The 278411-nt window shown below is 49.8% G+C and overlaps 5 protein-coding genes and 2 pseudogenes across 8 annotated transcripts; 4 read left to right on the forward strand and 3 right to left on the reverse strand.

Annotated features, from left to right (window-relative positions):
* Window positions 1-44675: 44675 nt before the first annotated feature.
* On the reverse strand, window positions 44676-133000 carry CNGB1 (cyclic nucleotide gated channel subunit beta 1). Of its 2 annotated transcripts, XM_073015419.1 has the most exons (32): window positions 129005-129163; window positions 126368-126425; window positions 125995-126067; window positions 124869-124959; window positions 124738-124768; window positions 124463-124508; window positions 122772-122847; window positions 122422-122470; window positions 121827-122004; window positions 120339-120414; window positions 119225-119261; window positions 112202-112361; window positions 111179-111265; window positions 102029-102116; window positions 101235-101385; window positions 93378-93540; window positions 85616-85723; window positions 82649-82806; window positions 81364-81519; window positions 79507-79715; window positions 78365-78415; window positions 77511-77597; window positions 75189-75253; window positions 74006-74128; window positions 66898-67039; window positions 65988-66147; window positions 63446-63543; window positions 63269-63352; window positions 59187-59305; window positions 58788-58934; window positions 49288-49507; window positions 44676-45575 (listed from the first exon to the last, which is right to left on the reverse strand). In XM_073015419.1, exons 1-32 carry the CDS (start codon window positions 129161-129163, stop codon window positions 45285-45287), a joined length of 3741 nt encoding a protein of 1246 aa, XP_072871520.1. In that variant the 3' UTR covers window positions 44676-45284. The 2 variants fall into 2 exon arrangements, with proteins under 2 accessions (XP_072871520.1, XP_007991680.1); XM_007993489.3 differs by lacking the exons at window positions 44676-45575; window positions 49288-49507; window positions 58788-58934; ... (16 more) ...; window positions 111179-111265; window positions 112202-112361 and adding exons at window positions 116447-117196; window positions 132932-133000 and having other exon boundaries at window positions 129005-129171.
* LOC103233076 (large ribosomal subunit protein uL24-like) lies at window positions 60591-61095 on the forward strand (annotated as a pseudogene).
* Window positions 133001-138510: 5510 nt separating the features above from the next.
* On the forward strand, window positions 138511-152850 carry SPMIP8 (sperm microtubule inner protein 8). 2 transcript variants are annotated; one of them, XM_038008409.2, is made up of 8 exons: window positions 138511-138601; window positions 139766-139990; window positions 146136-146197; window positions 146462-146636; window positions 147015-147076; window positions 147212-147357; window positions 147720-147752; window positions 149161-152850. In XM_038008409.2, the coding sequence occupies exons 2-8, from the start codon at window positions 139768-139770 to the stop codon at window positions 149189-149191; spliced, it is 732 nt and encodes a 243-aa protein (XP_037864337.1). In that variant the 5' UTR covers window positions 138511-138601; window positions 139766-139767; the 3' UTR covers window positions 149192-152850. The 2 variants fall into 2 exon arrangements, with proteins under 2 accessions (XP_037864337.1, XP_007991679.2); XM_007993488.3 differs by having other exon boundaries at window positions 147293-147357.
* A 3678-nt stretch (window positions 152851-156528) lies between these two features.
* On the reverse strand, window positions 156529-162646 carry ZNF319 (zinc finger protein 319). Of its 2 annotated transcripts, none has more exons than XM_007993493.3 (2): window positions 162277-162646; window positions 156529-160369 (listed from the first exon to the last, which is right to left on the reverse strand). In XM_007993493.3, exon 2 carries the CDS (start codon window positions 160109-160111, stop codon window positions 158363-158365), a length of 1749 nt encoding a protein of 582 aa, XP_007991684.1. In that variant the 5' UTR covers window positions 160112-160369; window positions 162277-162646; the 3' UTR covers window positions 156529-158362. The 2 variants fall into 2 exon arrangements, with proteins under 2 accessions (XP_007991684.1, XP_072871521.1); XM_073015420.1 differs by having other exon boundaries at window positions 161363-162646.
* Window positions 162647-163192: 546 nt separating this feature from the next.
* On the forward strand, window positions 163193-187130 carry USB1 (U6 snRNA biogenesis phosphodiesterase 1). Its single transcript, XM_007993494.3, has 7 exons — window positions 163193-163447; window positions 164331-164497; window positions 175904-176087; window positions 180086-180139; window positions 183139-183244; window positions 184770-184853; window positions 185941-187130. Exons 1-7 carry the CDS (start codon window positions 163350-163352, stop codon window positions 186043-186045), a joined length of 798 nt encoding a protein of 265 aa, XP_007991685.1. The 5' UTR covers window positions 163193-163349; the 3' UTR covers window positions 186046-187130.
* A 3868-nt stretch (window positions 187131-190998) lies between these two features.
* Window positions 190999-212574, forward strand: MMP15 (matrix metallopeptidase 15). The gene is made up of 10 exons (XM_007993495.3): window positions 190999-191993; window positions 202920-203068; window positions 203701-203829; window positions 205532-205839; window positions 206193-206354; window positions 207281-207534; window positions 207891-208029; window positions 208896-209046; window positions 209198-209313; window positions 210687-212574. The coding sequence occupies exons 1-10, from the start codon at window positions 191832-191834 to the stop codon at window positions 211124-211126; spliced, it is 2010 nt and encodes a 669-aa protein (XP_007991686.3). The 5' UTR covers window positions 190999-191831; the 3' UTR covers window positions 211127-212574.
* Window positions 212575-249297: 36723 nt separating this feature from the next.
* Window positions 249298-258748, reverse strand: LOC103233080 (TIMELESS-interacting protein pseudogene; annotated as a pseudogene).
* Window positions 258749-278411: the final 19663 nt, after the last annotated feature.

The raw sequence follows: 278411 nt of genomic DNA on the forward strand, positions 1-278411 counted from the left end.
GCTGGGGTGAGGGGAAAAAATATAAGATGAGGAGGAAGCATAGCACAGCTTAAATTCATCAAGAGTGCAGAATCACCTTTCATCTTCTGAAGGAGCAACTGTTTTCTGCACCAAACCACACAATGCAAGCAAATCTGCTGCCAAAGAACAAAGAGAAAAATGCAGAGAACAAGCAGCCTCCCAAGTCTCGCAGTCGGGGATGGAATGAAACTCGAATTCACCTGCAAGAGCAGCTGATGGTTCAGCTACAAACCGCCTCCAAGCAGCCTCTGAGATTCAGAATTCATGCACCCTGCGAACTGCACAGCATATACTAGTGGCAGCCCTGGCTGGGTCCTCGCAGCCACGCAATTTTTGAGGATGACACACATGGAATACTAAACACATCCCGGGAGTTCCAGATACAGCCACCTGGTTACAGCCCGGCCAGCTCTTGTCTGCAGCAATTTTTCTCAAAGGCGCGGCTTCATGCATATCTATTACCAAGCACATGTAGACAAGACGGTGTTCAGAAAGCACAGCCCCGAGTGGGAAACAGGAGCCGTCAGCAAATCATTTTCACAGGGAAAGGAAAATCTTTAGGTGGAAAATATTGCTTTGGGACTTCCCCGGGAGGAAAAAACGAGCTGAAATTGCTGTGGTGTTGCAGCTTCCATTTTCCAAAAAGCAAAATGCTTTTAAGAAGACCATCAGGGTTATGCTTGATCATACCTTTGCTTAATCCATTTCTTCACAGGTTTTGCCCTTGTCATCTTTGCTTCCTGAACCACTCCTGCACCTTAGAGTCACCACAAATCCTATCCCATAAAAATCTGTAGCGTCTCTGTGTGTGGAAATCAAACAACAAAAAGGCACCACCGTGTGTAGCTGCGTTATGCTTTTGGTGGAAACATGACGTGGATGAAATGACCCCTGGGAAACGTTGGGAAGGCCTGACTAGCAAGGTGCAGAGTGGGGGATTAGTGGGGAGATACACAGGGCCTCTTACTAAAACTGAGAATAGCATTCTGTTAAAGAACCCTTATTGTGAGGCTGGGCACAGTGGCTCATGCCAGTAACACTGTAACATCAGCACTTGGGGAGGCCGAGGTGGGAGGATTACTTGAGGCCAGGAGGTCAAGGCTGCAGTGAGTTATGATCAAGCCACTGCACTTCAGCCTGGGTGACAGAGGGAGACCCTGTCTCTAAAAAAATTAAAAATAAACCATATTTGGGGTGATGATATCCCTCCCCTAAAATAATAAAGATTAGCTGGGCACAGTGGCTCAAGCCTGTAATCCCAGTACTTTGGGGAGGCCAAGGCAGGAGGATCCCTTGAGCTCAGGAGTTCAAGACTAGCCTGGGCAACATGGGGAGACCCCATCTCTACAAAATGGAGAAAAAAAATTCCAGGCATGGTGATGCACACCTGTGGTCCCAGATACTTGGGAGGCTAAAGTGGGAAGATCACTTGGGATTGGGAGGTGGAGGCTACAGTGAGCCATGATCATGCCACCGCACTCCAGCCTGGGTGACAGAGCAAGACCATGTCTCAATAATAATAATAATAAAGATTACTTATAAATGTCTCTGTAACTCAAACACCCCCTCAAAAAATTTCTATAAATTGGAGACCTCACCCATCATCGTTCCCTTCATTTTATTCTAAATTTCATTGAAATTTATCCTAAAGCACTTCCTATGACTTGAAAATACAGGCATTTTGGCTAACATTATTATTCATTGCTTTACATTTGAATGTAATAAACGTATCAGGTTTATTTATCTGAACTTAAATCTAAGTTTTAGTGTACTTTTTCCCCCTGGATCTAAAATTCCATCATCCTTGAGCAACTCATATTTGTCAATTTGACAGCTTCTCCACTATTTTAAGCACTTTCCTTTTCATCACCATCCACTTCCATTGACAGCTCCACTCTCCGCTGCCTAATAGACTCCTGGAACTGACTCCTCAAATTGGATTGTCCCCTCACTGGCCCATTCCTCCTCAGCCTTCCCAGTCTCAGTAAATGGCCGCAGTTGCTCTAGTCAAAACACCTAGCTAAACCAGCCGAGGTGGCTCACACCTGTAAATCCCAGCACTTTGGGAGGCCAAGGCAGGTGGATCACCTGAGGTTAGTTCAAGACCAGCCTGGCCAACATAGCAAAACCTCATTTCTACTAACAATACAAAAATTAACCAGGTGTGGTGGCACGCACCTGTAATTCCAGCTACTCAGGAGGCTGAGGCAGGAATATCACTTGAACCCGGGAGGTGTAGGTTGCAATGAGCTGAGATCGAGCCACTGCACTCCAGCCTAAGTGACAGAGAGAGACTCTGTCTCAAAAACAAACAAAAACCTAGCTTGCCAGACATAGTGGCTCATCCTATAATTCCAGCTACTAGGAAGGATCCTTGAGCCCAGGAGTCAAGACCAGCTAGGGCAACATAGCAAGACCCTGTCTCTAAAAAATAAAAGTTAAAGCCTGGGCGCGGTGGCTCATGCCTGTAATCCCAGCACTTTGGGAGGCTGAGGCGGGTGAATCACCTGAGGCCGGGGATTTGAGACCAGCCTGACCAACATGGGGAAACTCCATCTCTACTAAAAATACAAAATTAGCCGCGCATGGTGGTGCATGCCTGTAATCCCAGCTACTCGGGAGGCTGAGGCAGGAGAATCGCTTGAACTCAGGAGGCAGAGGTAGTGGCGAGCCAAGATCTCACCACTGCACTCCAGCCTGGGCAACAAGAGCGAAACTCTGTCTCAAAAACAAAAGTTAAAATAAACCTAGCACAGGTTCTCTCCCTCCTCACCCCAGCTGTCACCAAGTCAAGTGGGTCCTACATGCAAGACAATGTCAAACCTGACCACCTCCCACATTTGTCCCAGATGTCTTTGGAAGCCTCCTCACTAGCGGATACTAGGCTTCCTGTGTCCACACTCTGGCCTTCTGGCAATCCTCCTCCACCAGGCAACCAGAGGGACCTTGTGAAGGCACAACTTCAACCCTGTTATGTTCTCCAGTCTCTCCTTCTGCAAATATTTGCACACCTACTCTGGGCAGCGCTGTTCTAGCCCTTGCTGGACCTTGCATTATCGGCAAAGAGAAAACAATATACAAAAATCAAAGAGTGAAACTTAGAGTGTGGTAGAGGACCATAAAAGTGGTGGAGAAAAATAATTCAAAGGAGGACATGAAGGGATGGGTGGCTGAATTTTTTCCAACTCTTTAAGTAGGGAGTTGTAATTTCTAGTAGGGTGGTCGAGGAAGGCCCTGCTGAAAGGGGTATCTGAGACCTGAAGGAGGTAGAGAAGTGATCCATAAAACACCCAGAAGAGCTGCCACCCTCCTAAAGTTCCCTGTTACATTAAAATGAAACACAGGCCAGGAGCAGTGGCTCACGCCTGTAATCCCAGCACTTTGGGAGGTTGAGGTGGGTGGATCGCTTGAGGCCAGGAGTTCAAGACCAGCCTGGGCAACATGGTGAAACTCCATCTCCGCTAAAAATACAAAAAGTTAGCCGGGCGTGGTGGCACGTGCCTGTAAACCCAGCTGCTTGGGAGACTGAGGCAGGAGAATTGTTTGAAGCCAGGAGGTGGAGGTTGCAGTGAGCTGAGATCGTACCACTGCACTCCAGCCTGGGCAACAGAGCAAGACTTTGTCTCAAAAACAAAAACAACGACAACAACAAAACCCAGAATGAAACCCAAACTCTTTCCCATCACCCACGAGACCCTATAGTATTTGCCATCGGCCTCTCAAATGCGCGTTGCCCTCAGTTCCAGCTCTCAAGCTGCCCAAGTCTCTTGCATCTGTCGCCATGCCAGGCTCTCCCCATTTCAAGGTCTTGGCTCTGGCTGTACCCCTGTCGAGGACACCCCATCCACCCCACTACACAGCCCCCATCCCCACCTCCTCCCCTCTTCTCAAGGGTGGCTCCTGTCTTTCTACCCTTAGGCCTTAAAAATGTCACTTCCTCAGAGAGGCCTTCCCTGACCACCCCCACAGGCCATCTCCTGACTTCTTCCTGAGTTTGAATCTCCTCATGCTTCCTTAGCCAGGCATGGTGGCGCGCACCTGTAATAGGTCCCAGCTACTCGAGAGGCTGAGGCAGGAGAATTGCTTGAACCTGGGAGGTGGAGGTTGCAGTGAGCTGAGATCGTGCCACTGCAGTCCAGCCTGGGCAACAGAGCAAGACTCCGTCTCAAAAAAAAAAAAAAAAAAAAAAATCTCCTCATGCTTCTTAGCGCGTCTGAAATGATCTTGTTCACAAACTGCCTCCCCCACCTGGATTGCAAGCTGCAGGGGGTCAGAAATGTGCTGGCTGGGCCAGGGTCAGAGCTCCCTGTGTCTGGAACGGTATGGAGTGGACATTCACTGCATATTTATGGAGTGAAGAAATCAATCCATGAAGTAGAACTAGATAACAAACTTGTAAATAATTCATGCATTCCAGTGCAGCAGAGCGGGAAACACTCGAAAACTCACATCCAAGGCCAGCCTCGGGCTCCGACAATTTTATCAACAATGAGAACAACCATAGCAGCAAACATAATTCAATAATAATTCAATAATTCAATTTCGTGACTCAGTAACACTGTTCAGTCAGACTAACAACCTGGGCATTGACTCAAAGCCCCTGTCGTTTGCTTTCTCTTTTCATCCTGTAACAACTCATTATTATATTATCTTATTATAACATCCTAATAATAGTCCATTATTCTCATTTTCATAGGTCCAAAAACTGAGGTTTAGGAGATGTTTTGTGACTGAGAGAGTTCAGATCCCAACCCTAGGCCACACAATTGTGTTCAACTTCCTCTAAATAAATATCATTGAGCAGCCGGGCACAGTGACTCATGCCTGTAATCCCAGCACTTCGGGAGGCCGAGGCAGGCGATTAACCTGAGGGACAGGAGTTCAAGACCAGCTTGGCCAACAAGATGAAACCCCATCTCTACTAAAAATATAAAAATTAGCCAGGCGTGGTGGTGCAAGCCTGTAATCCCAGCTACTCGGGAGGCTGAGGCATGAGAATCGCTTGAACCCAGGAGGCAGAGGTTGCAGTGAGCCGAGATCACACCATTGTACTCTAACCTAGGCAACAAGAGTGAAATTCTCTCTCAAAATAATAATAATAATAAATATAAATGTAAATAAATAAATATCATATAGCACCTACTCTGTGCCAGGAACTGTGTATAAAAGAAACTCACAGGCAAATCAGGGCAAAATATTTCAGATAAAAGGATTTTCAATTAATTCTGAACCACTTGACGGAGATTCAACTACGAGACAATCAGAATGTGAACACTGACCACCCTTTATTGGGCACTTCCTGCCAAGAAGGCCTTGGGCCGTGCACCTCACCTGCTTCGCCTCATCACTACTTACTGTTGGCCCATTTCACAGAGGAGGAAACTGAGATACAGGCTGGTCCAGTGATTTGCTCAAGGCCCTTGCCAGGAACTGATAGTGCTGTGTTCTGATGCCCTGGTGCCCTGGCTGCATAGACACTCATTGTTAGAAAAATGGGGTGCTCAGCCTGTAATCCCAGAACCTTAGGAGGCTGAGACAGGAGGATCACTTGAGCCCAGGAGTTCAAGACTAGCCTGGGCAACACGGTAAGATCCCACCTCTACCAAAAATAAAACACAAACAAACAAAATCCCTGGTGCTCAGTGAGTCAGATCTGGGCAGTTGGCAGGAGTTTCTGAGAGTATAGAAAATACTGGAAATACCTAAATTGAATAATCTTCAGACGTGTTTGCAAGGCTTAAAGGAAAACGTCTATACTCTACCCTGGAGATATTTCTTTTCTTGACCGGCCATGGTGACTCACGCCCATAATCCCAGCACTTTGGGAGGCCAAGGTGGGCAGATCACTTGAGGTCAGGAGTTCCAGACCAGCATGGCCATGGTAAAACCCCATCTCTACTAAAAATACAATAATTAGCTGGGCATGGTGGTGCACGCCTGTAATCCCAGCTACTTGGGAGGCTGAGGCAGGAGAATCGCTTGAACTTGAGAGATGAAGGTTGCAGTGAGCAAAGATTGCACCACTGCACTCCCACCTGGGTGACAGAGTGAGAATCCATCTCAAAAAAAAAAGAAGTTTCTTTCCTTGATCTAAAGGCAACGTAGGCTGGGCGCGGTGGCTCACGCCTGTAATCCCAGCACTTTGGGAGGCTGAGACGGGTGGATCATGAGGTCAGGAGTTCAAGACCAGCCTGGCCAGCATGGTGAAGCCCCATCTCTACTAAAAATACAAAAATTAGCTGGGCATGGTGGTGTGTACCTGTAATCCCAGCTACTTGGGAGGCTGAGGCAGGAATATCGCTTGAACCCAGGAGGCGGAGATTGGAGTGAGCCAAGATCTCGCCATTGCACTCCAGCTTTGGGTGACAGAGCAAGACTCAGTCTCAGGGAAAAAAAAAAAAAAAAAGGCAGCGTAAACCTATCAGGAAGGTCTGGTGCAGGTCCCTTACCTGAAAGCCATAGCCTCGTGTCTCTGAGATCAGGATGCTCCCTGGGGAGGGGGATTGGAGTTCAGCAAGAATATCTTCATTGGAGGTGCTGGGGCTGCGCCAGTGCCAGCTGGGGGCCTCCTCCTGGCCTGTGCTAGGGTCTCTGTCCCACTCTCTCCACCGCCCCCTCCGCAGGCCCCAGGTGTTTGAACAGAGCCACACCAGGGCTGGAACTACAAACATGGCAGCCCGCAGCCCATCCCGCTCTGACAGTCTACAGGAGCACAGTCTTCTACACTGGAGCCCACAGGAGCCTGTGCCCTGGAATTTTCTGCTTGGTTCACCAATTCCTAGCTGAAACCTGCAGCGGCTGTGGTGTCGAACAAGGCAGGCGTTCAGTCATTAGTTCAGCAATTAAAAGGCTTAGAGGACAGGATCTTCAGCTTCCAGGGACTGACCCAGGTTACCAGCAAGGTTCTTGAAATGATACCCTTTGGGTTCTTTAGCCAGTGCGTCTCCTCTACAGCCCATAAGGTCTCGAGAAGAATTAGAATTTTTATAGCAGGGAGACAAAAATTAACTGAACTAGACTTCTGACATCCAAGTGGGCATTCAAGATGTCCACGCTGGAACTTTGATTTTCATTCCCCACAAATCTGGTTTCTCCTTCAGCCTTCTCATCCCAGCTAATAGCAACTGCACCCTTTCAGTGACTCCGTGCAAACTCTGCAGGTATCTTGTTATGACTTCTGCCAGCACTACCTTCAAATATTATCCAGAATCTGCCCACTTCTCACCATCGCCAGTGTCCTCACCATCACCAGTGTCCCCACCATCCCTCCCTGGACTCTTGCGATAGTCCTTGACCCACTGCAATCATCTCACCTCGGCAGCCTGAGTGACCCTGTTAAAACCAAAGCCAATCACGTCGTTCATCTGCTCAAAGCCATCTGTGGCCCCCATATCGCTTCAAGTAAAAACCAAGGTTTTGCAGTGGCCCTCAAGCCCTCTCTGCTCCAAACCTCCTATCCCTCCCGACACCTTTGCTCTGCTCCTAAAATCTGCCAGACACCCTTAGGGCCTTTGCATGGGTTCTTCCACCTTGGACACTCTTTCCCCAGATATCCACAGGGCTCCCTCTCTCCCTCCACACCTGCTCAGGCACCTGTTCCTCAAGGAGACTCTCCCTGATCTCCTTAGTTAAAAATCACAGCCCACTCCTCATCTTCCACCTCTGCCCCAAACTCTTCGCACCCCTTACTCTGCTGTTTGATTGGTTGGTTGCTTTTTGTTTTATAGTCTTCGCTCTTAACACCTTCCAACAGACAAAATGTCGACGTATTTTGGTGCCTATTATTTATTCCCTGTTTTCCTCTGTGAGGGAGAGTCACCTCTGAAAGCTGGAGATCCTTTTCTACATTGTGTGCCAGCATCTCCCGGGCACTGGTAGAGTCTGACACTTACAGGGGGTTCTGTAAAGTTTTGTGAAAGGAAGGGGCTGCCCCAGAGCTGTGGGGTTTTTGTCAAAACAAAGATGAGAAAGAGAACAGAACAGAGGAAATGCGTTTGACTTCCCCGCCCCTCGGGAGATGAGATGAGGGAAGAGTAGACAGGGCAAGGAGCCTGGAGACCCACCCCTGTCAGACACTTACAAACCTGTGCCCACTCCCTCCCCACCAGAGCAGGAAGGGGCTGGACCTCCAGGGGCTGGTGGTAGCCAGGTAGAGGGAGAATTCCACCCTGTCCCTGGGTTGGGTTGGGCAGTAGAGGACCACACCCCTGGGTCCTCTCCTGCTAAGAGAGCACTGTGGGGCTCCTGGTTCCAGATCTGAAGCCAGGCGGGGAGAAGCAGACAAAGCCACGAGATACACATCCTTTCCCTACCTGTGGCCTCCCGGCTGCCTCCAACCTGGACACAGGGCTTTGCAGGCTTTCTAAATGAGAATCCTGATTGCTGAAGAAGGCGGATGGTGGAGGGTGACCCTAACAGAAGTGAGCTCTCTGCAGACACTGGAATGCAATGTTCTGCTGGCAAACCCAGCCACCTGGGCGGAGATGCCTGGACGGCGCTGTTCAACCCAACAGGTGCAAATTCTCATGTCAAACCCTTTAAGGAAGCTGGTCACAGATAGCCCATCCTCCCTCTTTTCTCCCCCACTCCATCTGGTTGTTAACAAGAATGAGAAAAGCAGATTAGAAGTGCTTTTCAAGCACTTGAACCTGCAGCTGGTTCAAGGCTGTACAACCAATCCACTTTCATTTCATTCTGACAGGTACAATTTCTTTCCCAAACACTCAGGTATTGAATTTTGAGAAACCTACTTATATTAATTTCATGAGCTTGACTGTGACCTGGGATAACTCTTTTATGAGCAAAACAAATAAATGACCTATAAAAAGAAGTTTGTTTTCCTTTGTGATTCTGTGATATAAGAAATATATTTAGGCCCGGTGCAGTGGCTCACGCCTGTAATCCCAGCACTTCGGGAGGCCAAGCCAGGCAGATCATTTGAGGCCAGGATTTCGAGACCAGCCTGGCCAACAAGGTGAAACCCCATCTCTACTAAAAATGCAAAAATTAGCCAGGTGTGGTGGTGAACACCTGTAATCCCAGCTACTCCGGGGGCTGAGGCATGAGAAGCTCTTGAACCCGGGAGGCAGAGGTTACAGTGAGCCAGATGGTACCACTGCATTCCAGCCTGAGGCGACAGAGCAATGATTCTGTCAAGGAAGAGAGGAAGGGAGGGAAGGAGGGAGGGAGGGAGGGAGGGAGGAAGGAAGGAAGGAAGGAAGGAAGGAAGGAAGGAAGGAAGGAAGGAAGGAAGGAAGGAAGGAAGGAAGGAATTTAGGCTGGATGAGGTGGCTCGCACCTGTAATCCCAGCACTTTGGGAGGCCGAGGTGGAAGGCTTGCTTGAGCCCAGGAGTTTAAGATCAGCCTGGGCAACACAGTAAAAATCCTGTGTCTATAAAAAATAAAAATTAATTTTAAAAAACTGTAGGACATGCAGCTGGTGTCACAGAGAATTGATTGGTGTGGGGAGGAAACCACACACATTTGGTGTTAGGAGTGTTCTACGGATAGAAAAAGATTAGAGATTCCACAAATTGATTCTGTCAGTTTGTGAAATTACACACACACACACACACACACACACACAGAGCCCAATTTTCTGTTATAAGCAGGGGAGGTGAGTCCTGAAAGAGATTTGCAGATAATATAAATGCATAAGAGAACATTGAGACTTTTCTTTCCCTTTGGCCTTATTGTTCAAGAATATATTTTTAGATTAAGTCCAGATGCCAGATGATTTTTTTTTTTTTTTTTTTTTTTTTGAGACCGAGTCTCACTCTGCCGCCCAGGCTGGAATGCAGTGGCACAATCTCAGCTCGCTGCAACCCCTGCCTCCCAGAATCAAGCAATTCTTGTGCCTCAGCCTCTCAAGTAGCTGGGGTCACAGGCACACACCACCACATCTGGCTAATTTTTGTATTTTTGTAGAGATGGGATTTCAGCACGTTGACCAGGTAGGTCTTGAAATCCTGACCTCAAGTGATCCACCTGCCTCGGCCTTCTAAAGTACTGGGATTACAGGCGTGAACCACCACGCTCAGCCTGGATGCCAGAAGAATTATTTGCAAAACAATCTTTAAATACTCTGAGAAATTATTGTTGTAGCATCTTTGTAAAGAAGTCAAAGTTTTATTATTGTTATTTTCCGTCTAGTGCCTTGAAGTTGCCATACATTTTGGAGATTCTATTAAAGCTATAAGCTCATTTTGTTCAGATGAACATTCATTTGTTTTTATGATCAAGCAAACAGAGAGTGGTTTAACTGACTTAAGAAGGACCACACGGAAAGCCGAAATCCAGGACCAGCATCAAGATGCCAGCATGGAGGCCCTGTGTGGTGGCTCATCCCAGAACTCTGGGAGGCCGAGGATTGCTTGAGGCCAGGAGTTCCAGACCAGCCTGCACAGTGTAGCGAGATCCCATCTCTACGAAAACTTCTAAACATTAGCTGGGCGTTGTGGTGCATACCTGTAGTCCTAGCTATTGGGCAGGCTAAGTCCAGAGGATCCCCTGAGCCCATGAGTTTGAGGCTGCAGTGAGGTGTGACTGAGCCACTGCCACTCCAGCCGGATGGACAGGATGAGATCTGTCTCAAAAAATTAAAATTAAAAGATGCCCATAGGAATCTGATCTCCAATTCTGTGTGCAGACTACTACAATGCCTCTCTTGCTAAAAGGAAGCCCTAAGAATGGCTACACAGGGCTTTTAAAGATTTAGCATGTCTTAGGACTCAATGTGTGTGACACTTTCAGGCAGCCATAACAAAAAACTAGAGGTTTTCTGTAAATAAATGAATAAAAATAAGGAATTTAGATTCCCTGGCAACTACGACCTTAAACTTTGTTTTCAAGGTGAAAAATATTCACATAAAATTAAGCTTTATGAGAACATTTCTATGATGATTTAATTTCTTCTCTCTTCCCCAGTTCCACTTAAACACTAATCCTAGAATCCTAAAACTGTTCTTCCCGTAGGTGTCATGGTAAGTACCACACTTTTTATGTGCTTTTCCATGAGCAGAGAACAATAGTAGTTGAGTGATCAGACAGTACAGAGATTAGCAGAGGAGTTAGTAAGAAGCTTTAGAGGTTTATATCTGTGGCTCTACTTGTCTAAATTTAAGCCTTTTTGGAGACAGAAACCCAGTTAACCAATTTAAGGCAACGACCATAACAGTTTCTTGATAATTGGTGATCTCAGTAGAAAGGGTACGTTGTAAATAAACAAAGCAGTGAAACCCAGATTTCATTCATCCATGTATCCCCTACAGACTGGTTTAATGGAGATAAATTACCTTGTAGATAATGACAATGCAAACTTAACACACATCAGATCGATTGAGACAAACTGCTGTGTGTGTGTATCTGTGGCGGCCTTTACTTTGTTATTACTGATTTAGTTATTCTAAAACCCTTATTAAGTGCTCTGTGGGTTCATGGTGGCACTTCTCTAAAAATCTAAACGTCAATATAGTCTTTTAAATTACAGAGTTGGTGCCCTTTGTCTTATGAAGGGAAGGAGAACATAAACTCACTGCCTCTAGAAGATATGGGTAGAGGTGTTTAGTAAATAGTTAATGGGGCCAGGTGGCTCATGCCTGTAATTCCAGCACTTTGGGAGTCCGAGGCGGGCAGATCACCTGAGGTCAGGAGTTCAAGACCAACCTGGTCTTGAACCACCACGCCTGGCTAATTTTTGTATTTTTAGTAGAGATGGGGAGGCAGAGGTTGCAGTGAGCCAAGATTGTACCACTGAACTCCAGTCTGGGCAACAAGAATGAAATTCCATCTCAAAAAAAAAAAAAAAAAAAAAAGGATCTTTTTTTCTTTTTGACATGGAGTCTCACTCTTTCGCCCAGGCTGGAGTGAAGTGGCCCTATCTCGGCTCACTAAAACCTCCACCCACCAGATTCAAGCTATTCTCCTGCCTCAGCGTCCCGAATAGCTGGGATTACAGCCGCCTGCCATCATGCCCGGCTAATTTTTGTATTTTTAGTAGAGATGGGGTCTTGCCATGTTGGCCAGGCTGGTCTCAAACTCCTGACCTCATGTGACCCACCCGCCTCAGCCTCCCAAAGTGGTAATACTACAGGAGGGAGCCACCGCGCCCGACCACAAGAATGGGTCTTTTTCATACATTGTACTGAGTTATCTGCAGGCCCTTCCAGTGCTTCAGCTGTGGGAAGTTTTCCTGTGTTGTTTCATTGCTATTCTCTGCCCTTTCTTTGTTCTCTCTGGAATTCCTTGAAATTGCTGATTTGATTTTAACTCCCTTCCCTCCCTCCCTTCCTTCCTTCCCCCCCTTTTTTTTTTTTTTTTTGACAAGGTCTTGCTTTGTTGCCCAGACTGGAGTACAGTTGTGCAGTCATATCTCACTGCAGCCTCAAGCTCCTGGGCTCAAGCCATCCTCTCACCTCAGCCTCCTGAGCAGCCAGGATTACAGGAGTGTGCCACCACACCCGGCTAATATTTTTTTAATGTTTTGTAGAGACAGGGTCTCATTATGTTACCCAGGCTGGTCTCAAACTCCTGGGCTCCAGTGATCCTCCTGCCTTGGCCTTCCAAAGTGTTAGGATGACCAGTGTGAGCCACCATGCGTGGCCTATTATTTTTCATCTCTCTCTGTTTGTTCTAGTTCCTGGGAAATTTCCTCAACTTCATCTTCCAATCCACTTACTGATTTTTCCCCTCACATTAAAAACAGAGATTTTTCTTGTGTTTATTTTATTTTTCCTTATCGCTGGGAATATCTGGAGACTTTTTTGGGTTTGAATATTCATTTATCCAATAGCATTTCAAGAGTGTAATTGCCTCTTGTCTCTGAAACTATTACAATATTCGTTTGTTCTTTCTTTTTTTTTTTTTTGAGACAGAGTCTTGCCCTGTTGCCAAGGCTGGAGTGCAGTGGAGAAATCTTGGCTCACTGCAACCTCTGCCTTCCAAGTTCAAGTGATTATCCTGCCTCAGTCTCCTGAGTATCTGGGATTACAGGCATGTACCACCACACCCGGCTAATTTTTGTTGTGTGTGTGTGTGTGTGTTTTTTTTTTTTTTTTCCGAGACGTAGTCTTGCACTGTCACCTGGGCTGGAGTGCAATGGTGCAATCTTGGCTCACTGCAACCTCTGCCTCCCAGGTTCATGCAATTCTCCTGCCTCAGCCTCCCAAGTAGCTGGAATTACAGGCACACACCACCAGCCCAGCTAACTTTTTGTATTTTTAGTAGAGACGGGTTTTCTCCACGTCGGCCAGGCTGGTCTCAAACCCCTGACCTCAGGTGATCCTCTCGCCTCAGCCTCCCAAAATGCTAGGATTACAGGTGTGAGCCACACACCCAGCTCGTTCTTTCCTTTTTTTATTTCTTCCTTTCTTTCTTTCCCTAGATGTCTATTTTGTCTCTTTTTTCCTGCTTATTTTATTTTGGTCTCACTTTTACGTTAGAGACAAACTGTGGGATTGTCCTTGGCTTTCTGTTCATATTTAAGATGAGACACTAACAGTCAGTCGGACCTGTATGTGGGGGTGGCGCTTGTGACTGGAGGACTTTGCTGTAGGGTGATGGACTGGGGCCTTGGAGCACTCATTGGAGGATCCTCATTGTCAGTTTTATTAGTTCCTTTCTCCAGAGCTGATCTGTTTCCCCAGAAGTGAGTCACCCCATCTCCTGCCGCATCATCAGCTGTAACCCTGGCTGCCAATGTTCGGAGACCTCAGAGAGGGCAGAAGGCCAGAGGTCTCAGTGTTCTGAGTGAGTTTCGCGTCATCCCTGCGTTTCGGGTGTGGTGCTTCCTCAGCTCCCACCTCTGGGCCAGGTGTTCTGAAATCCAGATTCCTTAACACCTTTTGTCTACTGTTCTGTTCCTTTTCTATTCTCTTTACCCTTGTGGATTTTTACTTTTTAAATCCTTTACAATCATTTCATTTGGGTTCAGGAAGGGATGGAAATGGATGCAAATATTCCGTCTTCAACTAGAAGTCCTATACATTAATATTTTACTTCAAGAGGTTTAGTTCAAAGCACATTTAGATTAGGAGTAAAAATTGTTCTGTAAGCCCCAGTGAGCCAAACTAGGGGAGACTAAAGGAACCTATTTAGCGAAAAGATTCTATATTCCATTTAAAGGGATCAAATAGCAATTCTAAGTAGACTGTCAAAAGCTAAATATGTATATTGTAATTCCTACAGCAATTTTAAAACTTTCTTTGTGGAATTTCTTTTTTGTATAGGAGAGATAGAAATTTTTTGTAAAGAACTAAAATTAGTATGCTATAGTATATTTCTTTGTATAGAATCACTATATAAAGAAATATATACCTAGAAAATCCTGAAGACAAGGAAAAAAGTTAAAACAATTTTAAAATAAGAAATATAATCAAAACCCAATAGATAAATTAAAATGGTATACTAAAAGTATTCAAATAATCTGCCTGGGCACGGTGGCTCACTCCTGTAATCCCAGCACTTTGAGATGAGGTGGGTGGATCACCTGAGGTCAGGAGTTCGAGACCAGCCTGGCCAACTTGGTGAAACGCTGTCACTACTAAAAATACAAAAATTAGCTGGGCACAGTGGTGCATGCATAGTCCCAGCTACCTGGAAGGCCAGGGCAGGAGAATCACTTGAACCCAAGAGGCAGAGGTTGCAGTGAGCTGACACCATGGCACTGCACTCCAGCCTGGGTGACAGAACGAGAATCCATCTCAAAATAAAATCAAATAGTATTCAAATTATCTAAGAGAGGATAAGAAAGGGCAAACAGAAACAACAAATAGAGGGAACAAACAGAAAACAATTCAATGGTGAACCCAAATTCAAGCATATTAATAATCACGTTAAGTGTAAATAGTCTAAATACACCAATTAAAAGACAGAATGTTTAATTTTAATTTTTAATTTTGTTTATTTATTTATTTTTGAGACAAAGTCTCGCTCTGTCACCCAGGTTGGAGTGCAATGGCAGGATCTTGGCTCACTACAACCTCCACCTCCCAGGTTCAAGCGATTCTCCTGTCTCAGCCTCCTGAGTAGCCAGGATTACAGGCACACGCCACCATACCCAGCTAATTTTTTGTATTTTTAGTAGAGATGGGGTTTCACCATGTTGGCCAGGCTGGTCTCGAACTCCTAGCCTGAAGTGATCTGCCCGCCTTGGCCTCCGAAAGTGTTGGGATTACAGGTGTGAGCCATCGCACGTGGCCTTAATTTTTATTTGATTATTATTTTTTGAGACTGGGTCTCATTCTGTCACCCAGGCTGGAGTGCAGTGGTGTGATCATGGCTCAATGTAGCCTCGACTTCCCAGGCTCCAGCAATCCTCCCATCTCAGCCTCCTGAGGAGCTGGGACCACAGGTGCACACCATCATGCCCAGCTAATTTTTGTATTTTTGGTAGAGATGGGGTTTCACCATGTTGCTCAGGCTGGTCTTAAACTCTTGAGTTCAAGTGATTCACCTGCGTCACTTTCCCAAAGTGCTGGGATTGCAGGCATGAGTCACCATGCCCAGCCAGAAATGGTTAAATGGAATTTTTTTAAAAACTCAACTCTGTGATGTCTATAAGAAAATCCACTTTATATATAATGATATAGGTATGTTAAAAGTATAAAGATGGGGCCAGGTGCAGTGGCTCATGCCCATAATCTCAGCACTTTGGGAGGCCGAGGCAGGCAGATCACTTCAGGTCAGGAGTTCAAGACCAGCCTGGCCAACATGGCAAAACCCCATCTCTACTAAAAGTACAAAAATTAGCCAGGCATGGTGGCACGCACCTGTAGTCCTAGCTACTGAGGCAGGAGAATCACTTGAACTTGGGAGGTGGAGGTTGCAGTAAGCTGAGATCATGCCACTGCACTCCAGCCTGGGTGACAGAGCAAGACTCCGTCTCAAAAAAAAAGAAAATTACCTCAGATATAAACGTGAGCAACACCATCAACCAACTGGATCTAGTTGACATTCCTGGAATATTCTACCTGAGAACAACAGAATATACATTCTTTTCAAGTGTCCTGGGTCATAAACCAAACCTCAACAAATTTAAAAGAAATTAAATCATATAAAGTTATTCCCTGACCACAAAGGAATTAAACTAGAAATCAACAGAAAAGTATCTGGAAAATCTCCAAGTGCTTGAAAGTTACACAACACACTTCTAAATAATCCGTGAATCAAAGTGGAAGTTTTGGCCAGGCACAGTGGCTCACACCTGTGATCCCAGCACTTCAGGAGGTCAAGGTAGGAGAATCATTTGAGGCTTGGAGTTTGAGATGAGCCTGGGCAACACAGCAAGATGCCATCTCTACAAAGAATAAAAATTAAAAATAAAATTTAAAAGGTGAAAGGGGTTCCCCGCCCCCTTCTATTTTTCTTTTCTCTCTTTTTTTTTTTTTTTTTTTTTTTTTTTTAAAGACATAGATCTTGCTCTGTCGCCCAGGCTGGAGTGCAATGGTGTGATCTTAACTCACTGCAACCTCTGCCTCCCAGGTTCAAGTGATTCTCATGCCTCAGCCTCCCAAGTGGCTGGGATTACAGGCATGCTCCACCACACCCGGCTAATTTTTGTATTTTTAGTGGAAATGGGATTTCACCACATTGGCCAGGCTGGTCTCAAACTCTGGGCCTCATGTGATCTGCCTGCCTCGGCCTCTCAAAGTGTTGGAATTACAGGCATGAGCCACCACACCCAGCCAAAAAGTGAAAGTTTGGATGGAAATAGGAAAATATTTAAACTGCATGAAAACAAAAGTACAACATATAAAAATTTGTGAGATGCAGGTAAAAAGTACTTATCAAATGCTTATCTTAGCAGAGAAAAAAAGCTAAATTTCCACCCTAAGAAACGATCATAAGAACAAAATAAATTCAAAGCAAGCAGAAGCAAAGAAATTATAACTTTAAGAGCAGAACTTGGCCAGGTGTGGTGACTCAGGCCTGTAATCCTAGCACTGTGGGAGGCCAAGGCGGGTGGATCACTTGAGGTCAGGAGTTCAAGACCAGCCTGGCCAACATAGTGAAACCATGTCTCTACTAAAAATACAAAAATTAGCTCAACGTGGCGGCACACACCTATAGTCCCAGCTACCAGGGAGGCTGAGGCAGGAGAATCACTTGAACCCGGGAGGCAGAGGTTGCAGTGAGCTGAGATCATGCCACTGCACTCCAGCCTGGGTGACAGAGTGAGACTCCATCTCAAAAAAAACAAAACAAAACTAACAACAACAAAAAAAACCAAAAACATTAAGAGCAGAAATTAATAAATGGAAGTGGAAGTACGGCTGGGCGCAGGGGCTCATGCCTGTAATCCCAGCATTTTGGGAGGTTGAGGTGGGAGAATCACTTGAGCCCAGGCATTTGAGACCAGCCTGGGCAATACAGCAAGACCCTGTCTCTACATAATTAAAATTTAAACTAAAAAAAAAAAAAGTCTGGGCACAGTGGCTTATGCTTGTAATCCCAGCACTTTGGGAAGCCAAAGTGGATGAATTGCTTGAGCTCAGGAGTTTGGGACCACCCTAGGCAACATGGTGAAACCCTGGCTCTACAAAAAAATACAAAAATTAGCTGGCATGGTGGCACACCCCTGTGGTCCCAGCTATTCAGGAGGCTGAGGTGTGATGATCGCTTGAGCTGGGAGGTGGAAGTTGCAGTGCATTCCAGACTGGGTGACAGAGACCCTATTTTAAAAAAGAAGGAAGGAAAGAAAGAAAAAGAAAGAAAGAAAGAAAAAAGAAAGAAAGAAGGAAAGAAAGAAAGAGAGAGAAAGGAGGGAGGGAGGGAGGGAGGGAGGAAGGAAGGAGTAAAAAGAATAGAGAAAAACCAATAAACCCAAAAGCTGGTTCTTTGAAACAATCAATTAAAACTGCTAGCTAGACTGACAAAAAGAGGGAAGACAGAAATTACCAATATCAGAAGGGAAGAGTGTATACAATAAAGACCTCACAGATGTTAAAAGGATAATAATGAAATATTACAAATAACTCTGTGCACGTTAGTTTGACAATTTAGATGAAATGGACCAATTCCTTAAAGCCACAAACTACCAAAACCCACCCAAGAAGAAATAGACAGACTAAATAGTCCCGTTATCTGTTGAAGAAATTGAATTCATAGCTAAAATCCTTCCAAAAAACAAAACTTAGGTCCAGATGGTTTTCCTGGTGAATTCTACCAAACATTTCAAGAAAATATAACACCAGTTGTTCACAATCTCTTTCAGAAAACAGATCAGGGAACACTTCCTAACTAATTTTGTGAGCCCAGCATTACCCCAATACCAATGAATCTGACGGATTGCTGTTTATTAGTAATGCCTACAACTGACCACATATCACAAAATCCACCCGCAAAAGATACAGCAGTGCTTTAATTCCAAGGCAGAGCAGCACAGGCCCACTCTCCCTGTGTGTTGTGTGTCTTCCAAGGATCTTCAGAAAAGGATATATTCTTCTGGTTTCTGCCAACATCCTCAGGAAAGAGTAAACGTGAAGGTCAGGAATCGCCATATGTAAGATACTGGCTGCTGCTTCTTTAGCACAGCCTGTTTCCAAACCTTGTTCCGGGTCCCCTGACTTCAGCTTGGCCTTCTGAGACTCTTAGCCCATTTCTGACTTTCGTAAGTCTCCCAGAACCCCCTAAAACTTTTCTTTCTTTTTTTAAATCATACTTCAAGTTCTGGGATACATGTGCAGAACGTGCAGGTTTGTTACATAGGTATACACGTGTCATGGTGGTTTGCTGCACCCATCACCCCGGCATCTACATTAGGTATTTCTCCTAATGCTATCCCTCCCCTAGCCTCCCACCCACTAATAGGCCCCAGTGTGTGACGTTCCCCTCCCTGTGTCTGTGTGTTCTCATTGTTCAACTGCCACTTATAAGTAAGTACGTTCAGTGTTTAGTTTTCTGTTCCTGTGTTAGTTCACTGAGAATGATGGTTTCCAGCTTCATCCATGTCCCTGCAAAGGACATGAATTCATCCTTTTTTATGGCTACATAGTATTCCATGCTGTATATGTGCCACATTTTCTTTTTCTTTCTTTCTTTCTTTTTTTTTTTTTTTTTGAGACAGAGTCTCTCTCTGTCGCCCAGACTGGAGTGCAGTGGCACAATCTCGGCTCACTGCAACTTCCACCTCCCTGGTTCAAGCAATTCTTCTGCCTTAGCCTCCTGAGTAGCTGGTGCACGCCACCATGCCCGACTAATTTTTGTATTTTTGGTAGAGATGGAGTTTCACCATGTTGGCCAGGCTGATCTCGATCTTCTGACCTGTGATCCACCTGCCTCGGCCTCCAAAAGTGCTGGGATTACAGGCATGAGCCACCGCGCCTGGTCCCACATTTTCTTTATCCAGTCTATCATTGATAGGCATTTGGGTCGGTTCCAAGTCTTTGCTACTATGAATAGTGCTGCAATAACTTTCTTTTTTTAACTTTCCTGATACTGAATGAGCAAAGAAATTTAGCTTCTTTTAGTCTCAGAGCCTCATTGCAACCCAAATGTCCATTATATGTCTTCCCGGGCGCAGAGCACTTTGCCCCTAGGAGAAGCAGCCTTCCATTCCCCGGAACACAGAAATAGCTGAAGCCAACTTTAGTTTTTTGTTCTATTTTTGCTTTTTGTTTTGTTTTGATTTTTTCTTCCTGTCTAATTTCAGTAATAGCAGAAAGACATCCAATATAAAGTCCATGAACCATTTATAGAAAATTAAAGTGCACATCATGACAGCCAGCGTTGTCTTTCTCTGGAGTTCTGCTCCAGGTGTGTAATTGCATGTCATTAACTTTCTATAGCTCACTAATTCACAAACATACCTTTTTTTAACCATCCCCTCCCTTAACAAATTTAAATTTACATAATTGAGGCTGGGTGCAGTGGCTCACACCTGTCATCCCAAAACTTTGGGAGACTGAGGTGAACGGATCACTTGAGGTCAGGAGTTCAAGACCAGCCTAGCCAACACAGTGAAACCCTGTTTCTACTAAAAATACAAAAAAAAATTAGCTGGGCATGGTGGCACATGCCTGTAATCTCAGCTACTCAGGAGGCTGAAGCACGAGAATAGCTTGAACCTGGGAAGTCAAGGCTGCAGTGAGCTGAGATCACACCACTGTACTCCAGCCTGGGCAACAGAGTGAGACTGTCTCAAAAAATAAAAAAAGAAAATACATAATTGAATTCACAAAACAAATTTAATTTCTATGTATGTGAAGACAGACAAATGCAAAGAAAAATATTCTATGAAGTATTCTTTGGTTTTATAACAAAAAAGGCAAACAGATACTTTTTACATTCTTCTTGTCTTAATGTAATACATGGGACCATATCCACCTCTTTATTTGAGAAAGTATTTGAACAGTTTCTATTCTGGAGGATTAGAGATTTCCTTGAAGCCATGACTACCCTACAACTTTACACTGTGGTGGGCAGCAAAAATAATATTGTGCCTGATCCCAAAGAGGAGACACAAGCCTTTCCAGAAATGTCTACACCAAAGACACACACCAAAAATAGTTTACTAATGTATATTCTCAGCTTGAGTATTTTGTCTGCTTCCACTTCTAGACTTAAGAAAAGGCCATGTTCCTCACCCTCCTTCCTCCAGCATTTGCTTCATGCAGTTAAAATGGAATGAATGACTTTAGTTAAAGCATAAAAAGAGTCTCACTAAGGAGATACTAATTATAGCTGTTTTCACGAAGCTCTCAGAAACTCCAGCAGGGGGCTCATTCATTCCTGCTGAGCTGCTACAGACCCTGAGATTATGTTGTCTACATCAGCCTTAGAAATTTCCCACCGGCAACACTTCTCCCACACCAGCGGGAGTCATACACCAGTTACAGTAGGAGGGCAACTGTGTAGGTCACTACAAACGGAACCATTAGTTTCATCTCCATGTTCCCCACAAACATTTAAAATAAAATCAAGGCCAAGTGCAGTGACTCACACTTGTAATCCCATCACTTTGGGAGGCTGAGGCAGGCAGACCACTTGAGGTCAGGAGTTCGAGACCAGCCTGGCCAACATGGTAAAACCTTGTCTCTACTAAAAATACAAAAATTAGCCAGGTGTGGTGGTGCATGCCTGTAGTACCAGCTACTCAGGAGGCTGAGGAGGAGGGATGGCTTGAACCCAGGAGGCAGAGGTTGCAGAGAGCTGAGATTATGCCACTGCACTCCAGCCTGGGCAACAGAGTGAGACTCTGTCTCAAAAATGAAATAAAATAAAAACACGTGGGGCAGGTGGAGCTCCCTTAATTCCTCCCTAGGAAATTCTATAAAGGCAGAGTAAAATTTAGAAAATCAAACTGGGGCAGTGGCTCACACCTGTAATTCCAGCACTTTGGGAAGCTGAGGCAGGTGGATAACCTGAAGTCAGGAGTTCAAGACCAGCCTGACCAACATGGTGAAACCCCATCTCTACTGAAAATACAAAATTAGCTGGGCATGGTGGCACATGCCTGTAATCCCAGCTATTCAGGAGGCTGAGGCAGGAGAATTGCTTGAACCCGGGAGGAGGAGGTTGCAGTGAGCCAAAGATCATGCATTGCACTCCAACCTGGGCAACAAGAGTGAAACTCTGTCTCAAAAATTTTTAAAAATTTAAAAAAAGAAAATCAAACTGGACATCCAAATGATAATTAACTTACATATGTTCATTCATTACCATTGCTGTTACCAGAAAATGGGTCTTGTCCCAGACTCCAAGAGTGGGCTCTTAGATCTCACTTTCTTGGGAAAGAATTCAGGGCAAGTTGCAGAGTACAGTGAAGTTAAGATAGTTTGTTAGAGACTATTATGGAGTAGGGCTTCCTCAGAAAGCAAAAGGAGGAATGCCCCTACTTTAAAAATTTTATTTATTTATTTATTTAGATACAAGATCTCACTCTGTCACCGAGGCTGGAGTACAGTGGCACTATCATGGCTTACTATAGCCTCAACTTCCTAGGCTCAATCAATCCTTCCACCTCTGCCTCCCAAGTAGCTGAGCTACAGGTACATACCACCATGTCTGGCTAATTTTTGTATCTTTTGTAAAGACAAGGTTTTTTCATGTTGGCCCGTCTGGTCTTCAACTCCTGAGCTGAAGAGATCCATCCATCTCAGCCTCCCAAAGTGCTGGGATTACAGGCTTGAGCCACCATGCCTGGCCAAGAATGCCTCACCTTAAACATAGTGCTTGCTTATATAGGTTGTTAAGAATAGCATACTTCATTACAAAGACTTTTGATCAGCTTGTGACGGGCTATTAGTATTGTTATTTTCCTATGTTACTACTGATTTCCACAAGAATTTATATGTGTACTATTATCTTTAAAGTAAAATCTATTCTTAAACTAAGAATGCTTTTTGTTCTTGAAATATTGGGATGTTTCCGTAAGTTCTGGGTCTTTATTTGGTAAGTTAGCATCATTAACTCATCCCCTCAACCATAAATATCTTGTGACCAACAGTGCCAACCCCCTGGGAATGCTGCCCAGCAGGATTGGCTTTACTTAGCCTTTATTCAAGATGGAGTCTCTCTGGTCAGGACATCTCTGACACTATTAACCTTCTATCTCAATGTCTTTCCCCCTCTCACCACGCAACCTTAGATAATTAATTTGTTAATTACCAATCTCATAAATGAAACAATGCTGACCAGGGCAAATGGCTGGTCTGGATGTTCCCAAGGATGTATTGCAGGCGGCAGGAAGGACCATGGACCCAGCATCCACTTTACCCAGGAATGATCATAAAACAATTTGCACCATGGTACTGGGGGCCAGAAGGCCAGAAGAGCAGAAGAGAGCCATGTGATCAAAATAATCTTTCCTAGGCCGGGCGCGGTAGCTCACACCTGTAATCCCAGCACTTTGGGAGGCCGAGGCAGGTGGATCACTTGTGGCCAGGAGTTCAAGACTGGCCTAACCAACACGGCAAAACCCTGTCTCTACTAAAAATACAAAAATCAGCTGGGCGTGATGGTGCGCACCTGTAATCCCAGCTACTTGGGAGGCTGTGGCACGAGAATCACTTGAACCTGGGAGGTGGAGGTTGCAGTGAGGCAAGATTGTGCCACTGCACTCCAGCCTGGGCAACAGAGTGAAACTCTGCCTCAAAATAATAAAAATAATAACAATAATGTTTCCCACAGGTAAAATATTTTCAAGCTGAAGGAGTGGAAGTACTAGCTAGTCATATATATAGATCATCAAGGAATAAGGATGAGCTTCCGGAAGCAAATTCTGGCAGCTGGGCTTATCTGCTACTCCCTGGGAGCTTTTTGGCGTCATTATTATTATTATTGTTCTTTAATTTTCTGTCCTGAATAGCTGGGACTACAGGTGCACACCACCACATATGGCTAATTTTTTTTTTTTTTTTTTTTTTTTTTTTTTTTTTTTTTAGTACAGACAGGGTCTTGCCCAGGCTGTCTCAAACTCCTGAGCTCAAATGATCCTCCCGTCTCAGTCTCTCAAAGTGCTGAGATTACAGGTGTGAGCCACCGTGCCTGGCTGAGATTTCATCAAGCTACTTAGAACATCATGCAACTTAGAATTTATGAATTGTTTATTTCTGGAATTTTCCATTTAATATTTTTGGACCTTGGGGCCTAACCAACACAGCAAACCCTGTCTCTACTAAAAGTACAAAAATCAGCCGGGCGTGATGGTGCACACCTGTAATCCCAGCTACTTGGGAGGCTGAGGCACGAGAATCACTTGACCCTGGGAGATAGAGGTTGCAGTGAGGCAAGAGGGTTACTGAAACCTCAGAAAGCAAAACTGGATAAGGGAGGATTACTATACTGCCATAAAGTTGCGTTTTTAAAATAATTTCAAACATTGTATCCAAGTAATATGTGTATTCAATTAAAATTTCATCCCTTCAATGTTTTATAAGTAATTCAAATACCAGAGTGGTAACCATCTTCTAAGAATATTAGCTACAATCCCAATCACTGTTTTTCAAAAAGATGTTGTCAGTCCTGCTCCTGAAATTTCTCTCCAACAGGTCTCCTCCTCCCATTCCCACTGCCCCAACCCAGCCAGGCCCTTACCTCGCACTGCTCCGGGACGCCAGCTTCTAATCTGAGGCTTTCCTGGTGTCTGGGCTTCCATGCAGCTGTCAGAGTGTTCTTCCTGAAAAGAAACTCCATCCATGCCATTTTCCGAGCAATACGCTTTACTGGGTTGTCCTGTAGCCTTCAGGATAAAGTACAAATTCCTAAGCATGACACCTCGGATGAAGTATTTTCCAGTCTGTCCCCTCCTTCCCAGATTACCACCTGCCCCTTTGACCCTGCCCTTTGGTCATTAGCTACAATCAGCTGCTCTCTCCAGCAAGCCTCACTAGCTCTCCAAGCCTTCCCCCATGATGCTCTCTGCCCGGACTGCCCTTCCTCCTGTTCCTCTGCCTACAAGATCCGATGTGCCCTTCAGCCTCCAATGTTAGTTCACCAAAATCTTCCCTTTGAATTACAAATGCAGCTGGCTGCAAACTCCTCCAAGTGACCAGAGTGTCCTATAATCACCTCTATTATAGCATCTTTGATTTAGGGGGTGATTTTTCTTTTTTTCTTTTTTTTTTCTTTTTTTTTTTTTGCATTTCTGAATTTCCTAAAAGAATGTGAATTCCTAGAATCCTAGGAATTCTCATCTGATTTTTATTCCCAACATCTAGCACCATGCAAAGCAAAAAGTAGGTACCCAATAACTGCTTTTGGAATGAATCAATCAATCAATGAATGGTACCATGTAACTGCCAAAATGCTTTCTGCAAAGCAACTCTGACCTTGTTGCTCTCTGAGCTGTGCTCCTTCCTGGGTGAGGAGGTAACACTGGAAGCTATTAACAGATAAGAAAGAGAGAAAAAAAAAAGGAGGGGAGAGATCTCTGGGGCTCTGACAAATTACTCATTTTCACTGAGTTTCTGTTTCCTCATTTGTAAAACAAAAGTGCTCCCCGGATGAGCTCTGAAGGCATCTTCCAGTTCTCAAATTCCAGCCTGCTTGGCTCCCGAACAACTTTCCTGGAGTCTCTGGCAGCTATAACCCAAGTCTTAGCACCATCTAGTGATAAACAGGCACACAGCTGGGAGGGAAGGCCGGGGAGTGGGGAGGGCGGATAAGAGAAGGAATGCCAACCTTAATTATATTATGAGCTGGCAAGGAATTAGGTCAAACCTGCAAATACGAAGTTAAACTAAGAGGCCTAACTTTATCCTGGGGATGGAATAACTAATTAGCTTCAGAACATGGATGAAGTAGACAATTATAGAATGCCTGAGACATGGAAAAAGCAATAAAACAATTCCTGTGTACCCTGGCCCTCTGGTTCTTTTATCAATTTACTGCTTGTTATTGTAATTAAATATTTTTCTTGGGAGGACATGTGCTTTTGAAGGGCCTCTGGCATGGGACTCTAATAACTCAATAAAACCACAAATTTATTAAGAATATATATGTATTTTTCAAATTTCTTCTTATTTATTTATTTGAGACAGGGTCTTGCTCTGTTGTCCTGGCTGGAGTGCAGTACCATGATCATGGCTCACTGCAACCTCGAACCCCTGGGTTCAAGCGATTCTCCCACCTCAGCCTCCTGAGTAGCGAGGACTACAGGGATGTGCCACCATGCCCAGCTAATTTTAAAATTTTCAGCCAGGCACGGTGGCTCACGCCTGTAAATCTCAGCATTTTTGGAGGCTGAGGCAGGTGGATCATGAGGTCAGGAGTTTGAGACCAGCCTGGCCAGCATGGTGAAACCCCATCTCTACTAAAAATACAAAAATTAGCTGGACATGGTGGTGTGTGCCTATAATCCCAGCTACTCAGGAGGCTGAGGTAGGAGACTCTTACCCCGGGAAATGGAGGTTGCAGTGAGCCGAGATCCCGCCACTGCACTCCAGCCTGGGTGACACAGCGAGACTGTCTCAAAAAAAAAAAAAAAAAAAAAAATTATTTTTTTCAATAGAGATTGGGGTGGGGGAGGTCTCACTATGTTTTGCCCAGGCTGGTCTTGAACCCATGGCCTCAAGCGATTCTCCCACCTTGGCCTCCCAAAATGCTGGAATTACAGGTGTGAGCCCCGAGTTCAACCTCTTTACCTTTATTGGAGTATAATAAGACCAAAATATGACTAATTAACACTATAGGAAATAAGGATAATTCTGAGAGAAGCAGCAAAACAGTAATAAAATACTAGTGTCCACATTCTTTTCTTTAAAACCTACAGACCTACACATTTTTATTCACCTAATATTTTTGCTAAATGACTTTCTAGTTGCCAAAAAACAAGAATCAACAAATCAACTGAACAAATGACAAAAGGTAAAGAAACAATTGAGCATTGAGTAACGGAAACTATGTTGAGATTTTGCTATAATCTGTCCCCAGGGCTGTCCTGAGACCATTTTCTGGACAAAGCACACATGTAAAGGGGTAGGTACTTTCTAGATACTTGGAGCAATAAGGGTCCTTAGGCCAGCTATGGTGGCTCACGCCTGTAGTCCCAGAACTTTGAGAGGCTCAGGTGGGAGGATCGCTTGAAGCCAGGAATTTGAGACCAGCCTGGACAACAAAGCAAGACCACATTTCCATATTATTATTATTATTTTAAATTAGCCAGGCATGGTGGTGTGCACCTGTAGTTCCAGCTACTCAGAAGGCTGAGGTGGGAAGATCGTTTCAGCGCAGGAGGGTGAGGCTATAGTGAGCTATGATTGCACCATTGCACTCCAGGCTTGGTGACAGAATAAGACACTATCTCAAAATAATAATAAAAAAATAGGCTGGGCGCGGTGGCTCACGCCTGTAATCCCAGCACTTTGGGAGGCCAAGGTGGGTGGGTCACCTGAGGTCAGGAGTTCGAGACCAGACTGACCAATATGATGAAACCCCGTCTCTACTAAAAATACAAAAATTAGCTGGGCAGTGGCACATGCCTGTTGTCCCAGCTACTAGGGAGGCTGAGACAGGAGAATTGCTTGAACCCGGGAGGCAGAGGTTGCAGTGAGCCGAGATTATGCCACTGCACTCCAGCCTGAGCGACAGAGCGAGACTCCGTCTCAAATAATAATAACAATAATAATAATAATAATAATAATAAAATAAGGGCCTGTGAGTGGGGGGCAAGTGAAATCAGTCCTACATTTAGGCCATTTCTAAAGTGAGATTCCATTGTAATGCATAATTACATTTGCAAGTCGTAATAACCTATGTCTGCATGTACATTACCTTATAAACCTGTTCTTACTCATCACACCTCTTTGGAGTCTAATGGAATCTGTGTAACCATTTATTGACTGATACGTTATATATGCAGTAATGATTATTGCATAACCCCAAGAACACAGAGAGTATAAACCTGAAACTGGACCATTTCACTGCAGTGCCATATTTTCCAAACCCAAAATAAGGCCACTTGTACTGACAAGAATGTGCATACAACAAAAGGAAAACGAGGTCTGATAACACACAGCGCCTCCAGGTGATTTCTCTCTTGGCACATTTATAACCTAGAAGTGTTTGAAAGAGGAAGAAACTGCAGAGGGAAAAAGCAAGTCAGCAATTTTTTTTTTTTTTTTTTTTGCCTGGAGTCAGAATCCAACGGTTGGGTTTTGGAGACTTTGAAGGAAAGTCTCCAAAGCTTTGAAGGAAAACGATGACTTGCTGGGCAGGTGCATTTCAGACACTAACAAACATGAAAGAATGTAGGGAGTTATGGGTGATAGACTCATGAGACAGGCCTGTGCCTGATTTTTCTATTTTACCTGCTATTAACTATATGCCTCAACCTGTAAGCTTACAGATGCATCTCTTTTACGGCTGATACAGTTACATAAAGAATGATACGTTTCATTTGGATAAACTCAATTTTATCTGAAAAATTCAAAAGCATTTCAAACATACAGAGCTGAAAAACAAACTTTTTTTTTTTTTTTTTTTTTTTTTTTGAGACAGGGTTTTACTCTGTTACCCAGGCTGGAGTGTAGTGTCGTGATCGCAGCTCACTACAGCCTCTACCTCCCAGGCTCAAGGGCTCAAGATATCCTCTTAGCTCAGCCTTCTGAGTAGCTGGGACTGCAGGTGTGTGCCAACAAGCCTGGCTAATTTTTGTATGTTTTGTAGAGATGGAGCCTTAGTACATGTTGCCCAGGCTGGTCTCAAACTTGTGGGCTCAAGCAATCCTGCCCTCCCAAAGTGTTGGGATTACAGGCATGAGCCATCGCACCTGGCCAAAAAACAAATTTTAAACAAATAATAATTTTTAATTAGAATAATGCTTAAATAGGTAACCAAAGTACTTCAGGAGGTGATCCATTAGCCCAACGCAAAGCCATCAGCTTCATCATAAAACCTTGGCAAAGAAAACACCTGCAATTCATTTCATGCCTCGTGATTTAAAGTATATTACATTAACGTGAAAAATTATCTTCTGAACTCGCACTCATTGAAATGTAAATGTGCCCTCCTTTCCCCACGCCCCCGCCACTTCCCCATTTCATCCTGAAATTCCATTTGTAAATTCTGTACATCCACAGATGCTGTAGTCATTACCTCGTTTTTTGTTGATAAGTCTTCTCTGCCTACAGGTTTTTATAAGAGTTATTTTTCCTGTAATGAATACTCAGCAATTCAGGCCCGTCTTTTCAGCTGGTTGGATGCTAGTGTCGCTTGATTAATGGACCTGCCAACTCGATGAGGTGATACCACACCAACAAAAGCTCATCCTAGAAAATGTCACCTCTTATCCTGGTTGCCCAAGCACTTCTGTTTTATGAGCTTTGTGTGCCTCCCAGATGTGCCTAGTATTTCATTTTTGCCTTTGTTAATAAGAAGACAAGTTAGATGGAAGCAGGTAATTGGTTATTTAATACAATAGAAAGAATTTCTTTTGTTCAAATAATGTGCTTCATATGATAGACTTTTTTTTTTTTCTATTTTTCATTCCTGTCAGCTAAACTGCTAGTTAACCATTTAAATCAATGTATAGGTCAATACAAACAACATTCTTTTTTCTGCCTGGAGATAAGGATTGTTTGGGAAGAAAAAAAAAAGTCCTTAAATAAAAACATTTTGCTTTTTAAAAAATTTGCTTTAATAAGACAAAGACATGGAAACCCTAGTTAAAAGTTAAAGTTGTATACTTTGGTAGCAAATTTGGCTTCTACATTTTTTTATAGAGACAGGGTCTTACTATGTCGCCCAGGCTAGAGTGCAGTGGCGTGATCTCGGCTCACTGCAACCTCCACCTCCTGGGTTCAATCGATTCTCCTGCCTCAGCTTCCCGAGTAACTGGGATTACAGGTGCCTGCCACCATGCCTGGCTCAAATTTTTGTATTTTTAGTAGAGATGGGAGGGTCTCAGTATGTTGCCAAGGCTGGTCTTGAACTTGTGGGCTCAAGCAATTCACCCATCTTGGCCTGGCAAAGTGCTGGGATTACAGGCATGAGCCACTGCACCCGGCCTAAAAAATATATATTTTGCTTTAATAAGACAAAGACATAGAATCCTTAGTTAAAAGTTAAAGTTATGGCTGGGCATGGTGGCTCACCCCTGTAATCCCAGAACTTTGGGAGACCGAGGCAGGCGGATCACCTGAGGTCGGGAGTTTGAGACCAGCCTGACCAACATGGAGATACCCTGTTTCTACTAAAAACACAAAAATTAGCCGGGCATAGTGGCAGGTGCCCATAATCCCAGCTACTCCGGAGGCTGAGGCAGGAGAATCCCTTGAACCTGGGAGGTGGAGGTTGCAGTGAGCCGAGATCGTGCCATTGCACTCCAGCCTGGGCAACAAGAGTGAAACTCCATCTTAAAAAAAAAAAAAAAAAAAAAAAAAAGTTGTGTACTTCGGTTTTGTTTGTTTTGTTTGTTTGTTTATTTGGAGACAGGGTCTCACTATGTTGCCCACGCTGGAGCACAGTGGCTATTGATGGGCATGCTCAGGACACACTGTACCCTTGAACTCCTGGGCTCAAGTGATCCTCCCACCTCAGCCTCCCAAGTAACTGGGGCTACAAGTACAGGCTCCAGGTCCAGGTGCATGCACTTTTTATTTATCATTATTATGGCCTAAGATGGTCACTGAATGTACTTTTTATGTTGTTGATAAGATTCCATTTCTTTTTTTTTTTTTTTCTTTTGAGACAGAGTTTCACTCTGTTGCCCAGGCTGGAGTGCAATGGTACGATCTCCACTCACTGTAACCTCCGCCTCCCAGGTCCAAGCAATTCTCCTGCCTCAGCCTCCAGAGTAGCTGGGATTATGGGCACCTGCCACCACACCTGGCTAATTTTTGTGTTCTTAGTAGAAACGGGGTTTCCCCATGTTGGTCAGGCTGGTCTCAAACTCCTGACCTCAGGTGATCCACCCACCTTGGCCTCCTAAAGTGCTGGGATTACAGGCATGAGCCACCGTGCCCGGCCAGATTCCATTTCAGTAGAAGAAACCTAACTCTCAGATTGTAAATAGGCAAAATTATGTGCTACTCCAAGCTTCTGAATAAAACATTCTTAAGAAATTACTCAGGGTCAGGCGCAGTGGTTCACACCTGCAATCCCAGCACCTTGGGAGGCCGAGGCCAGAGGATTGCTTGAGTCCAGAAGTTCGAACCCAGCCTGGACAACATAAGGAGACCCCTGTCTCTACCAAAATTTTAAATATTAGCCAGGCATGGTGAAACGCGTGTCTATAGTCCTAGCCAATTGGAAGACCGAAGTGATTGTTTGAGCCTGGGAGGTCAAGGTTGCAGTGAGCCATGATTGTGCCACTGCGCTCCAGCCTGGGTGACAGAGCGAGACCCTGTCTCTAAAATAAATAAATACATAAATAAAGTAACCATGGAGCAGAATAAATTTCAAGGGGATTATGAAGACTAATGATCCCAAAGTTATAAAACAATGGACTGCTCCCAAAAAGGTATTCCACAATTTGAATAAAGGAAAGTACTTATGTAAGCACAAAATACCATGCTGGGGCCCTAATAAAAGAAGGAAACTTTAAAAAAACAAAACAAAACAAAACAAAACAAAAACACTTATTTCCATGCCTGGGGGGATATATGCAAAATATAGGCCTCAAAAGAAACAGAGTAGAGCATAAGTACATAATTTCCACAACCATACAAATCTAAAATGTAATAAAATTTTAAGAAAGGGTGGGCCAGGCGAGGTGGCTCACACCAGTAATCCCAGCACTTTGGGAGGCAGAGGCAGATGGATCACTTGAGGGCAGGAGTTCGAGACCAGCCTGGTCACCATGGTGGAACCCCGTGTCTACTAAAAATATAGGAAGTAGCTGGGTGTGGTAGTGCACGCTTGTAATGCCAGCTATTCGAGAGGCTGAGACAGGATAATCGCTTGAACCTGGAAGGCAGAGGTTGCAGTGAGCTGAGATTGTGCCACTGCACTCCAGCCTAGGCGACCAAGTGAGAGCTTGTCTCAAAAAAAAAAAAAAAAAAAAAAAAAAAAAGGAAAGAAAGAAAGAAATAAAAGAAAGAGAACATAAGCCCAGAGCCAAGACAGCTAGACACAGCATCCAATGGAGAGGAGGCTCTGAGCTCTTCCAGGGCTGGCAGAGGTGCATCAGCGTGGCCAAACACAAGGACCAGAAGGCTAAGAGAGAAGCAAGGACATCCAGGTCCCATACATACCAAACTTGACCAACATCAAGACTAAATGTCCAAAACCCAATTTAAAAAACCAGTGGGCCGGGTGTGGTGGCTCACGTCTGTAATCCCAGCATTCAGCAGTTTGGAAGGCTGAGTTTGGTGGATCACCCAAGGTCAGGAGTTTGAGACCAGCCTGGCCAACATGGTGAAACCCCATCTCTACTAAACATACAAAAAATTAGCTAGCTGAGTATGGTGGCAGGCACCTGTAATCCCATCTACTCGGGAGGCTGAAGTAGAAGAATCACTTGAATCCAGGAGGCAGAAGTTGCAGTGAGCCAAGATCACGCCACTGCACTCCAGCCTGGGCAACAAGAGTGAAACTCCACCTCCAAACAAAACAAAACAATGACTAACATAAATTACTAGAGGGAGTTATAAAAAAAAAAAAAAAAAAAAAAAAAGACGACATATGAGGTGTTGACAATATCATTCACAAACATTCCAATGGTAATGAGAACAACAGTATGCGGAAAGCTAAGTAATAAGACACTCAATTGAATGTAGTATGAGAAAACCAGTTGAAGACATCACAGAATGCAGCTTCCTAATGCATGGAATATAGGATTTAAGCCAGCCGGGCTTGTTGGCTCATGCCTGTAATCCCAGCACTTTGGGAGGCAGAGATAGGCAGATCACTTGAGCCTAGGAGTTTGAGACACAGTGAGACCCCATCACTACAAAAAAATACAAAAATTAGCCAGGCGTTAATTAGGTGGCACGCGCTTATAGTTCCAGCTATTTGGGAGGTGGGTGGTGGAGGGATCACTTGAGCTCGGGAGTCAGAAGTTGTAGTGAGCTGAGATCACCCCACTGCACTCCAGCTTGGACAACAGAGTGAGACTCTATCCCAAAAAAAGAAAAAAGAGAAAGAAAAAAAGATTTAGGCAAGCTGTCAGAAGAAACCAAAGTTTATAATACAACAAAACATTGAAGAAATGCAGTCTCTATAGCTGACCACTGCCTCGTTTTGTTATATTGTCCTAAAAGAGTAATTGTCTCTAATTGTTCTACAGTGAATCTTCTGCTAGGTATTATACAAACATTATAAAGAAATTGCTAATGAAATCTGTCAATAGAATTAAGGAAAAAAAGAAAGACATTGCTAAGTAGAACAATTCTAAATCCTCAAGCATGCATAACTCTGAGTGCTGTTAGTTGTCTTCCTCAATGTCATATCAATTTGCTGACAAATTAATAAGATAGCCTCATTTTTTTCATATTAACAATCTCATGCAGATATTTTTAGGGTCCTGCTCATTAGAACCGGGTAGATGCCCTCTGACTTCCTTCTAAGCAAATCTGAGAAATTCTGTGATTCAACAAGCATTGTTCTTTGTTTCAGTTTATTGTGTTTAGAGGCGTTACTCATATCTGGAGGAATTATCCCAGATTGCAATGGATAATTCAAATCTGAATCATACCAAGGTTCTAATCCCCTTTTCTAGTCTTCAAATAGTGCTTTTCTTTTTTCTTTTTCTTTTCTTTCTTTTCTTTTTTTCTTTTTTTTTTTTTTTGAGACAGAGTCTTACTCTGTCTCTCAGGCTGGAGTGCAGTGAAGTAATCTCGGCTCACTGCAACCTCCGTCTCCCGGGTTCAAGTGATTTTGCTACCACAACTTCCGGAGTAGCTGGGACTATAGGTGCGTGCCACCATGCCCGGCTAAAAGTAGAGACAGGGTTTCACCATGTTGGCCAGGCTGGTCTCGAACTCCTGACCTCATGTGATCCACCCGCCTCAGCCTCCCAAAGTGCTGGGATTACAGGTGTGAGCTACCATGCCCAGCCCAAAAAGTGCTTTTCCATGGTCATCATGCAATGCTCCTGTGGAGTAATTAGAAATAAAAGACTTACAAACACACTCAGTTGTATCCTTTCAAGTAAATTTAGATTCAGATGGAATGCAAAGTATTATCTCTGGTGCAAACTTTTGTGGCTCATACTTCCTCCTGGCAGCTTTGTTTGTTTGTTTGTTTGTCTTTTGTGGGTGCTGTTCATGACTAATTTGCCAAAAGTCATCCAATATATTATCATATTATCCTTCATTGAATTGAGGCCAATCTAAATTTTTTTTTTTTTTTTTGAGACAGGGTCTCTTTCTGTCCCCCAAACTGGAATGCAGTGGTGCCATCACAGCTCACTGCAGCCTCGACTTCCTGGGCTCAAGCAATCCTCCCACCTCAGCCTCCTGACTAGCTGGGACTATAAGCATGTGCCACCACCCCTGGCTAATTTTTGTTGTGTATATATTTGGTGGAGATGGGTTTTCGCCATGTTACCTATACTGGCATCGAACTCCTGGGCTCAAGTGATTCTGCCACCTTGGCCTCCCCAAAGTGCTGTGGTTACAGGCGTAAGCCAGCGCACCTGGCCCTGATTTTAAAACTTATTACTTATATTTGACTTATACTTGGAAGTTTTCCATGGTATCTGAATTATTCTTTTGAACCTGTCTGGAAACACTTCATGTCACCCCCTCCTCTACCCACTTTTCATTAAGGAACAACACACTTGATTTCAGAAATTTGGAAATGTGGCCAAGCACGGTGGTTCATGCCTATAACACCAGCACTTTGGGAGGCTGAGGCGGGTGGATCATTTGAGGTAAGGAGTTCAAGACCAGCCTGGCCAACATGGTGAAACCCCATCTCCACTAAAAATACAGAAATTAGCCTGGCGGTAGTGGCGCGCGCCTGTATTCCTAGGTACTCTGGAGGCTGAGGCAGGACAATTGCTTTAGTCTGGGAGGTGGAAGTTGTGGTGAGCTAAGATCACGCCACTACACTCCAGCCTGGCGACAGAATGAGACTGTCAAAAAAAGAAAGGAAGGGAGGGAAGAAGGGAGGGAGGGAAGGAGGGAAGAAGGGAAGAAGGGAGGAAGGGAGGGAGGGAGGGAGGAAGGAAGGAAGGAAGGAAGGAAGGAAGGAAGGAAGGAAGGAAGGAAGGAAGGAAGGAAAAAAAAAATTGGAAATGTGAAAGGTGGGGGCCAAGGAAGGCAGGAAGGGAGGGAAATAAATTTGGAAATGTGAAAGGTGGAGGCCCAGTCTCCCGAGACTCTTGATAACGCCTTCTGGAGTCATTTGTCTAGTTAACTGCCTTCATCAGAAAGGATCCTAAAGCTTCTCTCGCCTCCCTCCGGGAGAGGGCCAAATGGCCACAGCCGGGCCTAGGTCTCTAGGCTAGCTCCAAAGTTCGGGGAAGACTCCGGCGCTATCTCCCTAGGTATTTACATGTCAAAGTGAGGAAATCCCAGAACTTGAAGACCCCTCCAGGTGGTTAAAGCTGAGACACCCGGGGCTATCTAGTTCTGGGTGAGGCTTTATTTACATATCAAAGAGCTGGGGTTAGGTTTCGGGCCCATTAAGTTTCCAAGGAGACCCTTTCAAAAAGGGAGGGGAATAGCTACCTCCTTCGCCTTTATAAGCAGGGAAACCTTGTCCTTCATCTATGGAGTGTCCGGCTACTTGCATGGGACATTTCCTGGCCAGGAGTAAGGCTTAAGGGGAGGCTGGGAGTGGGGGCTATGTACTTATTATTTGCTAAAAGGTAATTAATATGAAATCTGTCTCTGATCCCAAACACCTGTGTGTGTGCATGCAGGATAGAATTAATAAAGATAAATATTTAAAAACCATTGGCAGGCCAGACGTAGTGGCTCACATCTGTAATCTCAACACTTTGGGAGGTCAAGATGAAAGGATTGTTTGAGTCACGGAGTTCGAGACCAGTCTGGGAAACATAGGGAGACCCCCCCCGACTTGTCCCCACCACCCCCCATCACCTGTCTCTACAAATAATTAAAAAAAAAAAAAAATCAGCCAGGTGTGGTAGTGCGTGCCTGTGGCAGGAGGATCACCTGAGCTCTGGAGGTCGAGGCTACAATGGGCTGTGATTGAACTACTGTACTCCAGCATGGGTGACAGAGCAAGACCCTGTCTCAAAAACAAAAATAATGAAACACTGACGGGCTGGACGTGGTGGTACATGCCTGTAATCCCAGCAAGGAGGCAGAAGGATTGCTTGAGGCATGGAGTTTTAGACCAGTCTGGGCAACATAATGATATCCCATCTCTATAAAAAACAGAAACCACTAACAGCAGCCTGGGGTGGGTGCATTCCCTCTTCCTCCACCAATCATGATTGACTCTGGAGAAGAGGGGTGCCAGGATAGCTCTGGCCCAAGGTTGGGCCTAGAGGCTGTAGCTCTAATTGCTCTGGGCATGAGACATTCATCCTCACCTTGCAGAATTGCCAGATAAAATACCAGGCACAAGTTGAATTTGAATTTTGGATAAATAACATTTTTTTTAGCCTAAGTATATCCCAAGTATTGCATGAGACATACTTAGGCTTAAAAAAAAAAAAAAAAACTTAATTGTTTATCTGAAATTCAAATTTACGTGGGCTTTCTGTGTTTTTACTTGCTAAATCTGGCACTCAACCATGGTGACCGGGGAAGAGGACCCCCTGGAGATGCCAACACCTTATGCCAATTGAAAGAATAATATAAGGGCTGGGAGCAGTGGCTCACGCCTGTAATCCCAGTACTCTGGGAGCTCAAGGTGGCTGGATCACTTGAGGTCAGGAGTTCGAGACCAGCCTGGCCATCATGGTGAAACCGCATTTCTCCTAAAAATACAAAAATTAGCTGGAAATCGCTTGAACTCGGGAGGCGGAGGTTGTAGTGAGCTGAGATCACGCCACTGCACTCCAGCATGGACAATAGAGCAAGACTCCCTCTCAAAAAATAAATAAATAAAATAAGGGCACTCAGGCCTTCTTTCTCTTCATTTCGGAAGAAATATTGAAGGAGATAGTGCTCAGGATATTGAATCTAGGAAATGTTACTCTACAATTTTTTGGTTACAGTGAGTTTATTAAACATCCTTTGAATCTTCTTCTTTTTTTTTTTTTTTCTTTTTTTTTTTTTGACGGAGTCTTGCTCTGTCGCCCAGGCTGGAGTGCAGTGGCATGATCTCAGCTCACCACAGCCTCCACCTCCTGAGTTCAAGCAATTCTCCTACCTCAGCCTCCCAAGTAGCTGGGACCACACACGCGTGCCACCATGCCCAGCTACTTTTTGTATTTTTAGTAGAGGTGGGGTTTCAGCATCTTGGCCAGGCTGGTCTTGAACTCCTGACCTCATGATCCACCCATCTCAGCCTCCCAAAGTGCTGGGATTACAGGCATGAGCCACTGCACCCGGCCCTGAATCTTCTCATAACAACCTGGAAAGATTATTTTTTTCCTCCCAACTTAGAGATGAAACACCTGAGGCCAGAAAGCAACTAGAACAGTGTTTGGCACAAAGAAAGAATTTTTTAAAAAAATATTTATTCAATGAATGAAAGTTACCCAGGTACAATTGCACTGCAGGTTGGTGGCAGAAGCAGAACAGTGGCCTTCGGGGTCTTTTCTCATGGCTGTTTCTGTCTCTAGCCAAGGTGCTGATTCCCTGAGAATAAATCCCTTTGCCTGTCTTAAGTATGAATTTCCTCATCTATTATTTGGGTCTGATCATTTGCTTCATGATCACGCAGCAGCGTGGACAAGACTAACCGAATGGGAAAAAGGTTTCCAAAGCCCTAAAGCACCGTCACCTTTGTTCTCGGTCCAGTAGTAAAAGGCAGCAGTGAGGCAGGGTGTCCAAAGGGTTGTTGATGAGGAGGGTTCTGTCCCAGGGTGCTTTGCTGTGGTGTCAGGACAGGGAGGGAACCGGGGGAGTACCTAGGGGGCATGAGGCTGGATGCTCCAGTTCTCCTTGCTGGTGAATCACTCTCTCACATTGGGCTGGCCATCCACAGACAGGTGTTTGAATTTCATCGTGGTCAAAACAGCCCCCTCAGCCGGGCATGGGGGCCCATGCCTATGATCCCAGCACTTTAGGAGGCCAAAGTGGGTGCATCACCTGAGGTCAGGAGTTCGAGACTAGCTGGCCAACATGGTGAACCTCTACTACAAATACAAAAATTAGATGGGAGTGGTGGCAGATGCCTGTAATCCCAGTTACTCAGGTGACTGAGGCAGAAGAATCGCTTGAACCTGGGAGGCGGAGGTTTCAGTGAGCTGAGACCGCGTCACTGCACTCCAGCCTGGGTGACAAAGCGAGACTCTGTCTCACAAAACAAAACAAACAAAACAAAACAAAAAACCAAACAAACAAACAAAAAACAGCCCCCTCTCCTCTAATCCCTTTTCTGAGGCGATCTTCCTGAGGTCGGGATTTAGAAACCACAAGTACCTATGCTAGAGCAAAAGTCACACCCAGAATGGGTGGCCTAGATCTTGAGTTTTAAATAATCAGGAAATTCCCAGAAGTACTTTTGTCTGCATCGGTTAGGTTTCTTTCATTGTGAACAACAGAAACCAACTCTGACCAACTTAAGCAGAAGGAAGATATACAGGGTAGCTTGTGTCATTGAAGGAAAGTCGACTAGGCCAGGAAGGGCAAGAACATAGGAGTAACAAGAACCTGAGCAGCAGGAACTCACGTCCAGTGTGATCAGGGGGCTGAAGTTTTGAAGTTGTGATGCATCTGCTCCCATTTTCTTTTCTTTTCTTTTCATTTTATTTTATTTTATTTTATTTTATTTTATTTTATTTTATTTTATTTTTTGAGACAGGGTCTCATTCTGTCACCCAGACTAGAGTGCAGTGGCACAATCTTAGCTCCCTGCAACCTCTGCCTCCTGGGTTCTACCAATTCTCATGCCTCAGCCTCCCGAGTAGATGGGATTACAAGTGTGAGATACCACATCTGGCTAATTTTTGTATTTTAAGTAGAGACGAGCTGGGCGTGGTGGCTCATGCCTGTAATCCCAGCACTTTGGGAGGCCGAGGCGGGCAGATCATCTGAGGTCGAGAGTTCGAGACCAGCCTGACCAACATGGAGAAAACCTGTCTCTATTAAAATACAAAATATTAGCCAGGCATGGTGGCGCATGCCTGTAATCCCAGCTACTCGGGAGGCTGAGGCAGGAGAATCGCTTGAACCCAAGAAGTGGAGGTTTCGGTGAGCTGAGATCACGCCACTGTACTCCAGCCTGGGCAATAGGAGCAAAACTCTGTCTAAAAAAAAAAAACTAACTAACTAAAAACAAAGTAGAGACGAGTTTTCACCACATTAGCCAGGCTGATCTCAAACTCCTGACCTCAATTAATTAGGAGTTCAAAACCAACCCCAGCCTCCCAAAGCGCTAGAATTATAGGCACGAGCCACTGCATCCGGCCTCATTTTCTTCCTTTCCTTCTCCATTTCATTTCTGCTTTTACATTTTTAAAAATAATTATTTTTAAAATTGTTTTTAATGTATTTATGTTTGAGACAGGGTCTTACTCTGTCACCCAAGCTGGAGTGCAATGACACACTTATGGCTCATGGCTCACTGCAGCTGTATCTCTTTGGGTCAAGCAATCCTCTCAACTCAGCCTCCCTAGTAACTGGGAGCACCACAAAGTCTGGCTAATTTTTGTATTTTTTGTAGAGACGGGGTTTCCCCTTGTTGCCTAGGCTGGTGTTGAACTGCTGGGCTCAAGTAATCTGTCCACCTTGGCCTCCCAAAGTGTCAGAATTACAGGTGTGAGCCACCACACTTGGTCTCTTTTTTTTTTTTTGGACAGAGTCTTGCTCTGTCGCCAGGCTGGAGTGCAGTGCTACCATCTCTGCTCACTGCAACCTCTGCCTCCCAGGTTCAGGTGATTCCCCTGCCTCAGCCTCTTGAGTAGCTGGGACTACAGACACGCACCACCATGCCCGGCTAATTTTTTTTTTGTATTTTAGTAGAGATGGGGTTTCACCATGTTGGTCAGGATGGTCTCAATGTCCTGACCTTGTGATCCGCCTGTCTTAGCCTCCCAAAGTGCTGGGATTATAGGCGTAAGCTACTATGCCCAGCCACACCTGGCCTTTTTTTAGAGACAGGGTCTGACTCTGTCACCTAGGCTGGAGTACAGTGGTACAATCATAGTTCACTACAGCCTCAAACTCCTGAGCTGGAGTGGTTCTCCTGCCTCAGCCTCCCAAGTAACGGGGACTAGAAGAGTGCACTACCATGCCCAGCTATTTTTTTATTTTTTATTTTTTTGTAGAGATGGGGTCTTGGTATGTTACCCAGGCTGGCCTCAAACTCCTGGGCTCAAGTGATCCTTTTGCCTCAGCCTCCCAAAGTGCTGAAATGATAGGCGTGAGCCACCATGCCTAGCCCATTTCACTGCTCCTACATCAGGATGTTTTCAGCTGCAGGTAACAGAGACAATATGAATGGCTTTAAATAATAAAGATATTTCATTCTCTCATATAATGAGTAGTCTGAACACGCGTGGTTTCAAGGTTGATTTGGCAGCTCAAACATGTCACAGGCTGCATCTCTCTAATTTTTGGCTGTTCAGTCATGAGATGGCTGCTGCAGCTCCAAATACATTCTTACTTCAGTATCCCAGGCAGGAGAAGGACAACAGCAACAGAGTGCTTTCCATACTTGATTAATTCACGGATTGGAACTGGGTCACACCTAGCTACAAAAAAGTCTGGAAAGGCAAGAATTAGGCAAAAAAGAACAGAGAGCAGTGATTGGCTTATACCAGGGGCTTCATCTTCTGGGGATGGGCATGCTGCTGTCCAAAGCTAAATCAGGGCTCTGTCAGCAAGGAAGAAGTGGGCCATCATTCTTAAGATTCACCTTCCCAGCAAAGAGAGCCAACGGGCCTGGCTTAGGTCATTGTGTTGGAGTCACCACACATAACTGAAAGGTAATCTTCCAAAAGGGGAAGCAGAATTCTGGGGCTAGAAGAAGAGAGTTGGAAGCTGAGTGCAGAAAAGACATCTTTACCTCCTTCAACCACTGATCATTTCAGATACTTCGTAGTATCACGACCTAGCCGGGACAGGCTATATCACCTGTGGGAACCAGTGCAAATAAAATGCAGGACCCATGGTTCAAAACTTATTAAGAATTTCAAGCACAGAGCGCTTCTGGACACAGAGTCCTGTGTGACTGCACGGGTCACAAGCCCACGAAGCCAGCCCTGGGCCTAGCCCACAATTGGAGTGATTGCCCCAAGGGGAGTAAGCCTTGCTGGGGTGTTTTAGAGTCTGTTTTGTTATAAAATTGGGTTAAATCATGAATTGATGGTAGGGAAATCTGGAATTTATATTGTTATAATTAACATGTGTCCAGCCCTTTGTACAAACACTGTTAAAGAGTCAAGAAAAGAGGTGATCAAAGCCCTCTGTGTGTATAACCCTAGGCAGAGTCAGAGTTCCGAGAAGACAGAGCTATCCAGAGGCTTCCAGTCTACACCAGCTATCAGAGTGAGAGGGATGGTGAGTTGCTTTTATTCCTCATGCCCACTCAAACTTGGCAATTTCAGTCTATTACTTAATCATCACGGTGGCCCTGTGTGACTCAAAGTATTATATCCATCTTATAGATGAGGTCATTGGGGCTCAGAGAGGTCCATGGTGTATGATCAAACTGGCATTGGAAGCCAGGCAGTCTGAATCTTTGTGTCCATGTTTATCAGCACTGTGCGTCATTGAACAAATCTAATGGGCTGGGGAAACTGTAAGTTGTCTTATAATAGATGAGATGGCACAGACATAAAGGGGCTTTTAACTTGAAGGGCTTAGAGTCCTAGAGGCCATGAAGTCTTCTGGGTTTTTTGTTGGTGGTGGTGGTTTTTTTTGAGACTGAGTCTCACTCTGTTGCCCAGGCTGGAGTGCAATGGCACGATCTCAGCTCACTACAACCTCTGCCTCCTGGGTTCAAGTAATTCTCATGCCTCAGTCTCCAGAGTAGCTGGGACTACAGGCATGAGCCATCATACCTGGCTAATTTTTGTATTTTTAGTAGTGATGGGGTTTCATCATGTTGACCAGGCTGGTCTCAAATTCCTCACCTCAGGTGATCCACCCACCTCAGCTTCCCAAAGTGCTGGGATTACAGGTGTGAGTCACCACACCTGGCCCTATTTTTTCTTTTCTTTTTTTTGAAACGGAGTCTTGCTCTGTCACCCAGGTTGGAGTGCAATGACATGATCTCGGCTCACTGCAGCCTCCGCCTCCCGGTTTCCAGTGATTTTCCTGCCTCAGCCTCACAAGTAGCTGGGATTACAGACACCCGCCACCACACCTGGCTAATTTTTTTGTATTTTTTTAGTAGAGACGGGGTTTCACCATGTTGGCCAGGCTGGTCTCGAACTCCTGACCTCAGGTGATCCGCCTGCCTCAGCCTCCCAAAATGCTGGGATTACAGGCGTGAGCCACCACACCTAGCCTGTTTTTTCTTTTAATAGAGATGGAGTCTTACTATGTTGCCCAGGCTGGTCTTGAACTCCTGGGCTCAAGCAATCCTCCCACCTCAGCTTCTCAAAGTGGCCATAGAGGTTTGGTAAGAATATCATTCCAGCAATAGGAATGCAGGATGGATTAGAACCAGAAGGATGTCCATAGGACATTTGCTGGAGTGCCTGGGCCAGGAAATTTACATAGTTTTTCTCACAAAGGTGTCTGTCATCCATGGCTGACTTCTGAAATGAATCCACAAGCCAGGAACATTTGTCTAAATACTTTAATTAAATGCATTGTAATATGAAAAGCAGAGTGTAAATAAAGTGTTCATGTTTACTAAGAAAACAGACTAAAATATTCCAGGTAGCTGAACACACTTTGATAATAAAATTTGAAACAGCTTCTTGGTTTTCATTCTATTTAAAATATTTATGTAGTTAAAAAAATATTGGCTATTTGTTTTCCATCTAAATGCAGGAACTGCTGAGACATTTTAAATGAGTAGAGATTGAACATACATAAATAAGGGTCCTGTTTCAGCTACAGAATTATAATGCTTCTGAGCTGTTCCATTCATACCTCAGCAAACAACCAGTCCAATTCAATTTGGGGAAGAATGCCAGCCTCAAATTCAATTTATGTAATAACTAAGTTTTGTGAAAGTACTGCGTTAAAGGAGTTATCTCAGCGAAATTAAAACACTGCGAATCTCATTTCAAAATCAATTTTCTTTCCAGGACAATTCCTGGGAACCTCAAGAATCTCTTGCTTTATATCATAAGGAGTACACATTCAAGAACTGATATCTAAAAGAATAAGTATATTCGTATAAAAAAGATTCCTTATAAAATAGGATCTCACAGGGAAGGTGCTGTTGAAGCATTTTGCCATTTACTGAAAAGCAAAGTGTTTGTTAGCACATCTGAAACACTTGCTAATGGTGGAAGCATTCTCTGTGCTTCGATCTTAGACTATGTGGTACAAATATACAAATAGTAAATGGAGACGAAGGAAAAATAACTGCCTAAACTCGCAGAGTTCCCCCATTTAAAAGATATTTACCAGTGAAATTATGTCTGCACAAGATTGTTTTATTGCAGCATTATTTTTAACAGTGTAAGATTGGAAACAACGCAAATGCCCATCAATGGGGGAGTGGTTTAAATGTTATCATACATCCATACAACAAACTAGATTGCTGTCACCAAAAAAACAAGCATGCTCTTTAAGGATAGGGAACCATCTCCAAAGTAAATTAAGTGAAAAATAACAGTGGCTCTAATATGTGTTACCACTTGTGTTAAAATTAAAAAGGAAGGGAAGAAGCAGTTACATATTTCCTTGTATAAGCATAAAATAACTCTGAAATGATACAGGAGAAACTGTTAACAGTGGTTGCTTCCAGAGAGGGAACCAAGGAAGCTGGGTACCAGGGCAGGATGAAGAATTTTTATTGGATATCCTTTTGTACCAGTGTAAATATGTTATTGTTTATTAAAATACATTTTAAAAGCTTTTTTTTAAAAAAAAAAAAAAAGTAAAATAATAAGGTCAATCACTATATTCAATGTGATGATTACCCGGATCATGTGACAAGCCATCAACTAGACAAATCTGTTTGTGACTCTGGGATTTGGAAATGCTTAGACCAGCCTGGGGACTCCCACATTCTTTCAATTTTCTGCAATGGAAATGAATGTTGTTTTTAGTGGATGGACAAATACATATAGACATTTGCAAACCTTAAAGGCCTTAAGCAGCTCACGTTTTCCTATAATTTTATATAAAATGGGCAGGACCTATTGGAATTCCAGGTCCTTTATGTTCACTGTTGCAGGTGGAAACAAATGGCCTAATACTAGAATGCTAGATGTTGTTTTTAATCACTCACTCCCCCAAGAGCCATTCAGTATGCAAATAAAATCCTCTCGATAAATATTCATTCCCTGAATGATCCTTTTTTCTTTTTTCTTTCTTTTTTTTTTTTTTTTTGTCTGAATCATAAAAGCAACATGACATGATCTGGAAAGCTTTAGGGAATGTAAGTGCTGTCATCAGCTGGGAGATTTCATTTTCTAGGATTAATTGAAGTTGCTGCCACCATCTCTACAGCGAGAGTGTCAAAAGTGAGTAACGGACTGATCCCTGCTGGCGAATGGGGTTTCTCAGGATGATAGGCAGAGGATGCTCCTACCGGGCTGTCCCTCCTGGCAGAGGCAGAAACGCTAGCAGTCCCTGGCCAGTAAGTCCATTTCCCTTCTATCTGTTCTGAGATAATGGCATTGCACTGGAATTGAATAGAGTCTGAGGAAGATAAGCACTAACTACCCTAATGGGCATCCAGCCCCCTAGTGTGATTGCCCGCAAAGGAAAACAGTGTCCCAAGCTCAGCTCAGAACCAGGTAATTCTCAGCTGAACAGCTTGGCTGCCCTCCTTTCTTTGTTTCTTTATTTGTGTACGTTGTTGTTTGCTTTTGTTTCTGCTGCTGTTTTGTAGAGATGGGGTCTCAACATGTTGCCCAGGCTGATCTTGAACTCCTGGTCTCAAACAATCCTCCCATCTCAGCTTCCCAAAGTGCTGGGATTGCAGATGTGAACCACTGTGCCTGGCTATCTTTTAGTTCTTTGAGACAGGGCCTCACTGTGTCCAGCTCACCGCAGTCAGAAACTCCTGGGCTCAAGCCATCCTCCTGCCTCAACCTCTCCAGTAGATGGGACTACAGGTGCACACCACCACACCTGGCTATTGTTTTTTTTTTGTTTCGTTTTTGTTTGAGATGGGGTCTCGCTATGTTGCCCAGTCTGCTCTCCAACTCTTGGCCTCCAGTGATCCTCCTCCTTCGACTTCCCAAAGCACTGGGATTATAGGCATGAGCCACCATGCCCGGCCGTGAAGTATTTTCTATCCTTGAAATGTGTTAGACAAATTCCTGAGGGGAAACCCCACACATTCAATAACCCTTTACTTTTTCAACAAAGCTTCCCATATATTGGAGCCTCATTTTATCCCCCACCCATGAACTTTAAAAGTGGAACATCATTTTGTTCTTAAAAAACGGAACAGTCAGGAAAAGGCAGGGCTCTCAACTGATACTGAGAGCTCAGGGACTGGAACACTTGATGAAATGTGGCGCGCTCAGGCCCAGCCCGCGAGGAGCTGAGTCGGGGCTGGCGTGCTGGCAGGGCGGTCAGAGCTGCAGCCACTGAGGCCACGACTGCGGAAAAGCATCTCCTCTTGGGCCATGGGGGAAGCTGGGGCGCAGGGGCGCAGCGGGCACTGGGGGCACACCTGCCGGAACTGCGCGTGGGAGCTGCCTCACCACACCTTACTCCACCTTCTCCTCCTTTTCCTCCGGTATCTCCACCGACAGGATCTGCTCGCCGGGCTCCGGGCCTGGGCTCATGCGGATCCTCACCGAGTGCTCCTCAGGCTGGGCCGCCCCCTCCTCTTCTCCCTCGGGCCTCCCAAGGGAGGCAGGCGGTGGAGAGCGCGGTGGAGAGCGCGGTTCGGGGGGCGTCTGGGGCGCGGGTGGGTCGGGGGTGGCCTCCTTTGGGGGCGTGGGCTGGTCTGGGGCGGCCGAGCCTTCCTCTCCCTTGGCATCTTGCGAGCTCTTGGCCTGGAATCCAGAAAGGGTGGCTCGTGAGGCACAGACTCTGGGAGGGGTCTTGGAAGGGTCTTGGACACCTCCCTGTTCCAGCCTTTTTGGGCCCCCAAAGAGGACAGCGGAACACATAGCGGGTGAAATCTAGTGGGTGGGGTGGAGCTGCATGGGCGTTATTTAGGAGAAACAAACTACATTATGGGGAAGTGTACAGATTAAAAGTCCCGGTTGGATTTTTTTTTTTTTTTTTTTTTTTTTGAGACGGAGTCTTGCTCTGTAGCCCGGGCTGGACTGCAGTGGCCGGATCTCAGCTCACTGCAAGCTCCGCCTCCCGGGTTTACGCCATTCTCCTGCCTCAGCCTCCGGAGTAGCTGGGACTACAGGCGCCCGCCACCTCGCCCGGCTAGTTTTTTGTATTTTTAGTAGAGACGGGGTTTCACCGTGTTAGCCAGGATGGTCTCGATCTCCTGACCTCGTGATCCGCCGTTCTCGGCCTCCCAAAGTGCTGGGATTACAGGCTTGAGCCACCGCGCCCGGCCGTCCCGGTTGGATTTCATGGAAAGTCTTGGCATGTTTTAGATCTAGGCTGTGGGGCTGGAAGCTGGGATGAGGCTGTTGTTTCAAGCTCAGGGCCCCTCCCCCGAGCTGCTGAAGCAAGCCAGGCAGTGACTCTGAGGGAGTACCCACAAGGCCTCTGCAAAGGCTGAGCCATCTGTTATCAGGGATGGGCACTCCTGGAGTGGATGAAAAAAACTCCAAGCAAACAGGGTAAAAAGTGATGAGGGGAGAGGCTGCTGGGACTGGGCCCCCTTTCTGGAAGGTCTCAAAGGTTGAGATCTTCAGGGATAGCCTAGGACTGGGTACCCCTGGTATTGGGCTGCTCTGACCCTGTATGTGGAGACTTGATGGATACCTCCAGCCTCCAGCCTGTGCTGCCTCCCACAAGCGATGGCCATGGGCTTCGCATCAGTAGGGGACTGGGTAATTAAACCAAGCCTTTGTGGATACCTGTGGCCCCTCCCACTCTGCCTGATCCCATCTCTGCAAGGAAGGAAACTGGAGAGGGAGCAGCCCCCAGAGGAGGCCGGAATGATCCTCAGCTGCCCAAGACCCGTGTGAAGTGGTGCTTGTGAGTTTCAAGTGAGAGCAGTCAACGTGCTTGTGTGGAGAGACCTGCACCATTTGCTCAAGTCGTAGGATATTGAAAGAAAAAAATGGAGAGAGTGCAGCCAAAATGCTCCGAGAACCCAAGGCCTCTCTTGGGATATGCTTCCCCTTCTGTCTCAGTATTTCTGTATGTTTTGGTGCCCCTGTCCCACCCTTGCCTGTTACCCTAAACTCTATTCCTTTCCTTTCCTTTCCTTTCCTTTCCTTTCCTTTCCTTTCCTTTCCTTTCCTTTCCTTTCCTCCTTCCTTCCTTCCTCTCTCCCTCCCTCCCCCTCTCTCTTTTTTCCTTCCTTCCTTCTTTCTTTTCTTTTCTTTCTTTTTTTCTTTCTTCTAAGACCGAGTCTTGCTCTGCCACCCAGGATGGAGCGCAGTGGTGTGATCTCAGTTCAGTGCAACTTCTGCCTTTGATCAAGCAATTCTCCTGCCTCAGCCTCCCGAGTAGCTGGGATTACAGGTGCATGACACCATGCCTGGCTAAGTTTTTGTATCTTTAGTACAGACCGGATTTTACCATGTTGGCCAGGCTGGTCTTGAACTCCTGACCTCAAGTGATCTGCCCGCCTCGGCCTCCCAAAGTGCTAGGATTACAGGGGTGAGCCACCTGCGCCCAGCCCACCCTAAACTCTTGACAACGCATTTCCAGGGCAGGATGCTCAGATGGTGAGCACTGTGGGACTTCCTGAAGCATGGCGCTCTGGCTGGAACCAGCAGCATCATGGGAAGTCAGAAAAGTGCTTTGCTGTGTTCAACATGCTTTTCTAAAAGGCCTCCAAGGTATCCTGCTTGATCTTTACGACCTCCTGAGGCAACCCTCAGTAATTCAAGTCTCAAAAAGCTTGAGGGGCTTCCTGGGTCATGGAGCTAGTGGTGACAGAGCTTGGATTTGGACTTGTGTCTCTGGATGTCTAGTTAAGAGCTCCCTGCACTCTGCCATTCTGCCCTGGTTGTTCTGATTTGGAAAGGAAGTGCCTTTTAATGGAACACTCATGCAAGTTTAATTCCCATCTTAAAGCTGCCTTGTTGAAGAGCTACCACTTAGGAGCCACAAGCCCGCCCCAGCTGAAGCTCTCAGTGTGCTGAGGGCACCCTTGGAGTTCCTGTCTAGTCAGCCCTCACAGCAGCCAGCGCTGAAGACCCCCATTTGCCAGCTCCACCTTGACCTTGACAGTTTGTGAGCCAGGCGATCACATCTTTCCTCAGTCTGGAGCCATTGGTGGCTATATCTGGAGAATGTCTTGGTACCCCAGATGGCTTTGATGTCACTCACCAGACTTCTACTGTCCAACAACCTCTGGATGGGTCTCCTGGACTTTGACACCGGGCTGGATTGAGACTGAGTTCACTGGGCTCCTTTGAACTCTGCTGTGTAGACTGTTAACCCCAGTCTGCCTAACCCCAGTCCCTCTCCAGTTCCCCAGCAGCCTTCCTAAGGGACAGCCATGAACGAACATAATTAGTGTAATTGTTCTACTTGGTATTCTTGGCTTTGGTCACAGAAAAAAGTCCCAGAACTAATTTTAATGTCCCCCATAGATTTATGGGGGTATAGGCACTGTGCCTGTGTGAGAGGATTTTACTTTCAAAGTTTTATTTTTCATTTTTTGAGACAGGGTCTCACTCTGTCACCCAGGCTGGAGTGCAATAGTGCAATCATAGCTCACTGCAGTCTTGACTTCCTGGGCTCAAGTGATGCTCCCAACTCAGCCTCCCAAGTAGCTAGGACCACAGGTATGTGCCACTAGGCCTGGCTAATTAAAAACAAAAAAGAAAAAATTTGTAGAGACAAGTTCTCGCTATGTTGTTCAGGCTGGTCTTGAACTCCAGGCCTAAAGAGATCCTCTGCCTTGGCCTCTCAAAGTTCTGAGATTACAAGTGTGAGCTACCATGCCTGACCCAAATATCTTAAATTGCCACAGATACAGTATTAAATATGAGAACACACTGTCTTCTGGGGAGGGACATTTGCTTCTCACACCTTCTCCTCTAACCTCTGCAACAGTATCAAGACTGTCTTTTAGAGATCCTGCTCCCAGCCTACTCTCAGTCCAGGGGTGGGTATGTGACCTAGGCCTCTTTAGAACACCACAGTGCCCTGGTCACACCGAATGGCCCAAGAATTGGTATGTGACCCAATTCTGTCCAATGACAGTGAGTCCCGGAACTTTTGCTAGAATCCCTGGGAAAGAGGTGCTTTCTTTCTGTTGGAGTTGCTATGCCAGGAGGATGTCATCCTAGAACTCTTGAGAACCTGCCTGGAGATAAAACCATTGCTGAATAAAGCAGAGATGATACAGTGGGAAAACTCGTCCTGTTGGCATCATTCAGGCTTTTGGATCCAGGCTTTCCTGAACTTTTCGATTACTTGACCCCTGATTCCCCTTTTTCTCAAGCTGATTTGAGCTTGCACTCTGTCACTGGTAACCAAATGAGTCCTGACTGATAGAAAAAGGACGGGGAAGACCCTAAAACTAAACGTGTGGCCCACTCTTGGAGACCCCTCGGCCTTTTCCCTGGCACATATCCAAAATGGGTGTGGTGGCTGGGTCCCCAACCACATTACCTGTTCCAGCAACTCTTGCTGCTTTGCAGCCGCCTCCAGCGCAGCCAGTTCTTTGAGCCGGGCCCGGAGGTGAGCAAGTTTGCCGCCTTTTGCCCCCTTGTCACCCATCTTTCCTGTCACAGCGAGGGCAGCGCTGAAGAGCTTCGGGGTGCCCGCCCGGGGCGGAAGGATCAGCACGCTCTTCTCCTCCTTGGGCTTGTTGTTGTTTCTCAGCATACGCCTGGAAGAAAGCAGCATCCACTTACATCACAGACGCACGCTGGGGGAAAAGAAAGGCTCGCTTGTGTAGCCTCCTTTAAGCTGGAGCGGTGTGGTGGTGGTGATTTTGGCTGGTGATTGTAGAGAGCCAAGTGTCGTGTTTAGTACTTTATGCACTGCATCTCATTGAAGAATCAGAACCACTGTAATGAGGTGGGTCTTACTGTCTGTTGTACCTTAGAGATGAGGAAAGTGATGCTCAGAGAGGTCAAGAATAACTTGTCTGAGGTCACACAGCTAGGAAATTCTCTCTCTTTCCTTTCTGTCTCTCTCTCTCTCGCCTCTCTCCTCTCTCTTCTGAATCCTCTCCTCTCCTCTCCTCTTCCTCTCTCTCTCTCTCTCTCTCTCTCTCTCTCTCTCAGGGTCTGGCTCTGTCACCCAGGCAGGAGTGCAGTGGCGTGATCATGGCTTACTGCAGCCTTGACCTCCATGGCTCAAGCAATCCTCCCACCCGAGCAGCTGGAACTACAGATATGCACCACCACAACCACAATTTTTTATTTTTTTTGTAGAGACAGGGTTTTGCCATGTTGCTCAGGCTGGTCTCAAACTCCTGGGCTCAAGCGATCCGCCTGCCTTGGCCTCCCAAAGTGTTGCAATTACAGGTGTGAGCCGCCATGCCTGGCCTCTTTCTTTTTTTTAACCAGTAGAAGAGTTAGGAAATCCTGAAGGACACTTTCACATAGGGAATTGGGAATAAGATGCCCAGGTGGAAAAGGAACCAAAGCTCTTTCCTTCTCCTTCTGCTTCACTGTCACCTCCCCATCATTACCATCACAATTATCAGCATGTATTGAGTGTCTATATGTGCCAGGCCCTCTGCTCCATCCTTTACAGGCACCCTTCAATGGCCCCTATTACCCCCTTCCTGGTGTTCACGCCTCTGTGTGGTCCCCTTCCCTTGAGGATGAGTGGGGTATGTGTCTTGCTTTTAACCAATAGAATACAACAAGGGCTATCACTGGTGGAATATATCACACAGGATTGTGATAGAGCTCTGTCTTGCAAGGGGACTCTCCCTTGCTGACTTTATTTATTTTTTATTTGATTTTTATTTTAAGTAATAGAGACGGGGTCTCCCTGTGTTGCTCACGCTGGTCTTGAACTCCTGGGCTCAAGCGATCCTCCTGCCATGGCCTCGCAAAGTGTTGGGATTACAGACATGAGCCACAGTGCCTGGCCTCCCTTGATGACTTTGATGTAGGGAGCAGCCGGCTGTGTTAGAGAAGGTCCACATGGCAAGCACCTGAGGCCAGCCACTGGCCAATTGCTAGTGGGAACTGGAGCCCCAGTCCTACAACCCCAAGGAACTGAATTACACCAACAGCCCTGTGATCCTGGAAGTGGGTCCTTCCCCTATCCAGACTTGAGATGAGAGCCTGCTTGGAAAACACCTTGATGACAATCTTGCAGAGGACCTAGCTAAGCCATGTCCAGACTTCTGACCCACAGAAACTGAGATCGCGAATGTGTGTGATTTTAAATGGTTAAATTTGTGGTAATACTGTTATGCTAATACATACTCTCTCATTTAAGTCTCACAACAATCCCCATAAGTAGGTCTTATTATTCATCCTCATTTCCAAATGAGGGTATAGAAGTTCAGAGGGGGTGAGTAACTTTCCCAAGGCCACACAGCTAAGAAGCAGCAAAGCTAGAATTCAAACCCACACTTCTGACCCCGGTGCCCCAGATATTAATGATTACAAAGCGACATTACATCATTATCTTCCTGGACACTGACATATCACTCCTGTGATATGGGAAGGGCTGAGATTACTGTGCCTCTGACAGTTGGGGAAATTGAGACTCAGAACAGGGGGACTGATGTGCCCAAGGTTACCAGGAAGTGGCAGAAGCAGAATTGCCACCCACATCTAATGGTATGTACCCCCCTGTTTCTCTAGATAAGGGTAGATTTTTCCATCAAAGAGAGCCCTACCTTTTTACCGGGAATTTTTCACACTACAAACGTATGGTAAGCAGTTTGTCTCAAGAACAAATGAATTCTGCCTGCAACCAGCGGGCCTAGACAATGAATTGGCAAATTCATTCATCAGGGCTCCAGCAAAACTTGTTTGTTTAAAAATGAGGCCATTACTGGCTGCTTATCTAATCAGAGGCAATGGGTTTAAATGGTGCATATTGATATTAATTGCCCAAGATTTGCATTTCTAGCTGGAGATCCCCCAGGAGAACACAAACATGATAATTCACCAGACGCCTCTGACACGCGCCAGCTCGGCACCGTCCCCCATGTTATTTGAGTCCATAATTCACGATGTGACAGCCCACAGGAAGGCTGAGGGTGCTGTGAAAATGAACTATCTTTTTCTTTCTAACAAAATAACTATTTATAGGACCTTTGCTGATTGCTAATAGCTGTCTCTGTTTGGAAACATTGAGCTGGCTTCTGGGGCATTTCCAGATGAGGGAAATTTGTCCTCATTTTCTGATAATGTATGCTTCCCTATAACTGAGATTGAGCAATCAGCCTGGAGCAAGTGACCCACATAAGACCTCTTCATTCTCTTTCTTGAAGTGGTCAAGCCAGAGATCTGAGCACTTCACTTCTTTGGGGACTCGGGTCCCCCATCTGCAAAGCAGGGAGCTTGGACAGAATCCCACACGTGGCCCTCACCAACTCAGATGTCCCCAGAACTATGGTTCTCAGAGAGTGTATCTCCCCTGATGAGCAGAGCTCACACACAATCCCCTGCCTCTCTGGTCAAGCTGGCCTGGCCAGCAAACAGCCACTCTGATGACTCATGGCTGGGCCCCCCATCCCACGCCCCACCATGTTGCTGTGAGGCCTGTTAGCTCCACTCCTTCGCCTGGCTGCCTCCCACCCACACCTCAGCCTTCTCAGTATGGACACAGGTGCACAGGCACTGTCAGGAATGGGGGCCTCTGCACGGCTCTTGGGAGGGCCTTTGGGGTCCCATCTGATTTGCCAAACTCTTGCCTAACCCACCCAGGAGGATGGGATAACAGCTAAAAGCATGACTTTCCTGAGCTTTGTTCCTCCTCGTGGGGGCGGGGGCAAGAAGAGAGGGTGGGGAGACCTGGCACTAGTTTTCAGCCACAAGCAGAGTTGAATCTCATGATTTGTAGTAATTATATCCTATGAGATCTCTGTGAACACCGAATTAGCAAGTACGGAAACATTGTTGCTAGGGGAAATACAAGGCTAGATTCCTACAAATCTCTCATCACAACATTCGTGAACCATAATACATAAACGGCCAGGCGTGGTGGCTCGCACACAGTCCCAGAACACTGGGAGGCCAAGGCGGGAGAGCTCTTGAGCCCAGGAGTTCGAGGCTGCAGTGAGCTATGATCATGTCACTGTACTCCAGCCTGGGTGAAAGAGTGTAACCCTGTCTCTAAAATTAATAATAATAAACTTGTCTTATGTGTGTTTCTTTTTAAAGACATTATTATATTATTATTACTATTATTATTATTATTTTGAGACAGAGTCTCACTCTGTCACCCAGGCTGCAGTACAGTGGCATGATCTCAGCTCACTGCAAACTCTGCCTCCCAGGTTCAAGCCATTCTCCTGCCTCAGCCTCCCGGGTAGCTGGGATTATAGGTGCCCACCACCATGCCTTGCCAATTTTTGTAGTTTTAGTAGAGATGGGGTTTCACCATGTTGGCCAGGCTGGTCTCGAACTCCTGACCTCAGGTGATCCGCCTGCCTCAGCCTCCCAAAGTTCTGGGATTACAGGCATGAGCCACTGTGCCGGCTAAAGACATCTTATTAAATATAGATTGTTGTTTTATTAACATTGAACACACAGCCAACAGCACTGTAATTCATGCCTGAATGAAACTTATCTAACACACATATTTACTGCGTAAGGGACATTGCAGACTTCTTGTGCTTAGGAACACAAGACGGCACTTCAACGCTATGCTTGGGGGCCATTTTAAACAGTGCAATCGCCAACAAAAAGCACAAAAATGAAAAAAAAAAAAAGTGGCATTAAATGGACCATAAAAATATACCTGTTTGCAGTACAAGAGCTGAAACCAGAAGGCAGAACTGGGACTTCAGCGGGGAACGTGCACTTGGGGTGACTCAAGTATTTTACTGCTCTGGGCATGTCCTTGAATTACCACAAAAGTCTGTTAGTGTTGATCTTGGCGTTACGAGTCCATTTCAGTGAGGAGGCGAATTTGCAAATATGGAGTCCATGAATCACAAGGGTCCACTCTACCTCCCTGTCCCTCAGGAGAGGAAGCGCTGGCACACACCACTGATGTGGTGGGGAACGTGGGGAGATTTGGTGGGAGAAATTCAGATAGACCTGGGTTTTGGAAGGGCCCAGTGGGTTCCTTGAGAGCAACCAGGTGAGTTTTGGGGCAGCTTCCTTCCCCAGGGGACCTCAGTGTCTTGTGTGTATGATGCTTGGACATCAAAACTACCTCCTTTTACCTTGAAGCTGCTAAAGGGCTCCTGTGAAAACCTAAGGAACTTCAAGTCACTCCTCTGTGTAAAACTCGCCGTAGCTCCCATCTCTCTCTGAGGTCCGACCCAATCTCTTCCCCTACACTCCCCTGATCCCACACCAAGCTATGCTAATTTTCTCGGTGTTGTGCCACCCACACACTAAGCCTGCTCCTCCTCAGAGCCTCTGCACATGCTGTTCCCTCTGCCCAGAATGCTGTTCCCAGCCATCAGTCCGCCAGCTCACTCCTTTGCTTTGTACAGGTCTTGTTGAAATGCCACCTGCTCAGAGCAGCTTCCCCAACCAGCTTATCTCAGGCAACACTCCGTCACTTCCGCTCCTCCTGTGGCTTTGTTTCCTCATAGCCAGACACATCACATCATCACTCATCTTTCCATTGTTGGTTCCCTGACTAGAATGTGAGTTTTGTTTGGTCCTTGCTGTGTTCCCAGAACTCAGCACTGTGTACTCGATACATCACTGTGCTGTAGGAATGGATGCTGGTGAGTTTCTTCCCTTTATTATGGCAACTCTCTGTGCAGTTTATTTCTGGTGTCATTGTATAGAATGAAGGGGAAGATAAGAATATGTGATACAAGACAAGGAGGAAAACCCAGATATGTGGATTAAAAAGGTTTTAGCCAATTGAAAAATTATAAGGTGAATTTGATGGCTACAGAGGAACAATTGCTTATTTATTTTAGAGACAAGGTCTTGCTCTGTCACCCAGGCTGGAGTGCAGTGGCACGATCATAATTCACTTTAACCTTAAATTTCTGGGCTGAAGTGATCCTCCCGCCTCAGCCTCCTAAAGTGCTGCGATTACAATCATGCGCCACTGCACCTGGCCTGAAGGGATCGTTATTAACATGCACTGAGCTCTCTGACATGACAGGCACCCCACCGGAGACATTCCCGCACACTATTTGATTTTCACAGCAGCAGGCCAAGCACAGTGGCTCACACCTGTAATCTCAGCACTTTGGGAGGCCGAGGCAGGCGGATCACCTGAGGTCAGGAGTCCCAGACCAGCCTGGTCAACATGGTGAAACCTCGTTTCTACTTAAAATACAAAAATTAGCCGGGTGTGGTGGCACATGCCTGTAGTCCCAGCTACTGGGGAGGCTGAGGCAGGAGAATCGAATCGCTTAAACCCAGAAGGCGGAGGTTACAGTGAGCCAGGATTGTGCCACTGCACTCCAGCCTGGGCAACAGAGCAAGACTCCATCTCAAAAAAAAAAAATTACAGCAGCAAAGTAGGGGTTATGACCTTTATTTTACATAGGAGACAACTGAGACCAGAAAAGTTAAACAACTTCCTCAAAGTCACACAGCCAGCACCTCACATGGAAGGGACCTGAGCCCCGCCAGCATCCCAGACCTATTGTGGGGTTCCTGCCATCCCACGATGCCTGTCGCTCAATTTGAAACCTGATCTTAAGGGTTTGAAAACAAAAACTGGCTTTTCTAAAAAGAATGACGTGTTCCCCAACAATGCAAAATACAGATGCACACAGTTATTCATTGCACCACTGTCTGTAATTGCAAAATTTTGGAAATACCCTAAATGCCCATTTACAGGAATGTTCTGCCACTGTGGAAAGGAATGAGGAAACTGACTCTGCACTGATAGACGATGATTTCCGGGTTTTGTCGTCATGTGGAAACAAAGTAAAGTACAACAAGAATCTACAGCATGCCACATTTTGTGCAAGAAAGAAGAAATAAGAAAATGTTTGGGCTGGGCGTGATGGCTCACACTTGTAATGCCAGAATTTTGGGAGGCAGAGGCAGGCAGATCACCTGAGGTCAGGAGTTCGAGACAAGCCTGGACAACATGGCAAAACTCCATCTCTACTAAAAATACAAAAATTAGCCAGGCATGGTGGTGGATGCCTGTAATCCCAGCTACTGAGGAGGCTGAGGCAGGAGAATCACTTGAATCTGGGAGGTGGAGGTTGCAGTGAGCCAAGATCAAACCACTGCACTCCAGCCTGGGCTACAGAACGAGACTTGATCTCAAAAAAGAAAAAAGAAAATGTTTGTGGATCTGTCTATTTTTGCAAAAGTAAGCAGAGGAAAGAAAAGGCAGAAATTGATGCAACGAATCACGTAATAATGGGGGTTGCAGTCAGGGGGCAATGGGGACAGGGAGAGTTGGGACGCTTTTCTGAGTGCCCCATTTTGCAGAGTGCTGACCTTCAGGAACATGTTAATGTTCTACATACATAAAACAAGAAAAAGTCAACAAAGATCAGGGTGGCAGGAGCCCTAAATGGAATGTAAACTGAAATAAGTGAACTTACCTGTATTTCAGATGAATAAAGTAACCACATTAAAGGGTGGGGGAGGAAGAGAAGGACTCCAGATAACTTTGAACATAACACTTACATCATATATACTCGGGCTAAAGACAGAAGAGCTGCATCCAGTACTGAACTCTACCTAGAAGCCTTACTCTTTGTTTTTACAGTGACATGGGCTAGAAATTCTGAAATGAACTTCTCTGTACTGCTCAGTGTTGGAGAAGAGATTTACAAGTATGAAAAGGGAGAATATTAGAATGAATTCTAATATGTGGTAGCAGGGCACAGTGGCTCACACCTATAATCCCAGCAACTTTGGGAGGCCGAGGCAGGCAGATCACCTGAGGTCAGGAATTCGAGACCAGTCTAGCCAACATGGTGAAACCCCATCTCTGCTGAAAATACAAAAATTAGGCAGGTGTGGTGGCACATGCCTTTAATCCCAGCAGAGGTTGCAATGAGCTGAGATGGCGCCACTGCCACTGCACTCCAGCCTGGGTGACAAGAGTGAAACTCTGTCTCAAAAAATAAAATTAAATTAAAATTAAAAAATAATTAATTCTGTGGTGCTGGATTGAAATTGTTTTATAGATAGATCAATCAGTAGAAAAACAGAAAAATTGATGTTGGCATATATATGTATATGTGTGTGTATATTTTATATATATTATATATGTATTTTATATAAATATATTTGTATTTACACATCCTGGTGTGTATGTGGGTGTGTTTCTTGGTTCCGTCTGCTGCAGAGGCCTGTAGCACTCCAGTAGCAATGAGTGCTCCTACGACTCAGATCTTGGTTTCTAAAAACCATCCCGCAGTAAAAGGAATCAAGCCTCCTTGGAGAAAACTGCCATTTCCAGGATACCGCAAGGGATGTACAAGATGAACCAGGGCATCTGGTTGTGGCTTACTGTTACTTGAGTAAGCAAGGAAGTGCTCAAATATGACAGGGATATCACAAAGGTCACAAATGAGCCACCTTGAAAAAGTGCCCAGGGCCAAATTGGACCAATTTGAGCATCAAAATAATAATTGTTAACAGAGTGTTCATGGAATCAAGTAAATCCATGCCGATATACGTTGAGAAATGAATAAACAAGTGGGAGAGAAGAAAAAGCTCTTCCATACAGCTGACCACGAGTTAATAATCAAGGAAGGAGTGGAGTTACAAAATTACCATTTTACAACTATCATAGCAATCTCTTTGTAACTATCATAGAGAGGAACCATCAAAGGATGCTAAAAGTGGTGGGTAAAAGTTTGATGGGGAACAGGATATCCTCATAGTCTGAAGGTGACTCCCCACTAATTACTTAGGAATTAGGTTTAAGGGAAAATAGGTTCATAGTACAGAAACCTTAACCAAGTAATCAAAGTGAAAATAATCAATATTGGGAGTAATCGGCATCATGTGCCTCTCAATACATTTGCTGCAGAAGCAACATCACTTCTGAGTTCTTCCTGCCAAAAATGCAGACTCGAATGGTAATCACGAGAAAACCATCAGACAAACCCCAACTGAGGGGCATTCTATAAAATAACTGGCCTGTATGGGCCAGGTGTGGTGGCTCATGCCTGTAATCACAGCACTTTGGGAGGCTGAGGTGGGTGGATCACGAGGTCAGGAGTTTGAGACCAACCTGACCAACATGGTGAAACCCTGTCTCTACTAAAAATACAAAAATCAGCCAGGCGTGGTGGCATGTGCCTGTAATCCCAGCTACTCAGGAGGCTGAGGCAGGAGAATTCCTTGAATCCAGGAGGCAGAGGTTACACTGAGCTGAGATTGTGCCACGGCACTCCAGCCTGGGCAACAGAGCAAGACTCTGTCTCAAAAAAAATAAATACACAAATAAAAAATAACTGGCCTGTATGCTCAAAAGACATCCAAGTCACTAAAGGTTGGAAAAGCCTGAAGAACTATCCCAGATCAAGGAAGACTAAGAATACTCTGCACCTTAATTACAATATGTGATCCTAGACTTGATTCAGGAATGGAAAAGAAGAAAAGGTACAAAGGATATTCTTGAAGAATTAGCAAAATCTGAAGATGGATTATGAATGAGATAATAGTGTTGTTTCAATACGAAATTTCCTTATTTTAAAGGTGCAGTGGCTCACACCTGTAATCCCAGCACTTTGGGAGGTCAGAGCAGATCATGTGAGCCCAGGAGTTTGATACCAGCCTGGGCAATATAGTGAGACCCCAGCTCTAGAAAAAATTTTAAAAATTAGCTGAGCATGGTGGTATGTGCCTATAGTCCCAGCTACATGGGAGGCTGAGGCAGGAGAATCATCTGAACCTAGGAGGTTGAGGCTGTAGTGAGTCATCATCACTCCAATGCACTCCAGCCTGGGTGACAGAGCAAGATGTCATCTCAAAAAACAAATAAAAAATAAAGGTACTGTGGTTATGTAAGAGAAATTCATTGTCCTTAGCAATTTTCTATTAAATGAAAGAAAAGTTACATACCTGGCTTTCTTCTGGAGTAACTTCTGAGACTCAGGATAATGCACCAAAATCTCATTCAGGTCCTTCTTATCCAGGATGAAGAGGTTGGTAAACCCGTGGGCCACCACGTTGGCCGTGCGCCGGTTCCCGCCCCCAACAGCCAGCAAGCTGGGGCAGAGAAGGGAGGAAGGAGACCCTTCAGAGACTGTGGTTTTGGTCACATTCAGATCTTTCTTTCCCATGTGTGGAGCACAGTGGTGGCCCCACACAGATGAGAGCCTTCCCCCACCCCCCTCCCCGCATACATCAGCAGGTGCCAGTGCTGCATCTGCCAAGCCATAGACAGTCTCACTGCCCGCTGGCCGCCTTCTTTCCCAGCGCTTGCCACAGGCCCCTCACTTTACCCCAGCTGCCTCTGACCTTATTTCTCCAAACACAGATCCAGCTTTCAGCGTCACCAGCACAGATTTCCCATCAGGGCCGCCCAAGACCTGCACTTGCCCTGCCTGGATGATGTACATCTCACGGCCGATCTCCCCCTGAAACAGAGAAGGGACAAGTCCCTCTGTTCATCCCCCAACGTCACCAGAGAAACAGCCAGGGTTGGATCCAGAGGCTGGAGGTCCCGCAAGGAGGAACCTAGGCACTGGGGGTCCAGCCCTGCCACCACAACTTGGGGTGTTGTATGGGGGCAGTCACTTCCCTCTCGGGCCTCAGTCTCCCCATCTGTAGACTTGAAGGAGTGACTACCCCATGTCCTGCGTAACTGATAGGGTTGCAGTGGGGGAGTTAGTGATGTCCTGGAATGGGAAGTGCCAGCTAACCTGGGAGGTGCAGGTATAATGGAATTCTGCAAATTTCCAGTTAGACTCACTGATGGAGGCAGGGCAAATCAGATAGCAGTTCCCACCATCAAATGATATCTACACCTGGCATATTTCAGGGGCTCAGGAAGCATTTGCTAACTGCAACAGGAATGGGAATAACAATAACGATAGTATTCAAATTGCCTTTTTTTTTTTTTTTTTCTAGATGGAATCACTCTGTCGCCCAGGTTGGAGCGCAGTGGCGTGATCTCAGCTCACTGTAACCTCCGCCTCCTGGGTTCAAGCAATTCTCGTGCTTCTGCCTCCCAAGTAGCTGTGATTACAGGCATCATACTTGAGCCTCCCAAGTAGCTGAGATTACAGGCATGGGCCACTGCTCCCGGCTAAGTTTTGTATTTTTAGTAGAGACAGGGTTTCGCCACGGTGGCCAGGCTGGTCTCGAACTCCTGGCCTCAAGTGATCTGCCTGCCTTAGCCTCCCAAAGTGCTGGGATTACAGGCGTGAGCCACCATGGCCAGCCCCAGATTGCTTTATGCAGTGTACTACTTATCCTCAACAACCCTCGGAGGTGAGATCGCTCTTTGCCCAAGAGCTGGGATCTGCACCCAGACAATCTGGTTCCAGAGTTCATGGCTGTTGTGGGTTGAATTCTGTACCCCTCCCAGATTCTATGTTGAAATCCTCATCCCCAGCGTCTCAGCATGTGACCTTATTTGGGAATAGGGTCATTGCAGATGTAATTCCTAAAGATGAGGTCCTTCTAGACCTAATCCAAAAGGACTGGTGTCCTAATGGAAATGTGGACACAAAGACAGGCATAGAGACAAGAGGATGTGAGGAGACACACACACAAAAAAACCGAGATGACCACCTACAAGCCGAGGAGAGAGGCCACCCAGCTTGTGGTGTTGTGCAGTGTCTCGTGGCAGCCTGGCAAATGCATACAATGGCCTTAATCCCAAGTCAAACCAAAGGCATGCATGAATGAATAGCTTGCTTTGGACTGTAATTAGAAACACCTAGTCTGAAGCGGGAGCGGCCAAAATGAAGTTTAATCCCTTTGTGACTTCCGACCGAAGCAAGAATCGCAAAAGGCATTTCAATGCACCTTCCCACATTCGCAGGAAGATGATGTCTTCCCCTCTTTCCAAAGAGCTGAGACAGAAGTACAACGTGCGATCCACGCCCATCCGAAAGGATGATGAAGTTCAGGTTGTGTGAGGACACTATAAAGGTCAGCAAATTGGCAAAGTAGTCCAGGTTTACAGGAAGAAGTATGTTATCTACATTAAACGGGTGCAGCGGGAAAAGGCTAATGGCACAAGGGTCCACGTAGGCATTCACCCCAGCAAGGTGGTTATCACTAGGCTAAAACTGGACAAAGACTGCAAAAAGATCCTTGAACGGAAAGCCAAATCTCACCAAGTAGGAAAGGAAAAGGGCAAATACAAGGAAGAAACAATTGAGAAGATGCAGGAATAAAGTAATCTTATATAAAAGCTTTGATTAAAACTTGAAGCAAAGAAAAAAAAAAAAAAAAAAACACCTAGTCTGCCACGTGCCTTCCAATCCTCATGCCTTCACGGGCCTTGTCCTGGCCAGCTACCTGTGACTCACATGTGTTTAAAACGGGAAGAGGAGGTCTATAGAAAATAATAATAATAATAATTAAAAAGGGGGCCGGGTGCGGTGGCTCACGCCTATAATCCCAGTACTTTGGGAGGCCGAGATGGGCACATCACCTGAAGTCAGGAGTTCGAAACCAGCCTGGCCAACATGGTGAAACCCTGTCTCTACTAAAACTAAAAAAATGAGCCGGGGGTGGTGGCACATGCCTGTAATCCCAGCTACTTGGGAGGCTGAGGTAGGAGAATTGCTTGAACCCGGGAGGTGGAAGTTGCAGTGAGCTGAGACAGTGCCACTGCACTCCACCCTGGGCGAAAGAGTGGGACTTGGTCTCAAATAAACAAACAAATAAATAAATAAATAAATAAATAAATAAATAAATAAATAAGGGGTCCAGGAAGTGACCAAGGGCAGTAACTGTCACACTTTTGACTTATTTGACAGAAAATTCCTGCGCATTTCACATATGCATGACCTCCTTAACAAAAAGGAAGAGAGGTTTGCCTCCCTGTTTCTGTTTAGTCTGACAAGAGTGAAAGGGTGAGGGGACCTTCACCTCACTAACCAGCGCCCAGGGTGTCTCAGAGAGATCGCTTCAGAGCAAAACCAGACAGCAGAGGGCGCCCTTCACACGTGCTCACCAAGTGCTCAATTTAATTTGCAATCACAGACTTTAGATTCACTTTTTCTCATTTGAAGCAAACTCCGCATCACCCACGAAGATAACAGCAACAGCACTGGCACCTGCTGTGTGGCAGGCACAGTGTTAAGCTCTGTATGCACATCTTATTCAGCCCTCACAACCACCCCATGAGGGAGGTACTATCAACATCCCCCACTTTATCCATGAGATGAGCAGGACTCAGAGAGGGCAAGCCACTTGCCCAAGGCTGCACAGCCAGAAAGTGACTCCAATGTCAGGCAAGTCACTCTATTGTTCCCAGACCCCTCTTGGCCCCTAATGTTGCAGCTTTAAATCCTCAGCCCTCTGAAGCATCCTTTTCCCCTCTTCACCCTGGCTCTCTGCTTCCAGAAATTTCACTGCTACACAGCATATAACCTGGAGACAGGGACCTTCTTGGGGACAGGGGTGCCCAAGTCTTGCAGAGCCTGCTTGGGTAATGCTTTCCCCCCTGTACGCACACCCAGGCTTATTAACAGCTCTGGGCAAGAGGACTGGAAACCTGGGTTCCTGATCCCTCCCCTCCCTCACCAAGTACCTTGATCTCACCTTGAACCCCAAAGACAGGGAGCAGAAAGGGCTCTAGACATTGTTAGACCCCAGGATTCAACCCCAGATGTTTTCTGGGATCAGAGGGTGAAGCTGAGCAGGGAGGGGGTTCTAGGGTGGGGCAGTGGGGAGCGGTGGGAGCTGTGGCATCAGGAAGGGACACAATGTGCTCCTTTGGGGCAACCTTTCCTCCACCCCAGCTGGCTCTTGCCATTTGGGAAGTGGATCCAGTGCTGGCAGATTGTCTCTTTTCAGCCAGAAATCTGAATTTTTATATGAAATCTTCAAATTTTTAAAGGTTGGGGACCAATTCTACATTTTCTTAAAATTAGAAAGAAAAAAAAAACCCACAGAATACCTGTGTGCTGGATCTTACCCAAAGGCCACCAGTTTGCAACCTCTGACCTAAACCCACCCCTTCTCCTGCCCCATTTTCCTGATGGGAAGACGGAGACCGCAGAAACAGTTTCAGCTACACAGTCAAGGCCCTGCCCCTCTTCAGGCTCCACGGCTTCTCTTTCTGTAAGGTGCGGGGGTCTTTGTCCTGGACCCCATGGTCCTGTGTCAATGGAGCTGAGGAAATGCTTTGCAAAGCCAGAGGCACATGTGTGCTGATTGCATAGAACTGGCAAAGCCTCCTAATCCGATCCTGCTCTTGGATCTGGTCAGGTCACTGCAGCACAAAGCCGCAGACACTCCTCTCCCTCCCCAACAATCTCACTCTGCCCTGGGCTGGCAGGTGCCCCTCCAGCTCAGCTCCTTGAAAGCCAGGGGGATCGTGAACCCCAGATCCAGCAGTGGCTGCCGGGCCAGCTCACCTTCTTGCACACATAGTCATTGGGCAGGTAGACAACAGAGCGAAGCCTCTTCAGCATGTCAAAGATCATCTGCCGGTCACAGCCCTATCCCAGTGAGGAAGGGAAAGGAACGCTGTTTAGAGAAGATTGGGTTTGAGCCTCCCACAGCCCTGAGGGTGAGGGCACCAAAGGGTGTACCTGAAAGAGTGCGACTTTGCTAACGATGTTGTAGTTCACGTCGATGGCAAGGTCCAGCCGCATCTTGTCTGGAAGCTGCACCATCAGCTCTGACTCATCTGTGAACAAGGCCTGGCAAGGGTTAGAGGCAAGGCCAGGCCCCACCCCAGGCACACATACAGGCCAAGTGCCCACCTACCGGCTTATCAGGGCACACCGTTGCCCTGCCGTACAGAACCACTCTAGATTTGTAGAGCGCCCTCTCTCAACTCCAGCCTTTGCCAATACCGTTTCCTCTGCCAGGAGCACCGCTGTGCATTTCCCAAACTCCTACTCATTCTTCAGAACCCAGCACTAATGTCACTTCCTCCTGAAAGCCTTCCCTTGACATCCCCCACTCAGTTACTATGTTAGTAGCCCCTGCACTGTTGCAATTATCGGTCACCTGTGTTCCCAGTGCCCTGTAAGGACAACATCAGCAAGAACTAAAGTCTCTGGAGCACTTCTATGAGCCAGTGAGCCAGGCACCCCCCCCTCTTTTTTTTTTTTTTTTTTTTTTAAGACAGAGTCTCTGTCACCCAGGCTGGAGTACAGTGGCATGATCTCAGTTCACTACAACCTCCACCTCCCTAGTTCAAGCAATTCTCCTGCCTCATCCTCCCAAGTTGTGGGACTACAGGTGCCCACCACCAGGCTGGCTAATTTTTTGTATTTTTAGTAGAAACGGGGTTTCGCCATGTTGGCCAGGCTGGTCTCCAACTCCTGACCTCAGGTGATCCACCCACCTGAGCCTCCTAAAGTGCTGGGATTATAGGAGTGAGCCACCACACCCAGCCAAGCCAGGCACTTTTTAATAGAGTGTTTTATAAAGACTATCTTAGTTTTTAGTTTTTATTAAAATATAATGTTTTTAATACTTTGAACCCTGAGAAGCTAAAAAAAATTTTTTTCTTTTAGAAACAAGGTCTCACTATGTTCCTCAAGTTGGTCTAAAAACTCCTGGGCTCAAGCAATCCACCCGCCTCAGCCTCCCAAAGTGCTGGGATTACAGGCATGTGCCACCGCACATGGACTTATTTTTATTTTTCTGAGACAGGGTCTTGCTCTGTCACTCAGGCTAGAGTGAGTGCAGTGCAGTGGCACAGTCACAACTCACTGTAGCCTCAACTTCCTCAGACTCAAGCGACCCTCCAGCCTCAGCCTCCTGAGTAGCTGGGACTACAGGGATGCACCAACACGCCCAGCTAAATTTTTTGACTTTTTGTAGAGATGGGGTTTTGCCATGTAGCCCAGGCTGTTCTTGAACTCCTGGGCTCAAGTGATCCTCCCGCCTCAGCCTCCCAAAGTGCTGGGATTAAAGGCAAAATTATTTTACTAAATCCCCTAGGCAACCCAAGAGGTGCCCTACTATAATCTCAACTTTACAGATGAGGAAATGGCAGTGACATGCCCGTAGTCTTGTAGCTCAGGGGATGAACTCAGGACCCCAACCTGGCTATGTAGCTCTAGAGCTGCCCCAGGAGATCCAGGGCTAAGCCTGTTGCGCCCGTCATGGGGCGTGCAATGTCCTTGAGAGAAAGAGAGGACAGAGGAGGAAGAGAGAGGGAGGGAGGGAGAGAGAGGAAGGGAGGGAGGAAGGAAGGGACAGAGAGTCCTCCTCCTCCTCCTCCTCCTCCTCCTCCTCCTCCTCCTCCTCCTCCTCCTCCTCCTCCTCCTCCTCCTCCTCCTCCTCCTCCTCCTCCTCCTCCTCCTCCTCCTCCTCCTCCTCCTCCTCCTCCTCCTCCTCCTCCTCCTCCTCCTCCTCCTCCTCCTCCTCCTCCTCCTCCTCCTCCTCCTCCTTCTTCTTCTTCTTCTTCTTCTTCTTCTTCTTCTTCTTCTTCTTCTTCTTCTTCTTCTTCTTCTTCTTCTTCTTCTTCTTCTTCTTCTTCTTCTTCTTCTTCTAATTTAAACTGCACTTCGCCCTCACACCTGTAATCCCAGCACTTTGGGAGCCTGAGGCTGGTGAATCACCTGAGGTCAGGAGTTCGAGGCCAGCCTGGCCAACATGGTGAAATCCTGTGTCTACTAATAATATAAAAATGAGCTGGGCATGGTGGCACATGCCTGTAATCCCAGCTACTTGGGAGGCTGAGATAGGAGAATCTCTTGAACCTGGGAGATGGAGGTTGACCGAGATTGCTCCACTACACTCCAGCCTGGGTGACAGAATGAGACTCCATGTCAAATAAATAAATAAACACACACACACACACACACACACACACTGCATTTCACTCTTGCATGGGGATGCATTTCAAGGTGGGTGAAGCGAGGGGGGCAGGCACACAGAAGACAAGACCCCAAGTCTCCAGGGATCTCATGACAGCCCTGCTAGAGGCATTTCAGGGGACCCACTGGGCCCCTCTCACACCAAGGTTGGGGACACAGCCAAAAGAGGCCCCAGTACTCAGGGCCTCAGAGACACAGAGGACAGGGGAGGTGCCCCGAAGGCAGGGCACCCGGGCACCAGGCAACAGGAGTTGGCTGGGAGCTGCTGGTGGCTGTCAGGGTGTGACCATCTTACCCAGCATGCCTTGCGAGTGCCAGGTGTACTCGTACCAGGTCTTGACGCGGTTCTGCACGGACTTGGGGATCTTGTAGAAGTTCATGTACTTCACCGTGCTGTCCATGCAGCTGCGGTAGTAGGTCTGTCCCGCGGTGGCGGCCCCTACCACATCTCTCATCTAGGAGGAAAGGTTAGGGGAAGTCAAGGAAGCCACTGGGTCATGGGAGTGGGGGCTATTCCATGGGTTTGGGATGTGTCACTTCACACAGACCAGGGGCATGTGCTCGTGGCGGGGCATTGGGAGCAGGGAAGGCAGATGTCCTCACACAGAGAAAGTTCTACTGACGGGAAGTTCTGCCTCCAGCATGGATGTGGGGAAGAGGAAGGGAGGGAGACTGCCAGCCCCTTGGTGGCCTCAGGTCCCTGGGACCACAGCAGTGGGGAAAGCTCCTTGGGCTGGGCTGATTCTGGTACAACACAGTCCCTCGGTGACGGCGGCCACTTTGACTCCATGCTGGAGGAAATAGGAAGCCAGTGTGCTGTTCCTCGGGGCGGGGCCCTTCAAAGGTAATGTTGAGGACCTCTGACTGTCACCTCGTGTCTCGATCAGAATGTAAGATGCTGCCCTGGCACACACCAACTACACCAGGGGTTTCTCCCTCAGCCTCGGTAGAAAACCATTCAGCCCAGTGCACCCAGAGGAACGGACATTTCAAATGAGAATAACCTCAGAGAGGGAATAGGGCCGAGTTCACCCCACCCCCCTCCACCGCACAGAGCACAGTGCACCAGGCCCCTGACTCTCAGTCCAGTGCTCTTTCCCAGGCTTAATCCAAAAGGAATGGGCGCAGAGGGTGACATTTCTGGCAACAGTAGGCGGGGGCCCTGCAGTCAGGTGGGGTGGGAAGCCAGGCTGGTGCCCCGATACCTGTCCAATCATCACAGAGAAAGCAAAGACGCCCGTGAAATAATTCAGCAGCTGGAAGACAATTTCAAAGAGTGTCTTGGGGTCAGGCAGCCCCCCGATGGTGATGAGGGTCTTCACAGCAAAGTAGTAACAGCGAATATAACTGGAGAGAGAGGAGAAAGGGAACACGGGTCATCATAGGCCCCACTCTGCTGCCCCTGAGTGGTCTGGCTCAGACGCCTCTGATAGATGCATGTTGTGCAAAAGACAGAAACCCTTTACAGCTCATCTATGCAAGAAAAACCACCTCCTGCACGCGTAGAGCACGTTGCCATTTGCAGAGCAGGTTCACGAATACTATTAGGTGCGGTTGTGTCTCTAGGGATATGTTGCCATCCCCATTTACAGATGTGGAAACTGAGGCTCTAGGGGATTTCCAGGAAGAGTTAGCAGGAGGCCAGACCAGGGTCTTCCAACTCCTAATGACTGCACTCCCTTAATTTCCTTCAGTGTTCCTTCAATTTCCAGTCTTTTCGTTTGCTGTCACCTGCCATGTTGGCTTATGAAAAGCAAAAGCAACATCAAGTTTGGAAGATATCCTGGGGATGACTTTTTCTGACCCACTCCCCTGCAGCCCATCCATTCTCCAGATAGTGAAACTGAGGCCCCCAAAGGGAAAGGGCACACCCATAGTCACTAGTTGGTAAGTGCAAGAGCTGGGTGCTGCCTGCTTCTCTGAGATGTCATCCACCAGCAGTTAACCCTCTGACGCAGGCTTGTGAACCTTCTGGAAGGGAGGTATGGGGGAGGCGGTCCTACTGTGTGGTAAAAAGCATAGGAAATGCCCTGAGTGCTCTAGTCTGAATGTGTCCCCCGAAATTCAGGCACTGGAAACTTAATTCCCAATGCAATGGTGTCGGGAGGTAGGGCCTTTGGGCGCTGTTTAGGCCTCGAGGGCTTTGCCCTCATGAATAGATTAAAGTTGTTACAAAAGGTTCTGGTGGAAGATGTCCACGTTCTTTGGCCCTTCTGCCTTCTGCCATATGATCACAGTGTTCCTCTCCTCTAGTGGACACTGCGGCATTCAAGACACTGTCTTAGAAGCAGAGAGCAGCCCTCACCAGACGCCAGAACCTTGATCTTGGACTTCCCAGCTTCCAGAACAGTGAAAAGTAAGTTTCTGTTCTTTATAAGTTACCCAGTCTCATGTATTTTACTATAGCGGCTCAAAAGGCATGAAGCCACCAAGCTTGTGCGTGATTATCACAGAGCTGCAAGGGTCCCTCTGACACCTGTCCACCCCTCAGGCTGAGCCCTCCTCTGGGTCAGCGAAGGTTAGGTCAGAAGGGCCTAGAGACCAGGCAGTCCCCGCAGGCTTTCCTGCACCAGCTATTTATGCAGCGTCCTAGATAGAACACGGGCTCCGGACCAGGCTGGCTGGGCTCAGCCACCTTCTAGCTGCATAACTTGGACAAATTTCTCTCTCTCTCTCCAAGCGTCAGTTTCCTTCTCCATAAGATAGGGATGGCAATAGAATGTCCCTCACAGAAGACCATGAGGACAAAATGAGATGCTAGAAGACAGTCTGGCACATGGTGGACTCTCAGCAAGGGAGCTGTCAAAGCCTTCACAGCCCCTGTTGTCTGCCGTAGGCAACTGAACAGACTCGCCCATATCCTCAAGAAGCTCGTGGTCCACTGCGGGGACAGGCAGGTAACGTGCAATGCATGCAGGAAGGAGGAAGCAGAGGTTGCTGGGGAGTGTGGTAGGGGCTCTGCCTCTGATAGCTGCGGGGCCTTGGGCAGGGCTACGGGCCGCCCTGCACCTCCACATCACCTGTTGCCTGCAAGTTTCAGAACCCAAAAGGGGCCGATCAAACCCCCGTCATACTGGTTCTGGCCATCAGAGGGCGCGCGAAGCAGTGTTTAGCGGGACGGAGCAGCACCCCCAACTCTGCAAACCCCTGGGCTGTCCGGGAGCTGGGTGCTTATGCCGCTGGGCCACCAACAGAGAGACGACATAGGCGTGATGTCCACAAAACTCTGGCTTTCCCAAACCGTTCCCGGCTGGAGGAATCTTCCAACGACATGGCACATAGTCTCCTTGTCTTCCACACTGTTGGGTCTGTGGGGACCCTCTGTGCTTCAGGCTGGGCAGAACGGGGCAGGAGAGCACTGGGGCAGGATGCGGGGCCTAGCATTTGTAGGAGCTCGGGACCCTGAGCCCCTGGCACCCAGCAAGCACTCCACAAATGCTCGCTTTGTAAAAGTTGTTATTCTTCATGCTACTGGAATTTCTAAGGAATCCTCCTTCATTACTCGTACTTGGCTCACATGTTGCGGTTCCCTGCAGGATGTCATTTGGGAAGGAGTATTGCTGCCAAGGAAGCGTGCCCTTCCCACTGCTAGGCAGCTCGAGCTCCTCTGGCAGAGGGCCCTGCAGAAGGCGGTCCCAGACAGCTGTCCCCCTGCCCTGCCCCCGCCCTGCTCTGCTTACCCTCCCTTCCCCGAGCTGCTCAGTGACGGATGTGCCAGTCTTAGCTCCAGGGAAGAGAGTTCTTAGTTTATTGGGGCACGAGCCCCTTTGAGAATCTAGAGAAAGCCAGCTCTGTTTCCCTAGAAAAGCCAACATATGCTCAAATTTTAGCTCCGATGTCTGGTGGGTTTGTGACCCCCAAAAAGCTCTATACCCCAGGTTATTAACTCCTTTCCTGCCATGCTGGCTTCCCCCCTAACAATAGCCATAGCTAGGCACAGGGGTCACTGACACCTGCTCAGGCCCAGGCTAGACATGCCACACATATTTATTTATTATTTCTCATAAGAAATCTGGATGTAAGCTACCCGCATTGTGCCTGTGGGAACACTGGGTCTCAGAAAGGATAAGGTCACAGAGCTCAATTCCATGCTGAAATTGTGGTCTCCCCTTTGCAGAGAAAGAGCCTTCAAGTCCCTCTCTGCCTCCTTGTGATGGGTTAAATGAATGAAGAAGTGAATGAATGCATGGCCTAATCAAGGCTCAGGAGCGGGGCTGTGAATGGGAATGGGTAACAGGGCCACTGGTGACGTGGGGAAGCGTTAGATCCTGACCCCATCCCTGATATTCTCCATCCCACAGTGGCTCTCAGGGACTCCCCTCCTGCCTGCCTGGGTAGCCCTGGCCTCTGGTACATCTCTTTCAAGACAAAGTCTCGCTCTGCCACCCAGGCTGGAGTGCAGTGATCTCAGCTCACTGCAACCTCCACCTCCCGGGTTCGAGCAATCTTCCCATCTCAGCCTCTTGAGTAGCTGGAATTACAAGCATATACCACCATGCCCAGTTAACTTTTATATTTTTTTGTAGAGGGGAAGTTTCGCCATATTGCCCAGGCTGGTCTTGAACTTGTGAGCTCAAGCAGTCTGCCTGCCTGAGCCTCCAAAAGTGCTGGGATTAGACATGAGCCACCAAAATCAGCCTGGGACATCTCTGTAAAGGTGTGGCTCCCCCTCAGGGCAGGGCTCACGGCAGAAGGCAACCACCGTAGCCATGGTGGCTGAGGTTAGGGCATCTATACTGGGAGGAGACGTTCAGTACAATTAACCACTCTACGAAGCCGCCACCTTGGGTGCAAGCAACCCACCTGTTCCCAACTGGGAGCAAGGGCCTGGGGGTGGACAGCTGGACCACGGGCATTTTGTGTCACTAGTGGGCACAGCCCAGGGTGAGGTGGGACACCCTTCGGTGAGTAACTCCCCACTGGACCTTTCCTTCTTCCACCTTCTCATCCTCACTGCGGCTGACTGAGCGCCCACTGTGCCCAGGCACTGCAGCAGGGGCTCAGAAGCGTCTACTCCTCTGTCACCTCTTTAGGGTGGGAGTCCCATTTGCAGCCCCATTTTGCAGGTAAGGGAACTGAGGCCCAGAAAAGAGAACTGGCCTGTCTTTGCTGCCAGGGGGCAGCTCTAGGAGTCACGCTTGGGACTCCTCATCCCTCATCCCTCAAGCCTCCCTTCTGATTCTGCAGGCCCAGCCCCCATCCTGTGCGCATCCCTCCTGCCCACATCCCTCCTGCCCACATCCCTCCTGCCCACCCTGACCTCCGTCCCCTAGGTCAAGCCACCTGTTGGTCTGGAGGGTTTGCAGCTCTCTCTGACACAGCAGCGCCCCTTGCTGGCTGTCTGCTGCCTGCTCTCACTCCCGGTGCACTCTCCCATCAGCACGAGGGTGGGCTTTCCAAGACCCCTCCCTCTGCTCACTCTCCTGCTTAAGGCTTTTGACAGGGCAGGGGAGAAAGTGTCATCTTTAACACCATCCAGCCTTAAAATGAGGCGCACACCTGTAACCCTAGAACTTCGGGAGGCCAATCGCAGGCAGATAGCTTGAACTCAGGAAGCCGAGACCAGCCTGGGCAACACGGTAGAACTCCATATATCCAAAAAATACAAAATTAGCTAGGTGCAGTGGCATGTGCCTGTGATCCCAGCTACTCGGGAGGCTGAGGTGGGGGGATCACTTGAGCCCAGGAGGCGTAGGTTGCAATGAGCCGAGATCATGCCACTGCACTCCAGTCTGAGCAACAGAGAGCAGACCCTGTCTCAAAAAATAATAATAATAATAATGGAGGTGGCATATATGTGGGAACTCTGTCTACTTTCCAATGGACCTCTCTATAAACTTCAAGCCACTTTTTAAAAAATTAAGTCTGTTCATGAAAATAATTTTTAAACTTTTTTTTTTTTTTTTTTTTGAGACGGAGTCTTGCTGTCTGTTGCCCAGGCTGGAGTACAGTGACATAATTTTGGCTCACTGCAACCTCCCCGATCCAGGTTCCAGTGATTCTTCTCCTGCCTCAGCCTCCCAAGTAGCTGGGATTACAGGCGTGCACCACCATGCCTGGCTAATTTTTGTATTTTTAGTAGAGATGTGGTTTTGCCATGTCAACTAGGCTACTCTCAAATTCTTGGCCTCAAGTGATCTGCCCACCTTGGCCTCCCAAAGTACTGAGATTACAGGCATGAGTCACTGTTCCTGGCTAAAAAAACTTTTTTAAATGTTTGTAACTTTTGATGACTTTTGGTGAAATCAACAGTGCTTATGCCTGCCTCCCCCACTCCCTCTGGCCACCAGACTGGCACTTTTCCTTTTCATTGAGGCAGTTAGGACTCTGTGGCCATGACACCTGGGTTCAAATCCCAGCTCTGTAACTCATGAACCGTGTGACTGGCATCTGCTACCTCATCTGTAAAATGGGGATGGTGCAGTACCTATCCGATGTGATGGTTGTGAGTTACTGTGTTCAGTGCTTTAAATAGGGCTGGCACGAAATAGGTATCCTACAAGCCTTGCTGCCATTATCATCATCATTGTCACCATCATCACCATTGTAAACCAAAAATAAATTATAAGGCCCCCAACCATCGGAACAGACCCCTCCTCTTGGCCAAGGGCTTTCTGGAGTTATCTGAAAACCTAATTCAGGCCATGAAGGAAGAGGGGGTCGGACATGCCTCATTATACTCCTCCAGCGTTAACATCAACGCAGACCTTAAGTCTGGTAAGAAACATTACAGTCTCTTTTCTCTAAAGCCCACTACTTAGAGGCTTCATCTGCATGAAAATACCTAGCTCACCACAACCCCTTATCATAACCCAGACATTTCTTTCTACTGATAGCTCTTTCAACCAATTGCTAAGCAGGGAATTATTATTATTATTATTATTATTATTATTATTATTATTATTATTATTTTGAGACAGAGTCTTGCTCTGTCACCCAGGCTGGAGTGCAATGGCGCAATTTCATCTCACCACAACCTCCACCTCCCAGGTTCAAGCAATTCTTGTGCCTCCGCCTCCTGAGTAACTGAGACTACAGGTGCTGCCACAACGCCTGGCTAATTTTTGAATTTTTAGTAGAGATGGGATTTTGCTGTGTGGGTCAGGCTGGTCTCGAACTCCTGATCTCAGGTGATCTGCCTGCCTCGGCCTCCCAAAGTGTTGGGATTACAGGTGTGAGCCACCAAGTCCGGCCTTTTTTGTTTGTTTGTTTTGTTTTGTTTTGTTTTTTTCCAAGCAGAGACTTTTAAAATCTACGTATGCCCTGGGGCCACTCCTCCCTTTGAGCTGTCCCACCCTTCCAGATCTAACCAATATAAACCTTACATGTATTGATTGATGTATTCTGTCCCCCTAAAATGTATAAAAGCAAGCTGCACCCCGACCACCTTGGGCACATGTCATCAGGAACCGCTGAGGCTGTACCATGGATGTGTCCTTAACTTTGGCAAAATACACTTTCTAAATTGATTGAAACTTGTGCCAGATACTTTTTGGTTCACACGTCATCATCATCACTCTGGCAAGTCTCATAATGGATGGCGGCTCTCTGATTGGCAAGTGGGTCTCCCCTTGTTCGCCAGTGCCTGCATGGTAGCAGTGCCTGGGGAGCTGTGCTGGGGAGTATTCTCTGGCCTCATTCCCTCTTGGCCGTGCCCAGGGAAGCAGGAGTAGACGCACACATACAATGTATTTGCACACCCTTCTAGAGTTTGGATGCAGAAAGGATCTGTCTAGCAAGTCTTGTTCACACCAGTACCTCCGGTCTGACACATATAGTTGCTCAGGAAACCTTAGCTTAGGGAAGACGTGGTGACCTGGCTCTTTTTCCGTTTGTTTATTTGTTTGTTTATGGTTTTTTTTTTTTTTTTTTTTTTTTGAGACGGAGTTTTGCTTTTGTCACTCAGGCTGGAATGCAATGGCATGATCTCGGCTCATTGCAACCTCCACCTCCTGGGTTCAAGAGATTATCCTGCCTCAGCCTTCCCAGTAGCTGGGATTACAGGCATGCATCACCACGCCCAGCTAATTTTTGTATTTTTAGTAGAGATGGGGTTTTACCATGTTGGCCAGGCTGGTCTCGAACTCCTGGTATCAGGTGATCCACCTGCCTCAGCCTCCCAAAGTTTTGTGAGCCACCACAACTGGCCCAAGACGTGGCTCTTGAGCCTTGTCATGCCAGTGATTGCTTAGGAGCAAAGTGGCCTTGGCAATACAGCAGCAATAAGACTCCTTCCCGGAGTCTCTGTGCTGTGAATTATAAAGAACAGGAAGGTCCCCCAGGCGTGGCCCTTGGGGGATGACTGTGGCTCACCTGTTTCCCACGCCATCGTAAACCCAGTGAGTGGAACCGAGGCCCTCATAGGCCGATGCCCAGTAATAAAGACAGGAATTCAAGTGCAGGCTGTAGAGAAGGTAGGCTGTGGTCCTGATGACCCTGCAGAAGGAACGTAGCACATTAACACAGTGGTGGAAGGGGACGATGAGGGATAGACACCTGGCCAGCGGAAGCCAACCCATGGGTGGGCTGGCCCGACTGGATGCTTTGTTGAGATTGTGCCAGTTAGGAAGGGTGGTGCTTGAATGGGGCGTTGTAACGACCTGGGGCTAGAATTGGCACAGAGGTAGCAGAGCTGACTGTGCACTGGGGGAGTGGAGGGGCCAGGGGGGAAATGTGTGTTGGGGGAAGAGCAGGGAGGGACTGATGTGTGCAGAGAAGTTGAGTTGAAGATGGGGCCATGTCGCGCCAGGAGAGATGTGAACAGGAGCCTTGCTCCCTAGCACGGCCTGGCTGGTCTTGCGCCTCATCCTCAGACATCTGTGAAACAGCCACCGCCACCTTACAGCTGTTCCCGTTCTGTTAGAGCTGGCTGCGGGCTCCAGTTCCCTGAACTGAGGCCAAAATGAGGCCCAGCTCACTGCAACGCTGGTAAGCCCCTCGTGCCAGCCGATGCGTGCCCTCATCACAATGAGGGGTATGGGATATGCCTGGTTCTCTAAATAACAAACATTTCTCTGGGAAAGAGGAGGCGGGACCAGAAAGACACCTGGCTTCCAGTGGAGATGGGGCCTAGAGGTCAGTGGGGGTAGACAATGCCTTGCTGTCTGTTCTCTAGGTACAAACTTCCTCTGTTGTGTGTGTGTGTGTGCATTGTGTGTGTCATTTGTGTTGTGTGTGTGCATTGTGTGTGTTGTGTGTATGTGCACTGTATGTGTTGTGTCATGTATGTTGTTTGTGTTGTGTTGTGTGTGTCATATATCTGTTGTGTGTGTTGTGCGTGTATGTGTTGTGTGTTATGTGTATTGTGTGTGTGCGTTGTGTGTTGTGTTGTGTGTGTTGTGTGTCTGTGTGTGTTGTGTGTGTATGTGTGTCATGTGTGTTGTGTTGTGTGTGTTGTGCGTGTGTCGTGTATGCTGTCGTGTGTGCTGTCGTGTGTGTTGTGTGTGTTTGTGAGTGTTGTGTGTGTGCATGCACGCACACGCAGGGGGAGTCTCACCTGTACACGTAGGCTTTGCTGAGGATGGATTCCAGGCGGTTGTTAAACTCGAAGAAGGCCATGTACTGGAGGGAGAGCAGGGCATGAGAGCAGCCCACCGCCTGCGGGTAGCATGCTGCTCCCACGCCCACGAGCGCCGGGACTCAGGGCTCTTCCTGCAGCCCCCGGGAGGAGGGAATAGGACGGTGAGCATTCAAAATCAGAAATCCTCCGCCCCTTGATGGGTAGGGGCCAGAAACTCCATTTAGGAATCTGAAGAAAGTCATAGCCCGTCTTCCCTTAGAAATGACATGTAATCTTGTTCTCACAATTTGCATATAATTTCAGGGGACTCCCGGACGCTCTGAGCCCTATCATGAGACTTTTAGGGGTATATGCATCCAGGTTAAAGATGCTGTTTTTAATGTTTCTTATAAAGAAAACAATTTAATAAAGAGACAGCATCCCTAACACCCCACTCTTATACCCTTCAAAGGTTTATTTATAATAATAGAAGTATATTAATAACTACTTTTCTTTATTGAGCACCTACTATATGACTGGCATATGCCTTTTTTATTTTTTTATTTTTAGAGACAGAGTCTCACTCTGTCACTCAGACTGGAGTGCAGTGGTGCGATCATAGATAACTGCAGCCTCGAACTTCTGGGCTCAAGCGATTTTTCGGCCTCAGCCTCCTAAGTAGCTGGGACTACAGGGCACACATCACCACTCTTGGGTAATTTTTAAATTTTTTGTAGAGACAGGGTCTCACTGTGTTACCCAGGTTGGTCTCAAATTTCTAGGCTCAAGTGATCCTCCTGCCTCAGCCTCCTAAATTGCTGATATTACGAGCATAAGCCACCGCACCCAGCCAGCATATACAATTATATACATTACCTTATTCCTTATTTACATATGAAGGATGTATTATCATTCTCCTTTGACAGAAGTTGGTGCTCAGGGAAGTCCAATAACTTGTCCAAAGCACACAGCTGGTATGTGAGAGAGTCAGCATTCAAACCCAGGCCAGACCCAAAGCTGCAAGCTCTCTCCTTATGCTATACCACCTCTAGATCTTTGCATTTATTTTTTGATATTTGAAAACAGTATTTATGAAGATTCCCTAAGGGATATTCCAGTTATCATCCATGTGTTCATTCTAATTCCAGCCACAGTTTAAACTGGAGGCAGAAAGAACAGGGGCTTGGATGGCTCACTCAAAGAGTTTTGTCCACTGAGGGGTGTTCAATGTTAGGACTGTGAGTTATGCCCCCTCACTGGGGCCATCATGTGAACCAAGATATGGATCTCACCTCTACATCTGGGGTGAAACTTGGCCTGTGGACCCAACATTCCTCACTCTGATGTTTGACTCTAAAGCAACCTCTGCAGCCCCTGGGAGGCTGGCATGTGTCAAATAAGAATGGTGCCACTTCCACTTTCCCTCTTCCTCTTGGCAGCCAGGAAGCTCAGAGGCAGCTTCCATGCTCGATTCCACATAGGTGTGCTTTCTTTTCATCAGGGCACTTGCATGCCCGCTAGTTTTCTCTGCCCTGTTTCTCTGAGTTGTTCATGGTATTGCATTTGTCTTTTTTGTAAATTCCCTCAGTACTGTTTTCGGAAAAAGGCACCAAGCATCATTTCAGGAGAGAGATGAATGTGATTGGTTGGCTACCAAAATCCATTTGGGGGATCCTGAATGTTCTGAGTGGCTATCCACCCTGGTCACATGACAGGACCATGGCCAGCTGTGGCAGCCAGACCATCCTGGAGACTTTGGCTCTGTCCAGTGAGTGGCAGAAGGAATGGCTGGAATGACACTGAGGCCTGGCCAATGATGAAACGGGTGTCTGGCTGTGCATTCAAATCCATCCCTGGCACTTCCTTGCTCCTGTGACCTAGGGCAAGTGCCCCAGCCTCTCCAAGCACCAATGCCCCCATTTTTTAGGCAGAGACCATCATAAAGCAGAAACCCCCTCTTGAGAGTATCTATAATCACCGAGAGCATAACCAGTGGAGTCAGATGACCTGCATTCGAATTCGGGCTCCACTCCCTCCTGGCTCTGTGACTTTGGGCCAATTACTTAATCTCTCTATGCCCCAGTCCCTTCATTTGCAAAACGCTGGCAATAACACTACCTAACATGCAGCACCACCAAGCACTAGCAATTGTAATGAACTTTCCACCGAGACACACATGGAATAAACACATCTCCCCTCGGGCCATCCCTCAAGGACGCTCCCCTCCCCAGTGCTACAGGGGGCAGATAGGAAGATGCCAGTGCCGGTGCAGAGCAGGGATGAGCTGAAGGCCTAGGGTGGGGGGCCCAGCAGTCCTACCTTTAAACAGCGGGGCAGGCGAAGGAGGGGGTTCACACCGACTTTCAAATAGAGAAAATCCAAGGGCAGGAGGCTGAGCAGGTCCATCTGAAATCCCCATGGGACACCACGGGGGTAAAAACAGGTGACCCCAGGGTTGAGGGTGAGGGGAGAGGCGGAGTCTCTCCCTTCCATGGAAAGGTGAGGTTAGAATGCCCCAGGAGAGCTTCAAACTAGAGGGCAGAAGGTGTCCCACCAACAAGCCCTTGTTTGCTTCAAAGCCCATGTTGCCAGCCCCAAGGGCAGTTTCATTATCCCCGATAGTGGCTGCTGTGCCGTACAGTGGGAGCGGGAGTGGTACAGACACAATGAAAGGTGGCTTCTGGCCAGGCGCGGTGGCTTATGCCTGTAATCCCAGCACTTTGGGAGGCCAAGGCGGGCAGATCACTTGACATCAGGAGTTTGAGACCAGACTGCCCAACACAGTGAAACTCTGTCTCTTCTAAAAATATAAAAATTAGCTGAGTGTGGTGGCGCACACCTGTAATCCCAGAAACTAGGGAGGCTGAGGCAGGAGGAGCGCTTGAACCAGGAGACAGAGGTTGCAGTGAGCTGAGATCACACCATTGAACTCTAACCTGGGAGACAGAGTTAGACTCTGTCTCAAAAAAAAAGAAAAAGAAAAAAGAAAGGTAGCTTCTGGGGGCCACCCAGCCCATGCTGGTCTCCTGGGGCTTGTGGCTTGGAGGACACTCCCACAGGGACCAGCATCCCTCCGTGTGGCAGAAACCACATCTCATGAGCCCCCCAGGGCCCTCTGAGGCCCCTCCTTCTGAAACCCCGCAGAGGCTAAAACTTGCATTCCCCACACTCACCTTGAAGCGGCGAGACTTCAGGTAGTTATTTCGCATGTCCTTTTTGTCCGTCTGAAAGAAAGGGAATAATGATGGTGAAATGACCTTACAGCTTAATCCCTCACCCTGTGGGGAGCAATTGTGAAATTTCCCGAAGAATCCCACCCTCAAATGAGCATAACAGCTCGAGGACCCTCTGAGTCTTGGTAAAAGCCTTGAGTTTTACAGGTGGAGAGGCCCGGCCCCCAGGGAGGAGAGATTTGTTCTGGTCACCCAGCTGGATCCTGATTTCTTGGGTGGAAATCGAGCACATTAAGCTTATTCTCTCTGCCTACTGGTCTTACCTGGGCCATTTGCACATCTATTTTCTGAGGAATTGGTAACCACTCTGATCAGGCCAGAAAAGAAGTTCTCCAAGGAAATCTCTTTACTTTTTACTTTACTTCCTTTAAATCTCTCCAAGGAAAATTGTTTAGAAGCAAAACCTCAGCTCGTCTGCACACAGCAAAACACGCACCGCCGGGGTGGAATTTTGGAAAGTGACCCACACTGGGAGACAGGGACTGTGTCTCCTGTTCCTGAGAAGTCACAGTCAGGGCCTCAGTTTCCTCCCTAGTAAGGCGGGAGTGGTGCGCGGGGCTGGACCAGCGGCCAGAGTCTCAAACTGGCCCAAGTAGGAGAGCATCAGTGTGTTCTTTGCAGGACCCTTGGGAGAAGTCAATTGCCAGCAGTTACCTGTGCTGAGCGCCCTGCATGCATCGTTTCAACCAATCTTCATGGCAACACTGGGAGGTGGAAGCTATTACTATCCCCATTCTACAGATGAGAAAACAGACGCGATTCAGCTAGCTGTGGTGGAGGTGGGATTCAAACCAGGTACATCTTCACTAAAGACCATTCTCTGGACCACTTCTCTATCTTTGATTCCGTCAAGTGGTCCAGGAACTATTTCACCTATGAGCAATATGTGATGTGCGTAATTTGAACATATCAAAGGCATGCAAAATAAACAACCATGCTGTTGAACAAGCACTGCAGCCATTCTTGAGATTTCCTTATTCATTTATTTTGTCATCTATGACAGCATCAGGGGTCAGTGCCCTGAAGGCTCTGGCTGAGGGGTCTGCCCCCGGTCACCCCGACACTACCTGCCTGTGACTCACAATGATATCCCCGCCTCTGACAAACTGCAGGCGTATCTGGAACACGGTGATGTCCAGGAAGTAGATGAGGTCACACAGGTAATCCATCAGCAGCCAGAGGTGGATGTTGTCCGGGGTCTGGTAGGGGAAGGCCCAGCGCACGGGAATCAGCCAACAGTTCCAATTCCAGGCCATCACCACAAAGAACAGCCATAGGATATACATCAGGTCTGTGGGGAAGATGGACGGGGCCACTGGAGTATCAGCCAGGCAAGGCTCTTCACTAGTTGAATCAGGTGGGGCTTTGTTCTTTCTACATTTCCACACTTTCCGTCAACTACTACATGTGGCACTTTTGTAAGTGTGTGTGTATATATGTGTGTATATATGAATATATGTATATATGTGGGTATATATATGTGTGTATGTATATATATGTGTGTATATATATATGTGTGTGTATATATATGTGCATATATATATGTATATATAACTCTTTGCTTTAGGAGCCAGGCACAGTGGCTCATGCCTGTAATCCCAGCACTTTGGGAGGCCCAGGTGGGAGGATTGCTTGAGCCCAGGAGTTTAAGACCAGCCTGGACAACATAGCAAGACCCTATCTCTACTTTTAAAAAAAAACAACTATCTGCTTTAAAAATAAATCACTGCTAAGCCCTAATAAATCAAATACTATCAGGAGGGAATATGCTGGTATTATAAGATAATAGGCAGCCAACTAGAAAACTTTCATTCTTCTTTAATTGCTTTCATTCTTCTTTAATTTTTTCCCAAAATGTATTTTCTGCCTTAGTAAATACAGAATAATAAATAATGCATGAAGGATGGACAGATAGATGGACAGACAGGTGAATGCATGCATGGATGGATGGGTATTCCAGATCATCTGGTTGGTTATTTGTTTATTTGTTTATTATTTTTTTAGATATGAGGTCTCACTATGTTGCCCAGGCTGATCCTGAACTCCTGGGCTCAAGCAATTCTTTCACTACAGGCTCTCACAGTGCCAGGATTACAGGTGTGAGCCACTGCACGCAGCCCACCAGGTCATTTGAGAAATCCAGTGGACACCAGGGTTGAAGTCCTGTCCCCCAAATGTGTGACCTTGAGAAAGTCCCTCTCTGGCACCTGCCCTCTTCTGAGAAATCACAGGAAAAGGTCAGATAAGAAAGGCAAGGAGTCCACTGTTAACTCTAAAGTGCTATGCACATATGAAGTGGTGTTATTTCCGAGAAATATGAAGTGGGCTTAAAGGAAAGCAATAGGAATTCACACTCCTGCCCTTTTTCTGTTCAGAGCAGGAAAAGGCCAGCACGACCAGAGTGAAAAAAGGACTTGGCCAAGAGTCAGGAGTCCTGGGTCTGCACTAAGTAGTTGCATCTTTACCCTTGCTGACTTCTCTGTGCCTTAGTTTCCTCATCTGTAAGATGGGTGTGATCTTATGTTCCTATTCCAGGGACTTTTGTTGTTGTTGTTTTTAAGACAGAGTCTCACTCTTTCACCTAGGTTGGAGTGCAATGGTGTGATCTTGGCTCAGTGCAATCTCCACCTCCTAGGTTCAAATGATTCTCCTGTTTCAGCCTCCTGAGTAGCTGGGATTACAGGTGTGCACCACCACACCCAGCTAATTTTTGTGTCTTTAATAGAGGCAGGGTTTCATCATGTTGGCCAGGCTGGGTTTATTTTGAGAATCAGGCAAGAAACTGTGGAATGGTTTTGAAAAGTATGAAAGGTCATGAACCCAGGTCGTCTGTGACTTCCCATCCCACCTCTTGAATCCCCTGACCCTCTTCCCATCCCGCTCTCACTCTCCTGCCCTCTCATGTTACACAGTGGGAACACCCATTCCCCAGGACTCACTGGTCAGCGGGTCAATGCTCTGGGGAAACTGGTACTTCCTCCAGGGACGGCGTTTGAACTTGCAGCAGAGCATGTCGCAATAGTGCTCCTCTTCCACTGGCTCGGCTTCCGTGGGCTTCGTGTCTGGAGCTGGCTCTGGGGCTTTCTTGGCTGGGGCTGTGGGATGACATTGGTGACTATCTGAACCAACCCTGAGGCCCACATAGATGATGCAGAGAGAAGGGTCCCAACTGCAGACCCTGGATCCAGAGCTGAGAGGACCCTGGCACCATTACGCAAGCTGCTGCAAGCTCTGTTGCAGAACCCAAGTCGCTCTCCTGGAGTGAACTCCCCAACTCCCTCCTCAACAGCAACAGCAACCTGGGTTCCCACCCAGAAACTCTTACCAACTACCAAGCTGGAACTGCTTCTCAGAAGCTGACCCAGACGAGTTGTTTCTGGGCCAGTTGGATGTTTCGGTGTCTGCTTGTGTGTCTATGCATAGACCCCCTTAGTTCCCTCTGATGAGATGGAGGCATTTTGTACCCAGTGTTTCCAGTACCCATGGTTGGAATGCTGAAGGGCCTAACAAAATCAGGGAAGTGTTGCTCCAGGTTTCTGAGATGGAATCTCAGCTCCTTCATCTCTAAAAACAGAGACCAGATGGGATCACAGCCTCCCTGTGTATCTATGATGATACTTTTGGTGACCCAGGGATTGGCTCTTATAGGTTCAATACGGCTATGTTTTCTAGCTTCAAGACTGTGACATCAGGCTCTGCATGGCCTGTTGTGGGCACCATGATTTCCAAGATACAGCCTTCCTCTGGAAAGATCTAAAAAATCTCCCTGACAAGAGATCATGTGTCTTATTTCCTCCCAATACCTTGAAAGAAAAGAAACATTCGGATAGCCTCAATAAGAACTTTCAAGGCACTGACATCTCTGAAAAATAAGACTGCCTAGTCCAGAGCAGGCTGTGCACACAATCTGAGTGTAAGACCATAAGATACATTTTGGGTGGCACCACCCACCTACCAGTAGGAAAGGGATGGAAGGGTCAAGGAAGGCACTTCCCCGTGGGAGAGAGGGCCGAGTGCAAGTGGATTGTTGGCCAGAACTTTGATCTTCCCACTCTTGGGTACCTATCTCAACCTATGGACCCCAAATCCAGAGAGTGGGGATCTGGGCTTCTCTCATGGACCTCAACCATTTTCTTGGGGCCACCCTCGCCATGAGTTGACAGGGGATTTTGGAGGCCCCACCCCATCCCCGGCCAAGTAGGCCCCCTCCAGCTCCACACTCACAGGGCTTGGGGCTCTCCTCATCAGAGGTGACATCAGGGTCGATGAGTTTCTCCTTCACTTTCTCTGTCCGCTCCCTGAAGAGCTTCACCAGCTCCTGGAGCCGGTCGTTGATGATGGCGCTATTTGTGCTGGCCGCGGAGGCCGCACGGTCCTGGCCGCTGTGGGAACATCACCCAAAGCTGAGCAGGCTGAGCCGGGAGGGACCCCTGCGCCCCCAGGCCAGAGCTGTGCAGCGTCTGTGTCCCACCTTCTGGCAGAGCCTGAAGGAGGTAAGTCCTGCCCCCGTCTCCTTCTGACATCAGAAACCACAGACCCACTGTAATCTCCTAGGAGGAAATTCAGTCCGGGAATAATGCCCAGGTGTTCTGGCCCAGCTTTTGGAAAATGTACCACGTAGGCTCTGATTCAGATGGGCAGTTCTGGAAAACACGTGACTCCACTTGTAATTTAGGAGGAGACTCTTGGAACTCAGTTTAGAGTTCAGCAAAATTGGGCTGTTCATCCCAGTGCAGGGTTCACATGAGATACGTGTCCAGGGGCAGAACAGAGAGGGAGCAGGCCTACTTTGTTAGGCTTAGGATATAACTGCTGGAAAAAGCAGTGCAGATACATTCTATATCCCTTTAACTTACAGGAATTAAAGTTTCTGCACTGTCAGCAAGAGAGAGAGAGAAACAGAGAGAGACAGAGAATGAATGAGTCTGCCTAGCATTCAACTCAGTGTGGGGTGTGTGCCCTGGGTGCATTGAAGCAGGCCTGTGAATGTGCTTTCTTTCCTCTGAGTGGCCTCACTGAGATCATCTTGCTGAGCTGAATATCTTTTTTATCTTTTTTTTTTTTTCATACATTAAGACACAGAAACTGCAGTCGACTACTCTTTTTGAGCTTAACTGAGGAAGCAGGACTGGAGAAAACAAGTGTGTGGCTCTTTTTTTTTTTTTTTTTTTGAGATGAAGTTTCACTCTTGCCGCCCAGCTGGAGTGCAATGCTACGATCTCGGCTCATTCAACATTCACCTCCTGGGTTCAAGCAATTCTCTTGCCTCAACCTCCCGAGTAGCTGGGATTACAGGCACAAGGCACCACGCCTGGCTAATTTTTGTAGTTTTAGTAGACACAGGGTTTCACCATGTTGGCCAGGCTGGTCTCGAACTCCGGATCTCAGGTGATCCACCTGCCTCGGCCTCCCAAAGTGCTGGGATCACAGGCATGAGCCACTGTGCCCGGCCAAGTGTGGGGCTTCTAATGAGAGCTGGCATACAGGTGTGGCGGGGACATGAGCTGCTCCCCTACACTCATTCTCTCCTGTGGTGCATACTCACTGGGCCAGGGACCACGTGCCAGGCTCTCGCTATTGGAATGTGAGTTCTCAGGCACAATACATGCAACTAGGGGCCTCCTTGCTGAAGACAGGCCTGGAGTTCTCCCTTTCTAGTGGTGACCAGTGGGATATGGGAAGGTACGTGGAGAAAGTGGCAGAGCACTGTCATCTGGGTCCCTAAATGATTGCATGGAGCAGAACCTTCTGCTGACCTGATGCATGCAACTAGTGAGATGATGATGGTATATATGATACATCGTGTTCCTTAAGCCACTGAGCCTTTGAGGTCCATTTGTTACAGCAGGCTAGCCTGCCTAGCTAATACATGGGTCTCCAAGTTGACCTCTTTAAGAGTTTTCAAGAATAGGTTTTCTCATTATACCTCATTCCTGCCTTCGTTTCTGATATTAAACCCTACCCCTACCCCTACCCTACCTCATAAAATGTGAGTCCACTGCATGCTACCGTGGCCAACTGGACTGAGGTTGGGGTTGGGACTTCTTCTTGCTTATCTTTTCTAACTTTCCACAGCTCTGTTAAGCATAAACTGCATAAAATTGTGGATAGAAAAAAAGACTGAAAGGAGGAAGGAATGCCTGCTGTCTCCTGTGGCTCATCCAGGAGTCATGGCCAAGGACTGTGATGGGGATTCCAGGCAGAGCCCAGGGCTGGGGCATTCGCCATCCACCAGAGCTTCTCAGATCCTTCAGGAAGATACCTCCCACTGGCCCAGCCCTGGGGACAGTTCGATCTCCGAGACCCAGGTCCCAGTGCCATCGCAGTGGTTTCTTTCTTTTTTTTTCTTTTTTTTTTTTATGGAGTCTCGCTCTTGTCACCCAGGCTAGAGTGCAGAAGTGAGATTCAACTCACTGCAACCTCTACCTCCTGGGTTCAAGCAATTCTCCTGTCTTAGCCTCCCAAGTAGCTGGGACTACAGGCACGTGCCACCACACTTGGCTAATTTTTGTATTTTTAGTAGAGACAGGGTTTCACCATATTGGTCAGGCTGGTCTCAAACTCCTGACATCAGGTGATCTGCCCACCTCAGCCTCCCAAAGTGCTGGGATTATAGGCGTGAGTTACCGTGCCCGGCCGTCATCACAGTGGTTTCTAAACATTGTTCTGCAGGCCAGCCGCACCACATCCCCTGGGGAGTTCGGAAAATGTGGACTGATCCAGTGCAGCCAGATAGGGCCAGGGAATCTTTTTGTTTGTTTGTTTTTTCACAAACTCCCCAGGGCAGAACCCACTGGAGATCCTGGTGGTCCTCCCTGTCCCCACTGACCTTAAAGAAGTTCAGCAGCAGGAGCCCTGCTGGCAGCTCCCCTCAGCCTCTCCTTCACAAGGGGACCTCTGCCTAGAGATCCCTCCACAAGGGGACCTCAGCCTAGAGATCCCTCCCTCTCTGAGTGCTGCTGGCTGTGGACACAGCTGGGCCCAGAGGTTGAGCCCACTGGATTTTACAGGACTCCTGGGCCAACCAGAAGCAGCCTGGGCAGGAGATCGATCCTGACTTACTGCTGGGAAGCCACTGGCAAAGTCTGCCTTATGGTGGAAGGTTCTAAAAGCATCCACACTAGCCCCCCCCCCACATCCCCCACCCTCCCCCAAGTCTTTCAACTTTCTGAGACCCCAGAGGGGTCTCACTCAGTGTCCTTTGGGGTGGTGGGGTCCGACCAGGCAACCACTGGGGACTCGGCTGGTGACAACGCCTTAAGCTCTTCAGCCTCATCATCCTCAGAGGGCAGCTTCTTCCTGCAAAGACACAGATGTGGAAGGGGCCTTCAGCAAGGGCAGAGGCCCCAGGGAGAAGTGTCATGACTTTGATCCCTAAAGATCACCTAGAGCCAATTCCCAGATAGAGGATGGGGGTGGAGCATGAACTTCTGAGTCCTCATTTCCCTGGAGGGAGGGAAAAAGGCAGAAGAGAGGGGCACAGCCACTCTCTAAACCTCAGTCTTCCCATCTGTTAAATGGCTTGGCCTAAAGGTAACAGCACTGACTTCGTATTGCACCCCAGTCCTGCCTCTTACCAGTATGTGGCCTCAGCAAATTACTAAAATACTCTGAGTTACCTCAGTTTCCCCCTCTGTAAAATGGGATTAAATCTACCCAAGTAAATGAGATTCTTATCACTTAGTTCTCAGCTTAAACTTCCTTCCCCCATCCTGCTCCCAGTCTAAAGTCACCCACCTCATTCCCCTCTACTCTCTATCACACCACCTTTTCAGCTATCCGAAAAGCCGTGGAATCCAGTCTCCAGCTTACGGTGTGACCTTGGGTAAGTCCCATCCCCTCCTGAGCCCCAGGCTCCCTATCTGAAGAATGAGGACTAAATGATCCCAGGGTCCTCCATCAGTCAGGAAGTCCAAGTCTGCCATGGAGTGCTGCATTCTGGAGCCATCAGTGTCTTGGTTAATGGTGTCTAGATCTGTCCTGAATTTCACAGACAAGGTTCTCACACAACCTGCCTCTTACCTGACATCAGCAGGTTTGAGCCTGGGCGTCTGACTAGGTGGAAGAGGTGCCTCTGATACTATTTTACATTGGCATCTTAGGGGCTAACTCTCTGGATTTTCCCACCCTCTACCCCAGCAGTGAGAATGAATTGGTTTACTGAGGAACGCAAAAGCCTGGGAAAGAGGAAAAAAGATCAAGAGAGAGAAATTCCTTAATACCACCAAGAAAGCAAGCTCCAGTGTTAGAGAAAGAATCCTGTTTAAGATAGGGTAGAACTAGCTGATGTAGAAACACAAAGATTGTGTCTGGAGGACGCTGCCCAGGCCAGTATCTACCAATAGGAAGAGCATTTCATACGTCCATGAATGAAGTCCTGGTGGAGAAGAATGGTCATTCTTAATGACTTCCATTAGCATTTAAAACACAGAAGGCTGAGTGTTAGCACACAAAACCAAGAGTCTGGGGACGTGGGTATGCATGTCACACATGAAGGCATATGTGTTGACTCATCAGGATGAGCATCAGTCAGTCAGTAGCATGAAGATGAGAGTTTAGGACTTGATATGGTCTGGCTTTGTGACCCCACCAAATCTCATGTTGAATTGTAACCCCCAGTGTTGGAGGTGGGGCTTGGTAGAGGTGATTAGATCATGGGGGTGGAGTTCTCGTGAATGGTTTAGCACCATCCCCCCTTGGTACTGTATAGTGAGTGAATTCTCACGAGATCTGATTGTTAAAAAGTGTGTGGCACCTCTCCACTCTCTCAGTCCTGCTCCTGCCATGCAAGAGCCTGTTCCTTTTGCCTTCCACCATGAGTGCAAGCTCCCTGAGGTCTCCCCAGAAGTAGATATGGCCATGCTGCCTGTACGCTCTGCAGAACAATGAGCCAATTAAACCTCTTTTATTTATTTATTTATTTATTTACTTACTTACTTACTTATTTATTTATTTGAGACAGAGTCTCGCTCTGTCACCCAGGCTGGAGTGCGGTGGTGCAATCTTGGCTCACTGCAACCTCCGCCTCTGCCTCCCGGGTTCAAGCAATTCTCCTGCCTCAGCCTCTCGAGTAGCTGAGATTACAGGCACGCACCACCATGTCCAGCTAATTTTTGTATTTTTAGTAGAGACGGGGTTTCACCATGTTGGCCAGACTAGTCTCGAACTCCTGACCTCAGGTGATCCGCCTGCCTTGGCCTCCCAAAGTGCTGAGATTACAGGCATGAGCTACTGTGCCCGGCCATGATTACTTTACCAGGGCCTTCACTTCCGTGAGGTTTGATCAGAAATGGAATCCACAGGCAGGGAGCTTCACCTTGGGACCAAGCCTGCCTGACAAGGATCTTCAGTGATTAATCTGCAACTCCCAGCAGAAGCTGAAAACTCCAGCCAGTCCCCAAATTCCACCCTTTCCCCAGCTGGAGAGTCAGAGGAGGAGCCTCCCTCGGGTTCCTTCTCAGGGAACACAGCCTGGGGCCAAGCCCTGAGCTGCCCAAACCTGCTGACATCCGCACATCTTCCCAAGAAGCTCACGTCAGCAGAGGTTCCTACTCCAGCCCCTGAGGGCCAATCACAGAGCTGGGCAGGAGAACGCTGGGGGCAGGGATCACTGAGGCCATCACCGTGCAGATGCAACACTCCACTGGGACCCAAACCTGAGTCTGCCAGGGTTCCAGGCCAGCGCTCTTCCCCAGCCTCACTACCTTGACTCTGGATTCCACTACTAGGGTTTCTAGGGGGATATAGAGGGAGGGATGTGTGGCATCCACCTTGATTCCAGAAGGCTCTGAAATGATCCTGTTGCCTTTTGCCAACTCACCTAGGATGGCAAAACTCATGGATTCACTTTTTCACACTGTAATTAACAAGAACAGCCCCACACAAGAAGACTGGGGCCAAAAATCCCATTGCTGGGACCCAAAGTCAGTCCTCCTGTGCCCAGCACAGGGCACTCTCCTGAGCCTAGAAAGTACATACTGCCACCGGACACTGTGGCTCATGCCTGTAATCCCAACTTTGGGAGGCTGAGGCGGGCAGATCACCTGAGGTCAGGAGTTCAAGACCAGCCTGCCCAACATGGTGAAACCCCGTCTCTACTAAAAATACAAAAATTAGCCAGGCATGGTGGCGGGCACCTACAATCCCAGCTACTTGGGAGGTTGAGGTAGGAGAATCACTTAAATCCGGGAGTCAGAGGTTGTAGTGAGCTGAGAACACGCCATTGCACTCCCACCTGGGCAACAGGCCACAAGAGCGAAACTCCATCAAAAAAACAAAAAAACAAAAAAAACACGAAAGTGCAAGCTGCCCCAGAGAAGCCAGAATGAGGGCCTAAACTGGCAGCTCCTGGTCCCCCAGCACTGCCTGTGTCTGGCACTATGTTCAGTACCTTAGGGTGCAGTAGCTTGTTAAATTCTCACAATTCTAGTAACCAGGTGGTGTTTCTTTCCTCATCTTACATGAGGAAAATGGAGGCCTAGGGAGGTTAAATGACCTGCCTTAAGACCCACATCTTACAAGTGGTGCTCTGGGATTCATTCCAAGCGATGGCCTGAAGCTCGAAGGAGGGCCTTGCCCAAGCTCCTCTGTGGCTTTTTGGCCCTCATCAGTTGCTCCCAGTGTTCATTCTGTCCCTGCTCACAGTCAGCCCCACTGGCCTCGGCCTCCACAGAGAGGCAGGCCTCAGAACTCTCACCTCTCAGTGTTGGGCTCAGGCAGAGGTTTCCCGCCCCGTTTCTCATAGTCACATTCAACCTGGCACTTGCTTGTTTATTTGGTTACTTGTTCATTGTCTATCTTGGCCCCTCTAGAATGTCAGCCCCATGAGGGCAGGCCCCTGCCAGGCTTCTCCCTCATGTATCCCCAGCATCCAGGGCAGAGTTCAGCACATACAGATGCTCAGTACATGCTTGTGAATGCATGAATGACAGGGACAAGAGGAGCCTCACAGACTCAGGTCACAAGGGGAAGTACAGAGGCTTGGATTCCAGCCCCACATGATCTTGGTCCCTTCCCTCCCCTAAATATGTCACCCCCTACCCAGCCCAGCCTGCGTCGTTTCCCTGCCCATATAAAGGGAACAGGGGTAAATAGAGCAGACGTCTACAAGTGGAGCCATTTCTGGATTCCTCAATGGGCTTTGTACATAATTCAGTGAACTAAACATAAGAACTGATGAAGTTGTGAGCTGTACTCCCAGGCCCAGTGAAACTGTGTCTCTTTTCTCTATGTTAAGACCTCACAGCCCTCGGTTTGCTACACCTAGCCATCTCCATTCTGACAGGCTTCTGACCTCAGCTGAGCAATTACTCAGGAGCTCATGGATGAGAGCAAAAGTTAGCTAAGAAGAAAGAACCATCGCTCCATCCAGCCAGTGCAGAAGAGGCACAGACAGCCCCCCTTAGCTTAAAAATCACTGTCCTGCCCTTGGCAGTTTGCCTCCAGCTGCACACAGAGCCTTCTCCCAGGCACCTGGCTTCAGTTGTTCGAAAGCAGCTCTAACCACTCAGCAACAAATTTATCTGAAGAGGTGTCAAAATGTGCACCACCTTGACTAGGAGTGTCACTCTTGAGAAAGGAACCCAAGGGTAGAGAGCAGAAGACCAAACACGTGATCCTGGTACCATTATGGATAGGGCCCAACAAGAGCAGATTTGTTAAGTTCATTCCAGCCCATGGAGCTAGAGGAATACCCAGCAGCCATCATAAGTGAGCATTAAGGAGACAGCCCAGCAATATGGAAAAGGGTTCACAAAATGAGACAGCACCATAAACTGGATCCCTCCTCCAATTAAAACCATTCAAGACCATGGGCCTAACCAAGGCATAGAGGAGAATGCAGAGCAGTAAAAACACCATCTTGGGTGGTGGGATTTAGATGATTATTTTTCTAGTGTTCTGTGGTGTTTCCATTATATTATCTATTATCTTTTTTTTTTTTTTTCTTGAGACAGAGTCTCAATGGCATGATCTTGGCTCACTGCAACTGCCGCCTCCCAGGTTCAAGCAATTATCCTGCCTCAGCCTCCTTAGTAGCTGGGACTACAGGCATGAGCCACCATGCCCAGCTAATTTTTGTATTTTTTAGTAGAGATGGGGTTTTTCCATGTTGACCAGGCTGGTCTCAAACTCCTGACCTCAGGTGATCCATCTGCCTCCGCCTCCCAAAGTGCTGGGATTATAGGCATGAGCCACTGTGCCCAGCCCACATTATATTATCTAATAATACAATGGGTGGATGACACTGAAAGCACAGGTAACAAAAGCAAAATATAGACAAGTGGGATTATCTCCATCTAAAAAGCTTCTGCATAGAAGGAAACAACAGAGTGAAAAGAAAGCCTGCAGAATGGGAGAAAATCTTTGAAAATTATATATTTGATAAATAAAAGAAACTCCTACACCTTAATATGAAAACAAACAAACACATTACCTAACTAAAAAATAGGCAAAGAACTCAAATAGACATTTCTCCAAAGAAGACATACAAATGGCCAGCAGGAATATGAAAAGCTACTCAACATCACTAATCGTTGGGTGTATTAGTCCATTTTCACACTGCTACAAAGGACTACCTGAGCCTGGATAATTTACAAAGGAAAGAAGTTTAAGTGACTTACAGTTCCATGTGGCTGGGGCGGCCTCAGGAAACTTACAATCATGGAGGAAGGCAAAGGAGAAGCAAGGCACATCTTACATGGCAGAGAGAGAGAGAGAGAGGGAGAGAGAGAGACAGACTTTTTCTTTTAAATTTATAAATAAAAGAGGTTTAATTGACTCACAGTACTGTAGGCTTAACAGGAAATGTAACTGGGAGGCCTCAGGAAACAAACAATCATGGCAGAAGGCAAAGGGGAAACAGGTACATCTTCCCACGACAGAGCAGGAGAGAGAGAGAGAGCAAATGGGGAGGAGCCACACATTTTTAAATGCCAGAAGTGCCACAGTTTTAAACCATTGGATCTCGTGAGAACTCACTGTCATGAGAACAGCATGGCGAAAACCATGCTGTTCATGATCCATTCACCTCCCACCAGGTCCCTCCCTCGACACATGGGGATTACATTTCGAGAGGAGATTTGGGGGGGGGGACACAGAGCCAAACCATATAATCAGGGAAATACAAATCAAAACCATAATGAGATACCATCTTACATCTGTTAAGATATCCGTGATCCAAAAAAAAAAAAAAAAAAACAGAAAATAACAAGCATTGATGAGTATGTAGAGAAATAGGAAAAAATGGTATCGTCACTGTGGAAAACAGCATGGTGATTCCTCAAAATATTATAAATAGGACTGCCATATGATCCAGCGATCCCTCTTCTGGGTGTTTATCCAAAATAATCAAAATCAGGATCTCAAAGAGATATTTGCACTCCCATGTTCATTGTAACACTATTCACAATAGCCAAGAGATGGAAACAATATAAATGTCCATCAACAGATAAAGAAAGAAAATGTGGGCTGGGTTGGTGGCTCACACCTGTAATTCCAGCACTTTGCGAGGCTAAGGCAGGTGGATTGCTTGAGCTCAGGAGTTTGAGACCAGCCTTTGTCAACATACTAAGACCCCATCTCTACAAAAAATAAAAAATTAGTTGGGTGGTGGCACGTGCCTGTAGTCCCAGCTACTCGAGAGGCTGAGAAGGGGGAAATGCTTGAGCCTAGGAGGTTGAGACTGCAGTGGGCCAATATCATACCACTGCACTCCAACCTGGGTGACAGAGGGAGATCTTGTCTGAAAGGAAGAAAGCAGGGGACGGGAGGGAAGGGAGGGGAAGGGAGGGGAGGGGAGAGAGACGGGGAGTAGGAGGGGGAGGGGGAGGGGGAAGGAAGGAGAAAAGAAAAGAAGAAAGAAAAGAAAATGTGGTATATCCATACAATGGGATATTACTCAGCCTTAAAAAGGAAGAAAATCCTGTCACATGCTACAATGTGGATGAATCTTAAGGACATTGTGCCAAGAGAAATAAGCTAGTCCCAAAAAGATAAATACTGCATGATTCCACATATATGAGATATCTAAAGTAGTCAAGCTCATAGAAACAGAAAGTAAAATGAAAAAGTAGAATGGTGGCTGCCAGGGGCTGGGGTGGGGGTGAAGGGAAGAATGGGGAGTTGCTGTTCAATGGGTATAGAGTTTCAGTCATGCAAGATGAAAAATTCTAGAGATCTGCTGTAAAATAATGTGCATATAGGTAACAATACTGTACTGTACACTTAAAATTTAAGAGTTTTTTTTTAAAAAAAGACTTGGTGAGTTACAATCATATGCAAGTTTTAATAGCATCCTGTTGAAGATGAAATAAAATAAAATGAGGAGGTAGAAATCAATTATGTAACATTTATTATATATTACTATGTTATTTATTTATTTAAAAAAATTTTTTTAAATTATTTTTTGAGACAGATTCTTGCTCTGTTGCCCAGGCTGCAGTGCAATGGCACCATCCCAGTTCACTGCAACCTCTGCATCCCAGGCTCAAGCAATTCTCTTGCCTCAGCCTCCCAAGTAGCTGGGATTACAAGAGTGCGCCACTATGCCTAGCTACTTTGTTTGCATTTTTAGGAAAGACAGGGTTTCGCTATGTTGGCCAGGCTGGTCTTAAACTCCTGGCCTCAAACAATCCACCTACCTCAGTGTCGCAAAGTGCTGGCACTACAGGCAGGAGCCACCATGTCCCGCTATTACTATATTATTTATTATATTATTCCTTCTGACTTATAGCTGAGGGCATTTGGGACAGGGCCTCCCATGAGAGCTTTTATAAGAGCCCTAAGCCAGGAGTAAGGAAAACCAGGAAGGGGCATGATAGTCCCACTTCTGACACCAACTCGCTGTGTGTGATTTTAGTCCAGCTGCTTCTCCCTCTGGCCTCAGTCTCTTCATCTGCCAGATAAACAGGTGGCATAGTGCCGAGAAAAGCCCAAGAGAAGCATAAAAGGTAACCTGTGTGTCCCCAAGGCTGAGCTTGGGACTGCGAGGGTGTCGGATTTGGCAGGAGACGGTGGCGGCAACACGGGTGAGGGTGGATTCTTTTCTGCCAAGAGGGGGCAGCTATCAGCATCCGTATCTTCCACCTGCACTTCCGGGTGCTCTTTCGTGGCAGGCACTGGGGGAGAGGAAGGAGAGGAGAAAGTCAGAGAGAGACAAAAGCCAGGTCCCAGGAGTCTGGCTGTGTTCTTGAAGAAAACCACAGAAAGCATGTTTGGAGGGGGCTCTGATAGCTTCACTTCCCAATGGGGCACACAGAAAAGCTCCATGCAGGGGGTGCAAGAACGTGGTGCCTGGGGTCCTCTAAGGGTCACAGCCACCAGCCCAGGAGCCATGAAAGAAGCCACAGAAGCCATAGGAGCTCCCCTACACAGCCTGGAGCCCAGCTCTCCTAGCTCTCAAAGCCCAGTTTGGTTTCCCTGCACTTGAGCAAGCTCCGAGAGCTGAGGCAGCGGCAGCCTCCAGAGAGAGCACGGGGAGCCAGAGTCCTGGCACCTGGCCTAGCACAGCCTGAGTCAGCTGCTTCCCCCACTCTGAGCTTCAGTTTCCCCACCCCAAGTTAGGGTGACCATGCCTTCCCAGGCATGTGGGGAGGAGCCAGAAGGCACAAGTTCTCACATTCTTAAAGACTTTTTTTTTTTTTTTTTGAGTCGGAGTCTCGCTCTGTCTCCCAGGCTGGAGTGCAGTGGTGCAATCTCAGTTCACTGCAAGCTCCGCCTCCCGAATTCATGTCATTCTCCTGTCTCAGCCTCCCAAGTAGCTGGGCTCGGCTCACTGCAAGCTCCACCTCCCAGGTTCATGCCATTCTCCTGCCTCAGCCTCCCAAGTAGCTGGGAATACAGGCACATGCCACTACACCCGGCTAATTTTTTGTATTTTTAGTAGAGATGGGGTTTCATCATGTTAGCCAGGATGGTCTTGATCTCCTGACCTCTTGATCCGCCTACTTCGGCCTCCCAAAGTTGCTGGGATTACAGGTGTGAGCACCCGGCCAAGTCCTCACATTCTTTTTAAAAATTATTTTATTTATTTGTTTGTTTTTGAGACAGTGGGTCTCACTCTGTCACCCAGGCTGGAGTGCAGTGGCACAATCGCAGCTCACTGCAACCTCTGTCTCCCAAGATCAAGTGATCCTCCCAGCAGCCTCCCGAGTAGCTGGGACCACAGACGCACACCGCCATGCTCAGCTAATTTTTGTATTTTTTGTAGAGATGAGGTCTTACCATGTTGCCCAGGCTGGTCTCGAACTCCTGAGCTCAGGTGATCAGCTCAGGCTGGTCTTGAACTCCTGAGCTCTTCCTAAAGTGCTGGGATTATAGGCGCGAGTCACTGGGCCCGGCTGGCCTCACATTCTTGAAGAGCATCAAATGGAGACATTGGCGGGGTCCCTCCAATAAAGGGTAACAGACTGCGTAGTGAGCGCTACTCCCTATTTGGGTACCTGCTTGGGTATATCCTTGTTCTTGTACATGCCAGGGGCCCCCAAATTCATCAGCTAGCCTGACTCTGGACCTCTGAGAGGCCCTGTACTATGTCCCACATTCTGAGAATCAGGTCCTCTCCAGGGAGCCTGGACATGGCCCTACCTTGGGCTCCATCACCCACCTCAGGGACTGCAGGGACAGGTCTGCCCCACGTCCAAGGTCAGAGGATACTGAGAGGCTGGGCTGGTATTCCTCCTTCTCCCCCACACCTAGGGGGTCTTCCCAGTAGCAGCCGGGCACAGGTGTGGGCACCAGCAAGGCAGGCAGGGATACACCCCCACAAGAGGGAAGCGGGGGGATTTTGAAATAATTATATATGCGCTTTTTCTTTTCTTTCTTTTCTTTTCTTTTTCTTTTTTTTTTTTTTTCTTTTCTTTTTTTTTTTTTCTGAGATGGAGTCTCACCCTGTCACCCAGGCTGGAGTACAGTAGTGTGATCTTGTCTCACTGCAACCTCTGCCTCCCAGGTTCAAGCCATTCTCCTTTCTCAGCCTCCTGAGTAGCTGGGATTACAGGCCCCTGCCACCACACCTGGCTAATTTTTGTATTTTTAGTAGAGATGGGGTTTCACCATGTTGGCCAGGCTGGTCTCGAACACCTGATCTCAGGAGATCTGCTGGCCTTGACCTCCCAAAGTGCTGGGATTACAGGCATGAGCCACCACACCCAGCCAATATGTGCTTTTTTTCAAATGGCCTTCATAAGAAAAGCCAGCACTCTGTTAAATTGCTTACACTTACTCTATAGTTTGATGGATCAAACCCTAAATCCTCTGGAGAAGAGGATGAGCAGGACTGGAGAAGTTGTTAAAAATGTAAGGGGAGCCAGGCACAGTTGCTCATGCCTGTAATCCCAGCACTTTGGAAGACTGAGGTGGAAGGATCCCTTAAGTTCAAGAGCAGCCTGAGCAACATAGCAAAATCCCACCTCTACAAAAATACGAAACTGAGCTGGTCACAGTGTTCCACCTACTTGGGAGGCTGAGGTTGGAGGATAGCTTGAACCTGGGAGGTCGAGCCTATAGTGAGTCAAGATCGCGCCTACTACACTCCAGCCTCGGCGACAGAGCGAGACCCTGTCTCACAAAATAATAAAAAATAAAATAAAATGGAAGTAATGTTCTTACTACAACTTCTTATTACCTTGTCTGTAGCATCTAGAATAATCATGTGCTCTAGCACAGCTGGGTCAGCCCCCTGTGTCAACGTGTCCCTGGGAACATTTCCCCAAATGTGGGGCTCCCAGAGACTGGGGAGGACAGGAGATGTTCTTTGATGGTACAGACAAAGCAAAAGATAACCTAGAATAAGAATGTTACTCGCAGTCAGGCGTGGCGGCTCACGCCTGTAATACCAGCACTTTGGGAGGCTGAGGCAGGAGGATCACCTGAAGTCAGAAGTTCAAGGCCAGCTTGGCCAACATGGCAAAACTCCATCTCTACTAAAAATACAAAAATTCCCCAGGTGTGGTGGCATGTGCCTATAATCCCAGCTACTCGGGAGGCTGAGGCAGGAGAATGGTGTGAACCCGGGAGGCGGAGCTTGCAGTGAGCCAAGATCGCGCCACTTCACTCCAGCCTGGGCAATAGAGCAAGACTTCGTCTCAAAAAAAAAAAAAAAAAGTTACCCCTCTTTTAGTGAATAGCCAGAGAGGAAATCTCAGGTCGGTGCCTCTGTGGCCTTAGAACCTCTCTTAAAACACAGCCTAATCCCACTTGCAGCTAAGAGAGCAGGCCCCAGATTTGCACCTTCAGTGGGCCCATCCGTCTCATTAGAAAACAGCAATACCATTGTGTTTTCATTGTATTTGAGGTTATTTTTATTTATGCCTCTGTTTATGGCAAGCAATGCTGGTTTTCCATTTGAATAGTAATAAGAAGTTTTCCTATTTAAATATACTTAGTTAAATAAAAAAGAGAATCCACTGAAAGAAAAATAGTAAGCAAATAAAATTAGAGTTGGGGGTGGGCACGGTGGCTCATGCCTGTAATCCCAGCACTTTGGGAGGCTGAGCCAGGCAAATCACCTGAGGTCAGGAGTTCAAGACCAGCCTGGCCAACATGGTGAAACCCTGTCTTTACTAAAAACACAAAAATCAGCCCGGCAAGCTGGTGCACACCTGTGGTCCCAGCTACTCGGGAGGCAGAGGTTGCAGTGAGCTGAGATGGTACCACTGCACTCCAGCCCGAGCAACAGAGCAAGACTCCGTCCCCCTCCCCCGCCCAAAAAAAATAATAGAATTGGTACAGATTTAGCAGTTATCAGGGAGTGGCCTGTGGAGATGGGAACTGGGGGATGCTTTGAGGTCTTTTTATTTTGTTTCCTTTCTTTTCTTCTTCTTTTTTTTCTTTTTTTTTTTTTTTTTTTTGCAATTCAGTATCCTCAATGATAGGGGTAGGCTGCTTTGGCATAGTAGATTCAAGACTTGCCTAGAAGGTGGAGGCCGGGGTGGCACCCCTTACTGTTGGATGATCTGTGTGCCACCTCACCTCCTCTCTGTGCCCACCTCAAGCCAGGGAGAGGAGAGAAGGACAACAGTGGATGTCTTCCCATGAAATGTTCTCTCCTGCCTGGCTGGACTGATCTCAGAGGCAGCCCTGCACCGTGTCAACCACAAATAAACAAGCCAATCAAAAGGGAAAGCAGGCATGTCTGGCTTTGGTTAAGTCAGAAAGTGGCAGGAGTTAGTCCAGGGTGCCAGTATGTCCCTGAGCTCTTTGTCTTCAGGCAGTGAGCAGTGGCAGCCCAAAGGCCACTACGGGGACCTTGTCACAATCAATGGATCCAGACAGCCCTCGCTCCACCCTAGCCTCTGAGGATGCCTGTCTGCACCTGGAGCTTCTTTCCTGAAATGGAATTTGCTGAGCGGCAAACTTAAGGTCAGTGGGTTCTATCTGCAATCAGCACCCACATTACTCTTCTATTCCATTTCCCTCCTTTCATTCCCCTCCAGTCTGATCCCAAACTCCCTGTCCAAGCCTCTTGGCCTAGAGATCTGAGCAAGTGACTTGTTTAAACTAAGGTGTGAATGATTACCTATATAAAAATGATGTGCCTAAAGAAAGAAATGTATGTTTAACCCAAAGAAATGAATTGCTGGCCAGGCACAGTGGCTTACGCCTGTAATCCCAACACTTCGGGAGGCCAAGGTGGGCAGATCATTTGATATCAGGAGTTTGAGACCACCCTGGCCAACATGGCAAAAACCCATCTCTACTAAAACACAAAAAGTAGCCAGGCGTGATGGCGTGTGCCTGTAATCCCAGCTACTCAGGAGGCTGAGGCACAAGAATTGCTAGGAGGCAGAGGTTGCAGTGAACTGAGATCACGTCACTGTACTCCAGCCTGGGTGACAGAGAGAGACTCTGTCTCAAAAAAAAAAAAAAAAGAAAAAGAAAAAAAAGAAAAGAAAGAGAGAAAGAGGAAGAGAGAGAAAAAATAAATGAATTGCTAATTGTAGTGGAATTTTAGGCATGAAGAGAAAGGGGCTAAAACCTCTCAAGTCACTACCACAAAGCAGGATGAAGGTATTGATCGGCAGAGGAAGAGGAGATGGTTTTCCATAAGCACAACTAGTGGTCCACACCATGACCACGGCACCCAGGGAGGAAGACAGCCCCAGCCGAGCAGAAGCACACGCCACAGATATGAGCATGCTGGGTGGGGCGGGATCGTGCTACCTAGTCGGCGGATGGAGCTCCTGGTCTCCTTGGCGAAGCTGGAGTTGGACAAGCTGGTTCTCCGGGAGGTGAGGACAGGGATGCGGGTGACTGGGACACGGTAGCTGGGCACATTAGGGAGATGCTCTACCAGGTTTTGGAACGCAGAGGCAGGGGCCACCTGGCCAGGTAGCTGGTCCTGGACTAGGCGATTCAGCTCCATGTTCTGGCCTGGTGTAGCCATGGTGCTGGGGCCAGAGGGTCTCAGGCAGAGGTGCGACCCTGGGGACTGCAATTAGGAGCACAGAGTTGAGGGAGATGATATGTGGGGGTTCTTCCACCAGCCTAACACGACCAGCCTGGTGCCTACCTGCATTTTCAGCAGTGCTACCCAAAGCCAGAAGCATGACTCTTGTCCCTGGAGTTCAATGTCTAATGTGTCATCAGGTCCTGTGGCTGGCCACCCAAGAGCACCAAGGGACAGCCCAGGAGGCCCCCAACTTCTCATGCCCCCTTCACTTACCAACCACCAGCAGCATTTCCCAAAAATATTAGAATCAAAGAACCCAGAACTCACAGACTCTCAGATTCCTAGACCCAAAGAACCCAGGACTCAAACATTCTTAGCCTGGTAGAATTTTCCAGTCCAAAACAGCCCTGGAGGTCAATTAATTTCACTTCCAACCAGAAGCAGTAACTCTTCCTATGGCCCTGGTTCCCCAGCTGGGCTATGCATTGGAATCACCTGGGAAGGTTTGACGCTTTCTGTTACCCAGGCCCATTCCCAGAGATTCTGATTTAATGGCTGGGATGAGGCCTGGCAGCAGGAATTGTTAAATCTCCCCAGGTGATTCCAATGGGCTGTCAGGTTTGAGAACCAGGGCTCAAGGCTATTGCCCCTCAAACACACATGTGCAGACAAATCACCAGATCTTATTCCCACGAGGAGTCTGATTCCGCAGGTCTGGACTGGGACCCAAGTTTCTCATTTCTAACCAGCGCCCGGGTTACACCAAAGCTGCTGGGTCTAGGTCCATACTTTTTTTTTTTTTTTTTTTTTCCTTGAGATGGAGTCTCACTCTGTCACACAGGCTGGAGTGCAGTGGCGCGATCTGGGCTCACTGCAAGCTCCGCCTCTTGGGTTCACGCCATTCTCCTGCCTCAGCCTCCCAAGTAGCTGGCACTACAGGTGCCCACCAGCACGCCCAGCTAATGTTTTCTGTATTTAGCAGAGACGGGGTTTCACCATGTTAGCCAGGATGGTCTCGATCTCCTGACTTCGTGATCCGCTCACCTCGGCCTCCCAAAGTGCTGGGACTACAGGTGTGAGCCACTGCGCCTGGCCAGGCCCATACTTTTGAGTGCAAATGGCTATGCCTCAGCGTTTCTCAGATGTGGGTCCCAGACCACCTGCTTCCAAATCACCTGGGGAAGGGGCAGAACCAGCCCCACCGAACCAAGCCTGCATCTGTTTGCTCCTGGTCTTTTTCATCCATGTGGGGACCCAGCCCTAGGCCTGGACTTAGTAGGAATTCCTATAGATATGTGTTGAAGTTAATAAAGAACCCTTTTCAAAGACCAAGTAGGGAGCAAGCTCAGGACACCCAGGGTTAGGACACATGGGTCCAGTCCCATTTCAACCGCTCGCTGGCTGAGACACATCCTCGTCCCAATATTGACTCCTCCCTCAGTGCCAGCCACAGTTTGGGATGCCTTTGACACATTGTCTCCCCTACTCTGCCCAGCAACCTGTGAGCTAGGTACTATTATTGCCCCATTTTTCTTGATTCGGAAGTCATGGTTCAGAGAGGTCACAGAACTGGCTCTGGGTCACACAGCAAGGAAGAGAGAGAGGAGCCACGAGTGAAATGTAGGTCTGTGCCTTGACCTCTTGGCCAAATCCGCACACACAGAACCTCAGCTTTCTCATCTGTAAAATGGCCTGTCTGCCTCACAGAGCGGCTGAAGACCCACGGCGTGGGGAAGGTGGAGTGTAAGGCACGCAATACCCGCCGGCCTGGGGTTGGGGCCCGCCTGTCCCGGCTCCAGGGCCCAGCTGTTGCTGGACTCCTTGGGGCTTTTTCTCCGCCATTGCCTGAGTTCTCAGGATTGAGGGCAGGGTGGTAAATCACAGCAAAATATATGTGCTAGGTACAGCTGGAGATCAGGAAAAGCTTAGAAAGAGACGTGGAGTCCAGGACACTCTGTTAGCAAGTTCTGGTTCCAGTTTTCACTCAGCTATGTGATGTCTGAGCCAAACCCTCACTGGGCAGTAGCCCAAGCGCTGCATCCTCATTGAGCAGAAATGGCAAGAGAGGCTGGCAGGAGGGACTGGCTGGGAGGGGCTGGTTAGGAGGGGCCTGCAGGAGGGGCTGGCGGAGAGAGGTTGGCAGGAAGGAGTTGGCTGGGATCGGGATTTCCCCGGCCCCACTGGGAGTCCTGGGCCTCAGTGCAATTCCTTAGAGCCTTTGAGATATATCAGTAGGCTCTGATAATGTGGCCCCAAGACACCAAGGATGGGATTTTCCTGAAGACAGGGTGGCTGAGGGGGCAATGGGGGCAAGGAGATGGAGGGAGAGGAGGAGGGGTTGCCCCTGCACGGAGGCTGCCTCCAGCCTGAAAGGACCTCAGATATTCTTGTGCAAACCACCACTACCACCACCACACCTACCTCCTGAACTGGCAGCCTTGGCCTCGGCCTCAGGTTCCTCCTTGGTCTCGGCGCGGTCCTGGTGTTCCTTTTCAGCCTCCTCTTCAGCCTCCTCCTTGGCCTCCTCTTCAGCCTCCTTCTCGGCCTCCTCCCCAGCTTCCTCCCACAGCTTCTGCAAAGATAAAGTGGAAACAGGAACTGTAACCATCAGCCCCCAGCCCTAGTCTCAGCAGCTCCTGTTAGATCTGCCTTCAGGAGTCCACACGGGCCCAGTTCTGCTTCTTGCCCTGTCCAGCCAGTCAGGTCCTGCCTGCCCACCTTCTGGGCATCCCAGGAGTAGCCTACAACCTGTAGAGGGCAGTGCACCCAGGACCTACGGGTCCTAACAGCTGGACGTGTCACCTGTGATGAGGGACACTCTCTTGCAGCCTGGCACATGGGGGAACAAAGCATCCACAGCACCACACTTCACAGTGTGCGAGCCCTTTCAGGTCCTCCTACAGGCCCCAGGGAGGTGTCTGTAGCCCCCTTGCACACAGGTGGCCACTGGGACCCAGAGTGTGAAGGCGACTTGCCCCAAGCTAGGCACCCACAGGAGGACTCGAGCCGGGTCCACCCGACTCCCAACCCACGGCCTAGGCCACTATCTGACCCCTGCCAAGAAGGGGTCTCGCAGGACCTGCCACCCTGCTCCTCTGTCCTGTGGGCATCTTACCAGCCAAAATTCCCCCTGCAAGCAAAGTGGACAAGGTCCCCATCCTTCCACCGATGCCAAGCCAGGCCTCAGAGGTGCCGGTGCCCGGTGCTTCTCATACCTGGTCTGAAGCGCTCTGGGGCCGGGTCCTGTCTTCTTCACTCTGGTCCACACCCACCTGCGACACCACACAGCTATCCAGCAGCACCCTGTGACCCGGGGCAGGGTGGGGGTAGGGGGCAGGAGAAAAGAACTGGGTTACGGGTGTTAAAGGTTTCACCAGCCCTGCTGAGGACCACACTCTGTGCCAGGAGTGGAGGTCACAGAGATGCCCAAGAACAGGTCTCACCCTCAGGAGCCTCCAGGGCAGTGTCCTGCTAACAATCTTCCCATCTGAGACGTGCACTCAGCAAGGCACTGTGAAGGACATGCCACAACTCTGCTAGGAAGGAGGGCTTCCTGGAAGAGGTGGCCTGTAAGCTGAGCCTCCAGGATGATGGTTTTACCACAGAGAATGGCGGGGAGGAAGAGGTTGTCCAGGAAACGGGAACAGCATGTGTGAGAAATGCATGGAAGACGGTTGGAGGAGCTGTCATCTGGGGTCTCCCAGTCTCCAGGCAGTCTTGATGATGGGCAGAGCATGACAAAAATGAGGCCCAGAGAGGTGAAGTGACCTGGCGAAGTCACCCAGCAAATTGTCCCAAACCACACAAATCTCAAACCCAGGCCCTGGTTCTTCTCATGCCATGAGATCAGAGCCACTGCAACTGCTGAAGATTTCATGGGTGCCGGGCCCAGGCAGCAGGCACACATAGTGATACGGCCAGCGGGGAGGCTGCAGTGGGCAGGGAGGGCTGTGGCAAATTGGAGAACCCATGTCCATTTGAAGGCAGCAACCCCCACTCCACTGGAAAAGGGGGCCAGGTGGCCAGATCATTCACAAAGCCTGAAATATATGTTTCTAAGGTGAAGTTGTCTGATGTTTAGATGCTGATAATTCAAATTAATATATGTTTATTAATATGCTGTAGCCAAAAGAACCTGTCTCCTGGCTAAATTAGATGTCTGTGTGCAACCTCTGGGTTAAAATGATGACTCAGGACTAGGAGCCAATGTGATTTTTGTAGTTTGGATTAGTTCCTGCTTCCTAACAGCCCCTCCCCACCCCTCAGACTCCTGTCATCCAGGGGCTCACAGAGGATGCTCTGGGGTGTCTGCCACCCAGGAAACCTGAATGCATCATTCTCTACCCAGAGGGTCAAGTCTCAGCCCTCCCGAGCAAGGACGGTGGGGTAGGAAGGTGGGGACGGGATTGTTGCCTAGTCAGTCTGGAGCCAGCTGCTTGGCAGCAGAAATCAGTCGGTAATCACACTGCCACAGCGGCTCCTGGGCTGTGTGCCAGGCACTCTGCATGCAAAGTCTCCCCAGATCCTCCTCCAAATTACCCTGAGAAATCTATAAATGCGGTACACCACAGCAACAAAATCATATGATCATCTCAACAGATGCAGAAAAAGCAATTGACAAAATTCAGCATCGTTCCATGATCAAATCTTTCAACAAATTACGTATAGAAGGAATGGAACGCAATACAACAAAGGCCATGTATGACAGGCCCACAGCTGACATCATACTCAATGGTGAAAAGCTGAAAGCCTTTCCTTTAAGATCAAGAACAAGACAAGCATGCCTACTCTCACCAGTTCTTTCTTTTTCTTTTTCTTTTTTTTGTTTTGTTTTGTTTGTTTGTTTGTTTTTGAGCAGGGTCTTACTCTGTCACTAAGGCTGGAGTGCAGTGGCATGATCATGGCTCACTACAGCCTCAACCTCCCGGGCTCAAACCATCCTCCTGCCTCAGTCTCCTGAGTAGCTGGGACTACAGGCATGCGCCACCACTCCTGGCTATTTTTGGTTTTGTTTTGTTTTGTTTTGGGTTTTTGGTATTTTTAGTAGAGACAGGGTCTTGCTACATTGCCCACGCTGGTCTCAAACTCCTGGCCTCAAGTGATCCTCCCACCTTGGTCTCCCAAAGTGCTGGGATTACAGATGTGACCCACCACACCTGACCCACTCTCACCAGTTCTATTCAATATAGTATAAGAGGTCCTGGCTAGAGCAACTAGGCAAGAAGAAGAAATTAAAGGCATCCAAATTGGAAGGGAAGAAATTAAATTGTTCCTCTTTGCAGATAACTTGATCTTATATATTAAAAAACCCTAAAGATTCCACCACAAAAACTGTTAGAACTGATAAACCACTTCAGTAAAGTTGCAGGATATAAAATCAACATAGAAAATTCAGTAGCATTTCAATATGCTAACAATGAACTATCTGAAAAAGAAATGAAACAACGCTATTTACAATAGCTATAAAGTAAAATAAAAAGCTTAGGAATAAATTTATTCAAGAAGGTGACAGAACCGTATGCTGAAAACTACAAAACATCGATGAAAGAAACTCAAGAAGATTGCTCAGTGTGGTGGCTCATGCCTGTAATCTCAGCATTTTGGGAGGCTGAGACAGGAGGATTGCTTGAGCTCAGGAGTTTGAGATCAACCTGAACAACAAGGCAAAATCCTATCTCTATAAGATACAAAAACTAGCTGGGTGTGGTGGCATGTGCCTGTGGTCCAAGCTACTTGGAAGGCTGAGGTGGGAGGACTGCTTAAGCCTGGGAGGTAGAGGCTGCAATGAGCTGTGATTATACCACTGTACTCCAGCCTGGGCAACACAGCAAGACCCTGTCTCAAAAAACAAAACAAACAACAACAACAACAACAACAAAAAACCCTACCCACATTGATTGAACACCACTTGAATGTAAAATCTGAAACTATAAAACCACTTGAAGAAAATATAGGGGAAAAGCTCTATGACATCAGTCTAAGCAGTGATTTTTAAAAATATGAACCCAAGAGCACAGGCAATGAAAGCAAAAATATACAAAATGGGATTACATCAAACTAAAAAGCTTCTGCACAGCCAAGGAAACCATCAACAGACTGAAGAGACAACCTACAGAATGGGAGAAAATACTTGCACACCATAAGTTGAATAAGAGGTTAATATCCAAAATATATAAGAAACTCAATTGTAAGAAAAAAACTGGTTTAAAAAAATGGGCAGAGAATCTGAATAGACATGTCTCAGTGTCTCAAAAGATGACATACAAATGGCCAACAGGTATATGAAAAGATGCTTAACATCACAAATCATCAGAGAAATGCAAATCAAAACCACAATGAAATATCAACTTCTCACCTGTTAGAATGGCAATTATCAAAAAGACAAGATAGGCCGGGTGCAGTGGCTCACACCTGTAATCCAAGCACTTTGGGAGGCTGAGGCGGGAGGATCATGAGGTCAGGAGTTCGAGACCAGCCTGGGCAACATAGTGAAACCCTGTCTCTACTAAAAATACAAAAATTATGCAGGTGTGGCGGCACACTCCTGTAATCCCAGCTACTTGGGAGGCTGAGGCAGGAGAATCGCTTGAACTCAGGACACAGAGGTTACAGTGAACTGAGATTGCACCATTGCACTCCAGCTGGGGCAACACAGTGAGACTCTGTCCCCCGCCCCCGCCCAAAGACAAGATAACAAGTGTTGGTGAGGATGCAGTGGAAAGGGAACACTTATAGGCTGTTGGTGGGATTGTAAATTAACACAACCATTATGGAAAAGAATACGGAAGTTCCTCAAAAAGTTAAAAATGGAACTAGCATATGATTCAGCTGTTGGGTACAGATCCAAGGGAAATGAAAACAGTATGTTGAAGAGATGTCTGCACTCCTGTCATTGCAGCATTAATTTTTTTTTTTTTTTTTTTTTTTCGAGACAGAGTCTCGCTGTGTCGCCCAGGCTGCAGTGCAATGATGCGATCTCGGCTCACTGCAACCTCAGCCTCCTGGGTTCAAGTGATTCTCCTGCCTCAGCCTCCCTAGTAGCTGGGAGTACAGGCCCACGCTACCACACCCAGCTAATTTTTGTATTTTTAGTAGAGTCAGGGTTTCACCATGTTGGCCAGGCCGGTCTCGAACTCCTGACCTCAAGTGATCCACCTGCTTCGGTCTCCCAAGTGTCTATCAACAGATAAGTGAATCAAGGAAATGTCCTATATATGCACAGAAGAATTCAGCCTTTAAGATGAAGGAAACTTTGTCATTTGTGAACCTTGAGGACATTATGTTAAGTGAAATAAGCTAAACACAGAAAGATACATACCATATGATCTCACTTATATGTGTAGTGTAAAAAGGTTGAACCCACAGAAGGAGAGAATAAAATGGTAGTTACCAGGGGCTGGGGAGGGGCAAGGGTTGGAGAGATGTTGGTTAAAGGGTACAAAGGTTCTGCTAGATAGAAAGCATAAATGTGAGAGATCTATTATACAGCATGTGACTCTAGTTAATAGCAATGTATTGTATTTGTAAAAATTGCTAAGAGTAGATCTAAACTGTTCTCACCACAAAAAATTATGAACATATGAGGAAATGTGCATGTTAATTAGCTCGATTTAGCCATTCCACAATGTATACATATTTCAAAACAACAATTATACACAAAAATACATACAATTTTTGTCAATTGAAAAAATAATTAGGCTGGACACGGTGCTCATGCCTGTAATCCCAGCACTTTGGGAGGCCGAGGCGGGCAGATCACTTGAGGTCAGGAGTTTGAGACCAGCCTGGCCAATATGGCAAAACCCACCTCTACTAAAAATACAAAAATTAGCCAGGCGTGGTGGTGCACGCCTGTAATCCCAGCTACTCGGGAGACTGAGGTAGTAGAATCGTTTGAACCCAGGAGGCAGAGACTGCAGTGAGCCAGGATTGTGCCACTTGACTCCCTGGGCAACAGAGCGAGACTCTGTCTTTAAAAAAAAATAAACCAGAAAAGAAAAAATAATTAACTTTTTAAAAGAGCCTAGGAAAAAAAAAAAAACCCAAATCTCACATAACCCTGACAGATTGGAACTGTTACTGCTCACATGCAAGCTGAGAAAACAGAGGCTCAGAGAGTTTGGATGGCCGATCCACGGTCATACCACCTGTGCAAGGTGGGCCTGGATAAGATACTGCATCCCTGACTCCAAGGCCACGTGCTTAACGCTCTGTTTCACTGCCTGCCTCTGAGTATTTTGGAGACTGTGCCTTCTACACTAAGAAGTCAGCCTTGCACAAATGGGTTAAAGACAGGTCTCTGGCTGCAAGGGGGATGACTGGATGACTTTCCTGAAATAGATACAGGGTCTGTCTCGGCTCTCTGCCTACAGCACAAAGGCTCAGAAAATGAACTGCCCACAGGCCCAGCCAGAGGCTTCCTGGGGTCCTGCTTATTCCAGTATCAGACCAGAAGCCACCGTATGGCCTTGGGCAAGTCACCTCAAAGCCCTTGGGCTGCCTCTGTCTGCTCATCTGTCAAATGGGTAGGATTTGCCTGGCCTGTGCAGCCTGACCTATTTGAGTAAGATCAGAAGGGCCAATGAGAATCTCATAGAAAAGTCATAAAAGGACTGCCAGGTATTGTTCTGGTGATTCTTCTGGATTCGTCATCACTAAACATTAGAAGCAGCTTTCCTTGTAATGCCAAGAATCCCGGCTCTACACTTCAGAGACAGGGCCCTGTCTCTGAACCTCAGTTCTCTCATGTGTGAAATGGGATGAGAGAATAATAGAATCTGCCATTCAGGCTGCCTTAGCCATGAGTGGCATGGAAAAAAATTGTAAGTCAAATGGAAGTCATTATTATTGTTCTTGTCATTATTATTATTCATCCCAGAGGAGGCAGCGATCTGCAGGGTTATGAAATCACCCACGTGGACTGAGGAACCTTTTGCACAAACATCCCCAGCAATCAAAACACCTAAACAGCCCAGTCGTGGCGCTGTCAGCATCACCAGGGGCTGTCTAGAAACGATGTACCAAAGCCACATGACCCCTGCTTGACAGGGTGCCCAGTGCCTGCCAAGGTCCCCTCTTGCACAGCCCAGAAGCAGCAAGCCATCAACTTCCAGAAAGTTCCCAAGTCCCAGGGATTTCCAAGCAGAGAAACAGACAGATTGGTTGAGGTGGGCTTCCTGGAGGCCGCCCCCCCCCAACCCACACTTTCCAAGTTTAAGATCCAGGGAGCAGCAGTGGCAGCCAGCTCTCAAAAGCTTACCCGTCCACTCCTCCTCCCCTGTGCCATCCCGCAGGCCGTGCCCCAATGCTACGGTCCTCACTGTCACCTTCAGCAGACTCTCCACCTGAAATCCTAGCCCCAAAAGCACGAAGGAGGGAAGACTTAGGGAGGGGCAGCCACCTACTTGGGTCTCTCGGTCAGGGCCAGTCAGGATGCCCATGGTGCAGGGGTTCAGCTGAGGGCTGTGACATTCATCCCAAGCCTGGGTGGGTGCATGCAAGTGGGAGCCCAGCTCCCGAGCCAGTGTGGCTCCAGTGGCAGAGGAGCCAGCAATCCTTCCTGCTTCTAATCAGATTGAGGAGATGTGCAGGGAACGGCAGAAGCATCCCCAGGGAGGCCAGGTGGAACCAAAAGGCCGTGGTTGCTAGGGAAAGCTGAGCTGTTGCCTGTAGAGATCGGGTCTCTAGGCAACTGGGTCTCATCTGCCCGTTACCGGGCCCTCATGTCATCAGTAACCTGTGTCTCTGCAAAGCTGGCCAAGAGCATCCGTCCCCAGCCAGTGACAGCCCAGTTTTGCTTGCCCTGGGCCTCACACCCTCTGGCCCTGGCCCTGTGATCACCCACTCTGTCACTCCCTTGCCCCTCCCTGGGCCTGGAGCCCAAAAGTTTCCTGAGTTCAAAACTCTGGGTGAACATTTGTGTGAAGACGTGCACGCCTGCAGCATCTGCAGGTGACTCCGATGCATGTGCATGTGTGCAAGACTGTCGCGTGCATGTGTGCAAGTGTGTACATGTGTGCCTGTGTGCACACACATGTATGAACATGTATGAGTGTGCTGCCTGTGCTTGTGCATATATGCAGGATGTGTGTGGGTATAAATGTATGCATGCCTGTACATGTAAGTGTGTGCATAACCCAGCATATATGTCTGTGTCGGTGTGCTGGTGTATACGGGTATAGTGCAGATATGCGTGTGTGTGCCCATGTGTACTGCATTCTGAGAACATATGTATAGTTAGTGCTCGTGTGCACACGCATGTATGTGAGCATAGTTGATCACTGGACTTCAAAGGGTGTCTCAGATCCAGAGCAGTGGCAAATACAGGGGTTTTCCTGCCTGGGTGTTAGGTGTGTACGTTCAGCAAGGGAGCCACTTGTAGCTATGCACTCCACACAGAAGCATAGCTCCATAGAAGGCAGAGGGCAAACAAGCTGCTCTAATGAAACCAGACTGCAGCTAAGTTCTTCACCTTGCTGGGACTGCAGGGTGGCTCAGAAGGCAGAATTAGGACAAGTCAGGAAGGGATAGAAGCCACAGGAAAGCAGGCTTAGTTTTGGTGTAAGAAATAATTTCACAGGTCAGAGGGGAATATGGATGTAATGGACAGCCTTTGAGAGGTTGTGAGTTTCCCGTCACTGGTGGTAAGCAAGTCGAGGCTGTGTGACCTCCTGTCAAGAATGGAAAGAGTCTATGTGAACTGAGTAAGGATGGACTAAAAGCAGATGACACTGAACAGGCCTCCAGCTCTGAAATCCTGTTTAACTATTTCCTGACTAGAACAAAAAGAGGCCATCAGCGGGATGAGAACAACAGTGGCCATCGATGGGGCACTTACTCCAGGCCTGGTCCTACCACTTCCATCATCACCGCTGGCCCTGATGACCCCCTGCAGGAGGCTTGTATTATCCCCCACTTTACAGATGTGGAGACAGAAGCTCTGAGCGGGTGCACCACTGGCCCTGGTCATTTCACTAACAGAAGCAAAGTGGTATTGGTGTTTCGCATGCCAAAGCCTGTGCTCCTAACACTCACGGTGCTATCCTATCTCAGGCTGTGGCCAGACAGACAGGTCAGGGAGAAAGGATGCGGGTCATGAGGTACCTATGGTGGGCAGAGAGACACGGACATAATGCCAGGGGACTGGCGCAAGGACAGAGTAACTTACTATCACCTGGCCCACCATAACAGTCTCCTCACTGTTCTCCCTGCCTCAGTCTTTCTCCAACACAGCTGCCGGATCATGCTACTCTCCTGCTTATGAACCTTCAATGGCTCCCTATTGCCTTTGGGAAAACAAGTTCAAGGCTTTACAACCTGCTTTTGAGGCAGTCCTTCTTTCTTCTTCTTTTTTTTTTAAATAGAGATGGGGTTTTGCTACATTGGCTAGGCTGGTCTTCAACTTATGGGTTCAAGTGATCCACCCACCTCGGCCTCCCAGAGTGCTGGGATTGCAGGCATGAGCCACCATGACTGGCTGACCTTCTTGAAACACTAACTTGGCTTCTAGGCCCCACACTCTTCTTGTCTCTTCCCTGCTCACGGGTGCCTCCTCCTCAGTCCTTTTTTGTTCCCCATCTTCCCAACCTCTGGTCTTGTCCATGAGCCTCTCCTCTATCCACACTTGCTCCCTGGGCATCTCCTTGAACCCCATAGCTTTCAATGCCACTCACATGCCCAGAATCCCAATGTCACATCTCCAGCCCCACCTCTCCCACTCCTAACTCCAGGCACAGGTGTCTAACTGCCTGCTCTTCCCCATGCGTATCCCCCTGTCCAGCCATTCTTCCATAGTGTTTCCTGATCTCCAGTGCTTAACTTTTATTTTAACTGAACTCTTCTGTGTGTTTAGCGTTGAAATCTATGGATGTGGGTGGACGATCGACCATTACTGGGCAGTAGAGTAGAACCCAGGACAGCCCTGGAAGGCATCAAAGGCAACCAAGGCGGGTGGATATGGAGGGGAGTCAGCCTTGGCTTTGTGAATAATGGGAGAACTGGGAGTCCACTGCATATGCCCATGCAGTCAACTAACATTTATTTGGTGCCCACTGTGTACCAGGCACCGTTCTAGGCTCTAGGGACATGGCAATGAAAGCAACAGATAAAAGTCCCAGCCCTCTTGGAGGCTGCATTCTAGTGTATATGTAGAGGGATGTGGAGTGGTAGGTAATATGATTCCCAGGTCATGATGAGCACAGCAGAGGAACCCCAGCTTCTCCCAGCCTCTCTGGTCAAAGCCCAGCCTCACACAGCACAGAACAAGAGAAAGGAGCTCCCATGAGCAGCAAAGAGTGCCCAGACCCCAGGAGCTCAGCCAACCCCAGCCCCAGGACCATCCCCAGCCAGGTGAGCAAACGACTTACTCAGTCACCTCCTCCTCCTCTTCCTCCTCCTCCTCTTCCTCTTCCTCCTCCTCATCTTCTTTCTCCTCTTCAATCCTGGACAGCTCTCTAAGTTGGGGTTAGAGGCAGGAGGTGAGTCCACCTGAAGCTGCCCCACTGAGTCTACCTCTTGCCCCCATTTTCTGTAGGATGTCCCATGACTCCTGAGCCCAGACCTGGACTTTCCAACCAAGGCTCAACCTGGGGAGCCCCACCTGAGCAACTCTGAACTCTCTCTGGCAACAAACCCTCTCCTCTGCATGAGGGGACTGTCCCAGCCACTGTCCTGGTGGTGACCCTAGGTCAGCCTCTGATCCTCTCTGGTCCTCAGTTTCCCCATCTTAGCTATGTAAGTTACGGACTTCAGAACCCAAGACCCCCCGCTGTCACCAAGCATCTCTAGTAGGAACGAAGATTGCAACATCCCTATGGAAAGCGACTTGGCGGTCATGACCACAAATCCACATTCTCACGTCCAATGACCCACAATTCCCCTCTAGAAATCTCCTGCAGATGTATTCACACACGTGCAAAGACATGCATACAAGAGTGCCTGTTGCAGAATTGTTCATTATAACAAAAATTTGGAACCAACCTAAATGTCCATCAATAGTGAATAATAAATTATGGTACAGCCATATGATGGAATACTATGCAGCAGTGAAAAATGAAGATGCTCTCTATATCCTGAATGTGGAAAGACCTCAAGGTATGTCGTTGAATAAATATAGCAAGGTGCAGATAGGTACATGTGCTATGCTACCTTCTGTACAGAAAGAAAAAAGGAGGGAGATGTTAGCTTGCATATGCCCAGACTGTCTGTAGAGTGGCACATAAGAACCTGGTAGCCATTATACCCATGGGAGAAGGATGGCTGTATGAAGGCAGGGGGAAGCAGGTTTGGTTCCTGCTCTGTGCCTTTTTATACCTTTGGGATAAGGTACTGCATGTTTGGTACCTTCTCAAACAATAACTAATCTTTTAGGGTCTTCTCAGACTCCCCACCTCGGCATCTTTTCCACGGCTTTGTTCTCCTCTTCATAAGCTGGAACCACCTCTGTACCCTGTGAGCTGGTACTGACATCCTGGTGGGCATCCTCCCAGTGCGGTTCAACCTCTTCTAGGACGAGGTCAGGCTCCACTTGCCCTCCAGGAAGGATGCTGACTGCAGGGAACACAGGAAGAGCCATTTATGGGATGTGCAGGGGAGTGGGCTTGGGCCTCCGAGTCCCAGGGACCCCGCAGGGAGCCCTGGCTGTGGCCAGCAGTGCCTCAGTGCTTAGTCAGGCAGTGGGGAAATGGCACTTTCCATTTTCAGCGTGACCAGATCGGTGTTCCGGTGATGGGCTGAAGCCTGTGCTCATTCACTCTGTCTCCATCATCTTCCCCCCTTTTCCTCTTGAGACAGAGCTTTGATTATGGTTGAACCTGTTTCTCACTGGGGCCTCCTTCTTAAAGGTTTGTGCAGAGGCAGAAACAATGTTTCCAGTCACAGCATCACAGGGATGCTAAACGGCCCAGGTTCAGGGTCCACCTGGCCGCATCCAGGTGCAGGTAGCCTGGATTGTCCTGAGGGATGCAGAGAGAGCTTCCTGCTCTGTAGATGTCACCCCCTGGTGACAGCAAGCTCATATGCTCAGCATTTGCTTCTGAGAGTCCTTCCCTCCCTCCTGGGTCTAGAGGCTCCACCCTCCAGGGAAACTCCACTTCCTCATGGGGGTGGTCCCGCCTTCAGATGGGAGTCTAATTTTCAACATTTCTTCACCTATCCTGGTCCTTGACAACGAAAACACCCTGGGCCTGTGAGCTTGGCAGATGCTCAAAGGGAGTGCAGAGCAGTCCATCAGGAACCTAAGCCTATCCCCAGGCTGGTGTCAGCGACAAAGGACAACGCCTGGACACCAGGTGTCCCCCAAAAGCTCCAGGGATCTTGGTGGCCCTCAGCCAAACATAAATTAGTAATAGTGACTTTTTTGTGGTTGAGACAGGGTCTTGCTCTGTCGCTCAGGCTGGAGTGCATTGGTGCAATTATGGCTCACTGCAGCCTCGACCTCCTGGGCTTCAGCATTCCTCCCACCTCAGCCTTCTGAGTAACTGGGACTACAGGCATGCACCACCATACCCGGGTAGTAGTAACGATGACTTTAAATGGAAGCTGGCCTCAAGTCTTATCCTGAGACTTTGGCTGTTATTGTTCATAATGTTGCATAACAACAATCATAGTAAGAGCAGCTGCATTTTTGAGCACTTCCTATGTGCCAGGACCTGTGCTGAGTGATTTATGTGGAATAACTCGATTAGTCCTCACATCAACATTTCGAGGTTATAATTAGCATCCCCATTTTATTTTCCCTCTTTTATATTTTTCTCCCCATTTTACAGATGAGCAAACTGAGACAGAGATAAATACCTTATTTTATGGGGTGCTTCCTATTGCCAGGCACGTAGCTCCCCACCTCTAGGTACAGATATCAGCCCTATCTCACAGATGAGGTGCTGCCTGCCCTCTAGGGAAGCCCCAAGCGCATCCCGAACTAGCTGTTTCCAGGTTGCTTCCGGCTCCTCTGGCCCTGCAAACGCCCCTGGGGTTTGGTCAGGGAGGCTCCTCCAAGTGTGACCCTGAGTCCGGTGGTGGGACGCGTTGTCCAGGTCAGTCTATGCTGCTGTCCAGCAATGGTGCAGTGTCTCCACTCTAAGCAGCCCCTTGGGGTGCCAGTTCCTGCCTGGGCGTAGCAGGGGACATGCAGGGAACAGAACATCTCGCCTGACAGCACGTGAGCTTTCACAGCAGCCCCAAAGGGCAGGAACGGTACTTTCCCCCTTTTAAAGAGAGCCAGCTCAGATAGGCTGAGTGTCTTGTCCCAGGCCACACAGGAAGGTGGAGGCAGAGCCAGGTGCCCTGACTCCCGTTTTCCCAGTGCACTATCCCAGGTGACAAATGTGTCCCATGAGCGCCTCCTGGCATCAGCGGCCACTCCTTACGGGGCACTGTCCTTAAGAATTGATGACGTCCTTGCTTCCACACTGCCTTTCCTTTCCATTAACCTTTTCTTTTTAGGCCCTATTTAGTGCGTGGGTGTTTCATAAGCATTTCTTTCTTTTTTTTTTTTTTTGAGACAGAGTCTCGCTGTGACACCCAGGCTCGAGAGCAATGGTGCGATCTCGGCTCACTGCAACCTCCGCCTCTTGTTCAAGCGATTCTCATGCCTCAGCCTCCTGAGTAGCTGGGATTACAGGCACGTGCAACCACATCTGGCTAATTTTTGTGTTTTTAGTAGAGACGGGGTTTCACCATATTGGCCAGGCTGGTCTCGAACTCCTGACCTCAGGTGATCCACCCACGTTGACCTCCCAAAGTGCTAGGATTACAGGCATGAGCCACTGTGCCCAGCCTCATTTCCTCCTTTCATCTCTGCAGCAGGCCTGTAAGATGTGTCCTATACTGCTCCCATTTTACAGCTAAAGATTCTGCAGCTCTGAGAGGAGGACAGTGCCCAAGATTACCAACCTGGAAGGGGAGGGATGGGGTATGCTGTTACACAGCCCCCAGGGCAGGCCCCCAGGAGGCCTGGTGCAGGAACCGCTGGCCCACCCCTGAAACTCCGACCGCCCCTCTCTACAGGTGTCTGATTCATAGCTCGCCCAGCTTCTCCGTGGCCCTACCGAGGTGTTCAGGAGCTATGAGTGCTACAGTTCCCATAGAAACTGCCACTCCACCCTGGCATGCCACCTCTTGGTCAGTGGCCTCTCTGCCCTCAGGGCTGTCAAATGAGGTTCTGACCCTGGCCGATGAAAGTCAACAGTCTTGGTCGGACGCAGTGGCTCACGCCTGTAATCCCAGCACTTTGGGAGGCTGAGACAGGCAGATCATGAGGTCGAGAGATCAAGACCATCCTGGCCAACATGGTGAAACCCCTTCTCTACTAAAAATACAAAAATTAGCCGGGCATGGTGGCATGCGCCTGTAGTCCTAGCTACTCGGGAGGCTGAGGCAGGAGCGTTGCTTGAACCCGGGAGGTGGAGGTTGCAGTGAGCCGAGATCACACCACTGCACTCCAGCCTGGTGACAGAGCAAGACTCCATCTCAAAAAAAAAAAAAAAAAAAGTAAAAAAAGAACGAAAGTCAACAGCTTCATGTGGGAAGGAGCGCCTACTTCCAGGATCAGCAGGCAGGAGCCTGGGCACATGAATTCTAGGCTAAGGCACCCACCTGGACCCCTGGGTCTCTGTCAAAGCCTGAGCCCTAACTCCAAACCTCCACCCTTTCTGGCAGGCCTGGGTCATGATACCCCCTTCCTCTGCCTCTCCCTGGCCCAGGCTCACATCTCCTCCCACCTGGCCCCAAAGCACTAACCTCTCACTGGGTGTTTCTCAAAGTATGGTCCCAGCCTCTCCCCAACATCAGAATCATCTGAGAAAGCAGGTACTTCTCAATAAAGCAGATTCTTCCATAAACATTGCTTGGTCATGAAAGAGGAGAGGAGAGGAGAGGGGAGGGGAGGGGAGGGGAGGGGAGGGGAGGGGAGGGGAGGGGAGGGGAGGGAAAAAACAGAACCAGATTCCAAGCTCCCAGTACTCTTGAGTCACAAAATCTGGGGTAGGACGTTCTTCATAGTTGGCCCCAGGTGCCTTGGAAGGGTCCCTGCTTTGATTGCTTTCCCTGTCTCCAAGGCTTGTTCAGCCTCAGAGTAATCTTTCTGAAGTTACTCCCCTGCTCAATCACCTTCAATGGCTCCCCATTGCCTACAGCCTAGTCTCCTAGAGTCAGGCCCCAGCTTCTCTAGTTTTATCTTCTGCATTAAGGATGCTGGGCTCCACATTAGCTGAAGTCCCACCACTCTCCTGTATACCTCTACTGGGATTGCCCCACCTCATCACCCGTTTGAGACCTCAGGGATCTCGAATCCAAAGGCCTGCCCAGCCAGTGTGATGATGTATACAAATGAAGGGGCAGGTGCCAACTGCCTTCAGGTGCCAGCAGCTGCCCAGACTGTCCTCACAAGCACCGTGTGGGCCCATTACAGCCAGGTCTACCCAGTTTTCTAGAGAAGCCGGATTTTTTCATGTAAAGCTACCTGATTTTTAAATGTTGGCAATCAATTCTAATTTTTAAAATCACTCCATGGCCCAAACAAAGACATGTGTGGGCCAGCTGGGAGCCAGGACCCCTGGCTCAGGACCCCTGGCTAATTCCTCCCCTCCTGCAACTTAATACCCCAAGCCCAGGGCTATTCAGTCCACCCACTTTTAAAATCTAAACCCTTCTTTTAGCTTTATCCTAAGCAATAATATCATGCAGTCACAGGTTTGATGTGCTCATTTACGCTCTTTTAATGTTAATGAAAACGTTTGTTGCTGCTCACTGGCGTCCCCAAGCCTTGGAAGGAGAGAGTGTGGCCAGGCCTAGGGAGAACCTCTTCTGGGAAAAACTGTATCTTGTCGAGGTGCTGATGGTGCCAGGTACCACACTGGGGGCTGTGCACGCGTCCTCTCAAAGAGATGCTCAATACTGAGTCCTCCATCCATGGGGCTTTCTAATTTATTAATTAAAAAAAGGTTTTTTAGAGACAGGGTCTCAGTGTGTTGCCTACAGTGGTCTCGAACTTCCGGGCTCAAGCAATCCTCCTGCCTCAGCCTCCCAAAGTGCTGGGATTACAGGCGTGAGCCACCACGCCCGGCTATGGGGCTTTTCCACAGCCCTCTGGGGGTAAGTCCTGCTGTCTAGCCTAAATCTTGCAGGCTGCGCATGGCTGGCCTTCCCCTTGTTCTGGTCTGGGAGGCTCTGGGGCTGGTGCAGGTGACGCTGGCTCCCTTTGTCCTGCCTGGGAGTATGTGGACAGGGAGGGGTTCGCTGTTCAAATAGGGTGGGGTGTCAGTGGCCACCTCCCCCCGGAAGGTCTTCTCTTCAGGGCATCCTTCTTTCCTTCCATCCGTGTGTCCATCTGAGCTCTCCCAGATTCCCTTCTCCCTTATTTCAGAGACCTCCAGCTCCCATCACCCCTGAAACAAAGGAGAAGACAGGGTGGGTGGCTGGGTGGACAGGCGGAAGGAATGAGTGAGTGAGTGAGTGGATGAGTGAATGAATGGGGAGGGTAGGGGACACATAACCCCCAGCCCCTGAGAGTCTCCCCATGACATGGGACGTGAGTGGAATAGTGTCTCCCAAAAAGATAATTCCGAGTCCTAACCCCATTATCTGTGAATGTGACCTTATTTGGAATAGCTTCTTTGCAGGTGTGATTAAGTTAAGGATCTCAGAGTGAGATCATCCCGGATTTAGGGTGGGCCCTAAATCCAACGACTGATGTCCTTTTAAAAGAACGGAGAGGGAGGCTTGACACACACAGACACAGAGGTAAAGGCTGTGTAGAGACGGAGGCGGGGACTGGAGGACAGCCAGAAGCCAAGGCTCGCCAAGGACCACGAGTGGCCAGCAGGAGCAAGGAGAGCGGGACGGGCATGTCTCGCTCAGAGCCCCAGGAGGAGCGGACCCTGCCAAAGCCTTGACCCTGGACTTCTGACTGCTGAACGGTGGGAGAATCAGTGTCTGTTGTTCTAAGCCACCCAGTGTGTGCACATCTGTTATGGCAGCCCTAGAAAAGAAAACCAAGCCAGCTCCCCGCCCTGTGCCCATGAGCCTGCCCACATGGCTACCCAGCGTCCACCCATAACCCACATGCTCCAGACATTGCAGGGAGGCCCTGGCTACAGCTGGCGGAGAATCCCGCCTCCTTCCAGAGGGGAAGAGAAGAGGGTTCTGGTGCTCCATCCCCAGATGCAGACCCTCTGGAGGCTCTCTGCCCCCAAGGAAATGGTTTTAGTTCCTTTAAGAGGAGGCTGCCAGGCCAGATGGACTCGATTTGCTCTATGACCTTGGGCAAGTGCTTGTGGTTCTCTGAGCTCTGCCCCCTGCCTGCCCCAACAGCCATAAGGGTCTCTGCTCTGTTGCCCCAGGTTGGCCACGAGCTTTCATGAGAGACTTCGTATGCCCTGCTTTGAGACAGGCCAGCTCTCCTCATGTCATCGCCATGATTACCATCAACCCTAACGCCCCCCATGCCTGTCCATCAGACCTGAGCTCCACAACGCACTGGCCAGTGTGTGCTCCAGGCCACCGCGGCCACCCCCAGCTTCAGGGCACTCATGGAGACCACCATTGGCCTCGTGGGGCTGGGGCTGGACACAGCCTTGCAGACACAGGGCAGAGCTCAGAGCCCTGGGACACTCTGAGGCCTGTGGTTGGAGGGCTTGTGTCCAGGATGGAACAGGGGACGCCACACCCACAGCCCCTGAGCTCTGCTCACAACTAGAACCCATCACAGGCCTGGCACATAGTAGGCTATTCTTAACTATGTACTGAATGAATGAATGGATGGATGGATGAATGAATGCCTGTTCACCGCATGCCTCTCTGGAGGCCATGAAGTGAAGAAAGAACAGATCCTGCCTCCAGCCCCTTCCTGGTCTCAGTCCTCTGTCCCCGATTCCTGGCTCGGGACTGGTCTCAGTCCTCTGTCCCTGATTCCTGGCTCAGGGCTGGGATAAAGGACATCACATGCCTCCCCAACCCAGCTGCAGGTGACAGGGACCCCTCCAGCTCAAGGGAGCTGGAGGCTATGGGGCCTGATTCCTCCAGTGAGACCCTACCCCTCTCCATTCAGCTTGGCCAAACCCATTTTCCCAGCTGCCAGGGGATGGGAGCTCTCTGGGCATTACCAGCAGGAAGGAGAGCTCATCTGACTTAGCCCTGGGACTGTTTGCTCTGGAGAGAAGCTGGACACCAGGCTCCTGGGGCCTCCAGCCACCATCTGGCTCTGGGCCAGGCTCTGGCTACCTGGCCAGGCTGAACAGAGGTAGGGCCTGCAGAGCACAGAGCTCTCTCAGCTCCAGCTCAGGAGACCCTAACTGCCCCCCGTGTGAGTCCAGGTCTGGCCAGGGACAGCCCCCTCGCCCAGATACAGTCAGACCCAAGGACACCAAGCAACCCTTCCTAATATGCACATGGGGACCCAGTAATGTGTCACTTACTGGTCTGCACATCACATATCCCAGGGGAGTCAGGCTCCTGCATGGAGAGAGAAAAAAGGGAAAATCCTGCCATGGCCTCTTCACCAGCCTCCCCATTTCAGCCACCCCTTCAAGGTGACCTTGACCCACCTCTCCAGGCCTTAGTTGTCCCATGGGATGGAGAAGAGAGTCCCGCTGTGCCCAGGATCAATGAAGGATTTGAGGTGGGGGGAGGGGGCTTTGGGAGCTCGAGCCTTGGCTCAAATGAAGCAAGGTGGGGGCGACCCCAGACAGCCACAGCAGCGGCACCTGCTCAGAAGAGCCAGGCTGAGCCCTTCAGTAACACAAAGACCCAGGACCTGGCCAGGCCTTCCTGTCTCTGGGGCCTAGACAGCTTTGTTTACAGAACTCTTTACCTCCATTCTCACAGCCCTGGGTATGAAAATGCAGGTAAAGAGTTCTGTAAACAACTGACCATTGGTCAGCTGGGACAACTGAGGTTCTGAGAGGGGCAGAGCCGAGACCACACAGCCAGGAGAGAGATTAGGCTTCCCACTTCCCAGTTCCAGGTGCTTCTATAAAGACGTTCAATTGCACCCAAGAAAAAAGGGCCAGGTTCCTGGTTCATGAGGAAGGAGAGGAACGGGTGACAGGGTGCATGAGTGCTCTCCCTGGCCACTCATGTTGGAGCCCTAGGCTATCAGGAATGCACATAGGGCCTGCCGGCTCCTGTGAGCCTTACTTCTTCCCAGAATCTGGGCATCTCTGGATCTTTGCAAATGCTTGGAGGCCACCTCCACTGGGAAGCCTTCCTTGATGCTCCCAGGAGGCCCCATTTCTGTGCCCCATGTCCTCTCTGCTCCCCCATGGAAGGACCTCCCCCACTGACTGTGAACTCCTGGCAGGAGGGGCTGGGCCACCACGTCTCAGCCCTGTGGCCACTGTGCCTCAGAGTGGGTGAAATGAACGTGGGCCATGCAGACAGGAAGGCTGGGGGAGCTGGGCTTCTACCACAGGGTCCCTTCTTCCTGCTGTGCCTTCACACCCCAGGGACACAGGCCAACCATCCTGCTCCTTACCCGAGTTCCCAAGACTCCTCCCACCAAGGCCCCCACTTCATGTGCCCGGCACTGACCTGTTCCCCTATCTTCCCATGTAGCACTGGCTGCGGCAAAGCCATCTCCAGCCTGTGCAGGACCCACGCCACCAGCCTGCAGGTGGAAGAGAGTGTGCTGTGTCCAGGTGGGAAGGGTCGTGGGGAAACTGAGGCCAAAGTCAACTCATTCACAAGGCAGAAAACAAGCCTGCCAAAAGGCAGAGCCTGCCAGGAGCCAGAGCCCAGGTTTCCAGCCTGAAAACCATTTCCGCCCCCCATACCCTCCCTAAGTGAGCTTCCGGCTACTGTTCATGCCCCAGCAGGTAGCTCAGGCTCCCCCAACCCTCCCACCCATCCCCGGAAGGGAGTGCATTTTGGGCATCTCACACATGGAAAGTGGCAACACCTGTCCTGATTTTCTTCCCTCCTTGCTTCCTTCCCTTCTCTTTTTCTTCCTTCTTTCTTTCTTGACTTGGTGGCCCAGGCTGATGTGATCATAGCTCACTCCTGTCTCAGCCTCCTGAGCAGCTGGGACTACAGGCACATGCCATCATGCCCGGCTGTTTTTTTTTTTTTTTTTTTTAATTTTTTGTAGAGATGGAGTCTTGCTATGTTGCCCAGGCTGGTCTCAAACTCCTGCTCCCACAGCTTCCCAAAGTAGTTGGATTACAGGCATGAGCCACTGCACCCAGCCTGTATCCCATTTTAAATACATGTATCCTCTGGCCCAGGAACTCCATTTCCACTGATTTATCCTCCAGATTTACTTGTGCGTGAACCCAGTGATGCATGCACAGGCTATTGATTGTGGCAAAAGAGTGAAAACAAATGTAAATGTCCACTGAGTGGTTAATAAAAACTGGTGCATCCATTTAATGCAGCTGTCAAAGAAGGAATGCAGTAAGACCTGTGTGGATAAAACCGCCTCTAAGACACATTTTTCAAGTTAAGAAAAAAAAAAAAAAGAAGCAAGCCAGACGGGGTGGCTCATGCCTGTAATCTCAGCACTTTGGGAGGCTGAGATGGTCAGACTGCTTGAGGTCAGGAGTTCTAGACCAGCCTGGCCAACACAGTGAAACCCCCATCTCTACTAAAAGTACAAAAGTTAGCCAGGCATGGTGGCCTGCACCTGTAATCCCAGCTACTCAGGAGGCTGAGGCAGGAGAATCGCTTGAACCTGGGAGGCAGAAGGTGCAGTGAGCTGAGATTGTGCCACTGCCTTCCAGCCTGGGAGACAGAGCAAGACTCTGTCTCAAAAAAAAAAAGTAAAGTGCAGAAGAGTATGTATAGTTTGCTCCTGTCAGGTGTGTGTTGAAGAAAAAAAAAAACAAACGTACCCAAAGCTTGAAAGCTTGGACATGCATAGAAATGTGGGAAAGGGCACGAAGCTGATGTGGCTGCCTTGGGAAGGGGTCTGCACACATCCAGTAGAATTTTCTTCCAGGTTTCCTGGAGGTTAGGTGTTGGGCAGGGACAAGGTACTCATCCTGCTCCCTGGTGGGAGGCGCTGCATTGAGGGTGGCTCACCTGGCAGTGTCCCTGGGTGGTGGCAGGGAGGAGGCCTGGGCCTGGGAGCTAGGCTGGGGCTCTGGAGCTGGCACTTCCTTGGGTTCCTCCTTGGGCTGCAGGGGGATGGGCGTGGGCAGGGGGGCGCTCTCCTGGGCCTGCAGTTTGGGCCCTGTTTCCTGGGGGCGTCCTGGAGGCACTAAGCAGTGGGGAAAGCAGGAGCTAGAGACGCTGTCCCTTGAGGGCTTCCTCCAACCCCTCAAGGGCACAGGGGCCAGATTCAAGGCACTAACAGGACTGAATGGGGAGCCCTTTGGGACCACTTCACCCATTCCTGTCCTCAAACAGACCAGACAGACAAGGGAACTGAGGCCCAGGGAGGGGAAGGGACTTATCCAAGACCCACAAGTCTCTTCCAGGACTCTGGCTTCCCAGTCTGGACTGGGGAGGGGATTCTGGTGTCCCCCACAACAGTCTGCTCCTGGCAAGCCCTGAACCCCATCCTAGTCTGGGTGGGGGCTAAGGGCCTCCGGGGGATTCTCCAGGGCCCAGTTGACCCCTGAGCCCAGCCCGTGACCATCCCAGGCAGCCCCCTCCCGAGCTCCCCTCCCTGTACCTGGGTCCGAGGCAGCACCTGTAGCAACTACAGGCTCATCTCTCCAGACCTGGGTGACAAACAGGGCACAAGGTCATGGGCCATAGCAAGCTCTGTGCACTTCCCCAACCCCCACTACCAGCTGTGCACTGGCCCAAGGCTGGTGAGTGGGGGGCCTGGGGGGTCTCTCCTTCTGAATCCCCGCCACCTCTCACAGTCACTCCTCCCCATCAAGGACTCTCCAAGGGGGGCATCGTCCTCTCCTGAGTTCCAGGGGGGTGGGGACAGCCTGCTGGAGGAGGCAGGCCCTCCTGGGGCCCCAGAAACCCCCCCATATACTCAACTCCCTGCCCCTCCCTTCGTTGGCTTACCTCGGAGGATCTGGGGGGCTGAGGAAGCACTCTCTCCAGATTCTGCTCCAGCCACAGGAGCAGCCGTGACCCGGGCCTGCGGAGGGGCCAGTGGTCAGCAAAGCGCCCTGAGGGAACGGGTCAGTGCACTACCTAACAGCCCACCGCGGGGCCTGGCCCCGACCAGCCCTCCCGTGCCCTCCACCGCTGCTCTGCGTAGTGGGGGCCTTGTCCTGGAAACTCTCAAAGGGCCCCAAGGCGGTGGGGAAATCCTGTCAGACTCCAATTCTGAGCCAGGGCTGGACCAGGCTCTGGAACCACAGCGGTGGCCTCCTGGAGCATCAGGGGAGAGGCAAGAGCCGCTTGAGGACCTGAGTGCAGCCCTGGGGCCTCCCTGTGCTGAAACAGACAGGGCTGGCTGGCTGCACGGGAGTGTGACCTGTGCCATCACACAAGGCCTTAGACTTAGAAGGACCTGGTTTTGGTTTCATACTCTGCTGTCACAGTCTGAAAACATTTTTAAAAAATTTTAAGGGGCCTGCATTTGCATTTGCCTGGGGCCCCGCAAATTAATTATGTGGCTGGTCCTAAGGTCAAGGGTTGGATCCCAAATCCATCTGGCCCCTGGGAAGCCCCACTCTCTTCAGAGAAGCACCATGTTCCCAGGACAACCGGTTCCCCCAGGTATGGCCCAAAAGAAGGCTGGTGAGTCCTCTAGGTGCCCTCATCCTAAATTGCTTTCGTGGTCTCAGGAATCAGCAGCATGCGTCTCAGAAGGAAGTAGAGGACCAAAAGACACAGACAGCAAGCTGCAGCAAGGAATGAATGAATGAATGAAGTGTGTGATTATATATATGTGTGTTCATTCATGCATGCATTTGTCCCATGTGTGCTGAGTCCTCACTCTGGCAGGTGCTGTGCTGGGCACCAAGGGTTTAGTAGTGACCAGGACAAAAGCCCCTGCCCTCAAGGAGCCAGCAGTCTAATGAATGAATGAGTGAAGGAATGAATGAATGGGGTGAATGGAGATGAATGCATGTCTCTGGATTTCCAGCAGAAATTACAAACTGGAAGCTTCAAGCTTACTTTGGAAGTCTACAGTGTCCTGAAAACTTCTTGATTAAAATTTGAGGTTTTTACATAAAAAGCTAGATTTCTAGCTTCTCTTGAAAACCTGTCACACAGGGCCTAAACGCTTGCAAGGAAGAGGCAGTTGAAACTGAGCAGGGCCCCTTCTCAGAGCTCCCTGGCTCCCCTCTTTGCCAGAGTCCCCCCACCAGCCTGCCACCCTTACTGATGGGGCAGCCACCCCTCCCTGAGTCAGCTCTGAGAGGTCGGACACTGAGGCCAGCCTGGGCACCCTGATGTCCCCCACAGTGAGCCAAGCCCTGCTTCCAGGCTCCACACGGAGCCTACTTACATGAAGCCCACCTGTGAGGAGTTCATCCCTGCCCCCCCCCGTTCTCAGAGGGTGGCCCCACCCAGGGACCTCTCAGTCATCCCTGGGTGCACCCAGGGACCTTCTGCCACAAACTATGAGCAGCACACGGTCCACTGTCCCCATTCTATGGCTGGAAACAGGCAAGAGGAGACGGGAGGCACGTCCAAGGTCATACCCTGAGGTGGTAACAGACCCTGCTCCTGAACCCAAGGCCCTGTTCCTCCTACCACATACATACAGATGACAGTGACACTCAGGGATAGGGACTCACCTCATGTATTGGGCCTTGAGGGCCTCATTGGGTTCATCTGTGCACCCTGCAGGGTCAGAAAATACAGAAAGGCAGTCAGCAGCAGACCTGCCCCAGCCCCCTGGGCAGCCTGGAGTGGGCATGGAGAGCCCAACTCAATCCCACGTTCGAACTCAGGGTCGATCAGATGAGAAGACCTGGCCTGGGCAGAGGCTCCCAAGGGGCAGGGCCCGTCCCAGCAACCCCTCAGCCCCTCAGCCCCACCGCTGAAAAGCCATCCTGCCCCTTGGTCTTACCTGTGTCCGCAGTGCTGCCGTGCCCCAGGATCTGCCAGGGACAGACAGTAGACATGGGCAGGGAGCCCAAGGGTAGCCTCCCCACAGCCCCTCTCCGACCCAGCCCCTTCAGCCTCCAGCCCCAGCAGTACCTGAGCCGGGTCCTCCGTGACGCTATGGACAGGCTGTGGGATCACCTTCTCCACGCCCTTCATGAGCCAGGTCAGCACCCTGCGGCTGGGACTGCGATGGACAGAGACACCAGCCTGCTGTCAACTTCCCCTAGTTCAATGAGGCCCTCGAGGCCCAAGACACTAGGTGAGTCCCCGTCCCTGAGTGTCACTGTCATCTGTATGTGTGTGGTGTGGTTATTGGAAAGTACCTACATGTACCACTGGCCCAAGGCAAGTCCGGTGTCCGAAAGAAATTGGCTTGAATCCTAAACCACTGTCTCCCAACTGGGAGACTTCAGACCCATCTCCTCCCCAAGAAACTCCATGTGCTTCTCTGGAAAATGGGGGATGCTGCTGCTTCATGAGGCCAGGCAGACCGGGTGCCATTCGGAGTCCACCCCCATGGATGCTTAGGACAGAGCAGCTGACTTTCCTCTCCGCCTGCCTCCCACTGTCCTGCTCTGAGCACACATCATGCTCCCGAAGGGCCAAGGTTTGCTGCCGGTGTAATGCTGTGGCAGAGGCTGAGCAGCCTAAATGTGAAGGTCACAGCCTCCCTGCCTGAGGCCAGCCTAGCCCCAGCCATGCTCAGGCCCCAAGCACTATGGTCTGAAATGTCTGAACCAACTGGGAGATTCCATGCAAAAGCCTGGATTTCTGGCTTCTCTGAGAAAAGCAGAAGTTCTGACCCCATTGGGCCTGCATCTCACCTGAGCACTGAGAAACGTCCGGCCCCCTGTACAGGGGCGCTCACTATGCAGCTCTGACCCACTGTTTCTTTTGGTCACATTGCCCTGCCCTCAAGGAGCCAGCAGTCTAATGAATGAATGAGTGAAGGAATGAACGAATGGGGTGAATGGAGATGAATGCATGACTCTGGATTTCCAGCAGAAATTACAAACTGGGAGCTTCAGGCTTACTTTGGGAGAGCCCACCCTCCACCTGAAGCTCACTTCAGCCAATTCCCAGGATGTCCCAGGGCCTTCCCCAGAATGACAGCAGAGCTGAGGGCAGTACTCATCCAACCCCCATCCCTAGGGCTCCCTAGCTGGGAGGGAAGTCGGGGGCAGGTTGGCCCTGAAGAGAGGGGAGGGTGGTAAAGTACCTGTTCATTTCAGAACTCTCAGCGCCCTGGGCCTGGAGGGATATGGCGGAAGTAAGGGCAGCCTCCTTGGTCTCTGGAAAAGAATCTCTCATCCTTCAGATCTAGGGCCTCAGAGAGGCCCATTTCTACCCTGCTTGGGGAGATCACGTCAGGGAAGAGCCCCCAAGGGGTCAGAGAGAACCCCCAAGGGGTCAGAAAGCCAGGCTCCAGCTCAGCTCAACTGAAGTCTCCAGGAGCCCACCTTTAGCCTCTCTGAGCCTCAGTTTCCTTATCTGCGAAATGGGTCTGCCAACCTCGTGGGCTCTGCGAGGCTCCAAGGGGAGAATGCCGGCCTCCCTGCCCTGCCAGCCTGGGCTTCCGCACTCTCACTCACCCTGAGGACTTGGGTCTGCCACAGCCACTTCCTCTTCCTTGAGTGACTCTTCGGGGGGCTAGAGGGTTCGAACACGACCAGGTAAGCCCTAGGTGAGACCAGCCTGGTTTGGACAGGGGCAGCCCCTGATTGTCCCTCAAGGGATCCCTGCCCCACAAAAGATCCGAACAGCTCTTTCCTCAGCATCATCTCTGTAAATCCTGGTGGCCTTACCTTCCATCTGGGATACTCCCTCCTAGCCCCAGGGATCCCTCATCTGGGGCTGGGGGCCCTCATAGCCCCCAAGGTCCAAGGTGGCCTCCCAGCCTCCCAGGCCTAAAATATCCCCAGAAGGCTGCCCCACTTCAGTGGCCTGAGAGGGGAGAGGACCATTTAGAGATAGTTATGAAGTCTTGAGGCAGACTGAGGGGAAGAGGGAGTTGGGAGGAGCCCACGCCTCTCATCCCCCACCAGGGCGCTCCCTCTCCTTCTGGCCCAAACTTTCCATTCCCCCCTAGTAGCCAGGTGGAGTTTGGCCTCTGCTATCTGCCTTTCACCTGCCTCTGTAGCCACACCTCCTGCTATGACATGCACATATGTGTATGTACAAACAAACATACATGCACACACATACACAGACACACAAATGTGTGCATACTCTCATTCACATACATACGTGAACAGACATACAATATGAGCGTATGTACACATACATATGCATACATACAGTGACACACATATACCAACATGCATATATACACACATGTGCAGACACAAAAATAAGTGCATGTGCACACATGTACAGGCAAAAACATATGTACATATACATGTGTATGTACATATGTATACATGCCCCAACACACATATATGTGCATACAGTCATATGCAAACGTGCATATACATACATGCATGGATACAGATACACACATGCGTATGCCTGCCAGTGTAGAGACACACAACATGCACATATGCATAGGTACATTGCATATGATTACAAGTGCAGAAATATGTGTATACACACATATGGTCAGTCATACACGTGCATATTTGCAAATACACACAAGCATGTGCATATGGATATGCACATACACACAGATTTCTGCATCTAAACATACATGAACATCCATGCACAGACACAAAATGTGTATATATACACATGTGGAGACAGGCAAATATGTGTATATACACATACACACGACACAGTCACAGACACGCAAACATGCATACACATAGAAATACATGAGTACACTCACATACTCAGAAATATGTAGACACATACACATACACACTAGCATGTCACACAAGCACATGGAACCACAGACATACTAATACATGTGCACATAAACATATGTGCAAACACATACACATGCATTCATGTACATATATGTTCACATACATTGTCATGCACACCCAATTTGCAAATACATATGTGCAGACACAGACATACCAAGATTACACTACACATATATGACATGCACATGTATATACATGCAACATATACACATGCATACACACACGCTATACCTGTTTCCTAAACACACCCTGCCCTTCTCTAGTAACAGCCTTTCCTCTGCCAGGAATGCCCAGCATCTCCATCTCCCTGGGTTAAAATTCTGCTCCATCCTCTGCGTCTAAAAAGCTCTCCCCCATCAGCCGCCAATCTCCAAAGTGAAGATGACTCTCCCTCTTCGGAGCTCCCACAGTTTGGTCTGACACACTTATCAGGCTCCCCAAGAAGGGGAGAGCTGAGGCCAATGTTGGGGCTCACCACGTTCCCTCCTCCCCACCTGTGTCTCTTGGCAGAATAAACTGGCTGGGCTCTTGTCTGCTGACCCCCCGGGGCAATGCCTATTCATCTTTATGCTTTCAGCACTGACCACAGGGCCTGGCATCAATTAGAAGCTCAATCAAATCTGTCGAATTGAGCTGCTGAATTAGTTATCATCCACCTCCTGAATGGATGGGTTGCAGAGGAAAAGTTCTGGAGAAATACTCCACAGTGTGGCCCATGGATCCATGCCAGTCTGCAAACTGTCAATGGTCCATGATGATTAAGCAGTTTGCCCCAGAATGTTTATCAATGCACTGCTTCCTTCATTGAGAAAGTCTTGGTACAAAATAAATAGCAACTAAACTAATCAGTGTACTTAGCTACAGAGTAGATTTACATTCTGGTACAAACTGCTTAATCATTATGGACTAGTAATAAACAGTTCATAGACTGGCTCCTATGAGTAACTCTGTTCTGAACTCTAGAGGTTAGCAAAATACGGCCTGTGGGCCAAATCTAGGCTATTGCTTGTTTTTATAAATAAAATTGTATTGGAACCCGGCTATGCTCATTCATTCATGCACTACCTATAACTGTTTTCACACTGTGATAGCAGAATTGAGTAATTAACAGAGATAGCATCACCCACAAAGCCTAAAATATTTACTATCTAGCCTTTTACAGAAAATGTTAGCCTTGGGCCAGCCCTATCCACTGTCTGAACCTGAGTTTTCTCATTTGAACAAGTGTGGGACCCTGTGACCCCCACTTTTCCTTCTGATGCTAACCTTTTCTGCTGTAGAAGGTCCCTGGAGAGCAGGTGGCCCGAACTGGGAAGACCCTGAGCAGCGAGGCCGGCCTGCCCCTCCTCCCCCTCCACCTCTCACCATGGACTCGGACTCTGTCTCAGCCTCCTCGGGGTTTGGCTCTGGTTCCACCTCCGCCTCCAGCTCTGGCTCTGGTTCCACTTTCTCTTCCTCCTGCATCTTGGTCTTCCGAGGGGTTCCTGGGGGCTGAGGCAGCACCCTCTGGACCCAGCCCAACATCCTGACACCTGTAGGAGACAGTGTCCTTAGCCCTCCCTGGAGCACTCACAGTTGCTCCCACCACTTATGGACCACTCTTGTGAGTTATACATTTCCTTTTCCTTCATCAACTTTAAAAATATTTCGACTGTGTGCGGTGGCTCACACCTGTAATCCCAGCAATGTGGGAGGCTGAGGTGGACCGATTGCTTGAACCCAGGAGTTTGAGATCAGCCTGGGCAAGATAGCGAGACCCTCATCTCTACAAAATATTTTTTAAATTAGCCAGGTGTAGTGGCTCACTCCTGTAGTCCCAGCTACTCAGGAGGCTGAGGTGGGAGGATCATTTGAGCCTAGGAGGTCGAGGCAGCAGTGAGTCATAATGCACCACTGTACTCCAGCCTGCACAACAGAGACCCTGTCTCAAAAAATATATAACATATATATACACACATATATATTTGATATACATACACACATATATATTACCTATACACACAGATATATGTGTGCATATATATTTCTGCAATTTTATCTCTAGGTATTTACCTTATAGAATTACTCAAGGCCATAAATATATGTGTACAAAGAAGCTGGTTGCAACGGTGTTATAGCAAAAATGAAAAACATCCAAATATTCATCAAAAGGAGACTGGTTATTGGAAAGTACTTACATGTACCTAAATGTTCATCTGTAAGAGAGGCATGTATTAAATAAGTTACACTATATCCGATAATGGACTATTACAGGGGCATTAAAAAGAAAGAAGCAGTCTAACCGAGCTAGCAAGAAGATGTGCCTGCTCTGAAGTCAAGTCATGAGCAGATCACTTAATGTCTCTGTGCCTCAGTTTGCTTATCGGTAAAATAGGGATATTAATAGTACCTACTTCATGGGTTAATTGCGAGGATAAAATGAATTGATAAGTGTAACATACTTAGGCCAAGCGCAGTGGCTCACGCCTATAATCCCAGCACTTTGGGAGGCCGAGGTGGGTGGATCACTTGTGGCCAGGAGTTCCAGACCAGCTTAGCCATCATGGGGAAGCCCCATGTCTACTAAAAACACAAAAATTAGTTGGGCATGGTAGAGGGCACCTGTAATCCCAGCTACTCAGTAGGCGGAGGCACAAGAATCGCTTGAACCCAGGAGGTGGAGGTTGCAGTGAGCCAAGATCATGCCACTGCACTCCAGCCCGGGTGACAGAGTGAGATCCTGTCTCAATAATAATAATAATAATAATAATAATAATAATAATAAGTGGAACATAGTCAGAACAGTGATTGGCACATGCCAAGGGCTTGATAAATGTTAGCTATGACTATTACATGGTATCAAATGAAAACATTAATTGTGTAATATGCATGTACTGCATAGTCTCATTATAAGTAAAAATATTCATTATGAGTAATACATGAGTGGAAAATCTGTTTTAAGATAAAATTAACCTATGTTCATCATTTTTTAAATTTTTAAGATAAAATGGGCTGGGTGCAGTGGCTCATGCCTGTGATCCCAGCACTTTGGCAGGCCAAGATGGGAGGATCACTTGAGCTCAGGAGTTCAAGACCGCCATGGGCAACATAGCAAGACCCTATCTCTATTTAAAAAAAAAAAAAAAAAATCCTCCTGTGGTGGTGTGTACCTGTAGTCCCAGCTACTCAGGAGGCTGAGGCAGGGGGTCGAGGCTTCAGTGACCATGCCACTGCACTTCTGCCTGGGTAACAAAGCAAGATCCTGTCTCAAAAAAAAAAAAGAAAAGAAAAATGGGCCTGGCATGGTGACTCACTCCTATAATCCCAGAACTGTGGGAGGCCAAGGCAGGCAGATCACCTGAGGTCAGGAGTTTGAGACCAGCCTAGTCAATATGGTGAAACCCAATCTCCACTAAAAATACAAAAATTAGCTGGGTACAGTGGTGCGTGCCTGTAATCCCAGCTACTCCGGAGGCTAAGGCAGGAGAATTGCTTGAACCCGGGAGGTAGAGGTTGCAGTGAGCGGAGATTGCGCCACTGCACTCCAGCCTGGGTGACAGAGTGAGACTCCTCCAAAAAAAGAAAAAGGTTGGGCGTGGTGTCACACACCTGTAATCCCAGCACTTTAGGAGACTGAGGCAGGCAGATGGCTTGAGCTCAGGAGTTCAAGACCAGCCTGGGCAACATGATGAAACCCTGTCTCTACCAAAAATACAAAAAGTTAGCCCAGCATGGTGGCACACGCCTGTAGTACCAGTTACTCAGGAGGCTGAGGCACGAGAATCACTGGAGCCCAAAAGGTGGAGGTTGCAGTCAGCCGAGATCTCGCCATTGCACTCCAGCCTGGCTGACAGAGTGAGACCCTGTCTCAAAAAAAAATAAAATGCTTATAGTGCTATATTTTAAAAAAAGAAAGAAAAAGATAAAATGCCAGGTAAGCTTTTTTCATGGTTTACTGTGTTATTTCAGTCCTACCTTATACAGGTTGTTTCTGGTTGATTTCTCTTTGGGGAATGGGGAGCCCCAGCTCTTATGACTGAACCCCTGCAGGATGGCCTGGCCAGTGGGCAGTGTGCAGGTCAGTGTGTGCTAACTCCCAGGCCTAGACGTGCTCTTGTCCCACATGAGTGTGCCCCACCCCTCTCCCAGCCATGGGCAACCCAGGCTTTGGCAGAGTGTCTGTATGCCCCTTTCTGCCAGGGACCCTGGCCCCAGTTAAAGAGGGCAGCCCAGGCCCAGGATCCTTACCCCCAAGCCCGGCTCCCAAGAGCCTGCGGCTATGCTGCCTGCCCTCTACTTACAGCCCTGACCTCTGTTCCCGCTCTGGCATCAACAGCTCAGCCTCTCCTATGACAGGCCGTGGTGGGAACAGAGCTCTAAGTGTCAGATCCCTGGCTCAGCCTCCCAAAAAGTGAACTTGGGGCAGACATGACCCCTCTGGTCTTCCATTTCCCTGAAGGCGGGGGCGCAGACACAATGTTTTCCCAAGTCTGGACTGCCAGAGCTCACATGTTGGGGTGGCAGATTTCACTGACCCCAGCCAGCCACAGGCAGCCCCGAGAGCCAGGGCTGAGCTAAGTGCATTCTACTCACGATCATACTCATCCTCGCTCTCACCACCACGCCCCGCCCCGCCCCTGCGCTCAGTAAAATAAGAATTTTCATTATGCAGCACAGAAAGGTCAACAGAATCGCCTGAAGCAGCACAGCCAGCAGTGGCCAAGCTGAGTTTACACTCAGGTCTGCCCGATTCCAGCTGCCCCACATCTATTCCCAGGTGGTCTGGCATTCGCCAAGTGTTGGCCTCTTCTGCGGGCCAGGCCTGTAGACCCTTCCCAGCAGGCAGCAATTCTGGCTTGCATTTCTAAACCTTCTGGAAATGACTAAGGAAGCCCTACTGATCCCCCATTTTTCTTTTTCCTCCTAAATGAGAATTTTTGCAGGTCCCTCCCATCTTTCCCCCGTGTCCCTGCTGACCGCACTTTGATGAGGGAGGCTCAGGTGGGAAGGGGGCTCACGCGTGGCAGCTCAGGGAGCTATGGTGTTGCACCACCAGTATTTCCAGAATCTTCTGGAGAGCTGGTGAAAATACAGATTCCTAGGTCCCCCAAGCCCTCCTGGGGGACCTAGGAATTTGCATTGTACAAGCTGTCCTGAAAATTCTGCTGCACACTGAAGTCTGAGCTCCACCAGAGAGAGGGAAGCCTCAGGTTTCCCACCATGCCAGTTTGGTCTTGCCTAAATGCCTTTCTAGAGGGAGAACATGGGGATCCCCCGGGGGTCCCACCAAGCCTCCACCTCATCCTGAGTTACCTGCTCAGATGCCAACCGCCAGCCAGGAATTGCCTTCTCGCTGCCACTAGTAGCTGGCCCCTCAGACACAAGGAAGATTAATTGGCAGTAGCTGGGCCGTGTGCAAAGGATTAGCAGGCGCTGAATGGGGGCAGGGGAGAAAAGAGGCTGTTGACGCCCAGGAAACCAGCAGCACCCCCCAACTCCCAGGGTCCAGCAAGGATGTGGGCCCCAGGGAAGGGCCCCTGCATGGCCCAGGTTTGGAGCACCATGGGTTGCCAGGGAACTGGCCCAGGTTACCAGGGGCCTGGCTTCCCACACACCTTGGCCAAGACACGGAGTGGCTGATGGGAGAATAACAGCTTGGAGTTCCCAGGTGATGCCTGGAGACTCTTCAAGGTGGCAGGGGCTTGTCAGCTCCCACTCAGCCGTGGCAAGAAGCATATCCCAACTCTCCAGTCCCCAGGCCAGGACACAGGCAGATTCTTTCTGGCTCCGCTGCCTTGGGCTCTGCCAGAAAGGCTGTGTCCCAGGGCTAGGCCTTGAGGATGAATCCAAGGCCTGGCAGATGACTGAGGCATCTGACCTGCACTGTGAACTGAGGCTGGACACTGGAAGGGATACAGAGACCTAGGAGGAGAGGGTACAAGGGGACAGGGCCCAAGCAAGAGGGGCTCAGTGTGGTGGCCCTGAGGGATATTTGGCAAAGGGGCAGGACTTGACTTAATTATCTGAACCATTTCTAGAGTTCCTCCTTTGCTTTCTTTTTTTTTTTTAAGCCACGGTCTCTCTCTGTCACTCAGGCTAAGTGCAGTGGTGGGATCGTGGCTCATTGCAGTCTCAACCTCTCAGGCTTAAGTGATCCTCCCACCTCAGCCTCCTGAGTAGCAGACTACTCATGTGTGCTGCCATGCCAGGCTAATTTTTATTTTTTTTTTTAGAGACAAGGGTCTCGCTATGTTGCCCAGGCTGGTCTCAAACTCCTGAATGCAAGCAATCCTCCTGCCTCAGCCTCTCATAGTATTGGGATTACAGATGTGAGCCACTGCACCTGGCCTAGAGCTCTTCCTTTGTGCCTGTCAGTGTGTCAGCCTTGGCACACTGAGCAAGACAGACATAAGCTCTGTCCTCATGGAGCTTACATTCCAATGGAGGAGATTACTGACAAATAAAGAATATTGCAAATTATGCTAAGTGCCATAAAAGAAACAGGGCAGAAGCATGTGTTGTGGAGGGCAGTGGGGGTAGGTAGGCAGGCCCCTATGATGAGGTAGATGTATATTTGAGCTGAGACATGAAAAGCAAGAAAGACTCAACTGTGAAAAGAGCTGGATGAACGGTGCTCCAGACCAGGGACAGTGCAATGAGAAAGGTTCTGAGGCTGGAATGAGCCTTGAGGAGCAGAATGGAGCCCCGGGAGCCTGGAGCTTAGTGGGTGCAGGGGAGAGTGGTGGGAGATGAGGTTGACAGGGGGCAGGGGCAGATGTTATGAGATCTGTAGGTCACAAGAACAAGTGTAGTTTTAGATGATGGTTTTGAACAGGGGCTGGGCATGATCTGTATGGCTCCGTGTAGCAGACAAGCGTGGAAACAGGAAACTGGTCAGGAGGCTGCAGAGGGACAAGCCGATTGGCGACTGGATGAACCCTGACTTCCCCTCCAGTGCTGGGTTTCAAGACCTCTGATAATGCAACCTCCACCAGGCAAGTGATGCAGAAGAAAGTTCTTTCTGCCAGCAAGGCCAGACCCCAGTGGTAAAGCTCAAGGTACTCCCTGACCCTTCCCTACAAATATGCCAGGCTGCAGGGGTCAGAGCTCCTTCCCAGGGAACAGCAGCAAGCCCTTCTGCTCTGCCTGGGCCTGCGAGTAGCACAGGTGACATTCGCCCTTGCCTGCAGCCTGACGGGAGGGATGATGGGGCTTCAACTATGCTGGTGGGAGTACAGATAGGAGAAGAGAAAGGGGAGGAAAAAGGGGGGCATTGAGGGGCTCACCCTGGGCAACTGGGTGGCTGGTTTAGTGGGTGAACCAGTAAACCACCCCAGGCTGGTTTACACATGTACTGAAAAGAAGCAGCCTGGGGCTGGAAGTTTGGAGGAAGAATTTTGGGGGGGAAAATAATGAGCACTACTTTGTTAAGATGTCTGAGAGAGGCTGGGTGCAGTGACTCATGCCTATAATCCTAGTACTTTGGGAGGCCAAGGCAGGTGGATCACCTGAGGTCAGGAGTTGGAGATCAGACTGGCCAACATGGCAAAACTCTGTCTCTACTAAAAATACAAAAATTAGTCAGGCATGGTGGCAGGTGCCTATAATCCCAGCTACTCTGGAGGCTGTGGCAGGAGAATTGCCTGAACCCGGTGGGTGGAGGTTGCAGTGAGTCAAGATCACACCACTGTATTCCAGCCTAAGAAAAAAGAAAAAAAAAGTCTGAGAGACATCCAGGTTGAAATGTGACTGTGCGTGTGTGTGTGTGTGCGCGTGCGCGCGCGCATGTGTGTGTGTGACTTAGGGAGAGGTCTACTGGAGATAGAAATTTTGGAGGCCTCAGCCTGCAGATGATGCTTAAAGCCACAGGACTGACTGATATCACCTAGGAAACCCAAGGAAACAAAGGGGACCAGAGGTGGCACCTGGAACACTTGGGCTCACTCAGAGGATGCAAAAAGAGCAGGAGCTGGTAAAGGAGCCTTAAGGAGCTGCCAGGGATGGGGATGGAGAAGCAGAAGCATGGGGTGAGGTGAAAGCCAAGAGCAGTGGCTGTGTTGGGGTGAGGGAGTTATCTGAGGGGCCACTGTCTGAGCTGAGACTTGAAATGCGTCTCTGGGATTGGGCAACTTAGCAGCAGTTGGAGAACCTGCAGAGTGGGAAGGAGGGAAAGTTAGATGGGCCTGAGTGAAGAGTAATGGGATCTAGGGTGGGGAAAATGAGCAAAACACAGCCACACAGAGTGGCTAAAGTTTGGATGAATCTCATGTGCATATATGTGGAGGGAAAGAAGCCAGATTCAAAAGAAGACCCCGGTGATCCATGCATACAAAGTTTCCAAAAGGCAAAATTAGCCTGTCCTGTCTATGGCTACAAACATAAGTACATTTGCAGCGTCTAATTTTCTATAAAGCCTAGAGTTGTTAAATAAAGTTTTCTACAGCTGCCCATAAATAAAAGTACTACAAGGAGGGAGAGTGGTTCCCTCTTGCCGGGTTGGGGATTGTGATTGGGAAGGCATATGTGGAAGCTTCTAGGGACTGGCAGGGCCAATGTCTTGCTTTCTTTTACTAAATTGGCTGGAATCTATTTTTCAAAACAACCTTATGGGAATATATATGCCATAAAATTCACCCATGTTAAGTATACAATTCAATGACTTTTATATTACTTAATATTTATTTATTTATTTATTTATTTATTTATTTAAGACAGGGTCTCACTCTATCACCCAGGCTGGAGTGCAGTGGAGTGATCATAGCTCACCACAGCTTCAACCTTCTTAGCTGAAGTGATTCTCCTACCTCAGCCTCCCAAGTAGCTGTGACCACAGGCACACGCCACCAGGCCCAGCTAATTTTTGTACTTTTATAGAGACAGGGTTTCACCATGTTTCCCAGACTAGTCTCGAACTCCCGGGCTCAAGCAATCCACCCACTTGGGCTTCCCAGAGGGCTGGAATTACAGGCGTGAGCCACCACCCCCGCCTAACTCAATGATTTTTAACAAATTGACTGAACTGTGCAACTCTCACCACATCTGGTTTTAGAACATTCCCATTGCCCCAGTAAGACCCCTCATGCCAGATGGTAACCACTCTTCATTCGTACACCTTAGTCCCAGGCAACCACACATCTGCTTTCTGTGTCTATAGATTTGTCTTTCCTGGACATTTTATATAAATGGGTCATACAATATGTGGGTTTTCACATCTGACTTCTTTGATGTAGCATAAAGTTTTTGAGGTTCATCCACCTCGTAGCATGTATCAGAACTTCATTTCTTTTCATTGCTCAAGAGTATTTCATGGTATGGAAGCACCACAGTTTATCCACTCATCAGTGGACACAGGTTGTTTCCACTTTTTGGCTATACATCATGTTGCTATGAACATTTGTGTGCAAGTCTCTGTGGAGATATATACCTTTTTTTTTTTTTTTTGAGACAGAGTCTCTTGTTGCCCAGACTGGAGTGCAAGTTCTGCCTCCCGGGTTCACGTCATTCTCCTGCCTCAGCCTCCTGAGTAGCTGGGATTACAGGGGATGCCACCACGCTCGACTAATTTTTGTATTTTTAGTAGAGGCAGGGTTTCACCATGTTGTCCAGGCTGGTCTCAAACTCCCAACCTCAAGTGATCTTCCTGCCTCAGCCTCCCAAAGTTCTGGGATTGCAGGTGTGAGCCACCGTGCCTTACAATATACTTTCATTTCTCTTAGGAAGCCTTCTGGGGTAGAATCTTCCAGATGACCCAATCATATGGTACATTTGTTTCACTTTTCAAGAAACTGCTAAACTGTTTTAAAAGTAGTACTCCATGTCTTGCCCAGGGTGGGTAGTAGTTATACGGGGTCTCATTTTGTAAATTATTAGTTACATTAGATATGTATGCACTTTCTGTATTTCTTCTATTTGATAACTTTAAAAGAGTCAAGAAATAAATTGGGGGTGGGGTGGTGAGTGGAGTCAACTCTGGGAAGGATTTCTGTAAGGGGTAGCAGTTAGGGATGCTGTTCTGGGGGCTGTATGGAGCACTGGAGGAGGAGCAACTGGGGAAATAAATCCTACAGGAATTTCACCAGAGGGGCTCCAAGACCCATCAGGCTCAGCCCCTGGGCAGGTATATGCAAAGCACATGCCAATATATGCAAATAAGTTAGGCTTTCCTGGAGTTTCCTCACGTTGGGGGTTTGTCTCTAATGGTTGTGACCAGGATGGTGGGCAGGTCCCAGGGCTTTGGGGTGCTAGGCTTGGGCACTCACAGACTGGCTTTCCTGGGAGTGGGGAGCCTGTAGTCCTGCAGGGGCTGAGGGTGGAGTATCATCTGCTAATCTCCAGCCTGCTGAGGCCACCACTCTCCCTGATCCCCTCACGCTTACCCTGGATACTGGCCACAGCTAATCTCCACTCCTGGAGACTCAGGGGCTGGCAGACAGTGTACTGCCCTCTTCCCTGAGGGTTGCAGGGAGGGGAAATCCCTCTCAGCATCCAGATCCTCCTAATGGCAGGTCCTGGAGTCCTTGCCTAACACAGAGGAGAGCCTTGAGGCCCAGAGAGAGGCAGTAATTAGCCCAGGATTACACAGCCTGCAGTGGGCTGAGTAGCCATTTCTGGCCTCCCTTGGCCTGACTACCTCCAGGGAACCACAGCTCCCCATCTGACATTTCCCAAGATACCTGGCCTGTGCTGAGGTCTGGGAGACCACAGCCTTCAGGAAGGCTGGAAGGAAGTGGCCAGAGCACAGGAATTCTGGCACAAGCTCTTCTTAGAGCCTGTAGTTGCCAGGGTTGCTAAGGAGTGGGTGCCTCAGAATCAGGCTGCAATGGGCATTGTCTGTGCATAATGTTCCGTTATTCTGCTGCTGTCCATAATGAGGGACTCATCCACCTCACTTCCTCTTCTGCCCATTGAGCAGTTGAAGAGCTGAAAGTCCTTATAAGCCTGTGCACCTGGGCCTGGGTCCTACAGATAAGGTAGCTGCTATTGGTGAGTCAGAAGCAGGGAGCCCCTTCCTCAGTTCCCCATCTCCGTGATCCCCCTCCCTGTTCCTCCCCAGGCAGTCACATCCCCTAAGGCAGCTTCCCCATGCCTTGTCACCATGTCCCCTCCCTGCTCCTCCATGATCTAAGGTCCTCTCTCCTCCTGCCACCCTAGCTCCCACCTCCACCTCTCACCTCTAAATCAGGGTCAGGAAGAAAGCAAGCTGCCTCAACAAATTCTCACTAAAGTGTAAATGACTGAAAGGCCCCTGGGACTATCTGCTTTTTAAAGGGAGGCACTGGGTATCCAGTAATGCTTTTCTAGTTCAAATATATCATGTTGCTCCCATTCCTGAAAATATTTCTGAGTCAATCTGTAGAATTTTGGGTAAATACCTTAGCTAAAGCTAACTATCCACCCAGAGGCATACAGCAAACTGAGCTACATTCTGAACCCACTTGCTGCTGCACTTTCCTGCTCATTATTTAAGAGTAGACTCACCAGGCACAGTGGCTCACACCTGTAATCCCAGGACTTTGAGAGGCTGAGGCAGGTGGATCACTTGAGGTCAGGAGTTCGAGACCATCCTGGCCAACACGGTGAAACCCTGTCTCTACTAAAAATACAAAAACTAGCTGGATGTGGTGGTGGATGCCTGTAATCCCAGTTCCTCAGGAGGCTGAGTCAGGAGAATCACTTGAACCTGGGAGACAGAGGTTGCAGTGACCCAAGATGGTGCCACTGCACTTCAGTCTGAGCAAGAGAGTGAGGCTCTGTCTAAAAAAAAAAAAAAAAAAAAAATACTAATAGACTCAAATATCACCTCTTTTAGATCATTCCTTGAATGTCCCAACCCCAGCCTCCCCAGAAATACACACTTTGTACTGACCTCCCTTACAGCCATGGCACAATGTGTGTGTGTGTGTGTGCGCGCGTGTGTGTGTGTGTGTGTTGAGAGGGGAGTGGGAGGGTTGTCTCTGTTGTCTTCTGTTATCTGAATGTTCCTGCCACCTCATGCTGAGCTCCGGAAAAATGGCCTGGCACACAGTAGGTGCTAAATAAATGTTTGCCAAGTAGACATCGGCACTGGCCAAGATTGTTTTCACGCAGAGAAGGGTGTCTGGCTGGCATGAGCCCAGGGTGAGCCCCTTAGAACCCTCTGCCCCCCAGCTATGGCCCGCATCATCGACCTGGTGCCCTGGGACGATGGCTCCACACATGTGTATGCCTCCCCGGCCATCCTGCTTCCTGTGGAGCGGCGGCGCAACCAGCTGGCGGGCGTGAAGCAGCAGCTCTACCACCCAGCCCTGCCCACCCTGCGCCACATGGACAGGGACACCGTCAAGGCCTGCCTTCCTGATGAGCACTGCCAGTCCACCACGTACTACCACAAAGGTCAGGCCACCAGTGCAGGATCCCCTTTGGGGAAGGGGCAGGTGGTTTCAAGAAAGAGGGTGACAGATGCAAGGATGAAAGAGGCCAGTCCCAGCTCTGCTGTTCCCTGCCCAGGACACTTCGACCAGGTCTGAGCCTCTGTTTACTGCTCAGTACAATGAGGATAATGACAAGGCCTGCCTTGAAGGGTTGTTGTGGGGTTAGAAGGAGATAAGGTGCAAAAAGCACTTAGAGGCTGGGAGCAGTGGCTCACACCTACAATCCCAGCACTTTGGGAGGCCAAGGCAGGCAGATGACCTGAGGTCAGGAGTTCGAGACCAGCCTGGCCAACATGGTGAAACCCCGTCTCTACTAAAAATACAAAATTAACCAGGCGTGGTGGCAGGCGCCTGTAATCCCAGCTACTCAGGAGGCTGAGGCATGAGAATCGCTTAAACCTGGGAGGTGGAGGTTGCAGTGAGCTGAGATCATGCCACTGCACTCCAACCTGGGTGACAAGAGTGAGTCTCCATCTCGAAAAAATAAGCACTTAGAGTAGTGCCTGACACATAATCTGTGCTCAAAAAGTGTTGCTGATGCCATTGTTGTTATTGTTGTTTTGTTTTGTTTTGTTTTTTGAAGGCAGTGTCTTACTCTGTTGCCCAGGCTGGAGTCAGTGGCATGATCACAGCTCAATGCACCCTCGACCTCCCAGGCTCAAGTGATCCTCCCATCTCAGCCTCCTGAGTAGCTGGGACCACAGACACATGCCACCATGCCCAGCTAATTTTAAAAAATTATTTGTAGAGACAGGGTCTCCCTATGTCGCCTAGCCTGGTCTCAACTCCTGGGCTCAAACGATGCTCCTGCCTCGGCCTCCCAAAGTGCTGAGATTACATGCGTGAGCCACTGTGCCTAGCCTGTTGTAATGAATGGAGAGAGAACTGGGCGGAGGTTGGCAGGTGCAGTGGTAGGAGTCATAACAGTATAACAGTAACAACTTCTGCCCAAGCATCTCTGTATGTGGGAAAGAAAGAGAAAGACCCCTCCTCACAGCCCCCATGCAGGAGAGGAGAACATGTGGGCCTTCAGGGCAAAAGAGCCCCACAGGCCTAGTGAATAACCCTGCATGAACTGGGGAGCTTGCATGTGGAGGGATTTAGAAGGTATTTAGCAGATAAAGTCAACAAGAGTAGGTGCAGGCAGGGCGGGGTAGGAGGCGGAACAGGGGGAGTGCAGGCCCATACCTAGGCTCCAGCTTGGGTGACAGGTGGGCTGAGGGTGTCAGAGACCACACGGAGATCGCCAGAGTTGCCACACGGGTCCTGATGGGAAACACAAATGAGGGAAGTGGGTGGGGAGGCCGTGGGGGAAGAAAATTCCACAGGGAAATGGGACACCCACACCTGCCCTGTTTAAACAGTAGCCATGGGGCTCCCTGCAGACTGTGCTATGTTGGAGGGGCCAGCCAGGTTACCAGTTCTTCCAATTTCCTGCTCTGAGAGAAGCCACGAATCTAGATTTTTAAAAGAAAGCTCTGATATAGATATGTATTTTGTTGTAAGCATATGCTTTAAATAAAAGTAATAGTCACAACTTCAAAACTCAAAATGCTGTAACAATATGCACAGCAACAAGTTTCACTCCCATCACCTCCCATACAGGTAACCCCCCACATTCTTAGTTTCTGATGTCTCTCCCTGGTTTACTAATGGGAATATAAACACATGTTATTTTGCTCCCCAATTTTTTATTACTGTTAACTGAACAATCAGAAATTTATAAATTTAGGCAGGCACAGTGGCTCACGCCTGTAATCCCAGCACTTTGGGAGGCCGAGCCAGGCAGATCACTTGAGGTCAGGAGTTCAAGACCAGCCTGGCCAACATGGTGAAACCCCCGGCTTTACTAAAAATACAAAAATTAGCCTGGCAGTGTGGCAGGTGCCTATAATCCCAGCTACTCAGGAGGTTGAGGCAGGAGAATCGCTTGAACCCGGAAGGCAGAGGTTGCAATGAGCCGATGGAGCCACTGCACTCCAGCCTGGATGACAGAGCGAGACTCCATCTTCAAAAAATAAAATAAATGTTTAAGTTTAGAAAAGGAGACTTTATTTCTTATAAGGGGTTATAGCTGCAAGGTGGCCATCCCACAGGCTGGAAATTGTGCCTCCAGCTGAAGCCCAAAGATGGGCATGTCAAAGGAGGAGGGGTTGGGTACGAGCTTTATGTTCAAAGGGTTGGCTAAATATACATATTCAACAGGTTACAGGAGGAGCTATAAATATTCATGAAGATAGTACTGACATGGGCATAATGAACAAACTTGCATGTAATATACAACCCATGTTGGCTTTGAGGTGGAGACTTAACCTTTAAATGTATTACAATTAGGCCCTATATGACAAAAGATCTTTTCAGGACGCAAAGCTCAGCAAGTGAGCAGCCTCTGTCCACGGTTGGTGGTCTTCTCATCTGGAGAAAGTTACTGAAATCAGCCTCATATGCACTCACAGGCATAGCTGTGGCTGGTGGATCAGGGGGTCAGCATCTGTGAGCTGTATGAGTTGTAATTGTTTTAATATTGCTTATCTCAAAGCCAGTGCTAGAGAAAAAGAAAAACCTCGTGGCAATTAAAACATAGCTTATTTACTTTTTATTTTGTTTTTTAGACAGAGTTTCTCTCCGTCACCCAGGCTAGAGTACAATGTCACAAACATGGCCCATTATAGCCTCGACCTCCCAGGTTCAGGTGATCCTCCCACTTCAGCCTCCTGAGTAACTGGGACTACAGGCACACACCATCATGCCAGGCTATTTTTGTTGTTGTTGTTGTTTGTTTGTTTGTTTTGTGTGGAGACAGGGTTACACTATGTTGCCAGGGCTGGTCTCCAACTTCTGCGCTCAAGTGATCCTCCAGCTTCAGCCTCCTAAAGTGTTGGAATTACAGGCATGAGCTATCACAACCAGCCTGTAGTTTATGCTTTAAGTGTAGGGGTGTGTGACTTAACCCTTGCCTTGCATGGCCTTAGGTCCTGTTAATAATCTGGTATCTTGGCCGGGCACGGAGACTCATGCCTGTAATTCCAGCACTTTGGGAGGCTGAGGCAAGTGGATTACCTAAGGTCAGGAGTTCAAGGCCAGCCTGACCAATATGGTAAAACTCTGTTTCTACTAAAAATACAAAAACTAGCCAGGTGCGGTGGTGTGCGCTTGTAATCCCAGCTACTTGGGAGACTGAGGCAGGAGAATTGCTTGAACCCAGGAGGTGGAGGTTGCAGTGAGCCGAGATCACACCACTGCACTCCAGCCTGGGCAACAGAGTGACACTCCGTCTCAATAATATTAATAATAATAATAATAATAATTTGGCATCTTGTTGCCACAAACAGTCTGTTCTCTCAGTCTTGTAATCTCTCTTTTGAGACGGAGTCTCGCTCTGTCGCCCAGGCTGGAGTGCAGTGGCATGATCTCGGCTCACTGCAACTTCTGCCTCCCGGGTTCAAGTGATTCTCCTGCCTCAGCCTCCTGAGTAGCTATATGGGACTACAGGCGTGTGCCACCATGCCCAGCTGATTTTTGTATTTTTAGTAGACATGGGGTTTCACCCTGTTGGCCAGGCTGGTCTCAAAATCCTGACCTCAAGTGACTGGCCTCCAAAACCACTGGGATTACAGGCGTAGCCACCGCACCTGGCCTTGTGATTGCTAGTTTAACATTAATGTTCGTCATTTATTGACGAGCCACAAAAAGGCAGGGGTAGGATGAAGCATGTCTGACCTCCTGTCCCATTATGGCTGGGAACTCAGTTTTTTAAGGTTTTGGGGGGTCCCCTTAGCCAAGAGGGGGTTCCACTCAGTCAATACATTGGGGAGACCTCAGGATTTTATTCTTAGTTTACATTATAAACATTTTCAAATGGAGAAAAGTTGCAAGAATATTACTATGAGTACCCACCACCTTCCGCCTGCTTCAGTTGATTTTTTGCCATATTTTTGCTTCTCTCGCCCTCTCTCTTACATTCTTGGACACCCTTTAGCAAGCAGCTCCCAATGACAAAAACATCCTTCTGCATGACACGATACCATTATCACACCTAGGAAACTTAACAATACTTCTACAACATCTAATATCCAGACCATATTAAAATCTCCCCAACTGACCCCAAATATGTCTTTTATGGCTTTAAAATGATTTTTTGGAACAAGAATTCAATCTAAGATTATGTATTTCAGTTACTTGTTATGTCTTTCATCTTAGTCTAAAACAGTCCACCCGGTTTCCATTGCCCACCATCATACTGACTTTTTAAAGAGTCTCCAAGTTGTGTTGCAGACAGTCCCATATGGTGAATTTGAGCCACTGTTTCCTTATGGTGTTTCTCACCTTGTTAATCTATTTTCTGTAAACCAGCAGCTAGGTGTAGAGACCTGAATCACCAGGTTAAACACTGCTGGCCGGAATCTTTCACAGGCAACAGATGCTATGTTTGCCATAATGCTGCAGCAGGAGGCACAGAATTTCATTATCACATTATTTGTGATGCTAAGCTTGATGATTTGGTTGAGGTGATGACCTGAATATATATTCTCTGTTTCCAAGAGTCTATGTTTAGTCTACTGTTTTAAAGCAAACAGTAGGCTGGGCGCGGTGGCTCACGCTTGTGATCCCAGCACTTCGCGAGGCTGAGGTGGACAGATCACAGGTCAGGAATTGGAGACCAGCCCGGCCAACATGGTGAAACCCCGTCTCTACTAAAAATACAAAAATTAGCCAGGCATGGTGGCACGCACCTGTAATCCCAGCTACTCGGGAGGCTGAGGCATGAGAATCGCTTGAACCTGGGAGGCAGAGGTTGCAGTGAGCCGAGACTGTACCATTCCACTCCAGCCTGGGCGACAGAGCGAGACTCCGTCTCAAAAAAAAATTTTTTTTAAGCAAATGGCAGCATATTGTATATACCCTTCTGCACCTTGGAGTCCTTGTATAGAGAAATTCTTCAACTTGTTCATTTATTTATTAAAGACAAGGTCTCACTATGCCACCCAGGCTGGAGTGCAGTGGAGTGCAGCCCTTAAACTCCTGGGCCCAAGCAATCCTCCTGCCTCAGCTTCCCGAGTAGCTGAGACTACAGGCTTGAGCCACCATACCTGGCATTTTTTGTGTGTCTTGATTTCTAGGCACTCTTTCAATATTAAGGAATATTAATATTAATGTCTGTAAAATAAGTGGAAATATTTTTTCAATTTGTTTTTTGACATTTGTTTTTGCCATGTAGAAGTTTATTTTTATGTATTTAAATTATCAATCTTTTCTTTAATGCTTCTGGATTTTTAATTAAAATTATTAAGGCCTTTCCATCCCAAGGTTATAAAAGAATTTGCCCATGTTCATTTTTTACATTGGAATCTTCGGAGTTTTATTCTGTGGCAAGGGGTGAGATGTGATTACTATTTTATCTTAGATTTTTTTAAGTTGTCAAATTAAAAAAAAAAACGTAAGAGAGTCTTGCTCTGTTGCCCATACTGGAGAGCAGTGGCCAATCTCAGCTCACTGCAACCTCCACCTCCTGGATTCCAGTGATCCTCCTGCCTTAACCTCCCTAGTAGCTGGGACTACAGTCATGTGCCACCACGCTCAACTAATTTTTTGTATTTTTGGTAGAGATAGGGTTTCACCTTGTTACCCAGGCTGGTCTCGAACTCCTGAGCTCAAGTGATCCACCTGCATCAGCCTCCCAAAGTGCTGGGATTACAAGTGTGAGCTACCGTGCCCAGCCTTTTTTCTTTTTTTGAGACAGGATCTTGCTCTGTCACCCAGGTGGAAGTGCAGTGGCATGATCACTGAAGCCTCGACCTCCTGGACTCAAGTGATCCTCCTGCCTCAGCCTCCCGAGTACCCGGGATTACAGGCACTCCACACCACGCCCGGCTAATTTTTGTATTTTCAGTGGAGATGGGGTTTCACCATGTTAGCCAGTCTGGTCTGGAACTCCTGACCTCAAGTGATTCACCCACCTCGGCCTCCCAAAGTGCTGGGATTACAGGTGTGGGCCATCGTGCCTGGCCTCAAAAAAATTTTAAAGTACAGTGTGGGCCAAAGTTCTTCTATGACCTCTGACCACTGGTGAAGGAGACACCTCTTCTCCCTTTCTCTTGTTTCAACAGATGAGTTTGACAACGCCCATTTTACACTCCTTGGGGTCCCCAACAAACCCCTGCAGTGTTTGGTGAGTGTCCTTTGCCCTGCCCTTGGGTAGCTAAGGGGCACCAGCCCCAAGCACCTCTGGTCCTGGGATCTACTCCCCGAGGACCTCCTCAGGTGCCTGCTTGGGACTCTCCACATCACCGCATCCGGGTTCCCGACTTCGGGCGCAACCTCGGTCCAATGCACCGGGCCAGTTGTCAGCTGAGGCCTTTGGGATGGACTGGGATGGCTTCCCTAGGCTCCTGCGGCTACTGCTGCGCGGGCCTGACCCCCGTGGCCCTGTCAGGACATCACCGCGACAGGCCAGAAGCTCCGCAACAGGTACCACGAGGGAAAGCTGGCGCCCATCGCGCCGGGCATCAACCGAGTGGACTGGCCCTGCTTCACGCGCGCCATCGAGGACTGGTCCCACTTCGTGTCCTCGGCCGGGGAGTTCAAGCTGCCTTGCCTGAGCAAGCGAGGTCAGTCTACGTACGGGCCGCTAAAGGAACTGCAGGGCAGGTGGGCCGCGGGGCTGGAGCAGGGAGCGTGGACTGCGCACAGGAACGTAGGCGGTGGGCCAGGCAGAGACAGGGCGGGGCCGCTGGGGTGCAGTGGTGGCACTTGCGGTGGGTGGGGCCGAGACGTGCGCGCGGATCTGGAAGCAGGACTGCCCACGAGGAGGGGGCGGAGCCAGGCAGAGCCGTCGGGGTGGGGGCTTTGCCCTGCTGGGCAGCGGAGGCGGGACCTGTTTTCTGAACATGTGTGGATGGGGCGGGATTGTGGGCGGGGCTTAGGTAAGGAGGCGGGGCTTGTCCTGGGGAGCGGATGAGCGCTCGAGGGGGACTCTCTGTTCGCAGTGGAGGGTCTCAGCAGCTACGCGGTGAGGTACTTGAAGCCGGACGTGACCCAGAGCTGGCGGGTAGGGAGCGCTGCGCGCAGACCCGTCCCTGGGTGGGGAGAGGGGGGTCCTGGTGGGGAGCGGCTTAAGCCGGTCGTTGAGGCGGGGAGGAGACCCAGAGCAGGACCTCCCAGTCTCCAGGGCCACGGTCTCTAGCAGGAAGCCCTGTGTGGGGCGTGGGCAGGGCATCCGTGCTCCTCCGACTCACCGCGCCCCTATCCCTGCTGCCCGCCTCAGTACTGCCTCAACCAGAACCCCAGCCTGGACCGCTACGGACAGAAGCCCCTGCCTTTCGACTCCCTGTAAGTGACGCCACGCGCCCCGGGACCCCATATCCGGAGGAGGGAGGATGAGGTCTGGGCCGCTTTCCTAGCGCACACGCAATGACCCTTGAAAATGTGAGAACTGGGAGAAATTGGCTCCAATACACCAGAAACAAATTACAATTTCAAATGAATACACGTGTAATTCCTACTAAACGGAGCACCTTGCCCTCCCTGACAACTCCACCCTTGCGGAGTGGAGGCGTTTGCATTGGGTGTAGGCGCCCTGGAACCCTTCAGGAGGGATGGCGGGGAGAGGGGGTGGCTCCCGAGGTCTAGCGAGGCGCCCAGAGAGGGTCGCCCCTTCCCATCTCGGGTTCACCCGCTCCGTTCTTTCCCAGGAACACTTTCCGAAGCTTCGGCTCCAGCTACAGGTAGGGGAACGGTCCTGTCCCGCCCCACAGCCAACCACGTTCCCATCCGACTGCTGGGGACAGCCTCGGGGCTCCCCGACTCTGAGACCCCCCTGCCCCGGCGAGGCCTGGCGAGGAGGAGGTGCCCTCCTGGGAGGGCGCAAGCTGCTTCGCTCTGGAGAGATCGCCCCTGGCAAATGTGCAGCCCACTGGGGTGGGGATAGACGCGGGGGGGGGGGGGTCCATATCCCACCAGGTTTGACTGGAGGAGGCCAAAAGGATGGGGCGGGGGTGTTACCTGGAAGGAGAGAAAACAGACAAATAAACACGAGGGAGAGCCAAGAATCTGCCTTTTTGGGTGCGGAGAGGCCCTAAGGGAGGGGGCTAAGTGGTGTCCCCGGCAGGGTCGTCGCACAAGTAAAGGCTTGGAGATAAGAACAAGAACGGAGGCTGCAAGATATTCAGACATTTTCGTAACTGAGCCATCTCTCACCTTCCTCGCCCCACTTTGTACACTCCAGCAAGACTAGACTCCCCCGAAACGCAGCAGGACAAGCACTCTTCACACCTTTGCCTGTGCTGTTTTAGCGCCCAGATGGTCCTTCCTCCTCTGCCTGAAAAACTTCGTGCCTTTCTTTCCCCGCGCCCCGCCCCCCCCCCCCCCCCCCCCCCAAATCTAGCTCTGTCGCCCAGGCTGGAGTGCAATGGCGCCATCTCAGCTCACTGCAACCTCTGCCTCCCCGGTTCAAGCATTCTTCTGACTCAGCTTTCTGAGTAGCTGGGATTATAGGCTAGGGCCACGAAGCCCGGCTAATTTTTGTATTTTTAGTAAAGATGAGGTTTCACCATATTGGTCAGGCTGATCTGGTGATCCACCTGCCTTGGCCTCCCAAAGTGCTGGGATTACAGGTGTGAGCCACTGCACGCGGCCTCTTTCATGCTCTTTAAAGCCCAGCCCAGATGTGCCATCCTCCTTGAAGTTTTCCCCCACCCTCTGCCTCTCCCCACCGGCTCACACTCCGTCCCATTGGTCACTACCTCCGTGTCCATATCTTATAGCACCCAGACTATTGCACTGTCATTATTGGCAGAAACTAGCCTTCCCCTCTCCCACACAGGGGAACGTTTCTGGGTTTTGCTACCATATGATGCCTAACAGAGTAGGTTCACTAAATGATGGAAAAATGGGTGAAGCTGTTCATAGTTAGGAATCAATGGTAGAGAAGGATGAGGCAAAGTCAAAGGAAGGAGGTTAGCTTGAAAGCTAAGGAGGACAGCTGAAAATACAGAAAACAGGGAGCCACTGAAGGCTCCTGAGCCACATAGAGGCTGGCTAGAAGCTGTGTTTTCAGAGCCTAGAGGGGGAAAGCCTGATTTTTCCCCTAGGACACCCTGGAAACCCCCACCTCACCCCTACTTCTCTCCACAGTCGTGTCAACTATCTGACCCCCTGGCATTAATCTCTGGAAAGGAGGCTGACTCCCAGGCTGCCAGACGGTGCCACCTCAGGTCCCCTGGCCAGACCGAGGACTTATGGTGGCACCAGCCATCTCCCCAGGAGTTCAGCCTAACTAGAAATAAACCTAATACTTCCTTAGAGAGACATGCAATTGTCTGTGTGTGTGTGTGTGTGTGTGTGTGTCTTGCAGAGGCTGGGAGAGGTTCAGGACCACAGGATGACAGTATCTTACCCTTGCCTGTCCCCAGCCAACTCCTGAAGAACTGGTGGGGGGTTAGAGAAAAATGTTTGGTGACCTGGTTAGAGAGTCAGGGTGTAAGCCAGAATTAAGGTCCAAGAGCAAGAGATGTGTTCCTGCTCCTTGCCGGCAGCCCCACACCCAAACCCCCTCCATTTCAGATCCTGAATTTAAGCCCTAAAGAGAAAGGGAGGAGGTTAGAAAGCTATTTTTAGGTGCCTTTTTGAAGCTCTTGCCATACCGGTGTGCTCTGGGGGGTTTCCCTGTGCCCAGGGTCGCCCTGAAGGTGTGGGAGCAGGCTGGGGCAAGGGGAGCTGGCCAGGCCTATGGTCTTGATTCTTGTGATGCAACAGAATGTGGAGTCTAAACTTGCCTGAGATGCATGAAGCCACTCAGAGAAGAAAGTTCCCCGCTCTCCAAAGCACCACCAATAAACATGTCATCTAAGCAAAAAGTCATCTGCTCTATCCATGAGGCTTCAGAAATAGCCCTTGTCTACCCACCAACCATCCATTCCAAGCTGCTCCTGTGAAAAGAAGGCATGATGTCCCAGGGACAGTGTGGGGACTCCTGGCCCAGGTCTGGAATAACGCTATCCAGGGGGCTAAGACAGAGCATCTCCAGCAATGGTAAGGGGGTGTATTAGTCTGTTTTCATGCAGCTGATAAAGACACACCCAAGACTGGGAAGAGAAAGAGGTTTAATGGACTCACAGTTCCACATGGCTGGGGAGGCCTCATAATTGTGGTGGAAGGCGAAAGGCACTTCTTACATGGTGGCAGCAAGAGAGAATGAGTGCCAGGCGAAATGGTTTCCCTTATAAAACCATCAGATCTCATGAGACTAATTCACTACCACAAGAACAGTATGGGGGAAATCACCCCCATGATTCAATTATCTCCCACCAGCCCCTCCAACAACATGAAGGAATCACGAGAGCTACAATTCAAGATGAGATTTGGGTGGGGACACAGCCAAACCATATCAGGGGGTTAGGGCTGCCAGCATCTGTGCTTAGCTCCAGGACCTTCCAGGTACCCTACCCCCACCCCACCTGTGGGCAGCTGACAAGCATAGACCCAGATCAGGATCAATAGCTACCAAGCTAACAATCTACCTGTATAGTACTTCTGGTCCTGAAACCTGGGGCTTCAGGGACCCACAGACCTCCTGAAATCATGTACAGAATCATGTGTCCACCTTGGGACTGCACTTGGGAAACCACTGGCAGAGCCACCTGGAGTGTCAGAGTCACGTTCTGTGCCTCTGTCCCCTCCAAATGACTACTCAGAGAAGAGCTGGACTTGCCCAGGGCTCACAGCAGGGATGCTAGAGTTCTGGCCTGGGAGAGGTGGGCCAGCCAGAGAACCCCAGCAGACATGCTGAAGCCTGCCAGATGGAATCAAGTGACTGCGGTGTTTTTCCTGGCCCTGCTTCCTTGTATGACTGGACAAGTCCCTGCCAGCATACAGCCCAGCAAACACTAAAGAGCTTTGCCTGGGCCAGGCCCTTTGCTGGTGCTGGGAGGACACAGACAAGATGCTCTCCCTGCCCTCCCTGCCTTTGAAGTGCTTCCAGCCCAGCAGGCCCAGCCAACGAGAACCTGAAAGTAGAGGTGATCACATGAGTACACACCTAGACCATGTTCTCCCAGCCAAAATCCCATGAATGGCAACCCACACCAGCAATTTAATTAAAGCTTCTTGCCCACTGATTGTACATTTAATCCTGATTTCAATAATATAAATATATTATAAAATATATAAATATAAATACATGTATATATGTAATTAATATATATTTATATAAAATATAAATATTAAAAAGTATGCCTAAGAATAAAGGAAATGCAGAGTAGATAAGCATAAATGAGTCTGCTTTTATGTGTAATTTCTATTTTTAAATGGAAGGCAATGCATTAACCATCTTGCAGACCCCATGAGATGGGTAATTTTAGACCCATTTTACAGATGATGAAATGAACTTCGGAAGGTTAAGTGGCTGGCCCAAGATCTGGTGATTGACAGAGCTAAGAATTGAAGTTGGCCTGCCTGAGCCCCCCACCCCCATCCCCCGCCTGTGGCCACCAGGTTCTACTGCCTGCCTGCTACAGGACAGATCCAAACCAAGAATGGGGAAGAAACCAAAGGGGGCTTCCTGGGGGTGAGGGCATCTGACTAGGGCTCAGAAGGAGGCTAAGATGTCCCATCAGAAAGCTGTCTTGGGGCCAGGCAGGGTGGCTCACACCTGTAATCCCAGCACTTTGAGAGGCCAAGGCAGGCGGACCACCTGAGGCCAGGAGTTCAAGGCCAGCCCGGCCAACATGGCAAACCCCATCTCTACTAAAAATACAAAAATTAGCTGGATGTGGTGTGCATATCTGTAATCCCAGCTACTCTAGAGGCTGAAGCAGGAGAATCACTTGAACCCAGGAGGCAGAGGTTGCAGAGAGCCAAGATCGGGCCACTGCACTCCAGCCTGGGAACAGAGCAAGACTCCATCTAAAAACAAACAAACAAACAAAAACGAGAAAGCTCTCTTGGAGTTGCTGGCAGTGGCAGAATCTGCAGGTTGAGAATCCCACCCGGAGGCCAAAGGCCAGAGGCTGAGAGAGGGAGAGCAGCCCAGCCCAGCCCAGCTGAGGCCACTGTGGCCCAGCATGCTGACACCCCCTCTCAGTCCCAGGGACTCTTTGCTCATCAAAGAGTGTCAGAGCCACATTCTGTGCCACCCAGGGTCCCCTCCAAATGACAACTCAGAGAAGAGCTGGACTTGCCCAGGGCTCACAGCAGGGATGCTAGAGTCCTAGACCACATCGGAAATCTTCCCAGCAGCCATGGCCTTGGGGACAGTCCAGCCTCCATGGCCTGACCCCAATGCACTACTGTGGCCCTTTATCCCAGCATGAACTCCCCTACAGCCTCCTTGCAGTTCCAGAGGCTCTGGGCTTCTGTCTGCCTCCAACCTTTGTTCAAAGCCTTCCTTTCACCAGAAATGCTTTTCCCCCACCTCTTCCTACCCAAATCCCACCCTCCATTCCAGGCAGGCTACTCTCAAGTCCTCCCATCTCCCCCCAGCTCTTCTCTCAAATCACAAAAACAGGGACCATAGCTGTCCTCGGGGCTAATTCACACCCTCTGGCCCACCCTGGGCTCATTCACTGGCTCCTTTTATTCTAACTGGACCTGGGGCTCAGGAATGGGGCCTGCGGTCTTTTCCAGAACCAACACACCAATCAGGACTAAATTAACTACTACAGAGTTATAGCGGTGTCGAGTACAAAATCACCTGAAAAATGATGTCCTAACCCAGGGCCTGGGGCTGGCAATGGGGAGGTTCAGGGATAGGGTGAGGGTCCAAGCTGCAGGCAGGGGTGGGGCAGGGGTCAGGGAGAACTTGTGAACATCATATTTTGTACTAGATATCAGCGGTTTTGACATTTTTTTACTGTACCTTTTGATATGCAAAAACCTCAAAACCGTCTCACCTGAAGTTTGTGCCTTGTGCCCTGTAGCACCTGCTCAGTGCCTGGCAAACAGTAGGTGCTCAGTAATGCTTGTGGATGAACAAAGGCAGGAAGGCAGACCCAGGGTGGGGACAGAGAGATACACAATAAAGAAGGAGCCATCCCCTTGACTCCATTTCATAGCCCTGAGGAAGACTGTGTATTCTGGCTGGAATCTCTGTAGATGAGAAAATCAACAGTGGCCAAGGCTTTTCTAGGAAGCACCACCTTCAAGAAACCAAGAAGCCACCTGCATGAGGATCAGATGTGGAGCTCATGGGAGAGCCTGGCCCTCCTTAGGCTGGGGGGCCTAGGGCCTTTGTGGCACTACTTCTGTACTACTTCTGTACATCTGGGAAGTACACTACTTCTGTACATCTGGGAAGTACACTACTTCTGTACATCTGGGAAGATGGAGCGCAGTGGCTTTGATTGTTCAAGGAGTTGAGAGAGGGCCAGAGGGGTTGGTCACGCCATCTGCCTGCTGCTGAAGAGCTTTTCTACTGCCCTGGCCAGCCCTAGACTGGTCCTGGCTATTGTTCCCGGCTTTCTGGCCAGCAAAGAGTGAGCAGGAGCTCTACATGGCTCAGATCCCACTGCCTCTCCTTCACCTGTGTGCAGGTACCAGGCTCACCTGGCCAGCTCCCACACTTCCAGGCCACTTTCATCACTGCGTGGCTGTGAACAACCCCTGGACTTCCTAAGCATCTGCCCTGCCACCTTATAAGTATGGAATGAGGCTCAGACCTGCTGGCGGATGGGAAAAGGCTTCTGTACAGTGTATGGCAAGGCCGATGGGAGGGCTCTCAGATGGGAGGGCTCTCAGATGGGAGGGCTGGGCTGGCTTGCTCTTGCCTCTGACCTCCCAGCGCTAGTCCTTCTGCGTGGATACTACATGCCAAACATGTCACACAAATCATTCCACTGTGCCCTTACCCTAAACCTCAGAAGACAGCATTATTGACTCCATTTCACAGATGAGGACATTGAGGCTCAGAGAGCTTCAACAGCCGCCCAAAGCCCTGGAACCAATGAGTGGTGAAGCGGGACTCTAGCCAGGGCTGCTGTGGTGCTCTGAACCAGGACACCACACTCAGTCTACTACGGTTCATGAGTACAGGTTCCACCCCCAGAAAGCGGCGTCCTCTCCCCCGTCCCCTGCAGGGCTAAGCACGGAGCAGAGCCAGCGCATGGTGGGAGTTTGGAAAAGCTGTCAGGATGATGGGCTTCCTAAGAATATCCCCTTTGGTGGCCCAGCCTGCCCTGGCACCAACTTCTAGGACCCAGGAGAATGGCCCCCTCCCCTTCCCACTCCTGGTGTCTCTCAGTAGCCAGGGGGAATGACTAACTCCCAAAGAGGAGGCTGTGTCAGTCTCTCCCTCCTCCTTCCTGCTTCCTCCCAGCCCTGGCCATCATCCAGATGTCACCCTCATCCTAAAACACCACACTTCCCATCCTCCCAGTGGTTGGGCCAAAAGGAATGATTAGCCAGAGACTAAAGATACAGCACTAGTTTATATTCCTAGTCACAACATCTGAAGCTCCCCTTTAAGATGTTATGCTTGGCCGGGTACAGTGGCCTGTAATCCCAGCACTTTGGGAGGCTGAGGCGGGTGGATCATTTGAGGTCAGGAGTTCAAGACCAGCCTGGCCAACATGGTGAAAACCTGTCTCTACTAAAAATACAAAAATTAGCCAGGCGTGGTGGCATGTGCCTGTAGTTCCAGCTATTCCGGAGGCTGAGGCAGGAGAATCACTTGACCCTGGGAGGCGGAGGTTGAAGTGAGCTGAGATTGCGCCACTGCAATCCGACCTGGGTGACAGAGGGAGACTCGGTCTAAAAAAAAAAAAAACAAAAAAAACTGCTGTGCTGTAAGAGGAGACACTCATCAGGTTTGGGAAACAGGAAATTGGCTGTCCTGTAGGTCAGCATTCCTGGGCCTATTGGTGGGAGAACTACCTGTATGGCCAGGTGCAGTGAGCAACTGCTTAAGCCGGTTTGTGCTGTTTCTGCCACTTACAACCAAGAGAGGCTAGTCGGAGATACCAGAGGGGAACAGGCTGGAGGCCAGGAGGGGCAGGGAAGGGAAAATGGGCCATGGGTTGATCCTGTCGCTTTCCCAGAATCAGAGCACCAGGCCTGCTGGTGGGGCACTGAGATGGGGAACTGAGGCCTGAGAGAGGGGCAGACAGAGGCCTCAGGCCATGTGTTACCAAAGGGCCTGGCCTTGAACCCAAACATCTGGGCTCCCAGACCAGGGCCCCATTGACTCCCCTGGTTTAGGCCCAGGCTGGAGCCTAGAGGCTGAGGACCTGGCGGAGGTGTAGGAACCCCACTGCTTTGTGAGGCAGGTAGGGGTGGGGACGAAGGAAGAAGAAGCCACTGCAGGTTCCATGTGAGCTCAGCCATGTCCAGCCAGGGCCCCTCCTGCCCTGGCCCATGCATGTTGTCACCCACTCAGGAGGGACAACCTGTGGCGGTAATTATAAAGCCTCACACACACGCTAGCACTTTCCAGGGGCCTCTCAGGATAGGTGGGTTTTGCCTAGGTCACATGGCAAGAAAGCAAGCTGGGACTTGAGCCTGGCATGGAACCAAGGCCCTAGGCATCCTCTTCCTGGAAGGTAGAAGCCTGTGGGAAGGAACCACATGGTTTCTCAAGGGCAGGGTCCTCCCATGACCACCCAGAGGGAAGAAGAGGAACATGGGATCTGGGTCACATCTGGGTCCCCTGGCCTTTCGCACCTTCTGTACCCAGCTTTTGGGCCACCTGCAGTGTAGGCAGCTCCTTGTCCTTTTAACTCAGGGCAAGGGGCCCCTACTGACCACTTTCCCCTGGCTCTCAGGTGCCCAGGCTTGGGAGGCTGTTTTTCCCTCTCTCTCCCCAGCCCCATCCCCACCTTTGAGCAACAGACAGAGCCTGAGTTGCAGCTGGGCCACTGGGGCAGGGAAGGGGTGCAGGAGGAAAGGTGTGCTGGAGGGGCTCAGGTGGGAGGCAGCTGGGCTGGCCATGTAGAAGGGTCACTGTGAGACAGGGTGGGTGGTCGTGGGGTGACAGCAGGTTCTCCCCCTCCTCTGGGGCAGGGCAGGGCTGGCTGCATCTGCTGCTGCTGCAGGCAGGCCCTTGGTTTTCCATCAGGGCTGAGCAAGCTCTCATGCTCACCAGGCCCAGTGCCTGGCTTCCAGCCTTCCATGAGCTGCTGCTCTCTCACAGATCAGCTCCCACTTCAGGGGCTGTGATTAAACCTAAAAGAAATCAGGAGGCCTCGGGCTCATTCCTGAAAGCCCCAGGTGTCCTGGAGTTGGTACTGTCAGCATCTTCAAGCGTCCCCACCAGGGACTCTCTATGGGGCTCTATTTAATTCTCAAAACAACCAAGCAAGGCAAGGTGAACCTCCCCATTTTACAGATGAAGCAACTGAGTCCAAAAGAGGTTCCCAAGGCCACACAGTCAGAACATTCAAAGCTCAGGATTCAAACCCAGCCCTGTGCCCCAGTCCCCAAGCCGCCACTTGGACCTGTGCCCCTCTCTGCCTCTCCATGTCCATTGTTCCCCTGTGGAAGAAGGAGCAGAACAAGCAGTGCACTGGTCTCTGACGGTCAATGTCTTTACTTCTAAAGCATACATTGGACTCACTATATATTAACATCAAAAGTGGCTATCTAAAATGGAGTCATTCTTTTTAAAAATCCAAATCCTCACATTTTTATATAAGATCCAAAATGACATGAAATTAAACTCTACAGTGTTATGAATAGTATAACAAACTGCTTTCAGAAAGCAAAATGAAAGGAAAAGAATTAGCAGTTGGGACAGTTGTAGGCCTGGGTTCCGTGTCTTTTGAGGCATTGTGACAGAGAGCCAGCACCAAGGGGAAGGACCAGCCCCTCCCTGTGGCCACAGGAAGGAACTCAGTCAGACAGAGGAGGTGGACTTGGCTGGTCAGCCTTACAGTGACAGGGAAGCACGGTGGCATCTCCCTGCCCCTCGGGGCCCTTGGTGTGTCCACTGATTAGTCTTCTTTCAAGACCAGGGAGGGGTGGGGCTGGAAGAGGGCAGGGGATAGAGCAGGGTTAAAAATGATTATTTAAGAATAAAGGTCCTTCTGGGCTTCCTAAGGAGGGCCGTGGCCACCCAGTGATGTTGGTCAACTCCATCCGCCAGGTCCCCCACAGGCTTCCGTAACCCACTTGCTCCTTCTGCTCCCTATGACCGGGACACCCTCTGCTCCATGAGCCTCATGGGCAGCCAGAGACCCAGGGGGACTCTAGGAGGACCCAAAGGACACTCTGGCCTTTGAAGTAGCTGGATGTTGTCCAGAACATCTTGACAGCACCAGACCCCTGGGGTCCAGGCCAGCAGCCACATTGATGTAGGGAGGGTACTGGGGGGTCCCCACCCTGGCCTGGTCTTGGCTCTGAAGCAGGACTGAGGTGAGCTGACTGGGGCTGTGCCCCAAGCCCCTGACGCTTTGGTTCACACAATTCAGGGGAGGATACTTGTTCGCATCTGCTGGGGAGATCCTAGGCCTGGTCCTACTTCCTCCCAGCCTCAGGTGGGCTAACGATCCCTGCCTTTCACACCAGCAGTTCTGCCTGCTGAGAGCACACCACATTCCCCACCACACCTAGGAACCGCACTACAAAGGTGGGAGGAGCGCTTCCAAAACCGGAGGATTTGCCCTTAGCACAGACAGGCTGCTTTTCCTCCTGTCCCCAGGGATGGCACTGTCCCTTGGCTGAGGGTGTCACAGGAACTTCTCAGCTTCCCCCCTTCCCCCTGAGCCCACTGGTCTCCAGGCAGACCCAGCCCCAAGACCCACCCTACACATCTCCCCTGCCAGAAACCTGGGGACACATGACCCCTGGCTAGAGCAGACAGAGAGGGCTGTGACTCACCCTCTGCCCTCCCAGTCCCCAGGACTACGTCTTAAAGCTGGTCTTCTCCTCAACACAGCAACTGATGCCTCACACCTAGCCCACCTCTGGGATCCCAGCCCCACCATGAACCTCTGCTTTCATAACCTATGTGGCTGCTAATTAGGTTGAAAGATACGGGAAGGCTGGGCTGGCATCGCACCCTCCTTAGAGCAGGAGATGCCGCTTGATTTCCAGCCTGGTTCCAGTGCCCCGGAAATAAGGGGGGCTGATGGCTCTCAAGAAAGCGAATCTTGTGATGGGAAAGAGGCTTGTGGAATCAGGATGGGCCACAGCAATCTGGCTGCCCGCACTGCCTGCTGGTGCCAGGAGTACGAGCACCACACCCTCTCCCTGCCTAGTACCCCTGTGTCCTCACTCCCGAGGTCTCAGAACACCGAGCTGGGTGGGGCCTTCGGTGCAAGGCAGCTGTGAGGAGCTAGGTTGCGTGAGGCCTGCGGGGCCCACGGCGCCGACTCAGGTCAGGCTGGTAGGGGCCACAGCCGCAGACTCAGGGCAGGCAGGCGGCTACCTGGTAGGCGCCCTCTGCTGCCGCGGCGGCGGCACTATGCTGCGCGCTGTGCTCCTGCAACAAGGCCACGTCTAGGAAGCGCTCCCCGCACCATACGCACTTGAACTGCTGCTCGCGGGCGTGCACGCCCTGGTGCTTGTTGAGATGCTCCCGCTGCTTGAAGGCCTTGTCACAGTTGGGGCACTTGTAGGGCTTCTCGCCCGTGTGTACCCGCCGGTGCCGCTGCAGGTCTGACGCGTACTTGAAGCGTTTCTCGCAGTCTGGGCACTTGAGTGGCTTCTCACGGGCCGGGTCGCAGCGGTGCTGCACGAACTCAGAAGAGGAGAAGAAGCGGCGTTCGCACAGCGTGCAGCGCAGGGGCTTCTCCGCCGCCGCACAGTGGGCCAGCTGGTGCTTCTGCAGGGCCGACGCCCGCTTGTAGGCCTTGTTGCACACAGGGCACTTGAAGGGCCGCTCGGCCGCGCCGGGCAGGCACTTGTGCCGCAGCAGCTCGGCAGACTGGTCAAAGCCCTTCTGGCACACGGGGCACTTGAAGAGAGTCTCGAGGGTGTGCACGTGCTGGTGGTAGAGCAGGTGGCTGGGCTGCCCAAAGCCCTTCTCACACAGGCCACATTTGAAGGGCTCCTCGGTCTTGTGCGTGCGCCGGTGCCGCATCAGTGCGTACTGCTGCTTGAAGCCCATGGGGCACAGGTCGCACTTGAAGGGCCGCTCAGCGCTGTGTGTGCGCTCATGCTGCCGCAGGTCCGAGGGCCGCTTGAAGGCCTTCTGGCACTCGCCGCAGCGGAAGGGCCGCTCCCCGCTTGGCGTGCACGGGTGCTGCAGCAGCTCCGACGACTCCTTGAAATGCAACTCGCACACGTTGCAGCGGAACAGGTGGTGCTCGCCCGAGTGCGCATACATGTGGCGCACCAGGTGAGAGCGGTGTTTGAAGGTCTTCTCACAGACTGCGCACTTGTAGGGCCGCTCGGAGCTGTGCGTGCGCTTGTGGTGCACCAGGTGCGACGACTGACTGAAGCTCTTGTCGCACAGCGTGCACTTGTAGGGCTTCTCACCGGTGTGGATCCGCTCATGCCGAGAGAGCTCCGACAGGTGCTTGAAGGGCTTTTGGCAGATGGGGCAGCTGTAGGGCTTGTCAGCCTGTTCAGCAGGGGTGACAGTGGAAGGCGGGGGTGCTGCAGGAAGCGACGGGGCGGCAGTGGTGGCCGGCTCCGCTGCCTCAGCTGGCTTGTAGGTCTTCTCACAGATGGAACACTTCACCAGGCCACTGTGGGAGCTGTGGTGCTGCGCCAGTGAGGTGAGTAGTGAGAAGCCCATCTTGCAGACCCCACAGACAAAGGGCTTCTGTTCAGCCTGCACGCACTGGTGCTCCAGCAGGTCAGTGGCCTGGTGGAAGATTTTGAGACACTGTGTACACTGGAATGAGCGGTCATGGCCCGCCAGACACTGGTGCTCATGCGGACTGGACAGGTGCGCCAGGTCGTGACCACACACGCCACATTTGGGGCCTGGCTCTCCTGCTGCCTGCAGGGGCGCGTGTTGTGGGGGCTGCAGGCCCGGGTCTGGCTGCAGGAGGATGCCATAGACGGCACAGCCCAGGGGGTTCTCCGCCGTGCCCGGGGGCAGTGTGTGCTCCGCCAGGGCTGGCGGTGGCTCTGCATGGTGCTGAGGCTGCGGTGGCTGTGGCTGCTGTGGCTGTGTCTGTGGCGGCTGTTGCCAGCTTTCCGACATGCTTGGGAAGATGAAACAGGGTTTGGAGAGTAATGGCTTCAGTTTCCCGCTTCACGTGACCCAATCCAGAGAGAGAAGCTGCCCGATCACAGAGATGGACAAGGACCTCAGACAAGGCACAGAAGAGGAGCTGGTCACACAGCCCGAGTCAGTAACCAAGTGAACAAACTACAAGGCTCTGCCTGCAGGACATGGGGGGCTCTTCAAGGGAGGGTCCCAGCAGTACCAGGGAGGCTCTGCCTTCCCCAGTGATCTGTTCTGTAGAGAAGAGAGAAAGTATGAGATTGAGGAAGGGACAAGCAGCAGTTTCCTGGGCCCTCTCCCTGGCCTGCCCGCACTCACCACACCATCACAAACCACGAATCGGGTAAGGCAGGTGCTCAGGGCTGCAGAACTCCTCCCTTCTCAGGCGATCAGAGAGGTCTGCAGCCAGCTCAGCTCCTCCAGGCAGTGGAAATGGCAGTGGCCTCCACTCCCACCCACCTCAGTGCCCCGCCCCTGGGCCAGGACATCCCAGCCTCCACAAGTCCCCTCCAGCTTCCTGCCAACCCTTTAGCTGAGACTCACAAGTGAGAGTCTGGGGTTATCTGCCTACAATACAGAATCCTCCTTGAGGCCCACAGCTCCTCTTTTGTCACTACCCTGAGTCTCAATCTGGGACACCACTACTTACACCTGAGGAGGCCAGACCCCCCAGGTCTGAGAGCCCAGTGGCAAATGGCCTCTCACAGTCGATATTTAGGACAACTTCATGGAACCAAGGACCATTTCAAAAACCCTCACCTATGAGGGACTGACCACACCCCCTCAACTATCCCTGACCACAGCCCATTCTCTCCCCACATGACACGATGGTGGCCCTGCAGAGACCAGAGCCCATAGGTGCACAGGTGATGGGGGCTAGATGACAGGGCCACAGAACCACCCAGGCTTGATGTCCACACAGCAGAACTTCCTCACTCTAGTTCTCTCCCAGAACTCTCTCTCTTTCTCTCTCTCTCTCTCTCTCTCACACACACACACACACACACAAAGTCCTAAATCCTCTGAATCTCATAGTGTCAAGGCCTGCAGGAAAATGTAAAAAACTGCACTGGTCTGCCTTGGCAATGCAGGATGCAGTACGCTAACCACGGAGCATTTCTCATCACCTCTCTAGAGATAACTCCATTCTCTTACTCCAAGCCTATAACATTCTGGGTAATTGTTGAAAGGTAAAGCCCACCCAGCCCAGGCAAATCTCTAACTCACCACTTTGTGGCAGCATAAGGTAATGCCAGCGAGAGGGAGGAACTTTCAGAGTCAGATGCAACCCACTTCCAGGTTCCCAGCTCATCTGCCTCTTACATTTAAAAGTTTGTAAGTTTTCTCCTGAGCAGAGGAAGAAGGAAGGAAAGCGTTCACAGGCCAGCCTGGCCTCTAACTGCTCTGCCAAAGAAATGTAAGAGTCAGGCTAAACGCTGTCATCCTCAGCATCTTCCGGAAGGGAGGGAGGAGAGGAGCGGCTGCTCTGGGTGGAGGCAGCAGGTTGCTTGAGCAAGCAGGTACCACTCGGTTCTCTAAGCCTTCCTGGGACAGACAGGGGGAAGGTGGGCTTCTCTGAGCGCCTCTAGGTCCGTTGTGCCAACCCACTGTTTTGTTTGCTTTTTCTGGCATGAATGGCTGTCAGACAGTGTCCCCTGGCTTGGCCTGCAGCTCCCCCTGGCCACCCCAGCCCTCCTGCAGCAAGGTGCAGCCAGGAAGCCTCTGTGATCACTCCGCAAAGGGGAGAGAGTAGGCGAGGAGAGGCAGGGGAGGCCCCCAACCTGCGCCCCACCCCGGCTCTTCCTCCTCCCTGAGAAACCGAATGAAAGCCGATCACCTCCCGCCGGCCCTGCCTGCAGGCCCAGCTGGGCTGCGTCCTGTCAGCCCTCGCCCGGGATGGCCCGGCCGCTGCGACCCGAGGGCGGGCCCCGAGGGCGGCCGGGCTGGAGAAAGGCCCCAGGGCTGCAGGCCGGGCTCAGGAAGCGGCTGCGCGTCGAGGCCCGGCCTGGGCCTCCCAGGAGCTCAAGAGGCCGCCAGGTCGCGGCGGAGGGGCGCGGGGGGGCGGCCGGGCCTGCAGAGGAAGGGGTGCGGCGGGCGCGGGGGTGGCCCCCAGATGCGGCCCCGGGCGCCCCGCCGCTCACCTGCTCCAGGCCGCCTGCAGGGCAGGCGCGGGGCGAGCGGCGACCAGCTGCTCTCTCGGCCGCCCCTTTATTCCGGCTCCATCCGCGGCGGCGCGGCCTACGCGCGCTGCCAATCCCCGGCCTCGCGTAGCGGCGGCGGCCGGACCGGGGGCGGGGGACGGGCTAGCGGCGGCCGGAACGGAGGAAGCGACGCGCGCTGCCGGAGTAGCGGGGCCGGGGCGAGGAGCGCCGGGAGGGCGGGCGGACGGACCGATGGCCTTGCGGAGACGGGCGGACTGGCGGGCGGCGCGGGGGCCAGGGAGGCGGGGCCGGGGGAGGAGCGGCATCCCGGGCGGCGGCGGCGAATGCAGGAGGAGCGGGCGGCGCGGAGCGAGGCCGCCCCCTGCCGGGGACCCCGCGGCCGGGCCAGGTCGGACAAGCCGGGTGCTCCAGACGGTTCTCGAGTCGCCAGGCCTGGGAGCCTGGGCTAACCGTGGAAGGGAGCTCTGCTTCCGGCCACACCACTCGGGCTTAAGGGAGGGGGCTCCCGGTGACCGCCCTCGGCCCGGCTCTGCGCAGGAGAGGAGGGGCCTCCTAGAGCCTCTGGTCTTACACTATTGACCCGCCCCTAACTGCTCAACTTGGCTCTTACGGGCTCCGACTTTGGGCTGGTTTGAGGAGGAGGCTCCAGGACCTCTGATCCTGGCCGGGCTCGGGGCAGGCGGGGGTATACCGCTGGGTCTAGTGCGCTGACCAGGGACCGTCGTGTCTCGGATGTCTGGTCCCAGGTAGCTGCAGAAAGAGCAGCGGGCAGAAAGGTGAGGGCCCTGAGCGATCTGTGAAATGGGTACACGAAGGCTGGCGGGTGCCAGGAGGCTGCAGGTGGCCAGAGCCGCGTGCGCAGCCTGCAGGCAGCGTGGAGTCGGTGGGCTGAATTTTGGTCCCTGTCCTGCCGGGTTCCGCCCCTCCCGGCCCCGCCCCGAGGCGGTGCCAGCCCAGGTCCCGCCCCTGGGAGGGCGCTTCCGGTACAGCGGAACTTCGGGTGCCGGGTGAGGCTGCTCGTGGACCTGTTCTGTGGTCTTGGATGAGGCCCCATGAGCGCGGCGCCCCTGGTGGGCTACAGCAGCAGCGGTTCCGAGGATGAGTCCGAGGACGGGAGGCAGACCAGGCCGGGGGATGGGAGCCACCGTCGGTAAGGAGTGAGGAAGTCTCTCCGGAGGGCGCGCGCATTCACCCTGGACCCTGACGGGACCCGAGTGTCTGGGGCTGGAGTGGGGAGGGAGGGTGCGGGGCGGCTCCGGGAAAGGAAAAGGGGACACAGGGAGAAAGGGGGATCCAGAAGGTACCCCCAGACAAAGCCCCAGAGTGGCCCCACCTGGCTAGGGCCAAGTTGGGAAGCCAGACCTGCGTTCCGGTCCAGCCTCCACGCTGGCCTATTCTACCGCCCGGCACACATCCCTGTACCATCCTAGGTCCGTTTCCTGATTTGAACACAATTGTGATAGTAATACTTGCTAAAGCTTAGGGAGAGCCTTTTCATTCATCCAGTAAATATTCACTGAGCACCCACTCCATGCCAGGCTGGGGTCTGGGAATTCAGCAGTGAACAAAACCATCAGCCTCTCTGACTTCCTGGGGCTTAGGTTCTTAAATGCTAGGCCTTATCTTTGCAGAGTGCTTTACAAGCCGTAGCTCAGTTGATCTCACAATTGCTCTATCAGATAGACATATACCTTCAGATGAGGCATTTGAGGCCCAGAAAGGGGACATAACTTGCCCAAGATCACAGAGCTAAAAAGTGCCACTCCAGCCTGTCCAGCTTGGGAATGTGACCCCTGAACCACATTGCTGTATGCCCTGTTGTTTCCCATGGGGACCTCGTGCCCCAGAGTTGGAGACCCCAATGAGACAATACTGGAGAAATAATTTTGCTATCTGGAAGCTGCTTCCAGCACCAGGCTGGAAACACACCCTCAGAGCCACCATATATAAGGGGTTACAACTTTTGTGGTATGTACAAAGGTAGAGAATGCTAAGAGGATAAATGTGGTCATTTTTCTGTTTTTCTTTTGCAGTGGCCAGAGCCCCCTTCCCAGGCAGAGATTTCCAGTACCTGACAGTGTGCTGAACATGTTCCCGGGCACCGAGGAGGGGCCTGAAGATGACAGCACAAAACACGGGGGACGGGTGCGCACCTTCCCCCACGAGCGGGGCAACTGGGCCACCCACGTCTATGTACCATGTGAGTGATGTGTAAAAGGAAAGTGGCCAAGACCCATAGACCCATAGGTGCCTCATGAAGGGTAGAATCTGGCCCCAACTAGGAAGAAACCAGAAACCTCTAACACTGGTTGTGGGAAAGTCATTGACTTAGCAGAGAAAGAGCAGGTTTCAAGAATTGGGGATTTTTCTGTCATCTTGGTTTTGAATTCATAGCCTGAAATATGTATTACCTCTGGGTATAATATTCTCCCAGTTCATGAGGAGGTGACCAAAGGAGAATCTGGAGCAGGGTGTCAAGGTCATGCCAGGGCACAGCAGGCACTTTATTTCTGAGAGGGCCCTGGGTACGCTGGGTGTGCAAGGTTCAAATCCCACCCTAGCTCTGATCAGCAGGTGGCAGGCAGAAAATGCCCAGGCTTCAGAGTCAGACCTCACTCCGCTGCCCACTACTCTGGGTGCCCTTTATAAGATACTAGACTTCTCAGAGCTTCTATTTCTTCAAATCTAAAATGGGGGTAGCGCTGGCGAGACCAGGTAGCTCACGCCCATAATCCCAGCACTTTGGGAGGCAGAGGCAGGCAGATTACTTGAGCCCAGGCGTTTGAGACCAGCCTGGGCAACATGGGGAAACCCTGTCTCTACCAAAAATACAAAAAAATTAGTCAGGCGTGGTGGCACACGCCTGTGGTCCCCACTACTTGGGAGGCTGAGGTGGGAGGATTGCTTGACCCTGGGAGTTAGAGATTGTGGTGTACCAAGATCGCTCCACTGCACTCCAGCCTGAGTGACAGAGTGAGACTCCATCTCAAATAAAATAAAATTAAAATAAATAAATAGATAAAATGGGAGAGTAGTAATACCAGTCTTCTAAGACTATCATGAAGATTAAATCAGATAATCTATGTCAAGTTGTTAGCAAAGTACACAGAGTAAGTTTAGGTCTTGAAACCTTCATTTCCCCATCTGCCCAAGGAGGATGACATGATTCTTTATGCTGCCTATCCACCAGGGGATTTGGGCAAATTGAGTAGGATACTGGGTGTGAGAAGACTCTGGCTTTTTTTTTTTTTTTTTTTTTTTTTTTTTTGAGAGACGGAATTTCGCTCTTGTCGCCCAGCTGGAGTGCAATGGCACTATCTCAGCTCACTGCAATCTCCACCTCCGGGGTTCAAGCGATTCTCCTGCCTCAGCCTCCCGAATAACTGGGAGTACAGGTGCCCGCCATCACCCCTGGCTGATTTTTGTATTTTTAGTAGAGACAGTGTTTTAACCATGTTGGCCAGGCTAGTCTCGAGCTACTGACCTCAGGTGATCCACCTGCTTCTGCCTCCCAGAGTGCTGGGATTACAGGCGTGAGCCACCATGCCTGGCTGAGAAGACATGCAGCTGCAGTCACATATTTGATAAATAAACAAATAACATGTGAACATACAAGGGTGGTCATTGTGGTGTTCTTTGTGAAAAATTGGAATCATGCTAAATGTCTATCAACAGTAGACTGATTAGAGAAATGCTAATCTATTCTGATTAATAGATTACTATGGAGCTCTAATAATGAACTTGACCTCTCTATACTGAGGGGAAAGATGTCCAACATGTAATGTTATATGTAGAAACTAGTTCCAGAACTGTTTAAATGGTATACTCTCTGTTTTTTTTTTTTTAAACAAATAAGATATATAAATTAGTATATGCATATGGAAATAGGCACCAAAGTTTAACAGTAGTTATCTCTAGGGTAGTTGGTGTTGAAACGGGGGGTATATGCCACTAGGGGAGAGGTCAAGATGATCCCACACTTTAGGGTGTAGGAGAAAATCATTAGAACTTTTAAATGTATTTCTTTTTATCTCATCTTTTTATATTTCTGTTTTTGAGAGTGCACATTTTATAACACATAATTTTACAGAGTAGCACACACTTGTAATTTATAAATATATATTTATTAGAGTATACATGCAAACTTGTTTTACTAATGGGCTGTGTGATCACAGTAGTTTGGAGACCATTGCTTTAGGTGACAATTTCAGGGGCTCCTGCTTTTTCCTTTGCATTTTTTTAAACATTTTTTGTCTTAATAGACTTTATTTATTTGTTTGTTTGAGACAGAGTCTTGCTCTGTCACCCAGACTGGAGTGCAGTGGCACAATCTCGGCTAACTGCTACCTCTGCCTCCCAGGTTCAAGCGATTCTCTTGCCTCAGCCTCCTGAGTAGCTGGGACTACAGGCATGCACCACCATGCCCAGCTAATTTTTTGTATTTTAGTGGAGATGGGGTTTCACCATGTTGCCCAGGCTGGTCTCAAACTCCTGAGCTCAGCCCATCCACCCACCTTGACCTCCCAAAGTGCTAGGATTACAGGCATCAGCCACAGTGCTAGGATTACAGGCATCAGCCACGGTGCCCAGCCTAGACTTTATTTTTTAAAACAGTTTTAGATTCACAGCAAAATTGAGCAGAAGGTACAGAGATTTCCTCTATACCCTGTACCCCCACACAGGTGTAGTCTCTCTTTTTATCAATACCCCCCACCAGATTGGTACATTTGTCACAACTGATGAACCTACATTGATGCACCATAGTCACCTAAAGTCCGTAGTTTACATTAGGAATATACTGCTGGATTTTGTAATAAGAGTATGTTTAGTTTTGTAAGAAACCACTAAACTGTCCTCCACAGTGGTTGTACCGTTTTGCTTCCCATCAGCAATGAATAAAAGTACCTATTGCTCCGCATCCTCGTCAGCATTTGGTATTGGCAGTGTTCTGGAGTTTAGCCATTCTAATAGGTGTGTAGTAATATGTCACTGTTGTCTGTTAATTTGCATTTCCCTGATGACATATGATCCAGATCATCTTTTCATATGCTTTTTGCCATCTGTGTATCTTCCTCAGTGAGGTGTCTGATAAGGTCTTTTGCCCACTTTTTAATCATTTTTGCTTATTAATACTGAGTTTTAAGAGTTCTTTATATTTGCGATAATAGTCCTTTATCAGATATGTCTTTTGCAAATACATTTTTTTCCCAGCCCGTAGCTTGCCTTTTCATTCTCTTGACGTTGTCTTTCACAGAGCAGAAGTTTTTAAGTTTAATGAAGTCCAGCTTATCAATTATTTCTTTCACGGATCTTGCCTTTGGTGTCATATCTAAAAAGTTATCACCAAACCCAAGATCATCTACATTTTTCTCCTATGTTATCTTTCAGGAATCTTACAGTTTTGCATTTTACATTTAGTTCTGTGATCCATTTTGAGTTAATTTTTGTGAAAGGTGGAAGGTCTGTGTCTAGATTCCTTTTCTTATATATGGATATCCAGTTATTCCAGCAGCACTGGTTGAAAAGACTATCTTTTTCACATTGTATTGTTTTTGCTCCTTTGCCAAAGATCAGTTGACTGTATTGATGTGGGTCTATTTCTGGGTTCTCAATTCTGTTCCATTCATCTATTTGTTCACCAATACCACACTGTTTTGATTGCTGTAACTTCACATAGTAAGTCTCAAAGTTGGGTAGTTTCAGTCCTCCAAGTTTGTTCTTCTCCTTCAGTAGTGTGTTGACTATTCTGGTTTTTTTTTTTTTTTTTTTTTTGTGGGCAAGGAGGGGGTTCCTTTTTTAAGAGATAGGGTCTTACTATATTGCCCAAGCTGGTCTTGAATTCCTGGGCTCAAGCAATCCTCTTGCCTCAGCCTCCCAAAGTGCTTGGATTACAGGGATGAGCCACAGCACTTGGCCTATTTTGGGTTTTTGCCTCTCCATGTACACCTTAAAGTCTGTTTGTCAGTATCACCAAATAATTTGCTGGGATTTTGATTGGGATTGCATTGAATCTGTAGATCAAGTTGGGAAGAACTGACATCTTTACAATATTGAATCTTTCTATCTATAAACATGGAACATCTCTCCACTTATTTAGTTCTTCTTTGATTTCTTTCATCAGAGTTTTATAGTTTTCCTCACATAGATCTTATACTTACTTTGTTAGATTTATACTTAAGTATTTCATTTTGTGGGGGTGCTAAGGTAAACCCTGTATCTTTTATTTCAAATCCTACTTGTTCGTTGCCGGTGTATAGGAAAGCAAATATACAGAAATTGACTTTTGTATGTTAACTTTGTACACTGCAACCTTGCTATATAATTTATTACTTCCAGAAGATTTTTTTTTGTTAATTCTTTTGGATTTTCTTCATAGACAATCATGTCATCTATAAAGAAAAACACGCTGGGCATGGTGGCTCACACCTGTAATCCGAGCACTTTGGGAGGTCAAGGCAGACAGATCATCTGGGGTCAGGAGTTCAAGACCAGCCTGACCAACATGGAGAAACCCCGTTTCTACTAAAAATACAAAATTAGCTGGCCGTGGTAGTGCATGCCTGTAATCCCAGCTACTCAGGAGGCTGAGGCAGAAGAAAGGCGGTGGTTGCGGTGAACTGAGATTGCACCATTGCACTCCGGCCTGGACAACAAGAGTGAAACTTTGTCAAAAAAAAAAAAAAAAAAAAAAAAAAAAAGGAAAAACAGGCCAGACGTGGTGGCTCACACCTGTAATCCCAGCACTTTGGGAGGCCAAGGCAGGTGGATCACAAGGTCAGGAGTTTAAGACCAGCCTGGTCAACATGGCAAAACCCTGTCTCTACTAAAATACAAAAATTAGCTGAGTGTGGTGGTGCATACCTGTAATCCCAGCTACTCAGGAGGCTGAAGCAGGAGAATTGCTTGAACCCAGGAGGTGGAGGTTGCAGTGAACCGAGATTGTGCCACTGCACTCCATCCTGGGCGACAAAGCAAGACTCCGTCTTGGAGAGGGGGAAAAAAAAAAAAGTCTTATTTCTTCTTTGCCTATCTGTATACCTTTTATTTCCTTTTCTTGTCTTGTTGCGTTAGCTAGGACTTCCAGTATGAGTTGAAAAGCCATAGTGGGAGGAGGCATCTTTACCTTGTTCCTGATCTTAGTGGGAAAGCTTTGGAGTTTCCCATCAGATAGCTATAGGTATTTTTAGACATTCTCTATCAAGTTGACAAAGTTCCCCTCTATTCCTAGTTTTTTGGGAGTTTTTATCTTGAGTGGGCATTGGATTTTGTCAAATACTTTTTCTGTATCTATTGATAGGATTGTGTGATTTTTCTCCTTTAGCCTATTGATTGGATGGATTACATTAATTGATTTTTGAATGTTGAGCCTGCTTTGAATACCTGGGATAAATCCCATTTAGTTGTGGAGCATTATTCTTTTTATAGGTTGTTGTATTCAATTTGCTAATATTTTCTTGAGAATCTTACATCTCTGTCCATGAGAGATATGGGTCTGTAGTTTTCTTGTAATGTCTTTTTCTGGTTTTGGTATGAGGATAAAGCTGGCCTCATGGAATAAGTCAGGAAGTATTCTCTCTGCTTTTGTCTTCTGAAAGACTGTAGATAATTGTTTTAATATTTTCCTTAAATGTTCGGTGGGATTCTCTAGTGAACCAAACCCATCTGGGCCTGGAAGGTATTTTTTTTCCAGAGACACAGTCTCACTCTGTTGCCGAGGATGGAGTGCACTGGCATGATCTCGGCTCACTGCAACCTCTGCCTCCCAGGTTCAAGCTATTCTCCTGCCTCAGCCTCCTGAGTAGCTGGGATTACAGGCACCTACCACCACGCCTGGCTAATTTTTGTACTTTTAGTAAAGATGTGTTTCACCATGTTGGCCAGGCTATTCTCAAACTCCTGACCTCAGGTGATCCACCTGCCTCGGCCTCCCAAAGTGCTGGGATGACAGGTGTGAGCCGCAGAGCCCAGCCGGAAGGTAATTAATTATTTATTCAGGCTGGGTGCAGTGGCTCATGCCTGTCATCCCAGCACTTCTGGAGGCTGAGGCAGGTGGATCGCCTGAGCTCAGGAGTTTGAGACCAGCCTGGGCAACATGGGGAAACCATGTCTTTACTAAAAAAATACAAAAAAATTAGCCAGGCGTGGTGGCAGGTGCCTGTAAACCCAGCTACTTGGGAGACTGAGGCAGGAGAATTGCTTGAACCCAGGAGGCAGAGGTTGCAGTGAGCCAAAATTGTACCACTGTACTCCATCCTGGGCAAAAGAGCGAGACTCTGCCTCAAAAAAAAAAAAAATATATATATATATAGATGTGTGTGTGTGTGTGTATTCAATTTGTTTAATAGATTTAGGCCTATTTAGATTATTTCTTCTTTTGTGAGTTTTTGCAGATTGGGTCTTTCAAGGAATTGTTCCAGTTCATCTAGGTTATCAAATTTGTGGACATAAAGTTATTCATGCTATTATTTGATTATCCTTTTATTATCCATGGGATCTGTAATGATGTCCCATCTTTCATTACTGATTTTAGTAATTTGTGTGCCCTCTCTATTTTTCTTAGCCTGGCTAGAAACTTGTCGATTTACTAATCTTTTCAAACAACCAGCTTTTGGTTTTATTGATTTTCTTTATTGATTTCTTGTCTTCAATTTTATTGATTTCTTCTCTAATTTTAATTATTTCTTTACTTCTGCTTACTTTGGATTAAATTTGCTGTTCTTTTTCTACTTTCCTAAGATGAAAGTTGGATGATTGACTTTAGACTTTCTTTTTTTTTTTTTTTTTTTTTTTTTTTGTGAGGGAGCCTCGCTCCATCGCCCAGGCTGGAGTGCAGTGGTGCAATCTCTGCTCACTGCAACCTCCGCCTCCCAGGTTCAAGCGGTTCTCCTGTCTCAGCCTCCCGAGTAGCTGGGACTATAGGCACGCACCACCATGCCCAGCTAATTTTTGTATTTTTAGTAGAGACGGAGTTTCACCATATTGGTCAGGCTGGTGTTGAACTCCTGACCTCTGGCAATCCACCTGCCTCGGCCTCCCAAAGTGCTGGGATCACAGGCGTGAGCCACCATGCCCAGTCTAGATCTTCTTTTCTAATATATGCATTTGATGCTATAAATATTCTTCTAAGCACCTTTTACTGCATTCTACAAGTTTTGATAAGTTATGTTTTCATTTTTATTTTGTTCAAAATATTTATAAAGTTTTCTGGAGATTTCTTCTTTGATCCATGTGTTATTTAGAAGTGTGTTGTTTAACCTCCAAGTATTTGGAGATTTTCCAGCTACATTTCTGTTACAGATTTTTAGTCTAATTTCATTGTGGCCTAAGATCAGACGTTGTATGGTTTCTAGTCTTTTATATTTAAAGGGTTCTGATGCATACTATTTTTCTTCAAATTGTATTTTTGCCCTCTAGTATGTCTTATAATTTTTCCTCGATAGCTGGACAGGAAGTACTATGTGAAAGGAACTGGTAAACAGGCCTGTATGAATGTGGTGGTGAGGTGCTGGGGGACAAGAATCATTTTGTACTCCTGTGACTGGGTCTCAATCTTTTGGTGAGCTGGTTCCTCTGGACTGGGAACTTCCCACATGCTTCTCAGAATTTTCCCCCTGTAGGTGGAACAGGATGGCCAGAAGGTGCTGCAGTTTGATATTTCACATCCCCCAGGTCAGTTATGAGTCTGATAAAATGCTTTCAGGTTAGGCTGTAATTAAATAAGTTTCTCCGGAGGGCAGACCTTGTTAAGAAAAACTGGATGCTCCCGGCTGGGCGCGGTAGCTCAGGCTTGTAATCCCAGCACTTTGGGAGGCTGAGGCAGGCAGATCATTTGAGGTCAGGAGTTGGAGACCAGCCTGACCAACATGGTGAAACCCTGTCTCTACTACAAATACAAAAAAATTAGCTGGGCATGGTGGTACATGCCTGTAGTCCCAGCTCCTCGGGAGGCTGAGGCGGGAGAATCGCTTGAACCCGGGAGGCAGAGGTTGCAGTGAGCAGAGATCGTGCCACTGCACTCCAGCCTGGGCAACAGAGTGAGACTCCGTCTCAAAGAAAAAAAAAAGAAGGGGGGGAGAAAAACAGGATGCTCCTATATGTTTCCAAATGGTTGCCTTCCCCCTTCCCCAGCCAGAAGCACAGGATATTTTTTCCAGTATTCACTGCAATAGCCTGGTAGACATCTAGGAGGTAAACCTCACAAAAATGCGGGTGCCCCCACCGACAGAGTTCCCCTGGCGTTTTTAACTCAGATTTGTACACACTGAGTCTCCAGCAGGTTGTCGATTACAGCTCAGGTTTCCCTACCCTGCTGCTGGTTCCTGCAGAGCCTTCAGCTTGTTGTAGGTTTCTGCTCTGGTAATTTGTGAGTCTCTGTATTTGCCTGTTGGTCTCTCTGATTTTGGGGGCAGCAGTTTGCCCTGTGACCTCACGTCTCTTATGCAGCTAAGAATAGTTGTTGCTTTTTCAGTTTGTTCAGCGTTTTGCTTGTTGTTAGGATGAGGTGGCGACTTCTAAGCATCTTACATGCTGGACCGGAAACTGGAAGTCTCCTGCTTATTGCTTATTAATTTCAATTTTTTACTATGAGCATGTGTTATTTCTATAACCAGAAACACCTATTTTTTAAAGAAAAAATAACAAAACTTTAAATTTTTTTATTTTTAATTTTTTGGGTACATTGTAGGTGTATGTATGTATGGAGTACATGAGCTATTTTGGTACAGGTATGCAATGTGTAATTATCCCATCAGGGTAAATGGAGCACCATCACCTCAAGGATTCATCATTTCTTTGTGTTATGAACATTCCAGTTGTACTCCCTTATTCTAAAATGTACAGAAAATGATTGCTGAGTGTAGTCACCTATTGTGCTATCAAATACTAGATCTTATTTATTGTATTTAACTATATTTTTGTACCCATCAGCCATCCTCATTCTTCACCCTACCTGCCCCACCCCCACTATCCTTCCCAGCCTCTGGTAACCATCCTTCTGCTATCTCTGTGTGTTCAATTGTTTTAATTTTTAGCTTCCACAGATGAGTGAGAACATGGAAAATTTGTCTTTCTGTGCCTGTCTTATTTCATGTAACATCATGTCCTCCAGTTCCCATCCGTATTGTTGCAGATGACAGGATCTCATTCTTTTTTTGTGGCTGAACAGTACTCCATGTTGTATATGTGCCACATTTTCTTTATCCATTGTCTGTTGATGGACACTTAGGTTAATTCCAAATCCTGCCTATTGTGAATAGTGCTGCAATAAACATGGGAGTACAGATACCTCTTCGAGATACTGATTTCCTTTCTTTTGGGTACAAACCCAGCAGTGGAATTTCTGGGTCATATGGTATTTCTATTTTGTTTTTTGAGGAACCTCCATACTGTTCTCTGTAATGGCTGTACTAATTTACATTCCCACCAACAGTGTTTCTCTAAATCCTCACCAGCATTTATTATTGCCTGTCTTGAATAAAAGCCGTTTTAACTAGGGTGAGATGATAGCTAGTTAATAGTTTTAATTTGCATGCCTCTGATGATCAATGATATTGAACACATTTTCATATGCCTGTTTGCCATTTATATGTCTTCTTTTGAGAGATTATCTATTCAGATATTTTGCCCATTTTTAAATTGGATTATTAGATTTTTTTTCCTATAGAGTTGTTTGATTTCCTTATATATTCTGGTTATTAATCTCTTATCAGATGGATAGTTTGCCAGTATTTTCTCCCATTCTGTGGGTTGTCTCTTCACTTTGTTGTTTCCTTTGCTGTTCAGAAGCTTTTTAACTTGATATGATCCCTTGTGTCCATTTTTGCTTTGGTTGCCTGTGCTTGTGGGGAATTACTTAAGAAATCTTTGCCCAGACTAATGTCCTGGAGAGTTTCTCCAATGTGTAGTAGTTTCATAGTTTGAGGTCTTAGATTTAAGTCTCTAATCCATTTTGATTTGATTTTTGTATATGGCGAAAGATAGAGGCCTAATTTCATTCTTCTGCATGTGGATATCCAGTTTTCCCAGCACCTTTTATTGAAGAAACTATCTTTTTCCAGTGTATATTCTTGGCACCTTTGTTGAAAATGAGTTCAGAGTAGATGTATGGATTTATTTCTGGGTTCTTTATTCTGTTATATTGGTCTGTGTGTCTGTTTTTAGGCCAGTACCAGGCTGTTTTGGTTACTATAGCTCTGTAGTATAATCTGAGGTAATGTGATTCCTCCAGTTTTGTTCTTTTTGCTCAGGATGGCTTTGACTATTCTGGGGTCTTTTGTGGTTTTATATAAATTTTTAGATTATTTTTTCTATTTCTGTGAAGAATGTCATGGGTATTTTGATAGAGATTATATTGAATGTGTAGATGGCTTTAGAGAGTATGGACATTTTAACACTATTGATTATTCCAATCCATGAACATGGAATATCATTTCATTTTTTTGTATCCTCTTCAATTTCTTGTGTCGGTGTTTTATAGTTTTCATTGTAGAGATCTTTCACTTCTTGTTAAGTTTACTCCTAGGTATTTTATTTTATTTGTAGCTATTGCAATTGGGATTGCTTTCTTGATTTCTTTTTCAGATTGTTCATTGTTGACATGTAGATATGCTACTGATTTTTGTATGCTGATTTTGTATCCGGCAACTTTATTAAATTTATCAGTTCTAATAGTTTTTTGGTGGAGTCTTTAGGCTTTTCCAAATATAAGATCAGGCCAGGCGCAGTAGCTCACGCCTGTAATCCCAGCACTTTGGGAGGCCAAGGTGGGCAGATCACTTGATGTCAGGAGTTCAAGACCACCAGCCTGGCCAACATGGTGAAAACATATCTGTACTAAAAATAGAAAAACTAGCCAGATGTGGTGGCACACACTTGTAGTCCCAGCTACTCAGGAGGCTGAGGCAGGAGAATTGCTTGAACCTGGGAGGCAGACGTTGCGGTGAGCTGAGATCAAGCCACTGCACTCCAGCCTGGGCAACAGAGTAAGACTCTCAAAAAAACAAAAACAAGCAAAAAAGACAAATAGATCATATCATCCTCAAGCAGGATAATTTTACTTATTCCTTTCCAATTTGAATGCCTTTTGTTTCTTTCACTTGTCTGATTGTTCTAGCTGGGACTTCCCAGAAATGCCTATTAAAATACTATTAGAAGTGGCTCATGCCTGTAATCCCAGCACTTTGGTAGGCTGAGGCGGGTGGATCACTTGAAGTCTGGAGTTCGAGTCCAGCCTGGCCAACATGGTGAAACCCCGTCTCTACTGAAAATATAAAAACTAGCTGGGTGTGGTGGTGGGCACCTGTAATCCCAGCTACTCGGGAGGCTGAGGCAGGAGAATTGCTTGAACTTAGGAGACGGAGTTTGCAGTGAGCCAACATGGTGCCGCTGTACTCCAACCTCTGCGACAAGAGTGAGACTCCATCTAAAAAAATAAATAAATAAAATAAAATAAAATTATATTAGAAGACATAGACATAGACTGCTGTCCAAGTAATTTTCTCCCCAAACCCAGAGTAATAAGGACCTCCGTCTGCCTTCTGGGCTTCTTCATTCAGCCATGGCACCTTGGCTGAGAGAACGGCCTGCCCTCTTTACTCTTCTCCTCCAGATGAAGCCAAGGAGGAGTTCCTGGATCTGCTTGACGTGTTGCTCCCCCATGCCCAGACATATGTCCCCCGCCTGGTAAGGATGGAAGCGTTCCACCTCAGCCTGTCCCAGAGTGTGGTTCTGCGCCACCACTGGATCCTCCCCTTTGTGCAGGCTCTGAAAGTCCGCATGGCCTCCTTCCAGAGGTGAGTGCTTCCCTCTGCCGCTCCGCTCCCTCCCCTCCATGACTTCTCCTCCTCTTCTGAGCTACTGCGGGCATTACCCCAGCAGGCAGGCCAGACCTAAAGATAGAACACGGACCCTCTCCTGGGGCTGCCTGCTCCACTTCTTGTCCTGCGTGACCTTGGGCATGCCGTGGAAGCTCTTGACACCCCTGATGCCTTATCTGCTCTGTAGGAAAAGCCAGCTGTTTCTCTGTAAGCCCTCGCTCAGTATTTCCAGCACTTCTGTGACCAGATGTGTAGAGTTTTTTTCCGCACCAACAAATTATCCAACTCTACAGACACCCACTGGGTGTCCTATAATCGAACTCAATTCTGACACTAATCACCCAGGGTTAGTGCAGACTTCAAAGGCTAAGGGCTCAGTCCCACAAGACTGCGCTCCATGTCAGACACCATCTGCAGTGTTGAGCTCTTAGGTTACCCACAACATCTGTCTGATTTCACTACAAATCAGAGATTCTATGGACCCCCTCCTCAGGTTTGATCATTTGCTAGAATGGCTCACAGAATTCAGGCAAACAGTCCACTTACGAGGTCGCCAGTTTATTACAAAGGATACACATGAACAGCCACATGAAGAGAGAGGTAGGGTGAGGTCTGGAAGGGTCCCGAGCATGGGAGCTTCTGACCCTGTGGAGTTGGGGGTGAGCCACCCTTCCAGCACATGGGTGCCTTCTTATTCACCAAGGGAAGCTCCTCAAACCCTGTAGTTCCAAATTTTTACAGAGGCTTCATCATGTTGGCATGATGGATTATTAACTCAGTCTCTAGCTTCCCTCCCATCCCAGGAGGATAGGGGGTGGGGCTGAAAGTTTCCAGCTTCTCATCATGCCTTGCTCTTTCTGTGATCGGCCCCCATCCAGGAGGCCACTGAGAGTTGCCTCATCAGAACCAAAGATGCTCCTGTCACCCAGGAAATTCCAAAAGATTTAGGAGCTCTGTGTCAGGAGCCAGGGTCACAGACCAGATAATAGAACAAAAGATGCTCCTAGCACCCCCACTGCTTAGGAAATGACATAGGTTTTAGGATCTCTGTGTCAGGAACTGGAGGCTGAGACCAACACATACGTTATCATTTCACAATAATAGGTCAAACAGGTCATGGTAGTGGTGGGGGCTACCTCACTGGGGGCTTGTGGGGGTGAAAGGAGATCATGGGTGCCCTCAGCACACCACTTGGGTGAAGGCTTAGTACCAGACCCCACTTCTGATTTTGTCTGCCAACCTGGGGCTTTTTTTCCCCCTTACCTATTGTGTTATTTTATAACTCTTTTCCTACCAGAAATGCATCTCCTGCTAGACTGGTCCAGATCAAAATCCTGCTCTTTCCCTGAAGCTCTGCCGGTTGGCATCTCCTGCAGAATCCCTCCATCCAGAGATCAGTCGGTCCTGTGGTTGTTTACCCCTGGTGGTCATTTCACTCACCCTCATATGCAGTCATTCCTGTGTCCATCTTCCCTCCTGGAAGCCCCGTTCCTCCAGGCCAGGACTGTGGCCTCTCTCTGAATTACCCCACAGCTTTTCCCTAGTGCTCTGCTCACAAAGACATCAAATAGATGCTTGTGGAGTCATGAGGCGGGAATGAGGGAACCCAGAGAATATCTTTCTGGATCGTCTACTGTTGGTACTAGAAGGAGCCTAAGAAGCCGCCCAGCTGGTGGTTTTCTGACCATGCCTTTATCAGCAGAGCCTTTTTTCAAATGAGGTGTTGCACAAAAGCCTGGTGTGTGGCTATGTAAAACAGAAATAAACAGTCTTCTAGCCAAAGCCCTACTCCCACAGTTCAGGGGGCCATAGGCCCGGGAATTCCATAGGATGTCACTGCCCAGCTGGGAAACTGCTCAGTTAGTTGAACCCCTTCTGGGGGCCAGAGGAGGACAGGATTTGTCCCAATCCAGTCACTTGGCCGGGGAATCAGGACTCAAACTTATCTCTCAACCTAGTCCAGCCCTCCCCCTCTTTGGATTGTCATTATCAAATTGATTGAGCCATATGTATACTATCAGGACTGTCTTAACCACAGGTACCAGAAACCCAACCCAAAGTGGCTTAAACCAAAGAGAAATTTATAGGCTGGTATAACTGAAAGATTCAGAGGTAGCACTGGCTCATGCATGAATGGACCGGGGTAACAAGATATCACATGGCACCTGACTGTCACCATCTCAGCTCTGTCCCCTTCCTTTGTCACAATGATGAAGCCATCACATCTCCGGGCTGATGGTGTACCAGCCTGGAAAGACAGCCTCCCTCTCTGATTAGCTTCAGCACAAGTCACAGAAATGACTGCCTGGTCTGACCCGGCTCCTGTGCGCTTTCTTTAGGAGTAAAGAGTTAACAGGCCCTTCCCCCTTGCACACAGAGGGCTTCCCTTATCCTGCAGAAGCAGCTTCCCTGGATGGAGGAGAGCTAGTGCTGATGACTGGCACACTGCACCTGCGCTGGGAAGACGCGTGAACTGCGCCCCTGCAGGGACTCCACGGCCTAGGCTCCCCTGCATACAGTGGTTCCTTAACTGGGCACGAGTCCCTTGCTGGGACTTCTGAAAATTCTGCCTAAAGTCCATTGCAAGAAATTCTGATCCCTGTGGGATGTATATGTGGCTGGTTCCCTTGCTCACTGGGAGACTAGAAAACAGCACCTGGACCGGACCCCTGGGCTGGTTCCCTCTGAGGAAAGGATCTGTCACTGCTCTGTGTCACGAGTGAAGCCTGGCCAGGTGTGGTCTCTTCAACTTCGATCATCTGGTTGAGCCTAAGGTGACCAAGAGTGGGCAGTGCACCCCTGATTCTGTTGCTGTGACTGAGGAGATGCTAAGCTCTGCTTGGCCAGACCTGGGCAGCCTGCCTCTGGAGTAGGGATGGAGAGCCATCTTGCAACAGGAGGTTACCAGGAGAAGGGGTGTTGGTTGGGCACAGACATCCAATGTCCACTCCAGGATGTTTGGGAGACACCTTGAGAACTCTTCCTAAAAGCTGCGCTTCATTGAGCTCCTGGTGGTTCTGTGATCCCTTACATTTTCCCCAGAGGCAGAGAGTTGGCTGACTGACTTTTGCCCTTGGGCAGATTGTGAGACTCTCCCTAGCATGCTGGTATATTATGTTCCCTCAGATAGGGGTGAGCCCCTTGGCCTGGGGGCTGTAAAATGATCTGTTTCTGTGACGGGACTTTCTATGGTGAGATTGCTAGTGTCTCAGAGAACAAAGGACAGAACCAGTCCAAGTCAAAGCATTTACCTGGCTGAGCCTGACTCTTTCTGTGTTATTGATATGAGGGGTGGGTGGGTGGGGGCATCTGTCTCGATTTCACACCAACAGAGACCTACTTCCCCTCACTAAAGGGTCATAGGTGACAGCAAGGACTCTGGAAACAGGCAGACTGACTGTGCAAATCCTGGCTCACCAAATTCAGCTTCACCATGCCTCCGTTTCTTTGTCTGTAAAATGGGCATAATTGTAGGCCTGCTCACAGAGTTGTGTGAGGATTCGAGAAACAGATGTGTGCCAAGGCTTGAGCTCAGCCCTGACACACGAAGAAATGTTCTCGTGATTGCTTAGATGAAATCGGAGTTGTCTATTTTTTTAAAAAAACTGCAAGAAATGAATCAGCTGTTAAGTGGTCCATTATCACCTACTTGATAAATATGGCTTTCTCAGTTCCCATCAGTAGAGTTGAGATAGTCTCAAATTGTTTATCGAAATGAACTGCTATTAACAAAGTAAAATTTTTACTAGCACCTGGATGATGTTGTATGTTACTCCGGCTGGGTGATTTCAACGTCTTGTCCAGATCTAATGTTTTAGGATTCAGTATACTATCTGCATAATGGGGTGATAATATTAAGTGCAAAATGAGTTAACTATATTTTCAAAGTGCTGTTTGTTTTTTTTTTAACATAAGCTATTTTTTCTGCTTTTTCTCTTATGATTTTTCCTGAAATATGGTCTTCTACATTTCAGATTCTTCTTTACTGCCAACCAGGTAAAGATTTACACCAATCAAGAGAAAACCAGGTGGGTCTTCCCAACCCCCAATCACTATTAGAGGAAGATTCTTTGGTGCAAAAATTGAGTGCTTTGTTTCTGGACTTATTTGTCCCGTTTTTTGTTTGCTTTTAACCAACTCAATGACTACAAAGGCAGCTATCCCCAAATCTGAACCTTTCATTAAGAAAAATAACTGGGAGATCCCAGGTGCAGTAGCACATGCCTGTATTCCAGCACTTTGGGAGGCTGAAGCAGGTGCATAGCTTGAGCTCAGGAGTTCCAGACCAGCCTGGGCAACATGGCCAAACCCTGTCTCTATGAAAAATACAAAAATTAGCTGAGTGTGGTGGTGTGTGCCTGTAGTTTCAGCTACTTGGGAGGCTGAAATGGGAGGATCGCTTGAGCCCTGGAGGTCAAGGCCTCAGTGAGCCACGATTGCACCACTGCACTCCAGCCTGGGCAACAGAGTGAGACCCTGTCTCAAAAAAATAAATAAAAAGGCCAAGTGCGGTGGCTCACGCTTGTAATCCCAGCACTTTGAGAGGCCAAGGTGGGCAGATTACCTGAGGTCAGGAGTTCAAGACCAGCCTGCCCGACATGGCAAAACCCCATCTCTACTAAAAATACAAAAAATTAGCTGGATGTGGTGGCAGGCGCCTGCAATCCCAGCTACTGGGGAGGCTGAGGCAGGAGAATCGCTTGAACCCTAGAGGAGGAGGTTGCAGTGAGCCGAGATCATGCCACTGCACTCTATCCTGGGCGACAAGAGCGAAACTCTGTCTCAAAAATAAATAAATAAATAAATAAATAAATAAATAATGACTGGGGGAGTATGTGGGGGTGTTGCACAGAGATTGAGAGAAGCATCTTGGTTTAGTGAAAACCTGTGAAACTCAGAAAACCTGTTTCTGCCCAGCTCCATCCCAGTTGTGGTGTTTGGTCCATGTCTTCATCTCTGTCTTTCGTTTTCACACTGGCACACACCTCCCAACATCCATTGTTGGGCAGTTGTAAGGCTCAAGTGAGCCCCAAGGCCTTTGAAAAGTTAAAAGTATTGAAGTGTTAGATGAACATAAGAAGAAATGATTATCCTGCCTGCAAAGCGAGCCTCCCTGTCTGACACTCTCACTGGGCCACCTTTTCTGAGCACTTCTGAAAGGGGCCTCATTTATTCGTTCACTTATTCCATGCTGCACAAGTTTGTTAAGCACCCACTTGTGCCAGGCATTTGCTGTATGCTAAGGATTCATCAGTGAAGAGGTAGACACAGGCCCTGCTCTTTGCAATCTCATATTCGGAGGGGAAACAGCTAATAAGTAATGAGAGTGTTTGTTAATAACTGTGGTGTGATATGATGGTTAGGAGTGGGTAGTCCAGGAGGGTACCAGGGAAGTGGCCAGGGAGATGGCATTTGATGGTGACCTGAGAATGAGAAGCCAGTCTTGGGAAGAGCTGTTGCAAGAGCTTCAAGCAGAGGACATAGCAAACTAAGTGACTCCGAGGCAGGGAAGATTTCAGCGTGTTTGAGGGGGCCAGTGAGGCCAACCCCAGAGAGCACGTGGGAGAATGATAGGAGATGAGATGGGCAGGGTTAGCCTATCCAGGGGCTGCAATGTCAAGTAAGGAGTTTGAATTTTCAGTATAATGGGAGCCATTGGAGGGATGTGAACAGAGGAGAGGCATGATCTGATGTGTATCTGGGGATGTCAGTCTGGCTAGATGGTGTGTCTGTGGCCATGGAGTCTGGGGGCAAGATAGAAGGGAGCAAGAGTGAATGCAGGGAAACCAGAGAGGAGCCAAGTGTCATTGTCCAGGTGAGGGACATTGGTGGCCTAGATTAGGGTGATGGCTGTGGAAGACCAAGAGGTGGACACACTGGAGATACACTGAGGCAGAAGCAACCAAATTACCAATGGGTTGGATTTATGTGACGCACGGGAAAGATGAACATTGATTCCTGGGTTTGAGGCTGGAACAACTGGCCCCATTTTCTGTGATAGGAGACACTGGTGGGATGAAAATCAAAAGTTCTGCTTTGTACCTGTTTGTTTGTACCTGCTAGGTTTTGCTGCCTATTGAACCCCTAGGTGGAAATGTCACATATACAACTGGGTGTTCAGGAGAGGGACCAGCTGGAGATAGAAATGTTGGCCAGTGTGGGAAGCGGGGCTGGGTGAGAACAGCCTCCTGGAGATTGCAAATGGAGGAGATCCAGTGATCTTCACCATGGGGAGGCTGGAGAGGAGAGAGGATGGCAGAAGACACTGAACCGGGAGACAGGAGGCAGGATTAAACCAAGACTGCATGGCAGGTGGTGTCTTGGGAGCCAAGAGAGAAAAGGGTTTCAAGGAGGGAAGAGTCCACTGTGTGAGATACTGATGAGCAGGTACGAGGCAGTCAGCAAAGTGTCCCTTGGATTTGGTAACATGGAGGTTGTTGGCAACTTTGACAAGAGCACTTCCAGCAAAGTGGGTTGAAGATGGGAGGTGAGAAAGAGATAGTGATGGTGGACAAATTGTCTTTTTGAGAAGTTTTGCTGAGAATGGGATGGGGACTGGCTGAAGCCATGGGTTCAGGGGAGAGTTTTTAAAGACGAGAGAGAGCATGTGTGAGTGCTTGTGGGAGGCGTGGCAGATGCCAGGAAGCAAAGTCCTTGAGAAGAGTCCTCCTTGAGGACAGGAGTCGTTTGCAATTGGAACGATGATGGAGAATGGAGAATGGAGATGCAGAAGCTTCTGGGTTTGTGTCTTGGCAGTGGTGGGTGAAGGCATTCCTGGAAGGGTTACTACATCCAGGAGAGGGAGGAGAGCTGTGTGGGTGAGAACTGGGAAAGGAAGGTTTACAGACAGAGAATCTGGGGACTGAGAGAGTTGGCTCATGGAGCAGGAAAGCGAGTGTACCAGGGAGACAGGGTGAGACCCACGGCCCAGGTCTGTTGGCTTTCTGCCTGGCTTCTCCTCGGCTGTGCAGATGGCTGGCGTTCTCAGAGGCTGCATCTCATGCCTGTGTTGTCTTCCTCTCCCCAGGACCTTTATTGGGCTCGAGGTCACTTCAGGGCACGCCCAGTTCCTGGACCTAGTTTCAGAGGTGGACAGAGTCATGGAGGAATTCGACCTCACTACTTTCTACCAGGTAATGAATGAGGCTGCTGCTTCTCCACTGACCCATTTCTAATGAGAATAAAACTGTCTTTAAAGAGGCCCTCATAAGAGGCAAACTGAAGACCCTTCAGAACCTCCCGTGTCAGTGCTCTGAATGCCAGCCTTCGGAGGATGCACACCTCGGGAGTGAGGGCTTTGAGGTGTAGTCAGATGCAGCCCACCCAAAGTCCAACATTTCTTAGAAATCTTGCTTTATATCATAAATACGCCCGAGGTTTGTACCTTCTGCTCCATTATGTTCCCATGTTGTTTTCACATTTTTTAAGTAGACGTCCCTAATAATTTTTGGTCAAACTGACCCTCAGAGAAGAGTTGTAGCTTCACACACCTTCCTGCACTTTGCCCAGGCCCTCCAAGGGCACCTGGGCTCTAAGTCGACTATCAGGGCTTTGAAGGGCCATTCGTTTTATTTGATGTATGTTTTTATACCGTGCTGAGGGAGATAAGTATGAATTTGAATGGAGACAATTATTGTTGCTTCAAAACTTGAGACTTTGGGGATTTTGTTCATGTCATCTGAAAAGTATGGTGTATACTGGAATGTCCTAGATCAGAATAAAGGGTGGATTTTCTTTCACGTCACAGATGTAATGACTCTCTATGATACTTCAAGGAAAGCCTCTGTGAATAGGACTGTCTTAGCTCAGGCTGTCATAACAAAATACCATAGACTGGGTGGCCTAAATAACAGAAATTTATTTTTGCACAGTTCTGGAAGCTACAAGTCCAAGATCAAGGTGACAGTGTGGTTGATATCTTTCTTTCTTTTTTTGGAGACAGAGTCTCTGTCACCCATGCTGGAGTGCAGTGGCGCATTCTCAGTTCCCTGCAACCTCCGCCTGCCATGTTCAAGCAATTCTGCCTCAATCACCCGAGCAGCTGGGACTACATGTGTGCAACACCACCCCAGCTAATTTTTGTATTTTTAGTAGAGACGGGGCTTCACCGTGTTGGCCAGGCTGGTCTCAAACTCCTGATCCGCCTGCCTTGGCCTCTCAAAGTGCTAGGATTACAGGCGTGAGCCACTGCACCCGGCCAAGTGTGGTCGGTTTCTGGTGAGGGTTCTTCCTGGCTTATAGATGGCTGCCTTCTAGCCATGTCCTCACGTGGTGGGGCAGGGGTCGGGGGCTGCAGGGAGAGAGCAGTGCCCAAGCTCTCTGTGATTAAAGGGCACTAATCATGAGGGTCCTTCCCTCATGACCTCATCTAACCCTAATTACCCCTCAAAGGCCCCATCTTTACATACTATTACATTGGGGGTTAGGGCTACATGAATTTGGGGGAGGGGACATGATTCAGTCCATAGCAAGGACCAGTCCTATGCTATTTTGTCCGTCTGTGGAGGGTGCTTGGGATCAACACTGAGGATCTTGTCTCCCACTGGGCAGGCCAGGGATCCAGCAGGGACGTCATGACAGCTCTGTCACAGACCTGCTGTGATGGCAGGGCCTGCCAAGGTGTCCAGGTGACCGCCTGCCTCTCGTTTCCCTCCCCAGGACCCTTCTTTCCACCTCAGCCTGGCCTGGTGTGTGGGTGATGCACGTCTCCAGCTGGAGGGGCAGTGCCTGCAGGAACTACAGGTGAATTTCCAGGGCGGGAGCACAGAGCACACTGAACTCCAGAAATGATGGGACAGATGCTGGAGAGGAGGAGGATGAGGCACCCAAACCCGAATCCCTGGGAAACAAATGACATGGCAGGAGACCCCAACACCTTCCCTTGCAACTCAAGGTGTGGCCCCTGGACTGGCAGCTTCAGCATCACCTGAAGCTTATTAGCAATACAGATCTTTACCCCCCCCCACCCCCGACCTAAGAAATCAGAATTACATTTTAACAGATCTCTAGGGATTTGTGTGCACATTACAGTTTGGGAAGCACTGCCCTAGAACCCTGATCTGCGAGGAGGCTGCAGGCTTCCCCTGAAGTCCTAGCCACTTGCCCAGGGGTCAGAGGCTTGGGCCTGGCACTGGAAATGGGTGAAATGTACCAGGTGTAAGGAACATCCAGCCCCCAGAGTCTATCAGATTTTGATAAGTAGCTGAAAGATTCCACTTTCCCGTGTGCATTCTTGGAGGAGAACCAGCAGGTTACGTGAAGTGGTAAGTGGTGGCTGATACTCCAGCCCCAGCTGGGGAGACAGTAGGGAGTGTGGCCATGCAGGAAGGTTGGCCTAGAGTTGCCAACACTTCTGCTTCATAAGAGAAGCCAGAAACCTAGGTTTTTACATGTAATCTTGTCAGTTTTCAAATGTCAGCAACTAATTTGGATATTTAAAAAACATTTTGCAAGCCAAACCAAACATGTGCAGGCTGGACACAGCTGTGCTCCCTCATTAAGGAGCCGCCTTGCTGTTGGCCTGATGTTGCTGGAGGTGGCAAAGAGCTCTAGTTTGGGCTCCGGCAGACCTGGGTCCCAGGCCTGGTTTTATTGGTTTCTGTAATCCAGGGCTCTGAGCATCTGTGTCCTCATCTGTAAAGTTGGGATGATGGGACCAACCTCAGATGTTACAGAAGTGATCAGACAAGATCAATAAATGCAGAGCCTGGAGCCTGCAGCCTCAGCCTCGCCCAGCCTCTGAAGTTGGGTGAGCTGGCTTTGTTTGCAGTGCCCTCTGGGTCCCAGATGCCCCTTAATGTGACTGTCCTCCCCTGGCTGCTGTTTTAAGGCAATCGTGGATGGGTTTGAAGATGCTGAGGTGCTGCTGCGCGTGCACGTCGAGCAAGTCCGCTGCAAGTCTGGGAACAAGTTCTTCTCGATGCCTTTGAAGTGAGCACCAGAGGTCTTCCTCCTCCAGGGCCCTCTGCAGACCAGGCTGAGATGGAGGAACCTGCTAAAATCAATGGAGATGCTTCTAGCCTCCCAGTAGGAGGTCCCAGCCATGCCTTCAGCCTGGCAGAAAGTGTAGCTACTCCTCATCCTCCCTGAGTGCTCGCTCTCGCTCTCTCTCTCTCTCTCTCTCCCCCTCTTTCTCTTCCCCTCCCTCTCTCTTCCTCTCCTCTCTCTTTCTTTCTCTCCTCTTGGCTGTTGTGGGTTGCAGGTTGGGTGCGGCTGTGTTGTGGACCTTCCCAGAAACTGCCAGTAGAGGGCAGCCTGGGCATCCTAATTCTTACTCTGGTTGTTAAGCAAAGAAAATACTGGGGTCAGTGGTGAGCCCACCCACACTCGCCAGAATCTCCACTGTAGTCCCCCTAACAAACAGCCCTTCACTCCCTCTCCCACTTCAGCAATTTGTATTTTGATGCCATTGGCCTCAGATCAGAGTGTTTTAAATCATCACGCCCTGGCTTATCCCTGGCCAAGCCAGGACACGGGGTGCTTCAGTGGGTCTGTCACCCTCTCTCCTTGAAGCATGTCGCTTTTATTTATTTACTTTTACTCTCACCCTGCTCCTGTGCCAGCAGGGGCTACTTCAAGGCCAAGGTCCAGGATGAGAACTTGTGACCCAGCCTCAGTTTTCTCCACTTCTTTCTCCCGCTCACCCTAGCAAGGTGCCTGGGGAGACTTGAACAGATGTTTCATTTTGGCCTGGCCAGTGGCTGAAAGCCAGGCCTCCAATGCACTGTGACCTCTGGCTTCCCCAGCAGCTTTCCCAGAGAGGCAGAGGGGCCTTTCACAGCCCGGGTTCTGCTGCTGCCTCCTGCCTGCTGCAGCTGCAGCATTCTGAGGGGCAACATGGAGGAAGGGCCAGGGATGCATGGGATTTTAACTTTTTCATCAAACCTTCTGCGTGGCAAGGAAACAGTCAGTCCTTTTCAGGTGTCTTCTGGATTTCTAGTGATGGATAGAATGAAATCTTTTTATGTTACAGTTTTAAATTATGTTCAACAAATAAAAAATTGCATTTTTTATTTTGGATCTTTTTTGGACTACTTGTATTTAACCCAGTGAAAAGATGACTTTCACCTTCCCCTACCCTGTCCAGCTGTGTCTCTCAGTTTGGGGGGACTCTTGGAAGTCTCTGCTGTGACTTCCAAGGTGGCCTTGAGAGGCATTAATGATGCTTTGGTAAAATAAGGGTAGGGAGGAGTCACCCGGCCTGCAAGGTCTACACACAGAGTTCTCACATAGCACACCTAGCCTGGAGCTAGGCATGTGGCAGGGGTCACCACCCTCATCCCTCACCCACATAGGCAGACAATGACACCTTATACTGCTGTGACACTGAGCGCTTCCCGGAACCTTCTCGTGTCTTCCTCCCAGTATCCCCCCTGAAAGGTAAACAGGGTGGGGATGGCTAGTCCGCTGTTAAAAGAACAGGTTAAGTGACTTGCTTGTATGAGAAATCACAAGGAAGGGCCGTACTCAGCCCTAACCTCAGGTCCTGTGCTGGGGCAGCCTTGATCCAGCCCAGCATACCACCTCATGGTCAGGCTTGGCATCTGAGTGGGGACACAGGGCTTGAGGGAAAGGTGTGGGGAGAGGGGCCTGTTGCCCAGGCTCCCATGGTGGCCCCCACTGCCCCGCCTTTCGTGAAAGGGGCAGCCTCCCAGCCGCTGCACTGAAAGACCCAGGCACATTCTGGGCCTTGTTCCTGCTCCCCACTGCATTGATCTGCTGACTCCAACTCATCATTGGGTTGGTTCTTCTGGACAGGAGGAAGATGCAGGGCATCCTTTCTGGCTTGCAGGCAACACGGCAACTCTGGCTGTGCAGCCTGTACTTAACTGACACCTGCCCTGTGCCAGGCCCTGAACTGGGCACTTGGTGAACCAGACTAGGTCTGCCCTCTGGGTGCTCACAGCAGGGCTGAACAGGCAGGGAGCACAGAGAAGAATCCGCATCCTCAACATGGCACTTCCCCAAACTTGGGTACTGGCTCTTATTGGGAGGGGGGCAGGTGTGAGGTAAGACCTCCATCAACAAGCCCAGGAAGAGGGACGGGGCCATTCCCCCGGGGGAGGATGTGGCTGGGGAGTCCGTCTGTGCTGAGGATGGAATTTGAGTGCAGCAACTTTGAGAAATGGGCCAAGATCAATAACCGGCTCCTCAATGGAGAATGGAAGGTGGCAACGAAGGAAGGAAGCAGGAGCCTCGCTGAGGGGGAGGGGTGGGCAGGCTGGGCCTGAGGAGGAGGCTGGCGGCAGGAGCTTGGCGGGCACCCAGACACTGAGTGTGCCTCTGGAGCAGAGTGAGCCCGCTGAGCAAGCGCTCCCGCTGACAGTGCAGAAGCAGCCGGGGCTCTTCCATAAGAGGAGATTCTCCATAAGAGGAGAAACCTCGTAGACAACTCTGGAGACACAGGGAAGACCAGAGCAGGCTGCAGTCCCTGCCAGGCAGGCTGGCCCAAAGAAATGCTCTTGATGAGGATTTTATCACACCAGGGAGAGTACAAAATCAACACATCTGGCCTCGGTGTCCTCAGATGTTCCCCACAGGGCAGGGAAATCATCTCACGCCTGTTTGGCTGATTTCCACCTGGCACTCTCCAGCGCCTCTCCAGACCACCCCAGCTTTGTTTCTAAGGGAGAGGGAAATTACCTTGGCTTGTTTGTTTATTCCTTGTCTTGGCACCAAGAGTCCCAAGGCCTGCTTCACCTTTGATGGTGTGTTGGGTGGGTGCATCGCCTGAGGGGCCCCTGGAGGGGAGAGCTGGAGGAGGGGGTGTCCTGGGCCCAGTTCCAGCCCACAGCTACTTTCCTTCATCGAACAGGAGACCTCCCCTACGACCTCAGAACTCTCCTTTCGCAAATGAGGAAACAAACCCAAAGAGGGGAATAACTTGCTCCGATTGCCCAGTAAATTACAGCTGAGGCAAAAACCCAGGGACCTGGCTTCTGATCCAGAGCTTTTTACAACCCCTCACACCACATCGGGACCTCTAAATGAAACTGCTGTGAAACACCATGTCTGGGCTTTCATTCAAAAGACTAAGAAAAAAAGGTGTGTGGTGGTGGGCAGGGGTGTCAGGGCATAGATGAAACGATATTGGCAAAATATGGATAAGGTTTAAAGTTCTTGATGGAAGGGCTGGAGTTCACACATCTCAGTCCCACTGACTAGTCCTTTTGGGCTTTGGGTGCTGGCCAGACCCAGTAGAAACCCAGCTCTCTTGGGTTGGATGTAGGTGCAAATCCACCTTGGATTCCCAAAGTATCTATAGGAGCCAGACCCAATAATTGGGAGCTTCAAGATATGGTCATAGGGGATGTCATTTCCTTAAGGCAGGATTGGACCCCAAGAGAGGAACCTCCAACAGAGAGAAAATCACCAGACTTGACTGACCCAGGCCTTTAAGAATGTTGCTCCATTCATTCCTAGGCTCCTCTCACTAATAGTCCCTTAAGCCCCAATTTTTTTTTTTTTTTTTTTTTTTTGAGACAGGGTCTCGCTCTGAGTCAGCTGGGCTGAAGGGCAGCAGCATGATCATAGCTCACTGCAGCCTCAACCTCCTGGGCTCAAGTGATCCTCCCACCTCAGCCTCCCAAGTAGTTGGGCCTACAGATGTACACACGCCTGGTTAATTTTTACATTCTTTGTAGAGATGGGGTCTTGCCATGTTGCCCAGGTTGGTCTTGAACTCCTGGGCTAAAGCAATTCTGCCGCTTCGGCCTCCCAAAGTGCTGGGATTACAAGCTTGAGCCACTTTTCCTAGCCCCAAACTTTTTTAAATTGGCTAATCGGGACTAAATATCTTGAAAGAGTGCAACGCGGTCGGTTAAACAAGGACAGCCCTGTTGTCTGTGTCTGAAGACAACTGCACATTTCCCAAAAGCAAATTTCAAAGTGGAGAATTTAGAAACCCACTTCCCAGATGAGGGATCCTACAGAGAAGTGAGTCCGTGGAAATGATGAAATTGCCCGGTTCCTTTCTCTAAATTCCGACTTCCTTTACCCAAGGACACCCCAGGCGCTCTCTAAGGCGCCCTGCCAGGTCTTCTGATATCCAGTTTCCGGGAGGCGAGGCCGGCTGGGGTGCCCCGCGGGCCTGCTCTAGAGAAAACCGCCCTCAGGTGAGGACAGCTTCCATTTCCGGGTCTGAAGATAAGGAATACGGTCTCCGCCCTCCTGCCTGCCGCCCTCACCCACTGACCACGTCGGTCAGTCTCCAGGGTTGCCCTTGGCCTGGCCCCCGGGTCTCGGTGGACCTTCGACCCGGGCCTCCCAGCTCTGGCCTTCTGCATCCACCCCGCCCCGACCTCAAGCTGCTTCCGGAATAGAATGAACGCCAGCTCATTAAGTTTCGCGGGGAGGTGTGTCCACCCGCCCCGCGCCGCGTCGGGCCGCACTGTCGCACTTCACTCGCACTAGCCAGTGGCCAAAGTGCTTGGGCACCTATTGCGCCAGGCCAAGAACCGGAAGCCTTACCTCGCACTCACCCCAACTCTTTGCCCCACGTTCCCGATAAGAACATGGAGACTCGGAGAGATTAATTTGCCCACGTGCAAGCTGCAGCTAATGGGCGGACTCGGAACTTGAACCGTGTCCCTCCTAAACCTGCCACTTGTCCGCCGCAACGCGCCCTTGACGCGCACAAAACCCTCACTTTGATAATGAGGAAAGTTACTCAATGGCCAGAGACACCCTGTGGCTTTTGAAAAGAGACTTCAGGCTGACAAATTTCCATATAAATATATAAAACGACTCTTTGGTCCCTCCCCTAGGACCTCCTTCCCGTCCCCCTCAGCCTCAGTATCCCCCCCACCCACCAGGTAGGATCCCTAAGGAGTCGTCTTCATTCCACCCAGGCAGGGAGACCACGCCTTCCCTGCTTCCTCCCTCCGCGGGGGGTCGCGTTAGGGGTCACCCCTGTCCCCCAGACGCTGGGTTGAGAGTGACGCGGGGTGGGCTGGAGACGTTTCCCGCCCTCTGGGAAGAGTAAACGGGCCGCCCACCTGCCGGGCCTCGGCCGCCCGCACCTGCTCGTGAGAAGTCGCTGGCTGGGGCACCGCCCCCGGTCCCCGCCCGGGTCCGCGCACTGGGAGCACGCTGGCCCTTTAAGAGCGCGGCGGCCGCGGCGCGCGGGGAGGAGGGCTGGGAGCGCCCGGAGCCGCGCTGAACTCGCCGGGGACGTCGGGCGCCCGCTCCTTGGCTGGCTGGCTGGTTCGCTTGCTCTCTCGGGTGGGCTCCCTGCGCCTCCTCCCGGGACTGCGTGGGGACCCGGGCCCGGTCGGGCGCGGCGGCGAGCAGAATCCCCGGGCAGGAGGCACGCGCTCCGGGCAGCGCCCGGCCCCGGGCATGGACAGAGGGAGCTGGGCGCGCAGGGGGCGCCGCGGGACCGGGCGGCCGGAGCGCTGAGCCAGACAAAGGCTCCGGAGTTGCGCTCGCTCTCGGGAGCCGGGCCCCGGGCTCTGGGCGCCAAGGCTGCGGGACCCCGCGGGGGGTAGCTCCGGCCGGCCCCCTTTCCCGCCCGCTGATTCCGAGCTCCCGGACCTGCCCTGCCCGCTTCTCCTCGGGCTTGGGAATTTGCCGAGGCGACCTAGGCGGCTCCAGCGGGGACCGGGAACCTGAGGTGCGCGGCGCGCCCGCCGGGCCAGGAGCCAGGGAGCGTCGCAAGTTTCCAAGGCGCGTGCGAGGACCCGGCGTGCAGTGTTCCGGGCCGGGCTGGGCGCCGAGAGCATGGGCAGCAACCGGAGCGCGCCCGGACGGCCGGGCTGGACTGGCAGCCTCCTCGGCGACTGGGAGGAGGCGGCGCGGCCGCGACTGCTGCCGCTGCTCCTGGTGCTTCTGGGCTGCCTGGGCCTTGGCCTAGCGGCCGAAGACGCAGAGGTCCATGCCGAGGTAAGACCCCCGCCCTGCTCTTTGGCTGCGGGCTAGGGGCTTAGAGAGAGAGGCGCCACGCCCGCAGCCTGGGACGTGGAGGTGGAGGGAGCGGAGACGCGCCCCCTGTTCTGGGCCGTGGCGGGGAAGAAAGGGGACTTGGCAGGCTGCTCCTCCCCAGCTCTCCCTCTGCAGCGCACCTCTTCCCAAACCCTGGAGGGCGCAGGGCTCGCGCCTCCCCGCTACTCCGAGTACAGCCCTGTTCTGGGCACTGAGCCCCCACCCCGGCCCCCCCACATTCAGCCTGTGTCCCGGGAGCCGCTTCCGCCGCCCCCAGCCCTTGCCTCCCCTCCTTCCTTCCCTCCAGGGCAGCCGATTCCTCGAGAGCCCGGCTGGCGCGCAGTGGCGCTCTTTGCGAGTGGGGAGGGGGCTGCTCTCGGGGACAGCCACAGGCGGAGCAGGAGCTGGGCAGCTGGGCAACAGCGCTCCTGCCCAGGTAGCCTCTCGTCTGGGTGATACCGAGGCGCACACGGCGGGTCGGGATGCGGGGGGGATGGATGCAAACAGCTGAGGCAGCGGACTCGGGTTGCGGGGGCGCTTTGGCTACTTTCTTGCGCTCTTGCGAGGAAGCCTGGCCACGCCCGGGCGGGGTCCTAAGGACGAACCCTGCCTCCCACAGCGCTTCCTTCCAACAGCCCCCCTACGTCGAAGCCTCGGGTGGGAGAGGGTGGACCCCGCGCCTCTTTTCGCTAGGAGCCCTCTTGGCGTCCCTCCTGGGGCCCCGCTGTGGATGGCTCCCGCGGATGACCAGGCGCAGCATCCCGGCGTAGAGCCGGGTCCAGCCAGCGCCCCAGCTCCATGGTGTCTCCCGAGCGAGGACACTGAAGGCGCCAGCTCTGTTGCCCCAGAGCAAGAGCAGGGTCCGCTCTTCCCCGACTTCTAAGACCTGCTCCCTGCCCCAGATAGGCGGGGAGAGGATTGGGCCGGGAGTAGGGAGAAAGAACCACCCGGAGCTGCTTCTGCACGGTGCTCAGGCCTTGGTGCCCTTGGGCTGCCCGGGCTGCGGGCCGGAGCGCCGTTTCTATTTGCAGCTGGGCTGGTGCTCCCTCCCTGGCCCACGGCGGCTTTCCCATCTCCCCGGGCTGCCTGGGAGATTTTTCCGATGGAAGCTTGCCCTTCCCCTCCCTACTTTAATAAAAGCATAGAGGAAGGGCAGGGAATTCCTCCTGGGCTCGAGTTACACCTCCCAGCCAGTTCCCCACCTGCTCTGTCCTCCCTCCCTGGCCAGGCCAGGGAGAGCTGCAAGGAGCCAGGCCCTGGCAGGAGGCAGGATAGGAGCCCCGCCCCAACCCAGTCTGGCCACCCTCCCCCACCCCATTCACACAGGCAGGCAGGAGTTTTAGGGGGCTCCTGTTGGTGAGGATTACCTCTCAGCCAGTGACCCAAGTACTGGGCGGAGAGTGCCGTTTGGGCCCACCTGCCACTCTGGGCTGGAGTGCCAAAGAATTTCAAGTCATAATCCCACCCTTGAGTTTCTAATTTACTTAGGGATGGTGTCTGTACATAGGAAGCAATGATGGAATTTGATGACTGTGTATTGCTAATGGCACCCTAGCTGGCCAGGAGCTCTGGGGTGCAGGGACCTGTAATCGGAGGGGGCTTCACTCTCTCTCTGTTCTACTTTTCCAGTTCCATCTCGCCCCTACCCCAACCCCCCAGTTCAGGGAGTGCCCACAGCTCAGTGCTGCCAGGGAAGAAGCTGTGGTTGCATTATCACAGACCGTGCTCCTGATCTGGAGATTGTGACTGTCCTGGAGCCCTACTCCTGGGGAGACACTTTGGTTGGACCTGGGCAGTGGCTGGAAGAGACCCCGGAAGGTTTAGGAAGCCCTGAATGTTGGCAGCCATGCAGATAGAGGGCTAGAGACAGGTGGAGTATCCCAGCTCCTACAGTTGGCTTTGGGTACAGGCTGTTTCTGGAGTCCCATCAGGTCTGGCCACATGTGGGCCCAAAGAGTCAAATGGCCTCAGCAGCCAGCCCATCTGCCAGGAGGCTGTGGCCTCAGACTCCTGGGCCTGGCCTACACCCTGTGTCGAGCCTCCCTTCCTCGGAGAAGGGCTGGCTCTCTCATTCTCACCCCAGCATCCGAACAGCTTCAGGCCTCCAGCTGGGTCACGGCTGGGACCTTCTCGGAGCAGCTTGGCAGTTGAGCCAAGGCCAGCCCCTCTCCACTTCCTCTCTCCCCTCCCAGGGTGGAAGCCACGGGAGTTTCGCAAGGCTGAGACATCAAGGAACCTGGCATGTGCTAGGAACTGAGAAACACCTGCAACCTGCCAGGCCCTAGCCCACCACTGAGCTGCCCTGCCCTATCCCACATTCTCCCTTAGATGTCCGGTCCCAGTCTGTAGTCATTCCGGGCCAGATCCCCACCTGGCTGAGGTGCCCACTGTTGTTCCTGCCCTGCAGGGCTGAGAGTCTCCAGGTTCACCAGGGGAGCTCTTATCTCACCTGTCTCCCCCTACCCCCTCCTCCCAGGCACAATTCAGGCCCTCAGCCTGCTCTGTGGAGGTGACTCAGGCTGCCAGAGTTCACAGGTGTGGTGCCACCACCACCAAAACAGATCCACCCACCCTTCCTGAACAGGCCCACAAGTATCTTCCTAGCCCCTACCCAGCCACAGAGCAGATGAGGCGGCAGGGGGGTGGGGGATTGGGGGGGTCGGCATGAATTCTCATTTCCACCTTCAGGTGAGCCACAGTCTCGGGCTTCCTGCGTTTCAGTCTCTACTAGTACTTCCATGCTGGCTCCGGCGGGCCCCACTGGTCTCCTCTTTCTTTTAACAGAGCAAAACTACAGATGCTGTCTTTGTCCACCAGCTAAGAAAAGGGGGTTAATAGCGGGGCCTTGTCATTGGGAATCTACAGAAGCTGAATCTTCTCCCCCTCCCCTCTTGTCTCTGCTTTTTACTCTGTTTTCTTGCTAGTAGCAAATCACTCCTCTCCATGCTCTGTGTCAAGACCCAGCGAGAACTGGTCTGATTGGCACAGCCAAGGACCTAGATCTCATTGGGCCATGCCCTTCACACCCAGCCCTTGCCATGTTTCCGAGTTGGGACTGCCCCTAGGTCCAGCCAGTCATCTGTCTCCTTGCAGAGAACAGCCCAGTGTAAGCTCCTTGTCTGAGCAGCGTATTGGCCTGACCTTCCCATCGTAACCTCTGAACACAAATAACCTCCTTTGCCCAACCCCACAGGATGTCGATACTTAAAAGATATCCATGAATGTGGAGAGGAGCAACATGGAAATAACACGCTATCCCCACCCCCAAAAGAAGACTTTCCCCAAAAGCCCAGTGCCCACTGCTGTCTCTTATGCCCACTCAGGATGGCCACACTGCAGGCATGGAAAAGCCCCTCCCTGCCAGGCGGTTTGTTCTGGCTGTCCCTCTGTGGCCCTTTTGTTGTTTGGTCCAGATGTTCCCTGCCATCATCACCTCTGCCCCGCTGGGAGTTTGACCTCTGCCTCAGGCTAGCTGTGGTGGTCGCTGTGAGCACCACTACTTTCCAGATCAGATCAGAATGGATATCCTCCATATCATCCCAAGGCTTAGGTGATTCCCTCACTTGGACACTCCAGCAGGAGCAGTGCTTTGGTCCTGGAGATGTGTTTTCTGAGTCAGTAAAGACAGGGAGGGGTTGCGGACCCTGCTCGTATCTTTCTCCTTTACAAAGAGGGTCCTGGGAGAAGCCCACCATTGAGTGTGAGGACCGGGACCCTGAAGGCGGCTGAACACTCCAGACCTGAGACACAGTAGGCACCATCTGGCTGGACAGCCCTGAGTGACGGCTCAGATAGGGCTGCTTCACAGTGGGACACAGGTTCTAGGGATTCCTGAGACCAGAGGCCATGGAGCTGGACCTGGATCCCACAGGCAAAGAGGGATGCCTCTTCCCTAATCCCATGGCCCTCATGGCAATAGAAGAAAAAGTGGGAAGAGACCCAACTCAGCCTCCAGTGATGGGACAGGTGGATGAGCCCCTGGCTCCAGCCATTAGCCAGCCCTTGGAGATGCCCCCCATCCTGCTGCCACTGGCTGGTGGTGATGCAGGCCGAGGTCTAGATCACCTCTCCAGGGCACTGGCACTGGCACTGCCTTGTCCTTCCCCTAGGAGTGACTGTCACCCTGTAGGGGTGAGAGTCTTAACTCCACGTTCAGCATTTATGAGCATGGCACCTGATACATAGTGCAAAACAGTGCACAACACGGTGGCCTACACCCTGTGTCCAGAGCCTCCCTGGCAAAATAGTGCAAAACACAGTGACAGAAGTGAATGGCATTTACTGTTGGGCAAGTCACTGAACCTGTATGAACTTTAGGATTCCTATCAAAAGGGAACAGCAATCGTATATCTGTTTGATGGAGTTACTGGGGAGATTCATTGCATTTATGTGCAAAACACTAAACGCTATGCACAGCGCCCGGCACAGCAGGTGTTATTTTTGAGCACGTTCAACATATTTGTGTCTGTCCTGGACGCAGCCTAGGGATGTTTTGTAAGCATTTTCACATTTAATCCTTGTATTAACTCTTCAAGTGTATATGCTGTCATTACCCTATTGTACAAAAACTAATATAGTGAAAACTAATATAGTGAGTCGAGAAAAATGACCCCCACATTCCATAGCCAGGGAGTGGCAGAGCTTGGATTTGAACCCAGCTCAGTCTGGCCTGGAGCCCAAGCTCCCAACCCCCATGCAGGGTTAAAGGCTACAGGTCAGAGCCTAGGGTGCCATCCTGTGGAAGTTCCACCATGCAGAATTCTGCTGGGCCCGATCCAGGTGGGAAGGAGGTTTCTGAGGTGGAGCCAGAGCTGCCTGAGCTGTGTGAGCCAAACACAGCTTTGCCCCCAGGCCCACCCAGCCTTGCCCCCATCTGTCCAGCCAACCAAGCTCTACCCTGTGGACATCCCCATCTAGGAGTCAGCACCTGCAGGGAGGTTTCCAGGTGAGGACCCAAGGCTGGGCCCCAGCCAGGCCTGAAACTCCTGGCTAACAGAGGCCTGTTCACCCCGCCCACTGGCCAGGGAACCCGGTTGTTTTTTCCTCCAAGTTAAGGAGTGTGGGGCAGGCTGGAAGGCTGCTGGGTAAAGAAGTGGTCAGACCTCAAGACGTCTTCCTCCTTCCTGCTTCTCCTGCTGGACTTCCCCACCACCCAGAGTCCCAGCCCCCACCTGCAACTCGCTTTAAGACCCATGGGAGGGAGAAGATTTAAGCCCAAACTAAGCATGTGTGTCCTAGAAGCGCTGAAATGTGGACCATACTGCCTCTAAAGGTAGTGGGCAATCCACCAAGGAGGACCTGGCTCAACGCCGCCTTTTTTTTTTTTTTTTTTTTTGAGACAGAGTCTCGCTCTTGTGGCCCAGGCTGGAGTGCAATGGAGCAATCTCGGCTCACTGCAGCCTCCACCTCCCTGGTTCAGGCGATTCTCCTGCCTCAGCCACCTGAGTAGCTGGGATTACAGGCACGTGCTACTACGCCTGGCTAATTTTTTGTATTTTTAGTAGAGACGGGTTTCACTGTGTTAACCAGGATTGTCTCAATCTCCTGACCTCGTTATCTGCCCACCTCAGCCTCCCGAAGTGCCGGGATTACAGGCGTGAGCTACCACGCCCTGCCCATGCCACCTTCCTTTACTGGCCTTGGGGGTGCTCTTAACCCTGCTTGGTGGATCCGAGTGATGATCTTGGCCCTATTTTGCAGAGGAGGAAACTAAGGCTTAGAAAAGTTACCCTAGCCATCTTCTGTTGCCCGGGGGCCTGTTATGTGGACTAGCAGTCGGGACCAAGGGGCGGCCCTCAGGGGCTGACTTCCACTCAGCCTGAGGAAGGGCTAACAGTTGTTGCTGTCTGGAGAGAGAATGGGCTGCCTTGGGTGGCAGTGAGCGCCCCCTGTCTGCAGGATGCAGGCTGGATGAGTTTTTGGCCAGCTGTAGTCCGTGGAGGCCTTGTGGGTGGCTGGGCTTTATGGTACTGCGGCCACCCAGCTGGTGAGTGGACTCTTGGCTCAGGTCTGCTGATCTAGGTGGGCCCTGTGGGCCTGGAGTGCGCACCCCGCCTTCTGCAAGCTCCCTGGCTGTCCTAGGACTCGTCCCATTCAGCATAGGCTCTGTGCCTAGAGGCTGGGAGTACAGAGCTGGGCACAGCCTTGGCCTGCTCCCTAGAGCCCTCAATACCAAGACTGCAGGGTAGGGGAGATGGGCATGGTGAGGACCTCACAAGGCCACAAAAGGTCTGGGGGCCGGATCCATTGCTGGCAGCCTTGACAAGGCTTCTTTTGTGCCTGGCTGGGCAACTCTGCCTCGGTCTGCTCAGATTGCAGACAGAACCTGGGTGACAGAGGCAAAGCAGAGCCCAGTAGAAAGTGTCCTTATCTCCTGGGGTCTGATAAGGGCCCTGGGGGAGGGTCTGCCGGCCAGCTCTACAGATTTGAGTGCTGGAGGAGCTGGAAGGGCGGGCTGGGGCAGCGGCAGCAGACGCTCGCCCCCTCCCCCACCCCACCCCCACTCCCCCACTGTGGCGGCTGCTCACTGCACAGTATTGATCTAGCAGCTTCTTACACCAACCCTCTCGGCAGCCTGTGGGGGAGGGTGGACTGAGATGGCCCAGCGCCCAGACCCGGCCGGAGATGTTGGGTGTGGGGAGGATTAGGCACCCTTCCCCGTGCTGTGCTGGGCACTGCTCCTGAGAAAGGCCCAGTGTCCCCAGCCTGAGGCCAAGAGGAGCTGGTGATACCTCAGAAGCAGCCTGGTCCGATAGCCCCAGTTCCAGCCCAGGTCAGCTCTGTGACCCTGGGTGAGCCACTCACTGTCTCTGAACCTTGCTGTCTGTATCATGGGAATGGTCATAAATCTACCTTTCAGGAGTGACAGTGGGCATTCACTGGACGCTGGAATGGGTGGCTGGCCCATGCCAGACTCAGGTGCTGCGGTTATGGCCTCTCCTGTGCACCAGGGTCCAGGAACCCCCCTTCTGACTCCTGGTGACCCCATATCTCCTTGCCACTCACCTGAAGTGTCAATAAATACTAATGGGATGGGGTCTGGAAGTCAAGAAAGAAATTGGCTAGGTGTGGTGGCTCAGCCTGTAATCCCAGCAATTTGGGAGGCCAAGGTGGGCGGATCACCTGAGGTCAGGTACTCGAGACCAGCCTGGCCACCATAGTGAAACCCTGTCTCTACCAAAAATAGAAAAATTAGCTGGGTGTGGTGACGCACGCCTGCAGTCCCAGCTACTCAGGAGGCTGAGGCAGAAGAATCACTTGAACTCAGGAGGCAGAAGTTGCAATAAACTGAGATCACACCATCCTGGGTGACAGAGCGAGACTCCGTCTCAAAAAAAGAAAAGAAATGGCTGAGAGAACCACAGTGGCCAGTGCCCCCCATAGCAGCCCACACCCCAAGCTGCAGAGGGGAGGGGCCCTCATGGCCCCAGAGCCCTCCTTCCCTCCCATTGGACAGTGGGCTTAGTGGCAGAAGAAACAAGTCCTGCTTCATATCCCACCCTACTCTGCCACTTACAGACTTTCCGAGCCTCAGTTTCCTCACCTGAGAAGCAAAGCTTCACCCACGTGGCTCACCCCACCTGTGACTCTAGGTGGCAGGAAGAGGTTCCTTGTATTAGGGACAGTTTTTACAGTTACCAGGAGAGCAGCAAGGGCTTGAACACTGGGACTGGGAGTCATGACCTGGGGACTCATCTGTGCCTTTTGCCCAGTGGCAGCAAAGCAGTTCAGCAAGCTCCCCACACTGCCCACCTGGAGGCAGCAGCACCTCCGGCCCCGCCCTCACATCCCCGCCCCTGCTGTCTCTTCCCTCCTGTGTTCTCCCGAACTTGTCCCACTTAGTGTGGCAGGAAGGTGCCGGGAAACTTCTTCCTGGACCCTGGGGAAAAGGAGGAAGCTCCCAGTCCTATGGGTGATATTGCTGCCACCTGGGCAGATTTATGGACACTTGGCATTCAGCCACCCTGAGCACGCTGTCACTGGTCAGGTGTGCTCTGTCAGCTTCGCCTTGTTATCCAGAGGTTTGGCTGGTCTGCACCAAGGCTGTGTTTCTGCCTACTGCCCCCCAGCTCCCCCAATCACTGCCCAAGGGGTGCCCCCATCCTCAGCCTCTGGCTCTTTACCCCAGATGGCTGAGGGTTGAAGCTTGGCTAACAGCGAGATGGAAGCTCTTCACTTTCCTGGAACTCAATACTGCTTCTCTGTGTGGAAGGTCCATAGTGCCCTTGGGACCCTCCTGGCAGCCCCTGAGCTGGCCCCGTGGTTGAAGGGGCCCCTCTGCTGGTCTCTGGAGCTCTTCACTGCAGACAGGCCAGCACCCTCGCTTTCCTCCCCGGGGCCCCAGACTGATTCCCCTGCCGCCCTCCCCTCCTATCACTCTGCAGATACCGCTAATCACCCCCTCAGTGGCCCATGATTGCGCTCCCAGAGATATTTTTACCGTATGCAAATAGGTGATGTAGAGGTGCCCTAATCTGCTGGCAGCCAGTCCCTCGCCACTCCCCCGGCCTCCAGCTGCATCCCCTTTGCCGTTAGAGCTGGCTGAGCATCATGGCCTCACCTTCTGGATCTCCCCAAGCACCTTCAGGGAAACTGTCCTTTAAGGATGGTGGATCTGCCACTCCACACCCCCCAGCACAGGAGCCTTGGGAGAGGTTTCCCATGCTTGAGAAGAACAGGGAGGGTACCCACGACATTGTCAGTATCTTATTGAGCTGTGGGAATGCGCCCTGGGCCAGAAGTGAGGAGTGCTGGTGGAGGGGCCCTGGGGGCCTCCTGCCTCCCTCCACTCTGGGGTTCTGGTGGAGCCTGGCCCATCACCAGTCTTGGAAAGTCCAGACCCATCAGCCCTCTTGGTCGATGATGGGTCAAGGAGGCCGAAGGCTGCCTGCCCCAGGGACAACCACACAGGCCTTGGGTCTCTGTCATTTGCACGTGTGTCGAGCACCATCTGCTGCCCAGGGTCGTGTCAGGCACTAGCGTGCACTGTCCATTTCCTCCTCACAGAAACCCAGGAGATGCGGCAGGTCCTGGTGCAACCCCCCTTTTACCGATGACCGACTGAGAGATAAGGAGGTGAAGTCACACCTCGGAAATAACCAAGCCAGGCTCTGCCTAGCTCCACCTGTCCCCAGAGCTGGTGGTGGTTTCTCAGCTCCGCGTTTCCACCCCATTGCTCTGGGGCTGTTTCCCGGGTCCTGAGAGGCCTCAAAGCTGTGGCCGTGCATCCAGTCTGCAACCCTGGCAGCTTCTCCATGCTGCCTGCCTTGGCTCAGCAGCTGCTCCGTCTATCAGCAGCCTGGGTACCGCTGAGCTGGCCTGCCCTGCCACACCAGGGACCTGGCCGGGTGCTAGGGCTGGGCTGGTGGATGGCACTGAGAGAGCAAGTGCCTGAAGTATTAGATGTGATGTTGGTGGCAGGCAGATATGTGAGCTGTCAGCCTAAAGCAATCTCTGTGTCCAGCTACTCCCCTGCTCCCTGGGCCCTCGGGGTGTAGCCCTCACCTCCCAGAGCACTCAGAGGGCCGGCCTTAAGGGCTTCTCATTCTGGATACCCCTAGAGACCCAGACAAGTCAGACACAGACACTTGGAGTGGCCAAGGTCCAGGGCAGCCCCTGGTCTCTGCTCACTGCCTCCCATGGCGGTCACCGTGCTCTCGAAGGCTTGAGGACATGAAGCAGACAGGGCAGAACCCCCTCTCTACCACAGCTCGGCCTGGCTCTGCCCTCTGGCTTGGCCATGCGACTCGTGGGGTGTGGGTTCCTTGCTTTTTTGGGTGGGCTGGGTCTCCCAGGAAGACTGTAAGTTCCTGAAGGCCAGGATGCCTCAGCCTAGTCCTCCCGTGGCCCCCAGCTGGCACAGAAGGTGTTCAGAAACATCTGGCAGGGTGGGTGGTAGATGGATGAGAAGACTTGCCAAGCAAGCCGTAGAAAGGGAAGGGCACACCTGTTGTGTACCAGCTTTTTCGAAGGCTGCCTTCCTCAAACCTCACTCCTCAGCAGCCCATGGTTCCCCATTCTATACGTGAGGAAGCTGGGGCCCAGGGAGAATGAAGACTGTAGTAGACCAGGGCCTGGGCTTCAGGCTTCTATCCCGCCCTCCATCCTGGGTGGGTACCTGCATCTGTCCACTCTTTCCAGGAGATTTAAGGTCTTTGGGGAGCAGTGCCAAAGGGTGAGACCTCAAGAGGTCCTCAATCCTTTTGGGTCCCCAGCAGTCTCCTTGGCCTGGTAGGGGCCGACCCTGTAGGGGCCAGTGCAGTTGTCAGCTACTGTGGACACAGCTTCTGTCCTAATGGGGGAAGACAAATAGCAAACACCTAATCGAAATATACAGTACGTTAGATGGGTGATAAGCATGGGGGGAAGGAGGGGGCTGCAGGGTATAGCTGATGGGGCCTTTTCAACATGTCAGAGAACACCTCTTAGATAAGGTGGTATGGAAACAACGACCTGAAGAAAATGAGGATGAAAGCCACACAGTTGTCTGGTGGGAGAGTGCATCAAGCCGCAGGGGCAGCAAGTGCAAAGGCCCTGAGGCAGGAGCGTGCCAGCTGGGGTGGATTGTGGTGAGGGCTGGCTAAGGTGGGGTGACAGAGTGAGGACCTTGTGGCTCCTGTACAAATGGCTTTTCCTTTGCAATGGGAAATCTTCACAGGGTTCTAAGCAGAGGATTGACCAGATCTGACCCGGCCTTTGTTCTGGCTCTTGTGAGGAGAGATGACAGGGAGGAGGGTGCTGAGGCTCACAGGGTCACCTGGGCAGGAGGTGATGACGGCTCAGATAGGGCAGCGGTGGTGGAGGTGGTGGGAAGCAGTTGGCACAGGCTGTACATGTTTGGAGGTAGCAGTGCCAGGACCTGCTGACGGGGTTGTGGCTTCTTTGCAGAACTGGCTGCGGCTCTATGGCTACCTACCCCAGCCCAGCCGCCATATGTCCACCATGCGTTCCGCCCAGATCTTGGCCTCAGCCCTTGCTGAGATGCAGCGCTTCTACGGGATCCCAGTCACGGGTGTGCTCGACGAAGAGACCAAGGAGTGAGTTCCCCCCTCATCCAGACCCCACAGACACCTGCCCTCCATCTGGCCTGTTCTAGAGGGCTCAGCATGTGGAGTTTCCAGAAAAGAGTGGCCTAGATAAGAGATGCCAAATGGTTTGGTCCTCCATGCCAGTTCTAATTGGTTGGAGTGGCTGCCCAAAGCCTTGTGTTGAGAAAGCTCCAGGGGCAGAATCCAGGCCTTGGCAGTAAGGAGCACAGTGATCGATTAGTGATGTCTGACATGGCCAGGGGAGTGTGGAGGTGCAGTCCAGGAGCTGTGGATGGGAAATCCTAGCTAGGCATGGCTATGAATCTAACAAGTGACATGACCTAAAGCCATGTCCCTGAAAAGAATGCACAGGGCATAACATATCCAGGACAGAAGGCCTTGAGCGACCCTCCATTACTGGGTGATAAGGAGAGAAGGGCTCACCTTGACTGAGCCACTTCTGGGCACTCAGTCTTCCAATACAGGCATTTTGCCCATTTTACTGGAAGTGGAAGCTGAGAGTCCCCCATCCGCACCATGTCATAGGAGGGGCAGCTGGGAAGCCTGGAAGTGGCAGTACCAGAACAGGCAGGTGTGTGGAGGAGAGGCTCCGTGCTCACCCCTCTGTGTCCATGTCACAGGTGGATGAAGCGGCCCCGCTGTGGGGTGCCGGACCAGTTCGGGGTACGAGTGAAAGCCAATCTGCGGCGGCGGCGGAAGCGCTATGCCCTCACCGGGAGGAAGTGGAACAACCACCATCTGACCTTCAGGTAGTGGGCTCAGCTGCCCAGGGAGGTGTCTGCCCCTTGGCAGGCCGAGCCTCAGGCCTCCTTTCCCAGAGCCCACCCCAGGGCACCCAGCCTCAACAGACCAGCCCACTCCCACACTGATGAGACCAGCCACACATGCCAGGCAGTCTCCCTTGAGAGAAGGTCAGGACCCTTCAAGCTGCGTCCGCCCTATCCTTCCCCACCTCCCACTGCCCTGCAGACAGGGGCTAGCCTCACTGGGCACAGCTGGGCTACTGCCCCAGCACAGACTGTGGCGAGGGGTGGGGGATGGCTGGGGTGCAGGAATCCAGGCATCCATCAAGTGAACAGGCAAGTCGCTTGCAGAATCCTTGGATCAGGGGCCCTCATCCTTTTTGCTGAGTCCTTGAGCAAGAAAACCCCCCAGCCAAGTGTGCCTTGAGCCATGTGATTTTTTTCCCCAAGGGCTCCCCTTTTTGTTCCAGTCTGGCTCTGTTCCCACTCTGAGTTCCATCTCCCAAGGAAGAGTGGCTCCTGTGGTCACTTAGACCTCAAGCCCCGAGAGTGAATTCAAGGTACAACCAACTAAAATACTCCCTTCAGGTTTAATGGAAGTCTCTCTAGCACACAGAGCTGAATGTGATTTATATGCGTAAGAGCAGGCTTCGCCATACTTCATCAAATGCAGGCTCTGGCTACAACTTACTTCCTCTAATCCTCACTGGAACCCTGTGGTAATCCCAGCACTTTGGGAGGCTAAGGCCGGTGGATCACCTGAGGTCGGGAGTTCAAGACCAGCCTGACCAACATGGAAAAGCCCGGTCTCTACTAAAAATACAAAATTAGCCGAGCGTGGTGGTGCATGGCTGTAGTCCCAGCTACTCGGGAGGCTGAGGCAGGAGACTCGCTGGAACCCAGGAGGCAGAGGTTGCAGTGAGCTGAGATCACACCACTGCACTCCAGCCTGGGCAACAAGAGCAAAACTCTGTCTCAAAAAAAAAAAAAGAAGGCTAGGTCCAGTGGCTCATGCCTGTAATCCCAGCACTTTGGGAGGCCGAGGCAGGCGGATCACTAGGTCAGGAGTTCAAGACCAGCCTGACCAACATGGTGAAACCCCATCTCTACTAAAAATACAAAATTAGCCGGGTATGGTGGCACGCGCCTGTAGTCCCAGCTACTCAGGAGACTGAGGCAGGAGAATCCCTTGAACCTGGGAGGTGGAGGTTGCAGTGAGCCAAGATCGTGCCACTGTACTCCAACCTGGGTGACAGAGCAAGACTCCATCTCAAAAAAAAAAAAAAAGAAGTTGGAAATAGAGAGACTAAGTTAGGTCACACAGATACTGTTAGAGCCAGGCCTTGAACTCAGGTCTGTCTAACCCTGGAGCTCAACATTCAGAACTGCTCAGCTTGTGTTTCCCAAACCTCACCCATTTGCATCCCATTTTCTAGGTCTTTCCCCCAGCCACATAGCACCTGTATTTTAGTTTACTTAATGTCTCTCTTACTTAAAATCAGTTTATTTGCCACAGTGCAATCTTAATTTAATGATAGCTTCATCTCCTGGATTTGACAAATTCAAATTATGATTTACATCAAAGCAAACTGCCAATTGATACTAACGGGCTTGTTGGTGACCTTGCGTGCCCTCTTGGGAACATGCCAGCCGAGGACAGTAGGCCCTTGGCCCTGTATCTGCTCACTCATCTCCCACCCACCCCCAGCATCCAGAACTACACGGAGAAGCTGGGCTGGTACCACTCGATGGAGGCGGTGCGCAGGGCCTTCCGCGTGTGGGAGCAGGCCACACCCCTGGTCTTCCAGGAGGTGCCCTATGAGGACATCCGGCTGCGGCGGCAGAAGGAGGCCGACATCATGGTACTCTTTGCCTCTGGCTTCCACGGCGACAGCTCGCCATTTGACGGCACCGGTGGCTTTCTGGCCCACGCCTATTTCCCTGGCCCCGGCCTGGGCGGGGACACCCATTTTGACGCAGATGAGCCCTGGACCTTCTCCAGCACTGACCTGCATGGTGAGGACAGTTAGCCAGGGTTGGGGACAGGGCAGGCGGCGCCGGAGCTGGGCAACAGTGCCCTGCTGAGTGGCTTCAGCAGCCGCGGGGCTGGGAGGAGAGAGTTCCCCTGTGTTTGTCTCCGGATCACTACACTTGATTTCAGTCTGTTGTCCCACCATCTCTAAGGGGAGGCGAGAAAGGATGATTGTACCCATTTCTCAGATGGGGTCGTTGTAGGCCAAAAGAGCTCAGCCTCTTCCAAGAGGGAAGCAAGGGCAGGCTCTCTGGCAGCCTCAGCCTGGAGGGTCCGGGGTGGTTCGGTCCTGGGACTGGCCAGAGCTGACTGTGCTGCCTCCTCCTCTCCCCGAAAGGAAACAACCTCTTCCTGGTGGCAGTGCATGAGCTGGGCCACGCGCTGGGGCTGGAGCACTCCAGCAACCCCAATGCCATCATGGCGCCGTTCTACCAATGGAAGGACGTGGACAACTTCAAGCTGCCCGAGGATGATCTCCGTGGCATCCAGCAGCTCTACGGTGCGTGGGCTGTTACCAGCAGGCTCTGCATGCTGCTCTCAAGTCCCTGCCCAATGAGGAGTAGGCATTACTGCTATCCCCATTTTGTAGATGAGAAACCCAAAGCCCAGTGAGGATTAGTGACTTGCCCACATCATTTGGGGAATAAATGGTGGTGCTGGAAGTGAAACCCAGAGCTGGCTGCCTCCAGGGCCTGGCCCTCACTCGAGGCTGTGGCTGTAGGCTAGAGGCCTTGAAGGGACACAGGTGGCACCATCGTTCCTCATGACCCTCCTGTCCTTACCCTTGGCGGTATTCTTACTAGACCACAAGTGCCTCGGGGATCCCAGGACCCGCCCCCTCCCACCATCACTTCCAGTCTGAGCCTGTCACAGCTCTGTTCAGTGTTGCCGGTTTATCACTTCCCAGTGGCTTTGAGGAAGTGCCACCCCCCACCCAGGGCCCACCCGAGAAAGTCTCCAGCAGTGAGGTCCCCTGGGCCAGTTCAGTGGGCCAAGGCCTGCACCCTGTGCTCACACCGAGCCTGCTCGGGGCCGGCAGCTCCTGCCATGCTGGGCACTTGATGGGCACCCCTTGCTGCATCCCCAGCAACTTGGAAATGCAGAGTCCAAAACGCCTGAAGCCAGGGCCTGGAGCCTCTGCTGGAGCAGGCTGGCATCCCAAGGGGAATGTCCCCAAGGGGACATGCAGGCAGACACCCTCAGGAGCACAGTGACCCAAGGTCAGTGTGGGGAGGTCGAGGAGGGGCTAGAAGGAGGAGGACCCAGGTCCCACCGAGGATGGAGGCAGGTGTTGGGGAGGGGTCTGCTGTAGATGGACAGGATTTTACTTTCCACCTGGGTGGGCCTGTGCAGGGGGCCTGGGGCCCGGGATTCTGAGTAGGAACACAGACCTCACTTCTGAACAGACTCACCGCCTCTCTGCAGGTACCCCAGACGGTCAACCACAGCCCACCCAGCCTCTCCCCACTGTGACACCACGGCGGCCAGGCCGGCCTGACCACCGGCCGCCCCGGCCTCCCCAGCCACCACCCCCAGGTGGGAAGCCAGAGCGGCCCCCAAAGCCGGGCCCCCCAGCCCAGCCCCGAGCCACAGAGCGGCCTGACCAGTATGGCCCCAACATCTGCGACGGGGACTTTGACACAGTGGCCATGCTTCGCGGGGAGATGTTCGTGTTCAAGGTCTGGCCCTGCCTCCTATGCCTGTCCCTGAGCCTTTTCCCTGGCTGCTCTGGTCCCCCTGTCCCACCCTCACTCAGCAGGACCCGGGGAGCCATTAAGCCCTCAGCTCTAGACGAGGCGGAATCCAGCCTGAGAGGTTGAGGGACTTGTCCAGGGTCACATAGCAAGCCCTGGTGCCAGCTCCCCAGCTCAGGGCTGTTTCTGTGCAGCCCTCAGTTTCCAAGCCACTGCCTGCCTCAGTATCTCAGTGTCCTCTCCCTGGGCCCACCCTCACCTGGGAAGGGGTGGTTTGAGGATGGCACCTCTCGGCCAAGGCAGCTTGCCTGTGCTGCCTGCTCACACCGCGCCCTCCCCAGGGCCGCTGGTTCTGGCGAGTCCGGCACAACCGCGTCCTGGACAACTATCCCATGCCCATCGGGCACTTCTGGCGTGGTCTGCCTAGTGACATCAGTGCTGCCTACGAGCGCCAAGACGGTCGTTTTGTCTTCTTCAAAGGTGAGCAGGGGTAGCGTTAGGGGGCTGGGCACCCTTCCTGCCGTGACCTCTGACCCTGCTGGACCCGAGGGAAGACGAGGTGAAGGGCTGCATTGCATGTCTGGTCCTGTGCCCCCACTGTGGGCTCACTCTGGGAGGATGGGGACACAGCAGCAAGGTGGGGACGGGAGGAAGATAGAGGCCGGGGGCAGGGTTGGACCTGCGACCCGGAAGTACCTGGCCACCTCGTGCAGCACAGGGCTCAGCCCTGCTTCCCTCTGTCCTTGCCTCTTTGCCTCCTGCAGCCCCATCCTCATAAGAAAAGGTGCCCCCGGCCCACTCCGGGGCTGGATTTCTGTGGTCTGTCTGCAGAGACAAGGTCTTGTAGGGCAGTGGCCTGTGGTGGATCCGCCGGGGCTCTAACCCCACTGTCCTGAGCTTCAGCGAGGCATGAGGACAGGGCTGCCCCACACTAAAAGCAGGGAGCGCTGGGCCACACACTGAGGGCTGCGAGTGTGCTCCAGGGACACAGCCCCCAGACCCAGAGGCCAGGCAGCCCCCTCCCCATACAAGAACTATATGTGTGGGGGTGGGTGTGCCCATGGAAGCGAGGGCCGTGGGTGGCGTGTGGCATGTACGGGTGTGAGCGGGTGACTTGCTCGTGGGAACAAGTGTGCCTCAGGTGTCCGTGAGTGCGGCGTGTGATGTGTGGGTGACTGCATTATATGTTGTCATGGATATGTAGAGCGGTGTGAGTGTGATTTTGTGTGCCTTAGGGGGACAGCAGTGGATGTAAATGGATTTGTGGGCCCAGAAGAGCATTCTTTTCCCATACACACCCCTCAGCCCCAGGCCTGTCCTCACTTTGCCTCCCACCTCTCCTGCAGGTGACCGCTACTGGCTGTTTCGAGAAGCCAACCTGGAGCCCGGCTACCCACAGCCGCTGACCAGCTATGGCCTGGGCATCCCCTATGACCGCATCGACACAGCCATCTGGTGGGAGCCCACAGGTCACACTTTCTTCTTCCAAGAGGACAGGTGAGCAGTGCACCCCTCCCCTAAGGGGAGAAGGCCCCGGCTAGGCCCCCCTCAACCTCAGGCCTACCCAGAAAGAATCCACTGCCTGTGGGGAATGGGTCCTGGCCCAAGCAGGGTCTCTAGGTCCACAGCCTGGTGCTTTTGGTTGCAGGTACTGGCGCTTCAACGAGGAGACACAGCGTGGAGACCCTGGCTACCCCAAGTCCATCAGTGTCTGGCAGGGGATCCCTGCCTCCCCTAAAGGGGCCTTCCTGAGCAATGATGCAGGTACCTGGCCAGCCCCTCCCAGTTTGCCCAGCACCGAATAACCCCTGCTACACACACCACGGGGCAGGGCTTGCCCAAGCTCACCTGGCACTATGATGGTGTGTATGGGGACACGCTGTGTCACGCTCTGGGCTGGCAGCTTACCTAGCTTGACACCCTGGTCCTTCCCGCGTGGTTAAAGTTCCCTTTCTACACACAGGCAAACTAATAAACCAGAGAGCTTGAGCAGAGTGCCCAAATCCCACAGCCAGGACGGTACAGAGTCAGGATTCCAGGCCAGTTCTGCCTGCGTCCGGAGCTGCAGCTCAGAGCTGCCCTGATGCCCACAGAGTCCAGCCGCCCCCAGGCAATCCCAGGGGAGTCTTGAGCCTGAGTGGGGCAGGCTTGGCTCAGAGTGTTAGGGGTGAAAATCCTCCCAGGGCATCGCTCATCTACCTAGAAGGAAAGCCCTGTCTCTGTCATTATAAGCAAGAGACAGAGAGCTGTGCCTCTTCTGTTTCTCTAGCAAGGTCTCTAATGCATTTAAGAAAAACCAGCCAGGTGTAGTGACTCAACGCCTGTAATCCCAGCTCTTAGAGAGGCCGATGCGAGAGGATTGCTTGAGTCCAGGAGTTCAACCAGCCTGGATAACATAGTGAGACTCGATCTCTACAAAAAAATTTTTTAAATCAGCCAGGTGTGGTGGCTTGCACCTATAGTCTCAGTTATTTAGGAGGCTGCGGTGGGAGGATCGCTTGAGTCTGGGAGATCAAGGCTGCAGTGGGCCATGATTGCGCCACTACACTTCAGCTTGGGTGACTCAGGGGGACCCTGTCTGCTTTGCCAGTGCTCAGGCCTGTTACACAGCTTCTGTATGTGAGCTTGGCACTCTGTAGCTGCTCTGATCTCTTTTGCTCACCCCTTGATTGAAACCTGGCCCTGCCTGGTGTTGATGGGATGCTGGCAAGGTGTCCAAGGCCAGAGAGCCAGCCCAAGGCAGCACCAGGTTCCTTCCGCTCTAGAACAACTGTGGGGTGCTGTGTGGCCTTGAGCAAGACCCTGAACCTCTGGTATGAGGTGAAGCCAGTTCTGGGAAGGGGCAGCAGGATCCCTTACTGCAGCACCCAACCCAGCAGGCTGTAGGACCCTTCCAGGCCCTGCCCCAGCTAATGTCAGTCTGGTTAGGAAGCCCAGGATTCTAATCGTGCCCTTGGCCCAAAACCCTCTGAGCCTCAGTCTGGCTCCTCCAAGTTGAGAAGGGGAAGATTTGAAAATGCCCAGGGAAGCAAATGACAAGAAGGGCGTTTTGAAGCCCTCCACATGTCCTGGTCTTTGATGATCTCACTGGTGGTTGGGCTCAACCTGAAGCCACTCTGGCCTCCTTGCCCCCACAGCCTACACCTACTTCTACAAGGGCACCAAATACTGGAAATTCGACAATGAGCGCCTGCGGATGGAGCCCGGCTACCCCAAGTCCATCCTGCGGGATTTCATGGGCTGCCAGGAGCACGTGGAGCCAGGCCCCCGGTGGCCCGACGTGGCCCGGCCGCCCTTCAACCCCCACGGGGGCACAGAGCCCGGGGTGGACAGCGCAGAGAGCAACATGGAGGATGGGGATGGGGACTCTGGGGCCGGGGCCAACAAGGATGGGGACAGCCGCGTGGTGGTGCAGATGGAGGAGGTGGCACGGACGGTGAACGTGGTGATGGTGCTGGTGCCACTGCTGCTGCTGCTCTGCGTCCTGGGCCTCACGTATGCGCTTGTGCAGATGCAGCGCAAGGGTGCGCCACGCGTACTGCTGTACTGCAAGCGCTCGCTGCAGGAGTGGGTCTGACGCCCCGGCGCTCCCGCTCACGGTGCTCAGGGGGCACCTGTGGTTTTGAGATGGCTCCCAGGGGCTCCCTCCGCCCCCAGGTAGGGGCCCCTCTCGGCCCTCACACACCCTGTCTGCCCCGCCCTCATTATTTATGCCCAGGTGTTTGTTTTGTTTTGTTTTTGGCACCTTACTTGACCATTTGTTTCTGTTTCGCCGACCTGGGCAGGGTGTTTAGAATTTTCTAAATGTAGTTCTGCTCCAGACAGGGAATTAGGCCCCCATCGTCCTCTGGCTTGGCCACAGCCAGGGAGCCGAGAGGCAGAGGCCCACATTGGAAGAGTAGCCCCTCCTCAGCCTGAGCCGTAACTGCAGACTCTACCCAGTTGGAGACTGGCTGGCCCCCCTGGTCCCTCCCTCCCAAGTGAGTCTCTGGGCCTGAGGAAGAGCTTTCCACCCAGAGGCAGCCCCAGGCCGAAGGGGACTTGGAAGGGAGGTGGGCTGTGGCCCCCTGAGCCTGTCTTGAGGCTTGGTTCCTTCCCAATCCACTTCTGACAGCCTCAGCGACCCTGGCTCCTTGTGCCTGAGAACCCAGCCCACCCCCAGCAGCAACTCCCAGCTCCCACCTCCCCTTGGGCCCACACCTCGTTCCCTCTCTGGAGAAAGGGCCCTGGGCCTGCCTCACCACGGACCAAAGGGAGTATGCCAAGGCCCCTCTCCCCAGGGTAGCAGCAGCCTCGCCCCTAGCAGAGATGCCTCCCTGAGCTAGAACTCTCTGTTCCCTCCCTGCACCTCCTCCCTCCCTCTCCCACTCACACCACCAGCCTCAGGGGCCTAAGCTCCAGCTCCCTCAGGCTTCAGCTGCCAGTGTCCTGAGCCCCAGGGAGAGGGGGCTGACGGGTGCCTAGGCCTGGGCAGTGGATGGCCGTGAATGGGTGCCCACCTTTTAGGCGCCCACCTTTTGGGTGCCCACAGTGCCAGGCACTGGGCATGCAGGGTTCCTCCCTTCCAGCTCCCTGTGCCCACAGGGTCCTGGGAGGAGAGACACTGGTGGGGATAGGCCAGCCACGCATCAGACTGTGAACCCACTAAGGAGCCCGTTGTGGCCTGAGGCTGCCCTCCTCCGGGGTTCAGCCCTGAGGACAGAGATGCCTCCTTCCTCTTTTCCTTCCCAAAGCAAGCAGGAGGCCGTAGCTGCTGTGGGAAATGGTACTGTACAGCTGGCTCTGCTTCCCCATGGCCCTGAGTGAGTGGGGTCTGCCACCCAGGATCCCCGAGGCGCTTTGGGGGCGAAGGGTTCTGCTGGCCTCTACGAGTGGTTTCTCATGCACTGGCACCACGTGCGGGTCCGGCAGCTTCTGCCCCCTGCAGAACCGGAGAGCCAGCCAAGGGGTGGGGCTGCGGGGGTTCCGTGTCCACCCCCATACATTGATTTCTGTAAATAATGTGCACTGAATAAATTGTACAGCTGACAAGTGTGTTCTTGTTTGTAAGGCCTTGGGCTGGAGCCTCCAGCTGGAAGGGCGTGCAGGTGGTGGGGGTCCAGCCCTTGCTAGGGTTAGGGGGCTTGACCTCAATGCCAAGGAGACCTTGTTCCAATTCCGTGGGGGCTCCTTCCCGATGGCCCTTGGAAACTAGGCCCTGGGAGGGGCAGAGCTTAGGGCTGCCCTCAGGAGTCCAGAAAAGGGAGAGGCAGGGCACCTGGGGTCACCCTGCCGGGGTGGGGCAGGGAGGGAGCATGGAGTTAGTTTGCTGTTTGTTCGTGCTGAGAAGACAACCCAGTTTGCCACAAGCCCTTCCCGTCTAGGAGTGGAGGAAGAGCCAGGCCAGGCCTCCTAGGCTGGGTTCTGAACACTAACAGGAGCCCAGAGCCAGGCACAGAGAGAGATGGGAAATGGTGCCACTTTGATTCCAAAAGTTCCCTTCCCCACACATGCTGCTCAGAGGGGCAGACACCCAAGACCTGCCCTTTCATCTTTGAGAAGCAGAAAATCCCACCCAGGCCTGTGCAGGGTGCAAGTGATACCCCAGGAGGGCAGGAGACTGAGGCGTCACCGTCCATTGAGTCTGAGTGTGGCTGTGGACCCGGGAGGTCCTCCTTAGCCCCTATATCCATGCTCTTGGCCAAGCCTCTTAGGTACTAGCCTGGGCCCCCAGGAATGTGATGATTTGCCGCAGTAGGGGTCGCACCCCCACCATGGAGCAGGCCAGGCCTCTGCAAGTCCTCAGGCAGGGTCCTTCCTCCTATTCCACGCCCAGCCCCCACACCCACAACCGGTCCCATCCCATCCCGCCCCTTCCTCTCTTTGTGTTGAAACTGGCTGAGGAGAGTAGGAAGTGCTGGCCCTTGGAAACCTCGAAGGCCTCTCTCTCAGGCTCATCTAGGAAACAGCCAGTGAGCTCCCCCACCACAGGAGCCTTGGCAGCAGCAGGGGGGATTCCAAGCAGCTGCCATCTTGTCAGCTTTCCTGTGGCAGAAGCCACGGGATCCCTCCGGGTCTGCCTCCTTACCTGAGTCCCTAGGGTCCCCCAAAAGCCCAGAGGTCACCAGGCAGGTGGAGGGCAGTGTGGGGACCCAGGGATGAGAGGAGAGTTTGAAAGGCCTTGAGTCAAGCCCTTCCTCACAGCCAAGGACAGCGGAGAGAGTTGGCAGAGGCCTCAGCTCCTCAGGAAACTGCCTAACAAACTGCCTAATGAGTCTTCCTCCCTCATGCTCGCTGCTAAAATCTCAGAGGTCCAGTGGCTGAAGGCACGGCCCATCCAAGAGCCCTATCTATCCTTACAGGGGGCTTTGCATGAGGAGGGGTGGGCAGGGCAGCTAGGCCCTGTCTCCCCCCATGTCCAGAGAGTCCAGAGCCCAGGCCTGCCTGAGGCCTAACCCCCGTCCCTTCTCCCCAGGATTAAACAGGAACCTGCATCTTTAAATTGTTTTTTTTGGTTTGTTTTTTAAGGTGACTGTAACCTAAACTCACCTTGGGCCCCTCGCAGCCCCCATTCCCTCAGCAGCCATTTTTCCTTTACATTTTTACTAATTCCCAGCTGCAAAAACTGAGACATTAATGAAAAGCAAAAAGAAGAAAAGTCTCAGTTGCCATAATCTCCCAGCCTGTGTTGATAATTTGACATGATTTGACACGTTTCCTTATAACTTTTTTTTCCCTGCATTTGCACAGCTTGGAGTTTTAGAGTCTTAAACATCCGGTGCCTGAGCCCTGATGCTGCAGCCTGTGGGAGGTGGACAGAGGATGCTGGGTGGCTGCAAGGTGTTAGCAACAGGGCCTGGCACCAGGCACGTGCTAAATATGTGATTGTGACCCCAAGGCTCACAAGTTTCCCATCTACATTTTACTCAGGAGAACAGAGGCTCAGAGAGGTGAAGTGACTTGGCCAACGTCACACAGCTAGGAAATGGCCATGCCCTTAGGACCCAGCTGGACTAACTTGCACCGAAGCCCAGCTCTACCCCACCCTGGTGCTGCCGCAGCATCGGGACAGGGGCAAGGTGGCCCCTGCCCATCAGCCTTCCTCCTCGCACATTCTATGCATCGAAGACCCCAGGGCCACCAACAGAGCCTTCTTTCAGGCTGGTGCAGGGGCTGAATTGGCTGCTTCCTCCCCCTTCAACTTGGCAGAAAAGCCTTTTTGTTGCGGCCCACACAGAGGCCATTCTCCTCGGGCTCACGGGAAGGAATGCCGGCTTCCTGCGCATCCACAGTGCCCAGGCCACACGGGGTCCTGCGTGTAGGTCCCAGAGGAGCCCCTCCACACCCTGCAGCCCTGCCTCTGGGAACTTCGGCTCCCAGACTTTCCTCCTTACCCTCGACAATTTGAGAAACCACACGGAGGTAGGGGACAGCCCCCCTCGGCTACCTTGGTAAATGCCGGGGATTTTCAGCCTCACAGCACTTGCAAGACGCAGCAGTTCCACCCTCAGCTGACTTCTCAAGTGGCCTCATGACCCACAAAGTGTTGGCAGAGGCCCCTGCCAGGCTTCTCGTCCTGTCTCAAATGTCCCCTGCACTTGCCTGCCTCTATGCCTTTCCTTACACTGTTCCCTCCCCTGGAAAACTTTTCCCTGTACATCTCATCCAGTGCAAATGGCATAGACCCTTCAAGGCCCAGGGTGTGGCTTCCCCATCCCAGATTCTGCCTGCTTTCCTCAAGGTGGTTGTTTCCTTCTGCCTCTGGCTCCACAGCACATGGATCTCCTCAGCTCTGAGCCGAGCCTGCCCCTTGTTCCAGGCACCCAGATGCTGACCACGGCTCCATCACTCACAGCGCAGGGGTGTGTCCTTGGGCAAGTACCTCCACCTCTCTGAGCCAATTCCCCACCAGTACAATGGGCACGTGGTCATGCCTCTTCCATCACGCGGCTTGGTGGAGCTGATGCTTCGAAACACGTAGAACAGCTCCTGGCTTGTGAATGGCTCTCGATGGTTCGTTACCAATATCCCTACTCTAAGTGCAGGTACCTGGTGGGCACTGGGGTGGTGTCCATTTCCTGCCTGTGGGATGGGGTCACAGGTCGGCCAGCCTGAGGACAGGTGCCTGGGAAGAGGGACATTCCTGTCCCACCCGCTTCCCTCCCAGCTGCCAAGGCCTCACCCCACTAGGCCCTGGGGACAGGGCTGCCCTGCCCCAGCTCCTCCCTCACCGAAGCACTTGCCCTTCTTCCCAGACTCTGGGCTCCAAGCCCCAGGCTCAGGTTTCCTCTCCAAGCACCTCTGACACCTCCCACCCCCACATCTTTCACCCACTCCAGGCTTCGCCAGAAATAGCCTTGCAACTCCCCTCCACTGACAGCCAAGCTCAGAGGCCTCTCTTGGACAAATATTACTCCTCTCTCAACATGGGTCACAGCATGATTTCTTCATGGGATCAACTGGATTCCATTTAAAACTGTTCAGAAACAGGGCAAGGTGGTGCATGCCTGTAGTCTCAGCTACTTAGGAGACTGAGGCGGGAATTCGAGGCTGCAGTGAGCTAGGACCATGCCATTGCACTCCAGCTTGAGTGACAGAGCAAGACCTTGACTCTTTTTTTTTTTTTTTTTTTTTTTTTGAGACGGAGTCTCGCTCTGTCGCCCAGGCTGGAGTGCTGTGGCCGGATCTCAGCTCACTGCAAGCTCCGCCTCCCGGGTTTACGCCATTCTCCTGCCTCAGCCTCCGAGTAGCTGGGATTACAGGCGCCTGCCACCTTGCCAGGCTAGCTAGTTTTTTGTATTTTTTAGTAGAGACGGGGTTTCACCGGGTTAGCCAGGATGGTCTCGATCTCCTGACCTTGTGATCCACCCGTCTCGGCCTCCCAAAGTGCTGGGATTACAGGCTTGAGCCACCGCGCCCGGCAAGACCTTGACTCTTAAAAAAAAAAAGAGAGAAAGGCTGGGCACAGTGGCTCACGCCTGTAATCCCAGCACTTTGGGAGGCCGAGGCAGGTGGATCACCTGAGGTCAGGAGTTCAAGACCAGCCTGGCTAACATGGTGAAAGCCAATCTCTACTAAAAATACAAAAATTAGCCGGCCATGGTGGTGGGTGCCTGTAATCCCAGCTGCTCCGGAGGCTGAGGCCAAGGAGAACTGCTTGAACCCGGGAGGCAGAAGTTGCAGTGAGCCCAGATCTCACCACTGCACTCCAGCCTAGGCAACAAAGCAAGACTCTGTCAAAAAAAAAAAAAAAAAAAAAAAAGTCAAACTAAAAATATTTGAAGAGATTTATTCTGAGCCAAATATGAGTGACCAACAGCCTGTGACACGGCCCTCAGGAGACCCTGAGAACATGTGCCCAAGGTGGTCAGGGCACAGCTTAGTTGTATGCATTTTGGGGAGAAATGAGACATCAATCAAATACAGTTAAGATAAATGTTAGTTTGGTCCAGAAAGGCAGGACAAAGTGGGGGCGTCCAAGTTATACATAGATTTTAAATTTTACTTTGTTGAAAAGAGTTATTATCAATAGAAAGGAATGTCTGGGTTGCGATAAAGGGTTGTGGAGACCAAGGTTTCATCATGCAGATGAAGCCTCCAGGTAGCAGGCTTTCCGAGAGAATGGATTATAAACATTTTTTGTTGTTGTTGCTGTTGTTTGTTTGTTTTTATCAGACTTGAGATCTGTGTTGATGCTAAATGCTGGTTGGCTTTTCCTGAATTCCAAAAGGGAAAAGGATACAAGGAGGCATGTCTGATGCCCCACCCTTTCCGTCATGGCCTCTAGCACTTTTTCAGGTTAACTTTGGAGTGCCCTTGGCCAAAAGGAGGGAGTCCATTCAGATGACTGGCAGGAGGGGGCTTAGAATTTTATTTTTGGTGGAAGAAAGGAAGGAAGGAGGAAGAAAGGAAGGGAGGGAGGGAGAGAGAGAGGGAAGGAAAGAAGGACGAAGGGAAGGAGGAAGAAAGAGAGGGAAGAGGGAAAGAAGGAAGGGAGGAAGAGAAGGCGGGAGGGAATAAAGAAGGAAGGAAGGAAGGAAGGAAGGAAGGAAGGAAGGAAGTGAGGAAGGGAGGAAGTGAGGAAGGAAGGAAGTGAGGAAAGAAGGAAGGAATTCCTCTGAGCCAGTGACGCAGCACTATCCTACAACCTGTGGACTCCAGCCCAATCAATCTCTCTTTACAGATGGGGATACTGAAGCCTGGAGAGGGAGTTGATTAGGTCATGGCCACCTACTGTTTGAACTGTGTCTTCTGATCCCCAGGCAGCACTCTCCTCTCACCCTCCCCTATCTTACGCCCCCACCGCCCCACCCCTATGGAGGATCACCCTCATCTGCTCTTCTGCAGACGGCAGGGGGTTGTGATTAATTCAGCTTTCCTGATAAAGGGCAGTTCTGTGCTTCCTAGAGCACGGGTTTCCAGTAGCTAATGAGGAGGAGCTCTGCTTGGCCTCCCCTCCCTCTGCCAGTGGCCCCTACATTGTCCTGCAAGAACAACCCCTCCTCCCTCTCAGTGCGTGGACTCTGGCAGAGCTGACTGCTCACCCAGTGGTGGCTGGATGGGCTTGTGCCCCAGGACCAGACAGCAGCCCCCGAGTGCCTGGTGCAGCAGGAAACCCAAGCCTAATCCATCAGGGCCTCCCCAGGACTTTTCCTGGAGTCCCTGGGAGGAAGAAACCTGTGTCCACTGGGATTGCTGAGCTCTTGGGATGTGAGCCTGGAGCCCTTGACAGGTCATCTTGCCCCCACAGGGAGAGAGCCTGCCCCGGAGCGAAGCCAGTACAAAGGAAAACAGCCTTGAAGTGGCACAGAGCTGAGGAAAGGGATCATCTGAGAACCTGGATCCAGCCATGCCTAAGGGCTCAGGGCCCGACTTTGCAGTTTCACATACTGATCAACTCACTTTATTTCTGAAACCAGTGTGAGCTGTCAGGTTCTGGTTTGGTTTAGTTTTTTTGTTTGTTTGTTTGTTTGTTTGTTTGTTTGAGATGGAGTCTCACTCTACTGCCCAGGCTGGAGTGCAGTAGCACAATCTCGGCTCACTGCAGCCTCCATCTCCCAGGCTCGAGTGAGTATCCTGCCTCAGCCTCCCATGTAGCTGGGACTACAGGCACATGCCACCACGCCCACCTGGCTAGTTTTCTTTTTTCTTTTTCTTTTCTTTTTTTTTTGTATTTTTAGTAGAGACAGGGTTTTACCATGTTGGCCAGGATGGTCTCAAACTCCTGACCTCAAGTGATCTGCCTGCCTCAGCCTCCCAAATTGCTGGGATTACAGGTGTAAGCCACCATGCCTGGTCCCAGTTTGGTTTGGTTTTTAAATTTTTGCCTTGACAATGTCCTAGGGTAGCTTGAGTTCCAAATTCATGTCTCCCTTCATGCATTTTTATTGGCCACCCAGAACTCCTCAGGAGCTTGCCAAACTCCAGGACCACAAGGCGCCCATCTCTTCATCTGTCAAAAGTATACTGAGAACCAGGGATCCCTCTGGGGTATCTGGCACAACCCCCCAGTTGCTTATGATAGCAGAGGACACCTGGGTCTTTGCAAGAGCCCCTGGGGATCAAGTAGACAAAGGGTGGAAGGTAGGGGTTGGGGCCAGGCAAGGGACATCAAGTTAACTGCTACCTGGGCTTTTTTTTTTTTTTTTTTTGAGACGGAGTCTCGCTCGGTCACCCAGGCTGGAGTGCAGTGGCACGATCTCTGCTCATTGCAAGCTCCGCCTCCCAGGTTCACGCCATTCTCCTGCCTCAGCCTCCCAAGTAGCTGGGACTACAGGCGCCTGCCACCACGCCTGGCTAATTTTTTTTGTATTTTCAGTAGAGATGGGGTTTCACCATGTTAGCCAGGACATTTTCGATCTCCTGACCTCGTGATCCACCCACCTTGGCCTCCCAAAGTGCTGGGATTACAGGCATGAACCACCACGCCTGGCCACATGGGCGTTTTCAGATTACATAAAGTAATACGTGGTCAGCCATCACAGACAGTGAGGAAGCCACGAAAAAGCCAAAAATGGCCAGGCATGACTCATGCCTGTAATCCCAGCACTATGGGAGGCTGCGGCGGGAGGAATCCTTGAGCCTAGGTGTTCGAGACCAGCCTGAGCAACATAGCGAAACCCCATCTCTACCAAAAAAAAAAAAAAATTTTTTTTTTAATTAGCTGGGCATGATGGCATGTGTCTGTAGTCCCAGCTACTCAGGAGGCTAAAGTGGGAGAATCACTTGAGTCCAGGAGTTTGAGTTTGTGGTGAACTGTGATTGTGCCACTGCACTCCAGCCTGGGCAACACAGCAAGACCCCCGTCTCAAAAAAGAAAAGTCAAAAAAGACCATGAAAAATGCGACCAATCTGGCCAGGCACGGTGGCTCATGCCCGTAATCCCCTCACTTTGGGAGGCCGAGGTGCGTGGATCACGAGGTCAGGAGAGCGAGACCATCCTGGCTAACACGATGAAACCCCGTCTCCACTAAAAATACAAAAAATTAGCCAGGCGTGGTGGCGGGTGCCTATAGTCCCAGCTACTCGGGAGGCTGAGGCAGGAGAATGGCGTGAACCCAGGAGGTGGAGCTTGCAGTGAGCCGAGATCGCGCCATTGCACTCCAGCCTGGGCGACACAGCAAGACTCCATCTCAAAAAAAAAAAAAAAAAGGAAAATGCAAGTAATCTCTGCTCTCCCACCAAACACCCTTGACACTTTAATGTAAATCCCCCAGGCTTTTCCTTATGAGGAGATATATATATATATATATCATAGAGAGAGAGAGAGAGAGAGTCTCACTCTGTCACCCAGGCTGGTATGCAGTGGCACGATCTTGGCTCACTGCAACCTCCGCCTCCTAGGTTCAAAGGATTCTTCTGCCTCAGCCTTCTGAGTAGCTGGGACTACAGGCGCATGTCACCACACTCAGCTAATCTTTGTATTTTTAGTAGAGACGGTGTCACCGTATGGGCCAGGCTGGTCTCAAACTCCTGACCTCGGCCTCCCAAAGTGCTGGGATTACAGGCGTGAGCCACTGCACCCAGCCATATTTTAATTTTTATGTGAGTTTGTACTGTGCATAATGGGATTTTTTAACCTGCCTTTTTCATTTAATATAGCATGAAATTTGGATGAGAAATTGTGGGATATAGGAGACTTTCACTTTGTACTTGATTCATTGCTTGAATTTTTATAAGCATGCATCATATGCCCACGACGATAAAATACGCGAGCAAATGGTGCAGTGAGTCTTCACTTAACGTCATCGGTAGGTTCTTGGAAACTTCAACTGTTAAGCAGAAACAACAGACTGTATAACAAAACCAATTTTACCGTAGGTTAATTGGTATAAACAAGAGTTAAGTTCCTATAGCATGTAGTTCCTCCTTTCACTTAGAGTCTGAGTTTCCAGGAACCTATTGGCAACATTAAGGACTCACTGTATACTTTAACTCTGTCTCCCAGGCTGGAGTGCAGTCGTGCGATCTCGGCTCACTGCAACCTCCACTTCCCAGGCTCAAGCGATCCTCCCCGCTCAGCCTCCTGAATAGCTGGGATTACAGACGCATGCCACCATGACTGGCTAATTTTTGCAATTTTTTTAGAGACAGGGTTTCTTCACATTGGCCAGGCTGATCTCAAACTCCTAGGCTCAAGGGATCCACCCGCCTCGGCCTCCTACAGTGCGGAGCCACCGCACCCGGCCCGTAGATCATTTCCTACTACATCCTTTTGGTGGATGCACTCTATGGATGCCTGGAGTTCCTCAACCCATGGCAGGACAATTACAGATAAAATTCAGAGATGCCTGTAATTATCACAGATGATCCTCCAGGGCTCACACTGCACCAGACTTGATATGCTTCTGCACCTCCGTTGAGGGAGTTCCTCTGCTTGTACTTCACAGCAGAAGAACCCAAAGCTCAGAGAGGTGAAGGAACTTACACAAGGCCACACAGCTAACGAGTGATGGAGCTGGGACTCAAGCCCACACCTGCTTCTGACCCCAAAGCTCATTCTCTTAATCTTTCATGTATTCAGGGAACATCTACTGATGTCGGGGTTCAGGCCAGGGGTCTAGCAGTGAATAATATAGAGACCCTCGGCCAGGAAAGGTGGCTCACGCCTCTAATCTCAGCACTTTGGGAGGCTGAGGTGGGTGGATAACCTGAGGTGAGGAGCTCGAGACCAGCCTGGTCAACATGGCGAAACCCTGTCTCTACCAAAAATACAAAAATCAGCTAGGCATGGTCACACACGCCTGTCATCCCAGCTACTTAGGAGGCTGAGGCAGGAGAATCACTTGAACCTGGGAGGCGGAGTTTGCAGTGAGCCAAGATCACGCCATTGCACTCCAACCTGGGCAACAAGAGTGAAACTCCATCTCAGGAAAAAACAAAACAAAAAACATAGAGACCCTCCTACTGAGGTCACATTCTAGGGAGGTGAGCATTCCAGGCAGATGGAGGAGCAAGCACAAAGATCCTGAGACTGGACCAGGCCTGGCCTTTCTGGTTTGAGGACCAGAAAGGAGACAGGCAGTGGGTGAAGGGGATGGAGATGGGAGGAAGAGAGCAGGACCAGGCTATGTGGTAGAGTCGGAGTTGTTCTAAGCCTGATGAAGAGAAACCATGGGAGTATTCTAAGGGGCGGGTGGAAGCTGACATGATCTGATTCATAATTTTAATAACACATCCTGGCTGGGGATGGTGGCTCACACCTGTAATCTCAACACTTTGGGAGGCCAAGGCGGGCAGATCACCTGAGGTCTAGAGTTCGAGACCATCCTGGCCAACATGGTGAAACCCTGTCTCTACTAGAAATACAAAAATTAGCCGGATGTGGTGGCATGAACCTGTAATCCCAGCTACTCGGGAGGCTGAGGCACAAGAATCATTTGAACTCCAGAGGCAGAGGTTGCAGTGAGCAGAGATCACACCACTGCACTCCAGCGTGGGCGACAGAGCAAGAATTGGTCTGAAAAATAAATAAAACAATTAATTAAATAAATAAATAAAAGATACATTCTTTTTGTTTTGCTAAATGACTTTTGCAAACATCCACAATCCTTGCCTTCAGAGAGAGTCCAAGAAGCGGAATTGCCAGCCCACAGTGTTCCAAGGCTTAATACTGACAAAGTACTCCCAGAAAGAAAATAACACCTGTTTCTATTCCTCCCTGAAGTGGCTGAGTGCCCATCCTCTCCACTAGGTGTGAGATCACCTTTATCAACATAATTGATGAGACTGCTAAAAATAATGCTTTGTTGGCGTTATTTGCAGTTCTTTGATTACCACTGAATCTGAACATTTTTGCCTATGTTCATTGTTAACCCTTTTGGGTTTGGGAGTTTTGGGGGGTTTTTTGGTAGAGGGAGGGGATAATGGCCTACTCATCACCATTGCCCAATTGCCTTTTGCGATGTTTCTTCTTGTTGATTTGTAAGCACTCTCTCTAGTGTGAGGAAATTGACCCTTTGTTAGTCAACGAATTTTCAGGGCTAGAAAGTTCTTAGCCCAAGCTCCTGGGCTCCTTGTGCAACAGGTACAGATAGGGAAACTGAGGCACAGACAAGCATGGGTATTGGCTCTGGTCAGTTCAGTCAGTTCTCTGGAACCATGCTGGCTCCAGTAAGAACCTTCTGCCAACCTCATTCATTACGTGAGAGAGCCTGTCCCTTCCTCTACACCCTCCTGGTGTCTATAGGGCTCTTTCTCTGCTCCCACCCCCAATTTCCTACCACAGCCTCTTATTCAGTTTCTAGTGGAGGGGAAGACATTCTGCAGACAACTGGCTCTGTGTGCAGATGCCTCCCATGGAGGAATGGGCTCCTGAAAGCAGAGCTTTGTTTCCTGGGGTGGGGATGAGCTGTCCTCCCCTTGTCCCCAGATAACAGGAGGGGGACACAGAATGTGATTAGGTGGCTTGCTGAATGCACACATGCTTGTGCCAGCAATCGGTTCAAGGTGGTGCAGCGCTGCAGGAGCAGGCTTTGGACATTAAAGGAGCATCGGAGAAGAGACAGTGGGTGAATCTGACTAAGTCCTGGATCAGGGCTCAGAAATCCTGGATCAGAGTCCAGCTCTGGTTGTGCAACTTACTGGAGCTTTCAGCCTCTGCTTCCTGTGTTAAGATGAGGATCCCAATGGTGCTAAGAATCAGTGAAAAGATGGGCTTGAGTATGTGCAGACATGAGGTTCCACTGACTTCCCAGCACCCATCTTCCCATCTCTTGGCTACACACTTTAATTTTCCTCTCGGAGCTGCCCCTCCTTCGACTCTGAGTCCATGAGTTGCAGAAAGGCTGCCTCTCTCCTCAGCTTCAGGGGCAGGTGGGGCCCAGGTGAAGTCAGTTCCCCATCCACAAATCTATTCCTACCAGGGGTGGGCAGTGGTGCAAGTCATGTCTGGCCTTTGTCTATCTTAAAATGAGCACCACACAAAACAACAGAGGCACAAGACAGAAAGACGACATTGTTTCAGCCCCTGGATACAGCCAGACCTGAAGTCAACATCTCTTACATGTTTGCAAGAGCCAATAAATACCATCTCTTTGGTCAATCCAAAGGGTTGAGTTGGAATTTCTGTAATTTGTAACGAAAAAAATACAAAATGCAATTCTCCCTTAATCAGATCCTTGCATTTCATCACCCAAGTCTGAGGCTCAAGGAGGGCAACAGACCTGTCCCAGCTCACATAGCAAGTTAGCATCAGAGCTAGGGCTCTGAAAGTGCAGAAACTCCCATCCCAGTCACATTGTCTTGCCCACTGGGGTCTTCTGAGTTACACAACATGCAGCTGCATCCACTCTCCCTAGCACCCATGTGAACTTGCAAGTTAACAGCTTTGCAAACACATGTCTTGTTCAGTTTCATAAACCAATCCTGCAGAGTTTAGAAATCAATATTCAGAAATCAATATTCAGAAACATGGGGAAACCTTTGTGTATCAAACTGTTCATTCAGCTTTATTTGCAACAGCAGTAACTGGAAGCCACCAGCCCAATAATGGGACACTGGTTAAACAAGTTGCAGCATATTCTTTGATGAAATATACCCCACAGGTCGAGTGCGGTGGCTCACCCCTGTAATCCCAGCACTTTGGGAGGCCGGGGCAGGTGGATCACTTGAGCCCAAGAGTTAGAGACCATCTTCAGCAACATGGTGAAACCCCATCTCTACAAAAATTAGCTGGGCGTGGTGGCTCACGCCTGTAGTGCCAGCTACTCAATAGGCTGAGGTGGGAGGATTACTTGAGCCTGAGAGGTCGAGGCTGTAGTGAGCCGTGACTGTGCCACCTGCACTCCAGTCTGAGCAACAGAGTGAGACCCTGTCTCAAAAAAAAAAAAAAAGGAAAAGAAATACCATACAATATTTATTTATTTATTTACTTTTGAGATGGAGTCTCACTCTGTTACCCAGGCTTGAGTGCAATGGTACGATCTTGGCTTACTGCAACCTCCACCTCTCAGGTTCAAGCAATTCTCCCCGCTCAGCCTCCCAAGTAGCTGGGATTACAGGCATCTGCCATCATGCCCGGCTAATTTTTGTATTTTTGTGGAGACTGGGTTTCACCATATTGGCCAGGTTGGTCTTGAACTCCTGATCTCAGGTGATCCTCCCGCCTCAGCCTCCCAAAGTGCTGGGATTACAGACATGAGCCACCTTGCCCGACCCCATGCAACAATTTTTAGATGATGATCCTGGAATTAGTTCATGCAACAACATGGAAATAGATCTGATACAACTTTAAGTGAAAAAAACAGGCTAGAAATTGAACAATGGTGGTCTTTAAAGTGCAAATGAGCAGGATAAAGATTGGGAAGAAAAATTGCTGGCAGTGTTAGATTTTGTATTAGATGTGCTGGGATAATGGCTGGCTTTTCTTCCCTCTTTGATCTTTTCCAAACTATTAATAATGTGCTTTTGCTGCTTTTACTATGGAAAAAGTCCACTTGTTTCATTTTTTAGTTATAATTAGGCCTTTCATACAGACATATCAGCAAAATGATGCTTCAATTCTTTCATGGAACGAGACAGCATAAATACTTTGATATATAAATCTAAATAAAACAAAACGACCAATAAGTATAGATGTAACTGAAGACCAAAGTTCTCAGGGCGGTCAGTCTGCTTCGGCCTGTCAAGTGGGGAGGTTCTTGGTGTGAGAAAGCCCTAGAGAAAGGCTTCATGGCCTGAGTCTTACAGCGTGGAAGGATCTAGAAGGTTAAGGAGAAAGGCAAGACGGGCAGAAGAATGGTGCACATTAGTGCGTGGCAGCAGGAATTAATGGGGGATCTGCAGCCTGGCTGCATGGGACCCAGTGCTCATGCTGTGGGCGTATCAGAGGCACTTTGGGACATGTAAAGTTAGGCCAAAGTACTCAGGGTCTTCAAGGCTGTGCCAGCCCCTCCCACCTGCATTTTCTTTCTTTTTTTTTTTTAGACGAATTCTCACTGTCGCCCAGGCTGGAGTGCAGTGGCACGATCTCGGCTCACTGCAAACTCTGTCTCCCGGTTCACGCCATTCTTCTGCCTCAGCCTCTTGACTAGCTGGAACTACAGGAGCCCACGACCACGCCCGGCTCATTTTTTGTACTTTTTTAGTAGAGACGGTGTTTCGCCATGTTAGCCAGGATGGTCTCGATCTCCTGACCTCGTGATCTGCCTGCCTCAGCCTCCCAAAGTGCTAAGATTACAGGCGTGAGCCACTGAGCCCGGCCCCACCTGCATTTTCAGAAGTGTGCAGCACAGCCCTGATTGGGGTTCACTCCCTAAACATCTTGCCAGAGCAGCCAAAGAGAGAGACTGGGAGGGAGGGAGACCCCAGGGCCCTGCAGGAGTGGGCCAGGTGAAGGCCCATCCCAGACAGTCCTACAGTGGTGCTTGATGCTTGGGCTGTGTGTGATGCCAAGTGGCCACCAGGGCAGGAGGGTTCTGCTGGCAACTAATAGAGGACAGAGGGGAGAGGAGATGGGAAATGAGCACCATGGGGGCTCTAAGTGCAAAGGGGCCTTCGAGAGCACCTGATCCACTTTCCTAATTGGGCTAACTGAGGTCCAAAAGGAGTCCATGACTTTCCCAGGGTCACTCAGAAAGTGAGTGGCAGAGTTAGATTCAGACTTGGTCCCTGGCCCTGAGGAGGGTGCACCTGCTACTCTTCCTTACTCAAGTGCAGTATATGCATACATTCTGTGTGTCTAAAGTGAAGACATTACAGAGGCTGCATGCAGTGGCTCACGCCTGTAATCCCAGCACTGTGGGAGGCTGAGGCGGGCAGATCACTTGAGGTCAGGAGTTCGAGACCAGCCTGGCCAATATGGTGAAACTCTGTCTCTACTGAAAATACAACTATTAGGCCGAGCGCGGTGGCTCATGCCTGTAATCCCAGCACTTTGGAAGGCCAAGGTGGGCGGATCATGAGGTCAAGAGATGGAGACCATCCTGGCCAACATGGTGAAACCGCTTCTCTACTAAAAATACAAAAATTAGCCAGGCGTGGTGGCATGTGCCTGTAATCCCAGCTACTTGGGAGGCTGAGGCAGGAGAATTGCTTGAACCCGGGAGGTGGACGTTGCAGTGAGCCGAAATCACACCACTGCACTCCAGTCTGAGACTCTATCTCAAAAAAAAAAAAAAAAGAAGAAAGAAAATACAAATATTAGCCAGGCATGGTGGCGGGCGCCTACAATCCCAGCTGTGCAGGGGGCTGACGCAGAAGAATCACTTGAACCCAGGAGGCAGAGGTTGCAGTGAGCCAAAATTGTGCCACTGCACTCCAGTCTAGGCGACACAGTGAGACTCCACCTCAAAAAAAAAAAAGTAAATAAAAATAAATAAAGTTAATACATTACAGAGAAGGCTGAAACCCGGATCCCCTTTCACTCCCCAGAAGTAACCCCTTTTTCAGTTTGCAATACATCATTCCAGACCCTGTCTGTTTATTAAATATTATGTATCTATATATTCATAACATACATAGCATTTGTTTTGTGACTGAATTTTTTGTTATCATTGTGTGCAGTGTTCTGCAACTTATCTTTTCACTCAATATTTTATTCTGGATATCTTTCCGTGTCAGCACCTAAAGATCTACCTCATTGTATTTGTTGTTTGTTTATTTTGAGATAGAGCCTCGCTCTCTCACCAAGCTGGAGTGCAGTGGCATGATCTTGGCTTACTGCAACCTCCGCCTCCCAGGTTCAAGCGATTCTCCTGCCTCAGCCTCCTGAGTGGCTGGGATTACAGGTGTGCACCACCACACCCAGCTGGTTTTTATATTTTTAGTAGAGACGGAGTTTCACCATCTTGGCCAGGCTGGTCTTGAACTCCTGACGTCAGGAGATCTACCTGCCTTGGCCTCCCAAAGTGTTGTGATTACAGGCGTGAGCCTCCATGTCCAGCCCCTACCTCATTGTTTTTAGCTGCTCCCTGTTTTGTGCAATAGATTATTAGGGATAAAGGTAGCAAGTTCTCCCTCCCTGAGTACGCAGGAAGGCATCCCACCTCCTTTGTAGGGGCCTAAATGACTACATCTGGCCAATGGGCCACCAGCAGAAGTGACAAGGGTCACTTCTAGTGAAAGGCAATTAAAAGAAAGGGGAATTTATGGCCGGACATGGTGGCTCACACCTGTAATCCCAGCAGTTTGGGAGGCCGAGGCAGGCGGATCATGAGGTCAGGAGATCGAGACCATCCTGGCTAATACAGTGAAACCCCGTCTCTACTAAAAATACAAAAAAATTAGCCAGGCGTGGTGGTGGGCGCCTGTAGTCCCAGCTACTGGGAGGCTGAGGCAGGAGAATGGCGTGAACCCGGGAGGTGGAGCTTGTAGTGAGCCAAGATTGTGCCACTGTACTCCAGCCTGGGTGACAGAGCGAGACTCCGTCACACACACACACACACACACACACACACACACACACACACACACACACGAAAGGCAAGTTTCAAGCCCCTCCTCTTCCCCTGAGGCTTTTCCCGTCTCCTGATCCTGAAGCCTCTTGTTGAGATGGTGGGTCATTATGAGACAGAAGAGACTGCCTCAGCCTGAGCTGGATACATAGCCTGAGCTAAATAAAACTTTGTGTGTTACACTATGGAGATTTCAGAGTTAAGTTGTTTTTGCAGTTTAACCTTGTCTATCCTGACTGACACAGTTTTGGGTGAAATCGTTTTTTCGAACAATTTCCTTCACCGATTGGTTGCTCCTGTAAACATTACAGACAGTGGTACAAGTAATCTTCGTGTCTGCACCTCCTCATGCATTCGTGAGCGCCGTTCTCTAGTTTTTTTTCTGTTTACCTACCCCCGTACATCTCCGCTCTGCTCCACCGTCCTGGGAGCCTGGCCCCCATGGGCTGCATTTTCCCGCCAGCTCCCTTGCCCTCTGGCTTCTGGTTGGGTTCTACCAGTGGGAAGTGCCGGCAGGAGACTGGAAGGCTGGAGAGGGAGGTCAGGGTATGTTCCCACTTCGTCACTGCTTCTCTGTGGAGTCTGGCAGTGGCTGTGCCTTTCATGAGTACAGCTCCAAGCAGGCAGATGCTCGCCCACAGCCAGCTGCAGCTCCCACTGGGGTCTCCCCTCCACTTGCCCTCTAAGCCTGGGGTGATAATGGCACCCCGCTGTGCTGGTTCGGGGGGGTGAGTGCCTTGACCATCTTTGCAGGGTCTGGTGACCCTGCCTACACCACATGAGTCATGAAAACTCTACTGTTTATTTAGTCCACCTGGAGTGAATTGTGTAACTTGCCAGGAATCTAAGTAACACACCTGACATTGGTGTGTTGTCAGTTTCAATACATGCTTCCAGATTGCCAGTCCAGGTCACAATACAGCTTGTCTGACCAGGGCATCGGGTGGCCCTGCGGCGAGATGGGGACATGGGGCTTCCTCCATGGGGCTGGGACTCTGGCCACTAAGAAGCAAACTCCAGATTTAAGCGGGTGTCCAGGCCAATCAATAGTCCTCACACTGGGACACTGGGCACCTTCCCCCTGTCCTGCTGAGAGGCAGGATAGAAACCTGACAAGGGTGTTTTCACCAACCTGAGAGTTTCGGCCCCTCTCTGGGGACTGTTTGCGTTTCGGGTCACACTGTTGGCTGCCCCCACCCCCTTCTTTCCTCTGCCAAATTGACATTCCCCAGGCTGCCAGGCCTCCAGGAAGTGGGCAGTTCCTGCCCTGTGCTGCCGACAGGGAATCTCCTCTTCCTATTCCAAGCACTTCCACATCCTCCGTGACATTTCATCCCCTTCACACAGTCCGGCAAATGAGAGGTACTGCCCTCATCCCACAGACAGAGGCTGAGGCCCACCAAGAGGCGACAGCTTGCCCAAGGTCACAGAGCAAATTAGGGGCTGAGGAAACACAAAGAAAACTGACCTCCAGCCCAGTAGCCACTCCCTGTTACTCTCCTCCCTCCCCTAACTCAGCCACCGGACAGGGATCAACCTCTCTCTCCAGTTCCTTCATGCATTCGGCAAATACTGTGCGGGCATTTACTGAGCACCAACTGCACAGGCTGCAAACTATGGCCCTCTGACCAAACTGGGCCCACTGTCTGCTTTTATTTTTTAATTTTTATTATTTATTTATTTATTTTATTTTATTAACTTTTTTTTTTTTTTTTTTTGAGACGGAGTCTCGCTCTGTCACCCAGGCTGGAGAGCAGTGGTGCAATCTCGGCTCACTGCAACCTCTGCCTCCCGGGTCAAGCAATTCTCCTGTCTCAGCCTCCTGAGTAGCTGGGACTACAGGTACTCGCCACCACGCCCTGCTAATTTTTGTATTTGTAGTAGAGATGGGGTTTCACTATGTTGGCCAGGAGGGTCTCGATCTCTTGACTTCATGATCCGCCCACCTCGGCCTCCCAAAGTGTTGGGATTACAGGCGTGAGTCACCACACCTGGCCGTCTGATTTTATAAAGTTTTACTGAAGCACAGTCACTCCCACCCATTTGTGTACAGTCTATAGCAGTTTTCTGCTACAAAGGCAGAGTTGAGTTGCAGCAGAGACCATCTGGCTCCCAAGCCTGAAAAATGTATTATCTGTCTCTTTGCAGAAAAAATTTGCCCATGAACCACAGTATGATTTTCAAGGCCATTTTGTCTTCATGAGCCCTTCCTTGTGAAAAAAAATTTACAAATATATGTAATATATGTTATATATATAATTGTACAATTTTTAAATTGTAAATATATACAATTTGTATAATTTTTGTATGCATATACAAACAAAACTATATCTTATGACTGTGTTGATATCAAAACAAATACAACCCAGGCCGGGCATGGTGGCTCACGTCTGTAATCCCAGCACTTTGGGAGGCCAAGGCAGGTGGATCATCTGAGATCAGGAGTTCGAGACCAGCTTGACCAACATGGTGACACTTTGTCTCTACTAAAAATACAAAAATTCTCTGGACATGGTGGCGCGTGCCTGTAATCCCAGCTACTCAGGGGGCTGAACAGGATAATTGCTTGAAACTGGAAGGCGAAGGTTGCAGTGAGCCGAGATCGTGCCACTGCACTCCAGCCTGGGTGACAAAATAAGACACTCCCTCTCAAAAAAAAAAAAAAAAAAATTTACAGGCTGGATTGGATTCTTTCTTGTTTTGTTTTGTTTTTTTGAGACAGAGTCTCACTGTCGCCAAGCTGGAGTGCAGTGGCACCATCTTGGCTTACTGTAACCTCCACCTTCCAGGTTCAAGCAATTATCCTGCCTCAGACTCCTGAGTAGCTGGGATTACAGGCATGTGCCACCATGCCCAGCTAATTTTTGTATTTTTAGTAGAGACAGGGTTTCACCATGTTGGCCAGGATGGTCTTGATTGCTTGACCTCGTGATCTGCCCACCTCGGTCTCCCAAAGTGCTGGGATTACAGGCATGAACCACTGTGCCCAGCCGGAATCTTTTTTTTTTTTTTTTAGCTGATTAAAAATACATTACAGGCTGGGCACAGTGGTGGCTCACGTCTATAATCCCAGCACTTTGGGAGGCCGAGGCAGGCAGATCACTTGGGGTCAGGAGTTGGAGACCAGCTTGGCCAACGTGGTGAAACCCTGTCTCTACTAAAAATACAAAAATTAGACAGGCATGGTAGTGTGTACCTGTAATCCCAGCTACTAGGGAGCCTAAGGCAGGAGAATCACTTGAACCAGGGAGGCAGAGGTTGCAGTGAACCGAGATCATGCCATTGCACTCCAGCCTGGGCGATAAAGCGAGAATCGGTCTCCAGAAAAAAAAAAAAAGTTACAACATGTTTGTGGGTCCTTAGAAGTATCGTAGGCCCTAAGCACTGGGCCTGCTGGGCCTCATGGAGAAGTGAGCCCTGAGTTTGTCACACGGGGGTCCTTCCATTGCTGAGAATAGAGCCCCCAAAGGAGACACCCACTGTGGTTAGCCCCTCTCCTTAGTTCTTATCCCAATCAATAGTAGGGGGCAGGGGAAAATTTTGACAGCTTTGAAGGGAACCATTAAGGGCTTAGACAAAATGATTGCATACAATTCTTGGGATGAAATTTTTAAGTCTTTTTCAAACGTATATATTTCATAATTTTTTAAAAATGTTTTGAGACAGGGTCTCCCCGTGTCACCCAGGCTGGAGTGCAGCAGCAGGATCACAGCTCACTGCAGTCTTGAAGTCCTGGGCTCAATCGATCCTCCCACCTCAGCCTCCCAGGAAGCTGGGACTACAGGCACATGCCACCACGCCTGGCTAACTTTTTAAAAATGTTTTGTAGAGATGAGGGCTCACTTTGTTGCCCAGGCTGGTCTCAAACTCCTGGGCTCAAGTGATCCTCCTGCCTTGACCTCCCAAAGTGCTGGGATTAAGGCATGAGCCACCATGCCCAGTCTTTTTTTTTTTTGAGACAGAGTCTCGCTCTGTCGCCCGGGCTGCAGTGGCCGGATCTCAGCTCACTGCAAGCTCCACCTCCCAGGTTTACGCCATTCTCTTGCCTCAGCCTCCCGAGTAGCTGGGACTACAGGCGCCCACCACCTCGCCCAGCTATTTTTTTGTATTTTTTAGCAGAGACGGGGTTTCACCGTGTTAGCCAGGATGGACTCGATCTCCTGACCTCGTGATCCGCCCGTCTCGGCCTCCCAAAGTGCTGGGATTACAGGCTTGAGCCACCGCGCCCAGCCCCCATGCCCAGTCTTTTACATTGTAAATTAGTTTTTTAGAATAAATAATAAATGTATGTGGGTAAAAACATGTTTTGAAAGCTCCAAATTATCTGCAAAGCTACATAACTCTCCCTCCCACCTCTGCAACCCTTCCCCTTCCCATCACTGACTACAATTCCTTCCCAGCACTTTGGGAGGCCGAGGTGGGTGGATCACGAGGTCAGGAGATCGAGACCATCCTGGCTAACACGGTGAAACCCCATCTCTACTAAAAATACAAAAAAATTAGCCGGGCGTGGTGGCAGGCGCCTGTAGTCCCAGCTACTCGGGAGGCTGAGGCAGGAGAATGGCGTGAACCCAGGAGGCGGAGCTTGCAGTGAGCCGAGATAGTGCCACTGCACTCCAGCCTGGGCGACAGAGCAAGACTCCGCCTCAAAAAAAAAAAAAAAAAAAAAAAAAAAAAAAAAAAAAAAAAAAAAACAATTCCTTCCAAATAGATTGTGTATATACAAAAAGAGATGCATACTTCTTAAGTCTATAGTCCTATGCAGAAATTCACCTTGATTTTGTTAAATGGTTCTTTAGTATTCCACTGAATGAAATAATTCAATTAGGATATTTGGGCATTCCCAATCGTTTTCTGTTACAACAATGGAACAACAAATACTTCTGTACAGACCAGCTGTTCCTGAATATTAAGCACGCTTTTTTTCCCCCTTCCAAAATAATTACTCAGAAAAGAGAGAGTCCCTGTATGTACAAGTTCTCATAAAAGGTCTTGCATTACCTGATGTTTTCTGATTATTTCAAACAAGGAAGTACTATTTGGGGAAGACACAATAGCCTGAAATGACCTCAGAGAATTCTAATTTGGGATGTTTATGGCAGTCACCCAAAAGAAGTGGTTGGGGCAAAAAAGAGGCAAATTTAATGCAGATTTGGTAATTTTTCCTGGGGATATGACTTCACAATTGCAAGTGTTAAATAACACTGTAAACAAGTCCTTTAAAGATTACTTTGAAAGGGGTACTTTAGGCCAGGCATAGTGTCTCACACCTGTCAATCCCAGCACTTTGGGAGGCCAAGCCGGGTGGATCACTTCAGGCCAGGAGTTCGAGACCGGCTTGACCAACATGGTGAAACCCCATCTCTACTAAAAATACAAAAATGAGCCAGGCATGGTGGCAGGTGCCTGTATTCCCAGCTACTCAGGAGGCTGAGGCAGGAGAATCGCTTGAACCTGAGAGGCGGAGGTTGCAGTGAGCCGAGATCATGCAACTGCATTCCAGCCTGGGTGACAGAGCGAGACTCTGACTCAAAACAAACAAACAAAAAACAGACTAAATAAGGTAAAAGGTAAAAACAATCCAAGTGTCCATGAACAGATAAAATGTGATCCAGCTATAGAAAGCAATAAAAGTGATGAAGTTCTGATATATGCTACAACATGGACGAACCTTGAAAACATTATGCTAAGGGAAATACACCAGACACAAAAGAACAAATATTGTGAGAACTACCTAGAATAGGCAAATTCAGCCTGTGGGGTGGCTCATGCCTATAATCTCAGCACTTTGGGAGGCCTTCAAGGCAGGTGGATCAATTGAGTCCAGGAGTTCACGACCAGCCTGGGCAACATGGTGAAATCATCTCTCTACAAAAAAAAAAAAAAAAAAAAAAAAAATTAATTAGAATAGGAAAATTCATAGAGATAGAAAGGAGATTGGAAGTTCCCAGGGGTTGGGATTATGGAGAAATAAGGAGTTATTGCTTTATGGTTAAAGAGTCTCTAGGGTGATTTAAAGTTTTGGAAATAGTGCCGATGGTTGTACAACACTATGAATGAAATTAACACCATTAAATTCATTCTAAAAATGAATAAAATTGCAACTTTAAAAATATATAAAAACCACAATGTAAAACATATTTTAAGAGAAACCTATATAAAAACAAAAAATAAAGAAAAACAAGGCCGGGCGCGATGGCTCACGCCTGCAATCCCAGCACTTTGGGATGCTGAGGCGGGCGGATCACGAGGTCAGCAGATCGAGACCATCCTGGCTAACATGGTGAAACCCCGTCTCTACTGAAAATACAAAAAAAATTAGCCGGGCGCGATGGCAGGCGCCTGTAGTCCCAGCAACTCGGGAGGCTGAGGCAGGAGAATGGTGCGAACCCGAGAGGTGGAGCTTGCAGTGAGCTGAGATTGCGCCACTGCATTCCAGCCTGGGCGACAGAGCGAGACTCTGTCTCAAAAAAAAAAAAAAAAAAAAAAAAAAAAGGAAAAGAAACAAAACTCTATATCATAAACAAAGAAATGAAGTCAAGGCCGGGCGTGGTGGCTCACGCCTGTAATCCCAGCACTTCATGGGACCCAGGCGGATGGATCACCTGAGATCACGAGTTGGAGACAAGATCACGCCGCTGCACTCCAGTCTGGGCGACAGAGTGAGGCCCTGTCTCAAAAAAAAAAAAAAAAAAAAGCGAGAGAGAGAGAAAAGTAGAAAGAGATAAAGAAGAAAGGAAGGAAGGGAGGGACAGAGGGAAGGGAGGAAGGGAGAAGACAGAAAGGAGAATGAAAGAGAAAGAAATGAAGTCAAAAGGGAAAAAACAACAACAGGCCAAACCAACCAGTGATGTTAGAAGTAAAGACAGTGTTTCCCCTTGTGGTGGGGGATAGTGACCAGGAGGAGCATGAGGGGCGTTCTGGCGAACTGGGCATGTTCTGTTTTTTTTTTTTTTTTTTTTTTTTTGAGACGAGTCTGGCTCTGTCCCCCAGGCTGGAGTGCAGTGGCACCATCTCGGCTCACTGCAAGCTCCACCTCCCGGATTCACGCCGTTCTCCTGCCTCAGCCTCCCCAGTAGCTGGGACTACAGGCACCGCCACCACATTAGGCTGATTTTTTTTTTTGTATTTTTAGTAGAGACAGGGTTTCACTGTGTTAGCCAGGATGGTCTCGATCTCCTGACCTCGTGATCTGCCTGCCTTGTCCTCCCAAAGTGCTGGGATTACAGGTGTGAGCCACCTCGCCCAGAGAATGGGTTCTATTTGTGAAAATTCATCAAATGGTTTGTGTATATGAAAAAATGAAATATACCTGCAGGACGTAATATTTTGCAAGTAGGTAATTGTGACTTGTGTTAAATTTCCAAGGACAGCATCTTAGGTGTTACAAACACTTAGATGGCAGTGACAGTGGAAAGCTGAGAGACACTCAGAGAGTAAGCACAGTGACAATGACGAAGAGAGGGCGGATGCATGTGCAGAGAGTGATGTAAAATATAGACATACTCATTTAATGGAATATGACAGAGGGAACAAAGCTACATTTCTAAAGTTGTACCTAATATGTGATTTTAAAGTATATATGTGACTGGGCGTGGTGACTCATGCCCATAATCCCAGCACTCTGAGAGTGTGAGGCGGGCAGATCACTTGAGGTCAGGAGTTCAAGACCAGCCTGGCCAACACAGCGAAACTCCATCTCTACAAAAAATACAAAAATTAACTGGCCTTGGAGTCACAGGCCTGTAGTCCCAGCTACCAGGGAGGCTGAGGCAGAAGAATCGCTTGAATCCGGGAGGTGGAGCTTGCAGTGAGCCGAGATCATACCACTGCACTCCAGCCTGGGTGACAGAGCGAGACTTCGTCTCAAAAAAAAAAAAAAAAAAAAAAAAGAAATGCAGGATCTGGCAGTTGGGAGTTGGGCCAGCATACCTGGGCCAGCACACCTGGGCCAGTAAAGGCAGGGGCCTGACTGTATCAGCCACACCCTAAAATCATGTCTCCCCAGTGTGTCTTCTTGAGTGAATGAGAGAGCCAGCTGATGCAGCAAAGTGTGTTCCAGCAGCTCATTTCACATTAGCCACAGGCCCAGTGACAAGAGCTGTTTCTGGCTCATGGCTTTCCAGAACCCATCCTGCCTTCTTCTCATACTAATACCTGGATTTTCCTTGGAGGAATCAAAGCCATGCTCAGTTTTCAGTCCCCTTGGTTGGGGGAAGGGTTGGCTTGACCTCTCAGATGCAAGGCTGGTCACATGATCCAGGCCTGGCCAGTCAGCAGATTACACCCTGCTGGCTATAGTGATTGGTTCAAAGATGACCGCATGACCCAAGGGTGCCGTGCCCCATCACAGCTAACCTTGCAATGGCACAATCTTGGCTCACTGCAGCCTCCGCTTCCTGGGTTGAAACGATTCTCCTGCCTCAGCCTCCTGAGTAGCTGGGATTACAGGTGCCCAGCACCACACCCAATTAAGTTTTGTATTTTTAGTAGCAATGGGGTTTCACTATGTTGACCAGGCTGGTCTCGAACTCCTGACCTCAGATGATCCACCCGCCTAGGCCTCCCAAAGTGCTGGGATTACAGGAGTGAGCCACCGGGCCCGCCAGAAAGGTGGTTTTCTGATGGGCTTGTAGGTTCAGAACTGCTGCATGCCATCCCGCCTGGCTGAGTGGTGTGCGTGTTGGAGATGTGGCCTGCCTGAGAGTCCCTGCAGGGGATGTGAGACGGATTACTGGTAACACTGAACCCTGGATGCACTTAGGCCTAAAGTGAGATCTACCTCGCCACTGTTCAGATACTGGGACCAATAAGTGCCCTTTTAAGCTGACGTCAGTCTGAGTTGGGCTTCGGTTGCTTGCAAGCAATAGAGGGCTGACCAGTGTACCAAGGCACCTTGACATATGTGGTCACTGAGAGTAACTGTGGGGCTTCCCTGTTTCAGATATTTTTGGGGAGGAATCACCAAATTGCGTCTCCTACTGGGAGGTGCCCAGAAATGGATGTTCTCTCCCATCATGGAGGTTCACAGCAGCAAAGCCTGGGGAGACTGGCAGCCCATAGGCCAAAGAGGCCCCTGCCTCACCTGCACCATTCCTTCCCTTTTCTCTCCTTCTTTCTCTACAGGCCATTGACCAGTGGCAGCAGCCTCCTCATCCTCTCCCAGACACACTCTGGATCTTGGTTCCGCTCTTCTTGCCTCTGGAGAGCCCCAACACTCCCCATTCCCACTTGGTTCAGCTCAGGTATGTCCTCTTTGTGATGCTTACCTAGACAAGATGCCCAAACAGAACCAGAACCACTGATCCCTCCTTTGTGTTCCTGCTGCACTGTTTGTATCCTTCTATTTAATGCAAAACTTGGCATTCACTATGATCTGTCATTTATTTCTTCTTTCCTGTTATTTACTGAATGTCTTCTGTGTTCCCAGGATTGTTTTGTGCATTGGGAATACAGCAAAGAACAACACAGAGACAATCTATTTTCATGGAGTTTATATTCTAGTAGGGAAACAGACATGAAAATCAATACATCAGTGAACTACGCATGGTGTGCCTGAGAGTAAGTGTTACTGAGAAAAATCAAACCAGGAGAGAGGACAGTGATATGGCTTGGCTGCATCCCCACCCAAATCTCATCTTGAATTGTAGCTCTTATAATTCCCACCTGTTGTGGGAAGGATCCAGTGGGAGATAATTGGATCATGGGGGCAGTTTCCCCCATACTGTTCTCATGGTAGTGAATAAGTCTCACAAGATCTCATGGTTTTATAAGGGAAAACCCCTTTCACTTGATTCTCATTCTTTTTGCCTGCCACCATGTAAGACGTGCCTTTGTTCTTCCTTCACCTTCCACCATGATTGTGAGGCCTCCCCAGCCAGGTGGAACTGTGAGTCTATTAAACCTCTTTCCTTTATAAATTGCCCAGCCTCAGGTATGTCTTTATTAGCAGCATGATAACAAACTAATATAGACAGGGAGGGCTGGAATGTGGAGGGAGGGTATGCTTTTAAATAATGCGGTTGGCCACACAGTGGCTCATGCCTGTGATCCCAGCACTTTGGAAGGCCGAGGTGGGCAGATCACTTGAGCTCAGGAGTTCAAGTAGCCTGGCCAACATGGTGAAACTCAATCTCTACTAAAAATACAAAAATTAGGCTGGGCATGGTGGCTCACACCTATAATCCCAACACTTTGGGAGGCCAAGGCAGGTGGATTGCCTAAGGTCAAGAGTTCGAGACCAGCCTGGCTAACATGGTGAAACCTTGTCTCTACTAAAAATACAAAAATTAGCAGGGCATGGTGGTGCGAGCCTGTAGTCCCAGCTACTCCGGAGGCTGAGGCATGAGAATCGTTTGAACCCAGGAGGCGGAGGTTGCAGTGAGCTGAGATCACAACACTGCACTCCAGCCTGGGCGACAGAGCAAGACTTCATCTTTAAAAACAGAAACAAAACCAAAACAAAAAAACCACCACACGCACGGAGATACACAGAAAGGTGAAGACCAGGTGAAGATGGAGGCAGAGATTGAAGTGATGCAGCCACAAGCCAAGGAACACTTGGAGCCACCTGAAGCTGGAAGGGACAAGGAACAATTCTCCCCTAGAGACTTCAGAGGAAGTGTGGCCCTTGATCTGGGAATTTGGGGCTCCAAAATTGAGAATAAATTTCTGTTCTTAAGTCACCAAGTTTGTGGTAGTTTGACATGGCAGCCTGCCTTAGTCCCTTTGTGTGGTCATGGGGGATTACCTGAGGCTGGGTAATTTATTGAGAAAACAGGTTTATTAGGCTGACACTTCTGCAGGCTGTACCAGAAGCATGGCACCGGCCTCTGCTCAGCATCTGGGGAGGGCTTTGTGCTGCTTCCACTTATGGCAGAAGTCTAAGAGGAGCCAGCATACAGAGATCACGTGGTGAGAGTGAAACGGAGAAAAAGAGGCGGAGGCGCCCAACTCTTCTCAAAAAGCGCTTCTCACAGGAACTGAATGAGAACTCACCCACTTCCATGAGAATGGCACCAAGCCAGGCCAGCCACAGTGGCTCATGCCTGTAATCCCAGCACTCTGGGAGGCCGAGACAGGCGGATCACAATGTCAGGAGATCAAGACCATCTTGGTTAACACAGTGAAACCCTGTCTCTACTAAAAATACAAAAAAATTAGCCAGGCATGGTGGCAGGAGCCTGTAGTCCCAGCTACTCAGGAGGCTGAGGCAGGAGAATGGCGTGAACCCAGGAGGCGGAGCTTGCAGTGAGCCGAGATCGCGCCACTGCACTCCAGCCTGGGCGACAGAGCAAGACTCCATCTCAAAAAAAAAAAAAAAAAGAATGGCACCAACCCATTCACAAGGGATCAAACCCGGTGATCCAAACACCTCCCACCAGGCCTTAACCTCCAGCATTAGGGATCAGATTTCAACATGAGACTAGGCAGGGCCAAATAATCCATACCCAAACTGCAGCATAGTCCTGGAAACGAATGTGGATTTTGGTACTAGGAGTGGGTTGCTACTGTAACAAATACCTAAAATGAGTAAATAGCTTTGGAATTGGATAATGGGTAGAGGCTGGAAGAATTTGGAGGTACATAATAGAAAAAAGCTTACATTGCCTTAAGTAGACTGCTGGTAAAAATATCTATATATATATATAGATATTAAAGATACCGATGTTGGCTGGGTGCAGTGGCTCATGCCTATAATCTCAGCACTGTGGGAGCCTGAGACAGGCGGATCACTTGAGGTCAGGAGTTTGAGACCAGCCTGGCCAACATGGTGAAACCCCATCTCTACTAAAAATACAAAAATTAGCTGGGTGTGGTGGGGGCACATGTAATCCCAGCTACTGGGGAGGCTGAGGCAGAGGCTGAGATCACACCACTGCACTCCAGCCTGGGCAACAGAGTGAGACTTTGTCTCCAAAATAAAATAAAATAAAATAAAAATAAATAAAGATTCTGGGTGGGTGCAGTGGCTCATGCTTGTAATCCCAGCACTTTGGGGGGCCGAGGTAGGTGGATCACAAGTTCAGGAGTTCAAGACCAGCCTGATCAACACAGTGAAACCCTGTCTCTACTAAAAATACAAAAAAGTATCTGGGAGTAGTGGCGGGCTCCTGTAATCCCAGCTGCTCGGGCGGCTGAGGCAGGAGAATCACTTGAACCTAGGAGGCGGAGGTTGCAGTGTGCTGAGATGGAACCACTACACTCCATCCTGGGTGCCAGAGCTAGACTCCATCTCAAAAAAAAAAAAAAGAAAAAGAAAAAAAAAAGAAAAGATGCTGATGTTGAGGGCTCAGAAGGAAATTAGGAGCATGGAAGAGAAAACTTCCATAAGCGCAAATAATATATAGTTATGAACAGAACGTTGGTAGAAATATGAACATTAAAGGCATTTCTGGTGAGAGTTCAGAAGGAAAAGAGGAACATCGTTTTGTTCTGTTTTGGTTTGTTTTGTTTTTGAGACAGAGTCTTGCTCTGTTGTCCAGGCTGGTGTGCACAGTGGTGTGATCGCAGCTCACTGCAGCCTCAACCTCCTGGGCTCAAGCAATCTTCCCACCTCAGCTTTCTGAGTAGCTGGGACTACAGGCACAAACCACCATGCCTGGCTAATTTTTTATTTTTTGTAGAGAGAGTCTCCCTATTTTGCCCAGGCTGGTCTTGAACTCCTGGCCTCAAGCAGTCCTCCCACCTTAGTCTCCCAAAGTGCTGGGATTATAGGCAAGAGCCACTGTGCCCAGCTAAGAAATGAGAAACATGTTATTGAAAACTGGAGGAGGCCGGGCACGGTGGCTCAAGCCTGTAGTCCCAGCACTTTGGGAGGCCGAGACAGGCAGATCACGAGGTCAGGAGATTGAGACCATCCTGGCTAACATGGTGGAACCCCGTCTCTACTAAAAGATACAAAAAACTAGCCAGGCAAGGTGGTGGGTGCCTGTAGTCCCAGCTACTTGGGAGGCTGAGGCAGGAGAATGGCATAAACCCAGGAGGCGGAGCTTGCAGTGAGCTGAGATCCGGCCACTGCACTCCAGCCTGGGTGACCAAGTGAGACTCCGTTGCAAAAAAAAAAAAGAAAGAAAGAAAACTGGAGGAAAGGAGATCCTGTTTTTATGGTGACAGAAAACTTGGCTGAAGTGTGTTTTACTGTTGTGTGGAAAGTAGAACTTGTTAAGCAATGAACTTAGTGAGGAGAATTCCAAGCAAAGTGTTAAAGGTATGGCCTGATTTCTCCTTGTGGCTTCAAATATGAGATGAAAGAAATAAACTGAGGAAGGAACTGTTAAACAAAAAGCAAACAGTGCTTGTGGATTTAAAAGTTTCTTGGCCTATCCAGATTGCAAAGGATGTTAAAATGAGGAAATTTACTGTTGGAAAAGCGTGCTGCAGAGAGAGAAACAAAAATGTATCTAGAGAACTTTGTGCTGAAGAGATTAGGTATGTGACTTATGCATTTACTCAACCATTTTCACAGAAGCCAGGGATAAAATAGAGATGAACTCAACCAGGAAATATATGTGAAGGTGCCTCTTGTCTAATGGCATGAATCCCTATTAAATACATGGGAGACCCACAAGGTTTTTGAAAGTATTATACCAGCAGAAACAATGCCAGCTTAGACTGAAAGAAATGGAGACAAGACAAAATGAAAGAAGGCTATCGGACCCACAGAATTCTACAGACAGCAACTGGGCTAGACAGGGCTGCTGAGAGTGGATCATTAAGCCGAAGAGAATCATCCTCAGGCCTTGGAACTTATCAGAATTGGCCCTGATGGATTTTGGACTTGCTTGGGACTCATAACCTATATACTCCTTCTGCTGCTTTCTCCATTTTGGAATGGAAATATCTGTCCTATGCCTGTCCCCCATGATATTTTGGAAGCATGTAATTTTTTTCCTAGTTTCATACGTCCATAGGTGGAGAGGAATTTTGCCTTAGGATAGAACATATCCCAGTTCTCACCCATTCCTAATTAACTAATGAGATAAGGGACTTTTTTGAGATAATTATCTTTAGATGAAATTTTGGATTTGAGTTAATACTGTAATGGGCCCACATGTGGTGGCTCACACCTGTAATCCCAGCAGTTTGGGAGGTCAAGGTGGGTGGATCACCTGAGATCAGAAGTTCGAGACCAGCCTGGCCAACACGGTGAAACCCCGTCACTACTACGAATACAAAAATTAGCGAGGTGTGGTGGCACATGACTGTAATCTCAGCTACTTAGAAGGCTGAGGCAGGAGAATCACTTGAACCCGGGAGGTGGAGTTTGTAGTGAGCCGAGATCATGCCACCACACTGCAGCCTGGGAAACAAGAGTGAAACTTCATCTGAAAACAACAACAACAGCAACAACAACAAACTAATGGATGGAGACTTAGGGGATGTTGTGATGGGGTCAGTGTATTTCACTCATGAATTTGGGGGCACTTGAGAATGGACTGTGGTGGGTTGGATGGCGGCCCCCAAAAAGATATATCAGTGTCCTAGTCCCCAAAACCTTTGAATGCAATCTTATTTGGGAAAAGAGTTCTTGTAGTTAAGGATCTCTAGATGATAGATTATCCAGGTGAACTCTAATCCAACAACGTGCAATTATAAGAAACACATAAAGGAAAGACAGGTGGAGAGGAGAGGGCCATGTGAAGACAGAGGCAGCCATAAGCCAAGGAACATGGAGCTACCAGAAGCTGGAAGATGCCGGAATTCTCCCTTGGAGCCTTTGGAAGGGGAGTGATTTTGGAACTCTGGACTCCAGAACTGTAAAAGAATGAAATTATTTTGTTTGAGCCACCACGTTTGTGTCATTTGTTATGGCAGCCGTGGGAGACTAATACAGGAAGAAAATAATGTGGCCCTCTGGGGAGGAATGTTCCAGGAAGAGGGACTGGCATGGCCAGAGGCCCTGAGGCAGGGATTGTGCTTGGTGAGTTATGGAAAAACGAGGAGCCACAGCAGCTGGAGCTGACTGAACGGTGACAGTGGTGGGGAGTGAGGTCAGAGCAGCTGCAGCGAACCAGATGATGTGAGATCCTGTAGAGCCTTGTTGGCTTTTACCTGGAGTGAGGTACGGCAGACGAGTGACACGGTTGGACTTTCAGTTTAAATAAACAAAGGAATAAATGAGTGCACGGCAGCCACCCCATCACATCCCAGTTATGTCCCCGTCTGTCTACCCTGCTAAACTATGGGTGCTCTGAGGGCAGGGACTATGCCTTAAGATTTTTTCTTTTGCATCCTTAGGGTCCAACACTATACAATCAAAGTGCTCCTACAAACCAATAAGAAAAATAGGCAAAAGAAAAAGAAATTCAAGTGTCTAACAAACATGAAAAGAGGCTGGCTCGGCCGGGTGCGCTGGCTCATGCCTGTAATCCCAGCACTTTGGGAGGCTGAGATGGGTGGATCACGAGGTCAGGAGATCGAGACCATCCTGGCTAACACGGTGAAACTCCGTCTCTACCAAAAATACAAAAAATTAGACAGGTGTGGTGGCGGGCGCCTGTAGTCCCAGCTACTCGGGAGGCTGAGACAGGAGAATGGTGTGAACTGGGAGGCGGAGCTTGCAGTGAGCCGAGATCGCGCCACTGCACTCCAACCTGGGCAATAGAGCGAGACTCCGTCTCAAAAAAGAAAAAAATTGGGCGGGCGTGGTGGCAGGTGCCTGTAGTCCCAGCTACTCAGGAGGCTGAGGCAGGAGAATGGCGTGAACCCAGGAGGTGGAGCTTGCAGTGAGCTGAGATCAGGCCACTGCACTGCCACCTGGGCGACAGAGCCAGACTCTGTCTCAAAAAAAAAAAAAAAAAAAAAAAAAAGAAAAGAGGCTGGCTCAATTATATTCCTAGAGAAATTGCATCCCAAGAGACACAAAAACTTGTGCTCACAAAAAGACTTGTATATGAATGTGCTTATAGCAGTTTTATTAATAATAAGTAAAAATGTAAGCAGACTAGGTGTCCATTGACAAGAGAATGAATAAATAATGTGTCTGTCTATACAGTGAAACACTGTTTAACAATAGTGGTTAACTATTGCAATGACTATCACAAATGGATAAACCTCACAGACATAATGTCGAATGAAAGAAGCCAGACAAACAGGCACAAGTGGCATGATTCCATTTATGGGAAGTTTCAGAATAGGCAAAACTAATCTATGATGAGAACGTAAGAGCAATCAGGCATTCCTGATTGCCTCAGGAGAGTGGTGGGTTAGATATTGACTAGATAGCAGGTGGTGGGGACGCAGTTTTCTGGGGATCATGTTCTATATCATGACAGGGAACTGGGTTACACAGGTGTATGCATTTGTCATCACTAATCAAATGACACACTTAAGATTGTTACATTACCAGACCAGGCGTGGTGACTCATGCCTGTAATCCCAGCACTTTGGGAGGCCAAGGTGGGAGGATTGCTTAAAGTCAAGAGTTCGAGACCAACCTGGGCAACATAGTGAGATCCTGTCTCAAAAAAAAAAAAAAAAAATTGTTACATTACCATATGTAAAATTTACCTGGGGTGGGGGAAGAACTATGAACAAATATTCAATTCTAGTGAATAATATGCATGCCCAAGTGTTTAGGGACGAAGTGTCTGATGTCTGTAATTTACAGTGAAATATACATTTAAAAAATAGGGATGGACAGATAGATATGTGCTAAAGCAAATCTAGTAAAATATTAGTTGCAGAACCCATATGGTGGGTAGATGGGTGTTCACTGTACAATTTTTTTTTTTTCTTTGAGACAGTCTCACTGCCATTGCCCAGGCTGGAGTGCAGTGGTGTGATCATGGCTCACTGCATCACTGCAGCCTCAACTCCCCGGACTCAGATGATTCTCCTACCACAGCCTCCCTGGTAGCTGGGACTACAGGCACACGCCACCACTCCTGGCTAATTTTTGTGTTTTTAGGGATTTGCCACATTGCCCATGCTGGTCTTGAACTTGTGGGCTCACATGATCCATCTGCCTCAGCCCCCCAAAGTACTGAGATCACAGGCATGAGCCACTGTGCCCGGCCCATTGTACAATTATTTCCACTTTTCTACATGCTGAAAATTTTCATAATGAAGCATTGGGAAGAAACACGAGGCTCAGTGATCAAGGATGTGCAAATTACAAGACACTACGTTCCATGCACTGGATTGCCAAAACTGTAAAAAACTAGTGGTATGCAGTGTATGCAAGGGTGTGGGCATTGTCCTATACTATAGATGACGGGGCCTGTGGCGATGGACCCCCTGAAGTCAGTGGCTCTAATCTTGTGTGCTTCCTTCCTGTCCCCTCCTGTCCTGAGCATCTCCTGCTTTACATACCATGTATACAATGTCGGGTCCTGTTTTCCCCTCAGTGTTACAGTCTCTATCAGCATTTATCTCCCTACTGCTTTAAAAATTATTTGTAAACATGGTACTTAAAAGAAAACAGGTATTGTAGGATTCGGGTGTTGTTTTTTTCTTTAAAAACATTATTATTATTATTATTATTATTATTATGAGACACTCTTGCTCTGTTGCTCAGGCTGGAATGCAGTAGCATGATCATAGCTCACTGCAGCCTCTATCTCCTGGGCTCAAGTGATCCTCCCATCTCAGCCTCCCAAGTAGCCAGGAGTCCAGGCGTACCTCACCACACCCAGCCTTTTTTTCTTTTTTTTCCTTTTTTAAAATGATTACAAAGTTCACTGTAGAAAATTTAGGAAGTCCAGAAAAGCACAAAGAAGAAAATAGTAATTCCCACTACCTTGACATGTGACACTTCTCCTTCCTGCCTTTTCCGTGCACATGCATGTATACACACACGAACACAGATTGCTGTTTGTACCTTTTTTTTTTTTTTTTAAATGGAGTCTCACTCTGTCATCCAGGCTGGAATGCAGTGGTGTGATCTCGGCTCATTGCAACCTCTGCCTCCCGGGTTCAAGCAATTCTTCTGCCTCAGCCTCCTGAGTAGCTGAGATTACAGGCATTTGCCACCAAGTCCGGCTAATTTTTTTGGTATTTTTTAGTACAGACAGGATTTCACCATATTGGCCAGGCTGGTCTTGAACTCCTGACCTTGTGATCCACCCACCTCAGCCTCCAAAACTGCTGGGATTATAAGCATGAGCCACCGCGCCCAGCCTGTTGTTTGCATTTTAACAGCATTGGGATCCTATAGGACTTTGTGTTTTGTTACTTGCCTATTTAATAGAATTTTTCTAGAGCATAGTTTTATAGGCTACCTGGTTCTCTATTGAGAGACTACATTATGCCTCTGATGTTGGGGTCCAGGGAGGGTCAGTTTGGGGCTTACTGTGCCCTTGGGGAGCCCTGGTTAGAGACAGGTCCACAGACACAGACTTTAGAGATGTGCAGGCCCCTGGGCTTGGAAGGCCTGGCAGAAGCACTCACTGACCCTGGAGGGGGTTCATCCATTCCCTGCCCCCCGCCTGGCTACTGCAGCAGCTCCCACCAGTGCCTGGTGCCAGGGCTCAGCTGGGAACCGAGCGGATAATCGCTGTCCCCTCAGTGGGACCCTGCCTGTCCTGGCTCGTCCTGGGCTGTCCTGAGCTGCCCTCACTGGGTTGGGTGGGGTGAGGCTGGGCCTTGAGTCCCCCTGAGAGCTGTGGGAAGAGCTGGTGCCTGGGGCCAGCAAACAGGAGTCCTGCTTCAGCAAGGCATTTGGCCCAAGAAGTATCCTCAGTCGGGCCCTCAGCCCGGAGGAAACCCCTGCACAGCAGGGCTCATTGTGTTTCAGGATTTCCTGTTTCCTGACCGCCTAACCTATTTATGGGCCACAATGGATGCTTCCCCAGGGAGACCCCTACTGTACTCAGGCCCATTTTCAGGAGGCCTCTGGACTCAGCCACATCTCATAGGTCCAGCGTGGGCTTGGCCCAGGGCAGGGACAGTCAATGGGTGTCACCTCGTGATAATTCCATCAGTAGATAGAACCTGCCAGGGCGCAACGTTGAGGATTCTGAGGCTCTGTCTGGGCTCAACAAGAAAGAGTGTGATGGTCCATCAGCCGCGACTGTGTGTGTGCAAGACAGAGGGGTGGTGGGTGGTGTGAACTCACAGCTCCTGGCTTACATGGTGACAGGCATTCTCTCTCTGTGCTGGCACTAAATTCCTTATTTCTGAGACAGAGTCTTGCTCTGTCACCCAGGCTAGACTGCAACTTCCACCTCCCTGGTTCAAGTGATTCTCCTGCCTCAGCCTTCTGAGTAGCTGGGAGTACAGGCTGACACACACCTGGCTAATTTTTGTATTTTTAGTAGAGATGGGGTTTCGCCATGTTGGCCAGCCAGGTCTCAAACTCCTGACCTCAAGTGATCCACCCACCTCAGCCTCCCAAAGTGCTGGGATTACAGGTGTGAGCCACCATGCCTGGCCTAATTTTTGTAGTTTTTAGTAGAGGCAGGGTTTCACTATGTTGACCAAGCTCATGTCAACTCTTGGCCTTAAATGATCCACCCACCTCAGCCTCCCAAAGTGCTGGGATTACTGGCTTGAGCCACAGTGCTCAGCCTAAATTCCTTTCTAATCTCATCTCCTACCTCCTTTCCATATCCCTGCCCTCCAGCCACAGGTCCAATCTCTTCCTGTCTGTGCCCTGCCTCTCCCTGTCTCAGGCCCTTTGCTCAGGCTGCTCCTTTTCCTAACCTGTCTTCCCCTCATCTTCAGCAATTACAGCAGGCAGCTTTATCTAATGCAGCAGACAACTTTCAACTGAGCAATTCCTTTTTTTTTTTTTTTGCGATGGAGTTTCACTCTTGTTGCCCAGACTGGAGTGCAATGGCGTGATCTTGGCTCACCGCAACCTCCAACTTCCAGGTTCAAGCAATTCTCCTGCTTCAGCCTCTGGAGTAGCTGGGATTACACGCATGAGCCACCAAGCCCAGCTAATTTTGTATTTTTAGTAGAGACGGGGTTTCTTCATGTTGGTCAGGCTGGTCTTGAACTCCCAACCTCAGGTGATCTGCCTGCCTCAGCCTCCCAAAGTGCTGGGATTACAGGCGTGAGCCGCTGCACCTGGCCATGTTTTCTTTTTCTTTTTTTTTTTTTAAGCTGGTCAGGTGAAGCAGTGAGAGAAGAGAAGGAACAAAGAAATCTGCTACTGTTTGTGACTGATTAGTTGTAAACACCATTGAACTTGGACCAGCCCACTGGGCAATTCTTACTGAACCTTCAAGACCCAAATTCAAATGTCACCTTTTCTGGGAGGCTTTCCTGTGCCCTCAAGATTGGGCCAAGATTGGGCCACACTCTCCACTATCTCTTTTTTTTTTTTTTGAGACGGAGTCTTGCTCAGTCACCCAGGCTGGAGTGTAGTGGCAGGATCTTGGCTAACTGCAAGCTCCGCCTCCCAGGTTGACGCTATCCTCCTGCCTCAGCCTCCCGAGTAGCTGGGACTACAGGTGCCCGCCACCACACTTGGCTAATTTTTTTTGTATTTTTAGTAGAGACGGGGTTTCACCATGTTAACCAGGATGGTCTCGATCTCCTGACCTTGTGATCTGCCCTCCTTGGCCTCCCAAAGTGCTGGGATTACAGGTGTGAGCCACTGTGCCCTGTCACTCCCCACCACCTCTGATGTACATTCAGTGGGAGAGATCGCCAAGTTTGTGGGCATCAAGCCCCCCAGAAACAGAGTCAGAGATGGGAATTCTTGTGCAGGAGTTTTACTGTGATCTCAAGAAAACTGTAAGAGTGAGAAGCAGGGCAGGGCTGGGCCAAGATGTGGTTTTGGGAGAAATCTTGCCCCAGCCTGATCTGAAGGGGAGTTTCAGGGCACGAATGGCACCAAAGAGGCTGTGAAATCAAGAGGCAAGGGGACTAGGCTGCTCTATACCCCCACCCCGCACCCCCACCCAACCCACACTGCTGGCCTTCAACCATCGCTCATAACCTCCTGGGCAGGTCCAGTAGCACGGCTCCCATCAACCAAAGGCATCCTCTGGAGAGCTTCGAGCTCCTGGCAGCTCACAGCTGCAGCGGCTGAGGGAAGGGGGTACCAACCCAGGGAGCTGGGGGCAGTGTCCGTGTCCCTGCCAAGTGTCAACTCCCCAGGGCAGGTACAGTGTCCGCAGAGCTCAGACTGGGCACCAGAAAGCACAGAGTTTAGCGTCTGATGAGCTAAGCTGAGTCCAGGGAAGGCAACAGCTTTGGGGCTGCTATTGAAACTGCCTTTGCAAAATTAATGACTGAGACAGTGAAACAGATCTAACTTAACTGACTCCATCTTGCTTCTAACCTCTAAGCTGTCCTTGTTCATTCCTGGGCGTAGGCTGAACTAACTTTGGGAGAAACTTAATTCATAGTTTATAGTTTAAACAAAGACGGTAACAGCACTTTCCCAAAATAGACCTCCTTCTTGCCTGGGGACTAGCTTGCCTTTGTAGGACTAACATTAGCCACAAGATTAGAAATTATGGTTTAGGAGTCATGCAGCTGGAGATTCTGACAAGATTCTGACCTTCCCTAATCTGCTCTGTGCTTGAGATATTTTGCAGACTCTGCACTTGATGGATCAATTGGCACCACCCAGATCAATAAACTGGCTCATCTGATCTGATCCCTATGATTTCATCCCTGACCAATCAGCACTCCTGGCTCACTGGCTTCCCCCACCCACCAAGTTATCCCTAAAAATTCTGCTTCCTGAATGCGAATGCTCGGGGAAACTGATTTGAGTAATAATAAAACTCTGATCTCCCGCACAGCTGGCTCTGTGTGAATTACTCTTTCTCTATTGCAATTCCCCTGTCTTGATTAATTAGCTCTGTCTAGGCAGCAGGCAAGGTGGACCCCTTGGGAAGTTACAGTACTGGCTGACTCTATGGCTGGTGGAGGCCCCCTTCCACCCTAGTACCTTCCCAGCAAGCCTGGGGCCTCATCTTGTGGCTGCATCCCATCCTCCCTGCCCTTGGTTGTGCTGGCCAGCCTGGCTCTGGGAAGGCCGTGGGCCTCTGGGCAGATATTCTGGTTCTGGATCTTTCCCGGGCCCCGGCCACCTTCCACTCCCCACCTTCCACTCCCCTTGTTTAGGCATCATCCCTAAACAAGTCACCTCTAGACTGGCACACAGCTCCCCAAAACCTCTCCTCCTGGAAGCCTCCCCACATTGGCTCAGCCAAGGGACAGCTCAGCTCCGTTCCCTGCCCCAGTGACAGCTTTAGGGTTTACACCATAGAAGACTACGCGTATGCAGGAGCCTCAATATTAGAAGTTTCAAAATAGTTTAAAAGGCATTTTTCTGGGTCACCCATTTTTACAACCATACACTGCAAAGGTAGATAGCCCTGCTGTGGCCACGCAAGGTGGTTAGGCCGGCCCACCTGGGGTGTGCTGGCCCGTGAGGCCGGTGTCGGGCAGGGGCAGCAACCGCGCAGCATCCTCTGACACAATCCGTGTGGCGCTGGCCAGTTGTTACATGGGCTTGCAGGGGTAATGGCTGTTGAGAGGCCGCAGGGCCCCGGGCAGATATATATCACTGGCCTAAGCATTGCCTTTTGATATTTACAGTGCTCATTTGAAGTCTAGGTCTGTAAAATTCAGAAATATGCTTCTTTTTTTCTTTTCTTTTCTTTTCTTTTCGAGATGGAGTCTGGCTCTGTCACCCAGGCTGGAGCGCAGTGGCGCATTCTCGGCTTACTGCAACATCCACCTCCTGGGTTCAAGCGATTCTTTTGTCTCAGCTTCCCAAGTAACTGGGATTACAGGTGCCCACCACCACACCCAGCTACATTTTTTTTTTTTTAAGTAGAGATGGGGTTTCGCCATGTTGGCCAGGCTGGTCTCGAACTCCTCACCTCAAGTGATCTGCCTGCCTCAGCCTCCCAAAGTGCTGGGATTACAGGTGTAAGCCACCACGCCCGGCCCAGAAATATGTTTCATCATGGAAATAAGGACTACATGATAACAGATCTAGTCTTCATGAGCCCGTTTCACCTTCTAGGACCTGGGCCAGACACTGGCCCTTAGTACATATCAAGAAGTGAATGGACAGGTGAGTGAGTGAGTGGGTGAGTGGATTCACAGGTGAGTGGATGGATGAATGCGTGGATGTGAATGAATGGATAACAGCCTGCTTTACAAATGAAGAAACAGGTTCTAAGAGGTAGTGTTGCTTGCTCGAAATCACAAGTAAGTGGCAGAATCAGGATTCCAATTTAGTTCTATGGAGTGCAGAGCTGAAATCAATCAACATAATGAATCAATGCAATCCTTTCTTATCTTTATGGCACCTGCAATCTTGCCAGATAAACCCTAACCTGTGGGGTGTACCAGTATAGCGAGAAGAGGAGAAAAAACCTCTGGGGCAGGGGAGTGGTGGATTGGACTCAGGGAAAAGGCAATAATGGGTAAGGCGAAACTATTCTTTTTTTTTTGGGGGGGGGGTTTGTGTGGTTTTTTTTTTTTTTGAGACCGAGTCTCATACTGTTGCCAGGCTGGAGTGCAATGGTGCAATCTCGGCTCACTGCAATGTCCGCCTTACAGGTTCAAGCAATTCTCCCGCCTCAGCCTCCTGAGTAGCTGGGATTACAGGCGCCTGCCACCACGTCTGGCTAATTTTTTTTTTTTTTTTTTTAGTATTTTTAGTAGAGATGGGGTTTCACTCTGTTGGCCAGGTTGGTCTCGAACTCCTGACCTCATGATCCGCCCGTCTCGGCCTCCCAAAGTACTGAGATTACAGGCATGAGCCACTGCACCTGGCCCTTGGGCACCACTGTTCTTGCCACTTCCTGCTGGCCCAGCATCCCCCCGACCCCCAGTGGTGCTGGGTTGGCTTCCAGCCAGACCAACCAAGGGGCTGGTTTCAAGTACCTAGGTTTACACGATAGAAGACGGCGTATGCAGGAGCCTCAACATCAGAAGTTTCAAAATAGTTTAAAAGGAGTTTTTCTGGGTCACCCATTTTTACAACCATACACCATAAAGGGAGGTGGACCTGCTGTGGCTGTGCAACGCAATGAGGCTGGCCCACCTGGGGCGTGCTGGCCCGTGAGGCCCGTGTCAGGCACAGGGCACTAATGTCCCAGCGATCCTCTGACACCCTCCATGTGGCGCTGGTTGGAAGTTATGGGCTTGCTGTTGAGAGGCTGCGTGCCCCTGGGCAAATATACATTATTAACCGTGGTGTTTATACTGGGAGGAGCGGGCAGACGTGGGGGTTGGGGAAGGCCTGGGTCCCTCAGAGCAGCCTATGGGATCCATGAATCCCAACAGGGATCCATGCCCAGGGGCCGGGAGGGATGTCCGGGAACCTCAGCTTCTCCCCGCAGCTGAGCCCCCCATTTGAGGAGGGCAGGGAAATGGCGGTGCGGCTTGGGGACAGCGGAGGAGAGAGAGGAAGGGGGGTGTGTCTATGCTGACAGCCCCTCCAGGAGCCAATCTGCCTGGGAGAAGGAAGGGAGAAAAACAGCTCATTCCTGGACCACCAGGCAAGGGGGCTGGAGCCCCAGCTCTGGCTGGATGTGCTTTGCAACCTTAGGCACTAGGCCTGGGGCCTCGGGGTTAACCAAATGAATGACAAGGGGTTGGACCAGGTGACCTGATGAGATTTTTTGGCCTGGGACAACCTGCTGAACATTCCTGAGTCAAGGAAGGGCCTCAGGCCCTACAGGCAGAGGAGGAGCAGCTAATTGCCCAGGGGACAGGAACTGAATCCCAGAGCCTGGAGGGAGGATGAGGTGGTCAGGCCTCCGTGTGACCTGGGGCAGCAGCACAGGGTTGGGAGAGATGCCCTGAAGTGAGGCAGACCGGGGTTCTGGTCTCAAGTCAGCTACTCGACAGCTGCAAGCCACTTTACACCCCTGAGCCTCAGACTCCCCACATGGGATGAAGGGACAATAGCAGTACCTGCTTCAAAGGTTGCCATGAGCACTGTTGATAGCCAGGAGGACTGAGACCTGTTCCTGCCCTTTCCACCTTGGCTTCCCTGTGACACATCAGCCCTAGGGAAGCAGGGCCAGTGCCACCCCACATGCAGGTGGCAAAACTGAGAGGCTCCAGGGGGTGGATTCAGGCCGGTTTCCTTCCGCCTTGATGCACACTGCTTCTCTCCAGCGTCCACTACAGGTGATGGCCACGCTAATCCCATGTCCTCACATGCACCTGGGTTATGTCAGCAGCAGCCATGCATGCACATGCACTCTCACACACTCACATTCAAACACACACGCACACTCACAAGCACACATGCACACTCACACTCAAACACACATGCACACTCAAAGACACATGGATACTCACACTCACACACATTCACACTCAAACACACATGCACACACACTCAAACACACATTCCCTCATGCACACACACTCAAACACATTCCCTCATGCACACACACTCACACATTCCCTCACACTCACACATTTACTCTCACACATGCACATACACTCATACACACACTCTCACACACACATATTCACACACATTCTCACACACACTCTCATACACTCGCACACATACACTCTCACACACCCCTGCCCTGCCCGCAGGCGCCTGGGGTTGGGCAGTGCTAAGGGTGGGATTTGGGAGAAGAGCATGGTTTTTCCAGCTGCTGGGCTCCTTCTGCCAGAAAGTGAGGGAGGAAGAAATGGAAGCAGCGGCGGGAGGGGAAGGGTGGGAGTGGGATGGAGTGGGGGAGGTGGCACTGGCTGGCCGTTCCGTGGAAAGATCACTTTTTCCCTGGAAACACTCCACGGGTTCCAGCCCTCCACCCTTCTCCTCCAGCTGCCTTTTCCTGCCTTTCCTGGAACAAAGGCTGGGGGTGGGGAAGAGGAGGCCGCAGGGCCCACTTGGACATGGACACGCAGTGACATCGCCCCCCAGGCTTGGGCTACAGAGCCCCGACCCTGCCCTGTCATTAAACCCAGGCCACTAACCACAACTCTGCCTTACGGAGGGAAACTGAGGCACGGAGCAGAAAACCCACCTTCCCCATGGGGTGCCATCAACCCCAAGAAACACCACGCAGCCTGTGCCCTTTGAGAGGTCATAGTGGCCAGTCCCTTGCCTCGGGTAAGGCCAGGGCTCCTAGGAGGAGACCCCTTCCCTGTGGGACTGTTCTCCTGCTTATTTTATTTTATTTTTGTAGAGACAGGATCTCATTATGTTGCCCAGGCTGGTCTTAAACTCATGGGCTTAAGCAATCCTCCTACCTCAGCCTCCCAAAGTGCTGGGATGAGTGTGAGTACAGGCGTGAGCCACAGCACCCAGCCCATGCTCTGCTGTTTAATCAAGAAGTTCCTGCTGTGTCCTACCAGGTCTCCTGGTTGTGGCTCATCCCCACTTTCTCCTCTGGGAGGTGGGAAACAGACCCGCCTGAGGCCTGTCCCAGCTGCCCTCCCTGGCCCGTGAGCCTGGGCCGTGTTGGAAGACAGAGCGGTGGGAGAACTGGGGAGAAGGCCTCTGCCTTGTGCTCCACCTGGCTCTAGCCTAGGCTTTCTCATCCCTTCTTTCTCTCCCTCCCCTCCTACTTCCCGTGTCTACTAAAAATACAAAAATTAACTGGGCGTGCACATTGCCAAGACAATCATAAGCTAAAAGAACAAAGCTGGAGGCATCATGCTACCTGACTTCAAACTATACTACAAGGCTACAGTAACCAAAACAGCATGGTACTGGTACCAAAACAGAGAGATAGACCAGTGGAACAGAACAGAGCCCTCAGAAATAGTACCACACATCTACAACCATCTGATCTTTGACAAACCTGACAAAAAAAAGAAAGGGGAAAAGGATTCCCTGTTTAATAAATGGTGCTGGGAAAACTGGCAAGCCATATGTAGAAAGCTGAAACTGGATCCTATCCTTACAGCTTATAAATAATTAATTCAAGATGGATTAAAGACTTAAATGTTAGACCTAAAACCACAAAAACCCTAGAAGAAAACCTAGGCAATACCATTGAGGACATAGGCATGGGCAAGGACTTCATGTCTAAAACACCAAAAGCAATGGCAACAAAAGCCAAAATTGACAAATGGGATCTAACTAAACTAAAGAGCTTCTGTACAGCAAAAGAAATTACCATCAGAGTGAACAGGCAACCTACAGAATGGGAGAAAATTTTTGCAATCTACCCATTTGACAAAGGGCTAATATCCAGAATCTACAAAGAACTTAAACAAATTTACAAGAAAAAATCAAATAACCCCAACAAAAAGTGGGCACAGGATGTGAACAGACACTTCTCAAAGACATTTATGCAGCCAACAGACATATGAAAAAATGCTCATCATCACTGGCCATCAGAGAAATGCAAATCAAAACCACAATGAGATACCATCTCACAACAGTTAGAATGGGGATCATTAAAAAGTCAGGAAACAACAGGTGCTGGAGAGGATGTGGAGAAATAGGAACACTTTTACACTGTTGGTGGGACTGTAAATTAGTTCAACCATTGTGGAAGACAGTGTGGCAATTCCTCAAGGAACTATAACTAGAAATACCATTTGACCCAGCCATCCCATTACTGGGTGTATACCCAAAGGATTATAAATCTTGCTGCTATAAAGACACATGCACACGTATGTTTAATGCGGCACTATTCACAATAGCAAAGACTTGGAACCAACCCAAATGTCCATCAATGGTAGACTGGATCAAGAAAATGTGGCACATACACACCATGGAATACTATGCAGCCATAAAAAAGGATGAGTTCATGTCTTTTGTAGGGGCATAGATGAACCTGGAAACCATCAATCTGAGCAAACTATCGCAAGGACAGAAAACCAAACACTGCATGTTCTCACTCATAGGTGGGAACTGAACAATGAGAACCCTTGGACACAGGATGGGGAACATTACACACCAGGGCCGGTTGTGGGGTCGGGGGAAGGGGAAGGGATAGCATTTAGGAGATATACAATGTAGATGATGAGTTAATGGGTGCAGCACACCAACATGGCACGTGTATACATATGTAACGAACATGAACATTGTGCACATGTACCCTAGAACTTGAAATATAATAATAATAAAACACACACAAAAAAGTAGCTGGGCGTGGTGGCTCATGCTTATAATCCCAGCTACTCGGGAAGCTGAGGCAGGAGAATCTCTTCAACCCAAGAGGCAGAGGTTGCAGTGAGCCGAAATTTCACCACTGCACTCCAGACTGGGCAACAGAGTGAGACTCCGTCTAAACAAACAAAACCTCCAACTTAGTGAAAACAAGGCATTCAATGATAGATCAACCGCAGAAACTGCTTATTACCTACTACTTATTTTATTATTTTATTTTATTTTATTTTATTTTATTTTATTTTATTATTTTTCTTTTTTGAGACAGAGTCTCGCTCTGTTGCCCAGGCTGGAGTGCAATGGAATGATCTCGGCTCACTGCAAGCTCCGCCTCCCAGGTTCACACCATTCTCCTGCCTCAGCCTCCCGAGTAGCTGTAACTACAGGCGCCCGCCACCATGCCTGGCTAATTTTTTGTATTTTTAGTAGAGATGGGTTTCACCGTGTTAGCCGGTATGGTCTTGATCTCCTAACCTAGTGATCCGCCTGCCTCAGCCTCCCAAAGTGTTGGGATTACAGGCGTGAGCCACTGCACCCGGCCCTAATCATTTAATAAAGTCATATCTATATAAAAACAAACACTAAAGAGAATAGATCTATCTAAAGTGACAAAAATAAGTATAAATAAATACCAGATTTTAAACAAGAATCTGTAAAAATTTTACTACCTAAGGATTTTCACTCAAAGAAGAAAAAAATATGGCCAGGCACAGTGGCTCATGCCTGTAATCCCAGATGTTTGGGAGGCTGAGGTGGGTGGATCACCTGAGGTCAGGAGTTCAAGACCAGCCTGGCCAGCATGGTGAAACCCCGTCTCTATTAAAAATACAAAAAATTAGCCAGGCATGGTGGCAGATGCCTGTAATCCTAGCTACTCAGGAGACTGAGGTAGGAGAATCGCTTGAACCAGGGAGGTGGAAGCTGCAGTGAGCAGAGATGATACCATTTCACTCCAGCCTGGGCAACAAGAGTGAAACTCCATCTCAAAAACAAACAAACAAACAAACAAACAAAAAACTACAACCAAAAAAAACATAGTAACACCAAGCTTGCAGGATGGTGAGTTAACAGATACATTTTGTCTTAATGGAAACTTATGTAGCAATTCAGTAACATTTCTGGATGAAGAATCAAGTTACTGTTGCACATTTGTGAAAACTGATCCAGGAGTGTTTCCTCTAATTTTAATTTCTTCTCTTCATTTAAAGTATTAGCAGGAGCATCATTATATGAAATGTCTAGCATGTCTTCCCTTAATCCAGTTGACTCCTCCTTTTGATCCTCATCAGTATTAACCTCAACTGTCTATGCCCTGGGTGTATTCATTAACATATCATTTCCTAGGGACTGACTATTACTTAGCAGCTTTGCCTGCCTTCTTTCTAAGGCCAGTTGTTTATTTCTCTCAATTTTTTGTTGTTGCTCTTCTGTTAGGCTTCTACTTGACTCAGAAGCAAACATCTCACTTTCAGATGAGCTTGTCAGAAAGGGATCTAATTCAGTAGCAGTTACATCATGTCCATTGTTTTCCACAACTTCATCATTATTGCTAATAAAATCTTCAGGTAAAATAGGGAGATCAAGTCAAATTTGTTTTAAACAAGTCTGAACTTCCTTTTCATTTCCCAGGTATTCAACTCTGTCAATACAATCCTCAAACTGCAGTTTAGGGAATAGCCTACATGCCCAGTGTTCCATGTGTCTGATTAGGGTCTTCAAATCTTCAGCCTCATGACCTTTACCTTTGAATTTTGCCTTATCAAATACATGCCTTAAGGCTGGAAGTCCTCTCTCTGAAATTAATCTCTAGCATCCAGCTTGGGTATATTTCTTTTAACTGTTCTCTTTGGAGGTACAGGAACAGGTGCTCCACTTCCTGACTCTTCATCAGGTTCAGCCTCTTCATCATCTTGTCTGTCTGAAGAGACTGCAGGTGGGAAAGGAGGAAAAGCTTCATCTTCTACATGCTCATAATCTGGTAGGTCAATCATGCCATTCTCCTGTGGTTCTAGCATCTTTTCCTCTCACGCAGAAAGCAGGGGCCACAGTGCACAGCTCCAGGGTTCTCACTTTAACTTTCCTCTTTGCTTTCTTTTCTTTCTTTCTTTTTTTTTTCTTTTTGAGACAAAGTCTCGAGTCTCGCTCTGTCGCCCAGGCTGGAGTGCGGTGGCGCGATCTCGGCTCACTGCAAGCTCCGCCTTCCGGGTTCAAGTGATTCTCCTGCCTCAGCCTCCCGAGTAGCTGGGACTACAGACTCCCGCCATCACACCCAGCTAGTTTTTGTATTTTTAGTAGAGAAAGGGTTTCACCACATCAGCTAGCCTGGTCTCAAACTCCTGACCTTGTGATCTGCCCTCCTTGGCCTCCCAAAGTGCTGGGATTACAGGTGTGAGCCACTGTGCCTGGCCTCACTTTCCTTCACCTTCTCCTTTTTTTTTTTTTTGAGTCAGAGTCTTGCTCTGTCACCCAGGCTGGAGTGCAATGTTGCAATCTCAGGGCTCACTGCAACCTCCGCCTCCCAGGTTCAGGCAATTCTCCTGCCTCAACCTTCTAAGTAGGTGGGATTACAGGTGTGCACCACCATGCCCGGCTAAGTTTTGTAGTTTTAGTAGAGATGAGGTTTCATTATGTTGGGCAGGCTGGTCTCAAACTCCTGACCTCATGATCTGCCCACCTTGGCCTCCCAAAGTGCTGGGATTACAGATGTGAGCCACTGTGCCCAGCCTCTCCTTTGCTTTCTTGCTCTCTTCTCTCTTCTCTTTCTCTCTCTTTCCCCTTTCCTCCATCTCCCCTTACTTTTCCTCCTCCTTTCCTCCCACCCTTGTCCCCTCCTCAAGCTCTCCAGCACTCCTAGCCTCATACTCATCCTGTAGGCATCTCCCCAAGTTGTTCCCACCAGCTCCTCAGACTGCCCCCAGCCACCCTGCTCCTCCCCAAGTGCTCCCAGTCCCATTGGTGGCTCCTCCAGACCCCTCCGTTGCTCAAGTCAGAACCCAGGGTTCATCCTGAGCTGGTCAGTTGACTCAACTATTGGGCCCATTACTGGCCAGGCTCGTCCACCTCCTCACCTTCGCCAGGTGCTTTCTGGATAAAGTCCTTGCTTTGGAGCAAGACCTGTTGGCCCGTCCCCACCCAGCCAAGCACCCGCACCACTCCCGCACGTCTGTGTTAGGCCTGGTCTCCCCAGGCCTCTGCACATGCTGCCTGCTTTGCCTGGGAAGCCCTGTCCCTCCTCTCACCCCCATCATAGGCACACACTCTGTCCCAGGCAACTTGGCGGACCAGGAGCTCCCCCTCTCAATAGCCCCTGAGTTGTCCCTCTGTGCTCACTGTTTCCTGCCCGCTTCCCTCCAAGGGCAGGTCCCTGTCCAGCACAGAACGTCACACTTCAGTGTGAGGGACTTGACCCAGATTAGGAGTAAGAAATCCAAGTAAAGGCCAGGCTCGGTGACTCATGTCTGTAACTTCAGCGCTTTGGGAGGCTGAGGCAGGAAGATCACTTGAGGCCAGGAGTTCGGGTCCAGCCTGGGCGACATAGCAAGCCTCATCCCTACCAAAAAGAAAAAATTAAAAAAAAAAATTAACTGTTTGCGCTGGTACACACCTGTAGTTCCAGCTTCTCGGGAGGGTGAGGTAGAAGGATCGCTTGAGCCCGGGAGGTGGAGGTTGCAGTAAGCTATGATCCAGCCTGGGCAACAGAGAGAGACCCTGTCTCTAAAAATAAATAAATAAATAAATAATTTAAAGATCCAGGTAAAGACTGGCCAGGAGGAATCCCTAATAGAGCCAAGAAGCGGCCACCGATGTGGAATCCCAGAAGAGCAGAGCTGGGGAGGTCTCTGACGTTACAAGCCCACCCCTTCACGCCTCGGCTGGGGAGGCTTATCTCCTATCCCAGGATCCTAGGCATGTACCTACCCCTAGACCCACGGGTGCTGGGCTGTTTGCTGTGAGGCACTCCCTGAGGTGGAAGCACCACTGCTGGTCGGGCCACTCTGAGGGCAGTCCGAGGCCGACAGCCTGTAGTCTCAGCCGTTGTTTGGACCATCTTGCCCATACACTGAAAGAGAAGGATGATAATCTCCCTGTACTCGGCCCCTTCCCCTGCCAGAAGGAGCCGATGCTGCAGAAGAGAAAAGGGGTCTTTATGCCCGCAGGCAGAAGGGCACCGCTCCCCTCCTGGTCCCCCCAGGATGACCTCTGTTGAAAGGACTCTTTGTGAGGCTCCCTGAGTCTGGCCAGGGCTGACACAGAGTCCTCCCCAAGTGGGGGGTGGCGGCAGCCAGCTGGGGGGCTCCGTCCGGGTGAGGTCACAGGGCATGGCTGGGGAGGGCTCTGAGCCTTAAGACCTGAGGAAGAGGCCATCTGACGGCAGGAAATGAGAGAGGACACGCCCCCCACAGCATGTAGGAGTGAGGTTAGACTTGCTGCTGCCTGGGTCCAAACCGGCCCTGGTCTCAGCAGCTACTGCAGAGTGAGTTCCTTGTGGAACTAGTCACACAGGAGGCGATGCCCACCCCACTTCCTTGTCACCTACTCTCCCCTCACTCACTATGTTTTGTTGTTTGTTTGTTTTTCTAAAGATGGGGGCTCCCTATGTTGCCCAGGCTGGTCTTGAACTCCTGAGCTCAACCATTCCTCCCACCTCAGCCTCCCAAAGTGCTGGGATTACAGGCATGAGCCACCACGTTCGGCCACGCTGTTTGTTTTTGTTTTAAGAGACAGAGTCTTACTGGAGTGCAGTGGCACAATCACAGCTCACTGCAGCCTCGAATTCCCAGGCTCAAGTGATCCTCCCACCCCAGCCTCCTGAGTAGCAGGGACTACAGGCATGTGCCACTGCAATGGACTTTTTCTCTTTCTTGAATCAACTGGCACATGCCCACTCCCAGGGACTTTGCAAATGCTGTTTCTTCTACTTAGAATGCTATTCTCTGAGATGTTGGAGTTGCTCATTACTTTCTCAAAGGGGCCTACTCAGCCCACTCCCCATTCGATGCCCCCTCCTGGCTCTTTCCTTTGCCCTGTCACCTTCCAGCCTACCATGTCATAGATCATGCCTAGCCTCTCATCCCCCATCTAGAAGTTCAGTGAGGGAAATTCCATTCACTTATTTCACGTCCCAGGGCCTGACATCCAGTAGGTGCCCAGTGAACATTCGTCTGAATGAACAAATGATCATTTCCTTTCATTAATCCCTTCTCCCACCCTGAGACGGAGGCACAATGATTCCTTTACAGACGAAGGCTCTGGGAACTGAAGGATGTTTCCCAAGTTACACAGTGAGAAGGAGCTAGAATTGGGATCAGATTCGGGGCTGTCTGCCCCCCCCCCACCCCGATGGCTTTCACCAATGTGCTTCCTACCTCCCTGGTGACAGCCACCCCCACACACCATGCCCCCCTGCCTGGCTAGGCTCCAAAGAGAGAAGGGCTTGTCCCTTAGGGAATGTTCCCAAAGATGCCTATCAGAGCCAGCTCTGAAGTTCAGGACCACCCAATCCCTCCCTTGTAGGGTGAAAGGATCCCAACCCCAGGTCCTCAGGCAGAGCCCAGCCTGCAACCCTGCCTTCCTAGGAGAACAGGAGAGCAGCCACATCCGTCCCCAGCCTCACCCCTGCAAGCCTGACACTACCAAGCTTCGTGCCAGCAGGCCAGGCTTTGACTCTCTGCAATCTCAGCACCTCACCTGTCAAATAGGGCAGTACCACCTGTCCAGCAGGTGCATCTTTGAGGAACAGGTAACAATGTACAGGAAGGGGCCCCCAGGACCTGAGCTGCAAAGCTGCAGGCATAAATGTCACCCCTGCCCCGCTGCCAAGGCTGGAAGCCGGCAGGAAATGAGGAATGGGAATGCCAGAAAAGAGCTCACCCCTGCCCCACTCCCCCAAAGCTGGAGGAAAAGGCTGAGCGAGGGGCCGCCAAGACCATGAGTCAGCCTCCCCTGAAAAGCCAGGCAGGGGCCCAGGTCCTCCTCCATGGGTGGGGAGGGTCTCCCTGGGGAACAGCAAAGCCACCCGGGCCAGGAGCCATGTGGTATTCATCTCTCTCAAGCCTATGGAAGGGTCTAGAGTGATGCTGACAGCAGCCAGCGGGACTGCACTGGCCCCTCGAAAAGGGGATTTCCTTACAAAGGCCAAGCTTGGTGCCCCCTTGGGGGCCACCTACCCCTTTCTCTCAGACTACTTGGCATAGCCCCCTCCATCCTGCCGCCCCCATCCCCCGGCAGCCCCCACAGTGCCCAAAGGGCCCCTCTGAGCCAAAGACAGGGCTTCAGAGAACAGCAAGGCAGTCCCTTCCCGGTGCAGATGGGGAAATCGCCCCCAGGGGCAGCACTGAACTGCCTGGGGCTGCACGGCCAGCTAGTGGCAGAGCTGGAGATGGGGCCCAGCTTAGCCTGGCCCCAAGGCCTGGCTCTTGGCTCTGCTCTGAAGACAACTCACTCAGGTACATCCGACCCCTGGGCTGCTGGGTTGAACCCTCTGGCACAGGCAGGCTCTGACGCCAGAGTGGGGACACCATTCATTGCCCCGTTTCATCCGATCTCTCACCAACCCCCACTCACCCCTTGCTCCAGCTATAGGAACTTCTTGCAGTTCCCTCAAACTGGCCAGGCTCTCTCCAGCCTCTCCAGCTCCAGGACTTTTCTCTCTCTTTATTTTCTTTTCTTTTATTTTCTTTCTTTCTTTTTCTTTTTCTTTTCTTTTTTTTTTTTTTTTTTTTTTTTTTGAGACAGAGTCTTGCTCTGTCACCAAGGCTGGGGTGCAGTGGCATGATCACTGCTTATGCAGCCTTGACCTCCCAGGCTCAAGTGATCTTCCCTCCTCAGCCTTCCAAATAGCTCAGACTACAGGCATGCTACCACACCCAGCTAATTATTTTATTTTTTGTAGAGATGGGGTTTCACCATGTTGCCCAGGCTGGTCTTGAACTCCTAGACTGGAGTGGTCCACCTGCCTTGGCCTCCCCAAAGTGCCAGGATTAAAGGCACAAGCCACAGTGTCTGTCCCCTCCAGGTCTTTGTCCATGCTGTTTCTTTTGCCTAGAAATGTGTTTCTTCTCCTTTCCCTGGTCAGCTTGTACCCACCCCTCAGCTCTCAGTGCAGACAGTAGACATGGCTTCCTCTGAGAAGTGCTCCCTCTTTCCTCCCACCCACCCCCATGAAGGTGGGGTTACAAGCCCCTCTCTGGACTCCCATTCAACAGGAAAGCTACTCTGCAGGGCCCATGGCTCAGCCCCAGATCCCAGCAGCACAGCCGGTACACAGCAGTGGCTCACTGTTTGCTCACTGAGGGAACCAGTGAACAAGAAGGAATGGGCAGCACTCACAGTGGAGGGGCTCCAGGATGACAGCAGGGGCAACCTCCCCCCCACCCCCTCCTCTGGCCACTCCAGGTGCTGGGGAGCTGGAAGGGAGACTGAGAGGGGCAGGAGCTGCCACTCTCACCCTGACTGTGGTCTCCCCTTGGAAGGGCCAACTCCACCCTCTGCTTGTCAGATTCTTTCTCACTTCTGCTCCAGAGCCCCTGCGGCTCACCTCTTCACTCTCTAGTTTCCTCTTCAAATTCCAGAGAGAGGAATCCGACAGCCGTGGCCTGGCACTGGCCGGCCCAGGAGATCATCTTGCAGTCATCTTCACCCAGCAGCCCAGCGCAGGTCCATACCCCAGCGTGATTCACTCAGAAATCCACTCATTCTTTCATCCCTGTGCCAGGCACAGTCCTAGGGGCAGGGGATCCAGCAGGGAAGAAACAGATGGAGCCCTGCCCTCCCGGGGCAGACAGTCCAGGAGACTCTTCTCTCCTCCCCTTGTTTCTAGGAGCCTCAGTCTTCCTGCCTGGTAAAGATTTCTTCATTTCTCCTCTCCTCGACACAAAACCCTTCAGTGCAACAGAGACACAGTCGGGGGCCCAAGAAGGAGGCCAACCATGAGGACCACATGAGGACCCTAAGACAATGACAACGATGGTTACCATGACAACACTCACCGTGGGCTGAGTCGTGCCTCAAGCCCATTCCATCTGCTATCAGTGAATCCCCGCCATGCCCTAGGAAGCTGCACGTGGCTGTTATTCCCATTTCTGTGAAACGGGAAAGCACAGTGAGGTTAGTGTCACATCCTCAGGTCGCAGAGCTCAGGTTGGTAAGCACTGGAGCCAGGTTTAATCCAAGTCATCACATCCTAAAGGGAATGGCTGAGCCACTGAGCCACTTGGTTTTTCCCACTCAGAAGGGCACATCCATTGGTTCATTGCCCTGCAATGATCCTGCACCATCGGAGGTGGAAGGCCTCCATTCAGCCTGCCTTCTGGACCGAAGAAGGTGTTGGGCAGGGCCTGCCTGGAAGAGGGGGACAATCACCACCCTTGCCTAGTCAGCCCTTTACGAGGAGAGACACCACCCTCCGCCAGCAGCCCAGCCTCAGTCTCAGGGACCTCTTTTCCTTCTCCACTGTTGCCAGTGGCACAGGGGCCAGTGCCAGGAGCTGTGCCCACTTTACCATCCCATGCTCAAGACACCAGCTCTATTTCCTGCAACCCCCACCTCTGGCCTCTGGCCTCCCTGGCCCATCTCTATCCTCTGCAGCCCCCATTGCAGCCAGGGTGCCATCCTGCTCCCCAGCGCCCCCTGTGGCCGTGTGGGCTGCCCTCTTCAGGCTCATCCCACTGTTGGGCCCAACAAGGCCATCCATGTGTCCCAGTTGGAAGCTAGTGGTCAACTCAAAATAACTACTCCCCTCCATTCTGACACAACTGTCTTCCCCAGAAGGACGACAGCTGCAAGGGATTAGAGCTGGGGACAGAAGGAGAGAACCCCCCACCCACAGCCCCAAGCCCACGGAGCTGGAGCAGGTGGCAGCGGCATGGGGTGAGGAGCCTGCTCTGCTCCTGCGTCTAGTGCTGCCCTGTTTTCTGGAACAAGTTCCTCTGCCCCCGGAACTGGAGAAGGTGAAAGAGGGGGTCTGGAGGGTGCAGCCTCCCCTACCCCAGCACCCCAGCCTGGCCCACCTGTCGCTGGCACCCACCTCCAAGACTGGGGCTACAGCCTGGAAATTGATGGGAAGAAATCACGTGCTCCTGCTTACCCAAAAACTGGCTGTCCCAAGCCTGGACCTCTTGATTCACTCTACCTTCCCCCCACAGTCTGGTGCCACACCTCCTAGTCCTTCCTCCACAAAGCCTTCCTCCACACCACCACCCAAAGTCCAGAATCACACGGTTCACCCACCCCCATACTCTCTCTAACCATATTTCTAGAGGGGAAGAGTTCCCTGGGTGAGGATGACACTCCTGTCCCTTTCCTGGGAAAGCTTGATCACTTTCTCCCTCCAGGTCACAAGGGTTTTCAGGGCCACATTTTCAGGCCACCTCCCAAGCACATATGAAGAGAGGTGGCATCAAAACAGACCTCCACCTGGCAGGTAGCCCTTGACCTTCCCGCATTTACTGAGCCTTTTCCCTCCCCCTCATCCTTCTAGCTTTAAGAAAACATCGGCTGGGCGAGATGGCTCCCACCTATAATCAAAGCCCTTTAGGAGGGTGAGGTGGGAGGATTGCTTGAGGCCAGGAGTTCAAGACCAGCCTGGTCAACATAACAAGACATCATCTCTACAAAAAAATTAAAAAACTTGGCTGAGTATGGTGGTGCATGCCTGTAGTCCCAGCTACTCAGGAAGTTGAGGTGGGAGGATTGCTTGAGCCTAGGAGTTTGAGGCTGCAGTAAGCTGTCATCGTGCCACTGCACTCTAGCCTGGGTGACAGAGCAAGACCCTGTCTCTAAAAAAGGAAAACTTCACATTATATGCACTTTTGGTAAACCACATATCCTTTTAGGAACTGAGATGAGATACACATTAATAAATTAATAAATATTACCTGCTTTCTCCAGACTATGCCTTAATGTATCTTTTCCTCTCCTTGCTCAAGGGCACTTGGGGTCTGAGGAGAGGGGCAGGTACTGAGACAGGGGGACTGGGTGCTCCTCTAGGACCTGAGCGACTCAGGTTTTTGTAATTAGCTGCTACCTGAGGAACCACCTGAAACTTCATGCCTTAAAACCACCACCATCGTATTTGCTCCCAATTCTTGCCTTTTTTTTTGTTTGAAACGGAGTTTTGTTCTTGTTGCCCAGGCTGGAGTGCAATGGCGCAGTCTCGGCTCACTGCAATCTCCGCCTTCGAGATTCAAGCAATTCTCCTGTCTCAGCCTCCCAAGTAGCTGGGATTACAGGCGCATGCCACCATGCCCTCTAATTTTTGTATTTTTAGTAGAGATGGGGTTTCATCATGTTGGCCAGGCTGGTCTCAAATTCCTGTTCAGGTGATCTGCCCACCTCGGCCTCCCCAAAGTACTGGGATTACAGGCATGAGCCACCGCACCTGACCTTGTTTGTTGTTGTTGTTGTTTTATTTTTTTTTTTTCTTTTGAGATGGAGTCTCACTCTGTCACCCAGGCTGGAGTGCAGTGGTGCAATCTTGGCTCACTGTAACCTCTGCTGCCCAGGTTCAAGCGATTCTCCTGCCTCAGCCTCCTGAGTAGCTGGGATTACAGATGTGCACCACCACGTCCAGCTAATTTGTGTGTGTGTATGTGTATTATTACTATTATTATTATTTTTTAAATAGAGATGAGGTTTCACCATGTTGGCCAGGCTGGTCTCGAACTCCTGATCTCAAGTGATCCACCTGCCTTGGCCTCCCAAAGTGCTGGGATTACAGTCGTGAGCCACTATGCCCAGTTCCCTTTTGGCTGAACTCTCTGGGCAGTCCTTCTGCTGGGCTGGCTGGTGACCACCTGTATACCTGTATTCACGGATAACTGAAGCCTCCACATGCCTCTCCCTGTGGTCTCCTGACATGATCTCTAGGGTAAGTATAAGGTAGCCAGACTTCTTTTTTTGTTTGTTTTAGACACAGGGTCTCACTCTGTCGTTTAGACTGGGGTGCAGTGGCACGATCACGGCTCACTGCAACTTCAACCTCCTAGGCTCAAGCAATCCTCCCACCTTAGCCTCCAAAGTAGTTGGGTCTACAGGTGCATGCCACCACACCTGGCTAATCTTTTTTTTTTTTTTTTTGAGACAGAGTCTCATTCTGTCACCCAGGCTGGAGTACAGTGGAGCGATCTCAGCTCACTGCAACCTCTGCCTCCCAAGTTTAAGCTATTCTCATGCCTCAGCTTCCCGAGTATCTGGGCTCACAGGAGTGTACCACCACACCTGACTAATTTTTGTAAAAAAATAATAATAATTTAAAAAATTATTTATAGAGATAGGGGTCTCCCTATGTTGCCCAGGATGGTGTCAAACTCCTGAGCTCAAGTGATCCTCCAGCCTTGGCCTCCCATAGTGCTAGGATTACAGGTGTGAGCCACCATGCCCGGCCTATGCTAGCCAGACTTTTGATGTGGCTGCTCAGGGCTTCTGAGAACACAAAAGCAGGAGCTGCTAGGTCTCCTGATGGCTTAGGCTGGGACCTGGCAGAGAATATCACTTCCGCCATGTTCTGTAGTTAAGCATGTCATGGGGCCAGCCCAAACTCAAGGGGAAATACATGAGGCGAGACATGAATACTAAGAGGCCGCATTCATTGGGGGTCAACAAACTGACAGACTATAATGACATACATGGAACTGAGCGGTGCATGAAAAATTCTAACAATGGTAATTTGGGGCCGTGGGAATAAGGGTACTTTGTGCTTTCCTATTTTTACATTTGAAAACAGACAGGAAATAAAGGGGAGGCTCAAACAAGGCATCTAGCTCAGCATCTGAGCAGAGCTGTCCCAGGCAGCTGTCACTGCAGGCCCCCTCGGTCCCCAGGGAGTTAGGGCCTCCTGGGGCCCCAACATGGGAGAGAGCAGGGGAATTGTCCCTGACTGTCAGGGCCTATCAGGGTGGCAAAGGGGCCCTTGTGCTGGGCCTGTCATTCACAACAGGCCTGATATGAGACATCGTGTGTGAGTGAGGTTACTCAGTGGCCAAGGCATCCTGTCAAAGCCAAAGAAGGTAATATGTGTCACTCGTCACATAGGTCTCAACTCAGGCCCCATTCCTGAGGCTCAATGCCTATAATGCACCTTAAGTGTTTATTTATTTATTTATTTTTGAGATAGAGTCTCACTCTGTCACCCAGGCTGGAGTGCAGTGGTGTGATCTTGGCTCACTGCAACCTCCGCCTCCCAGATTCAAGCGATTCTCCTGCCTCAGCCTCCCAAGTAGCTGGCACTACAGGCATGTGCCACCACGCCCGGCTAATTTTTATATTTTTAGTAGAGATGGGGTTTTGCCGTGTTGGCCAGGTTGGTCTCAAACTCCTGACCTCAGGTCATCCACCTGCCTCAGCCTCCCAAAGTGCTGGGATAACAGGCATGAGCCACTGCTCCTGGACTGTTTTGATATTTTTAGAGATGAGGTCTCACTCTATGACCCAGGCTAGAGTGCTGTGGCATGATCAGAGCTCACTGCAGCCTCAGACTCCTGGGCTCAAGTGATCCTCCAATCTTAGCCTCCTGAGTAGCTGGGATCACAGGCATGTACCACCATGCGTGGCTGTCTTGTTTTTCAATGGATCTTCTAATCTCTTCCTTCTAAAGAGTGGTCCATGGACCAGCAGTGTGGATATGACCTGTGAGCTCATTAGAAATGCAAAATCTAGGGTCTTATCCCAGACCTGCTGAATCAGAATTTGTATTTTAAGGCCGGGTGTGGTGGCGCACACCTGTAATCCAAACACTTTGGGAGGCCCAGGAGGGTGGATCGCTTGAGGCCAGTAGTTCGAGACCAGCCTGGGTAATATAGTGAAACCCATCTCTACTAAAAATACAAAAAATTAGCCGGGCCTCGTGGCAGGCACCTGTAATCCCAGCTACTCAGAAGGCTAAGGCAGGAGAATTGCTTGAACCTGGGAGGTGGAGGTTGCAGTGAGCCAAGATCATGCCATTGCACTACAGCCTGGACAACACAGTGAGACCCCATCTCAAAAAATAAATAAATAAATAAGAATTTGCATTTTAATAACATCCCTAGGTGATTCCTATGCATATTAATGTTTGAGAAGCCCGCTCAAATCAGCTTATTAAGGTCACCATTATACTATATTGAATTTTTTTGGTGGTGGTGATAACATCTCATTGTGTTCAATGCAAGCATTTAAAACAGCATTGTCCAGTAGAAATTGCCTTTACCTGCACTGCCCAAGGTGGGAGTTGCTAGCCATGAGCAACTACAGAACACTTGAAATGTGTCTAGTATGATAGAACTGAATCTTAAATTTTATTTCATGTTAATTAATAAAATCTTAATTTAAGGCTGGGTGCAGTGGCTCACACCTATAATCTCAGCCCTGTGAGAGGCCATGGTGGGAGGATCACCATGGAGTTCGAGACCAGCCTGGACAACATCGTGAAACCACGTCTCCACTAAAATTACAAAAATTAGCCGGTTATGGTGGCGGGCGCCTGTAAACCCAGTTACTTGGGAGGCTGAGGCAGAAGAATCGCTTGAGCCCAGGAGGCAGAGGTTGCCATGAGCTGAGATCATGCCTCTGCACTCCAGCCTCGGTGATAGAGCAAGACTGCGTCTCCAATAAATAAATAAATGAAAATAAATTTTAATTTAAGTAGCCACACAGCTAATGGCTACCATATTAGATGGCATGAATTAAAAATCTATTTGTGTTTTGGCCAGCCGTGGTGACTCACACCTGTAATCCTGGCACTTTGGGAGGCTGAGGCAGGCAGATCAGCAGGTCAAGAGATCAAGACCATCCTGGCCAACATGGTGAAACCCTGCCTCTACTAAAAATGCAAAAAATTAGCTGGGCATGGTGGCACTTGCCTGTAGTCCTGGCTACTTGGGAGGCTGAGGCAAGAGAATTGCTTGAACCTGGGAGGTGGAGGTTGCAGTGAGCCGAGATGGTGCCACTGCACTCCAACCTGGGAGACAAGAGTGAGACTCTGTCTCAAAAAAAAAAAAAAAAAAAAAAAAAAAAAAATCTACTTTGTGTTTAATGGCTCATAAACTGCCTGGGTGTGATGGCTCATGCTTGTAACCCCGACATTTTGGGAGGCTGAGGCAGGCAGATCACGAGGTCAGGAGTTCGAGACCAGCCTGGCCAACATGGTGAAACCTCATCTCTACTAAAGATACAAAAAATTAGCTGGGCGTGGTGGTGTGTGCCTCTAATCCCAGCTACTCAGGAGGCTGAGGCAGGAGAATCACTTGAACCTGGGAGGCGAAGATTGCAGTGAACTGAGATCACTCCATTGCACTGCAGGCTGGGTGACAGGGTGAGGCTCTGTTTCAAAAAAAGAAAGAAAGAAAAGAAAGAAAGGAAGAAAAGAAGAAAGGAAGAAAGGAAGAAAATTGCCAGCAGCCTGGCCCCTCCTCTGTCTACGGGGAGATGTGCATGGCCCCTCTACCCCTTGTTACAGTTTTACAGACAAGGCAGGAGAGATTGTGTCACTGAGTGCCACGGAGCCTCAGGAAGCTCCACCTTCTCCACGTCCTTCATTGAGGTTGCTGGGATTTCCTGGGATGGTGGTGGCCTTGGGGTGGAGTTAGGAAAGGGGCTTTGGGTACAGAGCATCTTTCTCCCTCCTGCCCCTCTGCCAGCATGCTGACCAAAGTGATCACAGCCTTCTGGGAATGAATCTCTGCTCCCCTGTCATTAGTACAGGGATCTCAGCAATACCTTTCCATTAGTGAAATGAGTCAAATTCAAAATAAATGACTGGCTAGAATCGTTATATAGGTACCTCTGTCACCATTAAAATGGGACATAAGAATTGGGTGAGCCCAGGCTTGTAAGAGTTTTGGGACATCTTAGTGCAGAACTCCTGCAGGACTCACCCCTCGCTCCCACCCACCCACACACTTAAGAAGGAATTCCCACCTGGTACTGCTCTCTCATCCAATCCTGCTGTCCGTGCGTATTAGTCTGTTCTCATGCTGCTAATAAAGACATACCCAAGACTGAGTAATTTATAAAGGAAAGAGGTTTAATTGATTCACAGTTCCACATGCCTGGGGAGGCCTCACAATCATGGCAGAAGGCAAAGGAGGAGCAAAGTCACATCTTGCATGGTGGCAAGCAAGAGAGAGCATGTGCAGGGGAACTCTTTTTTGTGGGGGACAGAGTCTTGCTCTGTCACCCAGGCTGGAGTGCAATGGCACAATCTCAGCTCACTACAACCTCTGCCTCCTGGGTTCAAGCGATTCTCCTGCCTCAGCCTCCTGAGTAGCTGGGACTGTAGGCACCCACCATCACGCCCAGCTAATTTGTATATTTTTAGTAGAGACGGGGTTTCACCATATTGGTCAGTCTGCTCTTGAACTCCTGATCTCAGGTGATTCACCTGCCTCGGCCTCCCAAAGTGCTGAGATTACAGGTGTGAGCCACGGCATCCAGCCAGAACTCTCCTTTCTAAAACCATCAGGCCAAATGGGCATGGTGGCTCACGCCTGTAATCGCAGCATTTTGGGAGGCCAAGGCTGGTGGATCACCTGAGGTCAGGAGTTTTAGACCAGCCATGCCAAAATGGTGAAATCCCATCTTTACTAAAACTACAAAAAAAGTTAGCTGGGCATGGTGGTGTGCACCTGTAATCCCAGCTACTCCAGAGGCTGAGGCAGGAGAATCACTCCTGGGAGGTGGAGGTTGCAGTGAGCTGAGATCATGCCACTGCGCTCCAGCTTGGGTGACAGAGCAAGACTCTGTCTCAATAATAATAATAATAATAATAATAATAATAAATAAATAAACTATCAGATCTCACGAGACTTATTCACTATCACAAGAAGAGCATGGGAAAGACCCGCCCCCATGATTCAATTACCTCCCACCAGGACCCTCCCACAACACAGGGGAATTATGGGAGCTACAATTTGAGACTTCGGTGGAGACACAGCCACACCACATCATCATATATCCTAAAATTTGCCATGGAAAAGGCAGTGAACATGCACTTCCACTGAGCTTTAGGTTTAGGTGGCATGAACCTATTTTGCATGCTCACTAATAATTTTTTTCTCCTTCCTTTTGGGCTGAGATTTGCTTTCTTTGTAGCACACTACCAGCAGTCAGGCGGAGGGAATGAGAACTACAACTCTCCCTGCCTTTCACTGCTGGGGGCTTAGGTCAGTTCCCAATACCAAGAAAAGAGGTCTCGGACTTGTAAAGAGGCTTTAGGTTCAAGTAAACATGAGGGCGGTCTTGGAGGATGGGAGGGAGCTTTGGAGAGTGACTTGGATCCCAAAGGCTAGTGTATTCATGGCCCGATTTTCCTGTATTTATTGATTTTTACTATGTTCACTCCAAAATACCAGAATTTACAATTTAAGACTTTATGGAAGCAGGGGCTGGGGGATACCCGAGTGGTGAGAGAACCCATGGAGGCTCATACTGATATTTATTGCTGTCATTCAATAGAACAGTAGAGGCGCTTGGTGACCTTTTATACCCCTTTAACAAGGGGTTCTGTTCCATCCCTTTCCATATTCACCCCTTGCAGACTGTTTTGCTTTGCTTCAGACACCATGGATACCAAGAGGCACGATTTTTCCGAGGCTCATGCTTTATCCAGATGTTCAACGTCTTGTGGATTTACAATTTGGAGTGCCTCTATCACAGCCCAGAGGCACTCGTGGTTTGCATTACAGGACCGCACACTTTCAGGTTATGGAAAATGTATGAAGATGTAAGTGACATATTAGAATTCCGTATAAAAGGAGGAACTTAAGGGTTTTTTTGTTGTTTGTTTGTTTGTCTTTGGTGGGAGGAGGTTGCAATCTGCAGATGTGCCTGGGTGGCAGGCTGGGGCGGGGGAGGGTGGTGTTTTATGTTTCTTTTCTCTCCCAGCAGTGTCTGACCTCTCTACGCTCAGATGTATCATATCCACTTGCTCACTCCAACGTGGAGCCACCCTCAGATGACAGAATCACCAAAAAACACCAGGAGAAGGTATTAAAATGCAGATTTCTGGGTTGGCTTTAGACAGAGAGAGAGAATAAAAATGTTCTCTCTTGGGGTGGGGACAATTGTCATTTTAATAAGCTGGGTCCCAGGCCAAGGAATCTGAATTTGCTGGATTTTCATTTTTATTTATTTATTTATTTATTGAGTGTTGCTCTGTCACCCAGGCTGGAGTACAGTGGTACAACTGTAGCTCACTGCAGCTTCCACCTCCCCGACTCAAGTGATCCTCCCACCTCAGACTCCCCAGTAGCTGAGACTACAGATGCATGCCACCACGCCTGGCTAAGTTCTTTATGTTCTGTAGAGATGGGGTCTCAGTATGTTGCCTGGGCTGGTCTTGAATTCCTGGCCTCAGGTGATCATCCCGACTTGGCTTCCCAAAGTGCTGGGATTACAGGCATGAACCAGCACGGCCTGGCCCAGAAACATAATTTTAGAATATGAATTAAAATTCAGCAGACGAATCTTCCTGTGGGAAGGTACATTGTGGCCACCCCCCCCCCCCCCGCATCAGGTCTATCCTTATTTATTAATCTATTTATTTATTTAGAGACAGTCTTGCTCTGTTGCCCAGACTGGAGTGCAGTGGCACAATCTTGGCTCACTGCAACCTCCACTCCCTGGGGTTCAAGAGATTTTCCTGCCTCAGCCTCCTGAGTAGCTGGGATTACAGGTGCCCACCATGCCCAGCCCATTTTTATGTTTTTAGTAGAGACAGGGTTTGGCCATGTTGGCCAGGCTGGTTTCGAACTTCTGACTTCAGTTAATCTGTTCACCTCAGACTCCCAAAGTGCTGGGATTACAGGCGTGAGCCACTGTGCCTGGCCCATTGAAGTCTGTTCTAGATACCTTATGAGCAGACACTTGATGTGCTCAACAGCAGGAGCCTGACCTTCTAGCAGAAAACCCTAGGTTTTATTCCCAGCTCTGGCCCATGTGAGCTATGCAGCCCCTGTGAGCCCTTTAACTTCTGCGCTTGTCCATAGATGGGGGCAGCGCCACATATAACCTTCCAGACAAGATCCCAAGGGCGCCACATGCAACAGCTATGAAAGCATGCTGCCTTCTGAAAAGCACTGCCATGTACCGCGCAGGTCGCCATCTTGCTTAGAAGTCACCCGCAGTGCCAAGCCTTCCCAGGCTCCTGGGAGAACACGCATGACAGGGATCAGCAAACTGAAAAAGCTGTTCATGCTAGGAGGCTGGGTGCAGGAAGAAAGGGTAACTTGATTCTGTTCATACATTCAGGTGCTGTCATTTCAGAAATGGGAAGTAGGACTTAATATCTTACTTTCTTTATACTTTTTTTTTTTTTTTTTTTTTGAGACCAAGTTTCACTCTTGTTGCCCAGGCTGGAGTGCAGCAGCGCGATCTCAGTTTACTGCAGTCTCTGCCTCCCAAATTCCAGTGATTCTCCTGCCTCAGTCTTCCGAGTAGCTGCGATCAGCAGTGCGCGCCACCACACCCGGCAATTTTTTTGTATTTTAGTAGAGACGGGGTTTCACCCTGTTGGCCAGGGTGGTCTCAAACTCCTGATCTCAGGTGATCCACCTGCCTCGACCTCCCAAATTGCTGGGATTACAGGCGTGCACAGCCCTTCACATTCTTTGGACCATGAGCTCACAAATGTACCATGAGCATGTATTACTTTCATGATTCCCTCCCTGGTTAAACACAAATGAGATTTTCACTGTCAGCCTGAGACCCTGGTGTTCAGCTGATACGTGACCACGTAGTGACTGGCTAGGCCAGCCCTCACTGCTGAGGCAGAGCTGACTCCAGTGCTTGAGGCAAGGGGATGTCAACACAAAAGAGGACAGGGATGGCCTATGGGTCTCATCAGGTGCATTGGGTCGTCATTCCGCCCCGTTGCTTCTAGAGGGGCAGCCCATCTTCTCTGGGCTTCAGTGTCCTGATCAGTAAAACGAGGGCGATGGGGATGCAGACAAGAGCTCCAAGATCTTTTTCAGTGAATTTCCTGACACTCAGGGCCTCTGGCTGAAGCCGCTGAGGGGGTTAGGGATATCAATTTGGGGTTGTTCTCTGGGATTCTTGCAAACTTCAGAAATGCCCCAGGAGTGGACTGGTGTGGCGCCTGCCAGTCTTCTAGCCTGGCTATAGAGGAAGCAATCAATGGGCCAGGGGCAATTAAGTGCCATAGTAAATCTGCTCTTCCCCAGAATCAGCCCTGTTGGGAACAGCTGTGTGCTATTCCAAGTTCATGCCAATTACCTAACACTCTCTCATTTAGAGGGCAATTCCTTCTAAAACACACCATGACTTCCAAGGAGCTGGATAATGCAATTCTGCCTGCTCCAATTACCGTGATCCGAGATCACCCGGGCCCAAACTCCATGAGGGCGCCTCAGCCCAGCAGCCTGTCATTCCCTCTTCCCTCAGCCTCACTGGAGGTTGTTGTCTTCCCGGCGAGCTGGAAAGCTACAGGCAAGGGGCTGTGCAGTCATGATACCACTGTTCACCCTGGCCTGGGGCCAGCTCAGATAATACCTCTCATCGCCCCCGGGGCCCCTCGATTCCGTCTTCCTCCGGGATGGGTATGTGAGGCATCTGGGAAGCCGCCCGCCTACCACCCCAAAGAGGGTGGTGAGGTAATCCCCAGACACGTCTGACAAGTGCCTGGGGTGAAAGAGGCTCTGTGTGGAGGAGAGTGCCTCGCTGTGTTTCTCTGAACCCCCAGGAGCACTTCACTGATATCCTGGCACCCAGAAGAGATGAGAAGTTAACCCGGTTTTCTTGTCACCACAAAAGCATCTTTCATGCCATAATCGAGTCTGGATTGGAAGGAAGATTTCACTAGACAGTGGCCAGAGGCTAGATACTCTGTCACTGCCCACCCCTCCACCCACACAGCCATTTGAGGATTCCTACTGTAACCCAGAAAGTGAGGGAGACAGGCACACTGCCTAACAGGCGGATGCTGATATGCTAAGGACAGGGAAGCAGGACGACATTCAGTTTTGACCGGAGTTGGCCCTGCAAGAGCAGGCTCTGTCACCTGGGCTGAGGGGGTGTTCTGTGATGCTGACGACAAGGGACTCAAAGGAGAGGGGCAGCATCCTCCAGAAGGTGGCTCCAGGCTGGTCGCTGGCAGGAGAAAGGGGAAAGTTGTCTTAACCCCGCCCACCTGAGTTTCAAGCACTTGAGAACCGTCTCATCAGGTAGCCGTGGAGCACCCTTCCCTCCACTTCTCCCCGTCCTGTAGCCCCTGCCGCCTCAGAGACTTGGCCATGCTTCCCCACAGCACACTCTGGAGGATACGGATGTGTGAAAAGCGTGCTTCCTGCCATTTAACTTCTCAGAAGGCAGCAATGGTAATGATAAATCTCAGAACTTAATGTTTTCACCTCTAACCAAAGTCAAAATGGCAGGTGCCCACAATTCCAGTCTGTGCAATGACAGCAAACCCGGGGCAGTGACTGGGGGAGGGCACAGAATCTGGAACAGTCTTTTGATCTTGCATTAAGTTTGAAATTTTTATTACAAAAGTATCTTTCCAAAAAAATTTTTTTTTGAGATGGAGTCTTGCCCTTGCCCAGGCTGGAGTTCAGTGGCACGATCTCAGCTCACAGCAACCTCCTCCTCCCAGGTTCAAGCAATTCTCCTGCCTCAGCCTCCCAAGTAGCTGGGATTACAGAAGCGCGCCACCACACCCAGCTCATCCAGCTAATTTTTTCTATTTGGTAGAGACGGGGTTTCACCATGTTGCCTAGGCTGGTCTCAAACTCCTGACCTCAAGTGATCTGCCTGCCTCAGCCTCCCAAAGTGTTTGGGATTACAGGCGTGAGCCACTGCGCCCAGCCAAAAACATTTTTTTTTTTTTTTTTGTTTCGTTTTAATAGTAGAAGAAAGTATACAACTGATTTTAAAAAAATTCTGGCCGGGCGCGGTGGCTCAAGCCTGTAATCCCAGCACTTTGGGAGGCCGAGACGGGTGGATCACGAGGTCAGGAGATCGAGACCATCCTGGCTAACACGGTGAAACCCCGTCTCTACTAAAAAATACAAAAAACTAGCCGGGCGTGGTGGCGGGCGCCTGTAATCCCAGCTACTCGGGAGGCTGAGGCAGGAGAATGGCGTAAACCCGGGAGGCGGAGCTTGCAGTGAGCTGAGATCCGGCCACTGCACTCCAGCCTGGGCGACAGAGCGAGACTCCGTCTCAAAAAAAAAAAAAAAAAAATTCTGCCTGGGGGTAATCACTGTTATTAGTTCTGTGTCCTTCAAGATCATCTAGGACACCACCTAATAGGGGGATGCTGATATGTGCTCTTCTCTGCCCTCAAATTGCTTTCCCCTTAGAAATGTTGCATGTGGCAGAGTTGCATCATATACAGTGCGTAACTTCTGCAAATTCATCTGTGCCTTAAAAAAAAAAAAGGCAGGCAATAGTGCCAGTGTCATTCCACTAAACAGGCATCTGTCCAGAATAAGCTCAGTGGGGAAAATGGTGTAAGGTTCCTGTTCCCTCATGCGATTCCAGCGTTTAAAGAAACATTTTTCTTTAAGTCCCTACACTCAAAGCCAGTACTTCAGCTGGAACTCAAATAGAGAAATGGTGATCTGCTCCAATGCTGAGGATACAAGACGTGCTGATTACCGCACCAAAGGCGTTTAGGTGCAATTTAGACTATGTCATTCTGTCTTAAGCTCAACCTAGGACCCAATCCCTAGCAAGATGATTCCATTGGTCATATACTATATTTTTTCCCCATTTAGTCTTAAAAGTTGTTCTGAACCAGTTTATACAGTTGACCCTTGAACAACTCAGAGGCTAGAGGCACCGACCCTCTTATGCAAAAATCTATGTATAACTTTTGACTCTCCCAAAGCTTAACTACTATAGCATCCTGTTGACTAGAACCCTTACTGATAACATAAACAGCCATTCAACACATATTTTGTATGAATTACATACTGTATTTTGTGTTCTCACAATAAGGTAGGCTAGAGAAAAGAAAATGTCATTAAGAAAAT

Source organism: Chlorocebus sabaeus, chromosome 5 (genome assembly GCF_047675955.1).
Source record: "Chlorocebus sabaeus isolate Y175 chromosome 5, mChlSab1.0.hap1, whole genome shotgun sequence".
NCBI lineage: Eukaryota > Metazoa > Chordata > Mammalia > Primates > Cercopithecidae > Chlorocebus > Chlorocebus sabaeus.

Coding starts and splice junctions, on each gene's coding strand:
- CNGB1 (XM_073015419.1), bottom strand. CDS start 129,163: ATGTTGGGCTGGGTCCAGAGGGTGCTGCCTCAGCCCCCAGGAACCCCT. Junction 126,426..129,004: donor AGACAGAGTCCGAGTCCATG/GTGAGAGGTGGA, acceptor CGAACCCTCTAG/CCCCCCGAAGAGTCACTCAA. Junction 45,576..49,287: donor AGCAAGAGTTGCTGGAACAG/GTAATGTGGTTG, acceptor TCTGGATTCCAG/GCCAAGAGCTCGCAAGATGC.
- SPMIP8 (XM_038008409.2), top strand. CDS start 139,768: ATGGCCCGCATCATCGACCTGGTGCCCTGGGACGATGGCTCCACACAT. Junction 147,358..147,719: donor CCCCTGCCTTTCGACTCCCT/GTAAGTGACGCC, acceptor GTTCTTTCCCAG/GAACACTTTCCGAAGCTTCG. Junction 147,753..149,160: donor AGCTTCGGCTCCAGCTACAG/GTAGGGGAACGG, acceptor TTCTCTCCACAG/TCGTGTCAACTATCTGACCC.
- ZNF319 (XM_007993493.3), bottom strand. CDS start 160,111: ATGTCGGAAAGCTGGCAACAGCCGCCACAGACACAGCCACAGCAGCCA.
- USB1 (XM_007993494.3), top strand. CDS start 163,350: ATGAGCGCGGCGCCCCTGGTGGGCTACAGCAGCAGCGGTTCCGAGGAT. Junction 176,088..180,085: donor CGCATGGCCTCCTTCCAGAG/GTGAGTGCTTCC, acceptor TCTACATTTCAG/ATTCTTCTTTACTGCCAACC. Junction 184,854..185,940: donor AGTGCCTGCAGGAACTACAG/GTGAATTTCCAG, acceptor TGCTGTTTTAAG/GCAATCGTGGATGGGTTTGA.
- MMP15 (XM_007993495.3), top strand. CDS start 191,832: ATGGGCAGCAACCGGAGCGCGCCCGGACGGCCGGGCTGGACTGGCAGC. Junction 203,830..205,531: donor AACCACCATCTGACCTTCAG/GTAGTGGGCTCA, acceptor ACCCACCCCCAG/CATCCAGAACTACACGGAGA. Junction 209,314..210,686: donor CTTCCTGAGCAATGATGCAG/GTACCTGGCCAG, acceptor TTGCCCCCACAG/CCTACACCTACTTCTACAAG.